At 45.2% G+C, this 238,408-nt stretch overlaps 8 protein-coding genes, 2 long non-coding RNA genes and 2 other non-coding genes across 37 annotated transcripts; 5 read left to right on the forward strand and 7 right to left on the reverse strand.

The window, feature by feature from the left end:
• Positions 1 to 5,700: 5,700 nt before the first annotated feature.
• LOC147006814 (uncharacterized) lies at positions 5,701 to 18,714 on the reverse strand. The gene is made up of 2 exons (XM_085867800.1): positions 18,228 to 18,714; positions 5,701 to 10,744 (listed from the first exon to the last, which is right to left on the reverse strand). The coding sequence occupies exons 1-2, from the start codon at positions 18,361 to 18,363 to the stop codon at positions 9,636 to 9,638; spliced, it is 1,245 nt and encodes a 414-aa protein (XP_085723926.1). The 5' UTR covers positions 18,364 to 18,714; the 3' UTR covers positions 5,701 to 9,635.
• TRNAS-GCU (transfer RNA serine (anticodon GCU)) lies at positions 6,212 to 6,293 on the reverse strand. Its single transcript has one exon. It is a non-coding gene; the product is annotated as a tRNA-Ser (tRNA).
• Positions 18,715 to 21,715: 3,001 nt separating the features above from the next.
• Positions 21,716 to 27,193, reverse strand: LOC147006816 (uncharacterized). Of its 2 annotated transcripts, XM_085867802.1 has the most exons (4): positions 26,181 to 27,193; positions 25,724 to 26,141; positions 23,666 to 23,800; positions 21,716 to 23,591 (listed from the first exon to the last, which is right to left on the reverse strand). In XM_085867802.1, exons 1-2 carry the CDS (start codon positions 26,652 to 26,654, stop codon positions 26,028 to 26,030), a joined length of 588 nt encoding a protein of 195 aa, XP_085723928.1. In that variant the 5' UTR covers positions 26,655 to 27,193; the 3' UTR covers positions 21,716 to 23,591; positions 23,666 to 23,800; positions 25,724 to 26,027. The 2 variants fall into 2 exon arrangements, with proteins under 2 accessions (XP_085723928.1, XP_085723927.1); XM_085867801.1 differs by having other exon boundaries at positions 25,724 to 27,193.
• Positions 27,194 to 38,211: 11,018 nt separating this feature from the next.
• Positions 38,212 to 71,096, reverse strand: LOC147006817 (uncharacterized). Its single transcript, XM_085867780.1, has 7 exons — positions 69,515 to 71,096; positions 64,589 to 65,719; positions 57,343 to 58,383; positions 55,717 to 56,829; positions 52,791 to 52,903; positions 51,221 to 52,235; positions 38,212 to 41,260 (listed from the first exon to the last, which is right to left on the reverse strand). Exons 1-7 carry the CDS (start codon positions 70,503 to 70,505, stop codon positions 39,828 to 39,830), a joined length of 6,837 nt encoding a protein of 2,278 aa, XP_085723906.1. The 5' UTR covers positions 70,506 to 71,096; the 3' UTR covers positions 38,212 to 39,827.
• A 3,409-nt stretch (positions 71,097 to 74,505) lies between these two features.
• LOC147006818 (uncharacterized) lies at positions 74,506 to 126,065 on the forward strand. The gene is made up of 3 exons (XR_015054589.1): positions 74,506 to 74,579; positions 76,153 to 76,245; positions 116,224 to 126,065. It is a non-coding gene; the product is annotated as an uncharacterized LOC147006818 (long non-coding RNA).
• A 9,204-nt stretch (positions 126,066 to 135,269) lies between these two features.
• LOC147006819 (CCR4-NOT transcription complex subunit 9-like) lies at positions 135,270 to 188,639 on the forward strand. Of its 14 annotated transcripts, none has more exons than XM_085867807.1 (11): positions 135,270 to 135,467; positions 138,075 to 138,254; positions 146,302 to 146,417; positions 146,898 to 147,007; positions 149,151 to 149,260; positions 151,916 to 152,014; positions 160,864 to 161,024; positions 163,945 to 164,036; positions 186,219 to 186,322; positions 188,040 to 188,202; positions 188,497 to 188,627. In XM_085867807.1, exons 1-11 carry the CDS (start codon positions 135,411 to 135,413, stop codon positions 188,499 to 188,501), a joined length of 1,197 nt encoding a protein of 398 aa, XP_085723933.1. In that variant the 5' UTR covers positions 135,270 to 135,410; the 3' UTR covers positions 188,502 to 188,627. The 14 variants fall into 14 exon arrangements, 12 of the variants coding, with proteins under 12 accessions (XP_085723933.1, XP_085723932.1, XP_085723931.1 ...); XR_015054591.1 differs by lacking the exon at positions 188,040 to 188,202 and adding an exon at positions 157,581 to 157,672 and having other exon boundaries at positions 135,272 to 135,467; positions 188,497 to 188,624; XR_015054592.1 differs by lacking the exon at positions 188,497 to 188,627 and adding an exon at positions 157,581 to 157,672 and having other exon boundaries at positions 135,272 to 135,467; positions 188,040 to 188,168.
• On the reverse strand, positions 167,270 to 176,636 carry LOC147006820 (uncharacterized). The gene is made up of 3 exons (XR_015054598.1): positions 176,371 to 176,636; positions 167,695 to 167,879; positions 167,270 to 167,433 (listed from the first exon to the last, which is right to left on the reverse strand). It is a non-coding gene; the product is annotated as an uncharacterized LOC147006820 (long non-coding RNA).
• An 80-nt stretch (positions 188,640 to 188,719) lies between the features above and the next one.
• LOC147006821 (uncharacterized) lies at positions 188,720 to 197,634 on the forward strand. Of its 3 annotated transcripts, XR_015054597.1 has the most exons (7): positions 188,720 to 190,844; positions 190,966 to 191,051; positions 191,205 to 191,274; positions 191,479 to 191,550; positions 191,668 to 191,793; positions 191,893 to 192,012; positions 196,029 to 197,634. XR_015054597.1 is itself a non-coding variant. In XM_085867825.1 (6 exons), the coding sequence occupies exons 1-6, from the start codon at positions 190,826 to 190,828 to the stop codon at positions 191,910 to 191,912; spliced, it is 393 nt and encodes a 130-aa protein (XP_085723951.1). In that variant the 5' UTR covers positions 188,720 to 190,825; the 3' UTR covers positions 191,913 to 195,809. The 3 variants fall into 3 exon arrangements, 2 of the variants coding, with proteins under 2 accessions (XP_085723951.1, XP_085723952.1); XM_085867825.1 differs by lacking the exon at positions 196,029 to 197,634 and having other exon boundaries at positions 191,893 to 195,809; XM_085867826.1 differs by lacking the exons at positions 191,205 to 191,274; positions 196,029 to 197,634 and having other exon boundaries at positions 189,311 to 190,844; positions 190,966 to 191,052; positions 191,893 to 195,809.
• Positions 195,801 to 211,106, reverse strand: LOC147006822 (uncharacterized). 10 transcript variants are annotated; one of them, XM_085867819.1, is made up of 6 exons: positions 207,388 to 207,629; positions 205,770 to 205,914; positions 203,244 to 203,372; positions 198,202 to 198,432; positions 197,883 to 198,112; positions 195,801 to 195,940 (listed from the first exon to the last, which is right to left on the reverse strand). In XM_085867819.1, the coding sequence occupies exons 3-5, from the start codon at positions 203,328 to 203,330 to the stop codon at positions 197,906 to 197,908; spliced, it is 525 nt and encodes a 174-aa protein (XP_085723945.1). In that variant the 5' UTR covers positions 203,331 to 203,372; positions 205,770 to 205,914; positions 207,388 to 207,629; the 3' UTR covers positions 195,801 to 195,940; positions 197,883 to 197,905. The 10 variants fall into 10 exon arrangements, 6 of the variants coding, with proteins under 6 accessions (XP_085723945.1, XP_085723948.1, XP_085723946.1 ...); XR_015054596.1 differs by lacking the exon at positions 197,883 to 198,112 and adding an exon at positions 201,527 to 201,631 and having other exon boundaries at positions 195,803 to 195,940; positions 198,202 to 201,438; positions 207,388 to 207,607; XR_015054593.1 differs by lacking the exon at positions 197,883 to 198,112 and adding an exon at positions 201,527 to 201,766 and having other exon boundaries at positions 195,803 to 195,940; positions 198,202 to 201,438; positions 207,388 to 207,606.
• Positions 211,107 to 226,961: 15,855 nt separating this feature from the next.
• Positions 226,962 to 227,828, forward strand: LOC147006823 (52 kDa repressor of the inhibitor of the protein kinase-like). Its single transcript, XM_085867781.1, has one exon. The coding sequence runs from the start codon at positions 226,962 to 226,964 to the stop codon at positions 227,826 to 227,828; it is 867 nt and encodes a 288-aa protein (XP_085723907.1).
• A 1,620-nt stretch (positions 227,829 to 229,448) lies between these two features.
• On the forward strand, positions 229,449 to 229,542 carry TRNAT-UGU (transfer RNA threonine (anticodon UGU)). The gene is made up of 2 exons: positions 229,449 to 229,485; positions 229,507 to 229,542. It is a non-coding gene; the product is annotated as a tRNA-Thr (tRNA).
• A 6,742-nt stretch (positions 229,543 to 236,284) lies between these two features.
• Positions 236,285 to 237,956, reverse strand: LOC147006825 (anti-apoptotic protein NR13-like). The gene is made up of 3 exons (XM_085867803.1): positions 237,283 to 237,956; positions 236,828 to 236,976; positions 236,285 to 236,422 (listed from the first exon to the last, which is right to left on the reverse strand). Exons 1-2 carry the CDS (start codon positions 237,712 to 237,714, stop codon positions 236,839 to 236,841), a joined length of 570 nt encoding a protein of 189 aa, XP_085723929.1. The 5' UTR covers positions 237,715 to 237,956; the 3' UTR covers positions 236,285 to 236,422; positions 236,828 to 236,838.
• Positions 237,957 to 238,408: the final 452 nt, after the last annotated feature.

The following is a 238,408-nucleotide window of genomic DNA, read 5'->3' on the forward strand; positions in this document are numbered from 1 at the left end:
GGAAGAGTGGGATTGAACAGAGTGTGGGAGTTTATTCCAAAGGCGGGAAAAATGAGTAATGAAAGAGTAAAGGTGAGCAGTGATTCTAGTTTTTGGAAGTTTTACCAGAAGGGGTTTGCTGGCGGACCTCGAGTGCTCTACGGAAATATGGGGGGGGGGACAAATCCCTGACACAGAAGGGTTGGTGGGGGGAGACGGTAGAAGACAGAAAGACCATCGACTTGCCTGGGTTGAGAGAGTGAGAGACCCAAAGAGTCAGCCTCATCGTGGGAGATGCCAATGATCCTGAATGCCTTGGTTTCCACAGCATCAATCCGAGAAAGGTGAGAGGCAGGAGCCCCAGCCCATAGAGGAGAGCAGCACTCCATCAGGCTGCGGACGAAAGCTATATTTGTGGTCAGGAGCTCAGGTGGGCGAGGAAAGACTTTGCACTTCGGAGGATGTCCAGTCGGCGACTGGCTTTGTGGGCCAGGTTGGAAATGGGGCTTTCCCAGGAAAGATCATGGGAGATCGTGAGACCCAGAAGCTTGAAAGAAAGGACTTCTTCAAGAGGATTGTTGAGAAAGTGGATTTCTAAATGATCTTTTCGGAGAGACATAGTGAGAGTGTGAGATTTGTCTAGATTGAAAGACATGTTCCACGTGTTTTACCAGTTTGTGATTTTACCCAGATCTGCAGTGAGCAAAGATTCTGCTGCTTGCCGGTCTGAGGAATGGCAGAGGGTGGAGTCATCAGCAAAGAGATGAAGGAGATTTTCCAGAGAGTTGGAGAGATCATTCATGAAAACCAGAAAAAGAACAGGGCCCTGGGCGCTGGATTGAAGAACTCCAGCCTGCACAGGAAGAGAGGATGAAAGAACTCCATAAAGGGCCACACGTTGACTGCGACAGGAGAGGAAGTCTGCGAGCCATGAGTGGAGATTGCCTTGGATACGACAGGAAGAGAGTTTGGTGAGCAGGGCAGGGTGCCAGACTGTGTCGAAAGCATGCAATATGTCTCGGGACGAGGCTCTGATTTCATGTCCGGCATTGAGGAGCTCCATCCATTGTTAGGAGAGTAGAAGCAGCGTATCCAGGGTGGAGTGACCTGGTCTGAAACCAAATTGATGATCGGAAATCAAGCCATTGGAGACGAGGAAGGATTTAGTGTCTGAAGCGATGATGGATTCCATAACCTGGCTGATGATTGAAAGAAGGCTGATTGGTCTGAGTTGCAGGGATCTTGTCTTGTTCGTTTTTTATGCAGGGCAGTAATGTTTGCTGATTTCCAAGCAGAAGGCAGATGACCTTGAACAAATGAGAGGGTGAATAGGACAGCGAGAGGGTGAGCAAGAGCAGAGGAGCTGGTTTTTAGGAAACGTGGACTGATGCCGTCTGGAGCGGTTGCAGAATCTGAGTCGAGGTTTGACAACAAGCTCTCCACCTTGTCAGGAGAAAAGGACACAGAGTCCAGGGACAGCTGGGTGCGACTGGGTAAGGTGGGTAGAGAAAGTGATGGGTTGCAGACACAATATTTAGATGCAAACACGGAGGTTAGGACACCGAGGCCAGGGACGGCGAGGTGTGCCTATCATGAGTCGGGATTGGGAGTGACCTAAGATGGTGCTAAACAGCTGTGTTGAAAACCTGGAGGGTGGAATGAGATTGAAGAGAATGTGGAAGAAGGTTCCACAGGTGGCGGTGGGAAAAATGAGGAATAAATGAGCGCTGGAATAGGTAGGCGGAGGTAATCGAGTGTGAAAGTTGATACTCCCTAACCCCGCTTATCCATTCCTTCACCCTACCTGCAACAATTCTCAGGTGTGCCATTTCTACACATTTCCTTCTGGACGGAAAGACTACTCTCTCTCTGCAATCCCAGGTACTCCACACATCAAACATCCATCACAGTCATCGTGTTTGAGTTTTGCTGTAAATTAAATTTCTTTCTCATTCATTGGTTTTGTGAAAGTTCCTTCCTTGTTCACAAATGGTAGATTATGGACAGAAATCCTTTATATAATGGAATATGGAAGTTTTCTTTCTCTGAAATGTTTACACTTCCATTGTTTTTGATTTGTAGAATGCAAGATATTTCAGTCGAAGAAGGCAAACCTTGTTGCGTCAATCGAGATGTAAGTTGTGTGCATCTTCATCGATTGAGTGTGATTTTTGGGTGAGGGTTTTGAGGGACCTTCAAGGGGACAAGACGTGATTTGCGACGTCTGCTGGAGGCAGGTGGTGTATACCATAGGTGGTGTAAACACCGCCAAATCATGTTTATGCATTCAGGTCAAATGTGGTTAAAGGTATGTGTGGTTTGTGGTGCAGTGTGGTGTGTTGCAGGCTTCATGCAGAGTACTGTGCTTGCGAGGGGTAAGATTCTGGTGGAGAGAACCGTTGACGCCTCTGCGATCCTTCGGTGCTCATATCACCGCGAGCCGGGCTCTGCCGGAAGGGTGGACGTTGAGTGGAACGAAAACATCCCCGGCAATCGCAATCCAAACAAACTGGTGAGTGATTTGTATTGACCGACCACACTCTCGCCGCACTCCACCACGTACTCATTCCTTCATTCGTTCGGCCCAGCCAATGGGTCATGCATGTTACCAACTTGTACCTTTTACAAGTAAACTTACCTGCACGTCGACCACGAGCTGTATCAAGTGAGCATCACAAAGCATTGCCTCACCTGCGGATCTTATTGTCGAAGTCCATCATCGATTTTCTTTTGCCCACAAATCTCTTTGTTCCAATGATATAGTTCAGCAAAGGACTTCCGTGACTGAAGGACTGACTCAATCTGTGAACTCTCCAACCCAGATCCTGGACTTGGTGATGACAAACTTTCCTGCAAATATTTCCTGCTCTTCTTCTTCTGCAATTGGTTCATCTGAATACTGATCACGTGCTTGTGAAAGTCAACATCTTCCTGGCTATTCTTACAGAACTGTCTCAACGCCGGAGAGTCTGGCATTTTACTAAAGCAGATTGACAGGGACTGCAAGCAGCCATCTCTCTCCAGGACTGATCTCCCGTATTTATTGCCCCTGATGTTAAATCAGCCTGGGAATTATTCCACAGAAACCTGCTCTCTCTCATGCACAAATACATCGCATCTCATCTTCAATTATCCTATCCTTCTTGCCCATGGTACACCGAATCTTGTGATGAGGTCGTTGCTTTGAAACGACTTGTCTTCTCTTCCTGGAAGGCAAATCCGTCCGAAGGCAATCTCAGTGCATCCCACAAAGTCCGCAACCAGTGTGTGTCCAGTCAGGACAATCAGAAAACAACATCTGTCCAACCTCAACAATGACTTGTCTCCCTCCTCTAAAACCTGGTGGTGCCTTGTTAAGTCTGGCTCTGGTGTACGCTCCCCTTCCATCTCTTCGCTCTCTTCAAATGGCACCACAGTCGACTCCGCTCGTGAGAAGGCTAAATGTCTCGATTCTGTGTTTGATTCCAAATCTTGTGTCCCCAACCCCTCACTCTCTGTTCCCATCCTTCCCTGTCATATCCAGCAGTTCCTGGTCTCTGTGTCTTTTGCACCTAATACGGTGGAGAAGGTTCTTTCAATCCTCCACTCTGACTCTGCTGCTGGACCAGAGGGCATCAGCTCATGACTGTGTCTTGAAAACATGCTCTGCTGCTTGCACGTCTTCTCTCTGCCCTTTTCACCCTGTCAGTTGCGTTGAGTCATGTACCATCTGCTTGGAAATCCGTCAACATCACTGCACCACATGCAAAAGGTGCAAAAACTGATCCCCTTCACAACAGACCTATCAGCTCACAATCATCAGCAAGGTCATGGAATCCGTCACTGCAGTTGATATAAAGTCCTTGATTTTCTCCAACAACCTCATTTCAGATGACCAATTTGGATTCAGACCAGGCCCCACTACCCAAGACATGCTGCTTATATATACTCAACAATGGATGGAGGCCCTCAATGTCAGACATGAGATCAGGGCCATCTCTCTGGGCATCTTTTGTGCTTTTGATGCAGTCTGGCATCCAGCTTTGCTTTGCAAACTTTCTGCCTGTGGAATCCAAGGTCAACTCCATACATGGTTTACTGACTTCCTCGACTCTCATTGCCATCATAAGGCTCTCAACGGAATCCTTTCGTATCCTCTCCTTGTCAAGGCTGGAGTGCCCCAAGGCAGTGTTTTGGGCCCAGTCCTATTCCTGATCTTCCTCAACGATCTCTCTGACTGTAAAAATCTCTATCTATTTGCTAATGACTCCACCCCTCTGTCATGACATTCCTCATCCTTCAGAAAGGTAGGCTGCAGCCTCTAATTTGTCCACGTCTCCTTCTATCTTATCCTTCAACTCTGCTGTTGGTGTTCTCTCTCTTTCTTTCTCTCTCTCTCTCTCTCTCTCTCTCTCTCTCTCTCTCTCTCTCTCTCTCTCTCTCTCTCTCTCTCTCCCCCCCCCTCTCTCTCTCTCCCCTCTCTCTCTCTCTCTCTCTCTCTCTCTCTCTCTCTCTCTCTCTCTCTCTCTCTCTCTCTCTCTCTCTCTCTCTCTCTCTCTCTCTCTCTCTCTCTCTCTCTCTCTCTCTCTCTCTCAACCGCTCTCTCTCTCTCGTCTCTCTCCCTATCTCCTCTCTCCTCTCTCTCTCTCCCTCTCTCTCTCAACCGCTCTCTCTCTCTCTCTCTCTCTCTCTCTCTCTCTCTCTCTCTCTCTCTCTCTCTCTCTCTCTCTCTCTCTCTCTCTCACTCTCTGTTGGTCGCTGTTCCTTTTGTTCTGTTCCACCCGTGTCTTCCATGACCACGAGCCTTGACAATGGATACAAAAAAAAAATTGTCATGAGAACCTTTTGTGCCGATGAAACAAATTAGTGGTCTTAAAAAAATGACCATTAACCTCGATTTGGATAAGACTTTTTAAAGATTTTTTTAATACAACAATGACTATAATACGTACAATTCTGAAGACGACGATGGTTCACGAGCGGTATTTGACGATGTAGAGTGTTTCAGAAGTCAATGTGAGACAATGTGATAATTTTTGACCAAGTTATAAAAATGATCAACATGATGTGGTACGAGTGACAGGTGATTAGCTTCAAAATGTCGAAAACCCGGTTTCGTTCAACAACTTTCAAAATTTGACCTTTGTATAACCTTTAAAGGTCACAAAACAATGTTGTGGACATTAAAATAAGGAAACAGGATACGTGCTATAGCTTATTGGAGTTAGTTCGTCGAAGAAGGTCGAAAACCCGGTTCGATTCCCACAACTTTGAAAATTTGACCTTTGTGAACTTTAAAGGTCAAAGGTCAAGGATTATGACCTTTGGTGCAAAACTTCCTCTGGAACATTCCAGGAACAATAGAACGTCAAATAGGCTATATGGCATTTCGCACTCCTCGGATTATCCATACTTTGATGAAATCAGCGTAAAAACAAAGTTGAAGGGGGCGGCACGGGCAAGGTGTTCGAGAAAGAGCAAAATGGTTTCAAGACTTTGGGTGGGGAATGACCTCAAGATTATGCATAAAAAATATTGTCATTCTCGCTCTGAAAGTTTGGACGGTCATATGATTTTTATGTCAAAATTCGCAATTTTCTAAGTTCGTGACCTTGTGACCTTGACCTTGGGACGAAAATGAAAAATCGAGCTCTGTGGGGTGCCATGCAGGCACCTATGCCTTCGGTTTTGTGGAACCGTGGTTGTGCGTTTGATCCATCATGGTAATTTGTTGGCTAAAATCCAAGGACAGGCCACAGTCTCATTGGAGGTCGTCTTGCCAATCCTGCAATCTGACTCCACTGAGAAAAAAAAACTGGCGTGCCAGGCAGGACACCACGGCGTTATTTGGATCGTACCGATCAGGGAGTCCTTAAAACGTTACGAATAAGCAGTGAATTTAAAGGGGTTGGGGTTGGGGTTGGAAGGGGGGTTGAGGACTTGGGGTTTGGGGCAGTGAGGGGACGTGAATGGATAATCGCAACAGTCATGTGCACATGATAGCAGCAGGTCTGTGTGTACATTTGGGGGAAGAATGATCACGTGTTGATGGAACTGAAATGACAATCATTGGTGAAACAGAGAAGTCCAATTGAGAAACTTTCGAAGAGTTATTGTTGAGATATTCCAGAAAGTCTCAGTCGCTTGGCCTTGGGGTCAAAAAACGTTCTGAAGAAACAGTGGATTTGAAGGTGAGGGAGGCAAAGGTTTCCTCTCAGTGATGGGGGTCTCAGGAAACAAATTTAAAAAACAACGACAAGGGTGGGATTCGAACCCACGTGTGCAAAGCACAATGAATTAGCAGTTCATCGCCTTAACCTCTCAGCCACCTTGTCCACACTTCTGTTGGTTGATCACAGATCAATGAAAGTGCATTGTAGTCACGTGGTCATTTCCAGGCAAGTTGATTCTTGACACCATCAGCGAATTATGATGAAGGTATTTCAGGTGACAATTGTGGGTGACGTCAGGTCACCTGTCAAAATCCAAGGAGTGAAGAGCGGACATACGTACATACGTGATCACATATACACTTGCTCCATTATATACAGATGAGGAAATTATTACCCCACACGTAATCGAAGCAAAATGTGGGGTTCAGCAATTCGTTCACTTTGTCTGTCTGTCTGTATGTCTGTCTGTCTGTCTGTCTGTCTGTCTGTCTACACACATCTGTTAACGATCGATGAACAACTTCATTTCGATTGAATGTTTTATTTTGAGCATGAATCGTTTCACGAACCTGTCGTTTAACAGAACTTTCGCTCTGGATTTGACCCGATCGCACAAAGTTGAGTGAGATTTATTTTTTAACTCCGTCTGTCTGTCTGGCACAGAAACAGAATTCAAAATCATTCCAAACAGGAAACTCCTGTTTTTAAGGATGTCATAAAGAACACACACAACAGGCACGAAGAGCTGATGTAACGTGTTAAAAACGCGCTTCATCAATGGCACTGAACTTCCGAACAACTTTTTTTTTTCAACAACTTTTAATATCTTCTGTTTTATTACCCTCGCCGAAGGAGAGTGTGATTTTTATGACGTCATCGGTGCTTTCGTTATGACGTCATAACTGCATATGAAGAACGTTACATCTGAACAGTATTAAAAATTTTGAGGGTCATCTTGGAATAAAATGGTCCACAAAAAATTGATGACGTCATTGGTCACGTGATTGGACAATCATATTGTTGTTTTTTGAAACCTTCAAAAATCTTCTTCTCTGAAGTGGCTGAACACATCGCGGTGAAACTATACAAGTGTGACCGGCTCTCCGTGGGGAACAAAAGGGTCACACATATGATGTCATCGGTCACATGATTTGACAGCCATATTGGATTTACCCTAAAACCCATAAAAATCCTCTTCTCCACAACGGTTGGACAGATCGAGTGGTAACTTCACACAAATGTGAACACAGTCGTTCACTTGGGACAGTGGGATCGTGAGGTGAGGGCAGACATTTTGGAATTTTTTCGCCAGTGGTGCCGAAGATTGCTCGCAAAATCCCGAAGACCCAGATTATTTATAATCACTCCCGATTTGAATGTCGTGAAATTCCCGAATTCCCACAAAAAAAAACCTTTTTATGAAGTCAACAAGACAATGAAACATCAAATAGAAATCTCCATCTGATTTTGGATCAACAATGATGCTGTGCTATTCGTTATCATGATTATATAATTTATTATAATATACCAATAAAATGTTCGTTATAATTATGACGTCATAATGACACAGGCGATCCCTCGAGGCATTTCCTTTCGATGTTTTGTTATTCCTTTTTCAGGATTTCAATCCTGCTCTTTTCTGTTCTGCTCTTTTCTCTTCTCATAAATTGCTTTGGATAATTGTTCTACTTTTATATTGTCACAGAATCACTCCCATTGCTCCGATTATCACTGGTGCAATGTCGGCACTCTTCAACTTCCAGGTTCCTTTTTCAGATCCTGGAATCACATTTGGTTCGTGCTTGCAAGAGTTTTCTAAGACTGGGATATTGACGTTTTTGCACATGTGGTGGTGGATTGCTTTCGATACCTTGTTGTACCTTTGTGTGCACAAGTGTTCTGAAATGAGGTTTTTACATCATGAGAGAAGGTGATAGCGTTTTCTATTTCTTCCTTACGGAACCTGCACCTGTCCTTATTGACTCCATCCGGCCGTCTTCTTAAGGTGTCCTTGGTGTTGGGTATTTACAGTGCCGATAGAAAGTCTACACCCCCTTTCAAATTTTTTTGCCTTTTGTTGCCTTATAGCCTGGAATTAAATTACATTAAATCAGACTTTTTTTCCACCTATATTTACACATCGTAACCACAACTTCCAAATGAAAAACAAATTCCTCAAATTTCACAAAATCAATTAAAAATGCAAAACGAAGATATCTTGGTTGGATAAGTGTCCACCCCCCTGACTTAATACTTGGTGGAACACTTTTGACAGCAATTACAACTGTGAGTCTGTTGGGATTGGTCTCAACCAACTCGGCTTCACAGTCGGGATGGTGTCCTTTGGCTGATGTGCTTTGTTGGGTGTGCACCAAATGTAGCGTTTTGCATTTTTCCATAAGTTCCATCAGACCACAAAACTTTTTCCACATGCCTTCAGAATCTCTCGAGTGTTTTTTTTTTGTATTCCTCAAACTGGAATCAAGGTGGGCTTTTTTGTGTTATGGCTTTCTTATTGCCACCTGACCGTGCAGCCCAGACTTGTGGAGTTCTTGGGATATTGTTGTCACATGGACACCAGTGATCAGTCCTTGCCATGAAGGCCTGCAGATCTTTCAAAGTTGCCATTGGCCTCTTGGTGGCATCTGATCAGTCTCCTTGCTTGGTCATCCAGTTTGGAGGGACGGCCTGATCTCGGAAGGGTCTTGGTGGTACCATACGCTTTCCATTTCGTAATGATTGTCTTGACTGTGCTCCAAGGGATATTCAAGGCCTTTGAAATATTTTTATATCCATCCCCTGATGTGTGCATTTCCACAACTGTATCCCGGAGGTCTTTTGAAAGCTCCTCGGTGCTCAAGGTTGAGCATTTGCTGTGAAATGCAGGACTCAGCAGAGGAAACCCACAGGAACGGATGATTTTATTCTGAAATAATCAGAATCACTACAATTTAACACAGGTGCAGGTCAATTGACCTGGTGTGTGATTTTGAAGGTGATTGGTTCCACCTGAGCTCGTTTACAATTGCCGTTATAAGGGGGATGGACACTTATCCAACCAAGATATTCTATTTTTGTGTTTGTCATTAATTTTTTGAAAGTTGTAAAACTTGTTTTTCACATGGAAGTTGTGGGTTACGATGTGTAAATAAAGGTGTAAAAAGTCTGATTTAATGGATTTAATTCCAAGTTTTAAGACATCGAAAGGTGAATATTTTGAAAGGGTGTAAACGTTCGATAGACACTGTACGATGACTCGTTCTCCATCCCAGTTGACATAACGTCTTCCAAGCCACTGCAAAGGGCCTTCTTTGTCTCTCCCAACTCTTTCCAGATCTTTTTACAATCTTCCTGCTCTTTTGTCGTTCTCCCAGTTGTCGGTGTATATTTTTTGATGTATATTTTTGTTATTTTTCATTTCTCTTCTTTATGATCGATGGCGCTGGATTTGCTGCCATTTCCATCCCATGTGTGGCATCTTCGACTCGCACCTGTTGTTGGAAATTATTTGCTTTGATGTATTCTTTGATGTCGAGATGCACTTGATGGATGATTAAACGCTTTGTTGCACACAGAACAATTGAAGGGTTTCTCTCCGGTGTGTATTCTTTGATGTGTATATAAGTTCGATGACTGATTAAATGCTTTGTTACACACAGAGCAATTGTAAGGTTTCTCTCCGGTGTGCATTCTTTGATGTAGCAATGCAGATGATGGATGAATGAAGGCCTTGTTACACACAGAACAATTGAAGGGTTTCTCTCCGGTGTGTATTCTTTGATGTACCAATGCAGTTGATGACCGATTAAACGCCTTGTTGCATACAGAACACTTGTAAGGTTTCTCTCCGGTGTGTATTCTTTGATGTAACATTGCAGTTGATGACCAATTAAACGCCTTGTTGCACACAGAACATTTGTAGGGTTTCTCTCCGGTGTGTATTATTTGATGTACCAATGCAGTTGATGACCGATTAAACGCCTTGTTGCACACAGAACAATTGTGAGGTTTCTCTCCGGTGTGTATTCTTTGATGTACCAATGCACCTGATAAACGAGTAAAGTCCTTGTTACACACAGAACAATTGTAGGGTTTCTCTCCAGTGTGCAATTTCTGGTGCTCATGTAAGTGTGATGACTGCTTAAACGCTTTGTTGCAAACAGAACATTTGTGAGGTTTCTGCCCTGAATGTATTTTTTGATGACGAGATAAAATTGATGAAGAATGAAAAGCCTTCCTGCATTGTGGACACTTGTAGAGTTTCTCACCGGTGTGCAACGTTTGATGTGTCAACAGACATGAAGAAGAAGCAAATCCCTTCTGACACACAGTGCACCTGTGTGACGTCTCACCTGTGCATATTTGTACACCTTTTAAACACGATGAGGAGGTGAAGTCTTTGTTGGTAACAGAAAACTTGTTTGTGTTCTCACTTCTGTGGTTCTCCTGTTGCAAGACATTGATCCACCTGTCACAGTTGTTGTTGTTTGTAGACACACCCCTCAACTTGTCAACTTCCTGACAAAAAGTCTCTGTCAGGTGATGATCGAAAGAAACTTCTCTGTCCAATGAGGAGGAACAGGTGACACGTGAAGACGTTTCAATTTTTTTCTCTGCAAATTAACAATGGAGCAAAAACATCAATAAATCACTTTTACAACTTGAACAGCACTCGTACAGGACATCGTCTCACCTTGCATGTTCATTCTGAACAAAATTACCATTGTTAACAGAACACACTACTATCATGGCCCATATACACATATCATCCATGCACCCTATTATATCACATTGTTTCTTGGTATGAGTTATGAACGTCAAAAATTTAATTATTCACTCAAGTCTGGTCATGGATCAGATACATGAAGTTTCAGATTAAGATTTCAATTCAACCAATTATGCCTGGAATTATACCTCTTTCCGGATGACGTCATCGTTATCACCCTATATACCCCATGGGGAGTGGATGACATATGGCAAGTTTCAATTTTTTTCGTTGAGCGGTTTCAGAGAAAATGATATCCAAATTTTCCCTTTAATTCAATATGGCCACCATACCATGTGACAAATGATGACGATGTCAACAATTAAAACATTCTCCATTGGGGGTTCCTCCTATGTTTAAAATTTTGCATCGATCGGACAAGCGGTTTCGAGAAAACAATTTTTAAAGTGACAAGTCTGGAGACGGCGATGGTTCACGAGGTGACGCCACGGGAAAACTGGCAGGAATCGGGAAAAACGTAAATGATGAAAGTTGTAGTACTCGAAGAGCACTACTTGCATACCAACTTTCATTCGAAACAGTTGAAAACCCTTGGAGCTCGATGCCCAATTTATTGATTTTTTTTGACATTTTCTAAGTTCGTGACCTTGTGACCTTGACCTTTGGATGAAAAAGAAAAATCGAGCTCCGTGGGGCTATGCAGGTGCCATTGGGCCAACCAAATACCGAAGCCCCTGCCAGTTTCGACAAACCCTCAAGAAGAAGATGTAACTTGAAATCGGCTACCCCCTAAAAACACGTTTTTTGGGCGTGGCTCCGCCCATTCTCAGGAAAACACAACTAGATCATGATATAAACCTCCCACCAAATTTTCTCAGGATCGGATCAAAACCCACGGAGCTATGCTCGGGACAGACAGACAGACACACACACACACCCATAACGGATATAGTGGTCACTTACTGACTCGTGAACCAACAGTTTGGATCAGGAGACAGGAGAGTGGAACAATGTTGGAGATAAAACGGAGGAGGCAAAGGAGAGAAAGGCTTTCTCCTGAGCTGCTCAATTTAATGTGGTGCAAGAAAGGCACATTCTCTGAATTTCACGTGGCAAAATTAATTTTAAAACTGACTCAAACAGTAAAGGAGGAATCGAGAGTCCACAGAATGCTGAGAGTGAGATGTTTCAGCAACCACATTCCCTGACGACAAAGAACAAACTTCACCCCGCTGTATGTTGGTCACTCTAATCTACTGGTCGGTCTACTTGTTGAATCTACTGCCCTGATGTTGTCTTGGAGATAACTTCAAAGCAGGCATCTCCTTGCTGGCCGTATCGAGAAGACAGCCTCTCCGTTCCTCCACGCTCTCCTCACATGCTTCCAGTCACGCATTGTCCTTCATAGCTTGGAGAACCCCAATTCAACCTCTCTCTGAGACAGCTTGATCTGTGGACTCAGGTTGTTCTCCATGTTGGGGTGTTACAAAGCTTTCACCCTCTGAGGACTTTTGTGACACAATTGGACTTTTGGACTTTTGCGACTAACCCTAACCCTAACCCGAACAGCTCTGCCTGTTGGATTCATCCGAGGTGCACCCACTGGACAAAATCCTTTAAACATGCTCACAGCCGACCTTTCACCCATTTATAACCTGCTGTGGTTTATTTTACAAACTGGTGACCTGAGATAAGTTGTCAACTTAAGAGTCGTGAGTTCACTCACAGCTGCATTGATAGTGTCTGTGACGTTTGCACTTTAGTTGTTTGGGAATTCTTTGGAAAGTCATGAAGTGTTGCTTTTAATCAGTATTATGTTCTAAAGATGGACAGATGCGATAAATATAGATTACTTCTAATATTATCCTTCTTTCTCTTGTCTTCAGAAAGTTTTCACACCCCTTGACTGATATCACATTTTGTTGTGTTACAGCTGGGATTTAAAATGGATTATATTTCAATTTTTTGTTACTGATCCACACAAAATACCCCATAATGACAAAGTGAAAACATGTTTTTCGAATTTTTTTACAAAAAAACACTGAAATGTCTTGCAACAATAAGGATATAACATTAGCTCTCACATGAGCCTCGACATGGTCGACAAAATAATAATAATAATAAAAAACCCTTTGCTATGGCATTCCAAATTGTGCTCAGGTGCATCCAATTTCCTTTGATGATCCTTGAGATGTCTCCACAACTTTCTCCCTGGTTAATCCCTCCTCCGGTGTGACAGACCTGAACCTCGTTCTGGTGGAGGAGTTGCTCTCTTCATCAAAGACTCTATTCCTCACTCTCCATGCACTGCCCTCACCCCCCTCCCCCACATCCCCAGAAATACCTCTGACTACGGCTTCCCCTCCACTCCCACCTCATGTTTATATGTGTGTTGTTCCGTCTACCAAACAGTGATGACTCCATTTACACCTCACTATCCGAAAACATGGACCAACGTCAATCCTCTGATCCCAACTCTCTCTTCCTCATATGTGGTGACTTCAACTGCCATCATGCCAGTTGGCTAGGTGTGGGTACCTCCGTCACCTGCCATGGTACTTCAGCAAAACACTTCTATGACTCATTGGGACTGACTCAATCGGTCAACTTCCTGACCGGGATCTCAACCAATGGGCCTTCATCTCTTCTGGATCTGATTTCGACAAATTTCCCTAAAAATATCTGTTGTTCTTTCTCCGCTCCAATCGGTTCATCTGACCACGTGCTTGTCAATGTTCTGTGGTTCTCTAATAACAGCCAGACATCTCGCTCTGCTTCCTCTCCTGTTGCAGTCAACATGTGGCCCGAAATATAGTTCTCTCATCCCCTCTTCCTGTCCAGACTGGAGTTCCTCAAGGCAGCGTTCTGGGCCCTGTTCTTTTTTCTGGTTTTCATCAATGATCTCTCCGACTCTCTGGAAAATCCTCTTTTTCTCTTTGCTGATGACTCCACCCTCTGCCGCACCATCTGCCATCCCTCAGATCGACAAGCAGCAGCTTCTTCGCTCTCCACAGTTCTCGAGTAAAATCACAAACTGCTCCAACACGTGGAACATGTCTTTCAATCCTGACAAATCTCACACTCTCACAATGTCTTTCCGAAACGACCACCCTGGCCCCTCCCCATCTACTTTCTCAACAATCTTCTTGAAGAAGTCCTTTCATTCAAGCTTCTGGGCTTCACTATCTGCCATGATCTATCCTGGGAAAGCCACATTTCCAAACTGGCCTCCAAAGTCAGTCGCCAACTGGGCATCCTCCGTCGTACAAAGTCCTTCCTCGGCCCACCTGAGCTCCTGACCACATGCAAAGCTTTCATCCGCAGCCTGATGGAGTACTGATCTCCTCTCTGGGTTGGTGCTCCCGCCTCACACCATTCTCGGCTTCACGCTGTGGAAACCAAGGCATTTAGGATCATTGGTATCTCCCGCGGTGAGGTTGAGTCTTTGGGCCTCTCACTCTCTCACAGCAAGCAGGTCGGTGTCTTTCTGTCTTCTCCCGTCTCCTCTCCGGTCTCGCCGCCCCGCTCTACCTGCGATGTGTCCCTCCCACATTTCCGCAGGGCGCTCAAGGTCCGCCAGCAACTCCCTTCTGGAAAAACTTCCAAAACGAAGAATCACTGTTCATCTTCACTCTTTCATTCCTCTTTTTTTCCCGCCTTTGGAACAAACTCCCACACTCTCTTCAATCCCGCTCTTCCCTCCAGGTCTTCAACAGAGCTGTTCACCACCACCTCTTATCTTCGAATGGCGAGACGGAAGCCACTCCTGCGAAAAACGCACATGACAGCACATCTGGAGTTTGTAAAAAGGTGCGTGAAAGACTCTGAGAGCAAGAGGCAAAACATTCTGTGGTCTGATGAGACGAAAATGGAACTCTTTGGACTGAATGCAAAGCACTACATCTGGCAGAAACTGAGCACAGCTCAGCACGCATCCAAAACCATCCCCACTGTGAAGCATGGTGGTGGTGAAATCATGCTCTGGGGATGCTTTTCAGCGCCAGGGACTGGGAGACTTGTAAGAACAGAGGGAACAATGAATGGAGCCAAAAACAAGGAAATCCTTGAGGAGAACCTGCTGCAAAGTGCAAAAGACCTTCGATTTACGTTCCAACGGGACAATTTCCCCAAGCATACAGTCAAAGCTGCAATGCAACACGACAAAGTACTGACTTCGAGGATGGAATATGTGTTGACCAAAGACATTTCAGCTTTTCAGTTTTCGTTAATTTATAAAAATTTCTAAAAACATGTTTTTCCTTTGTCATTGGGGGGGTATTTTGTGTTGATCAGTGACAATTTTTTTTTTTTAATCTGTTTTGAAGTCAGGCTGCAACACAACAAAATGTGAAAAAGTCAAGGGGTGTGAGTACTTGCTGAAGACATTGCAGGTTTCACCCATAAAACACCACAAAGGGCACATTGGTGTCTTTATTTTCTTTCTGCCGTGACATCCTCCGGGTGGGTAACTGGTGCATTCGCTTCGGTGCCTTGAGGTGGAGATGGAACACTGTTGTTTGTGTCCTTTGTAACATGCTTAAAAAAAAGAGTAAGTTTCCTCTTTGGAATGATTTTCAATTTTGTTTCAATTTTGCAGGCAGATTAAAACTATTATCTTCCTCCTCTCTGTGCAGGTGCGATCGGGTCGGATTCATCGCCAAAGTACTGATAAACTACAGATTTGTTTTCCCATTAATTTTCAATATATAACTTTGAACTGAAATAGAGTTGTTCTTCGAACATAAACTGATGTTTTCGAGACAGACTGACGGACAAAGTGAACAAATTGCTTAACCCCACCTTTCGCTTCATGTGAGTGCGGCAACAAAAAATAAAATAATAATTGAGCTTTATGCATTCCACCAGAAGTACCCGTCGCTTCCCTGACGGATTTTATCAAACGACGGCACATTGTACTTACAAACATTCTGCTCTATTCACTCGAGCATTTTCCCAGGGTCATCTTCCCTCTGTTTGGAAGTCAGCTGACATCATCTTCATCAACCATCCTTGCTGCTTACATCTGTATATGGCGTGAGCAAAAAAATCACTTCCGCTTCACTGTGAAGCTGATTGGTTCAACCTCCGCTTAAAATGAGTGAAATGAAACATTCCCCTTCCCTCGTGCTGCCTTCTGCTCCTCTTGTGCTGCCCTCCCCCCTCAGGCTGCCTTCCCCTCTCACGATGCCCCCTTTCCCTCATGCTGCCTTCCCATCCCCTTGTGCCGCCTCCTCCTCCCTCAACAGCAACTAATTACCAGATCACGGCAGGATAGCCGAGAGGTACACATGCTCGCTCTCAGCTGTCTCGGCTGGGTTTGAATCCTGACCCAGCTATAAACTGTGATCTCGGTGTTTCACAGGCAGGGTGATTCATAAATGTGTGTGCTGTCTCGCAGATGGGAGTGAAATTTGGGGTCACATCTACCTGTATCCCCCCCTCCTCTCTCCCCCTTCCCCTCTCCTTCTCCCTCTGCCTCTCTTACCCATAGCCCTCTTCCTCACCCCACATCGGTCTCTCTCCCATCCTATCCCTCTCTCTCTCCTAAATCTATCCCTCTCACTCCTACACATCTCCCTCACCCCTATCAGTCTATCTCCTAACTCTATCCCTCTCTTTCCTTCCCCTCTTCCTCCTCTATCCTTCCCATCCCTCCTTTCCCTTGTCCCCTCCCTCCTCTCTCTCTTCCCTTGAATATTCCCATCAGCGAAGCGACAGGTCGTATTTGCTGGTAAACAAGTAAACAAACATGAATTAAGCTTTATATTGTTACGGTTGTGGAAATTCGCAAACCACCATCCAGGTCCCGTAGGTGAGGTATCTCTTAAGTACATGTGTAGTTAGCCCCAAACCTGTTGTTTGGAGGGAATAAATGTGATTCATTCAGGCTGCGACGCTTTGAGTCAGTCGTTTTTCTTTTTCTATCTTTTATTTCAAATAAAAACCAACGAGGACGCTCGGTGGGCTTTTCGCGCCATCCTTCTCCGCGCTTGGTGCGAGGGAGGAGAAGCGAGGGGAGGGCAGCTGGCGCCCGATTGGTGGATGCGCGGTGTGACGCGGCCAGGGAGGAGGAACGCCCCTCTTCGAGACCTTTCTCGAAGCGCCTCGAACGGGGGTGGAGCAAAGAACGGGGCGGAGCAACAGGGCGGAGCTCCGGGATATAAAAGTCGGAGACGGGCGAAGCAGTTTGGTGGATGCTCTTGCTCGGTGGATATTCTTGCTTCGTGGTTGCTCTCGCTCTCGTCTTCCGGCTCGCTCGTCCTGGTGGCCGCTGGCCTGGTCTTTTGTGGGGCAGTTGCAAGACCCCGCTGGCGGGAAGGAGCGTCCGCCATTCCCCTCTCCCGACTTCGGGCATCCACGTTTCACACACCCCTCTATCCGCGCTGGGGTAGCGCCGAACACTCGTTCCGTGGAGTCGAGGGGCCAACACGTGCAGGCGCGAGGCACGCAGGAGAGGACTCGCCTACCACGCCAGGGCACGGAGTCGCAGCCAGGCGGGACCACGTCGACGGACGTAGGAGAGGGACTCGACGGCCCAAAAGGGAAGTCACCATTTCTTTTCGGGGTTTTTTTTTTTGTATCGAACTTGTGGCGCCGTGTCTTATGAAGTAAAACTGTTAAGTGTTGCCGTGTGTCGGTCTTAGTCGGTTGTAGCTCTGCGTCGTCGTTGCTTTATTGTTTTTCTTCTTGCATTTGCTTTATGTGCATTCTGATCCTGTTTGGCTGTATATGTGCGTTGTGTCTGTGTCTGTGTGAATAAAGTGCTTGTGTGAACTTGTTCCCCGTTTCGCTGCGTCCTTCCCTTTGTTGAATCTCCATCTTGCTTCACGTAACGGGTTCGTCGTGGGCTTAAAACGCCCGATAATTAATCGGAACCGTAGAGGCCGACGATAACACCGCTCGGTTATCCCGATAGTATGGAACGGACCGCTTAAGCGGCCCGTGTCCGGAGTCGACCTACGGCGAGGTGCGATCGCTCGGTCTACCATCCGCGTGGGTACTTAGGTAGGTCGAGTTTGGCGAACAACCCTATCCCACGCGGGTGGCCGATTGGCACGATCGTGGTGAGGCCGAAAGGCCCACCCGTGACTAGCTCCCGGCGTTAGTCCGAGAGGGTCACGACAGAATTGTCCATCCGGTGGGCGACGTGCTGCGATTCGAGTCACGTGGCCGATCGCACGCCGGCGGGCGCGAATTCGCAACAATATATAACATTTTTACACTTTCCTCAATTAAAGAAGGTTATTCAATTCAATTCCGGGTCCGTTCAAGACATCGTGACATTAACCAAATCAATGAGCTCCTGTGTTCGTGCACAGCACGGATCAGCACGGGAAACAAGTTCTCGGTTCGGAGTGAACGTCACGTACCTGGTCCGGGCTCCTTGTCCTCGGGTGAACCGTCCATGGACCCGCTGTCTACCGGAGAACCTCCTGGACCGACCACGTATCCTCCATCGGAGCCGCTCGTGGATCCCGGGGTGTTCGTTCTCAGATCTCGGGTCATGGTAGACCGCACGTCGTGTCACGTGAAGGACGGTGCGCTGTGGTAACCGAGGGAACAGCGCGAGCTGTTCCGGTAACAGCGAACCGCGTGATCGCGGTGTCTGATTGGTTCTCGCCAGATCACGTGACCATGATTTAAAAATATACAGAAGGAGTGAAAGTTTAGTTTTAACGGATTGTTTGTGTTTCAGTTTGTGTTGTGAAAGTGAAAATCGAGTCCGAGTTCGTCGATGATCATTCCCTCGACACGAAACAACGTTCTTTATGTTCTGTTTTTGTATTTATCGACAATCTTCCCTCGATAACGGAGTTATATATGGGTACGTGGGTATGTGTGTATCATCGACTCCTCCGGGAGGATTTGACCGGGGAATCGTTTGAATTAACAGAGACCACACCACAATGTTCGGCTACAAAAACAAGTCCTCATTATAACCGCAACAACCACGATGTGACAAACCACAGCATGGCAATAAACCCCAAACTATCCTTAACCGTTGTTAATGGGGGGGGGGGAGAGGGTGTTCGAGAGCGGGTGACGAGTAGTTCCGGAAATGATGATTCTGAGATTCATTTGGAGCCGATAAGCGGTGGGCGGAGCTTGCGGGGGTAGGCGGGGCGCGAACCCTGGAAGACGCGACGGTCACGTGATGGTCCTTGGAGACGAGTTGCAGGAACCTGGTTGCTAGGGAAATGCACATTAACATCGAGGGGGAAGGCTCGAGAACCTGGTGAATACATGGACGGTGTTTATTCAGATTAAAAAATCACAGTTATAACGGATTATTCACCACACGACGGATTCGTGAAAGTACAAAACTTCGTGCAGTTCGATGGAGTTTATAAATAAATTATTTAAATCCCGTGGGATTGTCAGTTCGATGGAGCCATCTCAGCAATGCACGCACCACGTGCTTCAAACTACTGCTCAGCCAAGGTTGTCATTGTTTCAGTGTTCTGAGGTACTCTGTCACGCATGAACAGAGCCAATACGCGCACACCTTCAGGGTTTCCTTCCCCTTGGTGTGCGTGCGTGGTTCGTGGTGCCAGAGTCAGCGCGTCCTCCAACGACTACAATCCGAGCTTTGATCTTCACGAGTCTGGATCAATTTTAATCGTGTTCATTTACAGGCATTTAGTAATGCTTACAACATGTACCTTTCAACTGACACACTCAAACAAAATGGTTGATAAGGAACGGCTGTCTTGGCGAGCGACAGCATGCTGACTGGTCGTGGAACGAACCCTGCCGAATCAAAATGCTAACGAAGCACAGGAATATGGTTTCGCATCAAATAAACGTCACAATTGGGCGGTAAAGGTATCCATGACAACATCACACTTGGAACCATCGCCGAGAGAAACCCCACAGGAGGCCCCAAGACGGGTTATGAACAATCCGTACGCAGTTCACAAACAATCTGATCACCACTCCAAACATCGAACAGGCAATGGGATCCCTCAATCATGTGTGGAGACTCGTGTGAGCAGCTTCGGGAGCTCGAGATCGTTACTGCTTACCGAGAGGTCGATCAAGTCTCGACCTGATGATCTGTTCATCTGAGGGCCACGTGATCGATAAGTGTAGAACACCGAAATCACGTCGCGTTTCCCACAATCCTCGTCCAGTTTAACATCTCGACTGATTTAAAATGTAATTGTATTGTTACGGTAGAGTGGGGGTAGATGGAGGAATTTAAGAGGAAAGTTAGGATTGAATGGAGTTGTTTGGTCCGTGGACGTGTAGGAGACATCTCGATGTAATTAAATAGGGAAACTGTGAGCTTAAGTGTTTCGTGTCACCACACAGGAGGGGGGGGGTTGGTGGTGTCATATAGGGATAAAGGATAAGTTTCCCCAGTATGTAATTGTCTCCTTGTGACTTTTCCCGATGTTTTTGTTTTACAAACCAGCAAAGATGGAGTTGCGCTTTTATAACAACAATAACAAAAACCAATCAAATGTGCAGAGCGGGTGGAGGCCCCGCCCTCGCGCGTTTTGTGAGCAAGCCACGCCCCGGAGGTGAAATGGTTTTTTGGTGTGACGTCAGGAGGGAGGGAGAGAGAGAGAGAGAGAGAGAGAGAGAGAGAGAGAGAGAGAGAGAGAGAGAGAGAGAGAGAGAGAGGGGGAGAGGGAGAGAGAGAGAGAGAGAGAGAGAGAGAGAGAGAGACGGAGAGACGGAGAGAGAGAGAGAGAGAGAGAGAGAGAGAGAGAGAGAGAGAGAGAGAGAGAGAGAGAGAGAGAGAGAGAGAGAGAGAGAGAGAGAGAGAGAGAGAGAGAGAGAGAGAGAGAGAGAGAGAGAGAGAGAGAGAGAGAGAGAGAGAGAGAGAGAGAGAGAGAGAGAGAGAGAGAGAGAGAGAGAGAGAGAGAGAGAGAGAGAGAGAGAGAGAGAGAGAGAGAGAGAGAGAGAGAGAGAGAGAGAGAGAGAGAGAGAAGCGAGGGGTGGTTGGCTTGGTGGGACAACTTCGGAGGAGGAACGCACCAATGCGGAGTGAGGAATGCACGCCGTTGAGAAACAACGCAGCGAGGAGATTTACAAGGACTTACAAGGGAATTTTGCACAGGAAGAGGACATTCGGCCCATTATGCCTGCAGCACACCAATACCAGTGTGCTCGTGTGTGCTCGTGTGGGTGTATGCGTGCGTGTGCAGGTGCGTGCGTGTGCAGGTGCGTGCGTGTGCGGGAGCGGGTGGGTGCAAGTGTGTGCATGCACGTGTGTGAGTGCGTGCGTATGCGGAAGCGAGTGGGTGTACGTGTGTGTGTGTGCGTGCAGATGCGTGTGTGTGTGTGTGTGTGTGTGTGCGTGCAGATGCGTGTGTGTGGAGAGGTGCGGGCAGAGGCAGGCGGGTGTGGATGCGGGCGGGGGCGGGTGCTGGCAGGGGCATGCACATGTGTGTGCGGGCGGGTGCGAGTGGGTGCACGTGTGTGCATGCACGTGTGTGAGTGCGTGCGTATGCGTGTGTGTGTGCAGATGCATGTGTGCGGAAAGGTGCGGGCGGAGGCAGGCGGGTGTGGATGCGGGCGGGGGTGCGTGCGGGCAGGGGCATGCACATGTGTGTGCGGGCGGGTCGAGTGCGGGTGCCGATGCGTGTACATGTGGGTGCGGGCAGATGCGTGCGGGTGCGGGGACATGTGGGTGCGGATGCTGGTGCGTGCACATGTGAGTGCGAGTGCGGGCGGATACGTACGGTTGTGGGTGCGGGCACATGTGGGTGCTGGTACGTGCACATGTGGGTGCGGGCGGGTGCTGGTGCGTGCAGGCGGGGGTGGGTGCGTGCACATGTGGGTGCGGGCGGGTGCTGGTGCGTGCAGGCGGGGGTGGGTACGTGCACATGTGGGTGCGGGCGGGTGCTGGTGCGTGCAGGCGGGGGTGGGTGCGTGCACATGTGGGTGAGGGCGGGGGCTGTTAGGCTGTCAAAAAGTGTTGTCAACCTTCTTGGCTCCCTTCCAAAGGGTGTGTAAGAGCCGCGAAGGTGAATCATTTTCCCTATTTTTCCGTCCTCCGATGGGAGCTTTTTTTCCAGCAAAATGTTCCCACAACCGTTGGGGGATGAAAACGGTGCAGGCGCACAACATGGCATCGGTCGCCTTGGTAACAAGGAACAACTAAAACGGTGCTCAGGAAAAACTTCACCACGTGTTGTGTTTGACTCATGATTGTGGCCCTCGGGGCATCATGATTGATGAGCTGCCCTCAGGGCAGCGCCCTTGAGGAGTGCACATACCCACAGACCTTTAGACCCCTTATGACCCTTTAAACGCATGTACACCCTTTACACTTCTTGGACTCTTTAAACCCCAACTACTATTGGGACATGCCCTTTCAATACCATCAACCTTTAAACCCCGAAAGAGCCTTAAACCCATGTCGACCCTTTACACTTCTTGGACTCCTTAAACCCTAACTACTATTGGGATATACCATCAACCTTTAGACCCCTTATGACCCTTTAAACCCATGTCGACCCTTTACACTTCTTGGACTCCTTAAACCCTAACTACTATTGGGATATACCATCAACCTTTAGACCCCTTATGACCCTTTAAACCCGTGTCGACCATTTACACTTCTTGGACTCCTTAAACCCGAAGTACTATTGAGACATACCATCAACCTTTAGACCCTTTAAAGAGCCTTTAAAACCTGAGACCTTTGAATACCCTTTTGACGCGAACTACTTTTGGAACGTACCATTTAAAACTTCTTGGTAAACATGTCAAATAATCAGGTCAAAAGAAAGAAAAAAATCAGGGTAATTAGATAACGAACATAAAATGTGTTCGTGATTTCCAGTACACTTTATTTATTTATTTGCAGCCTGTAACTGCTTTGCTGCATCATTTTCTGGGGATGCAGCTGCGTCGCTGATGCCTCTGTTATTCCCTCTGTTACCAGCACGATGGTCCTCATTTTGCTGACCTCAGAAGGATGACAGGTGGAGCAGTCAACCCACCTGATGATGTTATTTAACAGCACGACAGGGGCTCAAATGCAAGTCCCTCGGATCTTGAGCCAGCCACCTCAACCGTAAAGCCAACACCAGTTCGAGCCCGCGTCGCACCGTTAGATCGAGTCATCGAAAGTGGGACATCCTCACTCATTGCAGGCAACAAGGGCTGTTCGAGGGAAGACTGCATCTCCAACAACGGTGTCGTCACTGGATGTAGCACACATGTCAACAACACAGCACACGTGTCAACCTTCAACCATGGTCTATGTCAGTAACTTTTAGATGTCATCGCAGAAGATCGACATGGGTGAATATAAACTCCATAAGTTAAAAAGGTGTAAACCGTTTAAGCTTGTGGACTGTGAAGTTTATATTCACCCACAAGAAATAAGGCTGTGTGGGGTTAAGAGGGGGTGGGTTTCCCCATTTCACCATGTGGCCGAGACCTCATTTAACTGTAATATTTTGGTTTCGTGTAATTTGACTGTTATTGTTGAGTTTACTAAATTAAATAATGCACATGTCTCAGTTACCTGGAAGTTTGTGATGGTGTGCAGTGACATCGCAATGTGCAGGTCACAATGGACAAAACAACTGGGTATCTGCCAAAGTGTCGAGGACAGCCAAGTGACAGGTGAGAAGGTTATGCAAGGCCTACCCAGTGATCTTTATCCATTGTGTAGATGATGCAGACAATCAGTAGCAACAACAAAACCAATATCGCAATCATGATGAGGAAGCGCATCTGCTCCATCAAGGTCACCCATGTGGGCTTGTCTGCGGTTAAATACGGAAGGTCAGACAACATGGCTTTGCACAATCAGACATTGCGGTGTTCGTGGAAGACTCACTATACTTGTGACTTGCTCTTCCGTTTTCATCATCTTAAAAGGTTCCTCGATGTATCGATGATGTGGAGTAACTTTACACTTGATTCCCACGAGAGGCCTCATTTTGTCGAATCATCTTCAACGGATGTTCCGAGTCTATCAAGTGAACAATCATAGAGACAATTAGACCAAAAAGTCCCAAAACACCATGAAGACCTAAAAGAACCTGGAGACATTGAAATACCCAAAAGACCCCGAAGACCCAAAAATGCCTCAAAGACATAGAAGACTCAAAAGACCGAAAATACACCAAAGACAAAAGACCACAAGGACCCAAAAGACCAATAATACCCAGAGGACTCAAAAGACCTTAAATACCCAGATGACTCCAAAACACTCACAGGACACAAAAAAGGGACCGTGAACAACCAAAAGATCCAGACGACCCAAAAGGCGCAGAACATCCAAAAGACCCTGAGGACACAAAAGACCCAGAAGAGACAAAATACCTCGAGGACCTAAAAGACACAATGGGACTATCGTGGACCCATGGAAATTCTGCATCATGTAAAATGTGACTTCAGGTCCCTAACCCCGCCCCCCCCACACCCACACACAATCCCATGTCCTTAACCCCCCTCCCAACTCTGACTTCTCTTCCCCCCCCCCCACCACCACACCCAAACTCTGTGCTCCCCTCCGCCTTTTTTCAAACCTCAAACCCCCTCTCAACCCAATGTCCTCAACTCCACCTCCACCTCCTTGAAAGCCTCAAACCTCTCGATCCCAATTCTGTCCCCTCTCTGCCCTCCCACCCCTAAGCCAACTCTGTCATCCCCTACACTCTTCTTCTTCAAGTCCTCAACTGCCCCAAACCCAAAGTACTTAATCCACCTTCCAACCCCAAGTCCTCAATCCCCCCCCACTCCCTTTCCAACGTCTCAATCTTCCTCTTTCAACTGCATGCACCCTCACCAACAATTCTCTGTCCTCCCCTCCCTATTTCCCTCCTTGTTCTTAACAACATTACACAAATATACACAGGGAACTTTGGCACATGAGAAGGTCATTCGGCCTTTCATGCCTGCGTTGTACTCTTTATTCAGACCCTCCATAACCTCGCTCTTCCCATTTCCATGAAGTTCGATGTTGCAGAGAAAAAAAGTCAATATGGGTAAATAAAGGAGTTAGCTTTTGTTGTGTGGTCTGGAAATAATAAAAACAAACAAAGAATAAAACCATCACTCGAAAGCATCTGAAAATGCAAAGCTCGTCCGCATCTGCTTTGTATTCGGACTTCTTCTTCTTCCATGCACTGCTTCTTCTTCTTCTTCTTCTTCTTCTTCTAAACATGACAAAAACAGCTCAAAAAAAAATACAATTTCAGACGACCTTGACCTTTTGACCGAAAAAACAATCGGCTTCAGTGATCCAATATGCAAACCCTTCTCAAATTTAAAGTCAATCAGATGGAAATGGACGATTTGGTGACTTTGACCTTGTGACCTCAAAACAATCAGCTTCCAGCTTTTGATTGATGAACCAATTCAGTGACCCGATATGCAAATTCTAAAAAATTTCAGGTCAATCGGATGAAAATTGATGATTTTATGTGACGTCGTCCTTTGACCTTTTGACCGAATTATTAATTTGTCTTGTCCACATTCTCAGCCTAAAACTTTGGTGAAAATTTAATGGCTGACGATGGGACCACACGAAAGAAGAAGTTGAAAATTTGATGACAAAAGCACAAATGGGGGGGAAAAAAGTTACGGCCCGGTCAGACACACACGCACGTGATTATAAAATCCCGTTTTTTAATCCGCTAATCTCCGCTAATCATCATGAAGATTATGCTAACCACGTGCCGGTATCTCTGTCGTTTATCACGGGCAACTTGACGCTTCAAAGTATTTTTAAAATGAAGGAAAAACAAATCTCCATAATCCCCAAGTGGGTCCATTTTGGCAATTTAAAGATCTATCAGGATTTATTATATTAATCTGCATATTAAATTGGAAACCAAATGAGGAAGGAAGCCATTGTTGGGAACGGCTCTGGTTATGCCTGCTGCGTTACCAGAATAATGCTGCTGCGTAATATTTGAAGACCCAACAGTTGTGTTGGACTGTATTGTGCTGGGAGGCCCTCCGGTTGTGTAGAATTGCTGCGTGGTACTGGGAAGCCCTGCAGTTGGGTTGAGCTGCTGTGTAATGTTCGGAGACCCTCCAGTTGTGTTGGAATGCAGTGTTGTGCTGGGAGGCCCTCCATTTGGGTAGAATGACTTGTAGTGCTGGGAGACCCTCCAGTTGTGTGGAATGGCTGTGTCATGCTGGGAGACCTTCCAGTTGTGTTGAGCTGCTGTATAATGCTCGGAGACCCTCTAGTTGTGTTGGACTGCAGTGTTGTGCTGGGAGGCCCTCCATTTGGATAAAATGGCTGTGTAGTGCTGGAAGACCCTCCAGTTTTGTGGAATGGCTGTGTCGTGCTGGGAGACCTTCCAGTTGTGTTGAGCTGCTGTGTAATGTCCGGAGACCTTCCAGTTGTGTTGAGCTGCTGTGTAATGTTCGGAGACCCTCCATTTGTATTGAGCTGCATGTTGTTCAGAGATCCTCCAGTTTTGTGTAACTGCTGTGGTGGCGGTAAGCCCTCCAGTTTTGTGGAACTGCTGTCTGGTGCTGAGAGGCCCTCCAGTTGTGTTGAACTGCTGTGTGGTGCTGGTAGGCCCTCCAGTTGTGTTGAACTGCCGTGTGGTGCTGGGAGACCCTCCAGTTGTGTTGAACTGCTGCGTGGTGCTGGGAGGCCCTCCAGTCATGTTGAACTGCTGCGTGGTGCTGGGAGGCCCTCCAGTTGTGTTGAACTGCTGCGTGGTGCTGGGAGGCCCTCCAGTCATGTTGAACTGCTGCGTGGAGCTGGGAGGCCCTCCAGTTGTGTTGAACTGCCGTGTGGTGCTGAGAGACCCTCCAGTTGTGTTGAACTGCTGCGTGGTGCTGGGAGGCCCTCCAGTCATGTTGAACTGCTGCGTGGAGCTGGGAGGCCCTCCAGTTGTGTTGAACTGCCGTGTGGTGCTGGGAGACGCTCCAGTTGTGTTGAACTGCTGCGTGGTGCTGGGAGACCTTCCAATTGTGTTGAGCTACTGTATAATGCTCGGAGACCCTCCAGTTGTGTTGGACTGCAGTGTTGTGCTGGGAGGCCCTCCATTTGGGTAAAATGGCTGTGTAGTGCTGGGAGACGCTCCAGTTGTGTTGAACTGCTGCGTGGTGCTGGGAGACCTTCCAATTGTGTTGAGCTACTGTATAATGCTCGGAGACCCTCCAGTTGTGTTGGACTGCAGTGTTGTGCTGGGAGGCCCTCCATTTGGGTAAAATGGCTGTGTAGTGCTGGAAGACCCTCCAGTTTTTTGGAATGGCTGTGTCGTGCTGGGAGACCTTCCAGTTGTGTTGAGCTGCTGTGTAATGTTTGGAGACCCTCCATTTGTATTGAACTGCATGTTGTTCAGAGACGCTCCAGTTTTGTGGAACTGCTGCATGGTGCTGGGAGGCCCTTCAGTTGTGTGGAATTGCTTTGTAATGTTCGGAGACCCTCCAGTTGTGTTGAACTTCTGCGTGGTGCTGGGAAGCCCTCCAATTTTGTGGAACTGCTGCATGGTGCTGGGAGACCCTCCAGTTGTGTTGAACTGCTGTCTGGTGCTGAGAGGCCCTCCAGTTTTGTGGAACTGCTGTCTGGTGCTGAGAGGCCCTCCAGTTGTGTTGAACTACTGCGTGGTGCTGGTCTGCCCTCCAGTTGTGTTGAACTGCCGTGCGGTGCTGGGAGACCCTCCGGTTGTGTTGAACTGCTGCGTGGTGCTGGGAGGCCCTCCAGTTGTGTGGAACTGCTGTATGGTGGTAGGAGGCTCTCCAGTTGTGTGGAACTACTGCACGGTGGTAGGAGGCTCTCCAGTTGTGTTGAGCTGCTGTATCATGTTTGGAAGCCCTCCAGTTGTGTTGCACTGCTGCGTGATGCTGGGAGGCCCTCCAGATGTGTGGAACTGCTGTATGGTGGTCGGAGGCTCTCCAGTTGTGTGGAACTACTGCACGGTGGTAGGAGGCTCTCCAGTTGTGTGGAACTACTGCACGGTGGTAGGAGGCTCTCCAGTTGTGTGGAACTACTGCACGGTGGTAGGAGGCTCTCCAGTTGTGTGGAACTACTGGATGGTGGTAAGAGGCTCTCCAGTTGTGTGGAACTGCTGTATGATGCTCGGAGGCCCTCCAAGTTATGTGGAACTGATGCATGGTGCTGGTATGCCCTTCAGTTGTGTTGGGCGGATGGGTGGTGCTCAGAGGCCCTCCAGCTGTGTGGAACTGCTGTGTGTTGCTGACAGGCCCTCCAGCTGTGTGGAACTGCTGCCTACTGATGGGAGACACTTCATCCTCGCTGGTGTAGACCTGCACAGTTCGGTTGTTCGGTTGCAGGTTTGGAAGCATTCTTTTCAAACCTGGCCCAAGAAAGAACACAATGTTCGCTGTTAAATTGTCCTCAATACCACAGAGCCAATATGACACCTGAGGTGGACAAGGAGGGATAATAACTACACTTTAAATTTTTACTTTAAAAATTAAATTTAATGGAAATAACATACTCAACATCTTCTGCAGCATGTTGTGAGAAAAATAAATCAAAGCACAATCAAGCAAAACAAGAGCAGCCCGTTTCCAAAGTGAAAATTATCGGTGACCCACAGACTTCTTAGGTCTTTAATTCAAGTCCTTCTGTTGCCATTGGAAGCATCTGCCGGTGGCAGTGTCAATGCAGGGCGTGAAGAGGAGCATGGAACAATAAGCACATCATCGATCGTGTGCTCGATCCAGGTTAGAATCCGGGTTTTTTTGCTGGGAATGTGTGCTTGAAACAGAACGGTCTTGGGCTTGGCTCATAGAGGAGCGAAACAACAATGGACAGTCGGTTCAAAACTACCAAAGGGTATGGGGTGGATCAACCTACAAAAGGAGGAAGAACCAGTGTGTGCTTATGTGTTTGTCTGTTTGTTTGTTTGTTTGTCGCGTTACTCCGCCTGCAGTTCTGGGCCGATGACATCTCCACTTGCTACACATGATCACGTGACCCAAATTCGGGGTTTTTTTTAATCTTGGGGGAGTATGTTGGGTGGGGGGGGGACACAAATCCTCCGTGTAAATGTGTATCATGTTCCTGTCCCCACGTTTTCCAGTGAAGTGAGGTGTTTTGAATTGCACAGCAGGAAGTAGTTTGAATTACACGTTTGAATAAGGATAATAGAATAACCACGCCTCCTCCTCCCCTCCCCCCCCCCCAGCCGTCGGGAATGGTTGCTTCCAGTTACACAAAAAACGAGTAACGATGACAGCACCATCGTCCAATGTTGGTTATGTTCATTTGTCTTCCTGTTGTTTAACAACTTTTATAACTAACTTGTGATGTTCCGGAAAACTTCTTGCTCATTCTTGCACATCCATTTCACTATTTTATTTATTTTATTGAAAACATCGTTCAATGTATCATCTTCGTTGGACATAACTACAAATTATTTATTTTTACGAGTCATGTGTTTCATATAATTTTCAAATTCCCTTTTACATCATGTTGAATTGTTATCTTTCCAACAATTATTTATAACTGAATAATTTAACGGGAATAAAATAAATGCACCGTATGAGCATTATTTATTGTTGAGTGACGAGGGAGTTGAAGGAATTGTTGTGGGAATGACTCGTAGGGGATAATAAATGCTTAATATAGCGTAGAAGTTTCTTTAATAACTGTTGAAGCGTATAAGTAACTAAATGTGATATTTGAACAGATGGTTGGTACTTCAGAATTTTAAAATACATGAAAACAAACACGACATGATAAAAAATAACACCGAAGCTTTTCGTGCTGTACTTTGTTGGGGAAATTATTCCTCTTTAGACAAATGGCCCTTGCCTCAGTCTGACTCGGTCAAAGTGTTTGTTTTTTTTGACTCTCTACTGTTCTATTATTTAATTGTTAAGGCCTAAGACCTACATATAATCTTGTCTTTCTTTGCCACTTTGGACATTTGTTTAATTCTTTGCAAGTACAAGGTGACCGGTCTGATAAAACTGTACTTTCGCCTATATGCTATCAAAAAAACCCTCTCCACTCTCAAAATGTATATATGTATGAGGGAGAGGTTCATTGAGAAAGGAGTTGTGGACGAGGGTGAGAACCTGAACTAGTGGATAAATTAGAAATAAATTGTACTAAAAGAAAGAACTACTTGTGGACATTTGATTTATCTGGTGTCTGTGATTTTATTAACACGATACTTTTAAAACCGAGTCGGCTTGACGTTAAACCCTGCAAGGAGAACAACATTCCACAACAACTTGAAGAATTCTACAACGATCACTCGAGGTTGGGTGGAAAATCCACATCAACTTCTCAAGGTGATACACAGCAAAGAAACCAGAAACAATGAACACATGTGCTTTTATAAGCATGTCCAAGTAAAAGCGACACCGATTGGTTCTGCGGCCGTGACGTCAATCAGATTCCGAACGCTCATTGGTTGATGCCGTCACCGCTATCTTGGCTCCAATTGGCTTGAGCAGAGTTGTCCGAGATCACATACCATTCGTGTCATTACCTCCAACCATCGCAAACGCTGCAGTCTAACTTTGGATGAAAATGATGCAAAATACGACTGGTTATAAAACGACCAAATCTTTTTCTGACGTCATCCTCACACATCTTCTCCCCTCTATGTCTCGTCCACTGAGGATGCACGAGCTAAGAGCATTCCTGATTCGCACCTCTCACACCTTCCTCTAACCCCACGCCGCATGACACGCCGCACTGCATTTGCACTTCCCACTCCCACACCATGGACACCCTCAGTTTTCCTCCCTCCTCGAGGTCGCTCCTACACCTCAACTGTATCTCCTTTTTCTGGACTACCTCATATTTTCCTTGGGTGTGTGTGTGTGTGTGTGTGTGTGTGTGTGTGTGTGTGTGTGTGTGTGTGTGTATGTGTGTATGATGGCACCTGTTATGTGTAGCATACGTTAAGACTGTATAAGTTTATTGGGGTAACTCTGCACTGTGTCTTTTTGTGTAAATATTTGCATTTCTTTTGCCCAACCCACCAATTCCTTGCTTTCCCCTGCTGTACATCTTTGCGAATAAACCCGTTAATGTGCCACATCATTTTCCTTGCTTTATTATAATAAATGTGCCTTGTTATAAATGTACCCAGCTCGTTTTTATCTTTTCCTCCATTGGTCCAACACGATCCGCACATCAGCATATCCAGGAAGTTAGACCCCAAAAATCTGCTTCTTAGCCGGTGTGTACTCGGCAGCTCTGCTCGGCTGTACCTGATATGGTATCGCACGTACTCATCGAGGGCACGATTCCCCGATAAGGCGACCACGTGTTCCCAGGTAAACTGCAGTCAGACGGAGGACACTGGGTCACGTGGTTTTTAGCTCGCCTGTTCAAAGAACAGAGAGCTATCGCGATACCCCCGGCGTGAGCGTGAGCGTGAAAATATTAAAGTTTTTGGTGCAAGTTATTTAGAAGTTTGCCATTCATTTAATATGTGTACTAGGATGCTGTATTCGGCATGGAGGTTCCTTTGTGGTATATTATATTGATGGAGTGAAGTTGAAATTAAAAAAATAATTTCAAATGTTTTAAATTTTTGACCTGTTTTGAACTTAACTTTTTTGTCGCACATCAACGTTAAAGTTTTTGGTGCAAGTTATTTAGAAGCTTGCCATTCATTTAATATGTGTACTAGGATGCTGATATTTGGCATGGAGGTTCCTTTTGGGGTATACTATTGATGTGGTGAAGTTGAAATAAAAAATGATTTTAATTATTTTTAAAAATTTCAACCTAAGATGGTGTCAAAGCCACCCAATGCTCGCCTGTTTATACTAGAACTAGACGCTTGCCATTCATTTAATATGTGTACTGGTTTACTGATTACAATATACAAATACATATATTGCTTTAAAATTATTTGGATCAGACTTCACTGCAATGCTTTATAAAAAATATTATTAGACGTCTTTTAAAAACGATAAATGTATAAACAGGCCAGCATTGGGTGGCTTTGACACCAACTCTCTGGTATTATTGGCGTTTGCGATCGATTAGCAACCCGCCGTGACATGAACTTATTCGTGTGTGACAGTCATGATTCCCGGTGAGAAATCATGGATATCCCCTCCCTCATAGTATCACCACAACCCTGGGTCCTCAACAATCGATTCGATTTGATTCGATGTGGATCACTCTCTCCATTCTTGTGTAGTTTTTATTGTTGACGATGTGAATCACTCTCTCAATCCTTGTGTGGTTTATCGTGGATTCGGAAGAATTCCACCTTCACGGGTTAAAAACGGAACATTCAGGAATTCTTTCTGGCTTTGTGCTTCGGGACAATTTGATGATTCCTTATCGAGATGATTCGAATGAATGTGTTCCTCTGAGAGATCTGATGTTTGAATTATTCATTTGGGATCTAAATGAAGACATATATAAGTAATGTTGTTATGATTCGTGTTTTTTAATCTTTAAGTTTATTTTATTTTTTTTGGAAGTTGTTTTGTAAAATATTTCTTCAATGGTTCATGGAAGTGAATCTGAGTGCTTTAGTCTGAGGTATTCAATTGCATTGTTATCCAGTGGCTTCATTGTTCATTGTTTATTTATTTATTACACATTCATCCAACAAGATGACATGGAATATGGATTTCATGTTTTTACATTCTTCAATAAAATTAGGCGAAAGTCAGAGGTCTTCCATTCGCTGTTTCAAATCCTGAAGGTCGGCCTTGTAGCGATTGTACGCCTCCCATATTGCTTCCAGCTTCTCATCAGGGGTTGCGTCACCACTTAAGGAAACCATTTCGGTGGTCTGCATGTGGCTCTCCACTAAAAGAGGGTTGGGGGCCAAGGGTAGACATTTGTAATCCAACCATTGTGACGTAGTACACTCCCCTTAATTACCCCTCTCTTCACTTAGCTTCCCCCAAAACTACTACTTCCCTGATATAGCCCTCCCCTTACATATCCCCCCTTACACACCCCTCCCTTCACTTACCTCCTCCTGAACTTACCCCTCCTCTTACATACCCTTTCCCTTACTTACCTCTTCCCTTATATATCCCTACTCTTACTTATCCCTCCCCTTACTTACCCCCACTTACTTACCCCTGCTCTTAATCATCCCTGTAGTGTCAGAAGAGCATTCAGACAGACACGAGAGCAAGTAGCAGCCCCCATACAGCACAATCCCCTGTTACTTATCGCTCCTTTCACTTACCTACCTCCAAACTTACCCGTTCCCCTGCCTGTCCCCCAAATTGACGCCTGTCGTATCTGAACTTTGTGCATTTTTTTCCTTTTCCCTCCACAATCCCTGACCCTTCATTCTTTCCCCCCTCTTCACCTCCTCCCCCCACAAGTCCTTGAGACGTGTGTGAGACCTTTTAAAAACATTAACGTTCAAGTGAAGAACAAAGTGGCTGATAATAAGTACTCTCGCTCTCGTGCTCTTCACTTTACCTCTCTTCCCTTCACAGTGAAGTTTGCGGTGAAGTTGTTAATAATTAATTAATTGTACGCTCCCTTTGCGGCTCTTCACCACCGCCACTTACGGGTCCAACGTTCCCGCTCGAAGACGCCACAAATGGAGCTCGTGTGTTGAGAAAGATGATGAGAGTGAATGGAGAGACGGAGACTCACCTGGAATCTGTTGCAGGTTCTTCATGGTCTCGTTCAACTTTCTGTTGAGCATGTTGAAGGTCTGCAGGTGTTTTGCAAACGGGTATTCCTTTGGTTCCTGCCCACAAAACGGGTACTTTCTCACTCAAGTGCACATTCTTTCCGATGAATCCCACTTTACTTTTTTACACAAAGGTCTGTTTGTATCCCTTGAGGTTCATTTGTCCATTGGGTCCGCGAATATGGAGGAATTTTAACCTCCAGCTCCATACAATTCCCCCTTTCTTCACATCCCTCTCTCCTCTCCATTGTTATCCTCCCTTCTCAATTCATCTCCCCCGACACCCCGGCGGTGCCGGTACGTAATAAATATGTGGACTCCATGTGTGACGTCATTATTGTTTTGACGCTTCATTTTTCGGTCGCACTCACAAATTGAGAGCTGCGAGGAAATGACGAAGAGAGCCTGATATGATGAAGATCGAACAAAGAGGTTTTCGTTCGTATCGCCTCCTCCAGAGAGGTCATCCATCAAGTCCAGCGCGAAGTAGGCCGCATGTCCTGACACCGCCCTGGACACTCGCCGCCATGTTTTCGGCCGTCAAGATCCATTTCTGGATGTTTATATTGAAGGTTTTACAGAAAATTTCCTCTTTGGAAAAATAATGTAAGTTTATCGTCTTTTTTGATGAACACAATTGTCGTGAAAGTCCATTATTCCGACATTCAGTGTGGAAAGTTTCTTTGGGGTATACTATTGTGACAGTCTTTTTAAAACGTGGATTTACCCCCTTTTGCCCCGAACAAGCCCCTAACAGCTTGGGGTGTGTAGGCTTAGGCTAGCGTGTGTAGGCCTAGGCTGGCGTGTGTAGGCCTAGGCTAGCGTGTGTAGGCCTAGGCTAGCGTGTGTAGGCCTAGGCTAGCGTGTGTAGGCCTAGGCTAGCGTGTGTAGGCCTAGGCTGGCGTGTGTAGGCCTAGGCTAGCGTGTGTAGGCCTAGGCTAGCGTGTGTAGGCCTAGGCTAGCGTGTGTAGGCCTAGGCTAGCGTGTGTAGGCCTAGGCTAGCGTGTGTAGGCCTAGGCTGGCGTGTGTAGGCCTAGGATCGCGTGTGTAGGCCTAGGCTAGCGTGTGTAGGCCTTGGCTCGCGTGTGTAGGCCTAGGGAAGCGTGTGTAGGCCTAGGCTGGCGTGTGTAGGCCTAGGCTAGCATGTGTAGGCCGAGACACGCTCGCGCATCGTGTTGACGGCCAACAAAATGGCGGCCACGCTACACACAGCCGCTTCGATCCAATGAGCTCAATTGATCGTCTTGTTCGCGCTCTCGTGTATGTATTACCTTTTTGGCTTCTTCTGAAACTTTCCTCGGGGGAGTTTCCTTCAGCATACGATCGCTCTCCGCCATTCCTCGTTCAAGGCTCACTCGATTATTACCACGCGGCGGCAGAATCTTCCTCTTCACGGAAAAGACCCGGGCATTTCTCAGAACTACAGCGATCAAGATATTGCACACCAACAGGCAGAAATGAATGAAAGGTCGAGGGTGTGAGTAATGAGCTTCTAAAATATTGCATTGTCGACAGAGGAGCAGCTTTCACAGATATCATCTGATAACAATCTAAAAAAAGACAAGGACAAATGTGTCCAAGAGCAGCGTCCTAACTGTTATGTTGAACATTATGTTGAACTGTTTTCCCGTTTCGTTTCGTCTTTTCTTGAAATTGAATCTCCATCTTGCTTCACGTAAAGGGTTGGTAGTGGGCTTAATACGCCCGATAATTAAATTAATCAGAACCGTCGAGGCCGATGATAACACCGCTCGGTTATCCCGCTAGTGGCCTTAGGTGGCTTAAGTGGCCCGTGTCCGGAGTCGACCTACGGCGAGGTGCGATCGCCCGGTCTACCCTCCGCGTGGGTACTTAGGTAGGTCGAATTTGGCGAACAACCCTATCCCACGCGGGGGGCCGATTGGCACGATCGTGATGAGGCCGAAAGGCCCACCCGTGACTCGCTCCCGGCGTTAGTCCGAGAAGGTCACGACAGAATTGTCCGTCCGGTGGGCGACGTGCCGCGATTCGAGTTACCTGGCCGTTCGCACGCCGGCGGGCGCGAATTCGCAACAATATGTTAGTCAGCTTGTATGTTTTTTTTGTTTTTTTTTGTCTGCAATCACGTATAAAAAATTCTGCAGAGCACAGTTATCATTGGAAATTTTTGTAACTTCGCATATCTGAGGCCTATAGAGGTCCCTTTCAGAGCACAAAATGTTGAAGGTCAAAGGTCAAGGTCACTTTGTCACAAATCAGGGGAGTCGACGAAACCCTTATTTTTTGAGTAATTTTGATCGGATCGTCTTCAAACTTCGTGGGAACATAGTTCATGGTCTGGCGCTCAGCTGATTAATTTTTGGTGGCGATTGGCCTTGACCTTCATGGTTAGCGCCTGAGGTCAAACATATTTGACCCCAAGGTCAAATTTTCAAGTTTTAGGAACCATATCGTGTCATACCTCAAATTGAACACCTCGATGAGTGCTTTCTAGATATGTCAAGCTTGAGACATTATGACGTCATTTGGTGACGTTATGAGGCAAAAGCATATTTTTCATGGTTACTCTGTAGAACGATTCTCATCGGAATCTCTCGTAGGCAGATATTCCTCAAGGAGTCGCTCCTGGTGGATAGCAGCTCTGTTCACCGCAGTGTGACCTTAAAGAAGTCACACGTGGTCACCTTTTGGCAAGATACGGGTCACCCTGCGAGTGACATTGGTTTATTTAATGTTTGTTTACTTTATCACTAAAAGGTTTTGTCATTGATGTGAAACTTCACCTGATTTAGTGAAATCGAGTGATATTGAGTTGGGGTCCAAATCGACTCTGCTTGGTAAGATTCGGTTGAAAATATTGTTGCGGTTTTCGCGCCCGCCGGCGTGCGACGGCCACATAACTCGAATCGCGGCACGTCGCCCACCGGACGGACAATCCAGTCGTGACCCTCTCGGACTAACGCCAGGAACCAGTCACGGGTGGACCTTTCGGTCTCACCGCGATCGAGCCAATCAGCCCCCGCGTGGGATAGGGTTGCTCGCCAAATTCGAACTACCTAAGTACCCACGCGGAGGGTAGACCGGGCGATCGCACCTCGCCGCAGGTCGACTTCGGACACGGGCCACTTAAGCGACCCGTTCCGTACTATCAGAATAACCGAGCGGTGTTATCGTCGACCTCGACGGTTCGATTAATTATCGGGCGTATTCAGCCCACTACCAACCCTTTACGTGAAGCAAGATGGGGATTCAATGGAGGAAAAGACGAAGCGAAGCGGGAAACAGTTCAACAATAAAGCACATTTATTCGCGGCACACGGGAAGCACACAAATACAATTCCACCAAATGCACACAAAAAAAAAGAAAACACAATTCCATTTACACAAAAAGCAAACATAAAAGTGAAAACACAGTGCAGAGCTAATACCGACTACCGAGCACACGGCAACACTTATACAATTCTACTTCACAGACGGCGCCGACAACACATACCCAAAACCAAGGAAAAGAAATACCCTCAAGAATGAGGCAGGCCTGAGGCCGAGACCGGGTCGGGCCTACCCGTCTGGTGATGAGACGCGGAGCGGCGATGGCCCCGCAACCCGCGGGCCTCGTGGACGGTGTCTGGTAGGGGGTGGGAACGGGGCCCCCTTGGTCGCACTATCTCAGCGCGGGGGGAAACAGGAGGGGGTTGCTGATGCTCGGGGTATAGAGGATCTTTATTATCCCTGGTGTGCGTCTCCACCTCGGCCAGGTCGCGCTGCCGGCCTCCCTCGGGCGTGCAGCTCCCGGCACCGACGCGAGCACCCCCTCGTCCGACTCTCTTCAGCTTCTCCAGCCACTGCAGGCTTCGGGCTCCAGACTTCCACACTCGTCCCCTCCGTTCCGACTCCTTCTCGTTCTCGACCCCCCTTTCGTTCTCGTTCTCCTTCTCGTTCTCCTTCTCCTTTTCGTTTTCGTTCTCCTTTCCCTTTTCGTTTTCGTTCTCCTTTCGTTCTCGTTCTCCTTCTCCTTTTCGTTTTCGTTCTCCTTTTTCTGACTGACGAACACCGTCCTTTTATCCCCCCGTAACTTCGCCTTTGACCCCCTCCCTTTGACCTTTCACCTCGCTCCCCATTGGCCCGAGAAAAAGTGGGCGTGAAGGCTTTTTGATCCACAAATTTGCATATATCGATCGCCCTGGGGGCGGGGCCAATTCGCCCCTCGCTCACCGATTGGACGGCAAAAAGTGGGCGTGTGTCGTTTTTGATCCGTTTTTGAAGCACAAAATCCGTGATTTTGTACACGCTGTTCGACGCGCGCTCTGCACGAATCCAACACCGGTACCCACAGCGGGGCAAGAACGGTGGCGATGCTACGGTTGCGAGGTGTGACGTGAAGGTCGTGGCGGTTGTGGTGAAGCGGTGGTTGTGGTCGGTGGTTGATGTTGTGGTTGTGATCATGGCGGTTGGTCCAAAATAAAGATAGTAAAAGAAAAACGGCTATCCTGAAGAGTCGCAGCTCGCATAAATGACATGTATTCCCACTAGACAACGGGTTTGGGCCTAACTACACATGCACTTACCGAGATACCTCACCTAAGGGACCTGAATGGTGGTTTGCGAATCTGGTAACCACAACAATATGTTGGGAGATCAGTGGCAACACCAGGGGGGTTTCCTGGTTGCCCGGAACCCCCCCCCTTTCCCAACAAAAAAATATTTACCATTACAGTGACAAACGCAGGGGTTCCCTGGTCACCCAGAACTCATTCTCCCATGAAAGTGTGCCACAAAAAAGGCCAGAAGCCTCAGAAAAACTGTATCAATACAGTACCTAATAAACAATAAACCACGAACAGCTCACAATAATTTATTTGGAAAATTTATAATTTTCTGTTGTTTGGAAACCCCCCCTACCCAATTCCTCGATTTGCCCCTGGAGATGAAGGTTAAGTAAAAGTCAGAAACTGAATTCTCATCTTACAAATGGAAAAGGGGAGTTGGGCTTCAGATACAAATAATAATTTATATTCATCCATAAAAAACTATAATCAGATTGAAGTTCCAGTTTGGATTGAACACGGAAAGTAATCAAAGATTAAGGCTGAAACGATTGGGAAAAATAAACGATTTAATGGTTACCACCTGTACACCTGATCATAAGGACGTAGAAAGAATAAACCCTTACAGGTGATGTGAAGAACTTCCTTTAAGAGGAACAACAAACACAGTTCTGGGATTAAAGATATCCCAAAGTTTGAGAAACAAAATAGAATTTCAGTTCATGTTTACACTTTTAATAAATAAAAATTAATCGTGTGAGTGTGTGTGTGTGTGTGTGTGTGTGTGTGTGTGTGTGTGTGTGTGTGTGTGTGTGTGTGTGTGTGTGTGTGTGTGTGTGTGTGTGTGTGTTTTTACACCTCCATTCTGGTAAAGGCTCATGGTTGACAAAGCAAGTTGTGAACTTTTCTTGTTCTCAGTTTCGTTCCAGGGTTCTTTTCAGGATCGTCACTGAACCCGAGACAGCGTCCAACTGTCGTTCATTTATCGTCGTATTCCTTCCCAGGGATGGTTTTGAAGATTTCAATGAGGACTTTTCTTTGTCACTCCTGCAGCTCCGACTGTCACTTGTACCATTTCAGTTTTCTTCAGTTTCCAAGTCCTCTTGACCTCATTTTTCAGCTGCTGGCATTTGGTCATTTTCCTCATTTCTGTATCATTTCGTCCAAAGTCATTGGGAACTGAAACCTCGATCAACAATGCCGAGTTTTCATTTTCGTGTTTGAGCACCGTGTCTGGACGCAATGCTTTGTTTGCGACGTCCACACTTGACGGGATCATCTTGTCACACGTGACCATTATATGTTCATTTTCAAGGATAGGCTCTGGTTTGTGTTTCCATGATTGTTCTGGGACCCGGATGTTGAAGTGTTTATAGATGTGCCAGTGGATTATTCCACAGATGCTGTCGTGTCTTTCCCTGTACAACTGTTCTGACATGAGTTTTTTACACTCCGAAAGGAGGTGACTGGTTGTTTCTGTTTATACCCCACAAACCTGAATTTTTATTCAATTGGCTCAATCCCGCCATTTTATTAAAAGCATTAGAGTAATGTCCTTGGTCTTGAGTATTTGTGATGACTCGTTCTCAATCGCAATTAATTTGACCACAATTAAATCGATCCCTGTCCTCCCAAGCTCTTTTTTGAATCTTCCTGCTCCTTTGTCATTCTCCCATTTGTGGGAGTATATCTGTTGATATTTATTTTTGTAGTTTTCCTTTTTTACTTTGCAATCACTGGTGCTGTGCTTGTTTCTGTTTCGTTTTCCTGTGTAGTATGTGTAAGTTTCACTTGTTCTCCTTTACCAATAGTCCCCCATGCTCCATGCGTGGAATACGCTTTGCAGTGGATGATGATTTCCTTCTCCTCTAAGATCCAGCTCTGTTCATTTTATCTTCTGCGATTTGTCTGGAGCCAAGTGACTGTTGTTTGGAGAACAGGCGACACCTTTTTGGCTTTTATCTTTGGTGTGGTGCTCTGTGTGAGTTCGTTTGTGTTGATTCAAGGTAAACGAATGACGAAACAATTCAGAACACACAGAACACTTGTACGGTTTCTCCCCAGTGTGAGTTCGTTTGTGGATATTCAAGTGTGATGAATGACGAAACAATTTAGAACACACAGAACACTTGTAAGGTTTCTCCCCAGTGTGAGTTCGTTTATGTTTATTCAAGGTTGATAACCGACTAAAATCCCTCGAACACACAGAACACTTGTACGGTTTCTCCCCAGTGTGAGTTCGTTTATGTTTATTCAAGGTTGATAAGTCACTAAAATCCTTCGAACACACAGAACACTTGTAAGGTTTCTCCCCAGTGTGAGTTCGTTTGTGTTTATTCAAGGTTGATAATTGACGAAAATCCTTCGAACACACAGAACACTTGTACGGTTTCTCTCCAGTGTGAGTTCGTTTGTGTTTATTCAAGGTTGATAATTGACGAAAATCTTTCAAACACACAGAACACTTGAACGGTTTCTCCCCAGTGTGAGTTCGTTTGTGTGTATTCAAGTTTGATAATTGACTAAAATCCTTCGAACACACAGAACACTTGTACGGTTTTTCCCCAGTGTGAGTTCGTTTGTGTTTATTCAAGGTTGATAATTGACTAAAATCCTTCGAACACACAGAACAGTTGTAAGGTTTCTCCTCAGTGTGAGTTCGTTTGTGTTTATTCAAGGTATACAAATGACGAAACAAATTGGAACACACAGAGCACTTGAACGGTTTCTCCCCAGTGTGAACTCGTTTGTGGTTATTCAAGGTATAAAAATGAAGGAACAATTTAGAACACACAGAACACTCATACAGTTTCTCCCCATTGTGTTTATTTTCCCCTTGGTTGTGTTTCTCCCCTTGGTTGGGTTTCTCCCCAGTGTGGTTGGGTTTCTCTCCAGTGTGTTCTTTCTCCCGTTGGTTGCGTTTCTCCCCTTGGTTGTGTTTCTCCCTTTGGTTGGATTTCTCCCCAGTGTGATTGGGTTTCTCCCCAGTGTGAATTTTTCGATGTTGATATCGATTAGATATCTGAGTACATGTCTTGGGATACACTGAGCGATTGTAGGGTTTCTCCCCCAGAGGTATTCTTTGATGTTGATGTAAATTTGATTCACAATCAAACTCCTTGGTCCACACAGAACACGGGTATGGTTGTTCATTTATTTGGATCTGCTTGGGTACCTTTAAATCCCTTGTGTGGATGTCGTGAGACACGCTGTTCAATTTATCAGAGTCCTCACAAGAAGACATTTGCTGATTTAAACAATCTTCTGTGTTGAAGAACTGGGTGGAGTCGGGAAAGGAAACCATTTTAATTTCTTTCTCTGCAAAGACAAAGAACCATCAGAACTAATTTTGTCATGATGTGTTTTGCTCAAGGAATTCTGGGAGACAATCAGGGTCAGATAAATTTTACATGGGGGACGTTAGACTTTCTTTTTTGAAGGAAAGATAAATAAATCTTGATATTTTTTCCGTGTTTGGCGATTCCCAATGACTGGTGAGATGATATGGGCAATAGCAGCCTTACTCACGTTACATTTACTCTATAAGTCTGCAGCATAAAGTTGTTTCGTTATTCTGTAAATGGATAAAACTTTCTCGCTTCTCCATTGTGGCAACCTCTGACGATTATCCAAGAATAGAAGTGAAAACCCAGAAAGAATCCCCAGTGGTTATGCCGGCAACCTAAATTTTTTTTTTCAGCGTTACTCACGTTACGCAAAATTAACATGGCATTTTTTCACGCAGCTTCGGTTATATTGTTGCGAATCTGGAAGCCATGAGCACACAACATACAGGTCCTTTTGATCAGTTATATCTGTAAGGACATGTTGCCAGATAGGGTCCCGACCCCAGTCCAATGGGTAATTACATGTTCCTGCGCTGTGGAGTTATTTTAATAGTCAGGTTTTCTTTTCGTATATTTTTATGCCACGAGGCGGCCCTCGACTAATCGGCGTGCAGCGGCTGGGGTGACCGCCACTCAGCCAATCCGGGCACGCGACAGGAGGAAAGGGCTCCGTGTGACGTCACTACCCCCCCTCCCTTGGGCCAATCAAGGAGCTTGCCGCCCGTTTTGGCCAGTGAGAGAGATGAAGAGCGACTTTGCACGCCAAAACCAGCCAGTGAGAGAGGGAGGGTCGCGAGGAGGCCCACTCCCCCTTCCGAAGCGGAGGTATAATTATAGGCGAGGTCTGCGCGTTCGGGCGAGTTGGTTCTGGGTTTGGCACGGTGTTCTCCTGTTGTTCTCCGCTGGTTCTTGAAAGTGTCTGCGCCTGGAGGGTCTTCTCCCGCCAGCCTTCGCTCGCTTGGGTCGTCAGGATCGTGCTGGGGTCCATTTCGGCCCCGAGGACCTGGTCCTTGAAGACCGCACGAGGCGGGCAGGCCCAAGATAGGTCTCAATAAAGACCAGCTGGTCGGACCATTTTTGGGTGTGTTTGGGTGCGTATGTGTGTTTGTGGCGCCAGTCAGGAAGTAGTGAATTGTATAAGTGCTTTCTCGCTGTATATCATTGCCTTGCTTCATTCGGTTTAATTCTGCTCTTTCGTACTTCCCTAATTCCCCCCATTTTTGTTGTATAAATAAACCCCGATTGTTAAATGTTTCAGTTCGTTCACGTCCCTTCTTTCATTGACTGAGCGTGTCGCGTGCTGGGGAAAATTAGCAAGGCCGTTGTGCCGCCGTAAGGGGACATCTGGACCGACGGTTCTCGGCGATTAAACCGCTCAGAATCGCACACGGAACGAGCGCGCTAAGCGGCTCGTTTCCGTACGAGTTCCGTCGAGAGTGTGAAGACTCGGTCGATCGCCACGTGGTCTCGAGGTATTTTGAGATTTGGCGAATAACCCTGTACCACGTGGTGGAAATATTTACGCTTCACGGTCTAAAACAAAGGACCCGTCGACTCCGGACTTATCCGGGGCGACGATCTGAATTCCGGGTGATCGGTCGAGCCGACTTGCGGCCCCAATCTCGCGGTTGTGCACCGCGGCCGACGTCCCGGCCTCGCAACAATATATCCTTGTTAAATGATGCACTGCAGAATAAAATGGATGATGAATGTTTGAAACTCTATTCATGAACTTCATGACACAACCAAGATTTTAACGTAATACAACAGCAACTTTGCACAAAAGGCATTTGAAGAAAAAAAGTTGCGTTACGCACGTTACGTTACTCGCGTTACCAGTAGATTTGAGTGGTGGAAGTTCACCATACTGTGATGTTCACAACCTTCAACCATTTTTATTCAACAGAATAGTACATGACTGGAGGCCTTAACGTTTAGGCAATACTAACTTCTGAATGCAAAACCCCTTACAATTACATGTATCTCCATCACACCCCCCGCCACATGTCAAACTCGCACTCTACATTTTCATCTAGCAGTCTGTTAACATGGTAAATAGTCACTATAACCCATTGTCATGTATGTCACCCACCCCATGTCACATGGTCTCTTCATTGCAGCAGGTAAATTGATTGGTAGTGACCCTACATCTATAGTGACACCTCTGTTCATTGGAGCAGCTTTCTTAAGCTCTCATAACGCTTCTGGATGTCTGACTCACTGACGTTTTCGAAAAATCGACATGTTTGTTGGACAGAAGATGATAACTTCGGAACCACTGGTCCGATCGTGGTTGGTCAAACGTCGTGGTACTGCGCTAGCTCGTCACTGATTGGCTGCAAAATCTCAGCTGAATAAGCCCGTTCCTTTGTGGTTGGTGTGGCCGTGAAGTTGAGTGACCGACTTGGAGGACGACGCCGCGCCCTGCGTTGTAAAGCGTTAGCCCACTAAGTACGATTCACTTATTGACGCGCTGTGCGATAACCACTGATCGGATCTTAATGATCTACACATGATGTGAAAGGGGACGCGACGCAGATAACAATGGTGTATGATTTATTGTTGTGGAAATGGCCCTTGGTGTGTTATTAAATAAAGGACAAGTCTGAAGACGACGATGGTTCACGAGCGGTATTTGACGATGTAGATTGTTTCAGAAGTCAAGGATGAGACAATGTGATAATTTTTGACCAAGTTATAAAAATGATCAACATGATGTGGTACGAGTGACAGGTTATCAGCTGCAAAATGTCGAAAACCCGGTTTCGTTCAACAACTTAAAAAATTTGACCTTTGCACAACCTTTAAACGTCACAAAACAATGTTGTGGACGTTAAAATAAGGAAACAGTATACGTGCTTTAGCTTATTGGAGTTAGTACGTTGAAGAAGGTCGAAAACCCGGTTCGATTCCCACAACTTTGAAAATTTGACCTTTGTGAACTTTAAAGGTCAAAGGTCAAGGATTATGACATTTGGTGCAAAACTTCCTCCGGAACATTCCAGGAACAATATAACGTCATTTCGGCAATATGGCATTTCACACTCCTCGGATTATCCACACTTTGATGAAATTAGCGTGAAAACAAACTTGAAGGGGGCGCCACGGGCAAGGTGTTCGAGATAGAGCAAAATGGTTTCAAGACTTTAGGTGGGGAATGACCTCAAGATTATGCATAAAAAAATATTGTCATCCTCACTCTCAAAGTTTGGGCGGTCGTATGATTTTTATGTCAAAATTCGAAATTTTCTAAGTTCGTGACCTTGTGACCTTGACCTTGGGACGAAAATGAAAAATCGAGCTCCGTGGGGTGCCATGCAGGCACCTATGCAGGTGCCATTGGGCTAACCAAATACCGAAACCCCTGTCAGATTCGACAAACCCCTCGGAGAAGATGGATTTTTATGTCAAAATTCGCAATTTTCTAAGTTCGTGACCTTGTGACCTTGACCTTGGGATGAAAATGAAAAATCGAGCTCTGTGGGGCTATGCAGGTGCCATTGGGCTAACTAAATACCAAAACCCCTGTCAGATTAGACAAACCCTCTCGGAGAATATGCAAATTGAAATCGGCTACCCCTAAAAACACATGTTTTTTGGGCGTGGCTCCGCCCATCATGGGCACACCATGCCCATTCTCAGGAAAACACAACGAGATCATGATCTAAACCTCCCACCAAAATTTTATCAGGATCGGATCAAAAACCCACGGAGCTATGCTCGGGACAGACAGACAAACAGACAGACATACAGACAGACAGACATACAGACAGACAGACATACAGACAGACAGACACACAACAATAACGAATATAGTGGTCACTTTTTTTTTGTGAAAATATTTTTTCGTGAACCAATTCGCCCAGATTCCCCTTTAAATGCATGTTTAGTTAGGTTGTTCGGTAATTGGACGTTACATGTGTGTCGGGAGGTGTAGCCGGCTGTCCAGTGTTCGTACAGTGGTGGTGGACCGGGAGGTGCCTTGCTTATTTTTCCTTCCCCTCTCCGAACTAGCCCCTCCCAGCGTTCTGAGAATGTCGGTCGGCGAGATATGTCGGCAGCCGATTTGTGGAGGGCAGCTGCAATCTCGAGCGATGGACCAATCGCGGGTCCCATGGGGAGAGTCCAGTGAGCGAGCGCCGGGAAGGCAAGAGAGAAACAGCTAGTCCTAGTGGGAGTCGCGATCGGCTGTGTAAGGGACGGCTGTGTCTATCTGTGATCTGCTTCGTGAAAGAGGCAAGAGGAACTGCATGAGGTCAGTCTGCCTTCTGCTGGATGAGAGGCTGCTGGAGTCGAGTCTGCCTTCTGCTGGATGAGAGGCTGCCAGAGTCGAGTCTGCGACCTGCTTGGTGAGGAGGGAGTTGACGGCTGTTCCTCCTCGGCGATGGACCCAGCGTGCGGGTCGTCCCCGGGTTGATCCTGAATCCAACCAGGGAGCCTCTGCTGTCTTTGTTCCCGGCACGGCCCAACACGTTTTTTCCATCCCGTAGATCCGCCTGCGGAGCCCAACACACCGATTTGGCCTAATCTGGTGAGCAGGCCAGGCATGGATTTGTATGCTGGACCTTGTGAAAATCCAGCTGGTGCACACCGTGGATCTTTCGCTATTGTGCCGTCGACCTTACGGGGGCTGAACGCGCCGAGGCTGCGTGCGCAAGCGGTGCCGGGAGAAGGAGTACGAGCGCCATTTTTCCACGCTGCATGCTCGAGCTGGGTGGTCGAATCCGACGACATCGGCTTGTTACGAGCCGCATTCGTGCTTTTGACACTTTTCCTCACGTCCATGAGGCATCACCAAGTACTCTGTGTCTTGTCTGCATGTTGTCTGCATGTTGGCTTAGGTTTATCTCGCTAGGGTTCCCTTCGAAACTCGTTATCCGTAGCTCCCGAGTTAAGAACGGGTTATCGATTAATTATAACGTTCGTGAATGTTTTGCTTGTGTCGTGTTCCCCGATGTGTCCCCAATAAATCTGGCTGATTCATATGAAAGTTGTCGCTTTGAGTTTATTCGTGTCGTGCTGAGGAACAATTCGTGCCTTGCTGAGAAACAATTCGTTCGATTTCGATGTAAAACCCAAACGGGCTACGGACTGGCAGACTTCGCTCGGTCTCTGACAAATCTAGTCTGCAGCCGGGGTCTATTTCCCCAACTGGCAGGGCACAGTTGTATTTTGGTATCGTGATCTCAGGCGCGTAACCCGAGACCTGTGCCGAGCCAGCCGGCGTTATAACCCCGGAGACGGCGGTGCTGTGAAGTGACGCCGAATCTTCAACATTTAGCTGTCAAGAGTGGGGTGCGAATCCCGCCACCGCCGAATCCTTTACATTATTTCTGAGCTCTCAGGAAAACACCCTGAAAGACACAAGTACAAATGGGTCCCGTCCCGGTATTTGAGTGATGTGCGTAATGTAACGTCATTGTTACTTCAAATACTATTTATTGACAAACTGACCTGCCCAAAATGGACCTTTCTGTATAATGGTACTTTGGATGTACTGCCACCTTTGTCTTAAGACAATAACTGCTTAATTGCCAATTAGGAATCAATAAATTATGATAATTTATAGATTTCTTGACAAAACACTGTTACTCACATTACAAAGATTGAGACAAACTATATCAGAAACAATAGACTGCTTTCTTGATTTTATATCTTGAATGTCTGGGGTGGACAAAGAAGAGATGATGCCTGGATGTTGTTATAAATATTCAGCAGCACTATAGAATGAGGAAAAAGTTAAACTTTTTTTGTTACTCACGTTGCAGATTCAAATTATCTACTGCTTCATAATTGGGTTGAGAACAAGCGTACCTTTCAGACAAACTACTAATGGTGCTTCCAACAATTTGAAATGAACATAATCATAAAATGGAAATGTTTCATTGCATTAAGTTATACATTTGTTCATAGCCCAGGTTTGAAAACTAGGATTTTGGGGGGGAAAGCTTTGGTTTTCACGTGCAAATTTTGAAAGTGTACCAAAAAATTATAATTAGTCTCAAACCTTCAACTCCTTTTGATCCTTACACCTGGATATACTCAGGTCAGGTCAGGTATGGGAGCATGTGCCAGAACAGCGCGTCGGAATACTCAGTATACAGTCGTATACAAACTTGATTGCCATTTCATGTTTGAATTTTCAGTGGTCATGTTACTCTGTCGCTGGAATTGCCCATATGAGATCATCGTTACAAAAGAAAACTCGAAAAAGAGCAATCAGAAAATCAATCAGAGAAAAAGAGCACACCCTCACCAAGCCAAACCATGTGACCGATGGCATCATCTGTGTGACTGTTTTGTTTCTTCATGGATAGGCGGTCAGAAGTGTAAAGTTTTGCCTTGATCTGTTCAGCCATTACAGAGAAGATTTTTGAAGGTTAAAAAACCAAAAAACAATATGGTTGCTGAATCATGTTACCGATGACGTCATAATTATTTTTTTTCCTGTGGAATATTTTATCCCCAAACGACCCTCAAAATTTTTTATACTGATCGGATGTGGAATTCTACATGTGCAATTATGATGGAATGAAAAATCACACTCATTCCCCATGAGGAGTCCTTACTATGTGACAAGATTCCATTTTTTCCTTAGTGCAGTTTCAGAGATAAAGAGATCCAAAGCTTTTCATTTTTTCCAATATGGCTGTCACACCACGTGATCTATGACGTCATGATTATCATTCAAACATTCTACATAAGTATTCGCTCGATGGTGAAAATTTAGTCTCAATCCGACAAGCGGTTGCGCAGGAAAACACGAAATTTCTGTGCGAAGACAGACAAAAAACAAACAGACAAATAAACAAACAAACAGAAAAACAAAGAAACAAACAAACAAACAAACAAACGGCCCCAACTGCAACACCCTCTCCAAATCCTTTGGTGAGGGTAACGAGAGAGGATCGGAAAATGCAAAGCCCTCTGTGTCCTCTTTGTATTCAGACTTCTTCTTATGTTGTGCTAAACATGATGAAAGGTTAAATAAAATAAATGTTCGATTTTATGTATCCTTGACCTTTGACCTTCTGATCTAAAAAGCAATCTTCTTCGAGGTTTTGATTGGTGAATCAATCCAGTGATTCCAACATGGAAATTCTTAACATTTCACGTCAATCGGATGAAAATTGACGATTTCATTCCTGACGCTGACCTTTTGACCTTTTGAGCGAATTATTAATTTATCTTCTCCATGTTCTCATAACAAAGCTTTGGTGAAAATGTGATTATAGAATCTCAAAAAAAAAGGTATGACGAGGACAGACAGACAGTGATTGTAAAAGTCCGTCTCTCACGCTGACGTGAACGAGCAATCAGAGATTGCACACCCTCATCAGCACATCCTCACCAGGACACCCTCACCAGCACACACTCTCACCAGCACATCCTCACCAGGACACCCCCACCAGAACACCTTCACAAGGACACCCTCAGCAGGACACCTCCACCAGGACACCCCCACCAGGACACCCGCAGCAGGACACCCTCAGCAGCACACCCCCACCAGGACACCCCCACCAGGACACCCCCACCAGGACATCCCCACCAGGACACCCACACCAGTGTTTATTTTTTTAAACCCACCTCGTTGTGATCGTTGTCCTCCTGAAGGATTCTAACTGGCCGATTGTGGAATCCTATTTGACTTCAGGCAGAGTTTAACGTTTGTCCGATTTGGTTATAAAATCCTGCATAAAACCCTATCGACACTGATAAAACTGATGTCCACACAAGTCCTTCCTTGTGAAACAATTTATTTTCTAATTATCCACCATACACTTTTCACCCTCATACAATGAACTAAAGAATCCCCATTGATTGCAATATTATTTGGTTCTTATTTCATTTATTCTTACTTTAGTTAACAGTTAGACCAACCCGATTCAATTCACTTCCACATTACATCAGAGAGTTTTATTCTAACTTGGGACTTGGTCAGTTCCAAGGAGTACAAGCCACTGAAATTCTAATACTTTCTCAGGTACTTGCACTGAAACAATTTTACATTTCAAAGCATTTTATACTTTCATGAGAGAGTGGTGGGGCTATTCAACCCAGACTGCAGACGTGTCCTTTAGACGAAAAGCCACTTCGTACATTTCTAAGCAAAGGTTCGTTTGTTATCAGCTCGGTCACTCTGCTCCAGAACAACACATTTCTTAACATTTAGGGCAAAAGTCTTTTGGCCAAAAATGACAGCCAATTCAACTTGCAGCATAAAAGTTACATTTGTAAAACTCCATCTGTTACAATTTAAAATACATAAATATAAATTTTTCCCCCACACCAGGACACCCTCACCAGGACACCCTCACCAGGACACCCCCACCAGGACACCCTCACCAGCACACCCTCACCAGGACACCCTCACCAGCACACCCTCACCAGGACACCCTCACCAGCACACCCTCACCAGGACACCCTCACCAGCACACCCTCACCAGGACACCCTCACCAGCACACCCATACCAGGACACCCTCACCAGCACACACTCACCAGGACAACCTCACCAGCACATCCTCCCCAGGACTTGTATTGTTTTTTGTGTTTTGTGTGGAGAATAAAGTAAAAGGACGAACGAAATGAAAGGATATTCATTGTAAATGAAAGGTCTCAATGGTCTTGATGTGAAGGTGGAAAGGTCAAAGGTTTGAAATGTCGTAAACTGTTCGAGGACTCCAAGGTTTTAGAGATCCAGTGTCAGGGGTATATGGGGTCTGAAGTATATGGGGTCGAAAGCATCTCAGCATTTGTTGGGTTATAAAGGGGTGTTAAGGGTCTAATGGTTGTTGATATGTGTTCTTTTTCTTGAGTGTGGCAGCTTGGCTGCTGGGTAGTTGTCGTCTTGTTAGGCCATGATTATTCCGCTGATGCTGTGCCCCGACACCAGAACACTGATACTCATTTTACCGACCTCAGGAAGATGACAGGCTGAGTTAACCCCACCTGGTGCTAATTCAACGAGCCTCAAACCCAAGACCCTAACATCCCAAACCAAGCACTCTCACCAGTCTTCGTGCTCTTCAGGGTGTTTTTTTATTATCCCACCCCCCGGAGGGAGGGAGCGGGATATTGTAATCGTCCGGTTTGTTTGTTTGTTTGTTTGTCTGTCTGTTAGCAACTTTACGGCAAAACGGCTTCAGCAAACACTATCAAATTTAATCCATAGGTGGGCAATGAACCGTGGACGACCCCATTAACTTTTGGGTCCAATTGGATCAAAGGTTAAGGTCAAGATCACGAAAAGATCAAAATCGTTTTTCGCTCATAACTTCGTCGAAAATGATCTGATTTACTTCAAACTATACTAAGCTTATAGTGAACCTTATTCTATTTGTCACTTATTATCCTACCCATTCCTTGAGTGAAAAATGCATATTTGTGAAGATCGGAAGGGTCCGAAGTTTTGGGGGTTATGGTCATCGGTCAAAATTACATATTTTCCATTATAAATCAAAAAAGGTTTGGAATATGTGTGTTTACTAAGGAAGACATATATCAAGTGCTTTATTGGCTTTCATTTGACACCATGACCTTTGACCTTACGTGGCCTTGAGAGGTCAAAATCATTTTACGGTCATAACTTCGTCGAAAATGGTTTAATTGACTTCAAACTTAGACTAAAATATTCCTTATTCAATTCCTTATAATCAACATTCAGGTTAAGGATGTATCAAATTTAAATTTGATCCCTAAAATAACTTTATGCCTTAAATGGGCGGGATTTGTTGTGCCAAACACCACTTATTATTTATTTTTTCGTATGCGGTATTTTCACTCTTCGGTAGTTTTAAAGCCGAGATCATTTTGTCCACGTTTGAATGTGCGGACACTTTTGTTTTCCCGTTCCATCCCTGCTGATGGAGTGAGTACAACGACACTCCATGATGTGGTGCTTTGTGTGCATCCTTGTTTATGATATCTCACCTCTGTGTTCCTTTTGCTTTTCTTTCCCCACAATGGTCATGCTGTCCATCAACATGACCCGGGGATACTCGTGCCCGCTCGAACAGGACAACACCTTTTCCTCCACGTCCTGCTTCTTGTTGGTCTCAGGTGTGGGCACAGACGGGTCCTTCACAGAGTGAATGTCTTCCTCCACACCCTGTGGACCTCCTACCACTCCACCACCACCGGTCACCAGCACACGTGGCAGGGTAGCGCCCAACGGTATCGGGATCGGTGGTTGGACGGGCCAGAACGGCTCCAGGTAGGGCACGATGCGCGAGTCCGTCGGGGACTCCACCAATATCCCGGGCTCGTCACAATCCTCACCACTCCTTCCCACCACATCCAAGGCTACCACGGGGCCAGGCTGCAGGGATGGGTCGTCCCCCAAATGCAGGTCTGTCGGCGCAATATTCGACAATGCCATGAGTGTGATCTTCGGCCCTCCCATGAGCACGGTCTTTGGCCCCCCTGTCCATCTTTGGGTACCGCTGTGTGGATCGTCTGACATCTCAGTCGGGATGTCCGCAACGCATCGCTCGGGTCCCTGACGGTCGGGATGCGTCGCGGTCACCACATCCAGAACCGCACTCGACGGTGGGAGATCAGTCACGGTCGCAGCCAGGTCGCGACCACCTCCGGGGCACGTCGCCAAGATCACACACTCGGTCCATGAGGGTGGTACACTCACTGAATGGGGAGAGATCGGAACGGGTCGCAGCGCTCTTGGTGGGGGAATCGAGACCATCCATCCCGGATTTGGACCCTGGTACCACGACACGGACGGCTCCTCGTACTTCACGGAACTGGTGACGTCCGGTGACTCACACAGTCCGTTGGAGATGTGATCCAGAGCTGCGAGTGGTGGGAATACGAGCGAATGGTCTTCATGGTCACCCTCCAGTCCAGAACGGTCGAGAGACGGCTCCACCCCGGGGTTTAACCTGCCGTTCATCATCACACCATTCATTGCCGACGATCCGTTTAACCCGAACTACTTGACCTGGTCCACACCATCATCATTCACACACCTCGGTACACGGGCTCGAAGAAGGTCCAGAGATTCGCCCTGGACGCTCCTGGAAGGTCACACAAGGAGCAGGACCGGCAATATGGGGCCGCCCCGAGCACCCTCTCCGGCAACTCAAAGCCTCGGGCCTAATCACGATTTCCCTCTGAGAACGATCAAATGGTCTCCAAAAGGACGCGTTCCGTCCCTCAACCACCGCAGCGGAATATTCGATAGTGTGAAGTGGGGGGCGGGGGCAGAGCAGGATATCTCAAATCGCGAAAATCCGACGTGAAGGAAACAGTCAACGAACCGTCTGACGAATCGGCTTTGACGAACTCAATGTTTCTTCAGAAATCAGCGGATTTTTTCGAGATCGGAAATGACGTCACGATGCGTCACCGAATCGCTTCACCTCTTGATTCTCTCCCGTGGATCACTCGATGGTGAAGAAACACTCAAAAAAAATAAACATTCTTGTGTCCGGATCTTCACCAAAATCCAATCGATTCGTCCTCGTCACACACCAAACCTCCACACCAGGTTTCCATCACGTTTGGAGATTTCCTGTTCACAGACAAGTTTGAGGAGGTCGAACATTACTTGGACACGTGTTACGGAGTCACGTGGTGTGTTCTCCACTAAAAGAGAACCTGAGAACCATGGAATGAGATGGAGTGTGTTCATCACACTCACAGATACTTGTTCACCACACCACGTGATATTCCCGTTACGGCTAAACCAGCACAACCTGGTGTGTCACCACAAGTTTCCTGAGCTGTTGCAGTGTCAACACCTTAACCATGTACAGGGGACAGTGATGTCACTCGGATGGTACATCGACCTGTAAACCATCCGAGAACAGAAACATCCATAAAATGATGTCCATGGAATAGCCAGTGTGACGTCACAATGTAACGGCACCTGTTACATGAAGTCATTGGATACACGAACGATGTTTGGGACATTGTTTATCAGGACGTGCAACATTAAGAACATGTGGACGCATGAGGAGGCCATTTGGCCCATCATGCCTTTGCTTTATCCACACAACATAAATTTAATTTACATTTTATTAATTATTTTCGACACATGAAACATTTAATATTTACTTCGTTGAAGTAGAGGACTGCGTTCAGAGATCGCTGATGGTTCCTGGTTTTGCCAACTCAATATTAGTCAATTGGGAGCTCTTGAACTTCTGCCTCAAAATTAAAATAAATCTTCATTTAATTATTTTTCCAAAAAGTGGGACACCACATATGTCAAGATTAAAATAATGGAAAAATGAAATAATTTTTGCAAGAGTGGAAAAGCTTAAATCGTGAAAAATTAAAATAAAGAGAAAATTGAAAAAAACGATTTAAAATATTCAATTAAATGATCAAAAAATTGATGATTGAAGAAATTAAATAATTGAAATTTAAATAATGGAAGGTTGTTTCGAGTCGGTTCGATTGCCATTTTACAGAGACCTGTGAGAGTAAGTAATTTGTTCCAGGTGATGCTGAGGAGGCAACGTATGTAATTTATGGACAGGGCAGACAGAGTATTTTATTTGTGTCAACACATTTGTTTGTGGGTGGGGATTGGTGAGGACTTTCCATAAAAAAGGCAAAAAAAGTTAAAAACTAGAACGGGCACTCAGTAGAGCGCATACCTTCGCCAACGCTACATTTTGCCCCCCCCCCCAGAAACCGTTGACTGTGAGGGTATTTAATCACATACCACATCTTCCATCTCATATGTGTTATGATGGCTTAAAAACATTAAATTTCCTGCTGTTTGACACTGATTCACGTACATTGTACAACTTCTGTATGAACTCCCTGACCTTTTTGGGTGTTGGTGTCAAGTCAATCTGATGACAGCTGGTCACATTATAAGATATTATTTTCTGGCATTTTAGGGGCATTTGGCACACACGAGTTTCTGTTTTTCTAAATAAGTTATTAATTGTGAACAAACAAAAACATTCATTGTACAAAAATGACGATTTTGACCTTTTCATGACCTCGACCTTGACCTTTGTACTCTTAATTTTATAATTGGTATTAGAGTGTGGGGAACAGAACAGTCAACATTTTGGTATTGGTTTCATGCAAATCGGATAAGAATTGACCGTGTTATGACTAAAACCGCACATTTTGCAATGTCGTGACCCCCCCCCCTGACATTTGACTCCCAACCGCTGATCAGGGTTATTACGTCATTGTGTCATGTCACATATCACAAGATGGGGCATTGAATTCTGAACATTTTGGCATTATTTGCATGCAAATTGGATACAAATTGACCGCGCTATGGTAAAAAGACGATTTTGACCTTTTCATGACCTTGACCTTTGACCCGATCGCTCCCAAAATCTAATCAAATGGTCCTCGAATAATAACCAATCATCCAACCAAATTTGCTGCGATTCAGTTCAATACTTTTGGAGTTATGCGAATAACAAACAAACAAACAAACACACATATTCACAAATAAATAAATACACAGCGATCAAAACATAACCATCGCAACAAAGTTTGCGAAGGTAATAAGTTGTTGGGGTCCTAAAAGACCCAGGTTCTTTGTAATTTTTTTTTTTTTATTACGAAACATCATCCAATCAAAACATGATTCGTCATTTATTTGACACTTTCACAGAATGAATGAAATTTAGTGATTATTAGTTGGTGTCATAAAAGAGATCAGATGTGATGTTGGTTTTATTTATTTTATTTTTTAATGTTTGTTTACTTTATCAGTCATTGATGTGAAACTTCAGCAGATTTTGTGAAATTGAGTGATATTGAGTCGGGGTCCGAATCGACTCCAGTTGGTAAGATTTGGTTGTAAATATGTTGGTAGATGAAGGTTAAGTTAAGATAAGAAACTCAATTCTCATACTACAAATGGAAAAGGGTCGTTGGACTTTTCACACAAATAATAATTTATATTCATCCACAAATAACTATAATAAGATTAATGTTCCAATTTACATTGAACGATGAAAGTCATCAAAGATTCAGGCTGAAACGATTGGGAAAACAAACAATTTAATGGTTATCACCAGTACACCTGATCATGAGGACGAACAAAGAATAAACCCTTACAGGTGATGTGAAGAACTTCCTCTACAACAAACACAGTTATGTGATTAAAGATATCCCAAAGTTTGAGAAACAAAATAGAATTCCAGTTCAGGTTTACACTTTTAATAAAAAATATACCATCAGAGATGGGGAATCCCCCGCCATTGAATGAAAAAGGTCATACATATTCCAGATAATGAGGGAGGTGAATTGGAAACAAGACACCATTCGTGCTTCGTGCATAGCCCCCATGCTTCGTGCATAGAATACGCTTCACAGTGGAGGATGATTTCCTTCTCCTCTAAGATCCAGCTCTGTTCATTCAATCTTCTGCGAATCGTCTGGAGCCTCAACGCTGTTGGTTGTAGAACAGGCGACATCTTTTTAGCTTTTATCTTTGGTGTGGAGCTCTGTGTGAACTCGTTTGTGCTTATTCAAGGTAAACAAATGACGAAACACTTTAGAACACACAGAACACTTGTACGGTTTCTCCCCAGTGTGAACTCGTTTATGTGAATTTAAGTTTGATGATTGATTAAAATCCTTTGAACACACACAACACTTGTATGGTTTCTCCCCAGTGTGAACTAGTTTATGTGTATTCAAGTTTGATAATTGACGAAAATCCTTCGAACACACAGAACACTTGTACGGTTTTTCCCCAGTGTGAGTTCGTTTGTGTTTATTCAAGTTTGATAACTGACTAAAATTCTTCGAACACACAGAACACTCGTACGGTTTCTCCCCAGTGTGAACTCGTTTATGTGAATTCAAGTGTGATAAGTGACTAAAATTCTTCGAACACACAGAACACTTGTACGGTTTCTCCCCAGTGTGAGTTCGTTTGTGTTTATTCAAGGTTGATAACTGACGAAACACTTCAGAACACACAGAACAATTGTACGGTTTATCCCCAGTGTGAACTAGTTTATGTGAATTCAAGTGTGATAATTGACAAAAATTCTTCGAACACACAGAACACTCGTACGGGTTCTCCCCAGTGTGAGTTCGTTTGTGTTTATTCAAGGTTGAAAACTGACGAAACACTTCAGAACACACAGAACACTCGTACGGTTTCTCCCCAGTGTGAACTCGTTTGAGGTTCTTCTCCCCAGTGTGGTTGGGTTTCTCCCCTTGGTTGGGTTTCTCTCCTTCGTTGGGTTTCTCCCCAGTGTGAAATTTTCGATGTTGATGCAGATTCGATGTCTGAGGACATGTCTTGGGACACACTGAACGATTGTAGGGTTTCTCCCTCAGAGATATTCTTTGATGTTGATGTAAATTTGACTTACAATCAAACTCCTTTTTGCACACAGAACACGGGTATGGTTGCTCATTTGTTTGGATCTGCTTGGGTACCTTTAAATACCTTGTGTGGATGTCGTGAGACACGCTGTTCAATTTATCGGAGTCCTGACAAGAAGGCATTTGCTGATTTAAACAATCTTCTGTGTTGAAGAACTGGGTAGAGTCGGGAAAAGAAACCATTTTGATTTCTTTCTCTGCAAACACAAAGAACCATCAGAAGTAATGAGGTCATGATGTGTTAAGCTCAAGGAATTATGGGATACAATCAGGGTCAGAAAAATTATATATGGGGGACGTTAGACTTTCTTTTTTGAAGGAAAGATAAATCAATGTTGATATTTTTCTGTGTTTGGTGATTCCCGATGACGACCGAGATGATATGAGATCATAGTTAGAAAAGAAAACATGAAAAGAGCAATAAAAGATGACACACCGTCACCAAGCCAAACCATGTGACCGATGGCATCTTAATATGTGTGACTGTTTTGTTTCCTCAGGAAGAGGCAGTCATAAGTCTAAAGTTTTGCTTTGATTGAGCCATTTCAGCCATTTCAGAGATTTTTGAAGGTTTTTTAAAGACAAAAAAACAATATGGCTGCCGAATCACGTGACCGATGACGTCATGATTATTTTTTTGTGTGCACCATTTTATCCCCAGATGATCCCATTTTATCCCAACACCTTTTCCTCCACGTCCTGGTTCTTACTGGTCTCAGGTGTGGGCACAGACGGGTCCTTCACAGAGTAAATGTCTTCCTCCACACCCTGTGGACCTCCTATCACTCCACCACCACCGGTCACCAGTAAACGTGGCAGGGTAGCGCCCAACGGTATCAGGATCGGTGCTTGGATGGGCCAGGATGGCTCCAGGTAGGGCACGATGAGCGAGTCCGTGGGGGACTCCAACAATATCTCGGGGTCGTCACAATAATCACCACTCCTTACCACCACATCCACCGCCACCATGGGGCCAGGCTGCAGGGATGGGTCATCCCCCAAATTCAGGTCCGTTGGCGCAATATTCGACAATGCCACGACCGCAGTCTTCGGCCCTCCCATGAGTGCGGTCTTCGGCCCCTCCATGAGCGCGGTCTTCGGCCCCCCTGTCCACGTTTGGGCACTGCTGCGTGGATCGTCTGACATCTCAGCCTGGGTGTCCGCATCGCATCGCTCGGGGCCCTGACAGTCGGGATGCGTCGTGGTCACCACATCCAGCACCTCACTCGACGGTGGGAGATCAGTCACGGTCACAGTCAGGTGGCGACCCCCTCCGGGAAATGTCGCCAAGTTCGCACACTCGGTCCATGAAGGTGGTACACTCACTGAGTGGGTAGAGATCGGAACGGGTAGCAGCGCTCTTGGTGGGGACACCGAGACCGTCCATCCCGGATTTGGACCCTGGTACGACGACACGGATGGCTCCTCGCACTTCATGGAACTGGTGACGTCCGGTGACCCACACAGTCCGTTGGAGATGTGACCCAGAGCTGCGAGTGGTGTGAGTACAAGCGAATGGTCTTCATGATCACCCTCCAGTACAGAACGGTCGAGAGACGGCTCCACCCCGGGGGTTAACCTGTCGTGCATCATCACACCATTCATTGTCGACGATCCGTTCAACCCGAACTCCTTGACCACACCCGTCCTACTCAGCACGAGCTCGACCTGGTCCACACCATCATAATTCACACACCTCGGTACACGGGCTCGGAGAAGGTCCGGAGATTCTCCTAGGACGCTCCTGGAAGGTCACAAAAGGAGCAGGACCGGCAACATGGGGCTGCCCCGAGCACCCGCTCCGGCAACTCAAAGCCTCAGGCCTGGTCCCGATTTTCCCTCTGAGAACGATCAAATGGTCTCCAAAAGGACGCGTTCCGTCCCTCAACCACCGCAGCGGAAGATTCGTTGTGTTTAAGTAGTGGGGGCCGGGGGGGGGAGAGAGAGCAGGATATCTCGAACCGCGAAAATCCGACGTGAAGCGAACAAAGTCAACGTGTGACGAATCGGCTTTGACGAACTCAACGTTTCTTCAGGAATCAGCGGATTTTTTCGAGCTCGGAAATGACGTCACGCTGCGTCACCCAATCGCTTCACCTCTTGATTCTCTCCCGTGGAACCGAGTGGTGAAAACAACACGTTTGTGTCTCCGGATTTGACTCCGGAAAACAAACACCACTCGGTGGTTCATGGTTAATTACACACCTCCACCAGGATGAACAGGTTACCTTTTGTGTCCCAATGGCCAATGACAGGCCGGACTTACATCCAGACCTGATCAAACCAAAATTTAATCACCGACCAACTCATCCACAACTATTTGAGATATCGTCGTCTCCATCGTTTTTGTCCCCATATCTCTCAATGGTGAAGAAACATTAAAAAAAATTAAACATTGTCGTGTCCGGATCCGGATCTTCACCAAAATCCAATCGATTCGTCCTCGTCACACACACCAAACCTACACACCAGGTTTCCATCACGTTTGGAGATTTCCTGATCACAGACAAGTATGAGGAGGTCGAACATTACTTGGACACGTGTTACCGAGTCACGTGGTGTGTTCTCCACTTCAAGAGAACGAGAGAACCATGAAATGAGATGGAGTGTGTTCATTACACTCACAGATACTTGTTCACCACACCACGTGATATTCCCGTTTCGGCTTAACCCGCACAACCTGGTGTGTCACTACAAGTTTACTGAGCTGTTGCAGTTTCAACACCTTAACCACGTACAGGGGACAGTGATGTCACCCGAATGGTACATCGACCTGTAAAGCATCGGATAACAGAAACATCCATTCATTGATGTCCATGGAATAGCCAGTGTGACTTCACAATATAACGGCACCTGTGACATGAAGTCATTGGATACAATAACGATGTTTGAGACTGTTTATCAGGACGTGCAACATTAAGAACATGTGGACGCAGGAGGAGGCCATTTGGCCCATCATGCCTGTGCTTTATCCACACAACATTAATTTAATTAACATTTTATTCATCATTTTAGACAATGATCAAATATTTACTATTTACTTCGTTTAAGTAGAGGACTGCGATCACAGATCACTGATGGTTCCTGGTTTTTCCAACTCATAATATTAGTCAATTGTGAGCTCTTGAACTTCTGCCTCAAAATTAAAATAAATTTAAATTAATTAATTTTTCCAAAAAGTGGAACACCACGTGTGCCAAGATTAAAATAATGGAAAAATGAAATAATTTTGACAACAATGGAAAAATTACATTATAAAACATTAAAATAAAGAGAAAACTGAAAAAACAATTTGTAATGCACAATTAAATAATCAAAAAATTAATAACTGAAGAAAGTAAATAGTTGCAATTTAAATAATGGAAGGTTGTTTCGAGTCGGTTCGATTGCCATTTTACAGAGACCTGTGAGAGTAAATAATTTGTTCCAGGTGATGCTGAGGAGGCAACGTATGTAATTTATCGACAGGGCAGACAGAGTATTTAGTTTGTGTCAACACATTTGTTTGTGGGCAGGGTTTGGTGAGGACTTCCCAGAAAAAAAGGCAAAAAAAAGTTGAAAATAAGTTGTTGGGGTCTGAAAAGACCCAGGTTCTTTATAATTTTTATTTTTGTTTTTTATCACGAAAACATCATCCAATCAAAACATGTTTCGTCATTGATTTGACACTTTCGCAGAATGAATGAAATTTAGTGATTCTCAGTTGGTGTCATAAAAGAGATCAGATGTGATGTTGGTTTTATTTATTTTATTTTTTAATGTTTGTTTACTTTATCACTAAAAGGTTTCGTCATTGATGTGAAATTTCAGCAGATTTAGTGAAATTGAGTGATATTGAGTTGCGGTCCAAATTGACCCCAGTTGGTAAGATTTGGTTGTAAATATTGTTACGGAAATAGCCCGTTTTGGACTACTAAGTAAAGGATCAGCTCAGATCCCCCATTAAATACATGTTTCGCTTGGTTGTGTGGTAAAATGGGCGTTACATGTGTGTCGGGAGTGTAAGAGGCTCTATTATTGTTTGTGGTGGTGGTGGAACGAGAGCACCCTCTTCTTCTGCCCCATCCCGGACGAGGCCCCGTCCAGTCGGCTGAGAGGGTGTGGCCAAAAGGAGGAAGTGAAGCTTCGGGGAGGAGTTTGTCGGCTTCGTAAAGGGGGTGGAGCCAGTGGCTCGCAGCGAGCGAACGAAGACCTCGTGAAAAGGTTCAGTTTGGCAGAAGTACAAAACTGCAGTCAGCTTCGCTAAGAGAGGCGTGCTCGTATTTTCGAAGCGAGCGGACGTAAGAGAGGCGCCCTGCACGTCGAGTCTGCCTTTTTGTGGCAGTGGGAGAGGCAGCATGCACGTGGAGTCGACGATCGACTCTTATGAGGAGGTGATTCTTCCGTGAGAGAGACGGCAGCTGGCTTTGAGAGGCGAGCGTGGAAAAGGAAAGAAAAGGTGTTTCTCCAGAGAAAGAAACTGAGAGGACGGAGTTGAGAAGTCAGGCTTCGAGGCGGGAAGGCAAGAGAGGAAACGACGGAGCCTCTGACAGTCTCTGCTCACACCAACGGCTCGACACGTTTGCCGATCCGCTTGTCAGAGCCCGGCACCTCGATTTCGGCCTTGACTGGTGCACAGGCCAGGCCTGGATTTGTATGCTGGACCTTGAGAGAAATCAGCTGAGGCCCATCGTCGACCTTACACGGGGTACGAGCGCGGAGACCACGTGCAGTGCGGAAAGGAAAGAGTTCGGCGCTGCCATCTTGCCACGCGGCGCGTACGAGCTGGGGCTCGAATCCGTGGACATCCGCCTGTTGCGAGCGACATTCGTACTTTTGACACTGTCCTCTCATCCATGAAGCATCACCAAGAACTCTGTTTTGTCTTGCATGTATGCTGTCTGTCTTTGTCTGCACGTGTTGTATAAGGCATATCAAGGTAGGGACCCCCTCGAAACCTGTAGTCCGTAGTTCCCTCGTTAAGAACGGGTTAAAGATTGTTAATAAAAGCATTGTCATGAATGTTTTGCTTGTGTCGTGTTCCCCGATGTTCCCCAATAAATCTGGTTGGTTCGTATGAAGTTGCCGCTATGGATTAATTCGTGTCGCATCGAGGAACGATCCGTTCGATTGGCATATAAAACCAAAATGGTTTCAGACTGGCAGAAAACGCTCGGCATCTGACACAACCAGTCTGTAACCAGGGTTCTATTTCCCCAACTGGTATGCAGAGATACTTCTATTTCCCCAACTGGTATGCACTCACAGATACTTGTTCACCACACCACGTGGTATTCCTGTTTCGGCTGTACCAGCACAACCTGGTATGTCACCACAAGTTTACCGAGCTGTTACAGTGTCAACAACACCTTAACCATGTGTAGAGGACAGTGATGTCACCCGGATGGGACATCGACCTGTAAACCATCGGGTAACAGAAACATCCATTAAATGATGTCCATGGAATAGCCAGTGCTGCAATGTGACGTCACAATGTAACGGCACCTGTGACATGAAGTCATTGGATACAGTAACGATGTTTGGGACATTGTTTATCAGGACGTGTCACATTAAGAACATGTGGACGCAGGAGGAGGCCATTTGGCCCATCATGCCTGTGCTTTATCCACACAACATTAATTTAATTAACATTTTATTCTTCGTTTTAGAAACTGATCAAACATTAACTACTTACTTAGTTTAACAAGAGGGCTGCGATCAGAGATCACTGTTGGTCTCTCCCAGTTTTACCTTACTTAAACCGTTAAAACGGTCCCAGTTTTACCAACTCGTAATATTAGTCAATTGGGAGCTCTTGAACTTCTCCCTCAAAATTAAAATAAACTTTAATGTATTTATTTTTCCAAAAAGTGGGACACCACACATGCCAAGATTAAAAAAATGGAAAAATGAAATAATTTTTACAACAATGGAAAAATTAAATCATGAAAAATTAAAATAAAGAGAAAATTGAAAAAAAAAATATATATACAATTAAATTATCCAGAAACTCGATAATTGAAGAAAGTAAATAATTGAAAATTAAATCATGGAAGGTGAGATGTGTTTCGCGTTGGTGAGATTGCCACGTAACAGAAACCTGTGAGAATAAGTAATTTGTGCCAGGGGATGCTGAGGAGGCAGCGTATGTAATTTATGGACAGGGTTGACAGTATTTTGTATGTGTAAACACTTTTGTTTGTGGGCGGGGATTGGTAAGGACGTCCCGTGAAAAAGGCACAAAAATAAGTTGTTGGGGTGCTTAAAGACCCAGGTTGTTTATTATTATTATTATTATTATTATTATTATTATTATTATTATTATTATTTTATCATTAAAACATCATCCAATCAAATCATGTTTCGTCATTGATTTGAAACTTCAGCAGAATGAATGAAATTTAGTGATTCTCTGTTGGTGTCAAAAAGAGATCAGATGTGTGGTGAGTTTTCGTTGTTATATTTTTTAATGTTTGTTTACTTTATCACTAAAAGGTTGAGTCATTGATGTGAAACTTCAGCAGATTTAGTGAAATTGAGTGATATTGAGGTCGGGTCTGAATCGACCCCAGTTGGTAAGATTTGGTTGTAAATATGTTGGGAGATGAGGGTTAAGTAAAGATAAGAAAATGAATTCTCATCTTACAAATTGAAAAGGGTAGTTCGACTTTAGATACAAATAATAAGTTATATTCATCCATAAATAACTTTGATCAGATTAAAGAACCATTTTTCATTAAAGGAGGAAAGTAATCAAAGATTCAGGCTGAAACGATTTGGAAAAACAAACAATTTAATGGTTACCACCTGTGCACCTGATCATAAGGACGTACAAAGAATAAACCCTTACAGGTGATGTGAAGAACTTCCCACAAAGAGGAACAACAAACAAAGTTATGGGATTAAAGATATCCCAAAATTTGAGAAACAAAATGGAATTCCAGTTCATATTTTCCCTTATAATAAATAAAAATGGATCGTGTGTGTGTGTGTGTGTGTGTGTGTGTGTGTGTGTGTGTGTGTGTGTGTGTGTGTGTGTGTGTGTGTGTGTGTGTGTGTGTGTGTGTGTGTGTGTGTGTGTGTATACACCAACATTTTGGTAAAGGGCAATGGTTTATGGAGCAAGTTGTGAAGTTTTGTTGTTCTCAGTTTCGTTCCGAGGGTTTTTAAAAGATCTTCACTGAACCCCAGACAGCGTCCAACTGTCGTTCATTTGCAGTCGTATTCATTCCCAGGGATGGTTTTGAAGATCTCAGTGAGGGGTTTTCTTTATCACTCCTGTAGCTCCGACTGTCACTGGAACCATTTCAGTTTTCTACAGTTTCCAAGTCCTCTTGACCTCATTTTTCAGTTCCTGGTATTTGGTAATTTTCGTTATTTCTGTATCATTTAGTCCAAAGTCGTTGGGAACTGAAACCTCAATCAACAATGCCGACTTTTCTTTTTCGTGTTTGAGCACCGTGTCCGGACGCAATGCTTTGTTTGCAATGTCACCACTTGATGGGATCATCTTGTCACACATGAGCATTACGTGTTCATTTTCGAGCATCGGCTCTGGTTTGTGTTTCCACGATTGTACTGGGACCCTGATGTTGAAGTGTTTACAGATGTGCCAGTGGATTACTCCAGACGCTGTCATGTCTTTCTGTGTACAACTGTTCTGACATGAGTTTTTTACACTCCGAAAGGAGGTGACATATACTTTCTGTTTATACCCCACAAAACCTCCATTTTTATTCAATTGGCCCAATCCCGCCATTTTCTTAAAAGCATTAGAGTAATGTCCTTGGTCTTGAGTATTTGTGATGACTCGTTCTCAATCGCAATTGATTTGACCTCTTCTTCGCCATTCAAATGAGCCTTCGTTGTCGATCCCTGTCCTCTCAAGCTCTTTTTTGAATCTTCCTGCTCCTTTGTCATTCTCCCACTTGTGGGAGTATATCTGTTGATATTTATTTTTGTAGTTTTCCTTTTTTTACTTTGCAATCACTGGTGCTGTGTTTGTTTCTGTTTCGTTTTCCTGTGTAGTATGTGTAAGTTTCACTTGTTCTCCTTTACCAATAGTCCCCCATGCTTCATGCGTGGAATACGCTTTGCAGTGGATGATGTCCTTCTCCTCTAAGATCCAGCTCTGTTTGTTTAATCCTCTGCGATTTGTCTGGAGCCTCGTCACTGTTGTTTGGAGAACAGGCGACACTTTTTGGCTTTTATTTTTGGTGTGGTGCTCTGTGTGAGTTCGTTTGTGTTTATTCAAGGAAAACGAATGACGAAACACTTCAGAACACACAGAACACTTGTACGGTTTCTCCCCAGTGTGAGTTCGTTTGTGTTTATTCAAGTTTGATAATTGACTAAAATCCTTCGAACACACAGAACACTTGTGCGGTTTTTCCCCAGTGTGAACTCGTTTGTGTTTATTCAAGTTTGATAATTGACTAAAATCCTTCGAACACACAGAACACTTGTACGGTTTCTCCCCATTGTGAGTTCGTCCGTGTCTATTCAAGTTTGATAATTGACTAAAATCCTTCGAACACGCAGAACACTTGTACGGTTTCTCCCCAGTGTGAACTCGTTTGTGCTTATTCAAGGTATACAAATGACGGAACACTTTAGAACACACAGAACACTCGTACAGTTTCTCCCCAGTGTGTTTATTCTCCCCTTGGTTGGGTTTCTCCCCAGTGTGGTTGGGTTTCTCTCCAGTGTGTTCTTTCTCCCCTTGGTTGGGTTTCTCCCCTTGGTTGTGTTTCTCCCTTTGGTTGGATTTCTCCCCAGTGTGAATTTTTCGATGTTGATATGGATTCGATATCTGAGTGCATGTCTTGGGATACACTGAGCGATTGTAGGGTTTCTCCCCCAGAGGTATTCTTTGATGTTGTTGTAAATTTGATTCACAATCAAACTCCTTGGTCCACGCAGAACATGGGTATGGTTGTTCATTTATTTGGATCTGCTTGGGTACCTTTAAATCCCTTGTGTGGATGTCGTGAGACACGCTGTTCAATTTATCAGAGTCCTCACAAGAAGACATCTGCTGATTTAAACAATCTTCTGTGTTGAAGAACTGGGTGGAGTCAGGAAAGGAAACCATTTTCATTTCTTTCTCTGCAAAGACAAAGAACCATCAGAACTAATTATGTCATGATGTGTTTTGCTCAAAGAATTATGGGATACAATCAGGGTCAGATAAATTTTACATGGGGGACGTTAGACTTTCTTTTTTGAAGGAAAGATAAATCAATGTTGATATTTTCCGTGTTTGGTGATTCCCAATGACTGGCGAGATGATATGGGCAATACCAGCGTTACTCACGTCACATTTACTCCATGAGTCAACACTCTACAGCATAAAGTTGTTTTCTTATTCTGTAAATGGATAAAACTTTCTCACTTCTACATTGTGACAACCTCTGACCATTATCCAAGAATAGAAGTGAAAACCCAGAAAGAATCCCCAGTGGTTATGCCGGCAACCTAAATTTCTTTTAAGCGTTACTCACGTTACGCAAAAGTAACATGGCATTTTTTCACCCAGCTTCGGTTAAATTGTTGCGAATCTGGAAGCCATGAGCACACAACATACAGGTCCTTCAGATCAATTATATCTGTAAGTACATGTTGCCAGACAGGGTCCCGACCGTTGTCTAATGGGTAATTAAATGTTCCTGCGCGGTGGAGTTATTTTAATAATCAGGTTTTCTTCACGTTTATTTCTACCCCACCGACATCAACGCCGACGACACCGCATCACCCTCACCTTCACTTCGCTTCCTTCACCTCGCTCTGGCCGAAGTCAGGGGTGGGCGGAACCCCTGCAGAAACATGTTGCTCAACTTCCTGTGTGAGGGGCGGTCCTTTGGAAGAAGGTGGAGTTCAGGGAGGAGCCACGCGGCGGCCCTCGACCAATCGGCGTGCAACGGGTGGGGTGACCGCCACTCAGCCAATCCGGGCCCGTGACAGGAGGAAAGGGCTCCGCGTGACGTCACCACACCCCCCCCCCCAGGCCAATCAAGGAGCTTCCCGCCCGTTTTGGCCAGTGAGAGAGACGAAGACCGACTTTGCACACCAAAACCAGCCAGTGAGAGAGGGAGGGTCGCGAGGAGGCCCACCCTCTCCTTCCGAAACGGGGGGTATAATTATAGGCGTGGTCTGCGCGTTCGGGCGAGTTGGTTCTGGGTCTGGCGTGGTGTGCGCGTTGTTCTCCTGTCGTTCTCCGCTGGTTCTCGAAAGTGTCTGCGCACGGAGGGTCTTCTCCCGACAGCCTTCGCCTGCCGACTTCGCTCGCTTGCGTCGTCCGGATCGTGCTGGTGGTCCAGTTCGGCCCCGAGGACCTGGTCCTTGAAGAGCGCACGCGGCGGGCAGGTCCAAGATAGGTTTCAATAAAGACCAGCTGGTCCGACCATTTTTGGGTGTGTGCGTATGTGTGTTTGTGGCGCCAGTCAGTAAGTAGTGAATTGTATAAGTGCTTTCTCGCTGGAAATCATTGCCTTGCTTTATTCGGTTTAATTCTGCTCTTTCGTGCTTCCCTAATTACCCCCATTATTGTTGTATAAATAAACCCCGATTGTGAAATGTTTCAGTTCTTTCACGTCCCTTCTTCCATTGACTGAGCGTGTCGCGTGCTGGGGAAAAATTAGCAAGGCCGTTGTGCCGCCAAAAGGGGACATCTGGAGCGACGGTTCTCGGCGATGAAACCACTCGGAATCGCACACGGAACGAGCGCGCTAAGCGGCTCGTTTCCGTACGAGTTCCGTCGAGGGTGTGAAGATTCGGTAGATCGCCACTTGGTCTCGAGGTATTTTGAGATTTAGCGAATAACCCTGTACCACGTGGTGGAAATATTGACGCTTCACTCTCTAAAACAAAGGACCCGTTGACTCCGATCTTATCCGGGGCGACGATCTGAATTCCAGGAAATCGGTTGAGCCAACTTGCGGCCCCAATCTAGCGGTTTTGATCTTTGACTTTTTGATCGAATTATTAATTTATCTTCTCCATGTTCTCATAACAAAGCCTTGCTGAAAATGTGATTATAAAAGCTCAAAAAAAAGGTATGACGAGGACAGACAGACAGACAGTGATTGTAAAAGTCCGTCTCTCACACTGACGTGAACGAGCAATCGTAGATTGCACACCCTCAGCAGGACACACTCACCAGGACACCCTCTCACCAGCACATCCTCACCAGGACACCCTCGCCAGCACACCCCCACCAGGACACCCTCACCAGCACACACTCTCACCAGCACATCCTCACCAGGACACCCCCACCAGAACACCCCCACCAGGACACCCCCACCAGGACACCCTCACCAGCACACACTCTCACCAGCACATCCTCACCAGGACAGCCTCAGCAGGACACCCTCAGCAGCACACCTCCACAAGGACACCCCCACCAGAACACCCCCACCAGGACACCCTCAGCAGGACATCCTCAGCAGCACACCCTCACCAGGACACACTCAGCAGCACACCCCCACTAGGACACCCCCACCAGAACACCCTCACCAGGACACCCTCAGCAGGATACCCTCAGCAGCACACCCCCACCAGGACACCCCCACCAGGACACCCACACCAGCACACCCCCACCAGGACACCCTCACCAGGGCTCCCTCACCAGAACCCTCACCAGGACATCCTCACCAGCATACCTTCACCAGGACACCCTCACCAGTATACCCCCACCAGGACACCCTCACCAGCACACACTCACCAGGACACCCTCACCAGCACACCCTCACCAGGACTTGTATTGTTTTGTGTGTTTTGTGTGGAGAATAAATGGAAGGATGAAGAAAATGAAAGGATATTCATTGTAAATGAAAGGTCTCAATGGTCTTGATGTGAAGGTGTAAAGGTCAAAGGTGTGAAATGTCATAAACTGTTCGAGGACTCCAAGGTTTAAGAGATCCAGTGTCAGGGGCATATGGGGTCGAAAGCATCTCAGCATTTGTTGGATTATAAAGGGGTCTTAAGGGTCTCAGGGGTGTTGATATGTCTTCTTCTTCTTGAGTGTGGCAGCTTGGCTGCCGGGTAGCTCTCGTCTTGTTAGGCCATGATTATTCCGCTGATGCTGTGCCCCGACACCAGAGCACTGATACTCATTTCATCGACCTCAGGAAGATGACAAGCTGAGTCAACCCCACCTGGTGTTAATTCAACGAGCCTCAAACCCAAGACCCGAACATCCCAAACCAAGCACTCTCACCACCAAGCAAAGACCAGACTTTTGAGATATCTTCGGGTCTAAAACGGTCTCAGGGGTCTGAAAGGGTCTTTGGGTTCTGAAGGTTTTTCGGGGTATGAGGAGTCTTTGCGGTCTTCAGGGTGTTTTTATTATCCCGACCCCCGGAGGCAGGGAGCGGGATATTGTAATCGTCCGGTTTGTTTGTCTGTCTGTCTGTTAGCAACTTCACGGCAAAACGGCTTCAGCAAACACTATCAAATTTAATCCACAGGTGAGCAATGAACCTTGGAGGACCCCATTAACTTTGGGGTACAATTGGATCAAAGGTCAAGGTCAAGAAAAGATCAAAATCGTTTTTCGCTCATAACTTCCTCAAAAATGATCCGATTTACTTCAAACTAAGCTTATAGTGAACCTTACCCTATTTGTCACTTATAATCCTACCCATTCCTATAGTGAAAAATGCATTTTTGTGAAGATCGGTCGGGTCCGAAGACTTCATGCCTAAAATGGGCGGGATTTGTTGTGCCTGGTTATTTATTTTTTCGTATCCGGTGTTTTTACTCTTCGGTAGTTTTAAAGCCGAGATCATTTTGTCCACGTTTGAATGTGCGGACACTTGTTTTGCCGTTCCATCCCTGCTGATGGAGTTCTACGACACTCCATGATGTGGTGCTTTGTGTGCATCCTTGTTTATGACATCTCACCTCTGTGTTCCTTTTCCTTTTCTTTCCCCACAATGGTCATGCTGTCCATCGACATGACCCGGGGATACTCGTGCCGGCTCGAACAGGACAACACCTTTTCCTCCACGTCCTGCTTCTTGCTGGTCTCAGGTGTGGGCACAGACGGGTCCTTCAATGAGTGAATGTCTTCCTCCACACCCTGTGGACCTCCTACCACTCCACCTCCAACGGTCACCAGCACACGTGGCAGGGTAGCGCCCAACGGTATCGGGAGCGGCGGCTGGACGGGCCAGGACGGCTCCAGGTCGGACACGATGCGCGAGTCCGTCAGGGAATCCAACAATATCCCGGGCTCGTCACAATCCTCACCACTCCTCCCTACCACATCCAACGCTATCACGGGGCCAGGCTGCAGGGATGGGTCGTCCCCCAAATGCAGGTCTGTCGGCGCAATATTCGACAATGTCACGAACACGGTCTTCGGCCCCCCCATGAGCGCGGTCTTCGACCCACCCGTCCATCTTTGGATACCGCTGTGTGGATCGTCTGACATCTCAGCCGGGGTGTCCGCATCGCATCGCTCGGGGCCCTGACCGTCGGGATACGTCGCGGTCACCACATCCAGCACCGCACTCGACGGTGGGAGATCAGTCACGGTCGCAGCCAGGTAGCGACCACCTCCGGGGCACGTCGCCAAGATCGCACACTCGGTCCATGAGGGTGGTGCACTCACTGAGTGGGTGGAGATCGGAACGGGTAGCAGCGCTCTTGGTGGGGGTACCGAGACCGTCCATCCCGGATTTGGACCCTGGTACGACGACACGGACGGCTCCTCGTACTTCACGAAACTGGTGACGTCCGGTGACCCACACAGTCCGTTGGAGATGTGACCCAGAGCTGCGAGTGGTGTGAGTCCGAGCGAATGGTCTTCATGATCACCCTCAATTACAGAACGGTCGAGAGACGGTTCCACCCCGGGGTTTAACCTGCCGTTCATCATCACACCATTCATTGTCGACGATCCGTTCAACCCGAACTACTTGACCTGGTCCACACCATCATCATTCACACACCTCGGTACACGGGCTCGGAGAAGGTCCAGAGATTCGCCCTGGACGCTCCTGGAAGGTCACAAAAGGAGCAGGACCGGCAATATGGGGCCGCCCCGAGCACCCGCTCCGGCAACTCAAAGCCTCGGGCCTGGTCACGATTTCCCTCTGACGAACGATCAAATGGTCTCCAAAAGGACGCGTACCGTCCCTCAACCACCGCAGCGGAAGATTCGTTGTGATGAAGTGGGGGGGCCGGGGGGGAGAGCAGGATATCTCAAACCGCGAAAACCTGACGTGAAACGAACAAAGTCAACGAACCGGGTGACGAATCGTCTTTGACGAACTCAACGTTTCTTCAGAAATCAGCGGATTTTTTTGACATCGGTAATGACGTCACGCTGCGTCACCCAATCGCTTCACCTCTTGATCCTCTCCCGTGGAACCGAGTGGTGAAAACAACACGTTTGTCTCTCCACAGAGTGACCTGGGATATAAAACACCACTCGGTGGTTCATGGTGGTTCATCAAATCGATTCGTCCTCGTCACACACCCAACCTTCACACCAGGTTTCGTCCGAATCCGTCCATCACGTTTTATTTTTATTTTTTTAGTTTTATATTAACACGGCACGAGTGGAAAACACGATATTCGTAATTTTTTTTTTATACTCAGGAATGATTGAGGCAGTTGTCAGTTGTGTACTGTACTGAAATGGGAGATGCTTAGTAGGCAGACACGAAGCGGAGGAACAGTCGAGCCGGGCTGTGTTGCACGAGTGCGAGCGAGGGCGTACTGTGCCCGCGGATCCCCTTTATTCCGTACGCGGTACACTCACGAGCCGGCCGACTCCAGCATTACTACGACGCCTCAGACGGCGCGCACACCTCATATCCCTTGCCGACCCCCACGGCCACTCCTCCCATAATCACGCCCACCATGCAACATCACCATGCCCTTCCCCATAGGCCCGCAGACTCCACCACACTCCTCCCCCCTAAAACTATGATTATTAACTGATTATCATTATAAGAAGCATGCAGAACACGAAGGACTTCGTATAATAATCATGGAAATAAAATGAAAACAGCAAAGTATAATAGCACACCACATCATATTACGTGTCGATGCGAGCGAGTGGAGCAGCAAAGGTCAGGTCTGACCGCGTTACCGATATGAAGCAGCAAAATGAGAAGCACAGCAGCATTATGCAGCAAAAACGTCCCCAGGCGGCCCATGCTGACATGACCCTGGCCAAGGTCGTAACGACCTCTCGAGCCAACCTCCTCCGGCCCCATCAAACGCCTCCGGCCCCCTCCCCCCAGGCAGACCCGACGAAGATAAACATCCCGAGGCCGGCAGCCCGCTATCTGGAAGTCGTGGCGCCAGCCTTAGACCTTGGCCGGGGGCACTGAACAGCGCCGCTGGCTGCATGCATTTAATGCGCCAAAACAACTCACGCACCACAATCAGTCGAGACGCCAACGCCCGTCCCAACGGCCTTGAGCGAACACAGCGAGTTGCGCTCGCAATCAGAGGTGGGGGTAACGCCGACCAGGGCACCAGACTTGGTTCCGAGTCGATCTCCGAGACCCACACGGTCGCTAGACGGGAGCAACTCCACTTAAACCACACTGCAATCATAGGCTCGTTATAAATCATTACGAATAATATTCGAAGCATCGCAAATTCATTTTTCCGTACAGCGCGCTTTTTTGATAAAATCCCAGCACATAACAAAGCAATTACCTGCGGCCCGGGACAGTGGACGGCCAACTCAACCTTTTTATTCGCCACCACCGCCCCTGAAGCCCCTACATCACATTGATCATAATCCAACTCCCATTCACTGATCTCCGCCACATCCACTTTCACATGAGAACTGCTGGCATTTATTTCAACAACATTAAACTGCATCACTAGAGCAAGGAAAAGCACATATGCCATGAACAATAACCCACAACCCACATCACGAGTCCGCTTCTTGGTTGTCGACTCGACGTTGTGACTCGCGACTCCCTCTAACGCCACGGGCCCACCGCCACCTGTCGAAGCTGCCTGAACCACACCGATGCGCATTGCCTCACGAACCCTGCCACAGCGCGGGAACTCATCGCGAACGAAGCGCGGGAACTCATCGCGAGAGCTGATATGGCTCTCGCCGCTCCTGGAGCGCACATCATCGCCGCAGGCAGCAACGAACGGTGGCTCCCGCTGCATCGACGCGGCCCCCGCCGCCAGAGCCTCGCCCTCGGTACTCGACGAAGGTCTCGAAGAGAGCACTGGCACATCTGGAGGCACGAACCGGAACCCGTTCCGACCCAAAAGGGTCCGGCTCGCCGAGCCCGGCTCCTGCTCCGGCTCGCCGGCATCATCATGCCCCGGCTGCAGGCTGATCTCCAGGTCACTGGGGTCCTGCTGCGGTGCCCCTTCGCTCCCGGTGCGATCGTGCTGCGGTGCCCCTTCGCTCCCGGTGCGACCGTGCTGCGGTGCGCGCTCTCGTCCCGCACCGCTAGGCGCGCGAGTGAGTGTGAGTGTCTGCTCGACAGATGAAGCAATCGCGACCGCCGAGTCGAATGGGATGTCGGTCAACCGTAGGATGGCTGCTCGCAGACCAGAAATAAAACGATCTCTGAACCGTGCCGGACGCTCCTCTGCCGTGAATTTGCACGGCACAGCCGAATGCGATGCGCGGCCAGCACGAGTGGACTCAATTCGACACCCGATCCGTGCCTCGCTCACTTCCCCCCCCCCCCTGCCACTGATCTTGTCATTTCCGGATCAATTGCAAGCAGGTTTCGACGCGGGACGGAAGGATCGCCTCGCACACCGCCATCTATGACCGCAACAATGGGCGATGACCCTCGGCCTACACACCGTAGACGACCTCGAGAGCCCAGACCGCCGTCCGAGTAATTGCATTGCCACGCTCGCCCACGACCCGCGCCGCAGACCGTGCGCATGGCCGTGCGTGCCTGGCCCATCGGGATGACCCCTAGACCATCTGCTGTGCCCCGACCATCGAGACCTCGGACATTCTCCAGAGCTTGCGCGACGTCCAACGCCGCGTTCGAGCCGAAACGCGTATCCTCGATAAAACGAACAAGAAAATGAACCAAACGAACGAACGTTGCCCACTCGACGTGGCCGAAGTCGATTCCGACGAAGGCGGGCACGCGTACGTTTGCCATGCACCGACTCTTTGCCATGTTCGCGCTGGCGAGACCTTTGGCTCCGTAGCTTGGAACCGCACGGGTCATTTGCCGCCCTTACACACGCCGATTCGAAGATCCTCGTTCGCCAACTGTACTATACTGAATTGGGAGATGCTTAGCAGGCAGACACGAAGCGGAGGAACAGTCGAGCCGGGCTGTGTTGCACGAGTGCGAGCGCGGGCGTACTGTGCCCGCGGCTCCCCTTTATTCCGTACTCGGTACACTCACGAGCCGGCCGACTCCAGCATTACTACGACGCCTCAGGCGGCGCGCACACCTCATATCCCTTGCCGACCCCACGGCCACCCCTCTCATCATCACGCCCACCATGCATCATCACCATGCCCTTCCCCATAGGCCCGCAGACTCCACCACAACTTCGGCCTGGATTCGGGATCAGCGATCAAATAATGTAAATCACGATTAATAAATATTTTTTTGATGATGCGGGAGATATCTTTATTAAAATTAACTTTGGGAAAAAAAAAATAATTGAATAAATAAATAAATAAACGATCACTGATCACTTCTGGTCAAGAATAAAAGAAATTAAAAGTTCTGGAAAGAGTTTCAAAATCACTCCCAGTAATGTTAAATACGAAGTAAACACTTCCTGTCATGAAAAAAACAATCACTTTCGGAAGTATAAAATTAACTTTGGGGAAAAAAAAAAATTGAATAAATAAATAAACACTTCCGGTCATGATCTCCCGGCATGCATCATTCCCCATGACAAAAACCGGAAACAAAAAAAAAACAGAAACAAAACAAAAACGGAAGCAAAGTGGTCATAGGCAACGACACGGATTCACGATGCCAGGGTATTGTGTTGTTTTTGTTGTTTCCTATTCTCTCATGTGCACGCGTTTAGTAATATTCACAAGATAGAAATAAAACCCAATCGTGTTTATACACCGCACAGCGTTTAACAACAACCGGAAGCAAAACGTCTTAGCTCACGACACGGATTCCAAATAGCCAGGGGTATTGTGTTGTTGTTGTTGCTTCCTATTCTCTCATGTGCACGCGTTAAGTATGAAGCTCACTGCGTTCGCTATTACTAGTGCGTGCCCACACGTGCCAGGCCGTACAGCCGTGCAAAGGAAAAAAAAATGGGAACGTCAATTGTGACGTCATAGCACCGTGTCCTTTCATTGGTTTGGTAAATAAATGGCCATAACTTGGGAAACAGCTGAAACGGATGAAGAAAAACGATATCAAACCTTGAAAAGGCACATACTCAGGGCCCCAGCAATATGCCTGGCAAGTTTCAATTAGATCAGACCAGTGGTTGTTGAGAAAGAGCGGTCACAGACAGACACACAGAGATTGCTGGAATTATAGATAGACTAGTACGTGCCCGTACGTGCGTGGCCGTACGTGCAGCAAAAATAAAAAATAAAAACTTTCAAACCGTGAGCCAGAAACAACAACCACACAGGCCGTTCCTTCGCTCTCGCGTGCCCGTACATGCGTGGCCCGGAAGTTCGCATATCGCAGTTACGATTATTCGCAATTTAGTTTTAATGGCCAATTATTCAATTAGCGCCAACGTATTTTGCCTTTTCGCAATGTCATCGCAAGGAAAAAGAGAAGAGAAGAGAGAAAAAAAAAACGTACGTGCAAAAAACAAACAAACAAAAACTACCCCCTCCCCCCCAAAAAAAAACCAACAACTTTCAAACAAATACACAGGCCGTTCCTTCGCTCTCGTAAACGACTGGATTGGGGCATTGTTTTGATCTATAAATGCGCATAAGAAATCGAGAAATTATTGGAATACACGAAGTCATCACGATCCGGAAGTCCGTACGTTGTAACCTGTAATGGGGATCGCAGCTGAGGTTCTCTTCCCCATCGGCCACGCCTCCACAGCAACGTTTCCTGTTATTGGTTCGTAAATAAATGGCCATAACTTGGGAACCACTTGTCCGATTAATATCAAACCTTGAAAAGGCACATCCTCAGGTCCCCAGCAATATACCTGGCAAGTTTCGATTAGATCGGACCAGTGGTTGTCGAGAAACAACGGTCACACACACACACACACACACACACACACACACACACACACACACACACACACACACACACACACACACACACACACACACACACACACATTGCTGGAATTATAGATGGATTATCCTGGTTATTTAACCATTGAAATCTGATAAACCGGCATCATCAGGGACGGGCGATGAACCCGCGAACACTTTTAAACGTCATCAGTTGATGTGAAATAATTTAAATAAATTTTTTGCAACTCCAGAATCAAAAGACGAAGATTTTGTTTGAATTATTGAAATCGATAATTCGTTAATTACAGTGTATTTATTTATTTAATACACTTCAACTTGACGGTGTTAACTTTGTTTTATTTCTTTGTTTTAGTTCTACCTGCATTGTGTCCCCATCGATCTGCTGTGCAGACTCCACCGTGCAGACCGTGCTCACCTGGTGACACATGTTGTGACGCCATTCCAGGTAAAACTAAAACTTCCAGGTAAAAAACCTGTGATGCTTTTGACTCAACCATGTTATTATCCTCATTGTTGTTGGTATGATTATTGCTGATACTATTATTATTATTATTATTATTATTTTGAAATGACGTCAATATTATTTACATTATCAATTATCATCGGACGGAATTGAATAATTTTTGGTTGTAATAAATGTCACGAAGAATGTCTGTGTGTATGTATGTGTGTGTTTGTGTGTGTGTGTGTGTGTGTGTGTGTGTGTGTGTGTGTGTGTGTGTGTGTATCTGTGTGTGTGTTTTCCCATATTATCCCTCCATGTGGAGTACTACTGTACTCCATGATACAAACAGCGTGCACACCTCCACCAGGCTAAACAGTTTATGGTTTGTATCCACTTATATTCCGGAGCTGGATCCGCACTTTCACCAACATCTAATCGGCTTCTTCTTGTCACTGACCCACTCAACCACCAAGTTTTGTCATAATCCGTCCACAACGTTGAGAAATATAATGCTGCATATCATTTTCCTCAATCTCACAAGGGTGAAGAATCACTTTAAAAAGAATAAAATACTCTTGTATCCGGATCTTCACCAAAATATAATCAATTATTCCTTGTCAGACCCGTCCACTAAATTTAATAGGAATCCGTCCGAAACTTTTTGAGATCTCGTGCTGCAGTCGTGGCCAAAAATATTGTTACCCTTGTACTTTATTCAGATAATTTACAATTTTCTCAAAAAATCAGTTGCAATTGACAGAAGTATTTTGTCTCCACAATTGTACATTTCACTGGTAATATTACAGAACCTTTCTTTTTGATTCATAACTTAATAAATCCTTTTAAATCAGAAAATAATAATAAATGGCAATCATAAAATTGTTTGCACCCTTGACTTAATATTGTTGTGGGCCGGGGGTCGGTTGCAAGGAACGACCGCCAGGTGGAGCAGTTGAGCCGTCTCCCACCGAACACCGGAATTGAAAGGTCGTCACCCCGGATAACTCCGGAGTCAACGGGTCACTTAAAGACCGTGATCGCCAATTCTCTGACGGCGTGGGGTAGGGTCAATAGCCAAATTTCAATATACCTAAGTACGCACGTCGTCAAATTACCGGGGAACTCACACCCTCAACGCACTCTGTCGAACTGGGTCGCTCTAGCGACCTCGGTCCAGTGTAACCGAGCGGAATTACCAGAGTCCGTCGGACTCAATGACAACTTACGGCACCGGCGGCCTCACTATTTCTCAAACCCGCACCGTGCTGGGTCAATGGGTGAAGGTGTGTTAACTTTGTTTTATTTCACGCCGTCAGATCTTCTGAAATAACAAATCGTACAACAAACGACAGACAACGAACTGGAACATTTAACAGGGGATTTATTTTACAATAATCGGGAAGGGAGACAGAGCAGAGTTATCACTAATAAGAAATGTAATTCACAATGTACAAGGCACTTAACGGTTTCTACTTACAGACAGGGCCCACAGACACACACACACACACACACACACACACACACACACACACACACACACACACACACACACACACACACACACACACACACACACACACACACACCCAAAAGAAAATGAACCCCGTGGGTCTTTATTCGGTCCTCCGCCGAGGAGGATAGTTCAGCTGGGGGACCAGGACCTTGTCGGGTACCTTCCTGCCTCGTGCGGTCACACCGACTTCAAACCACCATGGTGGGACTCGAACCCACAACCCCAAGTCCACGGCCCACGACCCTAGCTGCTCGGTCACCAGACTTGCCCTCTAATGGACCGCAGACCGCTCGAACCACGACCACCACGGTGAGCCCCTCAAAGGACCGCAGACCGCTCGAACCACGACCACCACTGTCTGCAGTCCTCTCGTCTTCTTCACACCTCTCTTGAGGTGGGAGCGATTTTCCTTCTTTTTGCCACTCGCCTCCCGATTGGACGGTGCGTCTCGGTGGGGGGGGGTGTCTAGGCGTCTCGGAGGCTCGCCCCCCGAAGCGGCTCTGTAGTAGCTTTCGGCACGCTGGCCTCCCATTGGCGGGGGCACGCGTGCGATTCTCGCCCTTCACTCATTGGGCAGAGGAAACACTCCATGCCCTTTTTTGGAGCGGGGCTCCGATCTGAGGCGATGGAAGCCCCGTCCACGTCTGTGCTCGGCACGCATGCTCGTGAGGAAGGCTGATGGTGGCAGGAGCGAAGGAGGGATTTAAGATGAAAAAAAAACTAACTATAAAGAAACTTCGCAGCACACACATGTAATTCCCGTAAGACATAGGGGATGGATTCGAACTATAAACACATACTTATCGAAATAACTGAACTGTGGGGACTGCTGTCTGTTTGTGTGCACAAGGCTTCCAAATCCGGAACAATATTTGGTATCACACGATGTTTGGAGAAAATAACTGCAGTTAAGCACTTCGTGTAGCAATGAATGAGCTTCCTACTCCTCTCTACTGGCAGGATGGCCCACTCTTCTTCTACAAACTGCTCCAGTTCTCCCAGATTTGAAGGGTACCTTCTCTGAACTGCCGTTTTCAGATCTCCCCACAGGTGATCAATGGGATTTAGATCTGGACTCATTGCTGGCCACTTCAGAACAGTCCTGTGTTTTATCTTGAACCATTTCCGGTGCTGTTTGAGGGGTCATTGTCCTGCTGGTACCACCCATGACATTCGACAGAAACCCAGCTTTCTCACACTAGGATGAACATTATGCTCCAAAATGCCTCCTTGGTAATCACCTGATTTCATGATGCCATGCACGCACTCAAGGTACCCAGTACCAGAGGCAGCACAGCAACCCCAAAACATCACTGAACCTCCTCCATGTTTGACTGCAGGGAAGGTGTTCTTTTCCTTGAAGGATTCAGTTTGTTTTCTGCAAACATAGAGATGACGTGCTTTCCCAAAAAGCTCCAATTTAGTCTCATCTGTCCACAGGACATTCTCCCAGAAGGATTTTGCCTTTTTCAGGTGTGTTTTGGTAAACTCCAGTCGGGCTTTCTTACGTCTCTCTCTCAGCAGTGGGGTCCTCCTGGGTCTTCTCCCATATAGAACCCCCTTTCATTGAGTGGGTGACGGATGGTGTGAGTTGAAACTGCCGTACCTTGTAACCGTAGGGCACGAACTCGGGCACGAACTCGGATTACCGCCGAGCGTTCCAGCGAGTGTGCGCTGGCTAACAAAGCAATTTATTGGGGTACAACTTCCCGTCTAACTATACTTGTGCACTGTATCAGACCAATACAGGAAAAGACAACCGAGACAGATTGGAAATGACAACAAATAATTATTTATTACAAGCACAAAAACCGACAAGCAAGCAATCATTTATAAGCAAGTATTTATAAGCAAAAAGGCACAAAAAAGTAGATTTATCCAAAACATGTGTTCTTATTCAATCTTACACAAAAGCCTTGGCCCTCATTCACTCAGGGCAGAAGAATAAAACAAGGACGTGAAAATAAAATAAAAGCAACGTATGGAGAATGGATGGGGAAGATGGGCAGTGGCGATGTGATGCGATGGGGACACACAGCCGTGTCCCTGAGGTACCTGGACCCAGTAGGCGAGTCCTTGCCAGCGTCCCAGAAATGCAAGCTCGATGTGTGACTCGTCCTCCTCTGCCTCAGCTTCTGGTGTCCAGACCCAGCAGGTGAGATCACTCCAGCATCACAGTTATCCAAGCTATATTGGCGACTCGTCCTCATCTGCCTCAGATTCTTCCACCTCAGGCTGCTGTTGATGAGGTTCCGCCGTTCACCCTCGTCCTTGGCTGATTGGATCGAGAGGGCGGACGACGCTCGTGGAAGGAGTGTTCTATTTCCACAGAAGCTCGACACCAACTGCTCGTGAAACCTTGCTTCCTTTCCCCTCACACGCTTTTGTTCCTTCCCTCACGAGCCTTCTCAGTCTTTGAGTCTTCTGCTCATGTGAGCTTTCCCTGTTTGCCCCTGTCGTTCTGCTCATCAGCCTCTCGACTCTCTGAGCCGTCTGCTCATGAGCTCTTTTTGTCCCTGCTCGTGCGAGCTTTCGCCGTTCACTTCTGCTCTGCCGGTCTGCTTCATCTTCTTCTTCACATCAGCTCTTCCCTCCTCCCACAAGCTTTCTCTCTCTCCCATTGGTCCCCACCCGATGGGGGCGGGTCCATGACGTCACTTGGGAAATTTGCTTCACTGTTCTGAGGAAACTTTCAACGAAGCCCCTAAAGCCGCGACAGAAGCCCCCAGCCCCCTCCTTCACGTGCACAACACCCACTCGTACTGTTCTGCACTGTACCACGCTCGCGAGAAGCGTCGCACCTCGCAGGCCACGACGAGCACGAAGCGCCATGAACATGCATGTGAGAGCACCTGATTGGTTAACGACCACAGACGGGTTGAACATGCCCAACGAAACAATGTGTGAATGGAGGGAACACGGAGAGGAATTCCGCCGGACCGAGGGATGACCGAATGGCCGTGGGGCTGAAGGCAAGACCGGTGGGATGAAGGAGGGACTGTTGAAAGGGTGTTGATGAAGGGGGGATTATTGGTGGACCGTTGAAACTGGCCGATGGGGTAAATGAGGGATAATTGAAAGTCGCAGAGGGATTGAACAGAACGATGATGTAAAGGAGGAAAGATTGAAAGTAACGGAGGGGGAGGGGGGCGGTGGGGAGAGTCGTTACACTGGAAAAAATACAGCCGAGCTAACACATGCCCCCCGAACAGCCCTTTGACAGCCCAGCCCTTTGGATCAATGACTCTCGATACAAAGACGAATTAAGTAACTGATCCTCGGGTCACCTACGTGTCCATGTATGGTCTCTCCCTGGGATAAGTTTTCCAAAACCATAATCTTACTCCTTCCCCTTTCTTGACTCGACCCGAGTCTGCCAACTCGTGTGCACATATTAGGTGTGGTTCCCTCTAGTACGGTTTACCTCACCTATCCCCTGAGTGTGACAATGCATACTTGTCCCACCTTTGAAAATAAGGCAAACTAATGCGTTGGATTCCTTCACTCAAACACATTCACACGAGATGGTTCTAAATACAATTTCATACCTAAACACACACCAGGTTGGCTTAAACATTTTCACAACAATTATTTACATACTTTGCACTGGTTCGGTCCCGAGTACAGAAGAGAAAACAAGAAAACGCTCTTCAGCTCTCTTCTGGGCAACAGGTGGCCATCAAATAAATGGTCCTTCACTTTTGAAGACAGTGCTTTGGGGGAAGTTATAAGGGGACAAGCCGGTAGGCGACGAGGGATCCGCGAGGATCGAAGTGCTTTTCATTCTGACCGATCCACTGACGAAGATTCGTTGCCAAGACGTATTGGTTCGTATACAATTGTTCCTCTGCCTTGCAAGATTTTTCCTATTGCGTATTTTGCCAACTCGCACTCCTCATAAAAAATGACGGTAAATAGACACCCGATTTTTGAAGGACTACCATTTGAAAAATAAAACCTAAATCAAAAATCGGGGCTCGAGTAAAATTTTCTAAATATCTCGAAGTGTTTAATTCCGAAGTCTCGTTTCTCGACATTCAAAACTGTAGGACAAGTATTGAAAATAGTGAACGCGGTTTTTCGGCCGCTGCATAGCAACGGGTGGTTGCTTAGCAACGAAACTCAAATGTTTCATTCCATATGGGCACATTCCCAGCCCATATGGCACCTGTCGCCAAGTTTCATCGAAATCGGTTTGCTGGTTTGTGCTGTGGAGCCTCGCTTTGCACACACACACACACACACACACACACACACGCACGCACGCACGCACGCACGCACGCACGCACGCACACACACACACACACACACACACACACACACACACACACACACACACACACGCACGCACGCACGAACGCACGCACGCACGCACGCACGCACGCACGCACGCACGCACGCACACACACACACACACACACACACACACACACACACACACACACACACACAGATGGAAAACCCGACAATAAGGGATATCTAGGGAATCCAATAAACAAGGGTACAGGTGAGATATAATAAATAATAAACAAGGGCACAGGTGAGATAAAATAAATAATAATCAAGGGTACAGGTGAGATATAATAAATAAGGGTACAGGTGAGATATAATAAATAATAAACAAGGGTACAGGTGAGATATAAAATATAATAATCAAGGGTACAGGTGAGATATCATAAATAAGGGTACAGGTGAGATATTATAAATAATAAACAAGGGTACAGGTGAGATATAATAAATAATAATGAAGGGCACAGGTGAGATATAAAAAATAATAATTGAGGGTACAGGTGAGATATAATATATAATAATCAAGGGTACAGGTGAGATATCATAAATAAGGGTACAGGTGAGATATAATAAATAATAAACAAGGGTATGGGTGAGATATAAATAATAAACAAGGGTACAGGTGAGATATAATAAATAAGGGCACAGGTGAGATATAATCAATAATAAACAAGGGTATCGGTGAGATATCATAAATAAGGGTACAGGTGAGATATAATAAATAATAATTAAGGGAACAAGTGAGATATAATAAACAAGCCGGTAGGTGAAGAGGGATCTGCTCGGATCGAAGCGCTGAATACGATGCTTTTCATTCTGACCGATCCACCGACGAAGATTCATTGCCAAGACGTATTGGTTCGTATACAATTGTTCCTCTGCCTGGCAAGATTTTTCCTAAAATTGCGTATTTTACCAACTGGCACTCCTCAGAGTGGAGATGGAGGAAAGTGTAAATGACAAACAGACGGAAAACCTGATAAACTTCTCACAATGCTCTTGTTTGACCACCTCCTGAGCCACACGTTATTTTTCATAAGCCACGCCCACTTTTTCATAGGTCACGCCAACTTTCCATAAGCCACGCCCACTTTCCTACACCACTCCCACTTTTCAGCAACCACGTCCACTTTCCCTAAGCTCCGCCCACTTTCCTGAGCCCCTCATAAAAAATGACGGTAAATAGACACCCTATTTTTGAAGGACTACTATTTGAAAAATAAAACCTAAATAAAAAATCAGGTCGAGAAAATTTTTTCGAAATATCTCGGAGTGTTTAATTCCGAAGTCTCGTTTCTCCACATTCAAAACTGGAGGACAAGTATTGAAAATAGTGAACGCGGTTTTTCGGCTGCTGCATAGCAACAGGTGGTTGCTTAGCAACGAAACTCAAATGCGCACATTCCCAGCCCATATGGCACCTGTCGCCAAGTTTCATCAAAATCGGTTTGCTGGTTTGTGCTGTGGAGCCTCGCGTTGCAGACACACACACACACACACACACACACACACACACACACACACACACACACACACACACACACACACACACACACACACACACACACACACACACACACACACACACACGGAAAACCCGACAATAAGGGATATCTCCCGAATCCAATAAATCTCACATCAAAGGTGAACTTCCTCCAATCGTCCACCAGGGGTACTTTTCACTTTATACAGGAGAGTATCGAGTATAATAAAATAAATCTCACATCAAAGGTGAACTTCCTCCAATGGTCCACCAGGGGGCTCTTTTCAATTTAAACAGCAGAGTAAACAATAAAATTAATCTCACATCAGTGGTGAACTTCCTCCAATCGTCCAGCAGGGAGCACTTTTCACTTTAAACAGCAGAGTAAATAATAAAATAAATCTCACAACAAAGCTGAACTTCCTCCAATCGTCCAGCAGGGAGCACTTTTCACTTTAAACAGCAGAGTAAATAATAAAATAAATCTCACAACAAAGCTGAACTTCCTCCAATGGTCCAGCAGGGGGCACTTTTCACTTTAAACAGCAGAGTAAATAATAAAATAAATCTCACAACAAAGCTGAACTTCCTCCAATCGTCCAGCAGGGGGCAGTTTTCACTTTACACAGCAGAGTCAATAATAAAATAAATCTCACATCAAAGGTGAACTTCCTCCAATGGTCCACCAGGGGGCACTTTCCACTTTAAACAGCAGAGTAAATAATAAAATAAATCTCACATCAAAAGTGAACTTCCTCCAATCGTCCACCAGGGTCCAGGGGGCACTTTTCACTTTAAACAGCAGAGTAAATAATAAAATAAATCTCACATCAAAGGTGAACTTCCTCCAATCGTTCACAAGGGGGCACTTTTCACTTTAAACAGCAGAGTAAATAATAAAATAAATCTCATCAAAGGTGAACTTCCTCCAATGGTCCACCAGGGGGCACTTTCCACTTTAAACAGCAGAGTAAATAATAAAATAAATCTCACATCAAAAGTGAACTTCCTCCAATCGTCCACCAGGGTCCAGGGGGCACTTTTCACTTTAAACAGCAGAGTAAATAATAAAATAAATCTCACATCAAAGGTGAACTTCCTCCAATGGTCCACCAGGGGCTCTTTTCAATTTAAACAGCAGAGTAAACAATAAAATTAATCTCACATCAGTGGTGAACTTCCTCCAATCGTCCAGCAGGGAGCACTTTTCACTTTAAACAGCAGAGTAAATAATAAAATAAATCTCACAACAAAGCTGAACTTCCTCCAATGGTCCAGCAGGGGGCACTTTTCACTTTAAACAGCAGAGTAAATAATAAAATAAATCTCACAACAAAGCTGAACTTCCTCCAATCGTCCAGCAGGGGGCAGTTTTCACTTTACACAGCAGAGTCAATAATAAAATAAATCTCACATCAAAGGTGAACTTCCACCAATGGTCCACCAGGGAGCACTTTCCACTTTAAACAGCAGAGTAAATAATAAAATAAATCTCACATCAAAGGTGAACTTCCTCCAATCGTTCACCAGGGGGCACTTTTCACTTTAACCAGCAGAGTAAATAATAAAATAAATCTGACATCAAAGGTGAACTTCCTCCAATCGTTCACCAGGGGGCATTTTTCACTTTAAACAGCAGAGTAAATAATAAAATAAATCTCATCAAAGGTGAACTTCCTCCAATGGTCCACCAGGGGGCACTTTCCACTTTAAACAGCAGAGTAAATAATAAAATAAATCTCACATCAAAAGTGAACTTCCTCCAATCGTCCACCAGGGTCCAGGGGGCACTTTTCACTTTAAACAGCAGAGTAAATAATAAAATAAATCTCACATCAAAGGTGAACTTCCTCCAATCGTTCACCAGGGGGCACTTTTCACTTTAAACAGCAGAGTAAATAATAAAATAAATCTCACATCAAAGGTGAACTTCCTCCAATCGTCCACCAGGGGGTACTTTTCACTTTATACAGGAGAGTATGGAATGTTATAAAATAAATCTCACATCAAAGGTGACCTTCCACCAATCGTCCACCAGGGAGCACTTTTCACTTTAAACAGCAGAGTAAATAATAAAATAAATCTCACATCAAAAGTGAACTTCCTTCCATCGTCCACCAGGGTCCAGGGGGTACTTTTCACTTTAAACAGCAGAGTAAATAATAAAATAAATCTCACATCAAAAGTGAACTTCCTCCAATCGTCCACCAGGGGGCACTTTTCACTTTAAACAGCAGAGTAAATAATAAAATAAATCTAACATCAAAAGTGAACTTCCTCCAATTGTCCACCAGGGTCCAGGGGGTACTTTTCACTTTAAACAGCAGAGTAAATAATAAAATAAATCTCACATCAAAAGTGAACTTCCTTCCATCGTCCACCAGGAGGCACTTTTCACTTTACACAGGAGAGTAAATAATAAAATAAATCTCACATCAAAGGTGAACTTCCTCCAATCGTCCACCAGGGGTACTTTTCACTTTATACAGGAGAGTATGGAATGTTATAAAATAAATCTCACATCAAAGGTGAACTTCCACCAATGGTCCACCAGGGGGCACTTTTCACTTTAAACAGCAGAGTAAATAATAAAATAAATCTCACATCAAAAGTGAACTTCCTTCCATCGTCCACCAGGGGGCACTTTTCACTTTAAACAGCAGAGTAAATAATAAAATAAATCTCACATCAAAGGTGAACTTCCTCCAATCGTCCACCAGGGGGCATTTTTCACTTTAAACAGCAGAGTAAATAATAAAAGAAATCTCACATCAAAGGTGAACTTCCTCCAATCGTTCACCAGGGGACACTTTTCACTTTAAACAGCAGAGTAAATAGTAAAATAAATCTCACATCAAAGGTGAACTTCCTCCAATCGTCCACCAGGGTCCAGGGGGCACTTTTCACTTTAAACAGCAGAGTAAATAATAAAATAAATCTCACATCAAAGGTGAACTTCCTCCAATCGTTCACAAGGGGGCACTTTTCACTTTAAACAGCAGAGTAAATAATAAAATAAATCTCACATCAAAAGTGAACTTCCTCCAATCGTCCACCAGGGTCCAGGGGGCACTTTTCACTTTAAACAGCAGAGTAAATAATAAAATAAATCTCACATCAAAGGTGAACTTCCTCCAATCGTCCACCAGGGTCCAGGGGGCACTTTTCACTTTAAACAGCAGAGTAAATAATAAAATAAATCTCACATCAAAGGTGAACTTCCTCCAATCGTTCACAAGGGGACACTTTTCACTTTAAACAGCAGAGTAAATAGTAAAATAAATCTCACATCAAAGGTGAACTTCCTCCAATCGTCCACCAGGGTCCAGGGGGCACTTTTCACTTTAAACAGCAGAGTAAATAATAAAATAAATCTCACATCAAAGGTGAACTTCCTCCAATCGTTCACAAGGGGGCACTTTTCACTTTAAACAGCAGAGTAAATAATAAAATAAATCTCACATCAAAAGTGAACTTCCTCCAATCGTCCAGCAGGGGCACTTTTCACTTTAAACAGCAGAGTAAATAATAAAATAAATCTCACATCAAAGGTGAACTTCCTCGAATCGTCCAGCAGGGGGCACTTTTCACTTTATACAGGAGAGTATGGAATGTTATAAAATAAATCTCACATCAAAGGTGAACTTCCTCGAATCGTCCAGCAGGGCCACTTTTCACTTTAAACAGCAGAGTAAATCATAAAATAAATCTCACATCAAAGGTGAACTTCCTCCAATGGTCCACCAGGGGGCACTTTTCACTTTAAACAGCAGAGTAAATAATAAAATAAATCTCACATCAAAAGTGAACTTCCTTCCATCGTCCACCAGGAGGCACTTTTCACTTTAAACAGCAGAGTAAATAATAAAATAAATCTCACATCAAAAGTGAACTTCCTCCAATCGTCCACCAGGGTCCAGGGGGTACTTTTCACTTCAAACAGCAGAGTAAATAATAAAATAAATCTCACATAAAAAGTGAACTTCCTCCCATCGTCCACCAGGAGGCACTTTTCACTTTACACAGCAGAGTAAATAATAAAATAAATCTCACATCAAAGGTGAACTTCCTCCAATCGTCCACCAGGGGTACTTTTCACTTTATACAGGAGAGAATGGAATGTTATAAAATAAATCTCACATAAAAGGTGAACTTCCACGAATGGTCCACCAGGGGGCACTTTTCACTTTAAACAGCAGAGTAAATAATAAAATAAATCTCACATCAAAAGTGAACTTCCTTCCATCGTCCACCAGAGGGCACTTTTCACTTTAAACAGCAGAGTAAATAATAAAATAAATCTCACATCAAAGGTGAACTTCCTCCAATCGTTCACCAGGGGACACTTTTCACTTTAAACAGCAGAGTAAATAATAAAATAAATCTCACATCAAAGGTGAACTTCCTCCAATCGTCCACCAGGGTCCAGGGGGCACTTTTCACTTTAAACAGCAGAGTAAATAATAAAATAAATCTCACATCAAAGGTGAACTTCCTCCAATCGTTCACAAGGGGGCACTTTTCACTTTAAACAGCAGAGTAAATAATAAAATAAATCTCACATCAAAAGTGAACTTCCTCCAATCGTCCACCAGGGTCCAGGGGGCACTTTTCACTTTAAACAGCAGAGTAAATAATAAAATAAATCTCACATCAAAGGTGAACTTCCTCCAATCGTCAACCAGGGGGTACTTTAACTTTCTGCAGGAGAGTATAGAATATTATAAAATAAATCTCACATCAAAGGTGAACTTCCTCCATTGGTCCACAGGGGCACTTTTCACTTTAAACAGCAGAGTAAATAATAAAACAAGCCGGTAGGCGACTAGGGATCCGCGAGGATCGAAGCGCTGGATACGATGCTTTTCATTCTGACCGATTCACCGACGAAGATTCATTGCCAAGACGTATTGTTCGTATACAATTGTTCCTCTGCCTGGCAAGATTTTTCCTAAAATTGCGTATTTTGCCAACTGGCACTCCTCAGAGTGGAGATGGAGGAAAGTGTAAATGACAAACAGACGGAAAACCCGATAAACTTCTCTCAAAGTTCTTGTTTGACCACCTCCTGAGCCACACATTATTTTTCATAAGCCACGCCCACTTTCCGACGTCACTCCCACTTTTCATCAACCACATCCACTTTCCCTAAGCTCCGCCCACTTTCCTGAGCCCCTCATAAAAAATGACGGTAAATAGACACCCTATTTTTGAAGGACTACCATTTGAAAAATAAAACCTAAATAAAAAATCAGCTCGAGTAAAATTTTTCGAAATATCTCGGAGTGTTTAATTCCGAAGTCTCGTTTCTCCACATTCAAAACTGGAGGACAAGTATTGAAAATAGTGAACGCGGTTTTTCGGCCGCTGCATAGCAACAGGTGGTTGCTTAGCAACGAAACTCAAACGCGCACATTCCCAGCCCATATGGCACCTGTCGCCAAGTTTCATCAAAATCGGTTTGCTGGTTTGTGCTGTGGAGCCTCGCATTGCAGACACACACACACACACACACACACACACACACACACACACACACACACACACACACACACACACACACACACACACACACACACACACACGGAAAGCCCGACAATAAGGGATATCTCCCGAATCCAATAAATCTCTCATCAAAGGTGAACTTCCTCCAATCGTCCACCAGGGGGTACTTTTCACTTTATACAGGAGAGTATGGAATGTTATAAAATAAATCTCACATCAAAGGTGAACTTCCACCAATCGTCCACCAGGGAGCACTTTTCACTTTAAACAGCAGAGTAAATAATAAAATAAATCTCACATCAAAGGTGAACTTCCTCGAATCGTCCAGCAGGGGCACTTTTCACTTTAAACAGCAGAGTAAATAATAAAATAAATCTCACATCAAAGGTGAACTTCCTCGAATCGTCCAGCAGGGGGCACTTTTCACTTTAAACAGCAGAGTAAATCATAAAATAAATCTCACATCAAAGGTGAACTTCCTCCAATGGTCCACCAGGGGGCACTTTTCACTTTAAACAGCAGAGTAAATAATAAAATAAATCTCACATCAAAAGTGAACTTCCTCCAATCGTCCACCAGGGTCCAGGGGGCACTTTTCACTTTAAACAGCAGAGTAAATAATAAAATAAATCTCACATCAAAGGTGAACTTCCTCCAATCGTTCACCAGGGGGCACTTTTCACTTTAAACAGCAGAGTAAATAAGAAAATAAATCTCTCATCAAAGGTGAACTTCCTCCAATCGTCCACCAGGGGGTACTTTTCACTTTATACAGGAGAGTATGGAATGTTATAAAATAAATCTCACATCAAAAGTGAACTTCCTTCCATCGTCCACCAGAGGGCACTTTTCACTTTAAACAGCAGAGTAAATAATAAAATAAATCTCACATCAAAGGTGAACTTCCTCCAATCGTTCACCAGGGGACACTTTTCACTTTAAACAGCAGAGTAAATAATAAAATAAATCTCACATCAAAGGTGAACTTCCTCCAATCGCTCACCAGGGGACACTTTTCACTTTAAACAGCAGAGTAAATAATAAAATAAATCTCACATCAAAGGTGAACTTCCTCCAATCGTTCACCAGGGGGTACTTTTCACTTAAAACAGCAGAGGAAATAATAAAATAAATCTCACATCAAAAGTGAACTTCCTTCCATCATCCACCAGGGGGCACTTTTCACTTTAAACAGCAGAGTAAATAATAAAATAAATCTCACATCAAAGGTGAACTTCCTCCAATCGTTCACCAGGGGGCACTTTTCACTTTAAACAGCAGAGTAAATAATAAAATAAATCTCACATCAAAGGTGAACTTCCTCCAATCGTTCACCAGGGGACACTTTTCACTTTAAACAGCAGAGTAAATAATAAAATAAATCTCACATCAAAGGTGAACTTCCTCCAATCGTTCACCAGGGGGTACTTTTCACTTTAAACAGCAGAGTAAATAATAAAATAAATCTCACATCAAAAGTGAACTTCCTTCCATCATCCACCAGGGGGCACTTTTCACTTTAAACAGCAGAGTAAATAATAAAATAAATCTCACATCAAAGGTAAACTTCCTCCAATCGTTCACCAGGGGGCATTTTTCACTTTAAACAGCAGAGTAAATAATAAAATAAATCTCACATTAAAGGTAAACTTCCTCCAATCGTTCACCAGGGGGCACTTTTCACTTTAAACAGCAGAGTAAATAATAAAATAAATCTCACATCAAAGGTGAACTTCCTCCAATCGTCCACCAGGGCTACTTTTCACTTTATACAGGAGAGAATGGAATGTTATAAAATAAATCTCACATCAAAAGTGAACTTCCTTCCATCGTCCACCAGGAGGCACTTTTCACTTTACACAGCAGAGTGAATAATAAAATAAATCTCACATCAAAAGTAAACTTCCTTCCATCATCCACCAGGGGGCACTTTTCACTTTAAACAGCAGAGTAAATAATAAAATAAATCTCACATCAAAAGTGAACTTCCTCCAATCGTCTACCAGGGGGTACTTTAACTTTCTGCAGGAGAGTAGAGAATATAATAAAATTAATCTCACATCAAAGGTGAACTTCCACCAATGGTCCACCAGGGAGCACTTTAACTTTCTGCAGGAGAGTATAGAATATAATAAAATTAATCTCACATCAAAGGTGAACTTCCACCAATGGTCCACCAGGGAGCACTTTTCACTTTCAACAGCAGAGTAAATAATAAAATAAATCTCACATCAAAGGTGAACTTCCTTCCATCGTCCACCAGGGTCCAGGGGGTACTTTTCACTTCAAACAGCAGAGTAAATAATAAAATAAATCTCACATCAAAAGTGAACTTCCTTCCATCGTCCACCAGGGGGCACTTTTCACTTTAAACAGCAGAGTAAATAATAAAATAAATCTCACATCAAAGGTGAACTTCCTCCAATCGTTCACCAGGGGGCACTTTTCACTTTAAACAGCAGAGTAAATAATAAAATAAATCTAACATCAAAAGTGAACTTCCACTAATGGTCCACCAGGGGGCACTTTTCACTTTAAACAGCAGAGTATAGTAAATAAAATAAATCTCACATCAAAGGTGAACTTCCTCCAATCGTCAACCAGGGGGTACTTTTCACTTTATACAGGAGAGTATCGAGTATAATAAAATAAATCTCACATCAAAGGTGAACTTCCTCCAATGGTCCACCAGGGGGCTCTTTTCAATTTAAACAGCAGAGTAAACAATAAAATTAATCTCACATCAAAGGTGAACTTCCTCCAATCGTCCAGCAGGGAGCACTTTTCACTTTAAACAGCAGAGTAAATAATAAATTAAATCTCACATCAAAGGTGAACTTCCTTCCATCGTCCACCAGGGTCCAGGGGGCACTTTTCACTTTAAACAGCAGAGTAAATAATAAAATAAATCTCACATCAAAAGTGAACTTCCTTCCATCGTCCACCAGGGGGCACTTTTCACTTTAAACAGCAGAGTAAATAATAAAATAAATCTCACATCAAAGGTGAACTTCCTCCAATCGTTCACCAGGGGGCACTTTTCACTTTAAACAGCAGAGTATAGTAAATAATAAAATAAATCTCACATCAAAGGTGAACTTCCTCCATTGGTCCACAGGGGCACTTTTCACTTTAAACAGCAGAGTAAATAATAAAACAAGCCGGTAGGCGACTCGGGATCCGCGAGGATCGAAGCGCTGGATACGATGCTTTTCATTCTGACCGATTCACCGACGAAGATTCATTGCCAAGACGTATTGTTCGTATACAATTGCTCCTCTGCCTGGCAAGATTTTTCCTAAAATTGCGTATTTTGCCAACTGGCACTCCTCAGAGTGGAGATGGAGGAAAGTGTAAATGACAAACAGACGGAAAACCCGATAAACTTCTCTCAAAGTTCTTGTTTGACCACCTCCTGAGCCACACATTATTTTTCATAAGCCACGCCCACTTTCCGACGTCACTCCCACTTTTCATCAACCACGTCCACTTTCCCTAAGCTCCGCCCACTTTCCTGAGCCCCTCATAAAAAATGACGGTAAATAGACACCCTATTTTTGAAGGACTACCATTTGAAAAATAAAACCTAAATAAAAAATCAGCTCGAGTAAAATTTTTCGAAATATCTCGGAGTGTTTAATTCCGAAGTCTCGTTTCTCCACATTCAAAACTGGAGGACAAGTATTGAAAATAGTGAACGCGGTTTTTCAGCCGCTGCATAGCAACAGGTGGTTGCTTAGCAACGAAACTCAAACGCGCACATTCCCAGCCCATATGGCACCTGTCGCCAAGTTTCATCAAAATCGGTTTGCTGGTTTGTGCTGTGGAGCCTCGCATTGCAGACACACACACACACACACACACACACACACACACACACACACACACACACACACACACACACACACACACACACGGAAAGCCCGACAATAAGGGATATCTCCCGAATCCAATAAATCTCACATCAAAGGTGAACTTCCTCCAATCGTCCACCAGGGGTACTTTTCACTTTATACAGGAGAGTATCGAGTATAATAAAATAAATCTCACATCAAAGGTGAACTTCCTCCAATGGTCCACCAGGGGGCTCTTTTCAATTTAAACAGCAGAGTAAACAATAAAATAAATCTCACAACAAAGCTGAACTTCCTCCAATCGTCCAGCAGGGGGCAGTTTTCACTTTAAACAGCAGAGTAAATAATAAAATAAATCTCACAACAAAGGTGAACTTCCTCCAATCGTCCACCAGTTGGCACTTTTCACTTTAAACAGCAGAGTAAATAATAAAATAAATCTCACATCAAAGGTGAACTTCCTCAATCAATGTCTCACCAGGGGCACTTTCACTTTAAACAGCAGAGTAAAAAGGTGAATAATCAGTAAATAATAAAATAAATCTCACATCAAAAAGATAATCGCTCATCAAAGGTGAACTTCCTCCAATCGTCCACCAGGGTCCAGGGGGCACTTTTCACTTTAAACAGCAGAGTAAATAATAAAATAAATCTCACATCAAAGGTGAACTTCCTCCAATCGTTCACCAGGGGGCACTTTTCACTTTAAACAGCAGAGTAAATAATAAAATAAATCTCACATCAAAGGTGAACTTCCTCCAATCGTCCACCAGGAGGCACTTTTCACTTTAAACAGCAGAGTAAATAATAAAATTAATCTCACATCAAAGGTGAACTTCCTCCAATCGTCCACCAGGGGTACTTTTCACTTTAAACAACAGAGTAAATAATAAAATAAATCTCACATCAAAAGTGAACTTCCTCCAATCGTCCACCAGGGGGCACTTTTCACTTTAAACAGCAGAGTAAATAATAAAATAAATCTCACATCAAAGGTGAACTTCCTCCAATGGTCCACCAGGGGGCACTTTTCACTTTAAACAGCAGAGTAAATAATAAAATAAATCTCACATCAAAGGTGAACTTCCTCCAATCGTCCACCAGGGGTACTTTTCAGTAATACAGGAGAGTATGGAATGTTATTAAATAAATCTCACATCAAAGGTGAACTTCCACCAATCGTCCACCAGGGAGCACTTTTCACTTTAAACAGCAGAGTTAATACTAAAATAAATCTCACATCAAAGGTGAACTTCCTCCAATGGTCCACCAGGGGGCATTTTTCACTTTAAACAGCAGAGTAAATAATAAAATTAATTCACATCAAAGGTGAACTTCCTCCAATCGTCTCCCGGGGGTACTTTCACTTGAAACAGCAGAGTATAGTAAATAATAAAATAAATCTCACATCAAAGGTGAACTTCCTCCAATGGTCCACCAGGGGGCATTTTTCACTTTAAACAGCAGAGTAAATAATAAAATTAATTCACATCAAAGGTGAACTTCCTCCAATCGTCTCCCAGGGGGTACTTTCACTTGAAACAGCAGAGTATAGTAAATAATAAAATAAATCACATCAAAGGTGAACTTCCTCCAATGGTCCACCAGGGGGCATTTTTCACTTTAAACAGCAGAGTAAATAATAAAATTAATTCACATCAAAGGTGAACTTCCTCCAATCGTCTCCCAGGGGGTACTTTTCACTTTAAACAGCAGAGTATAGTAAATAATAAAATAAATCTCACATCAAAGGTGAACTTCCTCCAATCGTCTCCCAGGGGGTACTTTTCACTTTAAACAGCAGAGTATAGTAAATAATAAAATAAATCTCACATCAAAGGTGAACTTCCTCCAATCGTTCACCAGGGGGCACTTTTCACTTCAAACAGCATAATAAATAATAAAATAAATCTAACATCAAAAGTGAACTTCCACCAATGGTCCACCAGGGGGCACTTTTCACTTTAAACAGCAGAGTAAATTATAAAATAAATCTCACATCAAAAGTGAACTTCCTTCCATCGTCCACCAGGGGGCACTTTTCACTTTAAACAGCAGAGTAAATAATAAAATAAATCTCACATCAAAGGTGAACTTCCTCCAATGGTCCACCAGGGGGCACTTTTCACTTTAAACAGCAGAGTAAATAATAAAATAAATCTCACATCAAAGGTGAACTTCCTCCAATGGTCCACCAGGGGGCACTTTTCACTTTAAACAGCAGAGTAAATAATAAAATAAATCTCACATCAAAGGTGAACTTCCTCGAATCGTCCAGCAGGGGGCACTTTTCACTTTAAACAGCAGAGTAAATCATAAAATAAATCTCACATCAAAGGTGAACTTCCACCAATCGTCCACCAGGGAGCACTTTTCACTTTAAACAGCAGAGTAAATAATAAAATAAATCTCACATCAAAGGTGAACTTCCTCGAATCGTCCAGCAGGGGGCACTTTTCACTTTAAACAGCAGAGTAAATCATAAAATAAATCTCACATCAAAGGTGAACTTCCTCCAATGGTCCACCAGGGGGCACTTTTCACTTTAAACAGCAGAGTAAATAATAAAATAAATCTCACATCAAAAGTGAACTTCGTTCCATCGTCCACCAGGGTCCAGGGGGTACTTTTCACTTTAAACAGCAGAGTAAATAATAAAATAAATCTCACATCAAAAGTGAACTTCCTTCCATCATCCACCAGGGGGCACTTTTCACTTTAAACAGCAGAGTAAATAATAAAATAAATCTAACATCAAAAGTGAACTTCCTCCAATCGTCCACCAGGGGGTACTTTTCACTTTACACAGCAGACTAAATAATAAAATAAATCTCACATCAAAGGTGAACTTCCTCCAATCGTTCACCAGGGGGCACTTTTCACTTCAAACAGCAGAGTAAATAATAAAATAAATCTAACATCAAAAGTGAACTTCCTTCCATCGTCCACCAGGGGGCACTTTTCACTTTAAACAGCAGAGTAAATAAGAAAATAAATCTCTCATCAAAGGTGAACTTCCTCCAATCGTCCACCAGGGGGCACTTTTCACTTTAAACAGCAGAGTAAATAAGAAAATAAATCTCTCATCAAAGGTGAACTTCCTCCCTCCAGGGGGCACTTTTCACTTCAAACAGCAGAGTAAATAATAAAATAAATCTAACATCAAAAGTGAACTTCCACCAATGGTCCACCAGGGGGCACTTTTCACTTTAAACAGCAGAGTAAATTATAAAATAAATCTCACATCAAAAGTGAACTTCCTCCAATGGTCCACCAGGGGGCACTTTTCACTTTAAACAGCAGAGTAAATAATAAAATAAATCTCACATCAAAGGTGAACTTCCTCCAATGGTCCACCAGGGGGCATTTTTCACTTTAAACAGCAGAGTAAATAATAAAATTAATTCACATCAAAGGTGAACTTCCTCCAATGGTCCACCAGGGGGCACTTTTCACTTTAAACAGCAGAGTAAATAATAAAATTAATTCACATCAAAGGTGAACTTCCTCCAATCGTCCACCAGGGAGCACTTTTCACTTTAAACAGCAGAGTTAATACTAAAATAAATCTCACATCAAAGGTGAACTTCCTCCAATGGTCCACCAGGGGGCATTTTTCACTTTAAACAGCAGAGTAAATAATAAAATTAATTCACATCAAAGGTGAACTTCCTCCAATCGTCTCCCAGGGGGTACTTTCACTTGAAACAAACAGCAGTATAGTAAATAATAAAAAATAAAATTCACACCATCAAAGGTGAACTTCCTCCAATGGTCCACCACACAGGGGGGGCATTTTTTCAAACAGCAGAGAGTAAATAATAAAATTAATTCACATCAAAGGTGAACTTCCTCCAATCGTCTCTCACTTAGAAACAGCAGAGTTTAACTTACTTCAAGAAACAGCAGAGTATAGTAAATCAAATAAAATAATCTCACATCAAAGGTGCACCAGCCCTCACCTGTGTTCACCAGGGGGCATTTTTCACTTTAAACAGCAGAGTAAATAATAAAATTAATTCACATCAAAGGTGAACTTCTTCCACTCGCTCACTGAAAGGGTACTTTTCACTTTAAACAGCAGAGTATAGTAAATAATAAAATAAATCTCACATCAAAGGTGAACTTCCTCCAATCGTCTCCCAGGGGGTACTTTTCACTTTAAACAGCAGAGTATAGTAAATAATAAAATAAATCTCACATCAAAGGTGAACTTCCTCCAATCGTTCACCAGGGGGCACTTTTCACTTCAAACAGCATAATAAATAATAAAATAAATCTAACATCAAAAGTGAACTTCCACCAATGGTCCACCAGGGGGCACTTTTCACTTTAAACAGCAGAGTAAATTATAAAATAAATCTCACATCAAAAGTGAACTTCCTTCCATCATCCACCAGGGGGCACTTTTCACTTTAAACAGCAGAGTAAATAATAAAATAAATCTCACATCAAAGGTGAACTTCCTCCAATGGTCCACCAGGGGGCACTTTTCACTTTAAACAGCAGAGTAAATAATAAAATTAATTCACATCAAAGGTGAACTTCCTCCAATGGTCCACCAGGGGGCACTTTTCACTTTAAACAGCAGAGTAAATAATAAAATAAATCTCACATCAAAGGTGAACTTCCTCCAATCGTCCACCAGGGAGCACTTTTCACTTGAAACAGCAGAGTAAATACTAAAATAAATCTCACATCAAAGGTGAACTTCCTCCAATGGTCCACCAGGGGGCATTTTTCACTTTAAACAGCAGAGTAAATAATAAAATTAATTCACATCAAAGGTGAACTTCCTCCAATCGTCTCCCAGGGGGCATTTTTCACTTTAAACAGCAGAGTAAATAATAAAAATAAATCTCACATCAAAGGTGAACTTCCTCCAATCGTTCACCAGGGGCCAGGGGGTACTTTCACTTTAAACAGCAGAGTAAATAATAAAATAAATCTCACATCAAAAAGGTGAACTTCCTCATCATCCACCAGGGGCACTTTTCACTTTAAACAGCAGAGTAAATAATAAAATAAATCTCACATCAAGGTAAACTTCCTCAATCGTTCACCAGGGCACTTTTCACTTTAAACAGCAGAGTAAATAATAAAATAAATCTCACATCAAAGGTGAACTTCCTCAAAATTCGTTCCACCACTGGCACTTTTCACTTTAAACAGCAGAGTAAATAATAAAATAAATCTCACATCAAAAGTGAAACTTCCTTCCAATCATTTCCACCAGGAAAGCCACACTTTTCACTTTAAACAGCAGAGTAAATAATAAAATAAATCTCACATCAAAGTGAACTTCCTTCCAATCGTCCACCAGGGGTACTTTCACTTTAAACAGCAGAGTAAATAATAAAATAAATCTCACATCAGTAAAAGTAAACTTCCCTTCCAATCGTCCACCAGGGGCACTTTAACTTTAAACAGCAGAGTATAGAATATAATAAAATTAAATCTCACATCAAAGGTAGAACTTCCACCAATGGTCCACCAGGGGGGCACAACTTTCTGCAGGAGAGTATAGAGATATAATAAAATTAATCTCACATCAAGGTGAACTTCCACCAATGGTCCACCAGGAGCACTTTTCACTTTAAACAGAATATAATAAAATTAAATCTCACATCAAAGGTGAACTTCCTCGAATCGTCCACCAGGGGCACTTTTCACTTTCAACAGCAGAGTAAATAATAAAATAAATCTCACATCAAAAGGTGAACTTCCTTCCATCGTCCACCAGGGGGCACTTTTCACTTTCAACAGCAGAGTAAATAATAAAATAAATCTCACATCAAAGTGAACTTCACTTCCATCATCCACCAGGGGGCACTTTCACTTTAAACAGCAGAGTAAATAATAAAATAAATCTCACATCAAAAGTGAACTTCCTCCAATCGTTCCACCAGGGGGCACTTTTCACTTTAAACAGCAGAGTAAATAATAAAATAAATCTCACATCAAAAGGTGAACTTCCTCCAATGGTCCACCAGGGGGTACTTTTCACTTTAAACAGCAGAGTATCAATAATAAAATAAATCTCACATCAAGAAGTGAACTTCCTTCCAATGGTCCACCAGGGGCACTTTTCACTTTAAACAGCAGAGTATAGAATAATAATAAAATTAATCTCACATCAAAGGTGAACTTCCTCCAATGGTCACCAGGGGGCACTTTTCACTTTAAACAGCAGAGTAAATAATAAAATAAATCTCACATCAAGGTGAACTTCCTCAATGGTCCAGGGGCACTTTTCACTTTAAACAGCAGAGTTTAATCTCACATAAAAACTAATAAAGTGAACTTCCTCAATCGTCCATCCACCAGGGGGCACTTTCACTTTAAACACAGAGTAAATAATAAATTAAATCTCACATCAAGAACTTCCTTCCATCATCTATCAGGGTAGGGGGCACTTTTCACTTTAAACAAAATAATAAAATAAATCTCACATCACATCAAAGGGGCACTTTTCACTTTAAACATCGTGAACTTCCAGAGTAAATAATAAAATAAATCTCACATCAAAGGTGAACTTCCTCCAATCGTCAACCAGGGGGTACTTTAACTTTCTGCAGGAGAGTATAGAATATTATAAAATAAATCTCACATCAAAGGTGAACTTCCTCCATTGGTCCACAGGGGCACTTTTCACTTTAAACAGCAGAGTAAATAATAAAACAAGCCGGTAGGCGACTTGGGATCCGCGAGGATCGAAGCGCTGAATACGATGCTTTTCATTCTGACCGATTCACCGACGAAGATTCATTGCCAAGACGTATTTATTCGCATACAATTGTTCCTGTGCCTGGCAAGATTTTTCCTAAAATTGCGTATTTTACCAACTGGCACTCCTCAGAGTGGAGATGGAGGAAAGTGTAAATGACAAACAGACGGAAAACCCGATAAACTTCTCTCAATGTTCTTGTTTGACCACCTCCTGAGCCACACGTTATTTTTCATAAGCCACGCCCACTTTTTCATAGGTCACGCCCACTTTCCAACGACACTTCCGCTTTCCATCAACCATGTCCACTTTCCCTAAGCTCCGCCCACTTTCCTTAGCCCCTCATAAAAAATGATGGTAAATAGACACCCTATTTTTGAAGGACTACCATTTGAAAAATAAAACCTAAATCAAAAATCAGCTCAAGTAAAATTTTCTAAATATCTCGAAGTGTTTAATTCCGAAGTCTCGTTTCTCCACATTCAAAACTGTGGGACAAGTATTGAAAATAGTGAACGCAGTTTTTCGGCCGCTGCATAGCAACAGGTTGTTGCTTAGCAACGAAACTCAAACGCGCACATTCCCAACCCATATGGCACCTGTTTGACAAGTTTCATCGAAATCGGTTTGCTGGTTTGTGCTGTGGAGCCTCGCGTTGCAGACACACACACACACACACACACACACACACACACACACACACACACACACACACACACACACACACACACACGGAAAACCCGACAATAAGTGATATCTAGCGAATCCAAAAATATGCAGGTGGGACAATGTGGCCGAACGTCGTTTACAGTCTTCACATCGCTCATATTTGCACGAAGATCTTCTTTGGCCTGGAGGGCATCATCGTGGGGCCATCATCAGGGTAGACAACCCTCCAGACCCTGGGGGTTATTCTGTCCCATTTGCCGCAAAGTTGATGAACTGGGCCACAACAAGTGGTCCTTGGTGCAAACAATGAACGGGCCACACAAAAGTGGTCCTTGGAGATGAATGTTGAATAACGAGGCCACATAAAGGTGTTCCTCGGCACCAATGATGAAGAAGAGGACGACACAAAAGTGGTCTTCGGCGATGAACTTGGGGCCACGGCACAGTATACTTTGCAGGTGAACTTGGGGAGGCATGACAAATGCGACAGGAAATGGCCAGAGCGACAGGCATAGGTATGGCAAAGGTAGAGGCAACATGGCAAAGGCAAAGGCAAACCAGGCTCAGCAGGCATCGCTGGCCGGCCTCTCGATGCATACGTACCTGAGGAAGGTGGTGGTGGTGCCAACTGATCTGAGAACGGGCTCGGCCCTAACCTAAGGCCGCCCCCCTTAATCTCATGGGCCTATCCTCGTCACGGTCCGTGCCCCTCCTCATGTCTCCAAAGTAGAATGTCTGTTTCTTGGGTTCCCCTCATTCGGTGCCAAATTCCGAATAAAATCACTCTAATCCCTGAAAGATCCCTCAGGAAGAATTCACCCGTCGCTCTGTGCATTGGTGCTCATTCGAATTTTGGCCTCACCCTCTGTTCTTCATCCGTGCCTCCGCACAATTTCCTGGCTGGGCAGTGTGGCTCTATTGGCAGGTCTGCACACCTGCGTACTCACACAGTCGCACCCCCGGCACGCTAAGGCCGTCTCCGAGGTTACCTGCTCCACTCCAAATTATGGGGAGTGCTTTCCCGGTTTTCCCCCCACTACCCCCCCTCTCCCCCCGGTGCCGTCACTGGCCATTGGTGCTCCGAATCCCTCCTCCATGCGTACCCGGGCCCATGGGCTCACGGCCTACCCTGGCCGCACCATCCAGCGTCTGGGGTGCCTTCTTCAACACACTCACCTCTCGCGAGCCACACTCTCAGCCCGTCAAAACTCGTTCCACACGTCCAATGTCCTCGGGAGACAAGGAGAAGATCTCCTAATGCTGGTCAATTAGTTTGTGTAAGGCCTCTCGCTGGGTCTCCTTCAAATCTACACTGCTGCTGTTTACCATCTCACAAATGGGATCGGGCCAATTCCCACCACACGCCAGAGATTCCCCCCTGGGGTCGATCTGACTGGATGTTTTTGTCCCTCACCTCTGCGACTTTACGAACTGTGGTGCATTCTGATACCGTCGTGCTCCGTCCTATAATGCGTGGTTCCATGCCCCTGTTAATCACCCAGATGGCCACAATAGGCCCATCAGTATTTACAAGGGTGTGGCCCACGACTAACCCTGGGATCGGTCGCCCCGCAAGCTGCTCGACCAAACCACAGGGTTCCTGCCAGGTTTGACAAGCCCACCATCATGCAGGGACTATCGCCTGGGCACCTGAAGGAATGGTCACGGGAGTGGCAGCTTCAAGCTCTTAATGGCAGCTCTTTAAAACTCACCTGCATGACACGCCAGCCCAGATCGATTTAACACTCGCTGTCGGTCAGCAGATCCAATCCGATTAGGTACAGGTCGCACACTTACGCCACCCAAACCTCAACGCTCTTCTTTAATGAAACCAACTTATGGGTCACAAAACCAAGCCCCATGACAGGAGTCGTTTCCCCAGGAGCTGATCTTCCAGACGGTGGACTTGATCCCAACCGTCTGTACCCGGATCAAGGATCACAGGACTGATGATCGTGGCGCTTGCTCCTGTGTCCTCGATGGTGTCCACCCCTTCACCGGCAATTTCTCACCTGATCATCAAACTACCAAAGCCTAGGGGATGGCTAGTCTGGTCCGTCCGGAGCAGGAGTGGTGGTCCTGGGTAGTGGGGTCGATCCCTGCACGGAGCTCTGCAGTCCCGTGACAGGTGCTGGCTGACCACAGGATGGTGGAACGGCAAAGCAAACTGGTGTTTTCAAAGCTCCTTCATCACCACTTTACCCAAGCACTGCAGCTGATTTGTAAGATGTCCAGTCTTACTGGGATTATAAGTCTTTGGTAGCGGTGGATTTATCAAGGGGGGCTCCACCCCGCGTGGTGGTGGAGGATGCGTAATTTCTCGATATAAATGCGTACCGTGTTGCGCACCTGGCGGTGTTGGCAAAGGTTAAAACAATTTCCTTTTTTACCTGGGCAACGTTGAGGTGAAAGCACTCTTTGCATGGGTAAATTTGTCTTCCTGAGCATTTTCCCCCTCACCCCCCCCCCCGCCCAAAAGCAACAACAATCAAACAGAGGAGCCTGTCATCGTGTGTGAGACATTTCTTGTGGGAAAGGGCATTTCAATTCAGACATTTCCAGCCTGGCATCCAAAGCCAGTCGCCAACTGGGAATCCTCCGTCGTGCAAAGTCTTTCATGGGCACACCTGAGCTCCTGACCACAAACAAAGCTTTCGTCCGCAGCCTGATGAAGCACTACTCTCCGCTCTGGGCTGGTGCTCCTGCCTCTCACCTTTGTTGGCTTCACGCTGTGGAAACCAAGGCATTAAGGATCATTGGTATCTCCCGTAGTGAGGCTGAGTCTTTGGGCCTCTCACTCTCTCACCACAGGCAGGTCGGTGATCTTTATGTATTATACCATCTCCTCTCCGGTCTCGCTCCCCCCCCACTCTGTCTATGATATGTCCTCCCCGTATTTCCGCAGGGTGCTCAAGGTCCGCCAACAATCCCCTTCTGGTAAAACCACCAAAATGACAAATCACTGCTCACCTTCACTCTTTCATTCATCTTTTTTCCCACCTTTGGAATAAACTCCCTCACTCGATTTAATCCCATTCTTCCCGCCAGGCCTTCAAAACAGCTGTTCGCCACCACCTCTAATCTTCCCCCATCCAAATCCTCGATCTTTTCTACCCCCATTAATCCACCCCAAACCCACCTCCTTCAAATTCCCTGCTTTCCTTCCTGAAAGTCCCTGTGATGTCCATCTTGTGTACCCCGTGTTCCCCGCCCCATCCCTCCCCCTTACACAGATCTCATAATGTCCCTGTTCCCCACTGTTTTGTCCTTCACTTTCCCGCCCCTCTTGTCTCCTGCCCCCTTGTGCGTTGTGTTGGCTCTCATACGAGCCTCGACAATGTATACAAAAAGGGGGGATCAGGATGAACAGGGGGGAAAGTGTGTGTGTGTGGGGGGGGGGGATGGTTGGCAGCGGGACGTGGGGGGGGAGGGTGAAATCTCTCGATGCACGGGTAAATTTGTCTTCCTTTCCTTTTTCTTCTCACCCACAATTTTTTGCAAACGCGATGACTAATTGGTCCATCAGCGAACCGATGGGTCGGCTCTGCTCGTGGTTTATAGACAGACACAATCCTGTGCACCCGTTGCTCACCACACCCACGTTCCGGATCCGAAGTTTGAATCCCCCTCAAACTAACAATAACAGTCTCACCTTCACAGGCACAGAGAAAAAAACACAGAACGGTGAGTAAGGACGTTCACACCTCACCAGGGCTGAATCGTACCACGTCCTCAACCGACTCCAGCAGATCGGGATTCCGTGAAGGGGGGAGAGAGAGAGAGAGAGAGAGAGAGAGAGAGAGAGAGAGAGAGAGAGAGAGAGAGAGAGAGAGAGAGAGAGAGAGAGAGAAAGAGAAAAGAGAGAGAGAGAGAGAGAGAAAGAGAGAGAGAGAGAGAGAGAGAGAGAGAGAGAGAGAGAGAGAGAGAGAGAGAGAGAGAGAGAGAGAGAGAGAGAGAGAGAGAGAGAGAGAGAGAGAGAGAGAGAGAGAGAGAGAGAGAGAGAGAGAGAGAGAGAGAGAGAGAGAGAGAGAGAGAGAGAGAGAGAGAGAGAGAGAGAGAGAGAGAGAGAGAGAGAGAGAGAGAGAGAGAGAGAGAGAGAGAGAGAGAGAGAGAGAGAGAGAGAGAGAGAGAGAGAGAGAGAGAGAGAGAGAGAGAGAGAGAGAGAGAGAGAGAGAGAGAGAGAGAGAGAGAGAGAGAGAGAGAGAGAGAGAGAGAGAGAGAGAGAGAGAGAGAGAGAGAGAGAGAGAGAGAGAGAGAGAGAGAAGCAGACAATGGGAGATGGACCGATGGAGGAACAGCGGAAGTGGGTTTGGCTTTGTAAACCTGTGGAAGAATTCATCTACGATAAATGATTGAGGTGCGTGTCTGTGTGTTGTGGTTTTTGTTTAAATTAATTATGTACGCCAATTAATTAATTACGTACATTTAGAATGTACCTTTTGACCCTTCAGACTGCTGAGTCCCCTTCGACGTTTGAAGGCTCTTTAAAACCCCAAGTACTCGAAAGACCCATAGGACCCGAAAGACCCTGAAGACCCAAAATAACGAAAAGACTCAGATGACTCACCGGATCCAAAAGACCCCAAAGACATTACTGTAAATGGATGAGGTGTGTGTGTGTGTGTATCATGTTTTTTGTGCAGTTCTCCTGGAGCGTTCTGATACAGAATGTGACACACCAAAATGATCGCCATGGTCTCCTGAGTTGATTGGGCTAATTAACTACAAAACGTCTGGAAGAATTCCCATGTTTTAAACGCACACCATGTTAAGGTGTATAAAGCAGCTTAATCCGTCCTTCCACCACAACATGGCATTCCAATTACAAAATACAGTATGTCGCAAAAACCATTAAAGCCTTGTAACATGGAACATATTCATTAATACAAAGAATATTTACAACAATAATAAGAATATTAGTATCATACGCAAGCACGCACACACACACACACACACACACACACACACACACACACACACACACACACACACACACACACACACACACACACACACACACACACACACACCATTAAAATCGTCATCGATCAGACATCGGTCGCCTAATTTACAAGTGTGTGGCTACTTCGTCACACGATGACGTCACAATCGATGACGTCACAGTCAGCAGCGTCCGGCGGAAAACCGACGGCCGGGTCCCAGACGGCGTGCCTTACTTAACTAAGTCCTTGAGTTCAGGACGTTTGTTGATCTCAGCATTTACGACTTTTATCCTGCCATGTTGTTAATCTGTTGATGGAGGTAATATAGAAACGATGAATATGTAAAATCGTTCGTGTTACTCATCCGGCACAATGTGTCATGGCCAACAATCTAAAGCGACCGGTCTCAATCGCTACCATGGGTACCCAGACACGCCACCAATAGGAACTGAGCTGTTGAATGCGGCACAAAACATCCAAAGAAACTACCGTCACCGAGTATTGTTATCCGTCCTCTCCCCCATACCCGTCGAAGACGGGTATCTGCTCGTAATAATATCGAATGTATAATCCCCGCCCTGGTCCAAGCACATCTGGGCTTGCTGAAAGGCAAACTAATGCTGAAGCAGTACAGCGGGCAGGTATGCAACAAGGTTGTGAAGACCAATGAAAAATTGGTCCAACAGACCCACTGGTATATTCAATGGTCGTAAATCAAGATAAAATTGTTGTAATTGCATTTACAAAGTACATCATATAAAGAGCTAACACTGTACTTGACATTGTGAGGATGTGAGTTCGTGTAAACTTCAACCTTAATGTGCTTGGTAAGCGAGTTGCTTGTGAACGGAACACCTCCACACGTTAACAAATCGGACGCTGCAGTCCAATTCAAAACGATTGGTGGCTATATCCTCAATTTTGCTCTCACAGAGGACGATACAGAAACGTGGCCTCCATATTTTTGTTGTTATTTCTACTTATCATCCTAATTCTTTAAAATCTTCAAACATGCAAACCCTCCATCCTCAACACCTGCCAAAAGCACATTGGCAGGTTCTTCGATACGTTCGGTGGGTTCTGTTGTGGAACGTGATACACCAAAGCTCCACCTTCTAACTTCCCACCTTCTAACTTCCCATTTATTTATCGTTCTTTTAAATCTTCCGAATCCCCTCTGTTTCTGCTGCTGACACAATAAATTAGTTTTGGGGAAGTTATCACAAGAGGATTGAGTAAACTCAAAGCGATGGCCCGGACAGCATTTTCTCTTGTACCAATATGTTGTTGCAGCTGGGGGTCGGAGTGAGAAGACCATCAGGGGAGCGAAGTTATCTCGGGTTCCCACCAGACTCCCCGGAATTGCAGGCCGTCACACACGGATAACTCCATGACGCGGTCGCTAACCGACTGTGAATGCCAATAACTCAACCACGTGACCGAGGGTTTTCCGTCTAAATTGGTTACCTAATTACCGGGGGACACGCCCTCGGTACGCCTTGTCCGAACCGGGTCAGATTTAGCCGAGCGACACTGCCAAGGACGTACCGGCTAAAAGAACGGATCATTGCGAATAAAGTCCCTGCTAGGCCAGGATATGGTGTAACAGCCCAAGATATACCCCCTGCCCAGACGACACCCGGGGTTAAAGTGAGCTTGCCTGTTTTATACCCCAGATATATTCTGGGCTAGTCAAGTTTATACCCCAGGGTATTATTAAGGCTCGGCTATTTCATAACCCCCAAGGCCAGATTATACCCCCACACTCAGACACACAAAATATTCAAGGATACAGTGTTAAGTTTTTGATTTTATTTCACATGCTGATGACACAACCTTATCCACTACAATACACAATTTTAATCGCTTGAATGAGGTTGCAAACTAATCATGAGCTGAATAAAAATACATGATTGGCTTGGAACAAATAAGCTATCCCTGAATTTATCAAAAAGGAAACATGTTATTGCAATACGATTCACCAACTTTTAACACTTGGTGAATCTCCAATACAGCCAACGAACTGCTTCAATCTTCCTGGCATCCTGATTGACAAGAATCTGGCATTTAGATCTCAAACTCAGAAGCTCTTAAGTAAAATTTCGGGAAACTATCGGGATTCTAAATGAGTTGAAACATGATTTGCCACAACAGACTCTAATTACTTCATACAATGCATAACTTTTGCTTCAGTTTAATTACGGCGTTTTGTTGTGGGTTTTCCACGTCCAAAAGTTATTTACTCTCCAAAAGAAAGCCATTTGTATTGTCACAAAACAAAAATATTATGCTCACACAGACCCGATTATTAAAAAGCTAAATATTCTCAAAGTTCAAGATATTTTTACACTTCAAGAATTAAAACTCCATCATAAACTACAACAGAAAATGGTTCCAACATCTCTCCTCTAAGTTTACCCAAATATCCAACCATTTATATGTATATTTAATTATTGTTTATTTTATTGACATTTTCATTCAACATGAATGGATATGTTGAACATATTTGGCAAATAAATTATTTAAACCTGAATCTTGCATATAGTTTATTGAGAAATGATCTAATAAAACAAATATCTAAACACTGGTTACAACACTGAAGTGCTCCGACACATTCTCAAGATCTTATGCATGATCTGTCAAGCTACTGGAGACTAAAGCTGGCAAGATACGTTAGCCACTGCATTGACTGTCCAACCCTGGTATGTACTGCAATGTCACATTCCATCAAACTGGCTGTGGCCATGACCTCGGCATCAGTCGCCCAAACTCCATCCCGTGAAATTCCAGAGGCTGTCACATATTCATCAACGTTCTGGTTCAGGTAGTGTTGGATCTTGGTGGTGATGTCAGTGTTCATGTGCTGTACGACTCGATCTCGGATGATGCCATGGTTCTCCTCTGATCTTGTCAGTATTTTACTGATGGATCGGAAGTAGCAGTTGCCATCGCCTTTGGTCTTGTACGTTCGTCTAGGCTGTGATAGTTCAGAGAGGTCGGCCAAAGTATACTGGCTTTGATGATGTCAGACCCAGCGCTGCTGAGAGGTTCTTTCGAGCATTGTTGGAGAGTGGACTGAACATCCTGGTCGACTTGGGCTTTTTGCTGACGTATTCCGTTGTGTCACTGGTTTCGTATAGCTCCTCCCTTGGTCTCTTGGATTGCTGGGGTTTGTTCTCGATGGCGTCACATGGGCGGTCAGGAATGAAGTCACTGGTTGGGTGCTCAAGGTCCTGGGGAACATCTGATGATGATGTGGCATCTGTGTAGATCTTCAGGTTGCTGGCTTGGTAGATGTTACTTTGGATCTTGTCGGTCTTTATATTTTTTATCTGGACATGGCCTTTGCTGATGGACTCAACAACAGTGTATGGACCAGTCCAGCGAGGCTCCAGCTTGGATCCAATCCGGTGGATACATCGACTGTTTTTGATGGAGACTGTGAACCCTGTGATAATCTCTTTGTTGCTTTCATGGCGACGATCATAACTCTCCTGACGAGACTGTGCACTGGCGATGTTGCTGGAGACTGTGGAACAGAGGTCTTTGCGAATGGTGTGAAGTGTCTGCAGAACATCAGGGCTGGCTGAGTCTGGAAGTGGTGCTGCATCACTCTCGTCGGCACACTTCTGATCGATGTGCAGCTTGGCAGTGCGGCCGTGCATCACTTCGAAGGGCGTGCACTTCGTTGAAGCATGGACAGATGTATGATAAGCAAACAAAAAGCCTGGAATGTACTGATCCCAATCATCGGCTTGGTCGTTGACGAGCTTACTCAGTGTCCTGTTGTCACGTTCCCTTTGGCGGTTGGACTCTGGGTGGCACGCAGAGGCTAGACGGTGATCTGTCTGGAAACAGTCCGTAAGTGTTGTGTCCGAGAAGCAGGGCAGACACAGGATCATTCTGATCATCAGCCAGAAACAACTCTGCTTTATTGCATGCGCGCGAGAGTACACTGCGAAAGCCTCCAAGCGGGCGAGTCATAATATATAACCCAACCACGTGACTACAAGCATCCACAAGCATCCAACCCCCATACAGCACAGTAAGCATGTCAATAACTTTGTTTACGAATTCACGGCTCTGGTCACTGATAAGGCTGTCCATGCAGCCAAGTCGACTTGCAACAGAGCAAAGGAACTGTGCCACTGACTTCGCGCTCTTGTCCGGGATAGCTGCTGCTTCAGACCACTTGGAGAAATGGTCAGTTATGGCGACAATGTACTTCTTACCACATGTCGTTTCTTGAAGAGGGCCGATGATGTCAATCCCAACCAGACTCCAGATCTTGGCAGGTACAGGTGTTATGTGGGGTTGAGTCATGGAGCTTCCTTGCTGACTTTGGGATTAATGACGAAACACTTCGGACATGCCTTCACGTATTCTTGTACATCGTTTTTCATGCCTCTCCAGTAATATCGCTGAGATATTTTACCCAAGGTTTTATCTCTGCCAAAGTGTCCTCCTGTTGCTGGATTATCATGACAGGACTTCAGAATGCTGGACACATGGGTTTTGACAAGAACCTCCTTGTCTCCATGGAAGAGAGTTCCACTGTCAGCACGAAATGTCTTTGCTGTTTGACGAAACTGACACTTTGCATTCACACACACACACACACACACACACACACACACACACACACACACACACACACACACACACACACACACACACACACACACACACACACACACACACACACACACACACACACGCTTGGCAGGATCCAGGTCATAGATATGCTGAGGATACTTTCGGTCAGAGCTGGTGTAGAAGTTCAAAATCTGGTTGTACAGGTTATCATCCATGATGGATTTTTTTTGTGAAAGTTTGAAAACATGAAAAAAAAACTGCATAATATGCACACCAATATGATTCTTCCAGTTTCACAACCGAAGGGTGAATGAAGATATATGATCCATATTTGCCCTGAGCTGGACATCAAACCGAGGAATTCAAAGTGCGCACGACGTGCGAGTTTCACAATCCAGTTGTTACTGTCATTGATGTTGATCTTCAGCGCCGCATCGATCTATGTTACAGTAACTTGTTATTTTTTAAATTTTGATGGAAAGAAACTCTGGACATTGAAATACAGACTTATTTATGAAGAACACAAGGGGGTATAATCTGGACTCGTGGGGTATAGTCTGGTCTTGGCCAAAATATAGCCCAGGGTATGAACCAGCCAAGGATGGGAGACCCCGTGCAGCTGCTTCGTGCATCGATCATCCTGCCCGACCCGCTATTCGACATACAAGAGGCTCGGGGTCCGCTCCTCACGACCCAACCAAGAGCCAAAGGCAGGCGTCTTCCTTCACCGCGCGAGCCAAATCGCCTCAACACGAATACAAGAATCGTGACGTCTTCTTCATGCATCTCCTAACTACGTTCTTTCTCGACCACGTGCGTCCCTCACTCCGCACTCATGCGTTCCGTCCCTCAACTCAACTCTGACTGACTGAACTCGTTTGTGCGCTCTCCCGATCTCTCGCCTCTGCCTAGTGCGTGCGCTCTCCCGATCTCTCGCCTCTGACTGACATTCACCCCGCACAATCGTTTCGTCCTCCGGAGCGTGGTTTGCTCGCACGAAACCCAAGAAGGCGGGGCGTCCGCCCGCTCAGCACGTTTGGCTAGTTTCTGATGTCACGCCCATCAATCATCAGCCTTCGGGGCGTTACTTCGCCCGCCGTCACCCTTGGAGGTGGGGCTTCTGCCTGCTCGGCACATTTAGCCTGCTTGTAAATGCAAAAACATAGAAATAAGTTACAGGGGGGACATCACATACTGGGGGAATTTATTTTTACTCCCTAGCTAATCAACACCGCACCACCCACCGTGTGGTGACACGTAACACTTGAGCTCACAGTTTCCCTACTTAATTACATCGAGATGTCTCCTACACGTCCACAGACCAAACAACTCTATTCAATACGAAATTTCCGATTAAATTCCTCCATCTACCCCCACAACCGCAACAATATAGTACTGTCGGACTTCGACATTCGTGGTTCTGCTGTTTGCGGAAACCACATATTCGCCGTTCATAAAATGTGACCTGCTTCTACATTCGTGGCCCTGTATCTGCGTATTCACGGTTTTTCATGGGATTTTTGATTTTCCCTTGTTTGCGTTTTTTTTCACGGCTCAGCATATGAAATAACAAGTATATCAAAGAAGCTTAACCCAAGAAGATCACACAGTGATCACATGTGAATGGATCACTCTCACCTTCACAAAGTGTAAGAATGTCCTTTACAACTTATTTTGCCATCATGAACAAGGACAGCATATAGGTGGTAAAATATTGGCGGTCCGTCTGGCTGGTACAGATGTGGACGCGGGTCGAACTTTTCCACAAATTGGAAGTTCTGCAGATAAATAATAAAATCATCAGATGTCAAAAGTTCGAGCACCATTTGAGCCCAAATCAGAATGCCCTTGCCGACTTCTAACCAGGTGTATCGGGCATCTCAGAGTAAACCTGGTCACGTAGTGAGCACCTTTAGGAATCGTGCTTGATGAGGTCTTCGATCGGAAACAAAAATCACATCTGATTGTGCGAGTGTCATGGTGTGTAGGTGTTCTCGATAAGAACTAAAGTACCTTTGAGCTCTTTCCCCAGTGAAACAGCAGAATCGCTTCAGTATGAGGATGAGGACAATCGTGGGTTCATGAATAGTGCTGGCCATTGCGACTGGTCTCTTCGGGTTGCACCTGGAAATCATCACCATGACCCCATTAAACGTGATCGTGAGACTGAGAAGCATCACGGAAGGTTCGGGTCAGGTGTTAATCAATCCTCAGGATAGTTTTTCTTTTGAAGACAGGTGGTGTTGAGAAATGTTTCCAATGTTTTGAAGATCCTTCCTTGCAAAAATCCACACCAACCGTGCGGCGAACCCCAAACTAATTTGATCTTTCGGTTTGAGGATCGGCGCACGTGGACGGCTGGACGGCGAGCTCTTCTTAGTTTCCCGGAGCATTCTTGTTGTTTTGTTTTTTTTGTTTCTGTTTTGTTATTCGTGTTTTTCGTCAACTTTTCTGTCCCGAATCGTGCCCTGTTGTGTCAAATCGTTTGGTTCGTCTCTCGATCTCAGTCAGGCCTACCTATGATTGTCGGGTGTACACGCCCTCCATCTTCTGCCTCGTTCTCGTTTCCTTGTTTTAGTTGTTGCTTCTGGACTGTAAGCTTATTCCGTTTCCCCCTATCCCCTCTGCCTTCAGAAAATTAAAGCAAGGTGTATCTACTCCTTCACCCCCCACAAAAATATTATATAATATAATTAAATTAGTAATAACAAGAACAATTGTGGACTTCACTTCCTGTAGTTCACGAGAGGGTAAGCTCAATCTGAACAAAACAAGTGTTTTTATTGTGTGTTGTTTTGCGGAGAACGATTAACGATGGATTACAGCGCGAGGTTTACCCACTCGGCCCATTTACCCACTCGACATGAGGGGAGGATTGAACTATACGAAGACTAATGAAGTAACTGCCTTGGGATCACTCACTGCATGTTGCGTGCCATTGCTTTCGAGGCATGCGGTTTTACAGAACCGCAACAGTATGCATCACCGAACAAGGATGAGGTGAACGTCGACCGAGGTGACTTACCGTCTGTGTAATCAATGTTTCCACAATTAAAACAGGGACATGAAATAGCAAACCGGGAAATGTGGGCAAAGCGCACGCCACGAACAAATTCTGTGATCCACATCAACGATTCGAATCCAACTACCAAAGGAAGAGTCCGAAGCCACGAAAACGACGTTGAAAGAAAAAAGAAATGTGCTCCACAACCCACAACCGCCCTTGACAATCGCTTCAAGCGAAATGCACATAACTGCGCCGCGACACAATGTTATTGTCACCATGGTAACAATCATTTGATTGTTCTCTTGTTTTATCTCTTCCACTATTTTAGCTCCATTGTTTGTTCTTCCACTTTACTCTAAATTGTACACTAATTTATTTGCAAAACACGGATCGCAACAAACAACCAAAAACGATTATCGACGTCAACAAATGGTTTTTGATGCGAACTACACTACCGAGACACTACATACTGATCCCTAATACGTGCGCGTGCAGTTCAAGTCTGCGGCTTGATCATTCTTTACCGAGTGTATTGATGAGAGAGTTACTTAGAAATTTTTAAGAAACGTGCCCTTCCTTTATTATTCACCAGCTGAAGTACCCGGTAATACTCAGGAAATTTGCCCTATTTTCCTCACGCTGGTTTGACTGAGGCATTAGTTGTCTGGAGAAAATTAGGAAGGCTTCTTTTATTCCTCAGATTTATAGAAGGAAGGCTTTATGCTGCCGTAATCCTTAGAGAGGTCATAGTTGAAGGCGGCCTTGAGCCACTCAATGTTTCTAGCAGCAGTGGAAACTGTCCTTGAGGTCCTGCCAAAACCCGGACCTCGAAAGCTGGAACGTGAGTCTTGTGCTTCTCTCGCCCGTTGGTGTGACGCTCAATTTGCAGTTCGGCGACGCTCTCTCTGCAGCCGACTCTGCTTGCCTGGCTCGTTTATGAGCAGATATATCAGCAGTAAGACGACTCTCTCTCTCTCTCTCTCTCTCTCTCTCTCTCTCTCTCTCTCTCTCTCTCTCTCTCTCTCTCTCTCTCTCTCTCTCTCTCTCTCTCTCTCTCTCTCTCTCTCTCTCTCTCTGCAGCTGACTCCGCTTGCCTGGCTCTCTCATGAGAAGATCTATCAGCAGTTAGCTGTTGCCGTGCGCGTGCAGTTCAAGAATTCAAGTAACAGGAGGAGAATGTGTATGTTTAAAAAGTCAACGAATACGAACATTTTGTATTTCAAAAAGTCCTAGCGTTTTTAACCATGAAGCCTTTTGTTACAATTAATATGCCGGCGCACTATTCGAAAGCCTTTTTTTACGGAAATTGTATTTTTTTTATACATATTTTTTTCATTTTTATGGAAAGCCACTAAGCGCATCCTGGAGCTGAATGTTAGGTCTATATGTGTGTAAAGTTTCATCAAGATCGGTTCACTGATCAAGGAGCTTATTGGTTACAAACAAACAGACAGACAGGCAGACAAACAGACAGAAGGACTGCCATTTATATAGTATATTTCATCGTATTTATTTGGTTTTCTTCGTTGTAAAATTAAAAATAAACGAGATATGAAAAATATTTAATTGCATTTTACTGGAAATAGATCTTTTCTTTGTTTATGGGCTTGCAGGATGGCGAAGAGGTGTGCACACTCGCCTCTTCGGTGTGTGGCGTCTAGCCCTATTGCTCTAATGGTACATTACATGAGATCACGTGCTGTGCGGATGACGGACGTCGTAACATCAGTTCGTCATCACGTGGGCGGTAGGCGTGGGGAGGACGAAGGAAGGCCTTGCAGCTCCTACTTTCACGCGAATGCTTTCCACATCCGTTCAGATAATTGGGCGTGGTTTAAAAACCAGCAACATCCAATCAACTCCCAGTATTTTTTCACGTCCCTCAAGCAATTTTGTTGAAGAAGGCGAATCCGTGCTCTCGTGACGGTTCTTTAGCCACACAACATGGACCGTGGCTTTAATCAGCCACCAGTTATTCACAGTTTGTCTTTCCCCCTACCCCGGTACTATTGTCGGAGTTCTCCCTCACCACCCGCTAGTTTCTCGCGTGGACCGAACAACTTCTCGTGCACTGCATTTTATTCCGCAACCGGCGCTACAGCATTCTGCGTTTTCCTTCCGCCATTTTGGATCACTGTCATTGTGGAACATCCGCTTTTAACGCGGTGCGCGTATCAGCCCGGGGTATCTGTATTTTCTTCACCCTTGCCGTGTGGATTGAACCCCGATCGTGTCAGCCCCGGGGGGTATTCGTATTTTCCTGCTGAAACTCAACATCTCGCGAATTTTCCTCGCGTTTCGATCTGTTCAGCGTTCGTGGAGCGTATCTCGGACCATGGGACGACCTGCATTCGTCTCGCCACGATCCGACCACGTGCGAGTCGAAATTAGAAACTAATTTAAACTGACCTCGGGATTCCTTCGCACCTGAAACATTCTGTTGAAGGGCAGGGTAATGGGTCAAGGTTGTGGCATGAGCACACAAGAGTTATTGTGAAGTTGGAGTACACCTCTCGTATCCCTTCCCAGGTTTTTGTGCTTTATCGTTTACTCTCGTTCACCTGCCCCCAGTGGACGGCGCAGAGAGTAAAATTAAATGGAAAAATATTTCGTGAAAAACTCAAATCTCAACCGGGACAGCGAGGGGAACATCCCTCATTGGCTCGTGTCTGTTTGACTCATACTGGCAAGTCAAGCTCTTCACTGAAGGAGAAACATCAACTTATTTTGGCAGCAGCTGTTGCTGCAGCTTCGAATGGGGTTGCCGACACTGATGTTCCACGAGGGACTTTGATGAGACGGAGATTTGAGCTGGTGGACCGGTCCTCGTACAAATACTTTGTTCGCCTTTTCACATCAGCTTGCAACCTTCCGGCCTCCGAGCAGAGTGGTGTAAAAGTGAAATCCAAATTTTTGATTTCTCTTAATGGTGGCACATTAAATATATTGAAGGGACAATGTGTCGTTATAATAATGTGGCGTGTGGATGCTTTTCAGATGTGAGGACATGCTTTTGCACTCACCAATCCAACTCGGGCAGGTGGAGCTCTTTAACCTTGGTAGGCAGTTCAGCAGAGGAGGAAACTCTGATTACAAATCCCCCCTGCTGCCTTGTAGGGTATGTCTCTTTATACAAAGGCTAGGTCCACAGCTGATACTGTGCGTCAGGAAGGGCATACGGTCACAAAAACATGCCTCAAGTATGCCTTTTGGCGAAATGAGGACCTGAGTTGTGTGCTTCCCCATCTGGGTTAGTTACTGTGGTGAGGCTGGGCAGTGTCGATGCATCGTCCAGAGGGTACAGGGTGTGTGTGTGTGTGTGTGTGTGTGTGTGTGTGTGTGTGTGTGTGTGTGTGTGTGTGTGTGTGTGTGTGTGTGTGTGTGTTAACAGGTTGGCATTTACTGCTTGATCGTGCAGGAGCCCGAACCCAGTCGTAACATACTGGGAGGCGGCTCTATCAGCAGGCGAATAATACCCCGTCTGCTTTCGTGCCGTGTCGCGCATGGATGGGTGTCCCTGAAGCGGCGGGCTGGGGTGGGTCAACCACGAGGCCACTGGACTACTGGTGTTACAGCATCAGGTCGTGTAAGCGAACTTGAGTCTGGGATTGCTGTGGCATATACCATGGAGGGTGGCTTTTATACTCAGGTTCCCTCACTTTCCTCTTCGTTGAAATCTCTGGCTGTACAAATTACAGGTGGGAGCAAACCTGTCATGCATAAAGCACCCACTCTGCCTGACAAGACAGGTGTTGGAGTTGCTGGTCTGAATGTTGGTACAATGAGTGGTAGAGCTGGTGAGATTGCAGAAACTTTGATCCGCAGAAGAGTGGATGTACGTTGTGTGCAAGAAACAAGGTGGAGGGGAGATGCTGCAAGAATGGTCACAGGTAGAAATGAAAGGTATAAATTATTTTGGATAGGTAAGGTTGTGACTCTGGAACTGGTGGTGTTGGGATTATGGTGGCTGAGAAGTTGGTGGAGAAGGTGTTGCAGGTTCGGAGGGTAAATGCAAGAGCGATAGTCCTAAAGCTGTTGTTTGATAAGCGTATTTTAACAATAGTATCAACATTTACTTTCAGATGTGTTGAATAACGCAGATAGTAGAGGGGAGACATTTAGGATAGCAAAGCAAATGATCGGTCAAAATAAGGATCTCATAGGAGAACAATGGGTGAAGCATAATATGGGAAATGTACCGGTCGACTATGGGAAGATTAGAAATGCTTGGAGGAGTTACGATGAGCACCTGCTTGATGAGGAGTTCCCTTGGAACGGGGATATTCTGGAGGCAGTAGAGCCGGTGTGGGGCCCACGACCCCTGAGATATCGAATGAATGGGTGAAGAAAGCCATCGATGAAATGAAGAATGGTAAAGCGGTGACCAGCACTGGTATTGTCGCAGAGATGCTGAATAGGGTCGTCTTAACAGCATTGTTGGCCCTGGGCTAAGCAATGCACTGGGGCCCCTACCCACCTAACCACGGGAATAAAAATGTAAACGGTCAATAAAATTAAGCCTATCGATTTATTGGTACTTTCAACAAAATCAATGTTTAAACATTAAAAAAAACATGCTGTACAGCGAGGATTAATCAACACAAACTTTTGAACAATATAACGTAAGCCTTGAAAAACACAAACATGATAAATATTTATGGTATCATCATCATCTGATCGGGCATTAGCAACAACTCTTCTCCACAGATCCCTTCTCTCCATACAGCCTGGCAACTCCCGCCTGCCAATACCCGAATCGCGCTCTCGAGTATCGATGTAGGTTAGGGCCGGTCTTCCTCGTGTTCTGTGACCGTGCAATGGTTCCCATAGGATAGCGCTATGGACAGTTTCCTCCCGGCTTCTCCAGCAATGTCCGCTGAACCTAAGACGCCTGTGCAGTAATGTCTGTGATACCTGTGGTCGTGTACCACACAGCTCACTATTTGTCAGGTGCTGTCGATAGGAAACATTCAGGGCGGCTCTTAAAAGTCTCGTTATGCAGGAGTTTTTGACTCTTTGGCAGCAGATTCGACCCTATTCAGGAGTTTTTGTGCATCCTGGAAGGTATCAGAAAGTAACGCGATGTCATCAGTATCTGTGATGGTTACCGCAGGATACCTCTTGCTTCGGCGTTGCTGCAGAGTAAATCCGAGTTGCTCATGATCTCTAGTTGCTTTGCGCATCGCATAATCGAGCATGATGATATACAGGAATGGTGCTGGAGTATCCCCCTGAAGGACGCCTGCAAGAATGGCAAAGAAGTCAGTGTCGCCGTCAGGGCTCTGAACACGTGCTATGGTGTCATTTCCATGATGCCAATGGCATTGACTAAGAACTGCGGAATGCCGTAAGCTGGGAGAATTTGGAGCATTTTACCTCGGTGGATGCTGTCGAAGGCTTTTTGGAAATCTACAAATGTTAAAATGGCAGGTAGATGTTTTACTTTAATGCCTTCGATTATCCTTCTTCGTCGTAGAGTTCCCACAATAGGGTCCCGTGACCGTTTTTCCGGGACCAAGGTTTGAAGGTTGATTTTAGTCAATTTGAGGGTGCTGATTGAAATGAGCTGGGGTGAACCTCGTGAAAATGTGGGCGAACTCGGCCAGATGCGAAAATTCAAAATGTCCGCCATGTCACTTCCAGTATATCAAAAATTGCATATCTTTGGTTCTACATATCCGATTTTTATGATTTTTGGGTCAAAATATATGTTTTGAAGGTCAAGGATGTCATATATTACCATTCCAGATTGTTATATTTCAGGGTTAAGTCACAAAATATGAAATATAACTTTTCGGGGGCCAAATCCAAGATTGTCGTCGAGTAACATCTGGAAAATAGTAAAAAAATCAATTTTCTTCTCATAATATTATTGGCAGTGAATCTTTTCATGCAAGTAAATGTTTGTTTATATGTGGGAGTGCACAACAAATTGAGACAAGAAGAGAAGGATGCAATCATTGTCTTTATTTTCAGAACATGATGTGTACATAATATCAATTTCTCAACTTTTACACTGTTCAGGTAGGTTATACCATTCTTTTGTATGTCCCTCCTGTACTTTATCTAGAACAGTAATATGATGAAAGAATATCAACATTCCTTCATTTTGTCTGTAGAGCAACAGCGTTTCAATGGAAAAATGAAATAAAACATGAATTATCTGAATTCCCGGCAATTGACGCTTTCCCGGTAAGTATTCTTGTAATTTGCATTGACCAAAGTTTGATGTACTGTCCAAACTGTCTTTTATCAAAGACAGTCATAATAAAATAATATTGTTGTGGTTGACGAAATTCGCAAACCACCATTCAGGTCCCTTAGGTGAGATATCTCTGTAAGTATATGTGTAGTTAGGCCTAAACCCGTTGTTTAGAGGGAATAAATGTCATTCATGCGGGCTGCGACCCTTCAGGATAGCCGTTTTTCTTTACTATCTTTATTTTGGACCAGCCGCCATTACTACCACCACCAACCACGTCTCAACAGCCATCACACAACAACCACCAGCCACAACGCTGCTTCACAACAACAACAACGCCAACAGCCACGACCTTTACCGTCACATCTCGCTCTCGCAACCATCGCAAGGCCGCCATTTCCGCGCCGCTTGTGGGCACCGATACTGGACTCGTGCAGGGCGCGCACCGAGCAGGGGAGCAAAAGCGCCAGCCTTTCCGAAGAAAACGGATCAAAAACGACTCACGCCCACTTCTGTTCCGTCCTATCGGTGAGCGTGGGGCGATTTGGCCCCGCCTCCAGGTACGTTGGAGTGTGGTCGCTATATGCAAATTCATGGATCAAAAAGCATTCACGCCCACTTTTCCTCGGTCCAATGGGGAGCCAGTTAGAGGTGAAGGGTCGGAGGTAAAGGGTCAAAGGTGAAGGAGCGAGGCCACGGGGGATATAAACGACCACGTTCGCAGTTAGGAGTTGTCGGTGGAGCTGGGAAGAAGTGGTAGTAGTCAGAGTGAAGGGGACGGAGCTGTGGAGAGGTGGCGGCGGCGAAGGCGGTCGAGGGGGTGCTTGTGTCGGAGTCGGGGAGCTGCGGAGGGAGAGGCCGGCGGCGCGACCGAGGTCGTGGTGGAGACGCTCGTCGCGGGACCCAAGACAGGGAGATATCCTCCTTCCCCCCGAGCATCAACAACCCCCTCCTGTTTCCCCCCGCGCTGAGATAGTGCGAGAAGGGGATAGTGCGTCCCCACCCCATACCAGGCAGTCCCAGCGAGGCCCGCGGAGTCGGGGCGCCAGCGCCATTTCGCGGCTCATCACCAGACGGGTAGGCCCGACGCGGTCTCGGCCCCAGGCCCGCCTACCCCCCTCATCCTTGAGGGTGGTCCTTTTCTTTTGCTTTGGGTATATGTGTTGTCGGCGCCGTCTGTGAAGTAAAACTGTATAAGTGTTGCCGTGTGCTCGGTAGTCGGTTAGATCTGCATTGTTGCATTTGCTTTTTGTGTAATATTGTGTTTCTTCTTCTTTTACATTTGCTTTTGGTGTAATTGTATATGTGTGCTTTCCGTTCATCGTGAAATAAATGTGCTTCATGTTGAACTGTTTTCCCGCTTCGCTTCGTCTTTTCCTCTATTGAATCTCCATCTTACTTCACGTAAAGGGTTGGTCGTGGGCTAAAACGCCCGATAATTAATCGAACCGTCGAGGCCGACGATAACACCGCTCGGTTATCCCGATAGTACGGAACGGGTCGCTTAAAGTGGCCCGTGTCCGAAGTCGACCTGCGGCGAGGTGCGATCGCCCGGTCTACCCTCTGTGTGGGTACTTAGGTAGGTCGAATTTGGCGAGCAACCCTATCCCACGCGGGGGGCCGATTGGCACGATCGTGGTGAGGCCGAAAGGTCCACCCGTGACTAGTTCCCGGCGTTAGTCCGAGAGGGTCACGACGGGATTGTCCGTCCGGTGGGCGACGTGCCGCGATTCGAGTTACGTGGCCGTTCACACGCCGGCGGGCGCGAATCCGCAACAATATTAACATCTCTTATATTTTGACTGTGGCAATGTTTTTACAGTTGTAAATTAAATGAAATGAAATCTCCATTTAAACACATCCATGTAATCCTTCAGTCACTATCTGAGTCGCTGGCTCCAGAGTCACAAACTTCATCAATACTTTCATCAATACAATACATCAAAAAAAAACATACAAGCTAACTAACATATCTTGCAAAAACTTCGTTTTGGCAAGATAAAAATGGTCGATATTGGCAGCAAAGGAGCAAAACAAAGTGCCATTGGAGGATCTCCAGCACAATCCAGACCATGTTGAAATCGCAAAATACAAAAATGATGCACCAGGAAGCTGAAATTCAACACAGATCCTTGATCCACTCTGGCATTCCTGCACATGCTCACGCAAAAAAAGATGATCAAATTAGCATTTCACTTAAAATTTGCTTCAAATGTCGTCTGGTCAATCCAGTGATTATGCCTTACGAAGGAAGCCGATGAATCGTGCAAATGCTAATATCAGAACAAGGCAGCAGAGGACCAGTAATGCTTGCATCAAGGTGCGGAGCAGCCAAAGCCCCATCTTATGAAGGAAATCGTTTGATTCCTCATTCTTCATTCTGCCAGTTTTGTTCTGGAAGAAACATCCAGTGGCAAGTCTGTTTTCAGCAAATAGCCCACTTCCTGTGGTCATTACAGCACTGCCAGTCATTGTTAAAGATGGCCATCTTTCATTCAGCAAAATGTGGTGGGTATTTCAGTCTTCATTTAAAGAATAAATGGTGTCTGAGCTGATAAAGGACAGGTGTTATGATGCTGAAAACCTTCATGAAGCACCGAACGAGTTGTCGTGCTCGTTTCATCCAGGAAGGTTCCACGACTTGAGCTCGGGTGGAAGCAAAGAAAATGGTAGAAAACGGATTGAAAGTGGGAGAGAGAGGTTTGGATAAATCGATGACAGAGTGTTAATATACACTACACCTCTTCTGCACCTTCTGCACAGTTGCAGGATTTACACAATATTGGATTGCTACCTACACATTTTATACAGATAGCACAGGGCCACCTTCCTCTTTTTTCCACACTTCCTTCTCCCACACCACGACGGTACTTTCGTTTTCCCTGTATTCACTTTCAGTCGTCTGGCCTCCATATCCTCCTTCCGTACTGCATATTTGCCCATTACCTCTTCCACACTGTCGGCTGTCAGCACTCGGTTATCAGCATACAGGAGTTCCCAAGGTGAGCCTCCTCTAAATTCCTGTGGTATAGCCTCAAGAACCATGATAAACAGGATTGGGCTCAAGACTGACCCCTGATGAACACCCACTTTCACTTTAAAATCCTCACTCTGCACTCCATTTTCCCTCACAGAGGTTTTTGGGTCATCATATATTGCCATGACTACCCCAACTAACCAATCCTCCACATGTAACTTCCTCATGGACCATTGCACCACTTCCTGAGGAACCCTATCAAACGCCTTCTCCAAATCCACAAATATATCAGTGCAGTTGTTTTTTCTTCCCCAGATATTATTCCTGTATTTGCCTAACTATAAAAATTGCCTCCATCGTGCCCCTTCCTAGCGTGGACCATTGCAATATACATATTTGGATTACCAAGCAATATCTCAAGCGATCAAGAGACACATTTCACAGAGCAGGTCGTGAAAAGGTTGTGCAAGAAGTTGCAAATAAAACAACATTTCCATTGTCCATATCACCCACAATCTGCAGGAACTGTCGAAAGACAATGGTATCCTGAAAAATGAGTTAACCAAGATTTGTGAACAAACTAACATTATATGGCCGGATGCAATACCATTAGCAGTAATGGTGATGCGATCAACACCTATCAGCAGAACAGGTCTTTCCCCACATTAAATCTTGATGGGTAGACCAACGAGAGTGCCATCCTCAGCCTCCTTAACAATGAAGCAAATTGATATACATCAGATGGATGATACTGTGCTTGCATTCTGTGTTGCATTAACATGTGTTGTGAAAGCATTTCGTTCACAGGTAAAAGAATCATGACCTGAACCAGGTTCCAGTGAGTGCCATAGCTTCGTCTCGAGAGACTTCGTCGATATCAAGCCCATGAACGTAAAAAAAGCATTCCAGCCAAGGTGGATTGGACTCTACCTGGTGCTACTGACAACACACACTGCAGTGAAATGCGAGGGTCGACCAACATGGATCCACTCCAGCCACTGCAAGAGAGCCAGCGTTGTGGATGGCCAAATCAAAAAGACTTGAACTGTTCCTGCACTCTTTCATGGCTTATGATAACCCTCTCATGTACCTTCATTGTTTTTGTGATAATCAACTTGATGGGGCTAAAGGTGCTGTGCCACCAGCTGATTTAAGTCGACCTTGTATAAATGTCAACTTCCCAAGCAAAGAAGCTTGCATCATCATAATATAATGGGCGTAAGCCTGGAACTTGAAACACACTTTTCTCTGAACATATTCTGTTCATACTTCCGAAATCTTTACATTATGTGTTCCATGTATTTACGCAGGTGATAGCGGATTCAAAAAAATCGAATATAGATAGAATTTTCAAATAGGGAATCGATGCCGTCACAATCAGCAGCGTTCGGCGGAAAACCGACGGCCGGGTCCCAGACGACGTGCATTGCTTAACTAAGTTCTTGAGTTCAGGATGTTTTTTCAACTCAGCATTTATCACTTTTATCCTTCCATGTTGTTAATCTGTTGATGGAGGTAATATAGAAACGATGAATATGTCAAATTGTTTGTGTTACTCATCCGGCACTATGTGTCAAGGCCAACAATCTAAAGCGACCGGTCTCAAACGCTACCATGGGCACCCAGACACGCCACCACCATGAACTGAGCTGTTGAATGCGGCGCAAAACATCCAAAGAAACTACGGTAACCGAGTATTGTGATCCGTCCTGTCCCCCATACCCGTCGTAGACAGGTATCTGCTGGTCCTTGCTAAAAATGGGAGTAACACTAACCATAGCACACACCACCAACACGTTAAACACCTGCAATCACGGATAAGATGAAGTATACCATTGTACAAACACGTGAGTAAATATCCACTGAACACTTTCTTCGCAATATCTTTACAGCATGCTGATAGTATGAACAAGAGTAATTGTTGGGTTTGTTCACAACTTCCTCACTCATCCAAGCATGGGTTGCCCCTCTTGGCAGTCCCACTGCAAGGGGAAGACATATGTGGATTGTAGACAGAGTAGCCCAACTTTGAGTAGAGTAAAGAAAACACAAGGGGTAATTAAGGAAAAAAGGCAGAGATAAATGATAAATCGAAAAGAGGGGGATACAGGTGTACTGATTATAAGGAATGGTACTATCCTTACATTCAGTTCAATAACCAAATATGGAAGAATCGATTGTTTTCCCACCACATTTTGAAAGGCAAAAAAAAATTTTTTTTTTGAAAGAGAAATAGGGATGGTTTGTCGAGTTTGTCGGAAAGTCAATGGACGTTACTTCGGTTGCTCAACATGTAAACATTATGCTGAACATCTTTAAGAAAGGGTTGCAATTAAAGGACTGAGCACCAGGGTAAGGACAGATATCAGGGTAGATAACCTCACCAAACCCCAGCCAGCCTTAAATAATACCGACTTCATATGTGGACACAGGAATATCCATGGTTACCATTTGGATGGGCAGGGTCTTATTATGTAGGATATGTAATACCTCAAATCCGTATTTCTAACCAATCACCTTTCGTGCTACAAAATACACAGAAAAGGTCTATTTCAGTTGTTCAAAGATTTCTCATGATTCCCTTCGCTTTTTATGGCACTGGTAAGACTGAAGTGCTTGTCACTATTATTAACAAAATGCAGGATGAAAGATGTGACCCAGCTGATGGTTACAGAACCTGAAGGGGTTGGAATGACCCAGGAAACAATAGAAGAAACCTTTGAGGGATTTCACCAGATTGAGATAGAAGATTTGTATGAGGACAAAGAGAAAGCTGAAAATGGCGTGACCAATTTGTGATTGAAATTAAGGAATTCTGAAAAAAATATAAAAAAAATATTGCTTTCCCTTTTACACTTCAGACATGTGCTACATTTAATGTGCTTCTAATTAATCGGCTCTGTGCTCTTTGAGTACATTCATCCTGCTTCTATTCCCCATGTAAATTACATTCAAAATTGAGTAAAAAATTTAATTTTAGTTGTAAACTTATGCCGTTTAAATCCGACATTCAAACAATTCTTAATAATGATGATAATTATGAAATTGGAGGCCCATGATCTTGTATAACCCAAGTTGGGGTTATTGGACATCTTTTCTGGAATCAGGGCATGACACTTCCTGGGAGGATTGATAGTTACAGTCCTTAGAGCAAAGAGCGGTCTATCCACACTGGTGGTCTTGTATTGACTGCCTGTCTTCATCTTTCATCAAAGGGTACGCCACGACTGACTAAACTACCAGTGACGGGCGAGATCTCAACGGAGAGGCGGCCTATGAGGTATAGTCATGTCACGACCCTGCTCCCAGGAAACACCTGGTAAAGGCTGACTCGTCTCAATTCCCCCCATAAGGATGGCGTATGCTCTTGATGACAGAGAAATTGATCCTAATATCAATTTGAATTGAAGATTTCCAAATTTTAAAATGTGATATTGTCCTTTATAGGACAAGAGGAGGAAATTGTAAAAGTGAAATCCAACTTTTGGATCTTCGTTAATGGTAGCACATTAAATATGCTTTGTTCTGAGAATTTATTGACCTTCGAAGCTAAATGTTTCTTTAAAAAATATAACAACTTGTTGACACTCAGAGCCACAGTAAAAGCCTTGCAAAACTCTTTGGCTCATCAGATAAACTGAGCTAAGTAAACATGGGTTGTGTTTCATAAGTCACCAAAATGTGTATGTGTGATGTTTTATAAGACAAGCGCATAACCGAGCTGTATTAAAGGCAAATAAATATATACTTTAAGTTTATATACACCAATAATTATACACTTTGCAGTCACAACAACAAATTATAAGAAGTATATTCCTTTAAAGTTGATTAGAATTCATTACAGGAATTTAGATTCATTCACATGAATCGATCATATCTTCTCCATGAAGCTTTTAATTATTTGATTTTTGAATGGACAGTGTATTGAAGGGACAATGTGTCCTTAAAATAATGGTTTTTATTGTACTGTGTTGATTGATTAATGACTAAAATTGTGTCTTGCAAGGGTGACATCTAGTACCAAGCTTCGTGCATTACATCGAGATCTCCCAAACTACACGTCTCAACCTTTTCTTACCATTTGACATTTATCTATGTAATTATAAATGTTTTTTTATGTTAATACAAGCCTCTAATAATCTGCTTTAAAAAATATTAGTGCATGCCCGTGGTGCGTGCCCGTAGGTGTGTGCCCGTAGGTGCAAACAAAACAAAACAAAAAACTTTCAAACCGCATGCCAGAAACAACCACACAGCCGTTCCTTCGCTCTCACGTGCCCGTACGTGCGTGGCCGTACATGCAAAAAAAAACAACTTTCAAACCGCGTGCCAGAAACAACAACCACACAGGCCGTTCCTTCGCTCTCGTAAACGACGATTGGATTGGGGCATTGTGTTTAATAAAATCGAGAAAGTACAGAAATCGAGAAAGAATACAGTAATCGTCACTCTCCGGAAGTGAAGTCCTCACTGTCCGGAAGTTCGCATATGGCAGTTACGATTATTCGCAATTTATTCTTAATGGGCAATTATTCAATTAGCGCCAACGTATTTTGCCTTTTCTCAATGTCATCGCAAGGAAAAACACAAAGAGAAGAGGAAAGAGGAGAAAAAAAACGTGCAAAAAATAATTTACTTCCTGCTTCGGAGCATACCAGCGAACTCTGATGTTCCCCAAATTTATGCACCGTCTAATATGAAAACGATCATAACTTGGGGCATTGTATTTATCTATAAATGCGCATAAGAAATCGAGAAATTATTAGAATACACGAAAAAAAAAACATGCAAAAAAATAATTTACTTCCTGGTTCGGAGCATACCAGCACTCTGATGTTACCGAAATTTATACACCGTCTAATAGGAAAACGATCATAACTTGGGCCATTGTGTTTATCTATAAATGCGCATAAGAAATCGAGAAATTATTAGAATACACGAAGTCATCACTCTCCGGAAACCCGTACGTTGTAACCCGTAATGGGGAACGCGGCTGTGCTTCCCTTCCCCATCGGCCATGCACACGCAACAACGTGTCTTGCCATTGGTTTGGTAAATAAATGGCCATAACTTGGGAAGCACTTGTCCGATTAATATCAAACCTTGAAAAGGCACATCCTCAGGTCCCCAGCAATATACCTGGCAAGTTTCAATTTGATCGGACCAGAGGTTGTCGAGAAACAGCGGTCACACACACACACACACACACACACACACACACACACACACACACACACACACACACACACACACACACACACACACACACACACACACACACACATTACTGGAATTATAGATAGATAAAAAAAGGTTTAGAGTGTTGATTGTACAAGCATGCCTTTGTGGAGATGCTTTGTTTAATCCTTGCATAACAATGAACGTTTTGTAAAATCATAGTGAGGTTTGAGAAAAACATTTGTTGTAATGACAAAGATGTTGAAACAAATTTGTACAAACATTTCTGATGAAATACGTTCACAACTTATCACTTCAAAATGTGTAAATATGGATTATGTGTGGATATATCGGAGTTCTTTTGAAGTTTTTCCTGGGACAAGGATCATTCAAGTTTATAGCTGTAAGACTTCTGTCGGGATTTGATTTATACATATATATATATATATATATATATATATATATATATATATATATATATATATATATATATATATATATTTTTTTTTTTTTTTGCTTTTCCGAGAAATAAATGTTCTGAATTCCGAACCTAAGGAGTTTATTCGATCAGAGAAAATAAATTCCACTGCAGTGGCTTGACAGGTTTGCCATTGTTACTAAACTTCACTTTCTTCCTGTGATGGTGTGCCAGCTTGTCGGATGTGCCCACACGTTCACAATGTGATGCTGCTGACTGGAACTCAAGTCCCACGTGAAATGTCTTTGAAGATTCAGGTTTTCTCCAGATGCTCGTTGAGGAACCGTCCATTGGTGTTCATAATGTAAGAATTTTGAGGTTTCAGCTTGATTGATAATTTCCCCCAAATTTCAAAATTATTCAAAAATATATTCCTCAATGTCACAGTAAACAGCAAAAGCTTGGGCAAGAAATCACGTACCTGTAATAATGTCCTTTACAACTTATTTTTCCATGATGAACAAGGACAGCATATAGGTGGTAAAATACTGGCCATCCCTCGAATGGACGCTAAGCTGGGTGTCCCTTCTGCTAGCATTAATTGGAGGACGTTCAAGATGTCACGGTGTCCTTCATGAAGAGCGGGCGAGTTATCGCCGACACCCTGAAGAAATTACAAATTGCTGCTGTACTGGGAAGATGATGGCAAATGAAGCAGCATGACCCTTGCCAAGAAAAGGAACCACTTCGGAGGCCCAAACGCTCTGTAAAGGGTCATATTGATCACTGTGGAGTATGCAAAGTCGAGGCTCATGGAGGAGCTCGAACAGAGGCCAGATCATGATGTACCAGAACAAAAGGAAGCACACCAAGAGCAGGTTTGAGGGACAAACTAGAGAGGCTTGGAGAAATAAGGGATAGGGTGAAGAAAGAGGATCGGGGAGGACACACAGGTGGAAAACAAGGATGCATAAGCAAACTCTCTCAAGAAGGAAAAACTTTGGAAGGAGGTGAGCTTATGGAGGAGAGGGGGTTGATGGGTGTAGAAAAGATCATGGTTTTGGATGGGGGGTGATCTGAGATGGTGGTGAACAACTGTCTTGAAGACCTGGAGGGAAAAATGAGATCGAATAGTGTGGAGGTTGGTTCGACATGTGGACAAAAAGAGGAAAGAATGAGTGGAGGTAAGCAGTGATTCTGGATTTTTGGAGTTTCACAAAAAGGAGGTCGCAGGTGGACCGTGGGCACCCTGCAAGATCTTCATATGGCAGGGAGAGGGGGACAGAGCATGGAAAGAGCAGAGGGTGCAAGATCCCGAAAGGAGCGGTGGAACACCGAGAGACTACCTACCTGTCTGAGATGTGATCCAACAATAGTCGTTGAGTCATGGACACATGTTCTCACACTGGTATACAATGTCAGTGTATTCAATCGTACATACAATGGAAATGATTCGCTCATTCAGCAAGAATTTAAAGAGCGCTGAAAATAATCTGGAGGCACGCAACAAACAAACATTTCAACTGATTTAATCCACAACTGACACGTAACAGGTTCCGCAGTATTTCGGAGATCGAAGCATCTCGCCAAGTCATACGCCATTTGCAAATTGAAAGTGAACCGAAGTCGATGACGCGCCGTCGCAAGTCCCCACGCTTCCCACCTCAAGCAAAGTTGAAAGATGGCAGAAGGTTCCACCAGGAAGGACCCAACATCATAATTTGAGTTGAAAAAAAAATCTTCTGTTTTGACCCCGTGACATGAAGTCCCATCTCCTGGGGGATGAACCGGGGGTCAAATCCCAAAAAATCGTGACATATGTCACGTGTCCTCCAGTGTTGATTGCATGTACAAAGTTTCTTTAAAAAAATAATTGCCTGTAATTGCATTCTTTGGGATTTGACCTTTTGACCCCACTCCAGGGGGAGGGGCCAAAACGATACTGCTCTGCACCTTCTAACCACGTGTCGATCATAACTACCAAGTTTGATGAATCTCTGCTCACCTGTTTAGGAGATAGGTGACAGTCGGACGGACGGAACCAATTAAAATATCCCCTAATTTATTTTTCTTTCAAAAAAAACGTGCGGATAACAAACACCATGGCAGCTATGAAACGTCATAAAGCATCCCTCCCCTGATTCGTTGAACCGGATGAACATGAGTTGGAGGCGTTTCAACGGCTTGCTCTCGAGGACACGAAGAAGCAGGTGCACACAGACTATCGAGACTCGTTTGTTTCGGACCACAGACGCTGTTCTTTAAATACTGGGGCAGAATGTAATAAATGTTTAAAAAAAACTAAAAGTTAAATCAGCTTGTGTTATCTCAAACTCTGCATCAACCTCAAGCAGTATACTTGTTTGTACTAAGTTTGGTGTCACTCACCAATCAGCCAAAGTCCAATCCATGCGGTTCCTCCATCTGGATCTGAAACGTGAAGACATCGTCATCAAGTTCGAAAAAAAATAATGAAATATTCTTCTTTTTAATTGTTTCAAAAAACAGACATCTTTTCAAAAACATCTCATTCCATGCAGAAACTCTTCCTGACTCAAAGGTGTGATAAGTGTGTGAACATCCCTTGGGAATCTTGGCTTTGGGCAAAGCACCGGCCATTCGCTTGTGGAGTGGAACATTGTCCAACTCAACGTTGAGCACACGCTGATATCCAAGGGAAATAAGTCATTCGCAGGTGAGTCCCAGGTGACATACCTGGGATTTGATTCGCAGGTGACTCGATCGTGGTGTGAAACCCTGGTGACTCTTCAGCAAGGGTGCAGCCACATCGAGGCGAATCGCCTGGGATTCACACGGACGAATCGCCTCGGTGTACCCATGATTTTGCTCGACCTCCCGTGACCCCCACCTTTGTTTTTTGTGTCGAGTCGAGAAGAAAGGTACCTGTGTTTTCACTACCATGGTTACCATGATGCTTTTCGACTTATATGGTTGGCCAGTGGTGGGGTTTGCATTCATCTTATAAACCTCAGCAGGTTTACCTTTCCACTCAAAATAAATAAGTTAACCCTTTCTGTGTCCAAATACCTGACCAAACGGTGCATGACACCTGGTTTTTCATTACTCTTCCAGTAGCTGATACTTCTGGTTGTCTATTTAGAATAGTTATGTGTTCGGTTTTTCATTCCTTTTGCTCCTTTCTGTGAACTGGACAAGGCCGGATTAGTGTGGAGAGTGTTACATACAACTACCTACTGCCGAAAGAGAGGAGGGAGGGGGAGAGGACTGTCCATCAAAGCAGAGGATGTGGGCCTTCGACTTTTCTCGGTTCATGATTGGTTCAATTCTTGAGTTGGTGATTGGTCTGTTGTGCCCGGACAGAGGGACGGAGCAACCTCTGTGGCCAAAGATGAATTGGCTTCGGGGGCGGGGGGTGAATGGTGGGAGCTGAGACACAGCTGGTACTGATGGGGACGTTGTGATTGGTCCATAACCATCAGACGGAACGGAGTGGGGAGTTGGTGACAAAGATACGTGCTCACCAATCGCTCGTTACCATCGTTGGACGGCACTCTTGGACTCTATAGGCTCTGGCTGGTTTGGGACAGCGGCATGCTTCCTCCCCTATGGCTACTCGTATCCTGGCACCGTCTCTTTGGTTCACTATCTGGCCTTGCTCGCTATGCTTGCATTGTTCAAGTTATGCAAAATTCACTCATTTCTAACTCCTTTCACATTTCTGAATTGAGATATTGTAATCTTGAAGAAGTATTATTGGATTGGACTCGATCAAAGTCTTAAAAAGGGACTTAAAGAGGTTCCGAGTCCAGAAAAAAAAAAAAAAACAAATGGGACTGAAGTCCGACACTCAAATTACTAACCAAGTACCAAGTTATCAGAAGAGGCAACAAAGAGAGAAACTAATTTGCAAGAACATCGAGGGATGAAATCTCAATAAACAAACACGTCAGGAATGACACCACATTATGACGTCACAATACGACACTCACTCACTCACCAACCGACACTGATTGATCGCATACGCTCACACCTGACCAAAGCCCAGGTGAGCTAAAAACATAACGATAGCGGTTACCCCTCTGAGCCATCTGGTCTTGGGTTTGATTCCTGTCGAATGATCTCTTACGAACAGGAGACGCACCCTTCTGTGCGCGCACGCGTCGTGCCTCATTCTGAAGAGCTCCTGATGTCGTGCAATTATATAAATGGAACCGTGGGAAAGCGAACAATCGGTTCACTTGGAACAAAGAAAATTCGTGTCAGGAAACTTCACACTGGAAATTTGAGACAGACGTGAGGGGAGCACACAAGATTTAACATAGTAATACTTCTCGAAGCAACAGAGAAGGACACAAAATGAGCGCACAAACAACAACCTTCACAGCTACAACAACTACGTGTTATAAAAGATCCTTTTTCGCGAGTTTTACTCCATTTTACATCCTCATTGACACTTACAGACGGACGCGCAATGTGTGTGTGTGTGTGTGTGGAGTAGAGCGTGCTGCCGTTTGATTAAGGCCATCAGTGAAGCGACGGGGAGACGAAGCTGGTAGGGATAGCCGAGCGGTACTCACACTAACCTCGACGCTGTGTAGTCTGAGTTGGAACTCCAACCCAGCTATAAACTGCCACCTGCTCTTTCACAGGCCGGGTGATCCATCAATGTGTCTCCCGTCCCTCGGATCGATGTTAAAATGTGCGTCAACGTTTGCCGGCATTAGTTGGTGGACGGTAAAGATCGCACCGTGTGCTTCAGGAAGTGGAGGCGAGCTATCGCCGACACCCTGAACGAATTCCTCCCCTCACCGACAGAGGGAATCCCATGAGAGGTATAGCCGCACCCTCAGCCAATGATGCTACCCCGCAGCTTTGTGATGCATACCAGAGAGATGCAAATCCCTGAATTTAGTGTCGGATCAGAAATCGAACCCAGACCTGACAGCGTTTCATCATCTCGTCGCACACCTTTGGAGTAGAGCATGGAGACCACCATTAGATAGATCTGGTCGAGACGCTCAACCCGTCAAAGAGCCACACATCGCCTGCGTCGTCTCTCATGACGATGCCAGAACCTGCAGCGTTCGCTCGATGTTGAACTCTTTGGAGTCGGCCTTCATTCGAGCATCGACCTCGGCTGGGTCGGCTCATGCTGTTCTACGAGGCAGTGCACCGTGAAGTTGGCTGTTGATAGACCACCACACGTCAACCAAGCAGAGAAAACAAAAAAGACCAAAAATTAAATTTCGCCCAACGTGGGGCTCGAACCCACGACCCGAGGATTAAAAGTCCCATGCTACACCAACTGAGCGAGTTGGACAAACGTGACGAGCTCCGCCACTGAAGCTGAAGAAGGTCTTGTTTTCACTCCTTTCTGTTTGTTTGTTTGTTTGTTTGTGTACAGGATGTCTCAAAAAAGATGTGGACGGATTCGGATGAAATTTTGTGGACAGGTTCGGTAATAAAGTTTCGGTTGTGGACAGGTAATAAAGTTGTTGGGTCACAATGGGGGATGACACGAGGGTGTACCGCTTCCTTGAAGCCCTGGAGAGAAGGGTGAGAAGTCAACCAGGGCAGGTAATGCAGGTAAGAAAACAACAACAAGGCAGCAGGACTCCAACAAGACGGTGCGACATTGTTGTTCAAACATCTCACCTGCGAGAACAAACCATCGCACGTTCGAACTATTGAGTCTTCAGACCTCTTACTGGTCGAATGACCTCCTCAAGATGCTTTCATTGGCAGACCCTGGCATTGGCTGGTATCTGATAAAGAAGACCTTTCCAGACCATCTCATAGGCCTTGTGGACCTAAACCCACTCTTGCAGGTACAGCAGGTTGTTCTTTTCCAGGAAAAAAAAAATGAGACGTTCATAAACCACCTTGTCCATTGATTTACCAACAACAGAAACGACAGCAATCAGTTGGTGGGAGCATGGGGGTTGTGGGATCTTTTCCGACTTCAGGAACAGCAATGAAAACGGAAAAGTTTCCAATCCAGGGAAGATTTCCCAAAGACCAGACCTTGTTGAACAGTTCATGGAACACGAGCATCACCCCCCTAATCATCCATGTGCTTGACCATTGATTAGATGAAACGGTCGAGACCAGGAGCACCATTCTTGGACCTCATGTGATAGCTTTTGCAGAGTTTCCCAAAGTGAGAGGTCCAGATGGAGCATGGAGCTCACAGGACGGGTGTCATCGATTGGTTGGCAAATCGAAGCTCATTTTCTTTGAATTCCGAGTCATTATGTCGACGTGTCTCCAATAAGCTGTTAGAAAGTGTTTTCCCAGGGTCGAAGCCTTTGTCCGTGTTCAAACAGATGGTTTCATCATGGTAGACGAGCATGGGGATGGTTCTCCCTCCATATTTACTTTCATTCATAGACACCACGTGGCCAAAGGTATGTGGGCACCCCTTCTAATTGGTGGATTCGGCTATTTCATTGCTGACAGGTGTATACAATGAAGCACACAGCCGTGCAATCTCCACAGACAATCATCGGCGGGAGAATGGGCCGAGCTGAAGAGCTCGGTGACTTTCAACGTGGCTCCGTCATCGGATGCCACCTTTCCAACAAGTCAGTTCGTCACATTTCTGTTCCGCTGGAGCTGCCCCGGTCAACTGTAAGCGCTGTTATTGTGACGTGGAAACGTCTCAGAGCAACAACAGCTCAGCCGCGATGTGGTGGGCCACACAAGCTCACGGAACGGGAGCGCTGAAGCACGTCGCGCGGAGAAATCGTCCGTCGTCGTTTGCAACACTCACTACCGAGTTCCGAACTGACTCTGGAAGCAAAATCAGCACAAACACCGTTCGTCGAGAGCTTCACGAGGCGAGGGCGTCGGTGGTTTGAACCCCACAGCCGAGTCAAACCAAAGACTTTAAAAATGTCCCGTGCTGCTTCCTTGCTTGACGTTCACAGCTTTTAAAAGTGTAGAGCACGGACAAACAACCGTAGGTTGGTCATCATCGTGCAGGCTGTGGTGGGACAAAATGGCCTCGTCGTGCGTCGAAGTTCCTTGTGAGGGAACTCGTTTCATTTTTTACCTCAGACGCCGAAGGTGGACGTTTTCACTCCTGTCTGTCTGTCTGTCTGTGAGCAGGATGTCTCAAAACGTTGTGGACACATTCAGACGAAACATGGTGGATGAGTTGTGGGTCAAGAACAATAATAAACCGATTCGACATTTGGGTTCAGGTCCGAATCCAGATCCAGCCAATCAGTGGGACACACGACGTGAACTCCACCGAGTGGTCTTGTCGTTCTCCCTCGTGGTGCCGATACCCGAACTCACGTCGGTGCACAAACCCCATGAAGCGTCACGTGTCACGCTTTTATTCACTAATTATTAATTATTCACAAATAAAAAAATTCCTTTATACCGCAAACGTCTCTAATTTGTTGATAAATAAAATTAAATCCGAAATCAAGAAAAAGCTTTTCCACCGCCAGAGACACCGACTTGAACCGCTTCACCGTTTGAATTCTGTGAGCGCCGGTGGAATCCATCCGCGAAGAGAAAGTGAAACTACGAGGAGCGAAAACTGCTCAATGAAAGAAAAGCTCAGATCGAAGGTAAAATGTATTTATTTACAGGAACATCACGTGAAGTAACAAGCACGTGACGTACAAACCACGTGAGCGTCTAGTTCCTGTCTGCTGAGAAGTAGTGCTTCGCGGAGGGATACACGGCGGGGTGTTACTGCGCGGGACTTCACGTCTTGAGGCACGTTCTTCATTTCGCGCCATTTTCTTTTCGCGATCGGTCGTCGTTGCCGGCGCTGTGCTCCTTGGCAACATTTGTCTCTCCGCAATGCGTTCCCCTCATCTCCCGAAAATCCCGCCTAAATCGTCACAACGTTTGAACGAGGTACGTTGGGGGTGGTCTCTCGTTACCTCGACCACCGAAGGTGAAGGAGGTGATGTTTTCACCTCTTTCTGTTCTGTTTGTGTGTGCGATATCTCAAAAGGTTGTGGACGGATTCGGACGAAACTTGTTGGACAGGTTTGGTGTGTAACAAGGACGAGTTGATTCGATTTTGGTGAAGATCCGAATCGGTTTGTGATCACGTGTTGGGCCCGACATGTTCTGCTGGATCAGGCATCACGTGGTGGAGGTGTGCGCCCCACCGAGTGTGCTCTGGAAGTTTGACTTGACGGGGATTTTGAATGTTTTGTTTTTTTTTTCATAAAGTATCGCTTCTCGTGAAGAATAATGTACCGTTTGGCTTCTGCGACAGGAAGTCGGACTTCATGGAATTTACTGTGAGGAAATGGCGGGAAAAGCCGAGATGACGTCCCAGTTTGAGTGCTCGACCAATCAGCGATCGCTTTGTTTGAATCCGACCAATGGGATCGTCCGGTGCGTTCAACCGCTCGGGCCTCGTGTCGATGTCTCTCTGACCCGATTTGTATCTTGTATTCTTGTGATTTTTTTTATTATCTGAGATCGGACAACCTGATGTCTGCTCGACAAACGTGTCTCAATCCCCCGATCCTTTAGAAAGCGGTAAAATGTAATTATTCACACCGACATGACGGTTCACCCTTGTGGTGTGCACGTCTGTCCACCATTTCGGACGAGGTTGAACCGGTTGCAGTCATTTCGCTTCAAACGTGACACTGCTGTCCATTTTTCTTTTGAACAATCCCTTTCGGTGGTCACGTGGGTTCGATTCCCGACCTGACGATGAAACTACTGCTCTTGTGATTTGTCATTGGAATGCGCTCACCTTCGGAGGGGCGTTAAGCCGGCCGTCCTATGTGTTGTGTTGATGAAAATAAAATAATAGCGAGGTACCGCCGCTTCACTGTATCAGTGCAGACCCCGCCCCCTCCCTTCACACGGGACTGGATCAGTGCAGACTCCGCCCCCTCCCTTCACACGGGACTGGATCAGTGCAGACTCCGCCCCCTCCCTTCACACGGGACTGTATCAGTGCAGACTCCGCCCCCTCCTTTCATATGGGACTGTATCAGTGCAGACTCCGCCCCCTCCCTTCATACGGGACTGTATCAGTGCAGACTCCGCCCCCTCCCTTCACGCGGGACTGTATCAGTGCAGACTCCGCCCCTCCTTTCATATGGGACTGTATCAGTGCAGACTCCGCCCCTCCCTTCACACGGGACTGTGTCAGTGCAGACTCCGCCCCCTCCCTTCACACGGGACTGTATCAGTGCAGACTCCGCCCCCTCCTTTCATGTGGGACTGTATCAGTGCAGACTCCGCCCCCTCCCTTCATATGGGACTGTCAGTGCAGACTCCGCCCCCTCCCTTCACACGGGACTGGATCAGTGCAGACTCCGCCCCCTCCTTTCATATGGGACTGTATCAGTGCAGACCCCGCCCCCTCCCTTCACACGGGACTGGATCAGTGCAGACTCCGCCCCCTCCCTTCACACGGGACTGTATCAGTGCAGACTCCGCCCCCTCCCTTCACACGGGACTGGATCAGTGCAGACTCCGCCCCCTCCCTTCACACGGGACTGTATCAGTGCAGACTCCGCCCCCTGATTTCATATGGGACTGTATCAGTGCAGACCCCCCCCCTCCCTTCACACGGGACTGTATCAGTGCAGACTCCGCCCCCTCCCTTCACACGGGACTGTATCAGTGCAGACTCCGCCCCCTCCCTTCACACGGGACTGGATCAGTGCAGACTCCGCCCCCTCCCATCACACGGGACTGTATCAGTGCAGACTCCGCCCCCTCCTTTCATATGGGACTGTATCAGTGCAGACTCCGCCCCCTCCCTTCACACGGGACTGTATCAGTGCAGACTCCGCCCCCTCCCTTCATACGGGACTGTATCAGTGCAGACTCCGCCCTCTCCCTTCACGCGCCCAAGGCCGCGACAGGAGGCTGCACAGTCCTCGTGTGCCCTGCCTGCGAGATGTGCCGCACCCACACCGCACACGGGAAAAGCGCCCCACCTCGTGCCACGAACGTGCATGTCAGAATGGACACAGTTCCGTGCGGTGAAGGTAATCCGATCGCCCGAAGGGTTAATGAGGACAGAGTGACTGTGATATTCAACACATGCCCTGAGGGCAGAGCGACTGTGATATCCAGCACTCATGCCCTGAGGGCAGAGCGACTGTGATATTGCCCTGAGGGTAGAGTAACTGCGATTCAGTGTTCACAGTCTCATGCCCTGAGGGCAGAGTGAGATTCATCAGTCAGACAAATGTTTGTGCCGAGCACTGTTTGTTTGGTGCAACATGCACAACAAGAGTTTGAAAGACCCTTCCCACGCCATTTTTCTCAAGACTGCACGGGGTGAAGTGTTCTCGGAACTCTCCAGTTTACATCGATTTCACCTTCTCCACGACTTGCATACCACCTTGAATTATTTATTTGTTTATTTTCATGTAAAATGCACACGTCCCATTTTTTTTCAAGTTGTGGTTGTCCTTGATGAGGACTTGTATACATTTATTTATTTATTTATTTATTTCCCCCCTTGTACCCTCATAGCCGAATGCAAGTGCAATTGAACGAAGAGAGCTGAAGAAGATCTACACGTGGATCAATGAGATATCGAGCCTTCAGACCCGGGAGAACGCGCTGCTGGAACTTTGCAAGAAGCAGGAGTCGGTTCCTGACCTCGCACCCATGCTGTGGCACTCGTTCGGCACTGCAGCAGCTTTACTCGAAGTACAGCATGTCTTATTACATCACTCATGTTTTGGTTTTTTGCTCTAAGGTCTTCCCTCCATGCCTTACATATCCCCCAGCCCACTCATCGTTGCCCCCTCTCCTTGCCCCCCTCACCCCCCAACCATTAAACTTGTTTTGCCTGAGCCGACAGTCAAAAGTTCTCTTGCACACTCGTAACTTCGACGTCAAATAATTCCAATGAAATCAGGTGAAATCATTTCACACTTCACTCCCCTCTGAGCTTCCGCTCAATTGTTTTACTCAGAAAGCAATAAACAAAGACAACTTGTCCAAATAATCACCAGCCATAACACTAATATTATGATTTTAAAATTGGCCGATTACGCAACACTAATTATGGGCTTGGTCGTCCCAGTTGCCTGGTTCGAATCCGGCGAGTCGTCTCAACGCGAACGTAACGGTCGACCGTTTTGAAGACCTTGCCGGATCACGCGTCCAATGACGCGAGATACCGTTCACATTGGAGGCATCAGACCGGCCATGCGTTACGCGACTAGACATCATGCGTCTCAATGACAATCAGGCCGAGCGAGCCAAGGGCGGGTCTGACATGCGTTCTGAAGATCCGCAGAGAATTTATCCCTCAACGGGCCTTTCCTTTATCACAAATGAGAACCACGTCGACCAAGATCCACCACCGAGACCAGGTGTATAAAACACAATAATGGTTACGGTCAGGGAAATACAATGAAGCAAGCAATAATAATTAATTAACAACAATAAAAACCCCTCAACTCAACCACCGAATGGGAGTCCGCGAAACAACTTGTGGCCCATTTCCCGCCCCTTACGGACAGTCATATTGTCTGTCGTGCAGACGAGAATACAAAATACGTTTCACTTACATACTTTGTCCTCACACTCAATGGTGTTTGACCTGTAAAACTCACACACCTGTTGTGTCAATGCAGGTCCTGCATTCAAATGTTGCTGGCTTAATTATTTATTCTTTTTTTTATTTTTATAAATATCCGTTTTGTTCAACGCCACGAGCAAGCGAGCTTGACAGTTTCGAAGCAGGTGAGATATAATGAAGTTCAGCTGTCCCAAATGAGTTCTTCGTGGTGGATAAGTTTTTCAAAATTTACATTTCGCACCACAACCAATCGACATTGAAGAGCAAGTCGTTCTTGGACTGCAGTACCACGTGGTGTTCGATGACCCTTACATTTATCTGATTCAATCAGAACACAACTCTTCAGTGGCAATTACATTTATATAAATGTTATGTATGTATATGTATATATATATATATATATATATATATATATATATATATATATATATATATATATATATATATATATATATATATATATATATATATATATATATATTGTTACGGCTGTGGAAATTCGCAAACCACCATTCAGGGCCCGGAGGTGAGGTAACTCTAAGTACATGTGTAGTTAGCCCCAAACCTGTTGTTTAGAGGGAATTTATGTGATTCATTCGGGCTGCGACGCTTTGAGTTAGGCGTTTTTCTGTTCTATCTTTATTTTGAATCAACCGCCATAACCATCAAACCACCAACAAAACCCTCCACCACCCTCACCTCTCTCCTTCTACGGCCATTCCCACACCACCTGTGAACAATGAGCGTCGGGCTGTCCTGGGCTCGTTCAGCGAAACGCACCGAGCCGCGAGTGAAAATTGCAGCCTTTCCGAGGGAAAATTCGGATCAGGAATGCTCCACGCCCACTTCTGATCCGTCCAATTAGCAAGCGTGGGGCGGCTTGGCCCCGCCTCCAGGCGCGTCTGTGTGGAATCGAGAAATGTCAATTCTAGGATCAGGGGAGATTCACGCCCCTTTTCCTCCGTCCAATCGGCGAGCGTGGCTCCGCCGCCGAGGTGATCCTGATCCGGGAATTTGCATACTGTTTTCGCCTGCCGGCCTATAAAGCGCCGAGCGCAAGGCGAATGGGGGCAGAGTCAGTTTGGAAGGGCAGAGAGTTTTGGCAGTCAAGTCGGGTTGGAGAGCGGAGTGGAGTCGGGAGGCGAAGGCGTCGAGGTGGTTTCTGCAGTCGGCTGAGGAGAATTGTGGGAGCAGGCCAAGGAGCTCGGGTCCGAGGCGAGAAGGACGAGGTCGCGGCGGGGGATCGCTCGTCGCGGGACCCAAACCAGCCAGCCATTCTCCTCCCCCAGGGCATCAACAATTCCCCATTTTCCCCCGCGCTGAGATAGTGCAACAAGGGGGCCTCGTTCCCACCCCACTCCAAGCGGTGCCAATGAAACCCGCGAAGTCGGGGCACCGCCGGGCAGCCACATTTGCGGCTCGTCACGAGGACGCGGGTAGGACCCCCCCCGGTCTCGCGGACCTGGCCGCTCCTGCAGGTCCCGCGCAAATATTGGCCTACAGGCCCGTCAGCCCCCTTGCCTATGAGGGTGGCTTCTTTCCTTTGCTTTTGAGTAAATGTGTGTCGGCGCCGTCTGTGAAGTAAAACTGTATAAGTGTTGCCGTGTGTTCGTGTATTCGGCCGTAGCTCTGCATTGTTGTTTTTGTTTTAAATTTATATATGTGCATTCTGACTGTTTGACTGTATATGTGTGCTTTTCGTGGGCTGGGTAATAAATGTGCATTATGTTGAATTGTTCCCCGTTTCGCTGCGTCCTTTCCTTCGTTTGAATCTCCATCTTGTTCCACGTAAAGGGTTCGTGGTGGGCTAAATACGCCCGGTAATTAATCGGAACCGTTGAGGCCGACGATAACACCGCTCGGTTATACCGATAGTACGGATCGGGCCGCCCAAGCGGCTCGTGTCCGGAGTTGACCTGCGGCGAGGTACGATCGCCCGGTTTACCATCCGCGTGGGTACTTAGGTTGGTCGAATTTGGCGAACAACCCCATCCTACGCGGGTGGCCAATTGGCACGATTGTGGTGAGGTCGAAAGGCCTACCTGTGACTGGCTCCGGGCGATAGTTCCCAGAGGGTCACGACTGAATTGTCCGTCCGGTGGCACGTGGCTGAATTCAAGTCACGTGGCCGATCGCACGCCGGCGGGCGCGAATTCGCAACAATATATATATATATATATATATATATATATATATATATATATATATATATATATATATATATATATATATATATATATATATATATATATATATGTCTTCAAAACCTCGGTTTCCGATCATAAATCTGTGCAGTCTTCGTTGTTGTAATACTGTGACGGATTTGGAAGCCTCTTGCACACAGACAGTCAGCAGTCCCAACGTTTAATTATTTCTTTGGGTACATGTGTACAGTTAGAATCCATCCCCTGTGTCTAATGGGAATTTCACGTGTGCGCTGCGAGTTATTTTGTTGTTATTTTTTAATAAATATTCCTCAACAACAACACCCTGCTTCATTCCGCCACCCAACCAAACCTTCGCACACCGACTCCATTATCCACGTGTTTTTGGCTGAAGGCGTGGGCGAAGCCTCCATCTCCTCAGATCGAGGCTCCGCTCCGAAGAAGGGCAGGGAGTGTTTCCTCCAGCCAATGGACGAAGAGCGAGCAAAGCCGAGGCACTCCAGCCAATGGGAAGCCAGATGGCCAGAAACAAACACAAAGCCTCTTCCGGGGGGGGGGTGGGCCACCGACACGCCACCCGTACAATGGGAGGCAGAGTTAACTCAGGACGGATCCCTCCCACCTCGCAGGAGGGGTTGAATAATTGTAGTTGCGATCCGTCTGGGTCGTGTCGTCTCGTCTGGTCTGCTGGCCATCTTCCGTCTTGGTGCTGGATGGCGTCTTCCGCTTCGTCTTGGTTCCTTGGCATGGTGCGGGCTTGAGAAATAGTGAGGCCGTTTGTGCCGTAAATTGTCATTTGGGCTGACGCGGCTTTGGTAATTTCCGCTCGGTTACGCCAGATCCGAGTCGGTGACAGCGACTCGGTTCGGACAAAGCCGGCCGATGGTGTGGCTTCCCCGGTAGTTAGATGGCGTGAGTACTTAGGTAAATTGGAAAAGACAAGTGGACCCGACCTCACCCCGTCGAAATATTGGCGACCACGGTCCTTTAAGCGACCCGTTGACTCTGGAGTTATCCGGGGTGACGACCTTCGATTCCGGGTGTTCTGTGGGAGACGGCCCTACTGCTCCATCTGGCGGTCGTTCCTCACCACCGATCCCCGGCCCACAATAACACCTCCACTTCACTTCACCTCCAGTAGTGTCATAATATCTCCCCGGGATTTCTTGGGTTTCCACAAATTGTACGGAGTCTCATCGTTAGTGTGCACGCACACTCGCTGTAATGCAAGTGCGCAAGTGTGTTGGTCTTGAAATTCAAAATCATTCGAAACAAGAAACTTACTCTTTCTCGGGACATCATAAAGGATACAACCAATACGCACGAATAACTAATTTAACTTATTAAATCAGGTGGTGTAAAAGACGGTGCGTCAATGGCATTAAACCTCGGATTCAATATTTTTTTATTGTTTTTTTCTTCAGTCTTTAAACCTTTTATTTTATTTCATTTGGATTATATATTTGAACACTGTATTCAAGAAGAGTTGGCAGAAGGTTCAGCTCTGGACTTTACCGATTATGTAGATAAGACTTTTCGGAAGTTTGAGTATTGATGGGTGATTGTGTACGGAGTGCTGTTGGTGGGGGTCTTGTTAAGGGGGGTTGTGTAGTTGATATGTGCTTTTTACGAAGCCCATGCCCCCTCTCCGAGGGGAAGAAAAGAAAAAAAATAGTCATAATAATAATAATACTAAGAAAAATTTACAACAACAACAACAAAAATTACATTCATTAATTAAAACCTTTTTTGGGGTTGGCATTTTCTTTCTTGGATCTTGGGTTGGTGTGGTGTTCGCACAGGCATGATGGGCTGCATGGCCTCCACCTGTGTTAGATTTCCTTGTTGACTCATCAGCTTCATCTCTGATTACCATCGTACCTGTCATTCAAAGTTCACAAACAAAGCTAATATAGATCGTGCTCGGAAATACAAAGCGAGAGTTGAAAAGACCCTTCCCACTTCCTTTTTCTCAAGACTGCATGAGGTGAGGTGTTCCATGAACTCTCTTGTTGTTACTTCCACCACCGAAGGTGGGTGGAGGTTTTTTTCATCCCTGTCCGTGAATGGGATATCTTAAAAAGTTGACCGATTCGGATGAAATTTGGTGGACAGGAGATTGGTTGTGTGACGACGACGAATTGATTAGATTTTGGTGAAGGTCCGAATCCGGATCTGGAAACAACAATGTTTTTGTTAAACGATTCTTCACCATTGAGAGATCGGGACAAAAACGATACATAACACAGCAAGATATTTGAAAAAAGTTGTGGACGAGTTATGACAAAACAAGGTGGATGAGTTGGTTCGGCGACAAGAACAAGCCGATTCGATTTTGTTTCAGCTCTGCATCCAGATCCCACCTATGAGTGGGTTCCAAAACGTAAACTGTTCAGCCTGCCGGAGGTACGCACTCCACGGAGTGCCGTTCGAGTCAATGTCATGTGACCATGTTCGCCTGCAGATATTATTTGTTTTTTGTTTGTTATTTGCGCAGATCTTACACCTTCCAAAAAAAATTAAATCGAGTTGGGAGTACACCTCTTGGTTTGGAATGGTTCTCATTCGATTGCATCATAATCATTGCCTGTAAATTGTTTTTTACTCCACACCGGTGAAGTGGAACTCGTGGTCAGCGCTGAAAATTGGAAGGAAATATCGAAACTCGAGAAAGGTGGAATTGTTTGGTTCATATTTGGCAACAGGAACAAGTTGATTCAAACATGTCCGACGTTTATACTCTCATTCCAGCTGTTTTACTTCAACTTGGGTGTTCTCTTCTTCCCACATCTTCATTGTGTTACGTTCATGTCAATGTGAGTATTCAAAAACGAGGATACGAGGCTTCCTTTTCCTCCCCAACTGCATCTTAAAAATGGCACGTGTCCATTGTACATTTAAATAAATAAACATGTAAATAGTGGAGATGGCAAAGTGTGTAAAAATAAATAAACAATTCAACGTGGTATGTTGGTAGCAGTGATGCTAAAGTCTATGTATATATGTAATGGAGCAAGTGTATCACTAAAGTGGTTGCCATGGCAACCAGGATGCTGTTTTCCATCCGTTCCTGTCCGCACTCTAACTCCCAAAGTTTACAACTTTCACGTTTCATATTTGGTACATAGGTACAGACTGTGGAGACGGTGTGTCGTGACATACGTTCATCATCTAAAGTGGTTGCCATGGCAACCAGGATGCTGTTTTCCATGGAGTAGCATAATTCTGTATATACCTTCTTGTTCGGGCGTATATTGTGCTCACTTGCGCTCTTGTTCCTGATTGCAATATACAAATACATATATTGCTTTAAAATTATTTGGATCAGACTTCACTGCAATGCTTTATAAAAAAATATTAATTATCAGACGAGTCTTTTAAAAACGATAAATGTATAAACAGGCGAGCATTGGGTGGCTTTGACACCAACTCTGGTTCTGACCTGCTTCTACATTTGCAGCCCTGTGATTCGTGTATTCGTGGTTTTTCTGACCTGATTCTACATTTACAGTCTTGTGATTCGTGTATTCGTGTTTTTTCTGACCTGCTTCTACATTTGCAGCCCTGTGATTCGTGTATTCACGGTTTTTCTGACCTGCTTCTACATTTGCAGTCCTGTGATTCGTGTATTCACGGTTTTTCTGACCTGATTCTACATTTACAGCCCTGTGATTTGTGTATTCGCAGTTTTTCTGACCTACATTTGCAGCCCTGTGATTCGTGTATTCGCGGTTTTTCTGACCTACATTTGCAGCCCTGTGATTCGTGTATTCGCTGTTTTCTGACCTGATTCTACATTTGCAGCCCTGTGATTCATGTATTCGCGGTTTTTCTGACCTGCGTCTACATTTGCAGCCCTGTGATTCGTGCATTCGCGGTTTTTCTGACCTGCTTCTACATTTGCAGCCCTGTGATTCGTGTATTCACGGTTTTTCTGACCTGATTCTACATTTACAGCCCTGTGATTTGTGTATTCGTGTTTTTTTTTCTGACCTGCGTCTGCATTTGCAGCCCTGTGATTCGTGCATTCGCGGTTTTTCTGACCTGCTTCTACATTTGCAGCCCTGTGATTCGCGTCTTCGCGGTTTTTCTGACCTGCTTCGACATTTGCAGCCCTGTGATTCGTGTATTCGCGGTTTTTCTGACCTACATTTGCAGCCCTGTGATTCGTGTATTCACGGTTTTTCTGATCTGCTTCTACATTTGCAGCCTGTGATTCGTGTATTCACGGTTTTTCTAACCTGCTTCTTCATTTGCAGTCCTGTGATTCGTGTATTCGCAGTTTTTCTGACCTGCTTCTACATTTGCAGTCCTGTGATTCGTGTATTCACGGTTTTTCTGATCTGCTTCTACATTTGCAGCCCTGTGATTCGTGTATTCACGGTTTTTCTAACCTGCTTCTTCATTTGCAGTCCTGTGATTCATGTATTCACGGTTTTTCTAACCTGCTTCTTCATTTGCAGTCCTGTGATTCGTGTATTCGCAGTTTTTCTGACCTGCTTCTACATTTGCAGTCCTGTGATTCGTGTATTCACGGTTTTTCTAACCTGCTTCTTCATTTGCAGCAATGGGATTCGTGTATTCACGGTTTTTCTGACCTGCTTCTACATTTGCAGCCCTGTGATTCGTGTATTCACGGTTTTTCTGACCTTCTACATTCGCGGCTTTGTTCTTTGTAAATTAGTGGTTTTTCACAGGATTTTTTGCTTTCACCTTTTGAAACTACTGGGAACCTATCCCCCTTTTTCCCTTTGAAACAATCCCCCAGCATTTGCGAATTTGATATTTGCGGCATATTTCTGGAAAGTCTCCCCTGCTAATGTCGTGGTCTGACTGAACAGTTATTGCCAAAATATAGAAACATAATTCTGTGTCCCATGACTTTTGCCGACAATCCCAAAATCATTTTACTTGCTTCATGCCCAGATATTGCGTACATGTGCAGAATATGAAGGAAATGTGTAGCAGACGCTCATCAATGCATTGGAAATGTGTTTTGCAGGAGATCCTGAACGTCTACCCTTTGCTCAACCCTCCAACTCTGACCGCTCGTCAGTCGAACCGTATTTGCGGTGTCCTGACATTGTTACAACGTGTTGCCGCACACCCGGAGACCAGGTTTGATCTATTGCTCCTCCTCTCGCCTTTTTGTATTACTTGGGGGGTGGGAGAGGGAACTTGGTGGGTGGTATGGGGTCGGGGGGGAGGGTAGATTTTTTTTTTTTGTTTTTTGTCATAAAAAAAGGAGAATAGTCACAAAGTGATCAGCATTCCTGAGGTTAGGCATTTGTTAAACAGAAGGATGTTCCATGATGAAGTGTTCGGCACCCCTGACTCTCGACAGGTGGATGGCCTCAAGGACTGGTACGGGTGACCGAGAAACCCTCAATTCATCCTGACAATCAACACCTTTAAAAATTTGACCTCTTCGAGGAAACATCACAATTTACATTCAAATATATCTCAAAAATACTTGTGATGTATTATTCACATGAAAATTGAAGCTTTTTAATATTCGATAATTCTCCCTCTTTTTTAATCCTTGGAATGGGAAAGCTTTCATTTGGAACGTAATTTGTGTATCTTTTTTTTTTTCAGGGACGAATTTGTCTCCTCAGAAATGCTCTCGTTTATTTTACCTTTCCTTCACACCGTGAAAACAACGAAACCCTTTGAGTTCTTGCGTTTGGCAACCTTAGGAGTCATTGGTAAGTTTCATGGACACTTTGTTTTGCTCTCAACTCAAGTGGTCTTTCGAATGGCTGGTGCCCTCTGTCTTCCGGCCTCTTGCGCGCCTCTGTCTTGCAGCCTTTCGCTCCCCTCTGTCTTCCAGTCTCTCACTCCCCTCTATCTTCCAGTGTCTTGAGCCCCTCTGTCTTCCAGTCTCTCGGTCCCCTCTGTCTTCCAGTTTCTCGCTCCCCTCTGTCTTCCAGTCTCTCGCTCTCCTCTGTCTTCCAGTCTCTCGCTCCCCTCTGTCTTCCAGTGTCTCGCTCCCCTCTGTCTTCCAGCCTCTTGCGCCCCTTTGCCTTCCAGCCTCTCGCTCCCCTCTGTCTTCCAGCGTCTTGTGCCCCTCTGTCTTCCAGTATCTCGCTCCCCTCTGTCTTCCAGTGTCTTGCTCCCCTCTGTCTTCCAGTGTCTTGCGCCCCTCTGTCTTCCAGTCTCTTGCGCCCCTCTGTCTTGCAGTCTCTTGCGCCCCTCTGTCTTCCGGCCTCTTGCGCCCCTCTGTCTTGCAGTCTCTTGCGCCCCTCTCTCTTCCGGCCTCTTGCGCCCTTCTGTCTTCCGGCCTCCTGCGCCCATCTGTCTTGCGCCCCTCTGTCTTCCAGTCTCTCACTCCCCTCTGTCTTCCAGCCTCTTGCGCCCCTTTGCCTTCCAGCCTCTCGCTCCCCTCTGTCTTCCAGCGTCTTGTGCCCCTCTGTCTTCCAGTCTCTCGCTCCCCTCTGTCTTCCAGTGTCTTGCGCCCCTCTGTCTTCCAGTCTCTCGCTCCCCTCTGTCTTCCAGTCTCTTGCGCCCCTCTGTCTTCCAGTCTCTTGCACCCCTCTGCCTTCCAGCCTCTCGCTCCCCTCTGTCTTCCAGTCTCTTGCGCCCCTCTGTCTTCCAGTCTCTTGCGCCCCTCTGTCTTGCAGTCTCTTGTGCCCCTCTCTCTTCCGGCCTCTTGCGCTCTTCTGTCTTCCGGCCTCCTGCACCCCTCTGTCTTCCAGTCTCTCGCTCCGCTCTGTCTTCCAGTCTCTTGCGCCCCTCTGTCTTCCAGTCTCTTGCGCCCCTCTGTCTTGCAGTCTCTTGTGCCCCTCTCTCTTCCGGCCTCTTGCGCTCTTCTGTCTTCCGGCCTCCTGCACCCCTCTGTCTTCCAGTCTCTCGCTCCCCTCTGTCTTCCAGTGTCTTGCGCCCCTCTGTCTTGCAGTCTCTTGCGCCCCTCTGTCTTGCAGTCTCTTGTGCCCCTCTCTCTTCTGGCCTCTTGCGCCCCTCTGTCTTCCAGTCTCTTGCGCCCCTCTCTCTTCCGGCCTCTTGCGCCCCTCTCTCTTCCGGCCTCTTGCGCCCGTCTGCTTTCCAGTCTCTCGTTCCCCTCTGTCTTCCGGCCTTTTGTGCCCTCTCGATTCCGGCCTCTTGCACCCTTCTGTCTTCCGGCCTCTTGCACCTCTCTGCTTTCCAGCCTCTTGCGCCCCTCTCTCTTCCGGCTTCTTGCGCCCCTCTGTCTCTCAGCCTCTTGCGCCCCTCCGTCTTCCAGCCTCTTGCGCCCCTCTGTCTCTCAGCCTCTTGCGCCCCTCTGTCTTCCAGCCTCTTGCGCCCCTCTCTCTTCCGGCTTCTTGCGCCCCTCTGTCTCCCAGCCTCTTGCGCCCCTCCGTCTTCCAGCCTCTTGCGCCCCTCTGCCTTCCGGCCTCTTGCGCCCCTCTGTCTTCCAGCCTCTTGCACCCCTCTGTCTTCCAGCCTCTTGCACCCCTCTGACTTCCGGCCTCTTGCTCGCCCCTTTACATTTTCCATCGGGCTTTTTATCAGACCTCGGAGAACACTGCAGTCGAAAAAGACAACTTTAAAGATGCTCTGCATTGTGAAAGTGCAGACATTAAAATGTGTTGACCAGGTTCACATCCAGGTGGACTTGTGTGATTTGTTTTACACTTTGAAAACCCCTGGAACATCAGTTTTCCTTTTATTATTATTATTTTTTTTATCTTTAATACAACCTTTGATTGAGTGCTTCTGGTATATCACTGGGAGAGAGTTTCCTAAATTAATCATCATTGTTTGAGTGAGTGCAATGTTTTCCTTGTACTGTTGTGCGTAGGCGATGATGGTAATTTATACGTCGTATTAATCTTTGGTTGTCATGGAAACACTTTTGATTCCTGTGTTTAGGTGCTCTGGTGAAGCCCCATGAACGGAGCATGATCAGCTTCCTTCTTGACACAGAGCTCGTCCCTCTTTGCTTGCGCATCATGGACTTTGGTTGTGAAATGTCGAAAACGGTAGGTTCGTGCACGTCTCTTGATAATGGGGAACATTGGTATGATTTATCATGTAAGGTACTCAGTGATGCTTCCTTCATGGTCTTTGCTTCATGCTTTACTTGCTGTTCTTATCGAATTTGCTTTCGTTGTTTCAGCTCCATTATAATCGCTTCTTCATCGATTTGTTTGAGGAAGCATGTCCAATGCAGTAGAATAAAAGTAAACAGCATTACGCAGAAATCATTATAACAATCCTGATTAATAAATATTAAATAATTAACTTGTTAGTCCCCTTCCGGTTTCACCGGAGGGGAGGGACGACAGATTTTCTCGAGGTCCATCCGTCCTGAGTGTGGTTTATTTTTTCAGACTTTTTTCCCCATCCCCTTTGACATCTTCAACTGAAACTTGGTACATGGCTTGATGATGGCAAGTGACACAAGAAGTTCGAGTTTCAGGACGTTTCGTTCAATTTTTCAGTTCCAAAATATCAAATCGGTCGTGGACGTGTGTTGCAGAGCAATTCTCGTTCTTGTCATCTTCATGATTGTTCGTACCATGGAAGAGTACTCACCCTGAGGGCGATTTTGGTCCAAACGTGCAACACGTTCTTATGGATACATCCCTTCGCCTGGGCGGTGTATAGGCAACAGGCTGCTGCTTCGATCGTTCCCGAAAATAAAATTTAAATTAACCCGGATTTCACATCTGTAGCAAAGCATCCGTACTGCTTATATGCATGCGTATAATATATACAGGGGGCTGAAAAGTAGGTATACAGTAATGAATAAAAGTATAGTCCTGACTGTATACCTACTTTTGCAGACCCCTGTATATATTGTTGCGGATTCGCGCCCGCCGGCGTGCTGACGGCCACGTAACTCGAATCGCGGCACGTCGCCCACCGGACAGACAATCCAGTCGTGACCCTCTCGGACTAACGCCAGGAACCAGTCACGGGTGGACCTTTCGGTCTCACCGCGATCGTGCCAATCGGCCCCCGCGTGGGATAGGGTTGCTCGCCAAATTCGACCTACCTAAGTACCCACACGGAGGGTAGACCGGGCGATCGCACCTCGCCGCAGGTCGACTTCGGACACGGGCCACTTAAGCGACCCGTTCCGTACTATCGGGATAACCGAGCGGTGTTATTCGTCGACCTCGACGGTTCGATTAATTATCGGGCGTCTTAGCCCACGACCAACCCTTTACGTGAAGCAAGATGGGGATTCAATGAAAGAAATGACGAAGCGAAGCGGGAAAACAGTTCAACAATAAGCACATTTATTTCGCGATGAACGGAAAGCACACATATACAATTCCACCAAAAGCACATGTAAAAGAAGAAGACAATGCAATATTACACAAAAAGCAAATGCAACAATGCAGATCTATCCGACTACCGGGCACACGGCAACACTTATACAATTTTACTTCACAGACGGCGCCGACAACACACATTCCCAAAGCAAAAGAAAAGAGAACCACCCTCCAGGATGAGGGGGTAGGCGGGCCTGGGGCCGAGACCGTGTCGGGCCGACCCGTCTGATGATGAGACGCGGAGCGGCGGTGGTGCCTCAACTCCGCGGGCCTCGCGGACAGTGTCTGGTAGGGGGTGGGAAGGGGGCCCCTTTGTCGCACTATCTCAGCGCGGGGGGAAACAGGAGGGGGTTGCTGATGCTCGGGGAAAGGAGGATATAACCCTGTCTCGGGTCCCGCGGCGAGCGTCTCCTCCTCCACCTCGGTCGCGTTGCTGGCCTCTCCCTGTGCCGCTCCCGGCACCGACGCGAGCACCCCCTCGTCCGCCTTCGCCGCCGTCACCTCTCCACAGCTCCGTCCTCTTCACTCCGACTAGTACCACTTCTTTCCAGCTCCACCGACGACTCTCTTGAATTCCGCACACTCCACTCTCAACTTCCAACTCAACTCTTCCTTCACTTCCAACTGAACTCTCCTCGACTGACGAACGCAGTCGTTTTTATAAGCCCCGTGGCTTTGCTCTTTCACCCTTGACCCTTTGCCTCCGACCCTTCACCTGGCTCCCCATTGGCCCGAGGAAAAGTGGGCGTGAATGCTTTTTGATCCATGAATTTGCATATAGCGACTGCCCTCCAACGCCCTGGAGGCGGGGCCAAATCGCCCCTCGCTCACCGATTGGACGGAACAAAAGTGGGCGTGAGTCGTTTTTGATCCGTTTTTCTGCGGAAAGTCCGTGATGTTTTTGAACACGCTGCTCGGTGCGCGCCCCGCACGAGTCCAGCATCGGTGCCCACGAGTGGCGTGAGATGACGGTGATGCGATGGTGGCGAGTTGTGACGGTAAAGGTCGTGGCGGTTGTGGTGAAGCGGCGTTGTGGTTGGTGGTTGTTGTTGTGAAGCGGCGTTGTGGTTGGTGGTTGTTGTTGTGATGGCTGTTGAGACGTGGTTGGTGGTGGTAATAATGGCGGCTGGTCCAAAATAAAGATAGTAAAAGAAAAACGGCTATCCTGAAGAGTCGCAGCCCGCATGAATGACATTTATTCCCTCTAAACAACGGGTTTGGGCCTAACTACACATGTACTTACAGAGATATCTCACCTAAGGGACCTGAATGGTGGTTTGCGAATTTGGTCAACCACAACAATATATACATAATATATGGTGACTGATTCGGTTGCATGTTTTGTTTTGTCAGCTGGCGGGATTTATTTTGCAAATGATTCTCATGGACGACGTGGGCCTGCTGTACGTTTGCCAGACGTATGACCGCTTTTCACATGTTGCCGGGACTCTCGTAAGTACACGTTTAACTTCACTCAAAACTTGCTGCACCGATCACGTGTCGAAGGAAGGCCTACGAGCCGTGGTTCCGACATTTGTCAGATCATCCGATGGTACAACTGATCCACCTTTCGCACCCCCAACTCCCTTACTTTGCATTGATTTTGAACAGAATTTTTTGTTTTATTAACTTTGCTTGATATTAATTGGACGGACTCGAACTTTTTTTTGGTAATGAGTTCGTTCTCGAGCTAAAATGATTCAGAATTTCTCCTGCATTGCACCGATTGCCTTTCCTCGATCCCCTCAGAGACGAGAAAATGAAATTTGATCTTAACAGGCTCTTAGGATGAAGTTTTGGTGAAGGTGGCATCCAATGGGAGGAGGAAGTTCCTCCGTAGAAAATGAAAGGTCCATTTGTCGCGACGTCACTGGTACCCAGAGTCCCCCAGGAAGTGACCGCACTTCTCCCAATCTCAGTGGCTGTTTGTCTCATCTAACAGTCGTGTGTATGGGGGGGCGATGGGGGGGGGATGGAGGCAGTTTGACTGTGAGCCTTAGATCACGCTAAACAAAAAAAAATTGATCTTTATTTATTTTTCTACAACAGTGAGGAACATAGAAGAGCAAAGTTATATTGATGGTGGGGTAGCAGGACAACGATTGAGCACAACCATCAAGGGAATAAAAAATCATGAAGGAAAGAGAGAGAGACAGAGGTGGAGGAAACACTAACACCAACAAGTAAAAGGGTTGGTTAGGAAGGGTAAATGGGGGTAATAAAGATCATTGGTCAGGATGGGGATGACATAAGGTGGCGGTACACTTCCTGTTTGATGTCCTAGTTGGAGGGAAAGAAGTCCCTCTGGCAGGCTGCACATCGACGTGAGGAGTAAGGAACAAAGGTAAGACCAATCACTGCACCGTAGTCTCCAGAAGGAAGATGGACATAAAAAAACACACACACACACACACACAGTATACTGTATTATGTCCTGGTAAGTACTTACAAAAGTTATTTTATTTGAAGTTAAAACCTTAACTTATAAACAATTGACTGATTTCCCAACTTGCCGGATCATCAGCTGGGCATCGTTTATCATCGAGGTTTCGATCCTTTCAGCCCAGAACGTCTCCAACCGGCGGGTCCACAACCCCGATCGCAGGTCCACCACATCAGTAGATTACTCAACATCAATTTGGACCTACAACCTCAAAGTTGTGTCCACACAGACAGTCAATATAGCAATGCAATATCCTGATACAAACTTATTTCATTATTACTTTTATCGACAGTAAAACTACATATTAATATCTTTAATCATACATCACTTTATGTAATAATATATGAAGTGATAAACACTTTACCTTGCAGACACGTCCATGACACAGCACCTCCATCTCATCATAGACTCAAACCTGTCATTCAAATATTCAAACTGTCATTGACAACCGATTTTAACATGCGGTACTGCGTATCCTAGCAACCACCGGCAAATTATGTTAATGCTTATTTATAATGTATTTTATTAATTGTATTTTCATCAAAATACCTTCATCATTTAATACCATCTATAAATATATATTAATATTTATGTTTAATCAATATCATGATTTGAATAATTTGTCTCACTAAAACAGTGAATTATTATTATAATCAAATGCAATGCAATGGGAACTTGTTCACACGAAAACCAAACATACTTAAACAAAAGGTGATGATGGAGTGTAAAGACTTTCTCACAACTGATCAAACAATGAGCCAAATATCCTTTGTTTAACATGATGGACAAAACCTTCTCAGCACGTTCCACAAAATCATCCTTTACGGAATCAAATTCTTACAAATATAAGTATCTGAGATTAAAAGACATTGTAAGCCATTGTTTTGTGAACAAAGGAGTAAAATCGTGGAAACAATCGAACAGAGCTGTTATAAGGGTTTGTAAAAACCAGCACTGTCATACTTTCCTCAACAAGTTGGGGATTTGAGGTGTAACCCAATTTGTGTGCGACTACTCCTCAAATGAGAACCTGCCACCCTTCAACATACATCTCTCATCGAATGTAGAGTGAAATTGGTTATTGTTCTTTTTTTTTTCCATTGGTTTATTCTTAGTTGATGACGTGATAGAGGTTTCTAACCTGTCCACGCACGCAGAGGGAGACATAGGGATTTGTGTGCATGTGCCCGTCTGTCCGTCGAGGACATGAACCTTATCAACATTTGGACTTCTGTTATCAAATTTTCAACAAACCATTAATATTACAATATGGAGAAAACTAATTAATGAATTTAACTCTTTTTTTTTTTCAGCCGTTTTCATCAAGTTTAGTTTGAATACAAAGCGGATGTGGACGGGCTTTGCATTTTGAGATACTTTCCAGTTTTATAATTTAATTTAACTGACAGGGACACACGGAACTCGCCTCCTGAACTCGCTTCCACCCCCCCTCACAAACCCCAAGTCATCAACTTCCCCTCCCAAACTCCACATCTTCAATCTCCACCTCTCAACCTCCCCCTCCCACTCCATACCCGAAGCCTACAATCCTCCTCCCCAAACCCACCACAACTCCTCAGTCCCCCTACCCCACGTATAAAGTCCTCAACATTCCCCTCCCCTATCATCCACATCACAGAAACCTACGGTCTGGTGATATATCGATATACCAGGATCGTTTTTAGCTCACTTGGAACGTAGCTCCACGGACCTGATGGAATGGCGCGCCGTCCGTCCGTCCATCCGCAAATACAGTCACGGCCAAAAATATTGGCACCCTTGCACTTTTTTTCAAATATTGTACCATATCTTCCAGAAAATTGTTGAAATTAAAAAATATTTTGGTTTCCACAAACTGGATGTATTTATTTGCTTTCCAGTGGAACAAAACAAAGCAAGCTGAAAAAAAATTACGAAATCTCAGCTTATTCCACAGAGAAATCCTAAAATGTCCCGGACAATCTTATTAGCACCTTTTAGAAGTTGTTAGAAATAGATTTCAACCAGGTGATTCTCCTTGACTTTGGAATTGAACTCACCTGTGGTGAGCTGCATGTACCTGCAACATAAAAATCACTTATTCAACCAGTTTGAGTGGTAAAAAGGACTCATTCTGCTGTTTTGTGTCACTGTGTGTGCCGTAATGAGCACGGAGAAAAGAAATAAAAAACAGAGAATTGTCTGAGGAGGTCAAACACAAGATTGTATCCAAGCACGGACAATCTCAAGGGTATACGTCCATCTCCAGAGACCTTGATGTTCCTGTGTCCAATGTACACAATGTTATCAGGAAGTTTAAGGTCCATGGCACTGCAGCCAACCTCTCTGGACGTGGCCGCAAGAGAAACCTTGGTCGAAGATTGCAGTGAAGGATAATTATTCGTATGGTGGAGGAAGCACCTCGATCAACTGCCAAACAGATTCAAGCTGACCTTCAGACACAAGGTAACAGTTTCAACTCACACCATCCGTTGCTAACTCCATGAAAGGGGGTTCCATGGAAGGAGACCCAGGAGGACCCCACTGCTGGGAGAGAGAAATAAGAAAGCCTGACTGGAGTTTACCAAAACACACCTGAACAAGCCAAAATCCTTCTGGGAGAATGTCCTGTTTTCAGGTGAGATCAAATTAGAGCTTTTTGGTAAAGCAAATCATCTCTATGTTTACAGAAAACAAATTCAATCCTTCAAAGAAAAGAACTCCTTTCCTGCAGTCAAACATGGAGGAGGTTCAGTGATGTTTTGGGGTTGCTGTGCTGCCTCTGGGACTGGTTACCTTGAATGTGTGTGTGTGCATGACATCATGAAATCAGGAGATTACCAAGGAGGAATTTTGGAGCACAATGTTCATCTCAGTTTGAGAAAGCTGTGTCTCTGTCATCCTTCTCACACTGGGTTGAACAATGACCCCAAACACACTTCAAACAGCACCAGGAATGGTTCAAGATAAAACACAGGACTGTTCTGAAGTGGGCAGCAATGAGTCCAGATCTCAATCCCATTGAACACCAGTGGGGAGATCTGAAAACAGCAGTTGGGAGAAGGTACCCTTCAAATCTGGGAGAACTGGAGCAGTTTGTGCAAGAAGAGTGGGGGCCATCCTGCAAGTGGAGAGGATTAGGAATCTCATTCTTGGATACAGGAAGTGCTTCACTGCAGTGTTTTTGTCCAAAGGCCATGATACCAAATATTAAGTGGAGGGCGTTAATAATTTTATCAATGCCATTTCATTGTATTTTCTGATTTAAAAGGATTTATTAAGTTGTGAATCAAAAACTAAGGTTCTGTAATATTAACAGTGAAATGTATAATTGTGGAAACAAAATACTTTTGTTAATTTAAACTTTTTTTGGCCACAACCGTAAATTCTTGGTTGTTTTGTTTTTTTCTCTGAAACTGGACAAACAATTTCAATGAAACTTCACCACAACCTTCATCACCATTGGGATCGTACTCCATGGAGAGCATTGTTGCTGCCTCGGCAGTCTCCTGGGCGAGTGGGCACGACCCTGGATGGGTCACCACTCCGACACAGGATACCAGCAAGCTGGCACTCATTTTGCCAACCTCGGAAGGATGGCAGGCAGAGTCAACCCCACCTGGTATTAATTCAACAGCTGAGTGGGATTTGAACTCTTGGGATCCTAGGATCGAATGGTGGATCCTCGGTGTGGATCGAATGGTGGATCGAATGATCCTAGGATCCTAGGATCCCAAGCCCACCACTCTACTCATTAAGCCAACACCAGGCATATTAATCACAGTGTTTGGACCAAGTGTTGTTCACAGCATTTAAAATAAATCGATAGGTTTTTACTTTCTTCTCAATTACATCTTTTGTGGGTCATCCATGCCGACCGGTGGTTCCCTGGTTATCTTATCCAGCCGCTGCCAGGTGAGCACCCAGGGGGTATCACCCCTTTGTTTATTTATACGCACATTGATGGCGGAAAAAATCGATACCGACGGAGCTTCCAGGAACTACGATCGAAACAGCAACAGCATGGCTCCTGCGTGTCACGGGCCCATCACAGTCGCCTGTCCAACTCGCAATCCCACGAGAAATGCAGAAACCCCGTGGAATTTGCAACTCTTAGTTGACCGTGAGCAGCCTAATTGCGCCAATAAATAACCCTCACGGCCTAAACCAATTTTCTTCTTCCTCTTCCTTTTAACGGTCGCTTTGGTCGTTTTACACTGCAGGGAAAACTTATAGGGAGGGCATGACCACTGTGAATACGACAGCTCCGAAGATTTATTTGGCTCGGCATAGCTCGGACACGGCAACCGTGTGATTTTATTTTAACGTTTCGGTTGCGATCGTGGTTGGAGTCAGGCCTGCTATCCAACCAATGGACGAACACGCTCATTGTTATATCGATTGTTGTTTGAAGGGTAAACGACGAGCAGTATTATCCGGTGTAAATTTAACAAATGGCTGCAGCACCGAACACTTCCTGGCTTCTCGTCAAAGTTCCACGCACGTTCGTGGATACAATGCTTTGTAATTTTATTGATGGATACACTTGTGCAACTGTTTCAGTTTACCGACCAATGATGATTTGTTTGCACTCAGGGGAAAATGGTGCTGACACTTTTGAAAAAACCTTCACCTCGTCGCATCACTATTGTGCTCAGGTGCTACATGCGTCTTTCGGACGATCCCCGGTGAGTATAAGTAACTTGTGGTGTCTTATATGTCTGCACTGCAGTGGAAAACCGGCAGGAAGTGGATACCTTTCACTCGTTTACCTGTTTGAAAGGGAGTTTTTATGATCCGTGACCAATGATATGCATCAGGACAAACCTCGTGACCGGACTGTGCCGACTATGCCTGGTGTTGGCTTCATGGTTAGGGCGGTTGGCTTGGGATCCGAGGTTGAAGTTGAAATCCTGTCGTCCGTTGAATTAATGCCAGGTGGGGTTGACTCGGCCTATCTCCCTTCCGAGGCCGGCAAAATGAGCACCGGCTTGCTCGGATGATCGAGCCGTTCGAGTCTCCTGCGTCGGGAGTGGCGGCCTGTTCAGCATTGTGCCCAATCGCGACCGCTCCGGCAGCACCGACGCTCTCTCTCCGTGCGGAGTATGGTCCCGATGGATGGATGGGCAGACTGCGGAGGTGTGGCGCACCTGCCTTTGAACTGTCTCGTCTGGGTTTGATCCTCGGCCTGGCCACAAATTGTCAGGACGATGCTCCGTCGGCACGGCGTTGCATCGCACAGCGTGCCGTCCCTCGGACGGACGTCAAGTCCCGGTCGTCCCGTCTGCTCGCATTTCTTGGTGCACGTTGAAGACGGCACGGTGTTTTCCGTGAAGAGGAGGTGAGTTGTTGCAGGCATCCTGACTTATATTACAAACGCCTTCTCTCACCACCACTGGGATGGCAAAGGCAAACCACCCGGTGTATTCCTCACGACGAGGGTCTTTGCAGCATCAAACCTGCTCTTCAGACAGAGCGCCAGAGACATCAGGACAAACCAGGAAAGTGAAAAGCATTTTTTGACACGTTTTAGATTTTACAGACAGTTGAATATTTGCTCCACACAGGTAGACAAGCTCTGCTTCAGAAGCTTTTTGTGTTGTTGTTCACCACATTTGCTGTGGAGTCCACGCAGCTTCGACGTCGAGCAAAGGCATTGTGAAAAACATCAAATGTGATGGAGGTTCGAGTTCCTCTCTTCTTCGTACCATACGGCAGCTTGGCTGCCGGGTAGCTGTCATTTTGTTGGGGCACAGCTGTGCCGCTGATTGTGTGCCCCTATACCGGCACACCGGGACTCATTTCGCCGACCTCGGAACGATGACGGGCTGAGTCGACCCCACCTGGTGTTAGTTCGGCAGCCGACGGTGCTCCAACTCAGGACCCTAAGATCCCAAGCCAGCAACCCGAACCACGAAACCAACACCAGGCTTTTCAAGTTCCTTCGAAAGCATTCACGTGTCATGCGTCCGGTCACGTCAAATTGGGTTCATTCAGGAATGAGAATCTTACCTGAAGCTGAAATCTCACCTGTTGCTGCACCTGCCAGAAATCTCCACGGAGACTGGCACGGCCAAAAATATTGGCACCCTGGTACTTTTTTTCAAACAATCCACCATTTCTTACAGAAAATTGATGAAATTAAATAATCTTTTGTTCTCCACAAATGTATTTCTTTGGCTTGTTGTGGAACAAAACAAAAAAAGCTGAAAAAAACAACTAAATCTCAGCTTATTTCACTCAGAAATCCTAAAATGTTCCGGACAATCTTATTGGCACCTTTTAGAAGCTGTTAGAAATCATTAGGTTTCAAGCAGGTGATTCTCCTTCACTTTGGAATTGAACTCACCTGTGGTGAGCTGCAGGCACCTGCAATTTATAAATCACTCATTCTACCAGTTTGAGTGGAGAGGTGGACTCATTCTGCTGTTTTGTGTCACTTTGTGTACCGCAATGAGCACGGAGAAAAGAAAAGAAACCAGAGAATTGTCTGAGCAGGTCAGACACAAGATTGTACCCAAGCATGGATAACCTCAAGCCTACAAGTCCATCTCCAGAGACCTTGATGTTCCTGTGTCCACCGTACACAATGTTATCAGGAAGTTTAAGGCCCACGGCATTGGAGCCAACCTGCCTGGACGTGGCCGCAAGAGAAAACTTGATCGAAGATTGCAGCGACGGATTGTTCGAATGGTGGAGAAAGTACCTCGATCAACTGCCAAACAGATTCAAGCTGACCTTCAGATACAAGGTACGGCTGTTTCAACTCGCACCATCCGTCGCCAACTCAATGGAAGGGGGTTCCACATGGGAGGAGACCCAGGAGGACCCCACTACTGGGAGAGAGACGTAAGAAAGCCCGACCGGAGTTTACCAAAACACACCTGAACAAGCCAAAATCATTCTGGGAGAATGTCCTGTGGACAGGTGAGACCAAATTAGAGCTTTTTGGAAAAGCACTTCATCTCTATGTTTACAGAAAACAAAATGAACGCTTCAAATAAAAGAACACCTTCCCTACAGTCAAACATGGAGGAGGTTCAGTGATGTTTTGGGGTTGCTGTGCTGCCTCTGGGACTGGGTACCTTGAGTGTGTGTGTGCATGGCATCACGAAATCAGAAGATTACCAAGGAGGAATTTTGGAGCACAATGTTGCATTCATTGTGAGAAAGCTGTGTCTCTATCAGCTTTCTCACACTGGGTTGAACAATGTGACCCCAAACACACTTCAAAAAGCACCAGGAATGGTTCAAGATAAAACACAGGACTGTTCTGAAGTGGGCAGCAATGAGTCCAGATCTCAATCCCATTGATCACCAGTGGGGAGATCTGAAAACAGCAGTTGGGGGAAGGTACCCTTCAAATCTGGGAGAACTGGAGCAGTTTGTACAAGAAGAGTGGGGGCCATCCTGCAAGTGGAGAGGATGAGGAATCTCATTCATGGCTGCAGGAAGTGCCTCACTGCAGTGGTTTTGTCCAACGTCCGTGATACCAAATATTAAGCGGAGGCTGTTAATAATTTGATCAATTCCATTTTATTGTATTTTCTGATTTAAAAGGATTTATTAAGTTGTGAATTTTTAAAACAAAGGTTCTGTAATATTAACAGTGAAATGTATAATTGTGGAAACAAAATACTTTTGTTAATTTAAACTTATTTTTCGAGAAAAAGTTGTGAGTTATTTGAACAAAGTGTCCGGGTAACAACATGTTTTTGCCACGAATATGTATTTGTTGTAACCCGAACAGCACTATTCACGACCGGTGCAAACATGGCTCTGTTTGGGAATGTGCTCGACGCTCAGTTTGCTTGAAACGGTTCACCGTGCACGACCCGTGTCCGTCGTCCGTCTCTCACACACCCGGCTTGTCCCATAGGGCCCGACAGGCATTGCGACGATGTCTACCGCAGCAGATGAAGGACAACGCTTTCACTACGCTCTTGGAAGGCAACGCGACCTCAGAGCTTTTGCTGGCGAAGCTCATGAAAAACTTGCAGGAAGGGGTCGTTACGGACCCCAATGGTGTCCCCTTGCCAGGTCAGTGATTCGGGACGAATGAAAGTGCTGTGCCCACCTTTTTGTGCCAGTTTGGAGTTTAGTTAACTCTGTGAAGCCAACAAAGTGTCTCCATTGCCGATCACATGACTCTGTTAACGGTTTGAACTTCTTTCACCAACACCTGTTTTTACGCCATGTTTAATATTTTGAAAAGTCTTTTAGCCTTTTTTATTCCCTCTTCTTGTAGTTCTTCTGTCTTCTTCATCCTTTTGTGTTTTTTTGTCCTGGTGCCAAGAAGGCCTTAAAGTTGGAATTCCTCCCAAGGTGTGCAAGTTTTCAGAGTTGGTTAATGAACTACTGATCCTCTGCTGTGACAACCTTCAATTGTTCAGATAAATGTTTTAATCAGATAAAGAGAGAAAATGAAAGGCGTTGCTTTGAAATAATTATTTGTTTTCCGATTGTGACGGTTTCGCATTGTTTGTCGTACGCGCTCGTCCAATCGACGGAGGGACGGTCGGAGTACCCGGGGAACGGTGCGGAGCACGGCTTCCCCGTCCCGACGCACCGCAGCACCTCCGTCGCTCTTCCAGGTGAACGCGACGACCCGAAACCTTGCACCTCGATTTCAGGTGAACACCTTTCCCCATCCGTTGTGGATGTGCCGTTCACCAAGTCCCGATTTGTGTTGAAACGAGGGTAACATGTTCGTATTCGTCATCGTTACCACGTTGTTGCTGCGGCGATTGTGACGCGGTGTGTGAAGAGTCGTCACAATTTCTGGTCACGCCGACATTTTGTTTGGAAAAGTTTAAATTTCATTTTGAAACGGCTTCGTCGACACCTCGTTGTCCAGTAAAAATGACGAGTGTTTGTGACAGCCTCTCGACCTGGTCGCTTCCAGTCACAGTGAGCGAGGTGCTCTCTTCGTTCACGTGAAGAAGATCGCTTTCGAGTAAAAACTTTATTTTAAAACCGAGAGGAAAGTTCGTTTTTGAGGAACTGCTTGTTGGAACAGTTCGTTGTACCTGTACCTGTGCACGAAACGTTTTCTCACCTGCTCGCGCCTTGCTGCTCACGTACCTCGTCAGATCCGTGGAGTGTACGAGGAAGAGACACATTTCATTGGTTAACGGTGTCGGTTGTTTCCAAACTCTCGGTGCTATTTTAACGTTTTATTTTGAAAAGGGCGAACAAGATTCAAAATGAACAATCGCCCGTCCATCAGGAAGGAGAGACTTGGGGGATTCGTGTTTGGAACTTTAACAATGGTGGGACGGCGCGAATGACCTGTTTGGTGCGAGCACGGCGTGCCGGGCAAGCGACGGAGAAGTTGTGTGTGTCACCTCCTCACACACTCCTCAACAGCCGTCTTGAGATGCCGGATGTTACAAGAGTTGTGTTTGTGAACGTTGTCCTCCGTGAAGCCACACCGAAACTTGTCCAGCGGATTGAGTGACGTCCGGGGAATGGTGTGACCTGACCAGACGTGCTCTGCCTTGAAGGACGTGACCCTCCTACCCCGTCGCCAAACTTCTTCGCCTAGTAGTTGGTGTGTGTGAGAGTGTGTTTGAGAACGTTTCATGTGCTGCCTCAGGGTCCCAAAGACAGGAGTGTGCGAAGGACCGAGCACTTGTGAGCGTCGACGAGAGGATGTCCTGGGACTTTGAGTGACGGGTCGTGTCGCCGCCTCGACACACCCGGTGTTCGTTCTCTCGGATTTCTCGAGATTGCGAACAGTTCCTTCCTTCTGGAACTTTCTGGAGCTTATTGACGTCGTGAAAGAAGACAGTTCTTGCTGGATGGGTCTCTCACTTTGAAATCCACCGAGCGTTGATCACACACTTCATCTCAAGGTACCATTCCACCAGTTCGCTTCGTCGTCGTGCTTCGTGCGACACATTGTGTTCCAGACTCATGAAGCTTGGTGGAGACAATTTCCCGACTTCCGAGAACATAACCTGAAAATTAATCAATAATAAAGTTTAACAATGTTCGATTGGGACACAATCGAAACATTGCCAAGACTGTTGAACCAATCTGCACCTGCAAACATCGATCATTGATGATCTTTCAGGAACATGAGAATGTGCGAACAAATGGTGTGTGAAAGGAGCGACTGGAATGAAGGAGGGAGGGACTGGTGGAGGAATGAATGAGTGAGGGAAGGAAGGAGGATAGTAAAGAATTTGAGTGAACACACACACACACTGTCACAAACACACACATGCCTGTCCCAATGTTCTCTGCTGGAGGAGACTGCACTGGTATCCATGAGGTTGTGGGTTCAAATCCTGCAGAAGACACCAGAGTTGTGGATTTGGATTCTTGGTTCCGGCAAATCGAGTTCGTGTAAACAGAAACAGCCACGTCACGGTTACGTTGTCAGTAAAAACCAAGCTGGCTCATGAACGAATTCAGGGTGCAATAATCCGCCCGTCCTTCGTGAAGAGTAGGCGAGCTATCGCCGGCACCATGAACAAATTACAAATTCCTGCCCGAATCAGCAGAGGGCACTGTATCAGCACCTTCAGGTAACGATGCAAAATCAGCAGCCGTGCTACCGACGAACAAACAAAACTATTTTCTCGGGTTATCAGCGACGACCTCCCCTGGGCCGAGCGAACTGCGAACCCTGCTCCAAAGGCAGTTACAGACTCGGTGTTCTCGATCATTCCATGCAACAATTAAAACTATTCAAGGTCCACAAGGTCTTTGTCTCGAGTACAGTGGGAGTGCTGAAATTCCCTGTGGGTTGGTGCTCTCGCATCACGTCTCCCCGAGATTCGAAGTTCTTAACGTCAATGTGACGAGGTCTGTCTCACGTCACAGGCAGTTGGTGGTGACTGGTTTTTGCACCTCTCCTCCACTCGAGTTCCCTCCTCTCTCTGTCCATCCCCGGTAACTTCAGAAAGCACATCTCTCCCCCCTCCCCTTGTCCCCAACTTCCAAATTCCAGGCTGTCGGCAAACCTCATCTCTTTCCTGCTGGACGTGGAACCGCCTTCCTCAGGCCGTTCAACACCATTCTTCCCTCCAGTGTTTCAAGCAGGTAATGCATCACCATCTCACATCATCCCCCATCGCAACACATGATCTTTTCTACCCCTTTTTGGCTGGTTATTTTGTTTCCTCCCTCTTTTCCTTGCTTGGTGTCCGGTTGTTGCCCCACTTTTGCAGCATGAGCTCCCGGACATCGTCAGCCCGCTCTTCCAAAATTAAAAAAAAGAAACAAATACTCCTAAAATTATTTATTTAACATTGTTTATTAACACAAGATAAGGTCACATTGGAAGCAGCGTCCTGCCGTGTCGACATCATGGATTTGTGGAGCAGGAAAGTTGAAGACAATGAAACATTTTATCATTGTTATTTAATTCCGATTGTAATCCTTACAAAAAAAAACAAAGGAAGCTCACTGTGACGTACAGTTCACTTCAAAAAGCTCAAAATGTACATCGGCGAAAGTTCGAAACCTCAAACCATAACATGTGACGTGTCCATGAGCATTCCGCCGGACGTCCACGTGGGTGTCAGACAATCATTCTTCTCTTTGTTCATACTCCCGACATGGCACCCCAGATGATATATATATATATATATATATATATATATATATATATATATATATATATATATATATATATATATATATATATATATATGTATGAACCAGAGTTATAGATCTAAACAACCCCAAAGCTCCTGCAGTCTCTCTGATACCAGGCACTCGTATCTCAACGATTCCGATACAAAAGCTTCAATTGGTCCATTTTAAAGTCGCTCGTCTCCACAAACAGCATGTGTGTTGTGGGCAACGAGCGTCCGGTCATGGGGTCAAAGGGCAAGTCCGTGTAGTCCGTCTCAACGTACGCTTCATCGATGTACCCCGAAAGGGAATGAGAGGCCTGTCGATCCGGGGAGAGGAGTAACTCGACGGTTTCTTTCCACTGTTTAAAGCAAATTGAGGAGCTCTGTGGGGAGGAGGTTGACAGTGGGGAGGGGGTATTGATAGGACAGGTCAAAAGCAAGGCAATCACTGGGCTTAAATTCCCCTCAATGACGTCATGAAGTGTTTATGTAAAGCTAAAACTACAATACTGACTCAAAATTCCTGGTTAAAAAGAAACCCCCAAACAAACAAATGTAAAAAACAACCAAAGTATTCTCTCAACATTTTACATCGACAAGGATACAAGTCACCTGGTATAAATCATAACATAATGTGTCATCAAGTCACCTGGTATCGTCACATCATGACTTCTTCCGAGAGCTGCTGTGCTCCAAGAACTTGCAAACAGACTTTAATAGCGACAGCATGCGTGAGCTCAGCAAGTGAGGAGGTAAAATCGCTTCGCAGATCGTCTGTCTGGTTGTGTGTGATCATCAGACACCAAACGACCACCGACGATATCCCAATCCGTTGAAACAACTCCATCCTCCGTCGTATTGAAATAAAATGACCCCCAAACATAACCCACAATTCCTTGCGATGAACGTGCCAGGACGTAATTAGGTCTGGGGACGTAAGCTGAAATGTCTTGAGTCAGTAAGTATTCAACCCCTTTGCTACGACACTCCAAATGGCGCTCAGGTGCATCCAATTTCCTTTGATCATCCTTGAGATGTCTCTTCACCTTGATTGGAGTCCACCTGTGGCCAATTAAATTGATTGGACACGATTTAGAGAGAAGCACACCTTTCTCGATGAGGTCCCACAGTTGACAGTGTCGGTCAGAGCAGAAACTTCACCATGAAGTCCAAAGAACTGTCCGTAGAACTCTGAGATAGAATAGTGAGGAGGTATAGATCTGGGGAAGGGTATAAAGAGTTCCCAAGAGCACAATGACCTCCATCATTAGGAAATGGAAACAATACGGAACGACCCAGATCCTTCCGAGAGCTGGCCGTCTGATCAAACTGAGCAACCGGGCAAGAAGCAGACCAAGAACCCGATGACAGGAGAAGGATCTGGGGGTGGTAATAGATATTGGAGGTAAGCAGGCAGCACAATGACAGGCAGCCACAGGTAAATCAAATAGGGTTTTAGGCTGTATAAGGAGGGGGGATCATATATAAATCAAGAGGTGGTGTTAACATTGTAGAGGAATTTAGTGAGGGCCACATACAGAATATTGTGTGTAGTTTTGGTCACCACAACTCATGAAGGGCATAGATGCCAGAGAGAGGGTTCAGCACAGGGTTACGAGAATGATTCCGGGCCGAGCTCGACTCAGCTATGAGGAGCAGCTGAAGGAGACAGGGCTTTATACACCAGAAAGGAGGCGGTTATGAGGAGATATCATCGAGATGTTTAAGATAATGAAAGGAAAATATAAAATAAGTGAAGATTAATTATTCAACAGAGTAAACAGTGATAGAACCAGGGCCCATAGCCTGAGAGTAAAGAAGAGGAGAGTTAAGACGGTAGTAAGGTCGGGGTCTTTCACTCAGAGAGTAGTTAATGCATGGAATGGCCTCCCTGGAAAGGTAGTGGCAGTAGAAACAGTAGATAAGTTTAAATTAGAATTAAATAGGTACCTGGAAGTGATGGAGATCGAGGAGGTGTGGGGATGTTGATAATACTTTTTGGTAGTTTGAGCATTGATGGGTGATTGTGTACGGAGTGCTGTTGGTGGGGGTCTTATCAAGGGGGGGTTGTGTGGTTGATGTTGTTTGTTTCTAACCAAGCCCATGCCCCCTCCCCTGAGGGGAAGAAAAAATAAATAAAAAATACTACAAAAAGTACAAAACAAACAAACAAACAAAAAAAACATTTTTTTTTCATTAATTAAAACTTTTTTTTGCATTTTCTTCCTTGGATCTTGTGCGGATGGGTTGGTGTGGTGTTTGCGCAGTCATGATGGGCTGAATCGCCTCCACCTGTGTTGGATTTCCTTGTTGTTAAATTAATTATCTTCTTGATGCACAAATCAAACGCCAAAAATTAAATAACGACAAATAATTTAATTCACAATCTCGCGAGATTCCGTCGTCTCTATCTTCAGGAGGATTAAAAGCGATTTACTTTGAGAAACAAGTTGTCATGACAACGTTGTCGGTGCTGAACAACTTGGTTAACATTACACGAGTTATGAGTCGAATATTAACACCAATCCTGGCAACACACTCACAAGCACACCGTTCAAAAGAGAAAAATTAATTAATTTTTTTTAAAAAACATCATTTCCAGCTCAGCTCTTTTTAACAAATGCAAGTCCGACCAATATTCAGTGAAGTCAATGCACACTGATAAAATCAGAATTGCTTGGTTCATTGTTCTGTGCCGTGTTATGACTAGGCATTGCCATTTGTCGTGATTCCCTCTTCCATGGGCATTGCCAGGGGTGGCATTTCATTGGCCTGCAGGAACGTCAATGAGTTTGATGATTTCTGTGTGGCCAACTCGCAAAGTCGTATCACGAAACCGGGGATGTTCAGGAGTGTAGCTGCACACACGTCACAGGAAACACCGAGCGAACATCAGCTGAAAGACAACACGATCAATGTGATTTTGGCCTACTTCAACCCTTGGAATTGTCGGTCCACATTAAAAACAGGTATTCTGTCCAGCATTAAAAGGAATAAAACAGGCCAATGGTTGTAGCACACATATCAACAACCGACCAACTCGGCACCTCAGGTCTGAAGCGAGAGAGAGAGAAAGAGAGAGAGCAGACGGTGTGTGGCTTTTACTGGTGTGTACTCACACTGGTTGAGGTCGACAGAACTTAGGCCCACATACGGGTGCAGCTCCTCGTTTTGAGCCAGCGATGTAAGGCTCCAGCTCCGAGATCGTGACGAAGACAGCACGACAGAAGTTCACAAACCGGTGCTGATCCAACTTGGACACAAGACACACCGAGTCTGGTACCTCCTCGAGAAGCACCATCTCCTGATTGTGAAATGAAGGCCTTGCATCAACTTACTGGGACGGGAAAGTGTTAATGCATGGAAATATGCGGACGAATCGGAGGGACACGTCTAACTCTCAGAAAACTTGTACGACAACCTAACCCTGAAGTGGAGCCAGAAACAGCAAGACAGGAGCAGGTGCAAATCGATTGGGCCAAGGTTATCTCCATGTCCAAATATTCACAACAACCGAAATGTTTAAGAAGATCAAACTAAACGGGGAGTTCAGAAACATTGTGAACCACGAGTCACATTCCAACCGATGGCCATGCCGCCAACCAATGCTTGTTCCTAAAGCAGAAAACACGAATCAAATAAAAACACAACACAAATAATCTGGCCAGTATGACGGCAGTGATGACAGGGTACCAAGACGTCCCGCTTTGATTGGACACCTGACCATGACCCTGACCCATGACGTCTTAAAAATTATTATTAATTGTCAAATTGAATTTAGAATGCGATTGAATTAAATTCAAATCAAATGGAAGACCAAATGGGTCCAGTCCTGCATTGGAGAAATCAGAAGGAACCCGAACAAGCAAAAAACAAAGATGAAGTCATCAGGAGGAACCTGGATAGGATTCTCATTTCAGCTGATACTCCTCTGCCCTGAAACACATCCAGGCACAGCCAAGTGAACATTAAAAAATAAATAAATAAATAAGCCCAAATCAAAAAATTAAATAATTCTGGCTGAAGTTTCCCCTCGATCTGTGCAGCCGTTCTGGAGATTTTCAGAAGGTTTTGAGAGTAAATCCCATATGGCTACCAAACCGTGTGACCTATGACATCATATGTGTGAACCTTTTGTTCCTCACGGATAGGCGGTCACACGGGTAAAGTTTCGCCTCGATCTGTTCGGCCACTCACAGAGAAGAAGACTTTTGAAGGTTATTTTTTTTGAAACAACATCATAATTATATAAATAATTCTGATAAAAACATTCCACATGAGTCGCGGTTGCGGTTCCAAATTTCGTCTCAATCCGACAAGCGGTTGAGATCCGGGTCGGTAAGTTGACCGATTGAGTCAGTCCCAGTGAGTCAAGAAGTCTTTTGTGAAAAGTGCCATGACAGGTGAGAGAGGTACCCACACCCAGCCAACTGGCATGATGACAATTGAAGTCACCACTTATGAGGAAGAGAGAGTTCGGATGAGAGGATAGAAGTTGGTCCATGTTTTCAGATTGTGAGGTGTAAATGGAGTAATCACTGTTTGGTGGGCGGTACAGTACACATATAAACATGAGGTGGGAGTGGAGGGGAAGCCGTAGCCAGAGGTATTCCTGAGGGTGTGGAGGAGTGCGGGAAATGCATGGTGAATGAGGAATAGAATCTTTAATGAAGAGAGCAACTCCTCCACCAGGACGAGGCTCAGGTCTGTCACACCGGAGGAGGGAGTAACCAAGGAGAAATACTTGGGAGTCAGAGACGTCTTGAAGGAGGAAAGTTTCTGTTAGGCAGATGATGTCTGGTTCGTCAGTGGCAACCTGTATGGAGAGATCTGTCAGGTTTGAGCGAAGGCCCGGGATATTTGAGGTCCACACTTTTAAGGAAGAGGAAGGGGAGGAGGTTTTCGGTGCAGGGGAGGGGAGGTGGAGGGTAGGACGAGGGAGGAGGGGGGGAGGTAGGGAGAGCTGTTGAAAGAGTGTGGGGGATTGCAGAAGAGCTATGGGAGAGGGCCGGATGAGGAGGAGAAATGACTCGGTGGTGATGGGTTGAGGTACAGTGGGGAGTAATAAGAGAGGGGGCAGTTGAAGATTGGAGCAGCTGGAGTGATGAGATGGAAGAGAGAGGGTGGGGGAAGGAGGCAGCTTTGTGGATGTGAAGGGGGGGCAACTTTGGCGAGGGGGAAGATTGGAGGGAGAAGGGTGAGAGGGAAGCTTGGAGGGGAAGAGTGTGAAGGTTGCTTTGAGAGGGAGGGGAGACGATGACAGCAGGCACGGTCAAGGTGCAGGAAGGCGATGGGAGAGTTGGTGAGAGTGGAAGGATTGGAGTTGGTGGAGGTGTGGTGAGGAAGAGAGTGGCAGGGGGAGGTCTAAGATTTGAAGGGTTGGGAAGAGGGGGAGGTGTGATGAGAGGAAGGAGGGAGCAAGCTTGTGTTGTTGAGGAGTGTACTGATTGAGAGAGTGAGATATCTGTCAGGTAAGACTGGATCCCACAGATGTTAGAACACCACACAGTTTGGGACAACAGAGGAGGGGCTGAAAGTGAAGCAGAAGATAGTGAAGAGGTGCCAAGAGCGGAGGTAGGATGAGGGGCAAGATGGGAGGGGTTCGGAGAGGGGATAACAGGTGAGGGGTTAGGAGGAGGTAGATTTAAGGAGGTGGAGTGAATTTGAACTGAAGTTGGTAAAAAAAGGACGATCGATGGAACACGAACATGAATTACAAATTGGTATTTTAAAAATGTTTAAGTCAGAGATGTGATTAAAGATATTACGTGAAGGATGCAACGAAGGAGAATGAAGAGAATGGAGAAAAGAAACGTTGTGTCATTGGGACGTTTTCGGGGAGGAGGCAGAAGGAGGAAGAAGAGTCATTAGAGGACGTCACGTGGTTACGTGGTATTTATTTATTTTTTTAAGGTATTTTTTTGTTGTATTTTTTTTTTATATTGTAAGACATGAAACATGAAGATAGTTGAGAGGGATAGAAGGAGGATGGAGGGAAAAGTGGAGAAAATATAAACTGATTGATGGTAATAAGGAGCAAACACAACAAGGCCGAACCCAAATTACTCAGCAACACATTAAAATGCATCAAGTCAATCTTTACCAAACCAATCCGGTTGATAGTCTTCAGAAAACCAAGCGAAACGACTCACCTTATTTGCGCACAAAACAATCCCCATGACGCACTTGCTGAGCGGTGAAGAATCACTTCGCAAGTTAAAAAAAAATTATTGAATCCAGATCCGGGTTCGGATCTTCAACAGCATCAAATCAATTAATTTGTCCTTGTTCCACACCCAACCGTCCTGTGCACAACGTTTCGTCTGAATCCGTCCATAAGATTTTGAGATATCGTGTTATAAATCATGTTTTTTTGCCCGATCACTCAATGGTGGAAGGATCATTTAAAAATTAAATAAAAGGTTCTAAAAAAAAAAAAAAACTCCATGATCCGGATCCGCGTCCGAATCTTGACCAAAAATATGTGTTGCTCTCTTTGGCCGGTCACCCACAAACCAAAACAATTCAGAACGATTGCTTCAAAACTGTCGACAAAAATTGTGACAGACAGACAGACAGACAAACAGATGCTGCAGACCAACATACTCGGTGAGATACTTTCAAAATACTTTCTCGAAGTAACAGACAGACAGGAGTGAAAACATGACCTCCGTTCACCTCCGGTGCCGGAGCTTACAAAACGTACATAGATATGCAGGCACAGTGCAGCATCTCCAAGGAAGTTTTCGTCAAATAATTTTGCACTGAAAAATAAAATAAAAAAAACCAAACAAATGAATAAATAAATAAAACGTGTCAGATATTTTAAAATTCATACAATTGACCTATGACGTCACAATTATCAAAAAATATTCTCCATGGGTGGGGGTGGTGCTCCTTCCCTGAAGATTTTGCATCAATCGGACAAGCGGTTAGCGAGAAAAAAAAACAATGTTAAAAAATAAGGTGGGTTGAAATAACACCAGGTGGGTTGACTTGGCCTGTTTTCCTTCTGAGGTCAACAAAATGGCTCCCAACTTACTGGTGTAATAAGCCGTTCAAGCATCCTGCATCGGAGTGTCAACCTCCCCGGGATTGTTATCCTCAGCCAAGTTAAACTTCCTTGGTCGCCCTATGTGCCTCAAGGTGTGAAAGGATTGGTTATTTGTTCACTTGATTCCTCTGCAGTGGCTCAGAAGGTTTTATTTATTTATTTTAAAAACAAAATTTTACTGTTCATTATATCAAATTAAAATTCCACTCTGGGTTATATAATTTGTCAAAACGGCTAATCCATCAAATATGGCATTTGGTGCAACAACTTCATTAAATTAGTGCTCTTTTATCATGGAACTCTCAAAGGTAAATGAACATGACGTCATCAATAACCAATCATGAACAGCATGCCCAACATGCGCTGCAATGCTGCTTACTGCGTTGGTGGAGTTTCACATGTGGATGCAGTGAAGGCCTCATTATGATCTCCACGACGAGCTGGAAAGCACCACCACAGTTAGTAACAGGAACATCTGAATCGCTAATAATCAAAAAAACGAACAAATAAATAAATAAATCGAGCCCGAGGAGGGAGATCCCAACGTCGACACCGCCAAACATGTCGAAGATATCAGGGTTGACGAACTTCGCATATTGTGAAGGAGCACCATCTGCGGGTGCTGTATTCATTCGTTTTGCATTGTTAGGACTACATCACTAAAAATAAACTAAAACTGAAATCATCATTCAGGGAAGATAACACGCCGGATTAACTAAAGTGTCAACCCTGAAATTATGCAACAAGTGGGATCAACAAAGCGTTGATCAAACTATGGTAACCGCTGCAGTGGGAAGCGGCTGATGTTTTGGGCGTTAATCCTCTGTTGGGGCAAAATGGTAAGACTGGATAAGGGAGAAGGTTTATGGGGGACGGGAGTGATCCAGAGATGCATGCACCACAGCTGCATCAGGGATGAGGATTATGTGGGGTGGGAATGGCTCAGTTTTACTTCTCATCAGAGAGGATTCCAGGAGTCCCAGGTCAAAGTGAATGGAACTTGGAAAAAGAGGGAAAGACAAGGAGACAACCAAGAAACAAAAAGGGGTGAGAAGGGGAGGAGAAAGAGATTTTAAAAAGGAGAGAAAGAAAAAGAGAAGAAAAGGTGAGGGAACAAAGGGGAGAGATAAAAGACAAAATAAAACAAGAAAAAGTCAAGTGAGAAAAACAAATGAAGAGCGCATGAAAAGCGCTCATTAATCTCATGGGGAGCTATCATCCCAAATCTGAATATTACATTTTGCTCTTTCTGTTTGACCGTCCGTGGTGGTGAAATGGAGGCAAATGATGGAGACCGTCACGTGACTGAATGAATGGGGAAGATTGAAGCGTCGAGTGATTGACTTGGAGAGATCTGTGTTGTTGGGTCACACATCAATGAAGTATAAATTCCACACACTGTGTTTGAATTGCAAACCTCACTCAACGCCCTCGTTTGCAGACATTTCACATTCCGCAGGAACATTGAGCATTTTCATAAACGACAAATCAAAGAATATTTCCCAGAAAAATGACCGCCTCCCCCTCACCGCACCCCCATTCCTCCCTGAATTTAAACACAGAATAACAATGATCGGACAGGATTAACTACTTTAAGGGTGGCCGTGCATGTGCGGTAATTGAAGTTGTGAGGTTCGCTGTTCTCGTGCAAATGGTGCAGCAGCTGTGCAATCTTGTGCCATCTTTTCCTGTCCCTCAGTGAGCACACACCTTCTGGAAGATGGAGGAAATATTAGTATATATATATATATATATATATATATATATATATATATATATATATATATATATATATATATATATATATATATGTAGAAACAAATAAAGAAATTACCTCTTTTTATTCAACCATAACATCTGTGTGATATCGACTTCTACATCTATACTAATAACTCTCAGTGTGTGTGTGTGTGTGTGTTCTCCATACTCCAAAACCATGAAACCCAGCAGCCCGAAACTTTGCATGCAGACTAAGCAAGCTCCAAGGAAGTGCAAGACTGAAAATTGGGTGTTTAGGTTAATTAAAACACCCCTTTTGAATGTCATTAACGGCATTATTTAATGATATCCTTCATCAGGCGACCCTCAGCCACCTCGCTCTCTAGGGTCTTCAGGCATTCCCTTGGTAACCTCGCTGGGGTCTGAAGCCACCATGTTTTTTGGCCTGCTCAACCATGCCTTGACTTGATTCTCATGGGCTAATTAAAGTATATAATACAAGGAAATCAGACACAGGTGGAGACACAGATGTCGGGATTGTTATGTGACGGCAATACTGTAAGCTACTCTCTAAAGTCGAAACCAACCTCATCCCTATCTTGTTTAAAAACTTTTTTTAACTGTAGTTTATCATCCCTACATTGCTTTTTTATTTAGCATCAATTTTTTTGTTCACTTGTTTCTGTAATTTTTTTTATGTTTAATAACAGAATGGTATGGAACTCAGGGGACACCCAATGTTGGAGCAAAAGTGCCAAGAGATCTTTGTCAGCAATGTCAAACACTGCACGTCTTCGTGCATGTCTTATGTAACCCTGACTGTATCTTGTCGCTCTGTCTTCTTAAGAAGGACTTGGTGGGAGCCAATTATTTTGTTTTTTAACTAATTAATTTTTTGATGCAATATGACTGCCAGACCACGTGACCAATGACGTCATCTTCATCAAGCCATATTTCCCATGGGTAGTTGATCAATTGGTTAAATTTCGCATTGGTCGGTTAAGCGGTTTCTCCTACGAAGATTTTCAAAGATTTTTCACTTCGATCCAATATGGTTGCCAGACCACGTGACGCACGAGGGTCATTGTTATGAAAATCCGATTCAAATTTCAAGTCAATGGGATGAAAATTGAGGATTTCAGAAATTTGGCCTATGTTTACCTTTTGGCCGAAGGCGACCTCAAAAATAGTTGGTGGTTGAATTCAGTGACTTGATATGCAAATCGTCTTTTAAATTACTCGTCAATCGGATGAAAATTGGGGATTTTAGAAAATTGGCCTGTGTTGACCTCAAAAGAGTGACCGCTGTATCACATGGTCATATAACATGTGGTGAAGTTTTAATTTCCTCTGCTGATGGTTTCAGCGGACACGTATGACATATAACATACGGATCGCTTAACCCTGCTTTTCTCTTCGTGATCGCAGGGTAATAATTTCTTCATCCATCCAGCCTCAGGGCACACAATGACTGCACTCAGAAATGTTCAAAACAATTACTGTGGATTAACATCACCCTGCATTGCGAAGCGGTGATGATTTGTGCAAACGAGCGAAATAAACAGTCACCCCTGATTAATTAAACAATGAGTCCACTCGACGCAGTATGTCAAAACAAAGATGAAAAGGAACACTGAACATCGGTTCAAATATTCATTCAATTCAGTTCGAGTGGATAATCCCCCGTTCTTTCTGTTGTTCTTTCTGATGCCAGATTCGCCGACGTAGCGAATCCGCCGCTGAGAAATCGCGACTCGAGGTTCTTGATCACGTGGTTCGCATTTACAGTCAATATAAAAACAAGGACAAATGTGTCCACGGGCAGCGTCCTAAAGATTTTGTCGGCGAAAAAATATATTTCATTATTTTTTTAAAAAAACAACAACAACAACAAAATCATTCTCCTTTGCCTCTTTGTGTTGTTTTTAGATCCTGGAGGATCAAGTTTTACTCACGTTGTTGTTCTTGTGGACTTTTTTGTTTCACAGCCTCCAGTTTTCATCGAAACTTCCTGAAACTTGGCATATATATGTAGAAATACCCTGCGCAGACAGTAACCATCTCCGATTTTGAAAATTCCTCCGAGAAAAAAAAAGTTATGACGTCAAAATATCTCCGCTAATGGAAATCGCCTAAAAAAATTATCTCCGAAAGTAGGCAAGCTTTTTGAATTCCGTTTGCGGGAATCGAACAGGGCATTAGCAGAGATGAATTACCGCGCATATGATACATCACTATGACGTCATATCAATTTTTATGACGTCATTCCTATTTTTTGACATTTTTTTTGTTTCACAACCCAGAGTTTTCATCGGATCCTCGTGAAACTTGCCATGTATATGCAGAAAGCCCACGCGCAGGCAGGAACCATCTCCGATTTTGGAAATTCTTCCGAGAAAAAAAAGTTGACGTCATAATATCGCCGCTAATGGAAATCGCCTGTACCATTATCTCCGAAACTAGGCAAGCTGTTTGAATTTTGTTTGCGGGAATCAAGCCGGGCATGAGCACAGATTATAATTTATCGCAAACCTGATACATCACAATGACGTCATATTCGTTTTTATGACGTCATCATGAAGAGGACGAGGGTCTTAGCTCATTTGAGCTTGTTTAATTTAAGACCTGCGTTATAATACATTTGCCATGTTCTGCATACGTACTTTGTGTATGAACGCAATGTCAGGTGTTATCACCGGGTGATGGAGATCAGCAGTTTCCCCTTGGCTATTTGGCACAATCTTGGACGGGTCGCCGTTCCGCCCATTTATTGGAGCACAGCTGTGCCACCGATGCTGTGCCCCTCCTACCAGTCCGCCGGTAATCATTTCACCGACCTCAGGAGGATGACAGGCTGAGTCAACCCCACCCGGTGTTAATTCAGCAGCCAAGGATCTAATATTGTTACTGTTATGGAAAGAAGGGAGAGACGCCGACACCCCAGGACGTGTATAAAGGTAATAATTGCTGTTTCAATGTCCCAAGTGTAAAATTCCCGTTCGGTTGTGGGAAAGACTCGCACCAGATCATTGTTTTCTTTCATCGTCGAGTCACACAATCATTTTCACACACCATTCTCTAAAAACCTGCTCGATGTGGTGTTCCGATGTGCCGGATGTTCCGGATGTTCGAGGCTCCGCCTTCATGACGAACAACGCAAGGTGATGTCCCTTTATTTTCGGAAAGAGGAACGACATTAATTGTTTTTCAATATAAATAATTGCTGTGACGAACTCCTGATGAAAAGTACGTTGTTAATGTGAACCACGTCGGGCTTGCTGCCTTTCTTGCCGGCTGCACGGGAAGTGACGTCAAAAGGGGGAGGAGTCGAGAGGGTTTGGCGCGAAAATAGGAAACGCCTTCATTTTTCTCATCTCTCCCGTGGTGAAGAGACCAGACGGGTGTTGCTGATGCTCACAGACTTGCCTGGAGCTGGGGCAGCACTGATGGTTGGAATCACTGACCTTCTGCCGAACAGTCAACAGGAAACCCTGAAGAGCAAGGAAAGCAGGCCTGAAGTTGAATGGTTTATTTCTCTTTTTTCATTTTGTACCTTATTTTTGTTGTTTTTTTCACTTGTTAGTTTAAAGTCTCCCTTCCCTCCCTGAGCTCGATGTGTCCACGTGTCAGCCTTCGTCGGATCGTTCTGTGGCCTCTGTGTGTGTGGTGTTATAATGTCGATGACAAATTCAGCCAATTCAGGGCAAAGCGTGCTTTGGCGTCACGATGAAGTGTTTTTGGGGTTGATTCATCATCTCTGAGCTATCCTGAATCAGAATCAGCCGGGTGCCCCAGACTCGCACCCTTGAGGAATTTTTTTTAGAGGCGAAAAACAAAATGGCCGCCACCGACTTTCGATAAATTCTGTTTTGGGCGAAATCTTCACTTCTAATGTACTTACAAACACAATGTTGGTGTTCACTACTATCTTTTCATGGTCAAGGAATCCGATAATGATAAAACTGAAGGTGTATATATATATATATATAACACCTGTATCATATTTTCAAGATGGCCACCATTTTAATGTGAAAAATGGCGATTTTGCAGTTAAACTGATCACTTCGAGTCAAAAATTTAATTTCATGAACCCTCAAATATTAATAATATGGAATAGGCAAAGCCTAGAAACGAACGTAGAATTCTTCTTACATTCGCTTCTTAAATATATCAAATTAAACCGTCTTTTTGCTATGAAAAAATAAATATTACCTTAACATTACCTTCACAACAACAACTACACCGCCGAGAACAGGATCTCATCTGAAAAAATAAATATTACCTCAACATTACCTTCACAACAACAACTACACCGCCAAGAACAGGATCTCATCTGAAAAAAGAAATATTACCTCAACATTACCTTCACTACAACAACTACACCGCCGAGAACAGGATCTCATCTGAAAAAATAAATATTACCTCAACATTACCTTCACAACAACAACTACACCGCCGAGAACAGGATCTCATCTGCAAAAATAAATATTACCTCAACATTACGTTCACAACAACAACTACACCGCCGAGAACAGGATCTCATCTGAAAAAATAAATATTACCTCAACATTACCTTCACAACAACAACTACACCGCCTAGAACAGGATCTCATCTGAAAAAATAAATATTACCTCAACATTACCTTCACAACAACAACTACACCGCCGAGAACAGGATCTCATCTGCAAAAATAAATATTACCTCAACATTACGTTCACAACAACAACTACACCGCCGAGAACAGGATCTCATCTGCAAAAATAAATATTACCTCAACATTACCTTCACAACAACTACACCGCCGAGAACAGGATCTCATCTGCAAAAATAAATATTACCTCAACATTACCTTCACAACAACAACTACACCGCCTAGAACAGGATCTCATCTAAAAAAACAAATATTACCTCAACTTTACCTTCACAACAACTACACTGCCGAGAACAGGATCTCATCTGCAAAAATAAATATGACCTCAACATTACCTTGACAACAACAACTACACCGCCAACAACAGGATCTCATCTGAAAAAATAAATATTACCTCAACATTACCTTCACAACAACAACTACACTGCCGAGAACAGGATCTCATCTGCAAAAATAAATATTACCTCAACATTACCTTCACAACAACGACACCACCTAGAACAGGATCTCATCTAAAAAAATTAATATTACCTCAACATTACCTTCACAACGACAACTACACCACCTGAGAACAGGATCTCATCTTAAAAAATAATTACCAGAAGCGAACGTAGTATTCTTCTTACATTCGCTTCTGACTTTACGTATAACTTGTTCACAACTGTATACACAATTTCCGGTTACTTCGGCCCGGATTTGGGATCAGCGATCAAATAACGTAAAAATCACGATTTAAAAAATATTTTTTGATGATGCGGGAGATATCTTTATTAAAATCAGTGGAGGAAATATACACCATGTCTGATATTATTTGGGTCTTTCATGTCTCCGACGATGCCTTTATCTCCCGGCACGCATCATTCCCCATGACAAAAACCGGAAACAAAAAAAAAACTAGAAGCAAAAAAAAACGGAAGCAAAATGGTCATAACCAACGACACGGATTCACAATTGCCATGGTATTGTGTTGTTTTTGTTGTTTCCTATTCTCTCATGTGCACGCGTTAAGTAATATTCACAAGATAGAAATAAAACCCAATCGTGTTTATAGCGAACGCAATGAGCTTCATACTGAACGCGTGCACGTGAGAGAATAGGAAACAACAACAACACAATACCCCCTGGCTATTGTGAATCCGTGACGTTTGCTATGACCATTTTGCTTCCGTTTTTTTTTTGCTTCTGGTATTTTTTTATTTCCGGTTTTTGTCATGGGGAATGATGCATGCCGGGAGATCATGACCGGAAGTGTTTATTTATTTATTCAATTATTTTTTTTCCCAAAGTTAATTTTAAACTTCCGAAAGTGATTTTTTTTATGACAGGAAGTGTTTATTTTGTATTTAACATTACCGGGAGTGATTTTGAAATTCTCTCCGGAACTTTTAATTTCTTTTATAATTGACCAGAAGTGATCGTTTATTTATTTATTTATTCAATTATTTTTTTCCAAAAGTTAATTTCAATAAAGATATCTCCCGCATCATCAAAAAATATTTTTTATCGTGATGATTTACATTATTTGATCGCTGATCCCGAATCCAGGCCGAAGTAACCGGAAATTGCGTCAAAATCATCAGCTGTGCGGTGCTTACATGTACCACGGTATAGTTGGCAAGTATACAGTTGTGAACAAGTTTTATGTAAAGTCAGAAGCGAACGTAAGAAGAATTCTAAGTTCGCTTCTTGGCTTTGCCTAGTCCATATTACACCGCACAGTGTTTAAAAACAACAGGAAGCAAAAGGTCATAGCTAACGACACAGATTCCAAATAGCCAGGGGGTATTGTGTTGTTGTTGTTTCCTATTGTTGCGGATTCGCGCCCGCCGGCGTGCTGACGGCCACGTAACTCGAATCGCGGCACGTCGCCCACCGGACGGACAATCCAGTCGTGACCCTCTCGGACTAACGCCGGGAACCAGTCACGGGTGGACCTTTCGGTCTCACCGCGATCGAGCCAATCAGCCCCCGCGTGGGATAGGGTTGCTCGCCAAATTCGACCTACCTAAGTACCCACGCGGAGGGTAGACCGGGCGATCGCACCTCGCCGCAGGTCGACTTCGGACACGGGCCACTTAAGCGACCCGTTCCGTACTATCGGGATAACCGAGCGGTGTTATCGTCGACCTCGACGGTTCGATTAATTATCGGGCGTATTCAGCCCACTACCAACCCTTTACGTGAAGCAAGATGAGGATTCAATGAAGGAAATGACGAAGCGAAGCGGGAAACAGTTCAACACAAAGCACATTTATTCGCGACGAACGGAAAGCACACATATTCAATTCCACCAAAAGCACACAGAAAAGAAAAACACAATTCAATTTACACAAAAAGCAAATGTAAAAGTGAAGACACAATGCAGAGCTAATACCGACTACCGAGCACACGGCAACACTTATACAATTCTACTTCACAGACGGCGCCGACAACACATACCCAAAACCAAGGAAAAGAATAGAGAACCCTCAAGGATGAGGCGGGCCTGAGGCCGAGACCGGGTCGGGCCTACCCGTCTGGTGATGAGACGCGGAGCGGCGATGGTGCCTCAACTCCGCGGGCCTCGCGGGCTGTGTCTGGTAGGGGGTGGGAAAGGGGCCCCCTTGGTCGCACTATCTCAGCGCGGGGGGAAACAGGAGGGGGTTGCTGATGCTCGGGGTATAGAGGATTTTTATTGTCCCGCGACGAGCGTCTCCACCTCGGCCAGGTCGCGCTGTCGGCCTCCCTGGGGTGCAGCTCCCTGCACGACGCGAGCACCCCCTCGTCTGCCCTCGCCGCCTCTCCACAGCTCCGTCCCCTCCGCTCCGACTCCAACGCACACGACGACCAGCTCCTTCTTGCCAACTCCACCGCCCGCGAAGTCTTAACTCTCTGTCCTTTCTCGACTCCACTACTCACTGGACTGACGAACACGGTCGCTTTTTATCAGCCCCGTGGCTTCGCCCTCTCATCTTTGACCCCCTCCCTTCGACCTTTCACCTCGCTCCCCATTGGCCCGAGAAAAAGTGGGCGTGAATGCTTTTTGATCCATAAATTTGCATATATCGATCGCCCTCCAACGCCCTGGAGGCGGGGCCAAATCGCCCCTCGCTCACCGATTGGACGGCAAAAAGTGGGCGTGTGTCGTTTTTGATCCGTTTTTGAAGCACAAACTCCGTGATTTTGTACACGCTGTTCGGCGCGCGCCCTGCACGAGTCCAACACCGGTACCCACAAGCGGCGCAAGAACGGTGGCGATGCGACGGTTGCGAGGTGTGACGTGAAGGTCGTGGCGGTTGTGGTGAAGCGGCGTTGTGGTTGGTGGTTGATGTTGTGGTTGTGGTGGTAACAATGGCGGTTGGTCCAAAATAAAGATAGTAAAAGAAAAACGGCTATCCCGAAGAGTCGCAGCACGCATAAATGACATGTATTCCCACTAGACAACGGGTTTGGGCCTAACTACACATGTACTTACCGAGATATCTCACCTAAGGGACCTGAATGGTGGTTTGCGAATTTGGTAACCACAACACTATTCTCTCATGTGCACACGTTAAGTATGAAGCTCACTGCGTTCGCTACTATGGACAATAATAGTCAATGACGGCTGAAGTGACTTACTTGCAATGATTAATGAATTCATGATTATATTGGAATACGATTTTTACACAAATATATCCGGACACATGTGGATAGTTGACGATGACTTTGGGTTATGTCTTAAAGTAAGTTTGTACATGTATATGATTTTGAAATTACCTTTTATTTTTCGGCAAACAAATATTAACTTTGTTTAGGATGCAATATATATATATATATATATATATATATATATATATATATATATATATATATATATATATATATATATATATATATATATATATATATATATATATATATATACACCTTCAAGTTTCATCATTATCGGATTCCTTGACCACGAAAACATGGTAGTAGACACCAAAATTGTGTTTGTAAGTGCATTAGAAGTGAAGACATCACCCAAAACAGAATTTATCGAAAGTCTTCTTCTTTCATAATCTTCTTCTTCCAAAATCTTCTTATTTTTCTTCTTAAGAACCATCCAACTCATACACCAAGTTTTTGATAATTCGTCCCGAAACTTTTTGAAATATCATTTCGTTTTTGGCCCCAAGTCTCGATGGTGAAGAATCACTGAGAAAATTAAATAATTATCGGTTCTGGATCCGGATTCGGATCTTCCCCAAAATCGAATCGATTCGTCCTTGTCACGCTCCCAACCTGTCCACGACGTTTCGTCCGAATCCGAACACAACTTTTTGAGATATCGTGCTATCTTGTTGTTGGGCCGATCTCTCAATGGTGAAGAATCACTGAAAATATTCCAGGAGTCGGATGCGGATACGGATCTTCACCAAAATCTAATCTGTCCATCACAGATAGCGGAGGTAATAAACCTCCTGCACGTAGAGGAAACTTTATATTTTATTAGATTATGTGGAATTTAAATTCCATACAAGATATTGTTTTCGTGCACCATTTGTCTTTCCGTCCTTCCATCCGTCCGTCTCCTCGTCCGAATTCTTCGGCCAAGCCGCCGGGCCAATCCGGATGAAATTTGGCAGCAACGTTCCTCTTCTGACTGATAACAGGGATTGCAAAGCTCGTTCTGGTCACGTGACTTGAAGTCGGTCAAAATAGCCGACTTAGTAAATATCTTCAAAAATCTTCTCCTGACCCACCAGTCAGAATGCCACCAAATTTGGGTTACAACATGAGGACAGGGTCATGATGTTAAATTGGAGAGGTTGTGCCAATCACTTTACCGGAAGTGTCAAAATGGCAGACTTAGTAACTTTTTTTTGGGGGGGGGGGAGAAATGGTGGAAATTCCTTCAAAATTTTTCCTCTCCAGACCCACCAGTCAAAATGTTTCTAAATTTGGCTTAAATCATGAGGCCAGGGCCCAGAAAAGCTACAGGTTCAGTGTTCCTACTTTTAGCTTTTCTGGAATTGGAATTCCAGATAAGGTGTTGTCATCATGCTCCGTCCATCCGTCCATCCGTCTCCCATTTGGACTACTCTGGCTAAACCGCTGGGCCGATCCGGCTGAAATTTGGCAGCAACGTTCCGCTCCTAACTGGTAACAGGGATTGCAAATCTCGTTCTGATCACAAGACAGGAAGTGTGCCAAAAATGGCAGACTGAGTAAATTCCTTCAAAAATCTTCAGAATGCCGCCAAATTTGGGTAACATCATGAGGCCAGGGCCCAGATAAGCTACAGATCCAGTGGACCTATTTTTATTATTAGCTCACCTGGAACGTAGTTCCGGGGAGCTCATGGGATGGCGTGTCGTACGTCCATCCACAAATACTTGCAACTCCTTCTCTGAAACTACACATTCAATTTCAATGAAACTTTACCAAAACTTTCATAACCCTGTATGTTCTAAAGTTTGTTCATGGTATTCAAAAAACATCGGGCCCTAAGTGGGTCGATGGGGGTTTTCCCCCAATCGAGATATTTGCTTTCTTCTTGAACTACACACACACAATTCTGATGACACTTTTCTCCAACCTTCATCACCCGTGACGTACCAAAGATTGTTCACGGCATTAAAAACAATCAGGGTCGAAGGGGGGTTTGTGCGGGTGGTTTGAGTGACTGTTGCTCCTGATCCAGGTGAGCTTCAGGATACACAGTCCTATTATTAACCCCCGTTGAACTCAGTCCGAAACGGTGGCTTCTGGATTTGGTTTCGGTTTTCATACCCGTGTGTGCATGCGTGCGTTCGTCCGCAACCGTATCTTGGACGTGTCTGGACCGATTTTATTCCTACGTGGCACACCTCACATAAGTAGGTCATTTTTTTCGACATCAGATCCAAGATGGCCGACTGGCGGCCATTTGGCAAACAAATGCCACACTTTTGCAATCTGATCAAAGATGGCTGACTGGTCGACTGGCAGCCATTTTAGTTGTACATATTTGTGGGCGAGCCCATGAACTGCACAGCAAATTACTAAAACAACAACAGGGGCGATGACAGATTTGGGAATGTTTATCAGGCCCCGTTTAACTTCATCTGAAACGGAGGCTTTTGAATTTTGTCTCGATTTTCGTGTCCGTGAGTGCGTCCGCAACCATACCTCGGACACGTATAGACTGATTTTGTTCGTACTTGGCACAAAGACAACACACGATGGTACTGTATACATATGCACGTCATTTTTTTTCGACATCAGACCCAAGATGGCCGACTGGCGCCATTTTAGTTGCAGAAAATAAAACCCCAGAGTCGAACACGTGCTCAACTATTCCTCGGACAAGCATTTACTGATTTTATTCGTACTTGGCACACAGATGGTGAATGATACCTCACATGAGCACGTCGTTTTCAGCTATCGACGTCAAACTTTACAAGAGGATTCCGAAGGACAAAAATGAGGCTGTCAATGTTTTTTGACTATAAATGTCAAAGGTCAAGGTGACAGTGACGTCATTTGCATGATTTTTGTCACACCTCTCAGGCTACCACCTGACGCCTTGTTTGTTTTTTTGTTTGTGAACAGGATTTCTCAAAAAGTTGTGGACGGGTTCAGACGAAATTTCGTGGCGAGCTTGGGAATGTGACACGGACAGAATTATTCGATTTTGGTGACGATCTCAATCCGGATCTGGATCGAAGAATTTTTAAAGTGATTCTTCACCATTGAGTGATCGGATTACAATGACATGGAGTGGGATGTCTGAAAAAGTTGTGGACGGGTTCGGACGAAACATAGTGGGCCTGTTGGGTATGTAACGAGGAAGAATTTATTTAATTTGCTGTAATAACGATTTACAACCTGATGAGGGAGTAAAACTTGAGGGATCACATGATATTCTCGCACAGCATTGAGGTTCCTAAAACACAAAGCCTTGTTGTGCTAAAAAAGAAAGCCTTTGCTTTCTCGCTTCCAATTTCTTTGTCATCGATTTGTGAGATATGGATTAGTGATTAAAAGGGTAAAAAAGAAAATTAAAATGGCTCCCCGTTTCTGTCTTTACCTGAAATATTTGCACTTACTTTTATTTTTATTTAGTCCGTGCAAATTATTTTGGGCAAAGAAGGCAAACCTTGACTTCGATCAACATGTAAGGATGGTTGGTATTCATCCACTTGATTCAATATATTCCATGAAAATTGTCCATGAGTGTTTATTTATTTGTTTTATTGAGGCATTTTGTTCACATATTGTCATTTGCATAATAGGCCTTTGTTTTTTTGCTTGCACTTTCTTTCTCATTGATTTTTGAGAAATTATTTCATGATCTCTTGTGGAAAATCATTTTTAAAATGGCTTCTGGTTTCTGTCTTTACCTGAAATATTTTCACTTCCTTTTCTTTTTATCAGTCAGTGCAAAATATTTTGGGCAAAGAAGGTAAACCTTGACATCGATCAACATGTAAGGATGGTTGTTATTCGTCAACTTGATTCAATATATTCCATGAAAATTGTCTGCTTAACTAAATGTTCCATCATTGTTTGTTTCAATGACATTTAACACGTTTATCATTTGTTTGTGTCAAAGAACCATTTCCCTGGCTAATGTTCTCGGATTTATTTAATAAGTAACACGAGTCAGATTTCTTTCCTTTCCTTACCTTTTCAAACTATTATGGTGATGATAAATATTATTATTATTAATATTATTGTGGTTTGTGTCACTGTCGCTCAATGAATGTAGGAATGTTTATTTATTTGTTTTATTGAGGCATTTTGTTCACATATTGTCATTTGAATCATAGGCCTTTGTTTTGTTGCTTGCACTTTCTTTCTCATTGATTTTTGAGAAATTATTTCATGATCTCTTGTGGAAAATCATTTTTAAAATGGCTCCTGGTTTCTGTCTTTACCTGAAATATTTGCACTTACTTTTATTTTTCTTTGAAAGTGCATAATATTTTAGGCAAAGAAGGTAAACCTTGACATCGATTAACATGGAAGGATGGTAAGTATTCGTCAACTTGATTCAATTTATTCCATGAAAATTGTCTGCTAAACGAACTGCTCCATCATTGCTGTTGTTTCAATGACATTTAACACGTTTGTCATTTGTGTGTCAAAGAACCATTTTCCTGGCTCATGTTATCGGATTTATTTAAGAAGTAACAGGAGTCAGATTTCTTTCCTTTCATTGCCTTTTCAAACTATCATGATGATGATTAATATTATTATTATTATTATTATTAAATTTATTATTATCCAGGACGAGTGGAGGAAGTAAAGGCACATCTCGGTAATGTTGGAGAAGATAAGGCTCCGAGGCCAGATAATATGCACCCGAGAGTGTTGATGGAGGTGGCTGAGCAGGTAAGCGAGATGTTCACGGATATTTTCAATCGTTCACTGGAGTCAGGACCGGTACCGGAGGATTGGAGAGGAGCGAATGTAACACCATTATTTGTGAAAGGATCCAGAGAAGAATTGGGAAACTCTAGACCTGTTAGTTCGACTTCAGTTGTGGGAAAGGTGGGAAACTTTAAAAGAGGATTCCGAAGGACAAAAAATGAGGCTGTCAATGTTGTTGACGATATCTGTGAAAGGTGAAGGTGACAGTGACGTAATTTGCCTGATTTTTGTCATACCTCTGAGGCTACCGAAATGTCATACCTAAAATGAGGAAAATCATTTATAAAATGGCTTCTGGTTTCTGTCTTTTCCTGAAATATTTGCACTTACTTTTATTTTTATTAGTCCGTGGCAAGTATTTTGGACAAAGAAGGTAAACCTTGACATCGATCAACGTGTCAGGATGGTTGGTATTCATCAACGTGATGAAATATATTCCATGAAAATTGTCTGCTTATCTAACTGCTCCATCATTGGTGTTTGTTGCTTGGATGTGAATAAGTTTCTCGTTCGTTTGTGTCAAAGAACCATTACCTTGGCTTATGTTCCCACACGATTTAATCAACAAGTAACAGTCGTCAGATTTGTTTCCTTGCATTGCCTTTTTGTAGGTTTAATCCTCTTTTATACCCTGCCAGTGTTTGCCCCTCCTTTTTACTACAGGGACAGTTATTATAATTATTGTTAAGAATTTTTATATATTTTTATTTCTTTTGCAAGCATGCATAATATTTACATAATTAACTCACTGACTTACTGATATTTATGTTCGGTACTGATATTAATGTTCAGTATTAATGTTTGGTTCCAGGTGATATAGAAAGCTGAAATTTTGTGTGCTCACGGACATCGAAGCCAATTCGCCGGGAAAAATCACAAAACCTTTGGAAAGCCGTAAAATAAATTATAAATAACTGGAAAAATGGTTCATCATTGCTTACAATGTGGAAGCATACCCTGCGAGTATATGTATGTAAATACAGTACCTCCCTCTCTCTCTCTCTCTCTCTCTCTCTCTCTCTCTCTCTCTCTCTCTCTCTCTCTCTCTCTCTCTCTCTCTCTCTCTCTCTCTCTCTCTCTCTCTCTCTCTCTCTCAAGATCTTTAACATTGTCACGTGTACGGCCAGTTAAAACCAACCGTGCACGGATGGCCAAACGGTTACAGTCGAGGTGTTCGAATTTTTGGCGGGAACCTTTCGCTCGCCACGATTAATGCAAAGCAACGAGAGACTTGACTGGGCATTTTGCAGGTTTAATCACCCGAACCCCCCCAAGAAAGTACAACAATGCAGGAAATGCAACAATAAATGAAATAATCAAATGTTTAACAATTATGTACAAGGAAAGGAATCAAGCAAAAGCAAATAGGAGGCACCAAGAAACAATTAAATAAAGGCCTAAATGGAGCGCTCCCACACAAGGACGCACTTGACAAACAAAGGGGTCGATAGATTCAAGAACCCAAGAAATCCCTAAGAGGCCAGGCTTATCTGTCCAGTGAGCAGGAAAAATGTCCCTTACGAGCTGAAGGCAGGAAAATGTCCACCAGCCCTTGGCGCCAAACGCTCGGCATTCATACTTTCATAATTGCATTAATAATTTCGCCGACTGCTTCATAGCATCAGTGGTGCTTCTTGGTTGCGATTGGTGAATGTAGCACCATGTGTCCACGTGGCAGATGGCACTTGTTGGAGCCAAATACAATCTGGCCTCACCAGTCACGGTCATGGGGCATCATGTGCCAGTATTTCATATCCAGTACCTTCCGGTGACCGAAAGGGCTTCAAAAGTCACCAGGTGGATGGAACGGCGACATGTTGCCCAAAGAAGGGCGAAACCAGGTCGGTGGATTCGCTTTTCTTCTGCTTGTTGACGGCTTCTGACTTTGCCTCAAATGAGCAGCTGGATGCCCTTTGGGGTTGGCAGGCATGGCTCTGTCGTGATGAGGTCATCATCACGATGTTCGTCTAAGTCAGGAGAATTTCATAATTGCATATATAAATATTTATATTATAATGTCGATTTTATTTGTTGTCTGTCCCTGTTGAATAAATTCCCTGGAGTCAGGACCCTTACATCGTGTAATCTCTATTTTCATTGTTCTTTCCCATCCCCAACACCTTACACTTGCTCAGGTTAAATTACATCGACCAATCTTTTACCCAATCCGTACAAGTATCAATACTTTCCTGGATCTGATCACCACCTCCTCTTCTGTCCATCTCACCTCCGTCCGGTCAAGTCAGGTATGGGAGCATATGCCGAGCAGCACGTCGCTGCGTCCACCCACAGTCCCAGCATATAAAAATTGTCAAAGGAACCGTGTCCGTCTGTCTGTCTGTTTGTTTGTCGTGTTATAACTTGAGAACAGATTAAAGGATTTCAATAAATCCAACGACGCTGGATTCAGGGAACTCCCGGGAAAATTTGTGACGGAAAAAAGAGAAAATTTTGCTTTTTAAATTTTTTTATGGGTACGTGGGCACACCTGGCGAAAATGCAAGCGCCAACTTGCGACGCTGGTCATCCCCGCAATCAAAGGAATCCTTTTTCTTCTTGCGCTTTTGATTAGCCATCACAGCAAAGATTGGTATGTCCGTCAGCGAAGCGATGGGGTTGATATTCTCGTGATTGTATGAATATCCTGCAGGACCTCAGTTGTGGGAAAGACGACGTGGCATCATCAAATTCCTGCAGGGTATCATACAACTTCTCATGGGTATCATAGAATTATATATATATATATATATATATATATATATATATATATATATATATATATATATATATATATATATATATATATATCGTTTACCTTGTCAAGGCTCGGATGAGAGTGAACACAAAACGCACAGCAAGGGGGGCATGAAACAAGAGGGGCGGGAGACAGAAGGACAAAACAGTGGGGAACAGACATTAGGAGATCTGTGGAAGGGAGAGGGATGGGGTGGGGAGCATGGGGAATACAAGATGGACATTACAGGGACTTTCAGGAAGGAAAACAGGGAATTTGAAGGAGGTGGAGTAACGGGGGTGGAAAATATCATGGTTTTGGATGGGGGATGATAAGAGGTGGGGTGGTGAACGGCTGTTTTGAAGACCTGGAGGGAAGAATGGGATTGAAGAGAGTGTGGGAGTTTGTTCCAAAGGCGGGAAAAAAAGAGGAAATCGTTGAAGGATTCTAACTGGCCGATTGTGGAATCCTATTTGACTTCAGGCAGAGTTTAACGTTTGTCCGATTTGGTTATAAAATCCTGCATAAAACCAATTGACACTGAGAAAACCGATGTCCACACAAGTCCTTCCTTATGAAACAATTTATTTTCTAATTATCCACCATACACACTTCTCACCCTCGTACAATGAACTTAAAAATCCCCATTGATTGTAATATTATTTGGTTCTTATTTCATTTATTCTTACTTTAGTTTACAGTTAGACCAACCCGATTCAATTCACTTCCACATTACATCAGAGAGTTTTATTCTAACTTGGCACTTGGTCAGTTCCAAGGAGCACAAGCCACTGAGATTCTAATACTTCCTCAGGTACTTGCACTGAAACAATTTTACATTTCAAAGCATTTTATACTTTCATGGGAGAGTGGTTGGGGCGATCAACGTAGACTGCAGACGTGTCCTTTAGACGAGAAGCCACTTCGTACATTTCGAGGCAAATGTTCGCTGTTATCAGCTGAGGTCACACCGCCCCAGACGAAGACATTTATCATCATTTAGGGCAAAAGTCTCTTGGCCAGAAAGGACAGTCAATTCAACTTGTAGCATAAAAGTTACATTTCTAAAACTCCATTTGTTACAATTTAGAATACATTAATATAAATTTTTCCCCCACAAATGAAAGAGTGAAGGTGAGCAGTGATTCGTGATTTTGGTAGTTTTACCAGAAGGGGGTTGTTGGCGGACCTTGAGCACCCTGCGGAAATATGGCGGGGACAAATCACAGACAGAGCAGTGGGGGGCGAGACCGGAGAGGAGACGGTCGAAGACAGAAAGACCACCGACCTGCCTGTGGTGAGAGAGTGAGAGACCCAAGGACTCAGCCTCACCGCGGGAGATACCAATGATCCGAAATGCCTTGGCCACCCTGGGAGGACTCCATTCTACATTCTGAAACCCGCATATGTACACACACACACACACACACACACACACACACACACACACACACACACACACACACACACACACACACACACACACACACACACACACACACACACACACACACACACACACACACACACATTGACTTTTATGAGTATACATTATCAGATATAAAATAATCGAGGTGATTCAACAATGCAACTTTTTCTGCTTGGTGGACACCTTGAATTGTGTTTGTGTTCATTGTCATGTTCTCACATTGATTCCAACACGTACATCGACAGGTGAAGGTAAGCTTGTACCTGCACCACCTGCTGACATCCCAAGGAAAACTCCCGGCATGACGTCGACAATGAAAGGTATCATGTACACGTTTCCTCGGTTTAAAAGCTCGAATTGAAGTTTGTAAAACGTCGAACAGGAGCTTTTAATCCTTTCACTATTTCATCCAAGAATTGAACATGTCACCTGGCTCCACAGGTGAGACGACTTTTGCACCTGTGCGGAAAGTCGTACCTGTAACACACAAGCCACCACGTGTCTCCTTCCACCAAATTCCCCGTGCAGGTTTGTCGGTTCGAGTTGGGAGAACAGGATGTTCTTGGCTTGTCCACACCATGTTGTTCTAACACGATGACTGGACGTTTTGACCACTTTGGTTGTCATCATATGTAAAGTTTACATTATCATATTATTTATTTATTTGTTCATTTTTATTCGAGCTTCCACCACCCACTATCGAACCTGTAACATTTGCTGATGTGAATCGACTCCGTCCCATCTCCACAGGTAATTGCCACATTTAATTAGTTTGATCGGTTGGTTGTCATGTTCTTTGGAGAAATTTGTTAATTCCCCACCGGTGCGACCCACCTTTACCAACTGATTGTACTTCAGGCCGACGTTCTGCCTGCTTGTCAAAACTTCAAGACTAACATTGTATGAAACTAGCCATCCTTTACTCCCAGAATTCATTGCGTTCTTACCTTTCAGGTGAACCTGCTCCTCAAGGAAATGTAAACAACTCTTCTGCAGCAGTCGCAGCTGCTGTAATTGTCCCACTACGTAAGTATATTTTGTTCCATCCTTGGCTCGGACAATTTTCCATCGATTTGTCAATGTGCCGCCAAGCAGGTGATCAATGACATTTCACAGCTGATCTGAACAAACTGCTCCCCTCAGTGCTTGTTCTGGCTTGTGCTGCTGCGTTCAACATTTTCCGGAACCGGCAGCTCCTTGAAGTCGAAACTCCTGTGTACAGGAAGACTCCAGGTGGTGAAGAGCTTGAAATGGACCGCTCACCCACAGGTGACCACACGTACCATGCTGTATGAAACGTTCTTTATTCTCAAGGTTTATCAATGCCTGTCAGGGGTCACTTTCCTTCACATTTCGTTTTGGTTTCAGATGTCTGGAGTGAACGATGAACAACACTGAAGATGCTGCAAGCTTCGCCATGTCGGACACGAATGTCTTTTTGGTTTTGGCTTTCGGCTGTGAAATGTCTCCGCCAACTACCTGACCCTGGTTGTGAACTCCACTCGAATGTGAAACTACATCATGTTTGTTTATTTATTTATTTTAGTCCCATTATTTCACTAATTGTTACTTGTTTCACTGAACTCTGTTGAGCGGCTCAACAGGATCCTGCACTACTTGAACAAGTGACTGAAATTAATTTATTTATTTATAAGATAAATATTTATTTCCTGTTGTTTCACTAGTTGTTTAGCAACCGCAAGCTCGGATTGATTCTGCCAATCCGGCAGGGTTACACGACGTCCCTCGTTGGCACGCATCGCACTGCCACTGGGACGGGTACGAGAACTATTCATGGTCTGGAGCTGAGTACGTGGACGTAGCTTCATGGGCTCGACCCCGTCAGACTCAACACCGCCCGGTGACACCCGGACACGTCCGGAGACTTTTTTGTTTTTTTTTCGCAGTCGGAACTGCTGTTGAGCTCAATTCCGCTGTTTAAACGTTTGTGGGTAAGAGTTTGTTGAGCGTATCGCATTTCAGTTTTAAAACATGAGGGGAAATTAAATAAAGTTCCGAACACCGCCCGGAGAAGTCCGGAGACTTTTTCTTTCCCCTTGCCAATGGGGAATCTCAAAGACCACTTGGGCTTCCAAGATGTTCTCGCATCATCACGGTGTACCTCCCGGTGAAGTTGTTCACACGATATTTGATGAGTGACCTTGACCTACTTTTTTCGGATTGTGACCTAATTAACAAAAAAACACCTTTTTGATCATAACGAGTAATTTTCCTCCGATTCTCATGATGTTGAGCTTCATGAATAGATTCGAGATGGGAACACATTTTATTAATGGACACTTTATCCCTAAATGTTGAAGATCAAGGTCATAGGGTCCGAACATGCCATCATCGGATTGTGGGCCCAAGGGTGAGCCGGGGGAGTCCTGGGGAGGCTGACCCTTGGCGAAGCTTTGTGATCGTGGATATCTCGTTTACATTGGAATTCTCAGGAAGCACACGACGTGCCGTGTACGTACTCGACGCACGGAAATTTCAGCCGTCCGTTGGAGAGCGAATAAATACACTCGAAACAACTACTCTGAAAACAATTAATCAGTAATTGGCTCGAGTCATGTTAATTGTATTCTTGATGTTTCGTCTTCACACGAGTGTTGTATCCCAATGAGTATTTAACACAACAACGAGAAACTTCCTTCTTGCTTTCATTCGATATTGTGCGGTAAAAGTGAGAATGACGTATAAGGCGGTGTATTGCCACAATCCGCTGTTTGATCAAACGTGGAATTATGAGAACAATGGAAGAGTGAACGAACAGGCAAACGACGGTTACACAGCATGGACGTGCTGTACAACAGGTGTAGTTCATCGTGTATAAAAGCCAAAACGATTGGGGTCATTTAATTACAAAATGGCTTCCGACCTTGGATCCCCAAAAAACATGATTTTGAATCAGATAAAATGGACTTTTTCCCTGATATCTCCAAAAGTCTCGGGGCCACGAAGATGGATCGACACTTTCTAAGTTCACAAGGACGTCCTCCGTCATGTGTTAAAATGTCAAAAATCTGTGACTTGAAACAAAAAAAATCATTAAAAATTACCCCCGTGCGGGAGTGACGGTCATCTCTGCGAGAAAATGTATAGCCTCCTGAAGGTAGGGCAGTTTTTGCAAACTTTGAAGTCACGTGACGCGAAAGCGAAATTCGTAAATCCGTCCTGACCAAATTTAGATATTGTCCCATAGATTCATATGCCACAATCAAATTCAAGATTGCTTGAGAAATGAAGGAGGAGATAGATTTTGAAAATCGTCATTTTCGCATTTTTTGCCAACTTTGAAGTCACGTGACACGAAAGCGAATATCGACAATCCGGCCCGACCAAATTTAGATATTGTCCCATAGATTCATATGTCACAATCAAATTCAAGATCGCTTGAGAAATGGCGGAGATAGAATTTGTAAATCGTCATTTTCGCAACTTCAAAGGCCTCATGACCTTGAGCTTCGGTGACCTTGAAAGTCATACCATCGTGTACGTCTCATCGACCTCTATCAGGATCACTAATGACCAGATCTCCCGCTTCAACTTCATTGTGGACGGACGGACGGACGGATCGTCACCTCTCCTCTCAACACCAATATTAGGTCATGCTCGAAGAGATGACCGAAAAAGGAAATAATTTATTAACCTGGTGTTGGCTTATTGGTTAGGGTGGTGGCTTGGGATCCTCAGTTGGCTAATTGGTTAGGGTGGTGGCTTGGGATCCTCAGTTGGCTTATTGGTTAGGGTGGTGGCTTGGGATCCTCAGTTGGCTAATTGGTTAGGGTGGTGGCTTGGGATCCTCGGTTGGCTTATTGGTTAGGGTGGTGGCTTGGGATTTGATGTTGGCTTTGTGGTTCGGATGGTGGCTTGGAATCCGAGGTTTGCTTAGTGGTTAGGGTGGTGGCTTGGGATCCGATGTGGGCTTCGTGGTTAGGGTGGTCACTTGGGATCCTCGGTTGGCTTTTGTGGTTAGGGTGGTGGCTTTGGATGCAAGGTGGGCTTTGTGGTAAGGTGGTCACTTGGGATCCTCGGTTGGCTTGTTGGTTAGGGTTGTGGCTTGGGATCTGAAGTTGGCTTATTGGTTAGGTGGTGGCTTGGGATCTGATGTTGGCTTATTGGTTAGGGTGGTGGCTTGGGATCTGATGTTGGCTTCGTAGTTCAGGAAGTGGCTTGGGATCTGATGTTGGCTTATTGGTGAGGGTGGTGGCTTGGGATCTGATGTTGGCTTCGTAGTTCAGGAAGTGGCTTGGGATCCTACGTTGGCTTTGTGGTTAGGGTGGTGGCTTGGGATCCGATGTGGGCTTGGTGGTTAGGGTGGTTACTTGGAATCCGAGGTTTGCTGAGTGGTTAGGTTGGTGGCTTGGGATCCGATGTAGGCTTAGTGGTTAGGGTGGTCACTTAACACATAAACTTAGCAATACTTAGCAATAACATAAACTCACACCGAGACATCACAGTAAAATGGATGCACGACACACGTTTCCATTTCAAAATTTTATTTTTGAAAACTTAATTTAAAAAACAAATACCATAACAATTAAAACAACCCGAACAGCAAATAAAACCAAAAGTTGATGAACCCGAACCCAAAGATTCCGATACCATTGTTTATACTTTCATCGATGTCGGACGTCACATTACTCACGGTTTAACTCAATAAATTACCCCAAAAATGCAGTGAACTCAGCAATGAGAATTTCTCCTCCGCTCTGCTTGGTTTCTCAACTCACCATTTGAAAGAAAACAAAAAAAACTGCCCCGAGTCTTCACGAACCGGCTGGCCAGGCCTGATGTTCGACGAGTTCGGGCAGGAATTTGTAATTTGGCCATGGTGCCGGCGATGGCTCGCCGAATCTTTGCGAAGGACACCATGGGATATTTAATGTCCACCAAGGAATGCTGGCAGACGGGACACCCGTTTAACGTCCATCCGAGGGACGGCACACACACTGATGAATCACCCTGCGTGTGAAGCACCAGGATGATGGTCTATCGCTGGGACGGGAATCTAACCCAGGCGAGACAGCTGAGAGGCGAATGTGCAGACCTCTCGTCTCGGCCATCCTGCCAGCCCCCACATGTAACACTTGCATCATTATCTGTATTCCACATTGACCACCAGTTACATTTCCAATTTTATTGCTCATTTCCCTGTCTCATGTCTTGTTCAACAAATGAAAAAAATGCCTTAAAGTTTACTCCCATTGGGTACAATGTGCATCGACAGGTCAAATCCAACATATACCACTTGTCTGGATATACCACCACCACAACCACGTAACAATCATGATTATGATAATCCAAGCTACACAGATCCAACTGATGAACTTTCCCTGCAGGACTTTCAACTGTGCTCAGGGCATATCCGTGGAAGCGGTTCTGCTTTTGCTCGTGTTCTGGATGGAACCTGCAATGACAATAATGAAAAGAGTAATCAGATTGCAGACCTTCGTCAGGTGTTGTTTTTGTTGTGTACGTGTTTGTGTGGCGTGCAGACAATGCATTGACGACACACTGGTCGTGGACAAAAAAAATTTGGAAACACCAATGTAAATTCACATCATCGGCGTTGGGCCACCACATGCGGCCAGTGCGGCCTGTGTCCGCCGCAGCATGGAGTCCACCAGCGTCTGGAATTCTGCAGGAGGGATGCGGAACCATTCTTCCACGACAAAATCAATCAACTCACACCTGTTTGTTGGAGGTGGACACCGCTGTCTCAGGTGTCGTTCCACAACATCCCATAAATGCTCAATTGGGTTCAAATCTGGTGACTGAGAAGGCCATGACGAATGGATAACCTCAGTGTCATGCTCATCAAACCATTGGGGGACCACACATGCTCATCCTGGAAGACACCCCTCCCGGCAGGAAAGAAATGCTGCAACATGGGGAAAAGATGATCACTCAGTACCATTACGTATTGATTGGCATTGACCATGCCTTCGAAGGGAATGACTGCACCCAAACCATGCCAGGAAAATATACCCCACGACATGACGGAACCACCAGAACCCTTCATTGTTGGAACCAAACACAAAGGATTGCAAAGTTCTTTAGGATGGTGCCACAAGTGTACTCGCCCATTTGTCGAGAACATGGTGAAGGATGATTTATCTGACCATGTCACATTTCTCCACTGCTCCGTAGTCCAGTGCCTGTGCCGTTTGCACCACTGGACTCGCAAACATGCATTGCGAGGTGTGATGAGCTGTTTGTGCACTGGAAACCGACAATGCAACCCGCTCTGTGGAGTTCAGACTTTGTTCTATGGCCTGTCTCTTTCCAAGTTCTCAACTCAATTTCTTCATTCTCACCCCACTCCCTTCCCCTTGGCTACTGGCACACACCCGGTGCTCCGAGGGTCAATGACTCTGGGCATGGAGTCGACCCCCACACTGCCTCGAACACCATGGGATGCGGCACGATCTTAAACAACCCAGCTCGCACACCTCGACGGACATAGCCTCGTTCATCAGCATAGTTGGGTACCACTCACAAGTGGCTCTTTTTGGCTGCAATTTCGTCTTTGGAATTGTTGTATTTGTCTGCTGCATCGCCCTCCTTCGTGCTGTTGCCATTAAGCCACTCCATCCCTCTCTCCACCCTCGGGGGGGCATCCACATTCTAACTCCCTCCTCTCTTTGGTCACTTTCTGTCTGGCCCCAGTTCTCATCTCTTCAACTCTGTCCCCAGTCAGGTAGTTGTTGATCGTCGATGCTGCTCTTTCGGGTTTGTAAAGCGGGGTAGTTTCCGTCCTACTGGCCAATGTTGTAAATTTAAATTGCTCTCTGAATCTTTTCTCCTTCCCTTTCATTTTCCAAGTTTCATGCATGACATGCATTTAACAAAAGAGATCGATTTCCTTCTCCGATAAGCTCCAGATTTCCCTTAAAAAACAATGTCACTTCCTGTTGGGTCAAGATCACATCAAATTCAACGAGATCCCCACTCGATGCGCTGCTCCGGCGCGTGCTCCCATACCCGACCTCACAATTAGCCCCATTTGATAAGGTGAAACTCCAGGATGTCTGTCATTCATACTTTTCGAGATATTGCCCACTTTCTGGATTGTGACGTCACTGGAGGCCATCTTGTTTTTCAGATCAGCTTCTTTTCATAAAACGTTCCCACAGGTCGTTGATCACATATTTTAAGTTTCGCATTGATCGGTGAAGGCATTAAGTGGTTTTAAAGGAGATTAATTCTTAAAAGTTTTCCTTTGATACGATATAATTAAATTTCCCACGTGTATGGAAAGTTTCGTATCAATCAGTTCCACGGTTTCAGAGGGGATTTTAAAAGGTTTAAAAAAAATAAAAAATATATATCCAATACGGCTGCCATACCGTGTGACTGATGATGTGATTGTTCACAAATCATGTTTCCCAACAGGATCACAAATCATGTTTCCCATGGGAAGTGAATCAGACATTTTAAGTTTGGCAGGGATCAGAGAAGCGGTTTTCCTGTAATGCAGAATGGCGGCCAAAGTACATCGAGATTCAACGAGATCGGAGGCTCGGAAATAAAACATCACAGGTAATTTTACCTGTGACGTCACGTACTCCCATCCTGCCTGCAAAACACAAAGGCTGAACCAGAAATACGACAAACAAAAGAAACAACACGCCCCAAGCAGCAGCAGCAGACATGACTCTGTGTCACCTGTGACGTAGCTAATCGTGTTTGTGGAGGCAAAGCGCAGAATATTTTCACCGACGTCGTACAGCACGTCGATCTTGTCGACGGAGAGGCGCTGTGCGGCCCTGCTGTGGAACCCCGCATCATGTGGGCATCCTCTCCAAGTGGTTTCCTGCCTTCACTGTTGTTGGAATGTCTCGTGCCGACCGTGTCCAAAATCCACAGCGTACTCATGAGTTGAGCTGGACGTGACGGCTGCGAGTGGAAGACCAAAGGGAGGGATTGAGAAGTGAGGATCAGGAAGTGAGGACAAAAGATGAAACACGCAAGCTATGTTCAGGTGATTGCTTTATTTACTTTAGTGGATTTTTTTGCACTCTATTATAATTGGAGCAGAATCATCGAAGTTTCAACATCAACAATAAGGTATTTAAATTTACTACAACGTCAATTGTACCGTCTGCGGCTCTTTAGGGTGAACTTAATTCGGCCGAGGATTGTCACCGAAGTTGAGCCCATATCTCTGGCTATTGTGGGAGAGCAACCTCAACGTAGTGTCTGCTGTTGGCACAGGCCGGGTGGCAGGGACTCCAATCTGCCACGTCACAAAAGGAACTCGAACAGCACTCGATCTAACAGTTTACCTTTAGTGTCCCTCTGATAGGCCGGATCCGCTGACCTGAACCAAAATCCAATCGGCTTGGTCTTGTCATCTTCCCAACTCATCCACCAAATTTCGTCTGAATGTGTCCCCAACTTTTTGAGATATCCTGTTCACAAACAGACAAACAGGGGTGTAATCATCACCTTCATCCTCCTTCGGTGGTGGAGGTAATGAAGCACGATCTCCACACCACCTGCTATTGATTCCACCTGGGAATCATTTCATCAAAGTCTACTTTCTCTCATCCACCGGTTTATCCCAGCTCATCTGCCACTTTCCTCTCCATCCTCTGGAGTCCAGACCCTGGTGCGTTGATCCGTGTGGGGGAGACGGTTGCAGTCAAGTCGTTCGCTTTCTCAGCTTTAAAGTTCAAGTTTTTTTTTGTTGTTTGCTTGTTTTTTCGAGGAGGGTTGAAGGCCTGTAATGAAGCTGCCACTCACACACACATGAACATATTGACAAGACAAACACTTAACACAGCCACTGAGCTTGGGGGAAGGGATACTCTGGGTACCAGCGACGTCACAACAATGACGACGCCTTTCTCACCTTTCCTTCAGTGGGGCATTTCCTCCTCCCCGTGGATGCCATCCGATGGGAAATGTCAGTGCTCCATCCATTTAAATGCTGAGCATCAAGCAAGGAAGCATCATGTGCCATTTTTAATGTCTTTGGTATGATTCGGCCACAGTTTGAACCGCCGACCTGCCAGGCTTGGAGTGGATGCTTGTGTGGTCTAACCATGACACCACCGAGTTCAAGAATTCGTGAAACTGTTGCAAGGTAAACGGGTAGGATCCGTGCGGCCCGCCAAGAGGAGTCAGCTGTGGAATCGGTCGCCCCTCATTGGTCCAACTCAGCGATCCCGGTCAATGATCCCGGTTGCCCCGCAGCGGACGAAGATGCCGGCCAGGTGCATTTCGTCTGCATGTGATGAGCCACAACCGGTTCCGGAGGCATGCAGGAGTACCTGGGGTTTTTTTTGGTCTACATAGTCAAGGCTCATGGAAGAACTCGTGCTGGTCCACTGAATAGAGCAGGATGCCAGGGGGACAAAAGGAACAGCAGAGAGAGAGGGGGAAACAGCAAGAGCAGAGTTGAAGGCCAATACTGAGGGAGGCGGACAAACACTCGGTGTGGGGAGGAACGGGGGGCAGGAGAGGATGCATGGAGTGGACAATATGGACACAGAAGGAATCTCTCACAAGGGAAAACTGGAAATTTGGAAGGAGGAAGGATTGGGGTGGGTGGGGGTGTTAACGAGGGTAGAAAAGTTAATGGTTTTGGATTGAGGACGATCTGGGATGGTGGTAAACAGCTGTCTTGAAAACCTGGAGGGAAGAATGACATTGAAGATGATGTAGAAGTTTGTTCAACAGGTGGGAGTAAAGAGGAGCAAATGAGTGCAGGTGAGCAGTGATCCTGGATTATGTAGTTCCACCAGAAGGGGGTTGATGGGTGCGGCAAAGTACGGAAGGAGCAGAAGGTGCAAGACCAGAAGGGGGCGGTGGGAGACAAAGAGACAATTGACCTGTCTGTACTGGCAAAGTGATAGGCCCATGGCCTCAGCTTCATCGCGAGATATTCCAATGATCTTGAAGGCCTTGGTTTCCACGGCGTCTCGCTGAGCAAGATGTGAGTCAGGGGACCCAGCGGGGAGAGCGGGACTCCATCACGCTGCGGATTAAGACCTTGTGGGTGGATAGGAGTTCAGGTGTGCCGAAGAAGGACTTTGTACGACAGAGGATGCCCAGTCGGCGGCTGGCTTTGGAGGCCAATTTTGAAATGTGGCTTCGCCAAGAAAGTTAACGTCTGATTGTGAGACCCACAGTGTGTTTGAATGCGAGATCTTCCTTCTCGGGATTCAAGCAAATGATGCAAAACAATTCAAAGTCACCGTCATCCCAACCAGGAACCTTTTCTACCTCCATTCTCCCTTTTCAACCGAACCCAACTTGTTGATTATTGCGTTTCCTCCCCTCCGCTCTCTCCTCCTTTCCCGTTGGTTCATTGTTTTTCTTGTTCATTCCAAGTGGCCTGACTGCCCCCAACGCATTGTATTTTTAATCTCCGTCACCACGCTCTTCCATCAGCCGACATTTTGTATCCCAAACCAACACTGCCCCCACCACAACACCATTTTTGTTAACACCATTATCACTGCAAATTGTCTGAACAGACAAAATTATTTACCCCGAGTGGACCGGACGATCCACCAGCACTTTTTAATTAACATTTTCGTTGTGATGACATCTGAAAATCCCGAAAGGCTGGGATGTTGATGTTGATGTTGATGAAACAGAATGCATGACATTCCTATGATGTCTCCCATCCTGATGAGTGCCACGACACGACGACCATCCAATCATCCAGCAATGGCTCACCATTGGGGCGATGGTGGTAGATCTCCTCGTATCTGTTCATGGACACACTTACACACCGTGAGGCAGGATGGGAATCCGCCCATCCATCGTGGTGATGATGGTGGCAAATCCGTACTTATCTGTAGATTCTGTTCCCTTAACCAACTGCAAAATGGTGATGCCCTCAATTCCCAGGCAGAAAGGTGACATCAGCGGACCGTGTGACGTGCCCACCTGTAACGGAGCGGAGATCATGAATCTGGGTGCAGTGTCCGAAAAGGACACACGATCAGAAGCACAAGTAACATGAAACACAGCTCACCTGTCAGGTTGAATCCATTCTCAGTGCCCGGATGCTCCTGCGCAAACATCCAGCCCATGATGTCTGTGATGCCGGACAATGGCAACAACGACCATGCGAGCTCTCCTGAAACATGGGTTATATTTGTGTATTGACGTCCATCCTTCACCGCCATGTACACACCGGACAACTCCACATGACGTGAAGCTGAACCAAGGAGAACATGTCCTCTCACTTCGCCTCGAACACGTTGGGGCAGCCCTGTTTCATAGACATGAGTAAATTCCGACTGTAACACAACACTGAGTATCCCAAATATTTAATAAAAGGAAGAATGGCATTTTAAACTCCACTTGAGTTGCATATCATCTCACAGGGGAAGGTCATGGAATCAATAATCGCAGTCGAAACTCACCCAACAATGGATGCTCCTTCAATGTGGGACATTAGATCAGGGCAGTCTCTCTGGTCCTCTCACGAGCTTTTGATACAGCCTGCCATCCTGCCTTGCTCTCTAAACTCACTGCCTAGAGCATCCAAGGCCAACTCCAACTCCACACATGGCTTTCCGACTTTCTATACTCTTACAGTCAACGTGTGGCACTCAACGGAATCTCCTCTCCCTACCAAGGCTGGAGTGCTCCAAATGAGTGTGTTCTGGGCCCAGTCCTATTCCTGATCTTCATCAGTGAACTCTCTGACTCCGGAAAATCCCCTTTATCTGTTTGCTGATGACTGCATCCTCCACCGTGACATCTCTCATCCTCCAGACAGGCAGGTTGCAGCTTCTTTCCTCTCTTCAGACGTTAACGAAACCACAAGCTGGTCAAACACTTGGACACTTGGCTTGTCATGAACTATTGATCCTGACAAATCTCACGCTCTCATGATCTCTCTCAGAAAGGACCGTCTGACAAACCCTCCCATGTACTTTCTCAACAATCTTCTTGAGGAGGTTCAGTCATTCAAGCTCCTGGATCTCACTGTCACCCGTGATCTTTCTTGGGCAAAAGACATTTTATCATTGGCCTCCAAAGACACCTGCCGACTGGTCATCCTTCGTCGTACAAAATCCAACTTCGGCACACCTGAACTCCTATCCGCTGAAAGGGCCTTCATCCACAGCTTCATGGAGTACTGCTCTCCTCTCTGGGCTGGCTCCCCAACATCACATATTGCTCAGCGTGTCGCCGTGGAAATCAAGGCCTTCAAGATCAATGGAATCTCCCGTGATGAAGCTGAGCCGATGGGTCAATCACTTCACCATTGCAGACAGGTCGATGGTCTCTCTGTCTTCCACCACCTCGTTTCTGGTCTTACACCCTCTGTTCTTTCCGTGGTTTGTCCCCCCAGGTTTCTTAAGGGCTCACAGGGTCCACCATCAACCCCTTTATGGTGAAACTACCTAAATCCAGAATCACTTCTCACCTCCACTCATTCATTCCTCTCTGGAATCAACCTCCACATCCTCTTCAATCTCATTCTTCCCTCCAGGTCTTCAAGCCAGCTGTTTCACCAACATCTCAGATCATCCCGAGTACACGGTCAAGTCAGTCTGTTTGTTTTAAAGTGTGGATGAGTATGTGACACTGCATCATGTGGCTCATTGTAAAACCTTGTGTGTTGAGGGAAGATGAACAAAATCCGGGAGAGAAAGACCATTCTTTGGTGAGCCTGGAGTAACAAAGTGAAAGACACACTGCTCGATTTAAAAAGAGGAACGAACAAGATCGGATACCTTGTGGCAAACAAAAATGGCCGTCACCATAGTAACCATAGTCGCAGGAGCAGCAAGCACCCGTCGGGTAGGACCGACATGCCGCATGTGTCGAGCATGGCCTCCCGGGTCCGGCACATAACTCAGCTTCTGGTTGTACATCGTGTTGGAACAATGTGGGAAATGAACAGTACAAGTGTTACTCATTTTGGAAGATATATGCGTCAATCAGAAGAGTCCAAATCTGGATTGCAAGGTGTGACTATAATGTTTGGGAAAGCAAAACATAGTTCGTAGTTTCCAAAAACACAGCGGCAACCCTAAAACGTGAGGGTTCAGTAAGAAAAGAAAAAAAAATAGAGAAAAATAAGAGGAAGAATAATTTGAAAGAGTAGCGTCGGGGAGGACTGGGGATAGAAGGGGAATAAATTTGGGAAAAGATAGGAGTAATGGGAGGGAAAGGGGGTGTAAGTCGAGGTGGAGTCCCTGTGTACTCGGAGTAATGACAACTTGCAATTTGACGCCATTTTGTATCCATTGAGCAGGGCGCACAGATCCTGTGGCTATTGTACATCAAGTGTAATGTGTCCGTTTTCTCATCAAGTTGTCTTTCTCTGTGCCCAAAATGAAGATTATATTACTGAATGATATATATATATATATATATATATATATATATATATATATATATATATATATATATATATATATATATATATATATATATATACGTTCTTTTGGTTCAGGTCTGGATCCAGATCTGGCCTATCAGTGGGTGACAAAACGTATACTGTTGAGCCTGGCGGAGGTGTGCGCTCCACCGAGTGCCGTTCTAGTCCGAGGCTTCCGAAGCAGTTTCTTGGAAAGGGTGACACTCGGTGGTTTGCCGTTGCCTTCAAAGCAGTTCGTCAAGGGAGGAATTAGTAATTCGTTCATTATGTCAGTGATAGCTCATCTACTCTTCGTGGAGGACACAGTTGGATCTTTAAGGTCCACCAACTGATGGCAAACAGGACGCCTAGTTTAACGTCCATAAGAGGGACGGCACACAAATTGACGAATCGCCCTGCCTCTGAAACAGCAGGATGACAGAGTTTGTGGCTGGGTCAGGATTCGAACCCAGGCAAAACCAATGTTACTTTGAAGAAATTTTACCAGGAGAGTCTTCATACGTCATAAATTATCTGTAGTTGTTTCCATGATGATCGATGTCTGTTTACGAGTAAAACCCAACGACCAACTACAACATGATTACAGCACGACACGTAAATACACACGCACGGGACCACAACTTATCTGGCAAGTAAACGACCGCAAAGTCGGTTTCCATCTCAAACAACTTTATTTTCCATTTTTTTTCCTTCTGACAAGTGCAAGGAATCTCGTCATTTTGAAACCCTTCTCTGATCGATTGGTGCATCTCACAGCACAGCATCCAATCATTTAAAAACACGATGCGCAATCGTGTGCTCATCCAACGAGCCATCGATGGAAACAAAATGGATACAACGATGGAAACAAAATGGATACAACGATGGATACAAAATGGCGCCGATGATCAGAAATTTTTCGAACGAATCATGTTGCTGCTCCTCGTAGGTCGGAACCCTCAGTCGAGGGGAACAAAATTTCCGCCACGTTTGCGTGTGGAATAAATACGGCATCGTTGCTCTGACTTTCAGTCGGCTGATAAATCAGGGATTCCAAGCACTTCCTTATTTATAAATATGATTGGTCGGAAATTCTTCCAACACTCCACATGATTGCTCAGAAATACCTGCGGTGTTGGGGAGGGTGAGTGGGGAGACTTGAAGGAGAAAGGTGTGAGGGTAGCTTTTGAGAAAGGTGAGGAGGGGGGGGTGGAAGAGAGTGAAGTTTGCTTTGAAGAGGGAGGAGGCGGCTGATTTGAGAGGGAATCTTTGAGAGGGAGGGGAGACGAAGAAGATTTGAGGAGGTGGGAATAGACGGAGTTGTGTTTGGAGGAAAGAAAGAGTCCGGAGAAGTCTGGAAAGGTTCTGCTTGTCGGATGTCATGATGGGACGAGGACGATGACTGGTGTTTGAACCACCAATCGAGATCACGTGACACATAGATTTCAGTTTGTTTGTACAATTTGACTTTGCGATTGAGTTTTCGTTGAAGGCTTTTCCGCAATTATTATATCGATGGTGGCGCCAGCATTTTGGAATTCCTGCTCCAACATCTGACTTCAGGAACCATTTGGGGTTTGGCGGTACCTCTGTAATTTCAGCAGTAATTTGCGTACCGACTGCAGAGTCGACACGTAAAAGTAGACGCATGACGGGTCCCGCTTTCACCTGCCTCTCCTCACCTGGTGCCGGAACACCTTCACGTGTTCTCCTCCACCTGTTTCCCACTTTTTTCCACATTTTTCTATCTGTTGATTGATTTGCCTCCCCGTTCTTCAGCTCTTCCACCAGCCTCGACACCTGTGTGAGCGAGTTCTACAGGTAGACCCACACACAAAGCTGAATAAGCAGCTCAGAAGATGCTCGATTGGGCGAGGGAATTGGAAGGGATACTCACAGTCGGGCGGAACGTACGAGTGAATCAGCACGTACGTCACAAGCACCAACACGACGAGGTTGAGGGACGAGCACAAACGACGAAGAAACACTCTTTGGAAAACCATTTTCACTGCGATGCCAGATGAGGCCTGATGTTCACAAACCTGCAAGGAGCGCAAAACATTTACAAACTACAAGGGCACTCGGTGGAGCGCACACCTCCACCTGTCCACCATGTGATGCCTGATCCACGAGAACATCGAAATGTCACACCATCCATCACCGGATCGTTTTTGGCCCAATCTCTCGAATGGTGAAGAATCAGCTTTTATAAATTAAATAATTCCCATATCCAGATCCGGATCCGGATCTTCACCAAAATCGAATCGGTTCGTCCTCGTCAAACACCAAACGTGTCCACAAAATTTCATCCGGATCCGTGCACAACTTTTTTGAGATATCCTGTACACGGACGGACGGACGGACGGACAGAAAGAGGTGAAAATATCACGTGATTCACCTTCGGTGGTGGAGGAGGTAAATAAACTAACACCGACGGACCAAAATGTCGTCCCCTCCCCTCTGGGAAGGGTGACATCACAACCAAAAAGGGGTCTTTAACCTGAGATGTTTCACCCTGATGGTCCGTTTCGTTCTTTGTTGACCACGTGTTCGGCACGTGACGTTCTCATGGACCCTCGGGTTTCATTACCAGGAGGTCAACGCAGAGTTTACAGGGAACTTCAACACACGAGGCCATTATAGGCCCAATCGAGGCCTACACTAGGATGGCAAACGTTTGGAAAACAAACAATCAAGTACCGTGTGTCACCGTGTGTTACTGTGTGTTACCGTGTGTCACCGTGTACCACCGTGTGTCACCGTGTACCACCGCGTGTCACCGTGTACCACCGTGTGTTACCGTGTGTCACCGTGTGTTACCGTGTGTCACCGTGTACCACCGTGTGTTACCGTGTACCACCGTGTGTCACCGTGTACCACCGTGTGTTACCGTGTGTCACCGTGTACCACCGTGTGTTACCGTGTACCACCGTGTGTCACCGTGTGTTACCGTGTGTCACCGTGTACCACCGTGTGTTACCGTGTGTCACCGTGTATTACCGTGCGTTACCGTGTACCACCGTGTGTTACCGTGTACCACCGTGTGTCACCGTGTATTACCGTGCGTTACCGTGTACCACCGTGTGTTACCGTGTATTACCGTGTACCACCGTGTGTTACCGTGTATTACCGTGTGAGCCCGAAGGAAGCGGAACAGCTCGGCATTGTTCAACAGAGAGACGGAAGGAAGGACGCGGACATTCCAAATACTGAAACGGCTTCACCGCTTAAACAGCAGTCACGTGGTGTGGGGGGACTGATGGTCACTTGCACAACAGGCAGGGTGATCTTACCGTGTTGATGCAAAAACTAAATTTTAAAAATCCGTTTTATTGATAATACGGTGATGACTGTTGGAGTCTCGTCGATAACAATAACACAAAAAAAAACCGAAACAACAAACGAGAAACGAATGAAACCGAGCTGTGAGAAAGGTTCTTCTTCTTCATTTAGCACGATCGGACAGAGGAAAGAAGGAAGGAAGGAAGGAAGGGAAGAAGGAAGGGAGTACATACCAAATATTGAAGCCAAAGTGAACAATGCTGAGCATCAACCGAGGTGGAGGGCCGCACGGTGGTGAAAAAACTCCCACACTCAGTCACAACTTTTGTAATCTTACTCTAATGGATGAAACCATAACACAAGCGTCATCGGATGGGTCAAACCATTACACCGACGTTATCGGGTGGATCATACCATTACACCAGCGTCATTGGATGGGTCAAACCATTACACCAGCTTAATTGGATGGGTCAAACCATTACACCGACGTCATTGGGTGGATCAAAACATGACACCAGCGTCATCGGATGGGTCAAACCATTACACCAGCTTAATTGGATGGGTCAAACCATTACACCGACGTCATTGGGTGGATCAAAACATGACACCAGCGTCATCGGATGGGTCAAACCATTACACCAGCATCATCGGATGGGTCAAACCATTACACCGACGTCATTGGGTTGATCAAACCATTACACCAGCGTCATCGGATGGGTCAAACCATGACACCAGCGTCATCGGATGGGTCAAACCATTACACCAGCGTCATCGGATGGGTCAAACCATTACACCAGCGTCATCGGATGGATCAAACCATTCCACCAGCGTTATCAGATGGGTCAAACCATTCCACCAGCGTTATCGGATGGGTCAAACCATTCCACCAGCGTTATCGGATGGGTCAAACCATTCCACCAGCGTTATCGGATGGGTCAAACCATTACACAAGCATCATCAAATGGGTGAAACCATTACACCCACGTCATCAGATGGGTGAAACCATTACACCAGCGTCATCAGATGGGTCAAACCATTACACCAGGTCGTCTCAAACTTACCTTAAGTCAGAATCGTCATTTTCATCCCACCTCAAAACCCGATCCCTCACCATCTTCTTTCTTCCAAAAACAACCCAAATATAAACGTCATTCACAATTTTCAGTCATTCTGACCTCATTCCCTGAAGTCATTATTCAAATATTCTTCCTCTCGTCTACCCTTTTCTTCATCCTCCCCTCACACTCCGTCAATTCAAATCAGTTAAAGGACGAGTTTATGTTGTTTATAACGTTTAATCTTCCTCCACTCTCATTTTCAAATGTCTCTCTCTGGTGGTGAATCCTCTCTTTCCTAAATTCCCCACCCAACCCTTCAACTTTTCTCCAAGAAGCCATCACTCCGAGCTACGCCCCGCCCCACGATTCCCCTCCCCCACCCATCCAAGCGAACTGTGTGCACCTCCACCATCCGAGGCCTCCCCTCCAATCTGCTACATCTCTAAATAATCCAGACTGTTACAGCTTTGTCTCATAAACAGAGACTCGTTGAGAAAATAACTCGAAAATCCAAAGGAGAGGATAAGAAGGATGTGTCCCAGAATGTTAAAGATATAATGTCGAAGGATGAAGTGTGGGCCCATTGAGGTTAGAGGTTAAAGTACGGGCCCATTGAGAGAGAGACTTTAGCACTTCCCCTTTTGAGCTCGACAGCGTCTTGGGGCAGCAGAGGTTTTCTAACTCTTTTGAAGCAGCCCTCCTGAGTCGGATGGCGAGCTTTCACTCATCATTCCACCAGGAGACTTTAATTTTCTGACCGACCAATCTTTTACAAATAGGGATGGGACTCCTGAGCGATGCGGTATATGGCATTGACAAAGTTACGATGAAAGGTGTCAAGATTCTTGTGAGCTCGCTCAGGTTTGACTACCTCGGAGCAACGGTGAAAAAAAATATGCTCAGTTGCCCTTGGAAAGATTCCATGAGGGGGGGTCTGTCCATATCTTCATGTTCTCATTCCAATTTGAGTTGGGTGACCACCGGCAGGTGGTCGCTACCCAAGCTGTCTGGGAGGACCCACCATTCACACCTTGCTGCCAGAAAAGGAAAAAAATTGTGAGATCGAGGGGAGAGGACTGCCCCGAGGATGGATTAACAAAGGTCCCACTGCCATCATTTAGAAGTACCAAGTCAAACCCATCCATAATGTTCTCAATACATGCCCCATTGCTCTCCATACGTTTGGAACCCCAAAGGGTGTTGTGACTGTTAAAGCCACCGCACCAGAAGGTTGGCCCTTCACACCTGCTTAAAACCTCCTGAAAAGTATTAACGTTCAGTGGATGGCAAGGGTTGGAGAAATTAACCACAGTGGAGGTCTCCCTCGGGCCGGGTAAAGCGACCACATTGCATTCCAATTCAACATGGCAGTCAATTAACCTGTGCGAAACACCAAACCGAACAAACACCCCGCATCCACCTCTGATCCCACTAGATCTATCCTTGTGGATAAAAGTGTAACCAGGAATCCTAAATTGGGTATGATCTTTTAACCAGGTCTCTTGGACACGTATGATGTCCGGTTTAACAGTGAGATCACTACAGAATTTAATAAACTCTGGTCCATGGGTGGCGAGACTTTTTGCATTCCATTGGATTACTTTTAGGGACCTGATGGGGAGGGACCTTGTGACGGCTTGGGGACCGACCAACTCCTCCTGTGGCCCAGCAGTTGATGAATCTGACTCGAGGTGAATCCCTCCCACCTCAAGTGTTTGAAAGCTGCTGTGGAAACAGCACGGATTTTATCAGTTCTGCTTGTAACTCTGGTTGTGCAGTTGATGGATTCGGAAATAAAAGTGATGAAAGCCAATTTCGATATGTTCAAGTCCGCATCGGTTTGAGCCCCTTTCTGTCTGCCACTCAATGAAACGGAAGACCAAGAAAGAACCCGATGAAGTAAAGAGCAAAGATCATCAGGAGGAACCTGGCCTGGATTCGGGTTTTAGCCACTTCTACACAACCCTCAAACCCATCCAGGCGCAGCCAAGTGAGCCTTACAGGAAAAAATTTTTTTTTTGCAAGAACTCACTTCTCCTTGGAGAGATATTTAATGAAAGAAGGGAATATAGAGATGAAAGAGAAGAAAAAGCAAGAATTACAATGAACAAAGAGAATTATAAATAAGTAAATAAATAAATAAGAATATTAAAAAACAACACCGTCGGACACAACTTCGATCTCAATACCTCGTGCTCAGGTTTGAGATTTCCACACTTTGTGAAAGAGTCATGACCTGTCTTGGGTTCATTGCTTGGTCCAGCAATAGAAAGATACCGACCAATAGAACACAGCTTGGTCCAGAGGATCCACTTCATACTTGGACAACTCCTGCTTCCATACAAGAATCACTTACAAATCACAAGATTACAAGAATCAATGATAAATTCAAATTTTTTTTTAATAAACAAAACAAAGATGAAAAAAAACAAAGCAAGAAAAAGAGGAATCAGAGACTGCAGACCCTCCCTCGCCCAGGAATTATTTTATGCGGTGTTTGTGTACAGGTGTGTTATGTAACACTGGTTTACAAAGAAATTTAGGCACGCATGAAAACAGGTGTTCTAACCTAATTTGGGGGTGCTGATTTCAGATACCAAATCCATTTTCACTCATCACCTCTAGTTTTTGAGATATACATGTATACATGTACGCACATGTATACATATAGCCCTCGATCCAAAAATATCTAAATATTTCACGCTATTTCCGTGATCCAAAAACCTCCGAAGGTCAAACATGTGCATTGTGCGGCTGGGAACGCCAGGAGCTTACTGGTGGTGAGAGAGGGTGGTTAGTGCTGCTCTACAATTATCCGGTAGGATGATACTTTTATATAAAGTAGCTGGGTTTTAAATTTTTATTTTATCCGATAGAAGAATCATTTGCACACAATTTGTACAGTAAAATGAATAATGTATTTGTATGTATGCTTGTATGTACGTATGCATTTGTAAATACAACCATATTATACATTACATATAGGTTTATATCATGATTTTGTGACAATTCACGTGACAATATATTTGGTAATTGTACATTTTGTTTTTCAGATATTGTGAGCTGTTACGTATCTCTACAATGGCTTCAGGCACTTCCAAACACCGCGGATGCGTCAACAAAGCTGATTCATTTCACGACGGTTGCACAGCGCCGAACAATTACTCCCCTCCTGAGAACTGCTTATTTTCATTATTTCGACTGTAAAATTGGAGATCAAGACAAACCCTGGGCCCCACACATCTGTTGTAAGCCCTGTTACAATGGGCTAACTGCATGGTTTAATGGCAGGAAAGCAGCCTTCAACTTTGCTGTTCCAATGATCTGGAGAGAACCACGAAAACCATGCAGACGATTGTTATTTTTGTCTCACAAATATTACTGGTTTCAATGTTTCTTCCAGAAAAAAAAAAAATCAATTATCCCAACCTTCCCTCAGCTATGAGACCTGTTCCCCACTCAGATGATCTCCCGGTCCCTAGACTCCAGACAGATAAGGATCTTCTTCCTTCATCAGATGAGGAAATGTCCTCAGAAGCGAATTCTGGCAAGTCGGTCTCTTCTGAAGACAATGTCTCTGTTTATTCAGGACCAAGTGGCAGTGAGCACCACTGGATCACCCAGGAAGACCTGAATGACCTTGCCCGGGATTTGTACCTCTCTAAGCAGCAGTCACAGCTCCTGGCATCCCGGCTGAAGCAGTGGAACCTGGTCAAGCCAAATGTAAGGATCTGCAGTTTCAGGACACGGAACAAGGAGCTCGCCTCACTCTTCGACATGGAAAACAGGTTGTGCTACTGCACGGATGTCTCTGGCCTGTTCACCTCCCTTGGCTTCCCACACAATCTCTCAGATTGGCGTCATTTCATGGACTCTTCCAAGCGAAGTCTGAAGGCTGTGCTCCTGCACAATGCGAATAAATACCCCAGCATTCCCATTGGCCACTCAGTTCATTTGAAGGAGTCATATGACAATATGGAGCTCCTTCTGGAAGCTGTCAAGTACCAGCAGCACCAGTGGAGCCTCTGTGGGGACATCAAGGTCATTGGGCTCCTTATGAGTATGCAGGTGGGCTTCACGAAGTACTGCTGCTTTCTCTGTCTCTGGGATAGTCGGGCTGTGTCCAAGCACTACACGCAGAAGGACTGGGGGTCTCGGAGCACTTTCGTGCTTGGGGAACACAGTGTCCAAGAAAATCCTCTGGTGGACATGAACAAGGTGCTTCTTCCCCCTCTTCATATCAAGCTTGGCCTCGTGAAGAATTTCGTGAAAGCCATGGACAAGGATGGCACTGCCTTCCAACACCTGTGCACTCTGTTCCCAGGTCTCAGTTCTGCTGAGCTCAAGGAAGGCATCTTCCTCCAAAAAAACTCACTTCTGACTGTCTGTAGTACTATGATATGTATATATGCTTATATCCAAGTAATAGTAATACTTAGTTATGTCAGTGTTCTGTGTCTATGTTTTGTTTCGTTCTGTAATATGCCATTTGAATATATTAAATAAACACATTATATTATAAATATATGCATTATAATAAAAAAATGGGATATGTGAAAGCAAAAAAACTAGAGGTGATAGAGCAAAACTGTTTAGAAATTTGAATTAAGCATATCAAAATTAGTCAGAAACACCTATTCACATGCTTGCCTCAGAATTATTTATTTTTTTGTAAACCAATAAGAAATAATTAGAACTGTCACTTTATAACTGCTGGCAGTGATGACCGGGTCCCAAGACGTCCCACTTTGATCGGACACCTGACCTTTAAATAAATTAAATTCAGATCAAATGGAAGACCAAATTAGGTGCAGTCCTGCATCGGAGTAATCAGAAGGGAGCCGAACAAGCAAAAAGCGAAGATGAACTCATCTTTCTGATACTTTGCATGAAATTCCAACTTTTTCCTTTCGAGATTTTGCCTCCATTCCAGTTCAGGTACTTCAATGCCGCTGAGTAAACACTGAATCGAGGCCGGACGTGCAGAACTTTAAAGCCCTGGAGTTCTTATGGAAAATGCTGATGAACAAGAAAGACTGCATTTTGAAGGTTGCAAGTGTGGAGGGATAAAAATTAAATATTTTAAGTACTAGCAACAATTACAATAATTGAGAGTACATGAATACAATTAACATAATATAATAATGAATATAATTTTACTTCCACAATCTCCCCTTTTTTCTTTTTCAGGAAAAATTTGAATAATTAAGTTACACATGATCACCATAACCCATTCCTGGAGTAAAGACATCCATCACACAAGTAAAATCAACAATGGCAGCGAGCGTGCAAGATGTTTCACTTTCAGCCCCCACTAGTGCATTCTGAGGTGGATCCATTGACCTGAGTTGGATGGCGAGGCGAGATTGACCCGAGTACAAGTCCTTGTTACTGGGTCTGTGTGAGACCACGCAACCGTTTTGCTTTCATCCACCAAGGATCCGTAAGAAAATGGCGGCAGACACTGCATGAGCCGGTTTCAATGGTTGGGAAAGCTGGCTTGCCATGTTGTTTTCCGTTTATCTTTGTTAAACGAAGAAGGTGGTGAATTTGGGTGAGCAAGCAACAAGTGCAAAGTTCACAAGTACAGATACACCTTTCATTTCCTTTGGGGTTGTTAGACATGAGCAGTTCTGTAACTTTGTGCCACAACTTGCTTGAGAGTGGTCGATATGTGTCGTCGATTTCACTTTTGGTAGTTTTCTTCGGGACATGGTTCTTCCAATTCAGCATAGTTGTTCTCAAGTTTTTAATCGCTGGTGTTCCATACGTTAGTCTGACAGGTGAAATTTTCTCACCTCCGGTTGTCCTTGGTTGGAGCATCAGGAAGGGCCACAAACAGCGGTGAGGCCATGGACCAAGATACACACCGGCGTTGATGCACCCTCGTGAGTTTTCAGAGATTCAAATTAGCACTTGGAGTCTCTAATGGATGCTGAAGTGCTCAGTGAGCCACATAGTACTTGTGCCTTTCCATGAGGGTTGGAAGGCCTGCGTTCCACGTCACTGATTTATGCCACAGGTTGTTGTGTGTGCAATCAATACATGTTGGAGATCCTCCGGCATACCCCGACATCGTCACAGAAAGTCGATTAAGTAGGCGTTCAAAAAGATTTCTGAGCTCCAATTTGTGTCGGCAATGGCATCGTGCTTGTCGTCCTCGTCGAATGGCATAGGTTGTCTTTCATTTGATTCGTTCATTGCGTTCCGTTGATTGATGTACTTGAAATGGCTTTGAAGCACATGCACCCTTCCCTGGAGCCTTTTTCGACTGCCATATTCACTGCACTTTTGGTTGACCCTTCCGTGATCGCATGCACCATGTGGAGGAAGCCGTGCGGCCGAGAAGATGGCTCACCTGTGCGGATAAGATTGTCGCCTTTTTTTCTCAAAGGTTCATATTGCATACAATTTTGTTTCGAGTTAATACTTTTGTATGGTGTTTGATAGTTCTGGATATTTGCAGTCGGACGTGGCTGATGTTTTTTCCTTCTGATACTTGCATTGGCCAAATGTCATAAATAGCACTATTGGGGGCCCAGGACAAATAGCTGGAGGGGGGGGTAGCATAAATGGCAGATGGAAGTATTAGCAAGAAGTTTGGGTTCGGGTAGAGACTGGAAATTAAGCCCACATGGGGATGGTTTGGATATGTATCGCTTTTGGAGTGGTTCTGTCCACTGTCCATTTCGCCCCCCTCCCAATCCTGGCCTGGCTTGGTTGAGTCCACATTTACGTTCGATTTATTTTCGTAATAAAACGATTATTGTTTTATGTATCTTTAAATTGTGGGTTGCATGCACTAGCCCAGAGACAAAGCAACTTCCTCGCATTGGAATCACCATCGTAGCTTCAGCAGTTATTGAAGTAGGTCGGGCTACAGTTTTACATTGTTTTGAGAGGGGAACAACGAGAAGAAAAAGAAGTACAAATGAGCAATTTCGCGAACTCCCGACGTGGTACTTTCGCGATGCTTTTTGGGTATCTGTAGGTCTTGGTCGTTCAGAAAACGCTCGAGAATAAAAGGTATGGATTTTAAATGTTAATGACCACTCTTGAGGAGTTTATAGGCGTATCCTTGTGTACACATTTGAATGGGCGGCCATTTTTTCCCCGTATCATCCCTCTATATCCTAGATTCTTAACCTGGGGGTCGTTTGGGGTTTTTCCGAGGGTCATAAATAACATATCAATTTGTTGAGCCCATTTTTTGGAACCTAACAAAGGTACATACCACACACAGTATTTTGTTCGCGTATGCGCGTACGTATACGCGCACGAACTGTTTGTGGCCTGGATCATGTGAGATCGTGGTGCTTTCAGATGTGGTGAAGATTGTGAACCACATCCGAGAGAGAGCAACAAACTCAAGAATCTTCGAAGCGATGTGTGAAGAAATGGGCGCCGATTTCACTGTTTTGATGTTCCACACACAGGTGCGCTGGCTTTCGGGTGGAAAAGTTCTGAATCGTGTGATTCAACTTCAAGAGGAAATGGCGCCGTTCTTGGAGAGAGGCTGCACCGAGAAGGAGAATCAGCTTCATGAAAACATGCAGGATGAACAGTTCGTGATGAAGGTTGCTTACTTGGCTGACTTATTCGCCGAAGTGAATTCCTTGAACCTGTCACTTCAAGAAAACCTCCCAATGCTACACACGGCTCGTGACAAAGTGGCAGCGTTCAGGAGGAAGATTCACCTTTACCAGAGAAGAGTCCAAGACAGTGACATGTCTATCTTCCCTGACATGACGACTCTCCTGGATGCTACCCCAGATGGTGAATGCCACTTCCACGAGGAGACAACCCACCTCCTGGGAATTAGTGAAGCCATGGAACGTTACTTCCCTGGACTGGACGACTGCTCTCGTGATGAGTGGAAGGTCCGACCCTTTTCCGTTGAAGACGGTGCCATCCAGCGATACTGACGCAGCTGCGAAGGTTGAATTTTGCCGAATTCGTGAAGATGCGCAGCTCAACCCGCACATGTACCCCGTGTTCCCCGCCCCATCCCTCTCCCTTCCATAGATCTCTGAATGTCTCTGTTCCCCACTGTTTTGTCCTTCCCTCTCCCGCCCCGCTTGTCTCATGCCCCCCTTGCTATGCATTGTGTGTTAGCTGTCATACGAGCCTCAATAATGTGTACAAAAAAACACCTTCCCTGTAAAGATGGGTGAGGTTCAGTGATGTTTTGGACTTGCTGTGCTGCCTCTGGTACTGGGTACCTTGAACGTGTGCATGGCGTCATGAAATCAGGAGATTACCAAGGAATTTTGGAGCGCAATGTTCAACCCTTTCCCAGTGTCGGAAAGCTGGGTCTCCGTAGAAGATCATGGGTCTTGCAGCAGACGAGGATGGCTGGACCGGGACAAGTAGGGATGGGTGGAATGGGAACAGCAGGGACGGCTGGACCGGGAAAAGCAGGACCTGCTGGAAAGAGGAAGAGCAGGGACCCCCCCTGTTTTGCTCTTCAGAGCAAAACAACGCAAAGTTAATGATTTTTTAAAAATCAGTTGGAAATACATTTCCGCGCACGAGTGCATTCATTCCTTGGGCGTCACTTCCAAGCACATATCGTAGAGCCCAGCCCATCATATCGCCATCCCTCTCCACAACAACAAAGCCGGGCCTTCTAACCGAGTTCACAATAATTTGGTGCTGTGACTCGGATGTGCTGATCCCTGGGGGGCACAGCCGATGGTCAGGGCAGACGGCGAACAGCTTGCGGCCACAAACTCAAGGTAAGAGGAAAATCCTCTGGGGGATAGGTGTTCGCCCTCATTCCTCGTCAGAGGCTTTGCCTTTCAAAACGGGTAACGTACGAGAACAATAATGGAAGTACACAAAGGAGAATCTTCACTGATGTCGAAAGGAGAATTCCCAGGACGAGTTGATGTCGGAGGAAGTTGAGATGAGAGACCAGTCTGGAAGGTTGATGGCTGCTTGAAGTCCCTGAAGTCAATGCTAAAAGATTTGAGGGGTAAGGAGAGGGGATAACAGATGAGGGGTGAGGAGGAGGTAGATTTAAGTGGATGAATTGGCACTGAAGTTGGTAAAAAAAAAATGACGATTGATGGAACATGAACATGCATTGCAAACTGGGAGTATTAAAATTATTAAGTCAGAAATGTGATCAAAGTCGTTACGTGAGGGATGCAATAAAGAATTAAGAGAATTAAGCCATATATCATTTTTAGCACGATCTCTCAATGGTGAAGAATGACTGAAAAAATTCTAGTCGTCGGATCTGGATCCGGATCTTCACCAAAATCTAATCAGTTCATCTTTGTCACACACCCAACCCGCACACAAAATTTCATCCGAATCCGTCCCCAACTTTTTGAGATATCGTGCCATATATCATTTTTATCCCGATCTCTCAATGGTGAAGAATCAATCAAAAAATTATCAGATCCGGATCCGGATCCGGATTTAGATCTTCACCAAAATTGAATCGATTCTTCCTTGTCACACACTCAACCTGTCCACCAAGTTTCGTCCGAATCCTTCCACAACTTTCTGAGATATCGTGCTGTATATCATTTTTATCCCGATCTCTCAATGGTGAAGAATCAATCAAAAAATTATCAGATCCGGATCCGGAATTAGATCTTCACCAAAATTGAATCAATTCTTCCTTGTGACACACTCAACCTGTCCACCAAGTTTCGTCCGAATCCGTCCACAACTTTTTGAGATATCGTGCCGTATATCATTTTTATCCCGATCTCTCAATGGTGAAGAAACATTGAAAATATTCTAGTAGTCGGATCCGGATCCGGATCTTCACCAAAATCTAACCAGTTCATCCTTGTCACACACCCAACCCGCACACAAAATTTCACCCGGATCCGTCCACAACTTTTAGAGATATCGTGCCATATATCATTATTACTATATATATATATATATATATATATATATATATATATATATATATATATATACACCAGGCTATTATATATATATATATATATATATATATATATATATATATATATATATATATGTATTTGAGGTGTGTGCTTATGTGTGTGTGTTTGTGTGATGTGTGTTTATGTGTGTGTGTATTTATGTGATGTGTGTGTGTGTGTTTATGTGATGTGTGTTTATGTGTGTGTTTATGTGATGTGTGTGTTTATGTGATGTGTGTTTATGTGATGTGTGTGTTTATGTGTGTGTGTGTGTGTGTGTGTGTGTGTTTATGTGATGTGTGTGCTTATGTGTGTGTGTTTGTGTGATGTGTGTGTTTATGTGTGTGTATTTATGTGATGTGTGTGTTTATGTGATGTGTGTGTGTTTATGTGTGTGTGTGTGTTTATGTGATGTGTGTGTGTGTGTGTGTGTTTATGTGATGTGTGTGTGTGTGTATTTATGTGATGTGTGTGTGTTTATGTGATGTGTGTGTGTTTATGTGTGTGTGTTTATGTGATGTGTGTGTGTGTTTATGTGTGTGTGTTTATGTATGTGTTTGTGTGTGCGTGTGTGTGTTTGTTTATGTGTGTGTGTTTATGTGATGTGTGTGTTTATGTGTGTGTGTATGTGTGTGTGTGTGTATGTGTGTGTGTTTGTGTGTGTATGTGTGTGTTTATGTGTGTATGTGTATTTATGTGATGTGTGTGTTTATGTTTGTGTGTGTTTATGTGATGTGTGTGTTTATGTGTGTATGTGAGTGTGTGTGTATGTGTGTGTGTTTGTGTGTGTGTATGTGTGTGTGTTTATGTGTGTATGTGTATTTATGTGATGCGTGTGTGTTTATGTGATGTGTGTGTTTATGTGTGTATGTGAGTGTGTGTGTATGTGTGTGTGTTTGTGTGTGTGTGTGTTTATGTGATGTGTGTGCTTATGTGTGTGTTTGTGTGATGTGTGTGTTTATGTGTGTGTGTATTTATGTGATGTGTGTGTTTATGTGATGTGTGTGTGTTTATGTGTGTGTGTGTGTTTATGTGATGTGTGTGTTTATGTGTGTGTGTTTATGTGTGTGTGTATTTATGTGTGTGTGTTTGTGTGATGTGTGTGTTTATGTGTGTATTTATGTGATGTGTGTGTGTTTATGTGTGTGTGTGTTTATGTGTGTGTTTGTGTGTGCGTGTGTGTGTTTGTTTATGTGTGTGTGTTTATGTGATGTGTGTGTTTATGTGTGTGTGTATGTGTGTGTATGTGTGTGTGTGTGTGTGATTGTGTATGTGTGTGTTTATGTGTGTATGTGTATTTATGTGATGTGTGTGTTTATGTTTGTGTGTGTTTATGCGATGTGTGTGTTTATGTGTGTATGTGAGTGTGTGTGTATGTGTGTGTGTTTGTGTGTGTGTATGCGTGTGGGTTTATGTGTGTATGTGTATTTATGTGATGCGTGTGTGTTTATGTGATGTGTGTTTATGTGTGTATGTGAGTGTGTGTGTATGTGTGTGTGTTTGTGTGTGTGTATGTGTGTGTGTTTATGTGTGTATGTGTATTTATGTGATGCGTGTGTGTTTATGTTTGTGTGTGTTTATGTGATGTGTGTTTATGTGATGAGTGTGTTTATGTGAGTATGTGAGTGTGTGTGTATGTGTGTGTGTTTCTGTGTCTGTGTATGTGTGTGTGTTTATGTGTGTATGTGTCTTTATGTGATGCGTGTGTGTTTATGTTTGTGTGTGCTTATGTGATGTGTGTTTATGTGATGTGTGTTTATGTTTGTGTGTGTTTATGTGATGTGTGTTTATGTGATGTGTGTGTGTTTATGTGTGTATGTGAGTGTGTGTGTATGTGTGTGTGTTTGTGTGTGTGTATGTGTGTGTGTTTATGTGTGTATGTGTATTTATGTGATGTGTGTGTGTTTATGTTTGTGTGTGTTTATGTGATGTGTGTTTATGTGATGTGTGTGTGTGTTTATGTTTATGTGTGTTTATGTGATGTGTGTTTATGTGATGTGTGTGTTTATGTGTGTGTGTGTGTGTGTTTATGTGATGTGTGTGTTTATGTGTGTGTGTGTGTGTGTTTATGTGATGTGTGTGTTTATGTGTGTGTTTATGTGTGTGTGTTTATGTGTGTGTGTGTTTATGTGTGTGTGTTTATGTGTGTGTGTTTATGTGTGTGTGTTTGTGATGTGTGTGTTTATGTGTGTGTGTTTGTGATGTGTGTGTGTGTTTATGTGTTTGTGTGTTTATGTGATGTGTGTGTGTTTATGTGTGTGTTTGTGTGTGTGTGTGTGTGTTTATGTATGTGTGTTTGTTTATGTGTGTGTGTTTGTGTGTGTGTGTGTGTGTATGTATGTAGGGTCATCGGGATGTGTTTCGGCCCCTCCAAAAAACAAAAAATCAACATTTGATCTCTTCAACGTCGGGTCCCCCTGCTGGTGTAGTTTATACTAGATACACCCCAGATTAAATAAGTCTGAACACACAAACACACGGTCTCCTCCAGGGTGAAAATGTTGAAGAGAGCGCCAGAGTGGACTCCTCACCTGCTTGTTTCGCGATCAAGGTATCCAGACGGTGAGTGAGACCATCGTTGAGCATCAGCCACGGTACAGCCACTCAGACTCGAATGAAAAAGGTGGTTCTTGCCCTGGGGGTGTGGACCTGGGTCCGAGTTTTCAACCATGGGGAATCTAACCTCGTTCCGACGATCGTGGAGTCCCTCGTCCTCACCATGGACTCTCTTCTGCTGGAAGATTAGAATACATTTGTCAACGGTGAATTCCTTGAAACGGCAGAACCACCGCTGACCTTTCACCACGGGGTGCACACCGTGGTTGCACCACGGCCACTTTGGGAGTTCGAGGCCTGGGCCCAGTTTCCTTCCTGGGCCTCCTGTTGGGAGTTCGAGGCCTGGGCCCAGTCTCCATCCCGGGACTCCTTCTGGGAGTTCGCGGCCTCGGCCCAGTCTCCGTCCTGGCCTCCTTCTGGTAGTTCGAGGCCGAGGCCCAGTCTCCGTGCCGGGCCTTCTTCTGGGAGTTTGAGGCCTAGGCCTAGTTTCCGTCCCGGGCCTCCTGTTGGGAGTTCGAGGCCTGGGCCCAGTTTCCATCCCGGGCCTCCTTTTGGGAGTTCGAGGCCTCGGCCTAGTTTCCGTCCTTGGCCTCCTGTTGGGAGTTCGAGGCCTTGGCCCAGTCTCCGTCCCGGGCCTCCTGTTGGGAGTTCGAGGCCTGGGCCCAGTCTCCGTCCTGGGCCTCCTGTTGGGAGTTCGAGGCCTGGGCCCAGTTTCCATCCCGGGCCTCCTTTTGGGAGTTCACGGCCTCGGCCCAGTTTCCGTCCTGGCCTCCTTCTAGTCGTTCGAGGCCGAGGCCCAGTCTCCGTCCCGGGCCTCCTGTTGGGAGTTCGAGGCCTGGGCCTAGTTTCCGTCCCGGGCCTCCTTTTGGGAGTTCGAGGCCGAGGCCCAGTCTCCGTCCCGGGCCTCCTGTTGGGAGTTCGAGGCCTCGGCCTAATTTCCGTCCCGGTCCTCCTGTTGGGAGTTCGAGGCCGAGGCCTAGTTTCCGACCTGGGCCTCCTTTTACGTTCATGGTTCTCATTGCGTTTGTCGGTCCGAACTGCACACGAAACAAACGGAGATCGTTTCTCCAGAAAAACCTCAACTTGAACTCTCAACGTCAAACAATCCCCGAAACCTCCTCGCTCTCACCTTCTCACGAGCACCGTCCGCACATCGAGTTCGGCAAACTCTGCTTGTGGAGGAGACGACTATGATTGGTCGAAGGCAGTGACGTCACGGTTTGGCGACGTCCAATCAGGCAGCGTCACCCATGTTCCCAAATAAGGAGTTGTCATGAACAGCATGACTGTGGAAAGATGCGATTCGCATCATCTAACCTCGTCATGAGAAGCAATATGAAGGTTTTTGATCCACAAGGAGATGCAAACACGGGGGGAAGGACACTCGGCCCATCAATACCGTGTCATATCCACATTAAACACAATCAACAACAATGTATATCAACATTTAACAACGATGAGTCTCCGTGGGGATCGATACATATTGCATGTTGTGATATTAATTAGTAAATTGGAAGTGATAGAATGTAATTGGTTAATAAATATGATTAGTGAGGAGAGGGGGAGGTGGTGGGGTTGAGCTACTCCATTGGATATAATATGTGGGTACGTGTGTATCCCACGTGACCTGGAATCGATTAATTAATGAAATAAATGAAATGACGTCACGTCGCATCAGCTGAGTACCACGTGGTACTAATCATCACTTATGATGAAGATCCCAAGTTCGCGGTCGGGAAATTCCTCCGCCGTGAGAGAACACACGAAGATATCAATCAATCATCGGGTTTATTGAAATGTTATATCATTCGCAAAGAGGTTCGAGGTAAATGTCGCTCCGAATCCAAACGTCCAATCCGGTTTTTGCGACTCGCCCCCTGTTTTAGCACCACGTGATTGACGTCCTTGCAGGGGATGACGGTCCTGAAACAACGACTGTCCTCCATTACACAAATTCATGACTTGACCACCACACTCCACGACTCCACAATCTTCTCCCAGGTCGACCTCGTCCGTGTGAACCATCAGATCCCCATGGATCCGGATGACGTCCCGAAGACAGCAGTCAGCACGTCTTTTGGCCCGTTCGGATTCCTTCGGATGTCGTTAGGCCACCCGATTGGTAGTCTCATTACCTTGATTACCTTGATTACCTGATTAAGATTGGAGTCAGTCTGATTACCGTCGACATTACGTACTGTGCACAACCCAGAAACCTTGAGTAGCTTTCACTGACAAACAACGTTGCATTGAAATAGACGTTTCAAGGAGATGTGCACAAACATTAATATTTACAAACAGTTGTGTGTGACGAGTGGGAAAAAAAAAGTTTGGCTCTTGGGAAACTTAAAGGTCAGGTCAGGTGTGGGAGCATGCGCCGGAGCAGCGTCCACTTTCCGCCGGTACTCCAGGGGCCTCCGTCCGGCCATCCCCCAGGCAGGTGCCTGGCCCACATCGGTCGCTTGACTCCATCCACCATGGCACCCAGACAAAATCATATGGCCACCATCTTTGTTTTCTGATGGGCCGAACACATTCGGCCTCTGCTCACAAAACACTGCCTGGGTCATGCTCCTCCACACCTCTGCTTCTGAACTTACCATTCCCGGTCAACGACACACCTCGGGACTCACCAGATGGTATTCCCCTCGAAACTGATGTTCAGTTGCTTTCTCTGACGTCCGACCCACATTAACTCAGTCTTCTCCAGACTCATTCTCAATCCATTTCTCTCGAGTGCATCCTTGCAGAGATGTCAACAAGGAACCTGAGCCAAGTCTCAAGTCTCAAGTCAAGTGTCACGTCATCGTGTCATTATCAGAGACCTTGGTTACGTGTAAGCCTTGAATACTCAAAAGGCTGACACGGGTCATGAGATGGTTGTTTATATGAGCTTGAAGATTTTTTGGGGGGCACGTGTACGATGTAAAATAAATGACACGAAAAAATTAAAATGACGGTTTAACAACTTCTTTCATTCAAACTCGTTGACCAAACCCGGTGGTGTAACGGTCAAATTTGGTGACCAAAATGGTTGCAATCGGTCACGAAACTCGGTGACCAGACTCAGTCTTTTCCATGTCATTAATCCTGGTGATTCCACTCTGAATATGGAAGGTTGCTGATTCAAATCCTGGGAAAGTCATAGCAAAGATTTTTTAAAAATTGTACTTTGCTGCTCCGTTGCTTGACGTTCAGTGTTTCAACGGATGGAGCACAGCAGCCAATCCCCATGGGATATAAATCAATCGGGACGAGGGAGGTCCTCCTTGAGGAGAGGGTCCCTGCTGTCATGTGATGAGAAGCGACACCATTGTTGTGAAGTCGATGGCACCCAAGTTTTGTCACTTCACCTTTATTCTGTTCTGTTATTCTGTTATTCTGTTATTCTGTTATTCATCGACTGGTCCAAAGGTGTCAATGACCATGTGTGAGGTGCGTGTCCGTGTGCGTGTGTCTCCTCCATAACTCCATAACCGTGAAACTTTGCACGCATTCTAAGGAAACTCCAAGGAAGTGCAAGAGTGAAAATTAGGTGTTTGGGTTAATTACAACAACCCTTTAGAAGTTAATTAACGGCCTTATTTAATTATATCCTTCATCATGCGATCCTCGGCCACCTCGCTCGACACGGGGCCTTACGGCATTTCCTGGGTTACCTCGCTGGGGTCTGAAGCCGCCATGTTTTTTGGCCTGCTCAACCATGCCTTGACTTGGAACAGGCCGCAACAATTTCTTCACGATAAAGTATTGTTTTCTCCACTTTCCTCACTCGTATTATCGAATGCCTGTTCATCATAAGCTACAAATCACTGGATACATTGCAATGCTTACTTATAAACGCCCGTGCCGTGGAATTTATTTCCTCAGATCGAATAAACTCCTCAGGCTCGGAATTCAGATCATTTATTGCTCGGATAGCAAAAGCAAAACACAGACAGAAGTCTCGAGCTCGTGTTGAATTATCCTTGACCAACAAAAAATTTTACAGCCAAACACAATCCATATTTATACATTTTGAAGTGAAATGTTTATGGAAATTTCCTAAAACATCTTTGTCGTCACAAGTTGTTTTTCAAACCTCACGATGATTTTGAAAATTTTTCATTGTTATACGAGGATGAAACAAAACATCTCTTAACAAGAGTGCAAGTGAGCACAATATACGCCCGAAAAAGTATCTGTGACACACACACACACACACACACACACACACACACACACGTGCACGCACACACACAATTATATATTCAAACACGTCAATTTATGAAGAACAAGAAAGTATTTACAGAATTGTGCGACTACATCGAAAACAGCTTCCTGGTTGCCATGGCAACCACTTTAGATGACGAACGTATGTCAAGACACACCGTCTCCACAGTCTGTACCTATGTACCAAATATGAAACGTGAAAGTTGAAAACTTTGGGAGTTAGAGTGCGGACAGGAACGGACGGACGGACGGACGGACGGACAGACGGACGACCGGTATCACATAATACGCCCCGAAATATATATATATCGGGGCGTATAAAAAGGCTTGCTTGTACAATAAACACCTGAAATCTTTTTTTTTTCAGCACATTATTCGAGACTTGTATTAGTATTACAAAACATTGATAATTCCACAGATAAATCTCAAATGGTAAGAGGGATGAGACGTGTACTTTGGGTGATCTCGATGAAATGCACGAAGCTTGGTACTTGATGTCACCCTTGCCGTACACAACTGCAAGACTCAATTTCGCAGTCATTAATTAATTAACACATTTCAATAAAAGCAATTATTATAGTGATACATTGTCCATCAAATTATCAAATCATTAAAAGCTTAATGGAGAATATATAATCGATACATGTATATGATTCTAAATTCCTGGAATGAATTTCAATTAACTTTAAAGGAATATACTTCTTATAATTATTATTGTGACTGCAAAGTGTATCATCAATTGTGTATAAACTTAAACTGTATGTTCATTTGCCTTGATAAAGCTTGGTTAAATAATATCGTTTTGCAAGGCTCTTTTACTGTGGCTCTGAGTGTCAAGTTGTTATATTTTTTTTAAAAACATTTAGCTTCGAAGTTCAATAAATTCTCAGAACAAAGCATATTTAATGTGCGACCATTAACAAAGATCCAAAAGTTGGATTTCACTTTTACAATTTCCTCCAATTGTCCTGCAAAGGACAATATCACATTTTAAAATTTGGAAATCTTCAATTCAAATTGATATTAGGATCAATTTATCTGTCATCAAGATCATATGCCATCCTTATGGGGGGAATTGAGACGAGTCAGCCTTCACCAGGTGTTTCCTGTTTGCAGGGTCGTGACATGACTATACCTCATAGGCCGCCTCTGTTGAGATCTCGCCCGTCACTGGTAGTTTCGTCAGTCGTGGCGTACCCTTTGATGAAAGATGAAGACAGGCAGTCAAGACGAGACCACCAGTGTGGATAGACCGCTCTTTGTCTCAGGACTGTAACTATCAATCCTCCCAGGAAGTGTCATGCTCTGATTTCAGAAGAGATGTCCAATAACCCCAACTTGGGTTATTCAAGATCACAGGCCTCCAATTTCATAATTATCATCATTATTAAGAATTATTTGAATGTCGGATTTAAACGACATTGGTTTACAATTACAATTAATTTTTTTACTCAATTTTGAATGCAATTTACATGGGGATTAGAAGCAGGATGAATGTACTCAAAGAGCACAGAGCCGATTAATAGAATCACATTAAATGTCGCACATGACAGCCCAGGCACGTCTTTAAACAAAAGAGCTGGCTGTCAGATCTTTAATTAGCACACAGGAGTCGGTGTCATGCAGGAGTTGGGAACGCATGGCACTACTCTGACTCATTTGAAAGGAAGCACATCATTTTCCCAGTGAATGACTCTAAAATCTTCTCCTAAGTTGGATTAAAGGGAAGAAACTACTGATTATAGTATTTTAACATTGTATAGTTTATTCAGGCAGAACAGAAATTTGTTTTATCCTCTAACTTATTGGATTTTTGGAATCAATTCTCACCAATTTAATTTATTTTAATTATGACAATTTGGTTAGGATGTAAAATGATTTCGAGTTACCCCAAATTTAAAATGTATTTATCAGTACCATTTGGTGCTTAATTTGTAATATATTAGAGTTCAGCCTTGAAAATAAACAATTGTGGAGGACATTGTGGAGAGTGGTGCTGCCAACTGGTCCACAGATTCACTGACTGATGCCAAGGGACTGCTGCTTGCCATCACCAGCACTGACTTCATTATGTCCCTGGTGATCACCAACAGTGCACTCTGCGACCTGAAAGGTTTCACCACCAGCCTTCAGGCAGAGGCCAAAGACAATGTTGATGCCAGTAATGAAATTAGTTGTGTGAAAGCATCTCTGCAAGATGTTCGAAACAACATTGATGACCATTACTCTCAATGGTTTCGTCAGGCAGAACAGATGTGTGAGGTGGTTGGTGTTACACCTTCCATGCCGAGACTCTGTAAACGCCAAAGAAACAGAGATAACACACCAGCTGAGAATCCAGCAGATTACTACAGGACAATTGTGGCTATTCCAATTCTAGATCATCTGATAGCTGAGCTCAATACGCGGTTCAGCTCCTTGCACCAGAAGGCAATGCAGGGACTCAGCCTGATTCCATCCATCTTGGTCAACCTCACACCAGCAGAGGGGAAGAAGAGATTACTTGAAGCTGTTAACCTCTACCAAGATGATGTCCCATCCATTGGAAGCATTAAGAGTGAGCTGCACAGCTGGATGGTTAAATGGGAAAAGAAGACGAAAGACCAGGGTCACACCAGCTTTCCAAGTACATTGGGCACGACCCTTTCCCAGACCTCAAGTTACATGTTCCCGAACTTTAGGACCCTGCCCACCATCCTCTGTACCCTGCCAGTGACATCCTGTTCAGTTGAAAGGTCATTCAGTGGGCTTAAGAGAATTAAAACCCCATGTAGGTCAACCATGGGGAATGAGAGACTGACTGGACTGACACTGCTCCACATGCACAGAGACATCCATGTGGACGTTAACAGCAAAGTGATTGACATATTTGCACAGAGGAATCCAAGGAGGATGAAACTTGCAAATGTACTTGTAGATGCCAACACATGTGATTAAATTTATAACAGATTGTTGGTCACAAGTGCTTTTGCAAAAAAGAACAGACAGTGCTGTGAACATTTATTTTGCAATATCTGTTGTCTTCTGTGATCATCAGAGAAATTGTTGAACGTATAAGTACAGGGACTGAGAAACTGTCATGAGATTAATGTAAGATACGGTATCGAAAGAGAACTCGATGGTAATGAATTGATGATAGAAACAGTGTTCATTTAAAAAATATGTATAGCTTGACCAGAGGTCGACGAAACACTGAGTAGAGGTAGTTGTATTCAAGTTGTTATATTTAACATAGTTGCTAGTATGTCATGTAGGCACTACCATCACTCAGGTAGGTCTCACTAGTAATGATATTAAAGATGGAAAGTTGAAGTTTATTGAATTGAAGCTATTTTATTTTTAGTTAAGCATTTAAATATTACGTTAATTAACTTTGACATCTTTTTGCACAAAACATGCAAATCAAAGAATATGTGAATGTGCATTTATTTGAAAGCTGCAATAAAGTTTTCATAACGTTCATGTGACTTAGATTTTCTGTTATTTGGAAATCCCCACTCCCCCCCCCCATCCCCACCTCTACCCAATTCCTGGATTTGCCCCTGACAGGAACCCTTTTGGTTGTGTGGAGGACCCGGTCAAACACGTGTGATGACAAAACCAACCAAGAGATAAATATTAAACACGGGTGTTCACTTTGACTTACGATTCAAACACCACACGGAGGGGAACGGGTCCAAAGGGAAACAAGGGAGAACGGAGGGAAATGGAACAAAACCAAACAAAATGGAGGTAAAGGAATGGGTGAAAATAAAATGGCGGGAAGGAAGAAGGTGAACACAAAATGGCGGGAAGGAAGAAGGTGAACACAAAATGGCGGGAAGGAAGAAGGTGAACATAAAATGGCGGGAAGGAAGAAGGTGAACACAAAATGGCGGGAAGGAAGAAGGTGAACATAAAATGGTGGGAAGGAAGAAGGTGAACACAAAATGGCGGGAAGGGAGAAGGTGAACACAAAATGGCGGGAAGGAAGAAGGTGAACACAAAATGGCGGGAAGGAAGAAGGTGAACATAAAATGGTGGGAAGGAAGAAGGTGAACACAAAATGGCGGGAAGGGAGAAGGTGAACACAAAATGGCGGGAAGGAAGAAGGTGAACATAAAATGGTGGGAAGGAAGAAGGTGAACACAAAATGGCGGGAAGGGAGAAGGTGAACACAAAATGGCGGGAAGGAAGAAGGTGAACACAAAATGGCGGGAAGGAAGAAGGTGAACATAAAATGGTGGGAAGGAAGAAGGTGAACACAAAATGGCGGGAAGGGAGAAGGTGAACACAAAATGGCGGGAAGGAAGAAGGTGAAGAGAAAATGGCAGGAAGGAAGAAGGTGAACATAAACCTTCTCCATGTTCACCTGACACAGGTGAAACATCGCGTGAGCACGTGCACAGAGAGCAAATGAGCGGAGCAATGCACACGTCACTTCTGGGTTCCGAGCACGTGGAGTCGTTGAGTCGTGGACCGGGGACGGCACACAGCAAGTTCGGGTTCGGGTTCCAGTTCGTTTTGTTCTGTAATCACCTCTTTATAAACTACGTCAACATGACTCTTAATCAACTTGGCTCTTTAGCTCAGTCGGTAGAGCACTGGTCTTGTAACCTAGTAAACTGGTCTTGTAAACCAGTGGTCGTGAGTTCGAATCTCACAAGGGCCTATGTCTTTTTTTTGTTGGTGACGTCACGCAGCAGGAACATTGAATGTGTCCATTTGTTATATTTATTGTTATATATTATTATAAATTATAATTTGTTATATTTATTAAATATATATATATATATATGTTATATATATTTAATATTATAATTCATTCTCTGTATTTTACCAGCAGGGGTATCAGACCGTATCAAATGCTCGAGATCCCTCCAGAGAGACCGCCCTGATCTCATGTCTGCCAATGAGGGTCTCCACCCGTTGCTGGAACAGCAGAAACAGCACGTCCGAGCTAACAACGACCGGGTCTGAATCCCATCTTATGATCTGACATCAGGCCGTTGGACAAAAGGATTTGACGTCGACTGCAGTGACACAGATTCCATGACCTTGTCTCTGATTGGAAGCAAGCTCATCATCCTGCGGTTAAGAGGTCCCGTTTGTGTGTAACAGCACCCAGAACGACTCCGATCTCATTTACATCAATCTCCGTGAAACGTTGGAGCAGATCATTTCCCATCGTGTGACGGCCCAGGAAGAGGAACATAAAATCCTGAAAACTTACTTCATCCATTATTCCAGGTCCCCTGCCAAATGTTGTAATTCCAGATCCTTCCATTATCCAAAGTTTACTACAATATTCAACGTGGTTACTGTCTGGTCTTCTGTGGTGACGTAGTCGCCGAATCAACTGCAGAGGGCCTATTAATTGCTGTTCTTTCTGTTGTATTGAAAGTACTTCAGAGTCCCTGCCTGAAGCTGCAGGCTCTCCCATTGGCTATCTCACAGCCTTCCTGGAGCTGCAGGCTCTCCCATTGGCTATCGCTCAGCCTTCCTGGAGCTACAGGCTCTCCCATTGGCTATCTCACAGCCTTCCTGGAGCTACAGGCTCTCCCATTGGCTGTCTCTCAGCCTGTTATTCAGCGAGTTGTGTGTGCTTGCCCCTCCCTCTCCGTGCCCACCTCCCTCCCAGAGCTTGTCACTGTTGTTATATCAGAGGGAAACATTAAAGAACCCAATCCCTTATCCTCGCTATTTACTTGACGATTGTACATTTCTCCATTTTCAGAAATGAACATTTACTGAACAAATTATCACGACGACGTCCCTACTTAATACATCGAGATGATTCCGGCTCGAACACACAATACTTCCCAACTACGTATTGTGGCTACAATTTGATTACATAACTACCCCCCCACCCCCCACTAACAATATGAAAGATAAATCTTGAACGGTTTTTTGAAATATCACATGCACGAGCCAAGTTACAGAGATGGTTGCCATGGCAACATAATTCAGCCAATCACAGCCGTGATCTAATCAGGTTTAGAAAATGTAATGAGCAACAGAAATCTGCAATTCTTCTTCTTTCCTTAATAAGGGGTCCAAATGGCACCAAGCTGTTCAACCGGTCAAACTGGTGAACTCATAGTCACACCAAGCTGTTCAACCGGTCAAACTGGTGAACTCATAGTCACACCAAGCTATTCAAATTGCAATATGAAAGCTAAAAGTTCAACGGTTTTTGAAACATCACGAACACAAAAGCACATGGACGGATGATCGGTCGGTCGGACGGAGCTCGTTTAACGTCCCCGTCTCGGGCCTTGTTCGAGGAGCGGGGGAGACAATCAATTAAACAATCCATCACACCATGAAATGTTGTGTGGGACGGTTTGTTGTGACGTCCGTTCGAATGAGAGGATGGACTTGTTGGATATTGTGACGTCCACGGGACTTGAACAGTCCTGCCAACGTAGAATGAGCCGAAACGATGGAGGCGGTTTATTTATTTATAACCCAAAGATGGCGGTTCTAATCGCTCTACCGCAAACGGGACGAGGAAGGTGGCACGAGTCGCTTTTCACTGAGTTGATAACGTTTATTCCTCTAACCAAAAATAACAAGACTCGGCAAGAAGAGGGATCCGGGGCGATTCGACGGGATGGTGGTGTGGATTTGGGCGTGGGGAAAACACAGACAATTCCAATGAATATACAAATCTCAAACCCTCTAAAGCGCCAGGTAAACACACACACACACACACACACACACACACACACACACATACACACACACACACACACACATACACACACAAACACACACACACACAAAACGTAACTGGTCCTGGTGGTCAGGCTGGCCCGTGGTGTGGACGCAACAGTCCCTGGATTGGCGCCGGACGAGCTGGCGTTGCGCTCGTCAGGGGCAGGAGACACCGTGGTACTGTCGACCTCCTGGTCCTGGCCCAAGTCCGCTCACAACCGCCAGGGAACCAGTTCTGGCGCCAAGTTGCGAGCAGGAGAGGGAGGCAGGTCCGCCCGCCGTTCGACCCCGTACTCAGAGCCAGCAGAACCCCAGAGCCAACCAAGGTGAGGCACGAGGCACAGGAAGGCCTCGAGACACGATGAATCCAGGATCGAATCAGCCCAACAACACAGCACGCTCCCAGCACAACAACCTCCACCAGAACGGTTTTTCTGTCCCGATCTTCTTCCTCTTCGCCTTTCCCGAACAGAACCTTTTTATCCTCCCGTCCTTGTCACTTCCAATCGAGCCGTTTTATTGGCCCACCGCCGTCGCCTTCCGCCAATCGTGATCACGGGGCGGAGCCATCCGCAGCACTGTCCTGTGATGTCACGGCAAGCCTCCAGGGAATATTAAAAGGGGTTTACACAGACACACTTACCCTATCCCGTATCCCTATCTAATTACGTGACAATTAACATTTCCCCCTTGAAGAAATGGACATTTACTAGACAACTTATCACCACTGAATTGCTACTTATTACATCGAGATCCTGGTACACTCGAACAGCATGGCATACCTAATTAAACATCCTAATTACCCTTTGAATGCATACCCCCCCCCCTCTGACGTAACAATATTCTCGTGAGACTTCGATCTCCAGTGTGATTTGGTATTCCTCCGGTATTCCGCCTCGTGTCTCCGACCATTTAAAGAGATTCCCCTCTTGGAATCCTTCCAAGGCCAAACTGGACCAGATTTTATAGTCGCTGCTCCGAGGAAGTGAGGGAAGAGCTTGCTCATGAAAACGTTGGAAATTTTAATGGAAATACATTTGAGTCAAAAGCAGAGTCTCTGCTCGGTACATGTGTGCCCCCCCCATGCAAAACCTCATGTGGGGGGGGGGCTTTCTATTGGATGGTGAATAATATGGTGAGACCTTCAAGTGAAGAATCGATTCATGTCTCGTCCCCGGAGGGGGTTAGTGAAGTACAGGATTAGAATGACCAGCTGTGTGTGTGTACCTGTCTTTCCATACCATCATGGGTCGTGTATTGTCATATCTGGATGCCTGGACCGATTGCAACCAAACTTGGTGGGAGAGTAGGATGGGTCAACCAAACATGTGCCCAACTGTTATGGATGTAAATTAATCAGATATTCACCGAAGGGATGTAGATGGATGTTCAATGGGCGTCCCAACTGCCAGCATTCATTGGTGGACGTCAAATATCTCACGGTGTCTTGCGCGAAGAGCAGGCAAGCTATCGCCGGCACCCTGAACAAATTCCAAATTCCTGCCCTCACCAGCACAGGGCATTGTATCAGCAGCACAGCCTCGTCCTCAGCCAATGATGTTTCTCCGCAGTCACTACCATGCTATGATGTCACCAATTTTGAATGTAAAACGGATTGTCGTGTCCGTGGCCGATGAACACCAGGCTTGGATGAAGAGACAAACGGTTTTAAGTCCGAGGTAAACAGCCGGAATTCTTGGCGGTTATGACACGCGCGGAATTGAAAGCAGAGAATGCGCTTACCTGAAGCAGAAGCACACGGGTTTATTCTCGAACTCACAACGAATAAACGAACACAAGGTGAAAATGAAAGGTGCGGTGAAACTAAATCCGAATTTGAGACGTCGAACGAAAACTAAATCAGTCCAGAGACGTGTCCACTCCACACAGACAAGGGGAAAGATAAAATAAAAGAAAATCCCCCCCAGTCATGCCGACACTCAGCTTCGCGTCCAGATCCAGAATTGGCCTTTGGGAGCCTGGTGGTAGTTGAACCTTGAAGTGACCGCACAGGAAGCTCACAAGATAACAAGGACAACAAGGGAATCCAACACAGGTGGAGGCCATTCAGCCCATCATGCCTCCGCGAGCACCACACCAACCCATGATCATTTTAATTAATGAAAGAAAAAAAAAGAATAGTTTTGTATTTTTTATTTTGTTGTTGTTTTTGTTGTTATTGTTGTAATTTTTTTCTTTTCTTTTCTTCCCCTCGGAGAGGCGGCATGGGCTTGGTTAAAAACACACACTCAACAAGACCCCCACCAACAGCACTCCGTACACAATCACCCATCAATACTCAAACTACCCAAAAATCTTATCAACATCCCCACACCCCTCCATCTCCATAACTTCCAGGTACCTATCTAATTCAAATTTAAACTTATCTACTGTTTCTGCTGCCACGACCTTAACAGGGAGACCATTCCATGCGTTGACTACTCTCTGAGTGAAAGATCCTCTGTCTTACTACCGTTTTAACTCTCCTCTTCTTTACTCTCAGGCTATGGACCCTGGTTCTATCACTGTTGACTCTGTTAAATAATTAATCTTCACTTATTTTATCTCTACCTTTCATTATCTTAAACATCTCGATGATATCTCCTCATAACCGCCTCCTTTCTGGTGTATAAAGCCCTGTCTCCTTCAGCCACTCCTCATAGCTGAGTCTCGCTCGGCCCAGAATCAATCTCGTAACCCTGCGCTGAACCCTCTCTATGGGATCGATGTCCTTCCTGAGTTGTGCTGACCAGAACTACACGCAATATTCTAGATGTGGCCCTCACTAAATTCCTGTGCAATGTCAACACCACTTCTTTTGATTTATAATTGATCCCCCTCCTGATACAACCTAAAACCCTGTTTGCTTTACCTATAGCTGCCTGTTACTGTGCTACCTGCATACCTCCCGTGTCTGTTACCACCCCCAGATCCTTCTCATGTCCAGATTGATACCACCTGATCCAGATCCCTTACATCCTGCGATCTCTGTTTTCATTGTTCTTTCCCATCCCCAACACCTTACACTTGCTCAGGTTAAATTACATCTGCCAATCTTTTACTCAATCTATTCAAGTATCAATACTTTCCTGAATCTGATCACCACCCACTCCGCTATCCACCTCACCTCCAAGATTTGTGTCATCTACAAATTTGGAAAGCTTACTCTTTACCCCTCTATCCAAATCGTTGATGTAAATATTGAATGGTAATGGTCCGAGTACTGATCCCTGAGGTCCCCCGCTCCTTACATCCTCCCAGCAAGACATCCTCCCACTCACAGCCACTCTTTACTTCCTATCACAAATCCAGTTTGCAATCCAATTGGCTACCTGACCAACCACTCCACAAGCCCTCACTTTGGCTAACACCCTCCGATGTGGTACCTTATCAAATACCTTCTTAAACTCTAGATATACAACGTCCACAACCTTTCCCTCATCCACCCAATCAGACACTGCTTCATAGAACTCTTAAAGATTTGTTCAACAGGAACTACCTTTGGTAAACCCATGCTGACAACCTGTAATTAGTCAGTATTTATTTAAATGGGTCCTCATCCGGTCTTTAATTAATGTCTCCAACACCTTCCCCACAACTGGTCAAACTAACAGGTCTATAGTTTCCCAATTCTTCTCTGGATCCTTTCTTAAATCATGGTGTTACATTTGCTCCTCTCCAATCCTCCGGTACCTGTCCCGACTCCAGAGAGCTATTCAAAATATTTGTTAACATCTGGCTAACTGGCTCAGCCACCTCCCTCAATATTCGCGGGTGCATATTATCTCGACTCGGAGCCTTATCTACTCTTAGATTACTGAGCTGTTCCTTTACTTCCTCCACTCCAACCTCGATCTTCTGTAAAAGCCCTTCCTCACCTCCTCGATCGATACTCTCAGCTATTGGCAATTCTCCTGACTGTTCTTGTGTAAAAGTTGAAGAAAAATACCTGTTCAATAAGCCTGCCATCTCACTTTCATTACCAACCACCCTCGAACCCTCTGCCTGACGTCACCCCAACCAATCATTAAGCTCGGGGGCGTGGCCTGCTGATTATGATTCCTGGGAGGTGGGGTTTGTCTGCTCAGGAATGTTCAGGTCCTGTGGGAAGTCGGGTCGGTTGTTGTCGTTGTTGTAAAAACGAGGTTCTTTATGGCCGGCCTTGTGTAATGTAAAAACGCAGGAAAAGGTCACAGGGTGCAATCACATCCTGGGAGAAACTAGCCTTAGACCCTACCGAGTTAACACCACCCCGTGTGGTGACACGTAAGCAATCTTTAGCTCACAGTTTTCCCAACTTAAATTACATCGAGAAGCCTCCGACCCGTCCACGGACCATGCTCCACTACGCAATCCGATCTTCACTGGGGGATTCCTCCAACTACCCCCCACAAACGTAACAATATATTCATGCTCCACCTCATGCACATTCATGTTTTGCCTCATGCATGTTTCTGCTCCGCCAATGTCACGTCATCTCAGCTGCAAGCAAGTGAGAGCGGCGCTGCCTGTCCGGCAGGTGGTGTGGTTGCATGTGGAGAAGGCACAGTTTTTCCCGTCGCACTTGGAGTGATTTAAACTTCTACAACAGTTGGTTAACCTGCCTGTAGCATTCTCTATTCAAGAATCGGGACACGTAGGCCGTTCCAGGATACCCGCCACCTCGTGCTGCACACGAACAAAGACGACGCATGTTTGAATGTTCTATCTCAGTGAGTTTATTAGTTCCATTTCAACTGGATCAGAGTGAAGCTTCTTCCGCATCTTTTGCGCTTTATCACACGGACACACCATATTCTTCTCTCCACTCTTCCAGAATGCACTCTTCTGATCTATGGAGAGTGGCATTGGGAATGAACAAAGGAAAGGGTTAAACTGTGTCCAGCAGCCATGGCAATGTAATGAGCTGTGATTCTTCAACGGTGGATGGCGGAGAAACAGACGGTGCAATACGTCTTTCATCATTCATCTTCTGCCTTATCTTTACTCTTCAATGGAAATAGGCCACTGTGACTACAGCTACTACTACCACCACCGGTACTCCATTACTCCGACCATCATGACTTCGAACATGACGACTACCACTTGTACGAACATTACTTTTACCACCACCAAAACCACTACGACTGCGAACATTACTTCCACCATCACTATTACTAACATTACGACTCCCACTTGTACTGACATAACACGTTCGGTAGTTAAACCTTCCACGTGGTACTCGAGCATCAGGTTACCTCAAAGTATCTCAATGATGATTCTGGAAGATGCGATGTCGACCAAACCAAACAATGGAGGCCAGCATTCCAAAGAAGACCGTAGCACAGACCCATGGGGTCATCAAGGAACGCAGCGATCTTGGTTTGTGCCTTCGCACAAAATCTTCCTGGAGAGACACACACACAGAAAGCCTTCAGTTGAGGTAAACTCCCGCCATTTAACTATTACATCCACAGGACACGTTTGAGAGATACAGGTGCACGACCAAGACGAAACGTCATCGCTCCGTGGCGGTACCACAGCCCCGAACTCGAACCCCGCTATTCGAGGACAGCCCGGATCGAACCGTCTTCAGAATCCCCACCAACACAGCGCGCTCTCTCAAACAGCTCGTGCGGAACGACTAAAGGACTAGTGGGACCCAGGCTCCCGATCTAGGGACTGGACCCACAACACCGGCTCGAGGACTCACCCAACCGCCTCGTTCTCGAATCCAGTCCCCAAAGTGCTCCACCACGAATTGGCTCATCTCGAGGGACAACACCTCGGCTCGTTCATCCACCGTCCCGAACTTGTCGTCCATTTCCTGAGCGACCATGGCCAACAGGACGATGACGGCGACGAGGCGTCCCCAGTTCACCTGGCCGTCGGAGAACACCGCTTCCGCCACACGGGTCACCGTTCCCGCCACCGAGCCCGCGTTACTCAAACCGCGGCGGTCCGGGTCCAGCCGTGCCACCATTTCCCAGTAGGCCTCACGGTGTTCGTTAAGCATCTCGTCACCGAGCCGGATGAGGATTGCTTCGGCTTGGTTGAGGAGCTGCAGCACGTCCGGTGCCACACGGTGCACCACGTAGGCCTTGGTCAACGCCATGGTCTCTTGCATGAGCAGATCGTCTTCCATCGTGAAACACCCGGAATGACTTTCCGGCGGGAACCCAAACCTCGAGCAGCCTCGATCGATCAGGCCAACACAGCGTCGGGATTCTTCTTCCTCTTCACTTCCATCAATTTCGCGATCGTTGTTGTTTCACGACCCGTTGTTTTTAAAATTTCCTTCCACGCGGTTAAATTACACTTCAACACCAAATTAACACTTCACACACTACAGAGATATATTTTATGAAACAACAACTCTCAGCGATTACTCACAACGAAGCGAGGCCTCGGTAGGCGGGGCTAATATTATCCAAGTGATTCTTCTTCTTCAAATTATTCGACTTCTGTTGTTGTTGTTGTTGTTGTTGTTGTTTCAGATCGTGTTTCCTTCGAAGTAGATTTATCAACATTCACTGAAAACACAAAGCATGAAATAATTTAAATAATATTGGTTCATGTTTGTGGTGTATGTTAGTTCAAAGTATACATATATATTTTTTTGCGAACGTTGGCTCGAAGAGAGCTCCCGTTCTTCTTCTTCTTCTTCTTCTTCTTCTTCTTCTTCTTCTTCTTCTTCTTCTTCTTCTTCTTCTTCTTCTTCTTCTTCTTCTTCTTCTTCTTCTTGTTCTTCTTCTGGAGAAGACAAAACCTTTTGGACGCGGCTCTTGGACACATTTGTCCTTGTTTTTTTTAGTTGTTTTTTGTATACCTTGTCGAGG

This window comes from Eptatretus burgeri, unplaced genomic scaffold (assembly GCF_056783735.1).
Source record: "Eptatretus burgeri isolate ZD-2024b unplaced genomic scaffold, Ebu_testis_v1 Ebu_testis_scaffold_3153, whole genome shotgun sequence".
Taxonomy (NCBI): Eukaryota; Metazoa; Chordata; class Myxini; order Myxiniformes; family Myxinidae; genus Eptatretus; species Eptatretus burgeri.

Coding starts and splice junctions, on each gene's coding strand:
- LOC147006819 (XM_085867805.1), top strand. CDS start 135,411: ATGCGTTCCCCTCATCTCCCGAAAATCCCGCCTAAATCGTCACAACGT. Junction 149,261..151,915: donor GTTGTGAAATGTCGAAAACG/GTAGGTTCGTGC, acceptor TTGTTTTGTCAG/CTGGCGGGATTTATTTTGCA. Junction 161,025..163,944: donor CAATGGTGTCCCCTTGCCAG/GTCAGTGATTCG, acceptor TCCAAATTCCAG/GCTGTCGGCAAACCTCATCT.
- LOC147006822 (XM_085867818.1), bottom strand. CDS start 203,429: ATGAGTAACACTTGTACTGTTCATTTCCCACATTGTTCCAACACGATG. Junction 198,433..203,243: donor CCATTTTTGTTTGCCACAAG/GTATCCGATCTT, acceptor TTCCACTCGCAG/CCGTCACGTCCAGCTCAACT. Junction 198,113..198,201: donor CACGATTAGCTACGTCACAG/GTGACACAGAGT, acceptor TGTGTTTTGCAG/GCAGGATGGGAGTACGTGAC.
- LOC147006825 (XM_085867803.1), bottom strand. CDS start 237,714: ATGGAAGACGATCTGCTCATGCAAGAGACCATGGCGTTGACCAAGGCC. Junction 236,977..237,282: donor TTCGAGAACGAGGCGGTTGG/GTGAGTCCTCGA, acceptor GTGTCTCTCCAG/GAAGATTTTGTGCGAAGGCA.
- LOC147006814 (XM_085867800.1), bottom strand. CDS start 18,363: ATGACCCGAGATCTGAGAACGAACACCCCGGGATCCACGAGCGGCTCC. Junction 10,745..18,227: donor GGACAAGGAGCCCGGACCAG/GTACGTGACGTT, acceptor GTTAATTTGCAG/AGAAAAAAATTGAAACGTCT.
- LOC147006821 (XM_085867825.1), top strand. Junction 191,052..191,204: donor TCCACCAAATTCCCCGTGCA/GGTTTGTCGGTT, acceptor TCATTTTTATTC/GAGCTTCCACCACCCACTAT. Junction 191,794..191,892: donor AATGGACCGCTCACCCACAG/GTGACCACACGT, acceptor TTTTGGTTTCAG/ATGTCTGGAGTGAACGATGA.
- LOC147006816 (XM_085867801.1), bottom strand. CDS start 26,654: ATGACTGGAGGGCCTCCCAGCACCACGCAGCAGTTCAACACAACTGGA.
- LOC147006817 (XM_085867780.1), bottom strand. CDS start 70,505: ATGAATGGTGTGATGATGAACGGCAGGTTAAACCCCGGGGTGGAACCG. Junction 52,236..52,790: donor CCAAACGTGATGGAAACCTG/GTGTGGAGGTTT, acceptor CAGGTCAAGTAG/TTCGGGTTAAACGGATCGTC. Junction 41,261..51,220: donor AAAGCAAAAGGAACACAGAG/GTGAGATATCAT, acceptor TTGTCTTTGCAG/AGAAAGAAATTAAAATGGTT.
- LOC147006823 (XM_085867781.1), top strand. CDS start 226,962: ATGTCCCTGGTGATCACCAACAGTGCACTCTGCGACCTGAAAGGTTTC.